Here is a 272,497-nt window from a genome sequence, read left to right as displayed (position 1 = left end):
CTGCCCTTACTGTCTGTGGCTTTCAAATTTTTCTATAATGGACTCAGTAGGGTGTGTGTGTGTGTGTGTGTGTGTGTGTGTGTGTGTGTGTGTGTATGTGTATGTATGTGTGTGTGTGTATGTATGTTTGTGTATGTATGTGTGTGTATGTATGTGTGTGTATGTATGTATGTGTATGTATGTGTGTGTGTGTGTGTGTATGTGTATGTATGTGTGTGTGTGTATGTATGTGTGTGTATGTATGTGTGTGTGTGTATGTATGTGTGTGTATGTATGTGTGTGTGTGTATGTATGTTTGTGTATGTATGTGTGTGTGTGTATGTATGTATGTGTATGTGTGTGTGTGTGTGTGTGTATGTATGTATGTGTGTGTGTGTATGTGTGTGTGTGTGTGTGTGTGTGTGTGTGTAAAGAGAGAGGGAAGGGTGGAGGGAGAGTAGGAGGAGAGAGGAGGAGCAGAAAGGGAGGGGCGAAGGGAGGGGGAGGTAGTTGTGGTAGTGATCACAGGGGGAGTTAAAGTGAGGAAAGGGGAGGGATAGAAATGATGTAAATACAATGTACTCGTCAATGAATTCTCAAAATCATAAAAAATTAAATTACAATGTCTGAAATTTAAATTTTAAAGAATGTTCCCTAGGCAGGAGTTGGTAGTCCAGACGGCTCTCGTTGAACAGCTCAGAACTCCTAATTCCTGATCTGAAGGATCCGATACCCTCTTCTGGCCTCTCCAGGCACCCATGCACACTCACTCACTCACATATGTACAAACAGACACACATGTAAATACATTTCCTTAATATAAATAAATAACTTTTTAAGTTCTCTAGGTGAAGTCCCTACTTTCTACATAATGGACTGCTATGGAGTTGAATAAATACTGGCTAGGGAGCATCTAGCAGGGTGCCAGGCATGTAGTCCACAAACCCTGTTACTTCCTTCGATGAGGACGGAGATCAGGACCACAGAAGAAAGGTTCCTGAGCCTTCTAGGAAGGAAGAGGTCAATAAAGATTCTGAAGAGGAAGCACGGGAGGAGCCCAAGGATTTTACGCTTTTGTCCCTATAACACACCATGTTGGGGTGCTGGTGAAACTCCCCACCAAACTGGCTGTTGCTTATCCCCGAAGAACTCCGTGTTCCTCCAGCAGCACCAGCAATGCAATTAACAAACTGAGCCTGTGGGTGGAACACCGAGTAGGAGTTGAGCAGAGAGGAAGGCAGCACCCTGGGCTCCTGCCCAGATCCTGGGGAACTCGGGAATCAGGAGGTGGGTAAGGATGGCTCCAGGCAGAGACATTTTCAATTCCATTTTAAAGCTCTCTGACATAGGAAAGCCAAACAGAAATCCAAGATATTCCTTCAGATTTCCACACTTGCTCTTTTAATCTAAAGAAGGTGGCCTGTTGAGACCAGCGGGGGAGACAGCAATCCACGGGAACTTTGTGCTGATGGCCTGTCCTTGTAGCTGCTCTAGAACAGTCCCACAAGTAGACAAAAAGCACAGCAAAAGCTCCTCGGTGATCGCTGCCACTTAAGATATCTGCTTGCTTCTTGCTCGCTCTTTCGTTCTACATTCACAGGGAACCCACCATGAGAATGCAAAATTCTAGAAAGGCAGACAGATGTCAGCTTAATTATTCAGGTAGATCTCCATCCCACAGGTTATTTCAGTGGTCAGGTTTGTTTTTAATCGGTCAAATAGAGAAAATCCAGTTTATGGGAAAATACAATGGACATGCTTGACATTACATGCTAAAGAAATGTATACACACAAATGCAACCTTTTTATTAGATCAAATGTTATGCTAGGTGTCTTTGCCCCCTCAGGGTATCTGCCTCCTTTTCCACCCAGTTCTGTACTCTAGAAATGTTCTGTTTGAACTACATCAAGACTCTCTTACTCAACCTCTGATTCTATCTGGTTCATGGGCAGCCTTGACAGACAAGGAGGGAGTGAGAACTGTTTTTATTCATCGAATTCCTTTCCTTATCCCTTGACTCAAAAGTCCCAGCTCTACTGTGCAATTCTACACAGCTTCTCTATCTCTGGAAGAACGGGTGGTTCAGATCCCATTATTACTAACCCCAGAATATTCTACTACTGCAGTTCATTCCCTATACCTTTCCTCAAATTACCCAATTCAAACGTGCCTCTCTCCCCACCCACCTCCCCCCCCACACACAGGATCTCTTGTAGCCATGTATCCCAGGCTGGCCTTGAATTCAATCTGCAGCCAAAAAGGACTTTCAACTCTGATGCTCCTGCCTCTCTACCTCCAGAGTTCTGAATCAAACCGAAGGAGTCTTGAATGCCACAGGAACACTCTCCCAAATGAGCTCTGTCCCCAGCCTGCCATCTGTTTCCTGCTGGACCTAATAAGGCGTAACCACTAGCTTGCTCTATGACCCTGGGGCAGTTTCTTGTTTCCGGGCCTATAGAATGAGTTGGACTACACAGCTTCATGTGCCATAATTCCCTGTCCCTGCTGGGTATTCTGTTCATTTAAGGCCAGGAAAGAAATGTGCACAGAGGCATCAAGTTCACTAATGAAGAGGGTAGGATGGGCAGCTTCCTTCCTTCCCTGCAGTGTGTCTTCCCTTAGCCCCTTCCCAAGGGCTTTCCTCTTCTCAGGCTTTAAGATACCAGATGCCAGCCAGGCAGTGGAGGCCCGCACCTTAATCCCTGCGCTCAGGAGGCAGAGGCAGGCGGATCTCCGTGAGTTCGAGGCCAGCCAGTTCCAGGACAGCCAGGGCTACACAGAGAAAAAGTGTATCCGTTCCTTTCTGACCACAAAGGCCCTGCCCCAGGTTTTAACATAACCAAGGAAGCAAAGTACGGAGTCAGCGTTCTCCACCGAGCTGCACAGAGAAGCTACACTTGTTTCTGTGCTGGGAAATGCTGGGGAAATCTCTGCCTTCTGAATGACCGTAACCTGAACCCTGCTGAAAGATACAAAGGGCTCTGAGTTCGGATCTCTCACGGGACTTGCTCCAAGAAGACTCTAATAATGTTATATTCTGATGGGGAGGTTTACAGAGGGTGCTGGGAGTAGAATCCTGGGCCTCGCGTGTTAATCAAGTGCTCCCTGCCTATTCCAAGGCTTCTTTGTTTCTCTTTTGTTTACCTATTCATTTATTTTGAAACAGGCTCTCTATGTAGTCCGGCTGTCTTGGAATTCACTATGCAGATAGGCTGGCCTCAAACTCAGAGATCTGCCCAATTCTGCCTTCTCTTTCTTTAGTGCTGTGACTAAAATGATTGGCTACCACAGCCAGTGCTGGTTTCTTGAGGAAACTACTACAGGATCTCTTAAGTCCTTTCAGCTCCTAAAATTAGTGATTGGGGTGAAAGAGCACAAATAATTCCATTCCAACCACAACATTAGCCCTGGTAGCCTATGGCTGCCGTTTTCATCAGTATCACCCAGGGTAGCGTCCCCTCACCCTGAAGTGGGGGAAAATCCTGGGACAGCTCCTAAAATCTTCACTTCCTGTTGTACCTGGGGGCTGGCCCTGGAGAAAATATCCTTCTAAAAAACAGCAAGCACAAAACTCTCGGCAAGTACAAGGCCTCTCTGGGTCCTGACGCAGAACTTTCCAGATCCTCTCAGGGCTTCAAAGTCAGTACAGTACAGCAGCCTCAGAAAGGCAGAGACTCAGCAGCACCAGCCTTCAGGACACACACCGTCTCGTCCCCTGGGTGACTCGGCCGGCTCCGGGCTCCTCGGTGTCCCCCTGGAAGGAACAGCCGCGTCCGCCTCTTCCGCCTCACGGGCAGGTCGGTGAGGTGATGGCGTGCAGCTACCTCGCGCCCCACTAGAGCTCGGACACGAGAAAAGGCTCGGGCACGAGGAGCTGAAGGGACCTGGAGTCTCCAAGTCCTCTTCGCCGGGGCACCCGGTCACCGCCCACGCGAGACCCGGCGCAGCTCCTCCAGGAAGCGCCGCTCCGGCTTCCGCGTCCGCGCATGCGCCTGTGCCAGCACAAGAAGCGTCGAGAGAAGGCCGCTAGGGGGCAGGGTGGAGCCCTGCGGTCGTGCGCGTGCGCAGCAAACTCGTGCCTGGCTGCCTGTTTGAGGCCCCCTTGCAGCCCGTGCGGTGGTTTGTGCCTGTAGGCCCCGGGCCGGGCCGAGTGACTGCTGGGTAGGTGGTGACCCCCACCTCAGGAAGACCTGTTTGTGTGGAAGAAGCTAGGGTGAGAGACTGGCCAAGTTCAGTCCGGAGCCCCACTTCCCCGCCTTCAGGACCCTGGTTCAGAACTGGCCTCGCTTTCCTCATAAGATAGGAGCACGCTGGGGAAGAAGGCCAGGGCCAGGTACAGCCAGTGACCCGGCAGTCTTAGGAAGAGGAACCAGATTTGGCCACATCGAGGATTCCAGCTGCATCCCGTGCCTTCCAGAAGTGCATCGTCTCCCTGCCCTGTCCACCCGTGAGATAGGGAGGTGGAGGACCAACAGTAGTCCTGTGTCCTCACAGGGCCGCAGGAGCACCAACACATCATATCCGTGCCTTCGCAAACACTGCCACCTGTTAACTGGCTGCCCGAGATGCAATATCCCAAAATGTCACAAGGAACCGGAAAAGGGACATGGATTGGGTCTCCCTAGTGCCCTGTGGGTCGAGGTCTAATCGGGGCTGCCACACAGGGCCAGGCTGGTGGACAGAGTTTCTCATCCACATCCCCAGCTCTTAGGAGTGGGAAGATAAGAGACCCCCAACATATCCCACCCAGCAGATCCATGGGCTGCCCGCTGGATCTTCCGTTTCTAGGTGCTGTTCTCTGCCCAGCAGCTTGAAGTAGCCTAGACTCCCTGGACTTTCACATGTAAAGCCCAGGTTCCTCGCTTTGATTGATCTGCCCTTTCATTGTCACTGCCACACAAGGATTCACCTTCCTGTGTGTGTGTAAACGCTCCTCTTCCCCAGGATCCCTCTTCCTCCTTGCTGACCTACCAATCCTGTCCAGCCATCTCCCTCCCCAAGCTTGATCACCTTTTCTGGTGTTCTGGCTGGCTCTGAAGAGTCCTGATTTGATGAAAATACTCTTTTCAACAAAGGTAATATACTACCGTTCAAACAAATGTAACAGTTTCAATTCATTGGTTCTTTACAAATGAGAAAAAGGGGAAATATTTGAAGACGGAGGCAGGAAAATCACTTTGATCCAGGCAGCCCAGACCAGCCTGGTAAGATAGCAAGACCTCATCTTGAAACAAACAGGTAAGAAAATCTTGGGTTAGACTTTGTGTCCTGATACTGTGATTTGAAAAATGTCGCCGTATTCCTGGGGACTTCCCTAATCACTGCCTCTCCTGTGCCTTGGGTTTCCCAGTAAGTAGCCACTTCCCCAAGACAGAAATTATACCTTATAAATCTGAAAAACTTCCAAATCTTTTGAAATAATGCTGAGAAAATCACTAGCACTAGAATATATGGAAATATAACAAATATTTTCATACTCTTCACAAAATAATCTTTTGTTTGTTTTTGAGAGTCTCAAACTATGACTTCCTGTGTGCTGGGCATATAGGCACAAGCCACCACATGCAGCACAAAGCCACCTTTATTAGTCATTGAGAAGTATATACTGTATACCATGACTTTAGGCTCCAGGCCAGCACAAACCGGTGTTGATAAGGCTATAATAGAGTTGGACCTGGTGGCACACACCTAGAATCCCACCACTTGGGAAGCTGAGGCAGGAAGACCATGAGTTTGAGGACAGACCAGGATACATAGCAAGTTCAAGGTCAGCCTGAGCCAAATAGTGAGATTCTGTCTCAAAAAGATCTTTCTTTCTCTTTTATTTTTTTATTTGTTTGTTTGTTTGTTTATTTTGTGTGTGTGTGTGTGTGTGTGTTTTGTTTTGTTTTTCGAGACAAGGTTTCTTTTGTGTAACAGCTCTAGCTGTCCTGGCCTTGAATGCACAGTGATCCACCTGCTTCTCTGCCTCCATAGTGCTGGGACTAAAGGCATGCGCCACCACATCCAGCTCTCTTTTCCTAATGTGTGTGTTTCTTGTGATTTTTTTTCTGTTTGTTTGTTTTCTCCTATTCTGGTTTATTTGCTTTTACTTTATCTTATTATTTTTTAGATGCTTGTCTGTTTTCTAATGAGAGAGAGAAAAAAAATGGTATGTATTTGGGTGGGTGGGGAAGATCTGGGAAGAGTTGGAGAGGGGAACTGTAATCAGAATATATTGTATAAAAATCTATTTTCAATAATAATTTTAACAAAGAAGTGAAGACTATAGTAGGGATGCAGGCTGGCTCAGCCAGGGGAGACACTTGTGTGCTGGCCTGATAACCTGAGTTCAGTCCCTGGAGCCCACATGGCTGAGGAAGAGAACAGACTCTCAAAAACTGTCCACGTGCATACATGAGCATGCATACACACGCAGGCATACACACACATGTATACATACATACACACACACACACACACACCAGATAAATAAATAAACAAATTTTAAAATAAAAAGATTCAAAGTAGTGAATGAGCACTCAAAAACTCAACCAAATCTTCTCCAGGTTGTAAAGAAGGCTTAGGGTCAGAAAATCAGTGTTGCCTAATGTGGCCCTGAGCAAATAACCTAGTGTGAGCCATGCAGGGAGCTGGGTGTTGGGCAGCATCCCAGCCCTCCCAGGTACATATGCCTTCATCCTGGCCACTTTGGCTATCAGTCTCATCGGTAAAAAAATGCCTAACAATAGTAGTAATGACTGAAATTTACTAAGTACTATCTGTGAGTTGTGTCCTATGTCAAGTCAAGCACATCGCACGAACCAAGCCATTTACTCCCTACCACATCCCCATAAGGGAGGAACAGTCACTGTCTCCATTTTATGAGTGAGGGAACTGAAACACACTTTAGTCATTTGCCCAAGACCACCTTGTAGCAAGCCCAGGATCAATTCCAGGCAGTGTGACTACAATCTGTGTGCTGAGCTCTGCTAGCCAGCGACCTCCCTGCAGGGTTGTGAGGATTCAATTAAACAGCGCACATAAAGCCGGCATCACACCAGACACAGACAGCATGATTAGCCCATCTTCGTTAGCCATAAGGGTGCTTTGCCTGCAGGGCTGAAGCCCACTTCCTGGCACAAAGGAAATACTCTAGAAACGCCCTTTTCCTAGTGGCCAGTCCCCACTTTGGGTCCTCTACACATTGTAGGTAAACAGCCTACATCCCAGAGTGCAAGCAGGTGTAGGAAAAGTCCCTTTACGCTTCAGAGTTTATCCTTAGGACAAGAGGTGGGCACAGCTTGCTGAACACACCTTTCCTGTGTACAGTTCCAGGTCACTAGGCAGTTTGTTTTTCTGTTGCCTCCTCCTTATTGCCTTTGTGATCTTCTAGAGAACACTTTCTTTGTATTAGAAAAAGCCCAAGCTTTATGTCACCGAGGAGGAATTGGCATTAAATACTGCCAGTATCTGAGGTTTCTAAGGCTGAGACACACCGGCAAAGGCAGGGGTTCCTTGAATGCCTCTTCTTGGGTCTCCATTCTGGGTGGGCCATCCAGAATCTCACACACACACACACACACACACACACACACACACACACACACACAGAGTCACCTTCTCCTCCAGCATCTACTTATTCATTCCAGTAGCATACAAGTGAACGGTTACTGTGTATCTGACACCGTACTAGACACTTAGGCATCTTTGGGCCACAAAAGCACACATCTTCACCTTTCTCCACTCCCTCAGACTTCACTTGAATGTTTTCCCATGTCCCTTATATATGTAACCATATGTAGAGGACACCTACATATGTCCTTACACATATTCTTTGCACTCACATCCCTCACATTTCCTATGTTTTGAGTGGTTCTGCCTTCTCTGTTTTCTGTTTCTTTCCCAATTCCAATAACGGCAGCACTGAGCTGTGGAACAGCATGAATCTGAAGCTTATATTTCTCTTTGAAGAAGACCTTGCTGCTTGCCTTCCCTCTTCCAGGGCAAAGCTCTGTATTTCTGGCCTAGGCCCAGGCTGCAGCAGGCGAGCAGGTCGGGTGCTCAGGCTGCAGCAGGCGAGCAGGTCGGGTGCTCAGACTGCAGCAGGCGAGCAGGTCAGGATGCTCACTTATTCAAAGATTCCCTAGATCAGGTGAGTGTGGGAGAACATGGCCCACTTGTCTGGCCCTAAGCTCAGCCCCTCCTGATCCAGAGAACCCAGAAACATTGGCCTTGGCCACTGACTGGACCCTTCCTGGCATAACTGTATGGGTGTGGCCTACATCTGTGTGTCCTGCTCTCCCTTTTAGGTTCTTTCCAACCTTCCACGTCTTTCCCTTTCAAATTAGCTCTTAAACCATGATAAGAAACCTCTTGGGAGGATTCCAGAGCAGAAAGCTTCCAAATTAAAGGAGCCCTACTCTGATCAGGACACCAAAAACAATGAAATGTGGTGGGATGAGTACTGGCTCAAGGCATTGGGACATGTTCAAAATACATATGTACACACCTGTAGAGGGATGGCCAATTTCTGGATTAGAGAAAGGTGGCCATCTTACCATTCTGGCAGACCCTTCCTCATCACAGCCATGGAGACCATGAGGTAGCTGTAAGGTAGAGGAAATGAGCCTGTGGGTGTCACTGTCTGAGCTGCTCTGTGAAGGACCTGGGAACGGAAACATCAAGTGATCCCTGTTCAAAAGGGACACTGCCCTGGGTGTTGGAAGTAACGAACTAAGGCGCTTCAGAGGAAGAAGCCCTTTGGGTTTCCCGCCATACGCAGTGGGCCTTGGCTTCTTCTCTGCCAGCTGAGGACTGAATTCTCCTCCACACCCAGGAAGCTAGGTGCTAGAAGGAGCTCCCAGAAGGGGCGCCAGCAGACATGTGAAAACAAGGGCGAATGCTTATAAACTTGAACGTGAGTATGCTGTACTAGATAAATGGAAGCCAAGAGACTGACCTGGCTGGAGACAAGAAGGACAAGGTGTTGAAGAGAGATTGGAACTTTATTGAGACGTTCTCCCTGACGAAACCAGAGTGGAAAGAACACTGGAAAGGTTGGCCGCTGTTCAGGCACCTACATGGATTCCACTCAGGAAATCCCTGGATCTCAGGCTTCTCCTGGGATGAAACTCCCTCCTCCTAGAGTCAGAACCCATCTCTGCAGAGCTGGGCAAAGAAGGGGTGCTAAACTCTGTGCTGGCCCATCAGCAGCCCATGGGCAGGAGAGGAAAGTGAATTAGGGGGTGAGAAGGGGAACAGAATGGAGACAAAGGAGAAAAGGATGGAGGAAAATCCAAATGGAAGGAAATGCCGATAAGGTGCCCTCCCCCAAATACAAATATGAATTTGCTTGCCTTATTTCACCTGCTTCCCCAGGCATGCAGGCACTGACAGCTAGGACAGGGTCCGTACGGTCCGCTTTGCTCCCCGACTCTCTGACTGCACTGAGAAAAACCAGATTTGCTACACAAAGCCCTCAGGCATGAGGAGCATGAACGAGAAAGGTGGAAGGACAGTCTCTCCAGAGAGCAAGTGATGGAGGGATGCGGAGTTTGAGGGTTGGGTGTGTATTTTAATGAGAAAAAATCCAAGACAGACTGCAGCTCATCTACCTGAGTAGACGACCCTATGAAAGGAACTCACTCCTTGGAAACAGTGTCTTGGCAGCTTTGGAGCATTTGACTTGTGGGAGGTCCTGGGCCCTACATAGAGCCAAAGCAGCAGCTTCCTTATAGCCGAACAGCTAAGTATCAGAGAGACATGAACTCCTAAACTGAAGTTCCTTATATAGCCCCCACTGATGACCAATCTGCTTATACTCCCTACACGATCCTCAGAAGGAACGACTCGGGCTCAGCCTTCCTTCCTTCCTTCCTTCCTTCCCCACTTTCCTTCCGCTCCAGATGACTCACAGGTACTGGTGGATCCCAACTCATGCCTCACAATCAAGGTCCTCAGGACAGCTTGCTCCCAAAGAAAAGCAGTTGGCTGTGCTCAAAGGGCCCTCAAGACAGCCTGACCTTCACCTTGCCTGCTCTTCATCCTCCCAGGGCTTCTGGCTCCCATGTGCTCCAAGGCGGCAGTGTATGTCTGCCATGCGAGACTGAGGAGTCCTTTCTCTGTGCCCTCAAGTCTGTCATGCCCTAGCTCTCTTGTACAGTGGACACATAAATGCACACTCACTGGTGTGTGAAGGTCCTGGCTGTCCTGACTGCATTCAGTGGATATCTGCAGAAGTTCAGATGGAACCTGAACCTCAGACCTTGTGTGCCACCAATGCCAAGGGGCTGGGGCTGGTTCTGAGTCTAGGGAATTTCTCTCAGATGGAAGTATTGGTGCATCAGGGAATGGAGAAGAAGGAGAAGGAGAAGCCACAGTCCTGAGAACCAAGAGAGACATGTCATCTGTCAAGGGTTCCCACAAAGAAGTTGTAGAAACAGTTTCCCCTGAAACTTGGGAGAAGTGGCTTCCAAAGAAGCCTCCAAGGACCAGGAACAAGGTCCCCATTGTCCTTTCTGAAACCAACACCTTTGTGATCTGAGTTTTCCAAGACATGCAACAGACAAAGACACACTGCAAACCAATTAACCCCTGAGCCCTTCCAGTACTTTCATGTAAGCCATTTTCAGGAGGAAAAGTACTTCTTGAGTACATCACCCACTCACCCTCCTTTTAGGGCCAACTAAGTGTCTGAGCTCTCCAACTGAGACATCAATGAAATGATACTTGGGGTAGCAGATCAGCATCCTAATCAGAAAACTCTTGTTTTAGTGTTCTGGATGCCCTACCGGTTGGGAAGATGGAGAAGATTCCAAGGTTGGGCTCAGAATTCATGAAGATCAGACTCAAGAGACTGTCCACTGCTGAAAGCCAGCCCAAGCGTAGGAGGGAGCCAAAGAGGCAGAGGGAACGGACAGAAGATTTGTGTGAAAGGAGTTGACACTCACTGACCTGAAAACCCTCTAGTACTTGGGAATTCGACTGAGGTTGGCTTATTTGACCCTCATTATCTGAGTAGTCATTAGAAGTTAGCTGCTCTCTGTCCCTCCAAGACGAGACCCAGGAAAAACAAGGGAAGCCTGGCTTGCCCATGTCGGGCCTTCTAACGAAGCAATAAGACAAGCACACTATAATTCACAGTTTCCACTCTCCTCCCTAGAACCCTTGTTCCTTCCCTGATTCACCGGCCTCAATGAACTCCCTAATCTCCAATGCAGACTGATTGTCACCAGTATGGCTCAAAGGGTTAATAAACCAGGACTTCTCAGACAGTTAGGACATAAGCTCATTCGCCAGTGGGGACCCGAAAATGGCTACACACAAACTAGTGCTTCTTGTAGCGATTCTTTGGGGTCTCACCACAGCCTGTTTTGTCACAGTTAGGAGCACCTGGATTCTTCCCAAGCCCAAGGCTCCCCAGAAGACTGGGGAGCTCCTGGGTGATGGCCCGTTCAATCTTCTCCAGGAAGCAACCCCCCATGTAAGAGCACTGTTGAGAGAGGAGTTTGAAATTGGAAATGGGGTTGATGCCAAAGAAGTCCTTGTAGGCCTCACGGTTGGGAAGGTCAAACTTGCTGACATTGGTCTTTGCCAGGATGGTCTTGAAAATGTAGAATTTATCAGGATCTTCCACAATGTCCTTAAAAACCAGTTCCCCATCACTGAAGAAGGTCATTTTATCCTTGTAAGTCTGCAGATAGCGGTCAACTAAGAGAGCGTGGATTCGGACACGGATGGCATGCTGGCGGATAAAAGCGATCTTGTTCTCTAATCTGTTCTCAATCACCTGGTTCAGGTCTTCCAGGAGAGAGATCTCTTCTTTGAGGAACAGTTCCCGGTGGGTGTCAGGCTTATAGTCCTGTGGCCAGAAGGAGCTGACATAAACCCGTGGAGGCTCTGTGACATTGATAAGAGGGGCCAAGCTCCAGAAGAGAGCTCCGTATACCCGCATGAGCATTTGTGTGGCCAGGTTGTCAGCCTTGTTCAGAATGATCCTTATCTGAGACTCCCGTCCCTTCAGCTGGCGGAAGAGTGTCTCCAGCTCCAGCCCCACATCCAACTTGGTGGGATCAAAAACAACAAAGATGAGGTCGGCTCTGTCGATGAACCATTGGCACACGTCGTTGAAGGGGTAGCCTTGGAGAGACAGGAATGAGAAGTCAGGCTGAGTGGGACACACACCTTTGCACCTCCCTCCAGTACCAGACCCTTACGTGGGCGGAACAAAGTCATAGCATTGGCAGTTTCCTGGATTTCTAGAGACCAGTGAGCATTATCTCTTGCTTTTTGTCAACCTTTAATCAAGAACAGCCTGACCCACACTTTAATATACAGTGGCTTCTGAGTCCCTACTGAAGTGAAGTATTGTCCAAAGTGGAGCTTTTTGTGCAGTGTGTGGTAGTGCAATCCTAAAATCCCAGCACTCAGGGAAGCAGAAGCAGGAGGATCTTCAGTTCAAGGCTAGGCTGAGCCACATAATGAAACCCTGTTTCAAAAACAAAAACAGCAACAAAAGAGAAAAAAATCAGGACTAGAGATAAGTCTCATTGGTTAAGATCACTGGCATCCCTTTCAAAGGAGCCAGGTTCTGTCCCCAGCACCCACATGCCACTCACCACTGTCTGTAACTTGAGTCTCAGAGGAGCCAACTCCCTCTTCTGGCCTCCGTGGGCACCAGGCATACATGTGGTGCAGACATACATGCAGGTAAAACAACCATACACATAAAAACAATTATTTTATTTTATTTTTGGTTATGGTTTTTTGAGACAGGGTTTCTCTGTGTACCCTGGCTGTCCTGGAACCCACGCTGTAGACCAGGCTGGCCTTGAACTCCTGCTGCTTCTGCTTCCTGAGTGTTGGGATTAAAGGTATGTGCCACCATTGCCCAGCTAAGAAATAATAAAAATTTTAAAGGGAAAAAGCGAGTGATTTTTCCAAATGTCTAAAAAGACTTAAGACAATGGCAAAGATGTTGAAAGAAGAGTATCAGGGAGTCAGAAGGAAAAGGGATGTATGATTTAAAGAGAAAAATGTGGGTCAAGTGTTGAGTGTCTGTCAAGACCTGGGCTAGCTACAGACCAGCTGGATGGTCACTCATCTTAAATTCTTGCTCATAAGCTATAAAATTATAAAAAGAACAGTAATACCAAAGCTAACTTCAAGATTACTGTGTTAGGCTGGGTGTGGTGGTACACACCTTTGGTCCCAGAACTCAGGAGGCAGAAGCAAGAGAATCTCTGTGAGTTCAAGGCCAGCCTGGTTGTCATAAAAGTTCCAGAACAAGCCGGGCGTTGGTGGCGCACGCCTTTAATCCCAGCACTCGGGAGGCAGAGCCAGGCGGATCTCTGTGAGTTCAAGGCCAGCCTGGTCTCCAAAGCGAGTTCCAGGAAAGGCGCAAAGCTACACAGAGAAACCCTGTCTCGGAAAACCAAAAAAAAAAAAAAAAAAGTTCCAGAACAGCCAGAGCTGTCTCAAAAACAACAAAAATAATAATAATGTTATAAGAGATAGAGAGAGATAGAAAGATCACTGTGTTTCAAACAGGCAAGCACCCGATTAACTCAGCAGCCACACAGGTGCTCATTATATATGAATTCTCACTTGTTCTTTCCTTGGTTTTTCTTATTTACAAAACAAGATGACAAGGATGTGATGGCTCTTCGTGGTTGTCAACTTGACTACATCTGGAATGAACTAAAACCCAAGTGGCTGGGTTCACCTGTGAGGGAATTTTCTTTTTCTTTTTTCTTTTTTCTTTTTTTTTTTCCCGAGACAGGGTTTCTCTGTGTAGTTTTGGTGCCTGTCCTGGATCTTGCTCTGTAGACCAGGCTGGCCTCGAACTCATAGAGATCCACCTGCCTCTGCCTCCTGAGTGCTGGGATTAAAGGCATGCGCCACCATCGCGCCCGGCTGGGAATTTTCTTAATTAAATCATTTGAAGTGGGAAGACTCACTTTTAATCTGATCTTTTGAGGTGGGAAAAGCCACCTTTAATCTGGGCCATACCTTCTGCTAGCAGCCTGTATAAAGGACATGGAAGAAAGAAGCTTGCTCTCTTTGCCTGCTTGCCTCCATCTCACTACCAAGTTCATTCCTTTACTGGCATTAGAGCCTACTTCTTCAGGATTCCAGTGTATACTGAAGCCCAGCTAACACATCCAGCCTTGTGGACTGAACAACTACTGGATTCTTGGACTTTCTGTTAGTAGATAGACAGCAGTTGCTTGTAATCCATTCTAATAAGTCCTCTTTATATCTATCTATAGAAATATAGAGTGATATGATACACATATCATATATACATATATAGAGAGATGATAGATAGACAGACAGACAATAGATAGATGATAGATTCATTCTATAAGTTCTGTTCCTCCAAAGAACCATGACTAATACAAACAGTTTTGAAAACACTGTTTTTTTTATAATGACCAACAAAATAATGTATAAAGCTATCTGATTCATAATAGAGGCATAATAAGATTATCATAACTCTATATTATTACTAATAAATCAGGGTCTAGTTAGGCTGTGGAACAATCTTTGTACACTGTGACTATGTAGTACTCTCATTGGTTAATGGAGAGCTGACTGGCCAATAGCTAGGCAAAAAAAGGTTAGGTAGGACTTGTAGACAAAAAGAGAGCACAGGGGTAGAAGGGAGCGAAGTCACCAGCCAGGCACGAAGAGAAGCAAGATGAAAATGCCATGCTGAAAAAAGATACCACCACATGGTAGAGCACAGATAAGAAATATAGGTTAATTTAAGTTATAAGAGCTAGGTAGTAACAAACCTAAGCTATTGGCTGAGCATTTATAATTAATAATAAGTCTCTGTGCATAATAAATGGGGAGCTGGCAGTCCTGACGAAAAACTCTGCCTACATAGTTATAACCCAAACACAAGTCATAACCATGAACTGAGATTTGCCATTTGATCACCCATTACTATGACTGCCCTGTTTAGTGCAGATAGCCCTGTGCCATGGCAGTATTCAGTGCCCTATTATACAGCCTAATGCTTACAGGCCCAGAATAGCAATGCCCTCCATCTGAGGCAGGCAGGGGCTGGGAAGCCTAATAAAGGTTTATATTAAAGCAGGCCCAACAAAGCAGATCTTGGGAGTAAGAAGAGATGTAGACCAAGTTCAACAGAATAAGCCCATGCCCAAGACCTAGGTTAGCCAGAATTCAAGTATAATGCACCAGGATCCCATTAGTCCAGGCCCTCCCCTATTCAGGATAGACTGAGTACCCAAAGACAGCTAGTCCCCAGCTTGGACATCTCCAAGACCTTACAGAGAAGGCCAGTACTTCTCCTAGGAAAATACTGGCCATCTCCAAACTCAGGCAGCCCTTTAGGAGACAGAGAACACGACACTCCAGACCCCAAGTGGTACCACAGTAGCAGTGAGAAGGAGTGGAGATAAAGAATGCATCTCCTTGGTCTTGAACATTAACCATATTGCTTCCTTGCTGGACTACCATCCTCTGTTGATCACAGTATCCTAAAAACAGAGCTCTTGCTATTCAGAAATGGATTCGTGTGTGTGTTGTATGCATGTAAAGGTGAGTGTACCCATAAGTGTGTATACATTGAGAGAAGGGTGGTAGGGCCTTCCTTTACTACTTTCTGTTTTATTTCTTTAAGACAGGGTCTCTCATTTTGGCTAGGCTGGCTTGGCCACAGAGCTCCAGGATCCAGGGATCCACCTATGCCCACCCTACACACTGGCATTATAGGCACAGATAACCATGCCTCGCTTTTTTGGTTTTTTGAGACAGTGTTTCTCTGTGTAACAGCACTGGCTGTCCTGGAACTCATTCTGTAGACCAGGCTGTCCTGGAACTCACAGAAATCCACCTGCCTCTGCCTTCCAAGTGCTGGGATTAAAGGTGTGTGCCACCGCCGCCAGGCCTCATGCCTGGATTTTGACATGGGTGCTAAGGATTTGAAGTCAGGCCCTCGTGCTTGCAGAACATGTACTCTCACTCTGAGCACATTCCCAGCCCCTGAATCACCTCTTTCCTGTTGTTTGCGGTTCTCAATGATGCCTGGTGTGTCCACAAAAGTGACTCGTTCTAGAAGTTTGTGGGGAACCTCGATGCCAATCAGCTTCTCCAGAAAATTCTGGCCAAACTTTTCCAGTGGTGAGAAGGATCGGGCACTGTCAGCAGCCATGACGATGCCCTCAATGGTTTTCAGCTTGGGCCCATGCATAAGGACAGTGAACTCGGAAGTGGTGGGTTCAGCACCTGCATGCATGGGTGAGAGATGGAAAAAAAACAGCCACTGAGAAAGAGACTTCTGGAGGGGTGGGAACAAGCAAGGCGTCTTAGGAGGGGCTTCCACAAGGACGGGACAGGTGTGCCAGGTTCCTGCCTTCTCACTTTTTAATTGTGTCAAAATACACAGAACATAACATTTACATTTTAATCTTTAAACCTATAGTTCAATAGCACTAATATATTCACATTATCATGCAAACAGTTGGTTATCCTCACTCTCCAGAACTTTATCATCTTCCCACACTGAAACTCTGTTTCCATTAAGTAGTAACTCCCCATCCCCTTCCCTGGCAACCTCTATTCTTTCTCTGCCTCTGAGTTTTTCCTATTGTGGCACCTCATATGAGTGGAATCATACAGTATCTGTGCTTTTGTGCCTGACTTGTTTTACTTAGCACATTTTCAAGGTTTATCCATATTGTGGCAAGGATATATGTGATGTGTTCTGACAGCATGCATGTTTCATTCCCTTCTATCTGTGCTTGTGTGTGTGTGAGTGTCTGTGTGTGTGTTGCACGCACCTGCCATGGCACAGGGGTGGAGGTCAGAAGACAGACAACCATGGGTATCCTCACCTTCTACTTTATCTCTTGTACACTGCTGCATAGGCCAGGTTAGCTGGCCTCCAGGCTCTCAGGGGTTCTCTTATCTCCAATTCCGATCTCCCTATAAAAGTACTGCAATCACAGACACATGTGCTACTCACCTGGCTTTTATGTGGATACTAGGGACCTGGCTTCAAATCGTCAGGCTTGCATAGCAAGCACTTTCCCACTGAGCCATCTCCTCGGTTCTGCAACATTCCTTCCTAAGGCTAACATTCCACTGTATGCACAGGCTACATTTTGATTATTCCTTCGTCCAGTAGTGGACACTTGAGTTGTTTCTATTTTATGAATAATGCTGCTGTGGAGGTGGTTGAGCTGCTGGATCTTGCATGTAATTTTCATTAATATTATTAAGGACATACAAGTGCTTTAATTATTCATCTGCTTTAACAATTTACACCCCCCGTTCTCACCTGTGTAAAGCTGGTAGCGAGTGTCTTCTAGCCCGAGGAGGTAGTTTATCATGGTGGATTTGCCGACGCTCCACGGTCCCAGGAACAGCACCATTGGCTTGGAAGTAATCTCCCCATCTGCAGACAACAGGAATTAGAAAGAGAAGTGCACTAACACCAGTTCTTACTGTAGGAGCAGCACTGCTCTCCAAAGCACTCTGGATTCCCCACATCATCCAACTGCTTGTGGGGTTCCATGTGGATCAAACTGTGCAGCAGTCAGTGGCACTTTTCTTGCTTTACAAGAACATTCACTCAAAAGACAGCAAAAGTCAATGTTTTGACCTTTTCCAGGTCCTTTGCACATCTGGAATTAGTGGATTATTCCATACTGGCTCTGTGCTCACGCTGGGTGCAGTCTCCTGTCTAGAAAGAATGGTTCATAAAAAGGATGGAGCTTCTGCACTGAGAAAGACTGAATTTTGCTACCCAGATCAATAACAAGAGAAGAAAGGACATGGGAGAGGCACAGACAGTGTTGAACCATCTGAACTCACTGGGGCTCCCTAAACCCCATCAAAAGCACAGACTGGTCTCAGATAGTCTGCTCCAAAGTCCATGATAAGTCTTCAGGGTCTGAAACCAAACACTGAAAACTGGGAATCCTTAAATTCTTGGGCCCTGAGGCCAAGGTCCTCCCTGATGCCATGCTGGGTAGCACACCCTACCAAGGCTACCCAGCTAGGGGAAGTAGAATTCTCCAGTGTTTTCGAAAATAGGGATGGGGGCTTAGGAGGGTGCTCAGTGGCAGAGCATTGGCAGAGTATGTGTGATGCCATGGGTCCACTCCCCAGGACTGCAAACACAAAATAAATACGGGCAAAGAAGAGGGTGGACAGAGATAGGGCTTTTCTTCTTGTTGATTTCTCGTCTTCTCGGTTCTTTCCTGAACGATCTCCACAGAGCACCTACATTCTCCAGACTTTTGCCTTCCTGAGCCTGCAGACAGCCCTCCAAAGGTAGACCTCCTTTTTAAACTTTTTTCATTTATTTTCTGTAATTTTGTATAACATCTTGACTCAAAAGTGTGAAGTACAAAAAGACCCACTCTGTCTAGGCCGTAACACCCTCTCTAATAAGTAACTAATTCTAGGGTTTTTTCTATTTTTTTTTAAATTTTGAGACAAGGTTATATTATATTGCCCAGGATGCTCTCAAAGTCCTGGGCTCAAGAATCCAGTGGTTCTCCTGCCTCCAGCCTCCAGAGTATCTGAGACTATATTTGTATGCCACTACACTGGGCAGCATTGCTAATTTCTGGCATTTTCCCAGCTACCTTGATGTGTATAATCAGTGTTGTAGATATCCCAGCTCATCGTTTCTGTACAGCGTACAGTATGATTTCCCTTCTGTACCTGGCTTTTGGATGCCCGGCTTTTGTTTCTCTGGGGTAAATAAAGTCCTAGAAGATGGTGTCTTGTGTGTGGTGAGCACATATTCATGGCCTGGCCCCTTCCCTCCTGCCTGTAAATATACATAAGAGGCCCTCCGGCCTGGGGACAGGACGGATTAGCAAGTCAAGAGGGGTACACCCAGTTACAGAGATTTTACAAAAGGCCAGTCAGTGCTGGTTATGTGAGTTCTGAGACAGGGCTTCTGGGTGCTGCTGTACCAACTCTGCACAGCAGGGGGCATCGTGGGCATACCTGGGAGGCCAGGAATAAGCTTGAAGGGTAGGGGTCATGCAAGAAGCTGGCAAGAAATTAGGACAGAGAAGCCAAGTCCAGAAAGGGAAGCCAGAAAAGAGCCAATTGGCCTTTGCTGAGAACCAACCAATTGGCCACAGAGGCTCTAAGTCTGGAGTTTCCCCAGGAGGGCCATCCCACTCTCAGTGTCAGAGTAGGAAGCGAAGGCAAATACAGAGGACAAAAGAAAGCCATTGGGAGATTCTGTAACCTCATACCGAGTCCTCTAAGAAGCACAAGAGGACAACTGACTCTTAGGCTTGTAAGAATGGTAGGACTAACAGAATGGGGCATTCCCTGGGGACAGAAACAGAATCACCATCCTGATGGCGGCTTCGTGGCCAGGGCAACCAGCACTACCTGGGCATCAGGTTCCTTTCTGTAAAGTAGGAATATATATGCCCTCAGATACCGCAGCTACTCAATAGGCATTAGGATAATATGGAAACTGCCAAGGAACACAGGGAGAGATTTGTGTTATCACTCACAATTAAAGCAAGGGCTGGGTTATAGCTCAGTGGTAGAGCACTTGCCTAGGATGCTCAAGGCCCTGGGTTCCATCCCCAGGAACTGAACTGAAAAGAAGAAAAGTAACAGTTCTGGAAGCTTTCAGAGAGGAGTAAGAGCAGCTGTGGCTATAGGTCAGTGACAGGGCACCTGCTTAGCAGGCCTGAAGTCTGGGGTGTAGCCCAGAACCACAAAATGACAAACTGGGGTAGAAAAAGAATTCTCTGGTATGTTCTTGTACAGATGAGAGTATTTCAAGGTGATTTTACAACAGTGATCAACATAGTTAATTCTAGTGTTCCATATTAATTTTTAAACATTTATTTGTGGGGCTAGAATGTTCCAGAGGATAAACTGTGGGACTTGGTTCTCTCCTTCCAGCATGTAGGTTATCAGGGCTGGCAAGCAGTGCTTTTACTCACTGAGATGTCTTGTCCGCCCCTCTACTGTACCGTTTTAAAAACAAATGAGCAAACAAAACATGTCCTACAAATACCTGTACATAAAACATACAGTGACTATGCCAGTGTTTGGAGTGTTTTAATCTCACTTTTTTCCAGGCCACATCACACTCTGTAGCCCAGGCTGGCCTGAAATTCACTCTGTAGCCCAGGCTGGCTTTAAAGTGACCTCTTGCCTCAGCCTGCCAAGTGCTGAAACTATAGGCCCAGCCACCATGCCCAGTTGTGGAGGGTTAAATTTTTAAATTTATCTTATATGTACATATATGATGTTTGCATGTGTGCGGGTGTACACGGCATGGTGTGTGTATAGAGGTCAGAGGACAACTTGCAGGGGTTGATTCTCTCCTTCTACCATGTGGAGCCCAGGAACTGAACTCAAGCCATCAGGCTTGGAGGTAAGTACCTTTGTCTGTTGAGCTACCTCACTAGCATCATTTTGTGGGGGAGGAGTCTTTTTGAGCTCTGGCTCTCCTGCCTTCACTCTGTAGACCAGGCTGGCCTTGAACTCATGGAGATCCACCTGTCTCTGCCTCCCGAGTGCTGGGATTAAAGGCATGCACCCCCACTCACAGCTACTAGCCCCATTTTATTTAAGGCAGAAATGGAAAGCACCCATTGTCCCTCGGGAATTGGATGCTGGTTGTATAGAGCCTGGTGTGTTCATAGATGACAGGACCAAGAAGCCTCAATAAAGAATAATGGAGAGGTATGCATGCATGCACGTACATGTATATGTATACACACACATATATACACATATGCACAGTTGGCATAATATGATTCCATATATGTAAGAAGAAAAACACAATTCTATGCTCATAGATATAGAGGAATTTCTGGAAGATCCTATTACTTCCTGTAGTTTTGAGCACTATAACAAGAAGCTGTGTGTGTGTGTGTGTGTGTGTGTGTGTGTGTGTGTGTGTGTGTGTGCCCAGAACTCACTGTGTAACCTAATCTGGCCTCAATGTTAAAATTCTCCTCCTGCTTCTGCCTCTTAAAATCTAGGATTATACAGTTACATGCCATCAAGCCTGGCTTTATTTTCCAGTTTATATTATTTTACATTATTTGAATACAATTGAAACAAAGTTGTCTTTTAAAAGAATCTAGGCCCTAATCTGGGGGCAATAGCACATCTGTGTAAAGCCAGCTCTCAGGAAGCTAAGGCAGGAGGTTCTCAAGTTCAAAGCCATCCTGAGCTACATGGTGAGACCTTGTCTCAAAAATCAACAGCAGCAGCCACATATGGTGGCGCACACCTTTAGTCCCAGCACTCAGAGGGCAGAGGCAGGCAGTTCTCTGTGAGTTTGAGGCCAGCCTGCTCTACGGAGAGAGTTCCAGGATAGCCAAGGCTATTATACAGAGAAATCTTGCCTTGAAAAACCACACACAAACACACACAAATCAACATCATCATTATCATCATCCAGGCCCAAAGGAGGCCTTCCAGGAGGAACAGTAAGAAGGCTGGGAGAAAGATAGGTCACATGGAGGCCTATGTGAATAGGGAGCCTGGAGACTCTTGAGCCCAGAGGGATCACACAGGCCTTACTACCCTGGAAATCCAAATGCCTACTACTGAGACAAAATGCTTAGCAATAAAATCTCTGTCACACTCTTACAGTACTGAGCACTCACTCCTCTAGGAAAGGCCACTTCCCAGGCCTGAGCTCCTGTCCTCCACTCCTCAGGAAAGCTCAGCTCCTGGAGTCCTAGCACACATTACACATGGACCTTGTGAGCCTGTGTGGGTACCAGGGAGGTAGCGCAGAGCCCACTTCTGGGTCCCGATGCCATACCTGTAATCTCATGCTGTCGCAGCTCATTGTACTTGTAAGACTGCTCCAGGGGCTTGATGGATGTATGGTAGATCTTCCGCAGCCGCTGCAGTACCGCTGGGAGAGAGGAGCAAGGAGTGAGCATCAGGTAGGGCCAACCCCATGCTGCTTGCTCCTCACTCCAGAGCGATCTCATACCCCAAGAGAGTCTATCTCTGCCTGGTGAGGAGGAAAACCATTGGCAACCCAAGATCGTGACATGACTGTGTTTGGGAAGGAGCTGGTCCACATCCCACCCTCAGAAATCCTCAACCCAAAAGCATTTTCCTACCTAATCTGCAAAGCCTCCTGAGCTATTTAAGAAACAAAACAAAACAAAACAAAGAACTAATTCTTGGCCAGGCACTGTGTCATACACTTTTAATCCTAGCATTCAAGAGGCGGAGTGGCTGGATTTCTGTGATTCCAGGAGCATCCTGGTCAACATAGCAAGTTCCAGGCAGCCAGCTTACACAGTGGGACATTGTCTCAGTAATAGTAATAGACTAACTCTTGGGCGGGGATGTGCCTCAGCTGGTGAAGTGCTCACCTCCCATGCACGAGCACAGAACCCTGGCTTCAGTCCCCAGCACCATAACAACAACAACAAAACAAAAAGCAGGTTTGGCGGCACATGCCTATGATCTCTACTCGGGCGATAGCAGGAAGATCGGGAGTTCAAGGTTCTCCTCTGCCACATAGGGAGTACCAGGCCAACCTGAGCTACATGAGACACTGTCTCAAGAAAAATTAAATTGAAACCCTGATACTCTTTCTTCCTCACCTCGGTGACATAAGAAAAGCTAGGATGCTTTCAGCCTGGCTGAAGGCTCTGTCCGTGGGAGGTGAGAATCTCGTGTCTGTGCCTCTGTTTGTGCTGGCGAGGTCTACAGTGTAAGGAGGTTGGGTGCCCAGCAGGCCCATACACAGTGTCCCCTGGAGGATTCAGACATGCCCATGTTCTGGGGGAGCAGAAACCCAGGGTGCAACTGAGAGCTGTGGGGGGGGGGTGTAGCACAAAAGGACAGTGTGGGAGCAAGAATCAGGCTAGTAAGGCTCTGGTCCTTGCACTGCCATTCTCTGGCTGCATGCCAAGAGCAAATTGCTGTATTAATCTGTGCTTGGCTAGTTATTTAAGAAAGGATAACAAGCCCCCACTGAAATCCTTGGTTCATTATGGGGCAAAATAAAACATGAGAAATTAAAGCTTTGTAAACTAAAAACCAAAGCAGATAAGATGGATTCTTATTAACCATCCTCCCTGCCAAGGATGGTGGTGGGGTGGTGGGACGGTGGGTTGCATCCTACAGGCAATGGCTCTGGAACTCACCTCTGTTCTAACACTGTGCTCTCTGCTTGGTTATCTTCCTCCTCCCCCTGCCTTGGCCTTGTTCACAGAGTTACCTCACATAGCCCCCTTCCCCAGGGTTCCCCTCTGGCCTCAGAACTACAGAGCTCTGGTGCCTGGATCCCAGCCCATCTCCTTCCCCAGTCACCTGTGTAATCATCAGCTGGCTTGTCCTCATTCAGCATCAGGGTTTTGTCAATATGGGAGCGGTCCCTCATGGGAGCCTCTTCACTCACATCCTCAGTCTCTTCTGGGAAGAGAAGCAGACAATGTAGGGTCAGAGCAAATCTAAGCCAGCAGAGCTCTAAGCTTCACAGAGATGGAGCAGGGCTGGGCCTCAAGTAGATGCAGAACCAATGAATTTGAAATGTAAATACAACTTTCAAGGGCTGGAGAGATGGCTCAGTGGTTAAGAGCACTGGCTGTTCTTGCAGAGGTCCTGAGTTCAATTCCCAGCAACCACATGGTGGCTCACAACCATCTGTAATGAGATCTGACACCCTCTTTTGGCATGCACGCAGAACACTGTATACATAATAAATAAATCTTTAAAAAAAACCCATAACTTTCAAGACCCATGATCTATGTGTGTATTCATGTATGTGTAAGTATACAGGAGTGTGCATGAGCACATGTGTGTGGGAATGTGTGGAGGCCAGAGGTCAATCCCTGATGTCATTCTTCCAGATCTATCACCTTGTTTATTTGTTTATCTGTCTTATTTTTCATGAGGTCTGTCATTGGCACCTAGGGCTCCCCAGCTAGGCTTGACTGGCCAGTGAGCCCCAAGGATCTGTGTGTCTCTGGTCACCAGTGTTGGAATTACAAGTGCGCAACACCACACTTGGCTTTTTACATGGGACCTGGAGATCAAACTCAGACCCTCACAGTTGTGCAGTGAGCATTTCACTCTGACGGTTGGTTTTAATGTCAGTTTGCCACACATTAGTGTCACCTGTGTAGGGAGCTTCATTTGAAGAACTGTCCTGATGCCTTAATTGATGTAGGAGAGCCCACCCACTGTAGGTGGCGTCATTCCTAAGCAGGTGGGCCTGGGCTACTTAAGAAAGCTAGCTGAGCAAACCAAAGGGAACAAGTCAGTAAACAGTGTTCCTCCATCGTCTCTGTTTCAGTTCCTGCCTCAGTTTCCCTCAAGTAGATGGACTGTAACCTGTAAGCGAAATAAATTCTTTTCTCCTCCAAGTTGTTTTTGGTCAGTGTTTTATCACAACAGAGAACAAGTAGGATGCTGACGAAGCTACCACTCCACCCCACTTACTGTATTTCTTTTTCTAACTGTGCTGAGCGTAGAATGTGGTGGCACACAGCTATAACCCTAACAGTCCAGAGGCCAAGACAAGTGGCGCTCAAATTTCAGGCCAACCCAGGCTGTATAGCAAGGCCTTGTTTCAAAAAATAAAACAAATGTACTGAATACCTGTCACATGCCAGGTGCCAGATGTCATGCTGGCACCACAGTGACATCTACACAGTGACACAGCTCCCGACCTTAGGAGGTCATCCTGCAGCCTAATGGGGACGAACTGATGAACTGTCTTTAAAACGTGATCATTTGAGCAGCAAGGAGGCTATAGTAGCTTTGAGGGCCTAAGAAGAATGCCTGCAGGTTTTGGGGGGAGTGTGGCAGGGGGTGCAGAGACCCCTTCCCTGACATCTGCTATTGAGCCAGAGTTAGTAAAGAAAAGAAAGTAGTTTTCTGTGACGAGTCACGTAGGTAGCCTGGCAAGGAGTGGCCTAGGTCCTCCAGGAGCTGACTAGACATCCTTAAAGACCATCACAGGGGCTTGCATTTTATCCCAGGGCAAAGAGAGCCACTGAGACACTCTACTTACACTGAATGAACTACCTTCATTCAGTTCTACTCTCCTCAACTGAATGAACATCTTGTCAGCTTAGCACTGATGGGAAGTGAGTGGAAGGAAGCGCTGCAGGTGTGTGAGTGTACCTGTATGTGCTGGCAGTCACAGACAGGTCAGCTGTCCCACTGACCAAGCAAACAAGAGACACCCACACCTGATGAGTCCTGGGAAGGATGTTGTTCATGTTCCCTGGCCTCTAAGGTTACTCATTTCTAGCAAAGATACCTATTCAGGGATCTTAGATTATTAGGAGGGTGTAGCTTAGGCTTGTGAGATAGAGGGAGGCCAGCATCTGCATGTCTTATACAGCATTTCAGGCAGTCCCGGCTCCCAGATCCAGATTAGGAAAGATAGAGAAAGGGGAGGAGCTTACTGCTTGCAGTTCTGCCTCCCTAAAGAAAGCATAAGTACATAAAGAAGAGTATGAACATTAAGTTCTGCAAGAAGCTAGACATGTAGCGCATGCCTATAATCTCACAGCGTTCTAGAGGCTGAGGCAGGAAGATTAGGAGCTCAAGGCCACTTTGACTATTACATAATGAGTTCATGCCTAGCCTGAAATACATAAGCTCCTGTCTCAAAGTGGGAAAATAGCTTTAAGGAAATCTGTAAGGAAGCCATCTGGAAAAGTGACAGTGGGAACACCACCCAGCCTCTGCTCTGAAAGCCACCTTCTGTTCTAGTCACACATATCACACGAGGTCTTCAGGTCTGACCATGTCATCCCTAATGCTTCCCAATAGCTCAGCCCCTCTCCTCCTTCTTCCCTGTCCCTTGAGGGCTGTCCTGCTCTAGAGGGGCATTTAAGAGCAGTCAGCCTCAGCTCTCACACCGTGATCCTGACCCCTCGATTCCTGATGTTCACACTTTATGTGGGAAGTCTTCAAGAGCAGACTCAGTTGGAAAAAGAGTGCCCTGTGGTTCCTAACCTACCCCACCAACTCCCTGCATCTCCTTCCACCAGCCAATCTCAGGACCACAAACCTGCCATCAGTCCCCTTGGCCTTAAGGCTGATGATCCACATCTAGCAGCCCTAAAAAGGAGCCTTCTTGGTCCTAACTCAGAAATGGTCAGGTCCCTCTGAAGCCTCTTGCTAGATCCATCCACACTGAAGTTAAGTGGCTAAGGAACTGCCTAAGTGGACTGTCTGGGTTAATCCAAGGGACAGTGCCCTGCCTAACAAACCCAGAACTAACCAAGGATTATCCCATGCCCCCATATTTGTCCCACAATATACAAGATTTCCATAAAGACTGTATCTGCCCGAGGTTCTGGGATTGCCTTGAGGAATGAAGTCCTACCCTGATGAGCAATTACAGGATTCCCTCTGCCCTGATGTCTCTCTTTGGATGCCTCCGCCTCTGTATCCTGGGTCTTGCCACCCTCGGACCCTGTGTCCAAATCTTCCACATCAAGCTGGGTGCCTTCCACCTCGTGTTCTGTGGTTCCTGCTGCTTTCTGGGCCTCTCCGGCCTCCCCAGGGACGTCCTGCTCTTCTTCTGAGCTAGCTCCATCACCACTGCCTTCTTCAGACTCTTCTGTAGACGGAGCTCCACCTTCTTCACTTCCACCTTCTTCACCACCCTCTTCCTCAGAGGAGGCCTCAGCCGGGCCCTCCTCAGGCATCCCTGACACCTGGCCCTCAGGAGGGTAGTTCTCTGTCTCCCTGGAACTCTGGGTGTCCCCAGACTTCTCATTGGCCTCTTGACTAGGTCTAGGTTCCCCTTGGTCCTCAGCCTTCTCCCCAGCTTCTGTATCCACCTCAGCCTTTGATTCTTCTCCAGCAGATGTGGCATCTGAGGCTGTAACTAGCTCTGTAGGCTGATGACCAGACCCTGGGCTAGCCTCGACTTCTTTTTGAGAGGAATGGACTTGGCTCTGGTCAGCTGCTCGTTCTGCAGTTTCTGCCTCTACTCCAGAAGACATGTTGTCAGAGATTGCATCGAGGTCAGGGGGCTGGGGATCAGGCCCTGAGATGGCTTCATCTTCCGTCTGCAGGGCGTGGCCCTGGGGCTGGTCCTCTGCCCGCTCCCTGGCTTCTGCAGCTGTGTCAGCTTCTGATTCATCTCCAGCAGATGTGGCATCCTGAACTCCATCTGGCTCTGCGGATTGGTGACCAGACCCTTTGTCGCCCTCGCCTTCTGCTCCCTCTGTGCTAGGAGGGACCAGGGTGGCTGCAGACTCTGCTGTCCCTGCTGCTGCTTCTGTCATGGGGCTATCTCCTACACTCCCCTGGAATTCCTCAGGGACCTCACTACTTCCTTCTTGTACTTCTGCCCCCATACTGGCAGCCCCCTCTGTGGGGAGCCCCGGCCCAACCTCCTCCTGTCCTGGTTCCCCTCCAGAACTGAACTCTGGCCTCTCTTCTTCTGGCCCCTCGACCCCTCCTGGAGAAAGGGTGCCTGCTGCTGGGCCCTTCTCTTCCTCCCCAGGCCCTTCAGCATCCCCAGATGGAGCTGACTCTGCAGCTGAGGTATTGGACAGGCTAGCTTCAGATTCGGAGCCCTGGCCGTTGGCAGTGGAAGGGGCCCCTGCTGGGGTCTGCTCCAAGCTCTCAGCCTCCCTGCCGTCTGGGTAGTGAAGGAGCAGGTTCTTGTCTCCAGGGGCCGCATCTGCATAAAGCGCCCTTTCTTTCTCCTCTAGACTTGCATCTCCAGCAGAGAAATGATTCTCCAACAAATTGCCAACATCTTCTGTGCCACCCGAAGCAGAGACTTGCAGTTCTAAATGATTAGAACATGATTGGTCAGTTCACAGGGTCGGCACTTGCCCTGCTTCTCAAGAGTCTATATCAGTCTAGCTCCCACTGCAGAGAGCACCGTATGTGCCTGGTTTCCAACGTTATGCCTCCCAACTTGGGTCCTCTGGACCACCTGCCTCCCTCCGAGCCTGTGGGGGTCTACAGATTAGGGAGTTAAAGAATTGACTTTCTGTCCACTAAGGGAGTTAGCTGCTGTAGTAACTCAAGAGCCCCCAAAGCCTGACCCTGACCTTCAAGTCTTCCCTGGGCCCTGCTGACTATATATGGGTAGAAACTTGGGTGAGCCCTTCCAGTCCCTTCCTCAACCTTGCAACGGGCGTGGCACGTGCCACCGGGCTCCTGAGGAGATATTCCAAGATAGGACAAATGCTAGAGTATTCCAGTCCTTGTCAGTTCCTAGAGTCATTAACCAGCGTGCTTTTTATACTGCTATCAGCAGAGGAGTGAAAACAGGTGTTTGCAGGCCAGATAATCTTAGGTTACAAGGCAAAGTACTTAGGGGATTACTTGTGGCTCTCGGCTTTATTAAGTCACACATCTAACCCTGTCCCCTTAAGGGCAGGCATTTGCTGGCCTCCCTACCTCAGATTAGAGGGAACAGGGCCCTAAGGAGGAGACATCCAAAATGGGCAGGGCCTGGGCTTCCCAATGGCCTCAGCCAACCCCTTCTGAGGGGATCCCCTTCTAAGGTCCTGCAGCTGTACCCACAGAGCAGAGGGCACAGGGAGAAGAGAACAAACATGAGCCCAGTCTGTGCCAGAGACTGCCACCAAGAGTCAAGCTGGGTATTTTGGGAAATGGGGTGGACGCAAAGCTTAGACCTATCCCTCTGACCTTCCCTCCCAAGCTGGGATCTGTTTAAAGAGGAGGCCTGCAGGAAAAACCGCAAGCCCACAGGAAGGGGTGGAAGACAGCCCCTCTTAGGGGAAGCCTGGTGCTCGCCTCCTCCTTCACTGAGGAGAAAAGCCTGTCTGTCTCCAGGTACCCCACCCCTTGCCAGTTCTCAAAAGGCAGGGGCAGCCTCCAGCCACTAGGAATGAGTGTTTTCTCACTCGCTCCCACAGTTAGTCAACTGTGCCAGCTTCTGAAGGATGGGAAACTCTGGGGCACTTATTATAGAGGAGTCCTATATACAAATGTATAAAATTTCACCCCAAGCACAATAGTATGCATGGCTATTTGTAAGCTTGCTCATCCTGCCTGGCAGATTTTAGACCCAAATTAGTGATGGTCTTTGGTTTGCCACAGACACATGGCCACCATGTGACTAAGAGGTGGTAGGGAATACAGAACTGCCAACTCCTGGTCCATGATGCTGTCGGGAGACACAGAAACTTTTGATGGGTCTCACAGTCCCGGACTATAGGCACCCTCTTTCCAGGATCATGTTCCTGGCTCCTGGGTAGCAGGATGGGTCTTAATTGTGTGTTCCCAGCACTCAAGACCCTTGCCTGCCCTGCAGAAAGTTCTAGAAGAAGTCAACATTCACATGAGGGAACCAGTAAGAATTCCTGGTTCTTTGGTCTCAGCAGGATGGGAAGCTAAATATTACTTGCCACAGTTCCTTCCCCTGCATTTCTTTCTCTCTAGTTCCTGAGAAGAATCTGTGGCAGGGATTTGTTTTAACCTACGAAGACTGACAGTCCCCTGAGCAGTAAGATGTATAAATACATGAGATACATTCATATAATTACTTACTATGCCAGGCAACAGAAATTATCTCAATCTCACTCAGTTTATTTAGACTTACTTGCTTCTGGAAAACAAGTATTACTTATCTCTCTGTCTCTCTCTCTGTGTGTCTCTGTCTCTTTCTGTTTTTGTTTTGTTTTGTTTTTCAAGACAGGGCTTCTCAGTAGGCTTGGCTATCCTGGACGCTCTCAGTAGACTAGGGTGGCCTCAAACTTAGAGATCTGTCTGCTTCTCCTTCCTGAGTGCTAGAATTAAAGGTGTGCTCAACCTCAGCCCGGCTATTTATCTCTTTTGCAGGTGAGAAGACTGAAATTCAGGGACCTAACTGTGTCACATGGCTAGTAACAGGCTGAGGACCTGCAAAGGACATTGCCTGACTTCTGAGCAGGATTATTACTACTCAAAGTGTGGCCCAGAGACCAGCTTCTTCCCCAGCGTCACCTCAGAGCTTTCTGGAGACACAGTCTCAGGAGCCAGCCAGAACACATGGATCAGAATCCTTAACAAGATGCCGCCACAGGTGACGAATTTACACATTCCTATGGTTTGAGGGGCACTGGTCTCTACCACTTCCTCTCCTGTGACTTTAACCCATGGAATCACCTTGTTCTTGATTCTTTATTTCCTCCCTTTCCTTAGTGGTTCAGATTTAAATTAGCCAGGATGCAGCCCTAGCAACAACAACAAAAACATATCTTCAGTAATCCCAGCACACAAAATTACAAACCATTGCAACTTCAAAGACAGTTTTGACCCCAAGCTTCTGCTCCTATCCCCTCCACATTGGGAGGATCCCCATTTAACTTCCAACTTGGGTTAGGCCTGCAAACCCTGGCATCGTCTTCAGAACAGCAGTAGTTACCAGCTTTTCCTCTGATACATCTAACCACTTCCACAGGCTGCTGCTACCCTAGGATGACAAAGATGGAGGCGGTGATGGATGTGGTGATGATGATGACTGTGGTGATGAAGGCTGTGGTGATGATACTGAGCTGAACAGATTCTAGGTCTGGCTTCTTGTTATATTTCTGATATTCTCAAAAGAACCTCTGCCAGGCGGTGGTGGCACACGCCTTTAATCCCAGCACTGAGGACGCAGAGGCAGGTGGATCTCTTGAGTTTGAGGCCAGCCAGGTCTACAGAGCAAGTTCTAGAACAGCCAGGGCTACACAGAGAAACCCTGTCTTGAAAAAAGAAAAAACAAAAAAACTCTGACTCCAGTGGGAGTGAAAAGCTGGCATCATCCAAAAGAGCGTGAAGAATTAAATGTTGAGGGGATACCTGACCTTCACACAGCTGTGTTTCCACCTGCAGTTACTAGACCATGTGTGTACATTAGCATCTCCCATCTTTGGTCTTTAGATCTCAAAGCCAAAGTGTCCCTCATTGTCTACTAAGCAGTTTGGCAGGAAAAAGACTGATGTCCCATGGCCCTCCTTCTCAGGCTAAAACTGACTGCTCTGGCAGAAAGTCTTTCCGTGAAACCACCTGTCCCGCTGGGGCTCCCAGAGCTCAACCTCAGGAAGCACTGGACCCATATCTGTTGTGGGAGGCACATCTGATGCTCAGTTCCCTAGATCTAAGGCCAGTGTCCCTCCTTCCCCCCCCCCCCCCCCCCGACTTCTGGCCAAAGCCCTTGTTGGCGCCCAGAGCAGGAGGGAGAGAGAGGACACAGAGGATCCCGGTGGGCTGAGTTCTGGTGAAATGAGTATGGTTCCATATCAGGACATGAAGTATCCTACTGTATGAACTGCTGCCAACACAGTCACCTCAGCGCTGCCAGGCTGGGCACTGACGTCAAGGACATGAATAGCAGGTCCCCAGCTCATCCTCAGAGGCCCCTGACAGGCCGAGTCCCAGCCTCACTCACACTCAGGCACAGCCTGGCACAAGCTAGCACTACCTCCCCGGGCACCCCCCCTACCATCAGCCCCCTTGGGGAATCTAGGCTTTTTGTTGCTCTCCCAACCCCACAGCCCAACAGTGGTTCCACATACTGCTCGGTTCTTCTCTTTTCTCCCCACAGACAAGCACCCTGGCTTTGTTCCTCTACTCCTGCCTTGTCCCACAGCACTCTCTGTGGACTCAGAGACTGGTGAGTTTCCAAGGGCCTATGAGTCCAACTGGAGAGGAGGAAGCTTTGGCCAGGGAGGGGCTTAAAGGCTGGCCAGAGGACAAGGTCAGACTGGGACAGAGCCTGTCTGTGGTCTAGTGTTCTCACTCTACCTCAGTGGTTTACCTGCTTGTGTTCCAGGAAGTTCCTAAGGGGAGAGGGAAGATGAAGTAGGCTAGAGGCAGGGCCTCCTCCATATTCCTTAGCTCCCGGAATCTATCTGCCCACTGTCTAGAGGGGACTGACTCCCTTCCTTTCCGTTCCTGTGTGGCTTTTTTTTTTTTTCTTTCACTTTGCTGATCTACGGGTGCAAAGCTCTGCACTAGACCCCGTCTTGCCCTCAGGGTTCTCAGACACTTTGGAGTTCTTATTCTTTGATCCTCCTCACAGCCCTCTCAGGCAGCAAAGGCAAGGGCTATCAATCTCTCTTGAAATGAGGAAACAGACACAGTAAACATAAGGCGTTTGTCCCACAAGCCATTCCTGCGGAGTTCTGCCTGGGAATGGTGTCATCACACCTACAAAGCTTTTCAAGCACTGAATCCAGGCTCTGGGGTTGGGCCAGTATGTAGCTGTGTTTTATAAGATAATTCTAGATAATACCAAGGCCTAAGACCCTCAGCCCTAAGTCTTCCTCAGTACCAAGTAACAAGGAGCTCCGTCCCAAAGTTGAAAGTGGAGGTCAAAAGAACAGATCTCAAAACACAAGAGATTTTTTCTTTATTTATCTGTTTTGCGCTCACCTCAATGTAAATTCCATTGCAGGTTGTCTCTTTAGGACTTTGGGGGTGGGGGTGGGGACAGGGTCTCACTATGTATCCCTAGTCAACCTGAACTTACTTTGTAAATCAGGCTGACTTTGAACTCAGAGGTTCACCTGCCTCTGCCTCCCAAGTGTTGGGATTAAAGGCGAGTTCTGGCTCCTTAGCAATCTTTAGTAAGGATCGGCTGAAGTTACTCTCCTACATGCTTTCTCATCCATTTGATCTGAAACTGTGACGGTCAAAGTCACTCATACACATTTATGCAAATGAGCCGTCAATAGTAATAAAGATGCCAGTGGACAAGTCTTTCCTGGTTGTACACTTTATGAGGCGTGCACTGGCCTTGAGGTACACAGGAGTTCCAAGTCCCACCAGTTAGTGGCCCTTGACCCACAGGTCAGCTTCTCACGGGCCGCGTCTCCAAAGTGACTGGAGACACATCAGAACCCATGGCGCTGCTGCTGCTGTTCTCACCCTTTCCAAAGAGTGTAGCTCAGATGGCAGAGAGCTGGCCCAGCACGCAAAGCCCTGTCCCATCTCCAGTACTGCATAAACTGCATGTGATGCCACATGCCTATGATCCCAGCACTTGGGAAGAGGAAACCAGAGAACCAAAAGTTCAAGGTCATTGAGTTTAAAGCCAGCCTGGGCTACATGAGACTCTGTCTCAAAATAAAAATGAAAAAAAGAAAAGAAAAAAAGATTAAGTCATGCTGCCTCCAAGTGAACTGATAGAAGGAATGCTCTGTTGAAACTGTTTTTATGGAGATCAGCACAAAAATCCTCACAAGAGTCATTGTGGAGTGATGTCCTCACTCTGGAAGGACTAAGGCCAGGGCAAAGAATGAATGCAGGGTAGAGTCTGAGAGAGACCGAGGCACGTGTCCGGTTCCCCTGTCTCCCCACCTCCCAGCCTGAAGAAACTGAGTCTCCCTGGAATCTGTAGGAAAGGGTGCCGGGAGAAGTGATCGTTTAACTTCTGGGTAGCAGCAAGGAGATAAATACCCAGTGGGAGCAGAAGGAGTGCCGCTCCCTCTAGCTGCCTTGGGTTGGTCACTGGGGCTCGCAGCTGAGGGAGCAGTGAGACCAGAGCCACCTCTTTCCCAGCCAAGGAGGCTGGAGAAGTCTGCTTGATTCTGCACTTGGGAACTGGATCTTCCTAGTCTGGGCCTGAACCAAATCTTTCCCTGGCCACACCTCACAGGCTAAGAAGGCTCCTGACCCTTAAGTCAAAAGAGCAGTCGCCCTGGGTGTACTCGGAAATCCAGAGAGCCAGGCTCTGGTCTTTGCTGTTGCACCATCTGTATGACCTTGGACTATCCCTAATCCTCCTGTAGCAGCCTTGACACGCTCACAAAATGCAGTGCATCGCCGTGTGGTGGAGGTGCATGCCTTTAATCCCAGCACTCAGGAGGCAGAGGCAGTCAGATCTCTGTGAGTTTGAGGCCAGCCTGGTCTACAGAGCGAGTTCCAGGACAGGCTCCAAAGCTACACAGAGAAACCCTGTCTCAAAAAAAAAAAAAAAAAAAATGCAGAGCATCCTGCCGTGCTTTGACCAGCCCCTTGGAGCACTTTAAACATCAAATGATGTTTAAAGCATTCGACAATCTGCTAGAGCACAGGTGGTGGGGGAGGTCCTGTAGACCCAGGGCTACAGGATCCCCATGACACAGGGCAGCAACGGGATGTCCAGGAAGAGTCCTAGTGAGGGACTACCCACTGTTGATAGTGTAGCAGAGACCAGGGGCCTCAAACTAGACCAGGGATTCTTTGCAGTGAACACCTGCATGGATAAAGGGATTTACTTCAAGACTCACTGTGTCACACTGCAGCTTCCATGATGAAATATTACCTTTTTATCCCTTTTTTTATCTTAAATTTTTTTGTTTTATTTTGGGAAGGAGGTTTCAGGGGCAGAGGTCAGATTCTAGGGGATGGGAGATGAGTGGGATCAGAATGCATGATGTGAAAGACACAAAGAATAAATAAAAGAAAAATATTTTTAAAAAGCATCCAACAAATGGTAGGTGTGACACTTACTATTTCCTAGAAGAGCAAAGATCAAGTCCCAAACACTCCAAGTGGCTGCAACAGAGCCAGCTCTGGACACAGGATTGCCCCTCACTCTACTCCTTTGGACCTTCTGGGTCTGGGAGCTCACCCAAGAGGCCAGAGAAGGTCTTTCTACTCAGAGCTTCTCTCCAGCCACAAGAGCTGAGGTGGGATCTATAGGGTTTGTTGTGGGTACTGATAGTCTTTTGAGGGTCCAGCTGGTCCAGGGACATGAGGAACTGGAGGTACCAGCTCTGCAGAGGCCAAGAGTTCATTCTGATGAGCCTAATGGTAATTCCTATGATCACTATTCCATCAGCCTTGACTTACCTAGAAACATCTGAGGCTATACAGAATCCTCCCATACATTTCAGATCTTGAAGTCACTGACGTGAGGTAACCATGCCTGCACTTTACCCCAGTGCAGATCACACAAACACACAGATCCGTCCTAAGAACTATATCTGTCTGAGACTGGATGGAAGGCCCTTCCAAAAGCAAAACAAAACAAACAAACAAACAAAAATGTAAGGGCCCTTCACAATAATAAACCCTTCAAAGGCCGGGCGGTGGTGGCGCACGCCTTTAATCCCAGCACTTGGGAGGCAGAGCCAGGTGGATCTCTGTGAGTTCGAGGCCTGCCTGGGCTACCAAGTGAGTTCCAGGAAAATAAAAAAAATAAAAAAAAAATAAAAAATAAACCCTTCAAAGAATGCTGCAGTCCTGTAGACCATGGTGAGTGAGGCCTTTGCCTCAGAGACAGGGCCAGCACAGTGATAGCTCTTGCTTAATAGGAACTGTGTGGGCTGCTCAAGTGAAATCAGAGCTAATGCTTGCAGGGTTTTGAAGGACCTTATACACCAGCCTGTAGAACCGACCACAGTCAACCTTCCTCATCACCTCCTGAGCTGTGCTCAAACAATTCAGGTGAGAGGAAGGACCATACCTAGAATACCAAGCAAGCAGCACCCAGCAGTACCAACACTGCTGCCCACTCTGCCGGCAGGATAGCCTCCACAGCTCTTACCCCCAATCGCCACGGAAGCTGCCCATTCTGAGGTCTGGTCACAGTGAGTGAAGGAGGAAGGTCAAGGCAAAGACAGAGGTTGGGGTCAGCAATGGACAGGTAGTGTACCCTAGTCTATAGACCCTATGGAAAAACTGCTTCCCACTTTCTCCCCTGAGAATATCCCCAAATCCATGACGGAAGAGTTCCACTTCTGGGCTCTTGCATCCATACCCCCACATGTTGATTTTTAGCCTTATAGTTATTTTTGCTATAGAGACTTCCAGAACTGAAGAAAAATTATAAATTAATTAGTTTAACTCTTATTTCACAAAGGAGAAAAAAAAAGTCCAGGGAAGGAAAAAAGGGGGTGCTAGAAGTCCCCCAGAGAGCAAGTACAAGCCAGGGCTAAGTACAAACTCTTCTAACCTGTCTTCACACACGGTTCCTAACCAAATACAGCCCCCTTTGCTAACCTTTCATGCCCACATTTCATCGTCTTCCTGAGACCCTGCATACCTAGGCTTGCTCACTCACTCCCCTATTTGTCTTCCCAACAAGCCAGAAACATCTAGAGTAGGTTTGAGACACAATTTTGTTTGGAGATTTTAGGAGGGATTCAGTTGCGGGCCTGAGTAAAGCTTCCAACCTTCGCTGGGAAGTCTTTGAAATTCCCAAGATCACAAGAGGTTGTAGAGACGATCTCACTAGTCATCGTCAGAAGAGTCAAAAGGGAACAACCCTAATGTTGATGTTGCGTGGACAGGACAAACTCGGAGCCTCCAGAGCAGTGGCTCCCAACCTTCCTAACGCTGCAACCCTTTTACACAGTTCCTCATGTTGTGTGACCCCAACCATAAAATTATTTTCATTACTACTTCATAACTGTGATTTTGCTACTCTTAGGAATCATAGTCATAATGTAATATCTATTTTCCAATAGTCTTGGGCAACCCCTGTGATAGGGTCATTCAACTCCTCAAAGGAGTTGAGGACCACAGAGACCCATGGGTTAAGAACCTCTGCTCAATGGGCAGTGGGTGGTGGTGCACATCTTTAATCCCAGGACTCAGGAGGCAGAGGCAAGCAAATCTCTGAGTTCAAGGCCAGCCTGGTCTACAAAGTAAGTTCCAGAACAGTCAGGGTTACACAGAGAAACCCAGTCTTGAAAAGGATAAAAAAAAAAAAAAAAAAAAAAAAAAAAAAAAAAACTTTAGAGTAAATCCAACTATTCCCCTGAATTCCCCTTCCTGGGACGTCATCAGAAACATGTCTAACGTACTCAGGCCTCCTAAGGCCGACCACTCCAGGAATCTGAGATTTTCCCCTAGTGGCCTGGACCCAGAGCCTCAGACACTAGGACAGGCCCCTTGGAACATGCCCTCAGGCCCCTTCCCACAAGGCTCCCTCTCTGGACATCTGACCCTTCAGAAGTCATTGCAGGCAGGTCAATCTGAAACCAGCCTCCTTCTCTGGTGACTTTAGGTGTCACTAAGAACCTGAACTCTGTGCACCCCACCTCGCCTATTCAATTACCAGATTAGGCTCTTGCCACTTTTTTTTTTTCTCCTTTGTGAAATAAGAGTTAAACTAATTAATTTATAATTTTTCTTCAGGTCTGGAAGTCTCTATAGCAAAAAGGTGAATCCTTTTTCTTTGGCAGCCTGTGGCCATGCAGAGAGCCACAGCAGGCCATATACTCCTGAGATCCTGTGGGGCTCACCCTAGAGGAGGAAGCTAAAGCAAAGGGCAGAGCTAAAGCAAGTGCACACTGTACACTCCCTGCCCAGGTGGACCCTCCCTGGCCAGTGCTGAGGACTCAAGGGGCTACACAGCAGGTTACAGAGCTTCCTGCTGTTACAGTCCTTCAGTCCACTCTGGACCTGGGCCAGATCCCTGCACCAACCTGAATACAGTCCCGCGTTAGTCCCTAAGGTCAGCAGAGTCCCACAAACTTGGCAGCCTCCAGGGGTAGAAATTCGGGGTGGTGATGTTACTCAGTTGACAGTGTGCTTGCTTAGAATGCATGAAGTTCTGGATTTCATCCACAGCACTCCCTAAAATCGGGAACTGTGGCACATGTCTGTAATCCCAGCACTCAAGGCAGAGGCAGGAGGATCAGAAGTTCAAGATCATCCTCTGCTACATAGTGAGTTCCAGACCAGCAAGGACTACATGAGACACTATCTAAAAAGGGAGGGAGAGAAGAAAAGGGAAGACTCTAGAGATGGCTGTGTGATTCTGAGCACTTGCTGCTGTTCCGAGTTCAGTTCCCAGCACCTACACTGGGCAGCTTACAACTGCCCACAGCTACGGTGCCAGGGGATCGGACAGACACACACACACACACACACACACACACACACACACACACACACACACCTGACAGCCTCTTCTGGTTCATTAGACACATGTACAATACACTCACACACACACACACACACACACACACACACACACATGAGTAAAAAAAAATAAAAGTAAGCTGGGTGATGGTGGTGCACACATTTTATCCCAACACTCAGGAAGCAGAGGCAGATGGATCTCTGTGAGTTCCAGGACAGCCAAGGCTACACAGAGAAACCCTGTCTCAAAAAAAAAAAAAAAAAAAAAAAAAAATTGAAAAATAAAATTGAAAAATAAAAATAAATCTTAAAAAAAAAAAAACAAAGAAAGAAAGAAAAGGAGTAAAAATCCGTTCTCTCACAGTTCCAGAGTCAGAGTCTGAATCAAGGCATCGGCTGGACCCCACTTCCTCTGAGCCCTGCAGGGGAGGGCCTGGCTTACAGCTGCCTCTTTCAGTTTCTGTCTCCATTGTCATGTGACCTTCTCCTCCTCCTCTTCCCAGGGAGCCTACCCTTCTCCTAGGAGCTCAACTACAGCAGCCACAATGGCCCCATTTGCAAATCACAGTTATCTGGCTTAAGGCTTAAACATGTCTTTTAGGGGGTTATGATCCAGCTCATAATTGGTGTCGTGATGGCCTTTATGCCTGTTCCCTTTGCTAGCCATGCTGGTACCACACCCCTTTTGGTTTGTATCACTTAAGGCCAGGTAGCTCTCTGACTCTGGCCTCAATTCACTCAATGTCCAGACTGATCTACACTGAGTAACACGACAAGACACAGACCCTGACCCCTCTGGTGGTGACCCACCTTCCAGAGTGACATCTCCAGGAAAGGGGCCATGCCCAGGACCTCTTTAGATTTATGTCATCCATGCCTGAAGAGCTGTTATTCGAATCACCTTCACTCAGCATGACTTTCTAACTACTCTCCAAAATGCCTGTCTCACTGTCAACCCCTGTCCCAGGTCCAATTCCTGCTCATCCTTCTGAGCTCGACTTTGAGGCTCAACCCCTAGGAATTTCCCCGCCAACCCTCAAAGTTAGGTGTGTCTATTCTGTGTTCCTGAAGTACCTGTCACCTTTTCCCCCAGGGAGATGACAGGTGTTTGGCTGGGACGTAGCAGCTGTCCCTGCACTCTGAGCACCAATGGATGCACTGAGAACATGTGACAGTAAGCCTCCTTTCCCGGTCAGTGTTTCTCAGGGCTATCTGAAAAAGACCACACAGCACCCCTTCCCGTGCCCCTGTGTGTTTCCCAGGCCAGAGGAATGAGTGATGTCCCTCCTCAGTGCACCCCTCCAGTTGTTCTTGTGTCATGCAAAGGAAGAGCCAAAGCTCCACAGTGACCAGAGGCCCACACCCTCTGCCCTGCTTCCCTGTGACCTCATCTCTTCTCCTGTACCACTTGACCACTCTGGCCACACTTGAGAACTCTTGCTCTTCTTGGGCCACCCCAGTGTCCCTCCTGGCTCACTGTGCCTCCTGTCCCCTCTTCTGAGTATGCTCTTCCCAGACAATTCTGTTCTGATGCTGCCAACTCTGTAAGGCTTATTCCAGCTTGCCCACTGCAGATGGTCTCCCACTTAGCCTTGCTGTTTTTCTCTCCCTGGTTTTATTTTTCTTCACTGCAACTACTCTTTTCTCATACACTGCATAACTTACATAGTTTCTCCTTGGTTGGAACTTGTTTCCTTAGCACCTAGAATGGCTATTTGTGTGGATGGATACAAAATGAGTGGATGGAAAACAGATAGTCGGATGGAAAATGGGATAAATGGTGGCAAAATGAAAGACCTTTTTTCAACTTGGTAGCAAAATAGTTCCATAAGACAAGAGAAGTGCCATTGAGCCGTGTCCTGAGGCCAATACTTAAGCTCCACAGACCTAGTTCTCAAGTGATTAAAGGGCCCTAGAAGAGTGACTTTCCTATCTTACCATGTAATAACCAAGTGAACAGAATTGCCGAACGAAATCTCCTCCCCTTAAAGACATTAGGGTCTGATTAGAGGAAGAGATGAGTAGGCAGGAAGCCAGAACTAACCACCCAGCATCAGTCCCCATGCCTGAGAAAGGACTGTGGACAACAGAGGTAGCTGCTGAGTAGTTGCTCGTGAGATCTGAGGTTATTTGGGGTCAGACGCTGCAGGAGACAAGCCAAGTGTGTGAAGGAGCAGTAGTTATGGTTAAGAGGACAGGAGAGAGCTGGACAGAGTAGAGCACACAATGCCAGGCTAACAAGGAGACCAGTGGGTTCCTTGAACTAGGTCACTGATAAACATTTGTTGTTGTTGTTGTTGCTCTTTTTTTAAAAAAAGATTTATTTGTATGTGTTTGTGTGTGATTGTGCTGTGAGTATGTGGGAAGCTGAATAGGCCAGAAAATGGCATCAGATACCCTGAAGCTGGAATTACAGGCAGTTGTAGGCCACCTGATGTGGGTGCTGGGGCCCAAATTCAGATCGTCTAACAGAGCAGCAAGTACTGATAACTACTGAGCCATCTCTCCAGTGCCCACTGGTGCTCATTTCTGAAAAGGTCTGGAGACCTACCCTGAGCAAAGGTTGGAAGTAATCTCCCGACGCTGCTTCCTCCAGAACCAGGATGCGCCACAGTGCCCAGCCTCTAGAACTGCTAGGTGCCCAGACTCAAGCTTGGGCACCCCTGCTACCCACATGAGGAGCCCCAGCTACTCTACTGTCCAGTAGGGAACCTCTGCTGCTGGCAGAAGGTCTGTGAGAATGGGTGCCTCACAGGGTGGTCCTTCGGAAGTTAATTTTGAGCAGCTTCTGTGAAAGAGGCTTCTACATCCCACATACCCCTCCCTGGGCTCCCACAACACCCAGGGGCTGAGATCAAGAAGGGAGATGGATACAGGGTCTCACAAAGAGAGCACAGTGTGCATAGATTTCCAGCTTCTGGGTTCTTGCTCTTTCTATCACTAGCCATCCAGAAAGCAGTTCTCCCCCACTTGGAATCCTCCACCTCTAACTTGTTCCACAGCTGAGGCATACTCAGAAAGTCACCCTCCCCTCCAGCACCCTTACAAGCTGGGCAGCTGCTCCTGGAATTCTCCGCTCCAGCCAGCTGTCCATACATTCATTTCACGTTTCCCTTGGGTGTGTCATCAGAGCTCCAAATTAGCCATCAGGTCATTGTGGGGGCCACAGGAGCAGTAGGGCCAAGACAGCAGGTGCACCTCTGCCCAGCAGAAGACTATTGCCCAAGGGACATAAGAACGAGACATTTGGAGGTAGCAGCTGCCAGAATCCTGAGGTTTACAGCTAAGACTGTAGTGGGTTGAATGGTGTGCTCTCAACATGGGTGTCCACCATGACCTGAGAATGTGACCTTATTTAGAAATATGATTTTTGTAGATGTAATGAGTTAAGATGAGGTCATGTTAGTTAGGGTGAGCCCTAAATCCAATGTCTTTAATAGCTTTATACGATAGGGTTAAAACATAAAAGCCCAGACAGGGAAGGAGGCCATAGGAAGGCAGAAGTGAGATTGGAAAGGTAAAGGTAGAAGCCAGGAACACCAAGGGTTACTAGTAGTTACAAGAAGCTAGAAAAGGCACAAAAGCTTCCTCCACAAGGGCCTTCAGAAGTATAGCCCTACCAATGCCTTGATTTGGATTTCTAGCCTCTAGAACTGAACAAGAATACATTTGTGGGTTTGGTTTGGTTTGGTTTGGTTTGGTTTGAGACAGGATTTCACTGTAGACCAGGCTGGCCTTGAACTCACAGAAATCCACCTGCTTCAATCTCCTAAATGTTGGGATTAAAGATATGCACCCACACCCAGCCATTTCTAATGTTTTAAGCCATCAAATTTGGGGTGACTTGTTATGACAACCACAGAAAAATGAGCAGGACCTAAGCCTGGCCCTCTGAAATCTGCCAAACATCCCCCCACACTAAGCCAGATGTGACTTCACTAGTCCCAGGCCCTAGTCCCTGCCCTACAGTCCTGGCGTCAGCATGCTCAGAAACCTGCTTTGAGCACCCTCCCAGCCACAAAGCCTGCCTGACAAGTGTTCCCCTTCCCTGCTCTCTCTGGCTGCTTATTTTTAGCCCCTGATTCCATCTACCTTATATGGTTCTCTGTTCGTCTCATGAGTATAGACTCCCCCTCTCTTGGTCGGTAAGCTCTTTGAGGACAGAGAATCCCGAAGATATTAACAGCCCGAGCAGGAGTGAAATGCTGATAGAGCCCTTGGTTGTTCTTGTCCCATGATATTTGAGGAAACTGCAGCACATGTCGCTCAGCATGAAGATGATCCGATACTGCCACAGCCCTGTTAACGTTAACATTAAAAAGCATCTAATATCAGGCTGGAGAGATGGCTCAGAGGTTAAGAACACTGGCCGTTCTTCCAGAGGTCCTGAGTTCAATTCCCAGCACCCGTATGGTGGCTCACAACCATCTGTAATGAGATCTGGCTCCCTCTTCTGGCCTGCAGGGATACATGCAAACAGAACACTGTATACTTAATAAGTAAATAAATCTTTAAAAAAAAAAAAAAAGCATCTAATATCAAAGAACATTCTTTGAGACAGTGTCTCACTATACAGCTCTGACTGTCTTGGAACTCACTCTGTAGACCAGGCTGGCCTCGAACTCACAGAGATCCACCTGCCTCTGCCTCTGAGGGATGGGATTAAAGGCATGCACCACCATGCCTGGCTCAAAGAATATTTTTAGCATCTGATAGACTTTATTTATTTATTTATTTTAAGACAGGGTCTGTGTATCCCAGCCTGGCCTCGAACTCACTATATATCCCAGTATACTAAGATGACCTTGAACTCCTGGTCCCCCAGTATCTATCTCCCAAGTGCTAGGATTACAGTCACATACTACCATGACCAGTTTTTGCGGCGCTAGAGATGAAGCCCAGGGCTTTGTACATGTTAGACAAGCACTTTGCCCACTCAGCTGTTTTCCCCCAGTTCCCTTGTTCTTACGTAGCCACATGGTCCCCATGTTGTCAATAGTTCAAGTATTATTATCCCCAATTAGTAGGTAAAGAAATGGGTACGAGATGAGTACGGTGGCACATGTCTATAATCCCAGCATTTAGGAGGTCAAGGAAGGAGGACTATGAGTTCAAGGCCAGCTACATAGAGAGACACGAGAGACACTGTTAACGGAAAGGACAGAAGAGGAAGAGGAGGAGCCAAGGGTTTGGCTTTGTCAGTCAAGCTTTTACCTATTGCCATCTAGGGAAAATTCTACTGGAGACAACTGGGCAACCAGGTCCTAACCAATGGCCACTTGGAAGAGGACCAGGGGCTGCAATTTGGCAGTGGCCTGCTGGAGGAGGGAAGGAAGGAGGGGACTCCCAAGCAAGCTCCGGGGCTCTCCCCTGGCTCAGTTCTGGGCTGAGCTCCCAGCACAACCCACTTCCTGTAAGCACTGAACTCCAGGCCAGGCTTTGCCTGCACCTGTTTGAACTCAAGAGTGCTATCCCTGCTCTAGAAGGATACCAAAATAGCTGAGAGGGAGGAGAAGGGGGTGGGTCTAGTCAGAGGAAGAGCAGGCTAGAGAGACAGCCACTTAGCTTAGCATTCAAGGCCCTTCCCAACTGGCCGCAACCCATCCGTGTGGCCTTGTCTCCCCTGAACATGAGCTTCCCATTCTAGCCAGTGTGGCTCTCATCCTGTTCTTGCCGATGCAAAACTCGGAGCTTCCCCATGCCTGTAGATAGTTCTGCTTACACAAATCATCTGCTCATTCATTAGACATTATTAAATGCCTTCAGTGATCCGAGCTCCATGCTAAGGATTAGTAATGCAGTACAACAGTCCCTCTGGGCTTGCAGGGAGTATGTTCCCAGGCCCCCAGTAGAGGCCTGAAACCACAGAGTACTGAATTCTATATAGGCTCTTTTTTCCTGTACATGCATATCTATAATGAGTGTTAAATTTTATCTATTTATTTGTTGGTGAGGAGGGTGCACACATGCCATGGCACATGTGTAGAGGTCAGAAGGCAATTTTCAGGGGTTAGTTTTCTCCTTCTACCATGTGAGTTCTGGGGATGGAACTCGGGTTGTCAGGCCTGGCAGCAAATGACTTTGCTTGCTGAACCATCTCACTGGCCCCATACAGTTTTAACTTACAAATTAAGTACAGTGATGGCTTGGAGATGCAGGTCACTTGATAAAGTGCTTCCTGGCATGAACAAAAGCCCTGAGTTCCATCCTCGGAATCACATAAAGCCAAGTGTGTTCATGCACACATGTAATCCCAGCGCTTGGGAAGGGGGAGGCAGGACTGTCAGGAGTTCAGGGCCATCCTAGGCTGCATAGTGAATTTGATGCCTGGCTGAACTACCTGAGACCCTGCCTCAAGAGGGGCAAGATGGGATGGCAGCCGGGTGGCTCAGTAGGAAAGGATGTTTGCTGCCAAGCCTGGGTAACCCAAGTTTGAGCCCCAGAAGGACTTAGTCCCTCAAGTTGTCTTCTGACTTCTACACATACACCAAGGCATATATGTACATATGTGCAAACACACAGAGAAATAAATCAGTGTAATAAACTTTTAAATTAAGCACAGTGAGCTGAGGCTCTAGCTCAGTGCCAGAGTGTGTCCCAGCATGCATGAGACCCCAGGTTCAATCTCACAGATGTACTGTGAGAGAGTGGGGTCCCAGTAAAAGAGTAACAAATTAACAGTTAACTAGAACAATTCTAACTATATAACAATATACTATATGGAAATAAATTGAAACAGTGGTCAGCAGAGCAGTGCCATTACTCCTGACTCTTGAAAGACAGAAGCAGGTGGATCTCTGTGAGTTCCAGAGCAGCTAGGCCAAAACTATAGTGAGACTCTGTTAAAAAAAAAAAGTTATTTAAAATTTATGAATTGTATATTTCTAGGATTTTCCTAGAATCTTTTTGAAGCATGATTGGTCATAGTAACTGAAAACAAAGCAATAGATTTTTAAAAACAAACAACAAAGACAAGCAGTGGTGTGGCGGCGCACGCCTTTAATCCCAGCACTCGGGAGGCAGAGGCAGGCGGCTCTCTGAATTTGAGGCCAACCTGGTTTATAGAGCAAGTTCCAGGATGGCCAGAGATACACAGAGAAACCCTGTCTCAACAAACAAACAGACAACAACAAACACTACTTATTTACTATGTAAGAGAAATAATAAAAGTCCGGTCTCTTGCCCTCTGGAAGCTGATGGTCTGATAATTGTCCCTTCCTACAAGCTGACTCCCTCCTCAGAGCTGACCTTCCTAACTATCCTCTGCACTCCAACCAGAGTGTAGGCTGCAGGGGGTGTTAGTTACATTTTTTAACAGTGCAAGTCATCTCTCCAAATAGAAGGTCATCTCTTCAGGGCAGAGACACAGTCCATTCCTGCCTGTATCGTGTGGCTCAGCCAGGACCTTGAAGATCCTGAGAAGGGTCTGGGAGAGCTAGAGACCCCACATCTGCCTCAGCTCTCCCTTCTCAGGGGTAAATACCCCCACTCCTTGTACTCACTCAAGTTCCCAGAGAGTTTGGTCATTTTTGTTTCTTCCTCAGACTTCTGATTACATCCTGACCAGACTCCACCTCAGTCTCCTTAACTAAAGGGTGTTCTCAAAGGAATGTAGTCACCCACATTCTGCAAGTCTCTGATGGACCTTCTACAGCCAAAGATCGGCACATAGCCCACACTCACACAGTAGCTAGCATACTCCAAACTGAGGGAAGAAGCAAGAACTCTCAAGGAGGCTGTGCAAAGAAGACCCTGGAAAAGGAGTGGAAAGACCCTTAGAGAGGGCCAGGAATCCCATCCTTGCTAAGACAGTGTCCCATAGAATACTTCTGGCCTCATTGATGGCCACCCTGCTGTCCTGAACCCCACACAGCACCATCTCAGGAAAGACAGACTTCCAGAATGGCTCCCACTAGCATCAGTGTCTTCTTGTCCTCAGAATCTGGCTGTGGGCATGCTCACCCCAGGGCAAATGAAAGCATCCCTCCCTCCATACTAGCTGAGGAAGAACTGGTAAGCTAGAGTGAGGGACCCGGTCTAAGGCACTGGCCTTGGAGGTGTGAAGGGTTGAGCTCTCAGCCCTTTAATTCTGATTAAATTCTGACCAAATTCTACTTATTAACTATTTATATTCAAGTTATGAATAAAACTAATACAATGTTACTTGTACTTCTGGTTTAATTCTGACACTTGAATTCTGATTCTCCATGAAAGTTTTCTATCTTGCAACTGAGCAGCTCAGGAACGGCTGCTCTGGGAAGGAGGGTGAATACACAGGTTGACAAGTGACAGGCATGTCCCCCGAGGTGGAAGGGACCTGGAACCTTGATTGTAAGTAAAAACCACCTTCAGAAGTGGAAAAGAAAGAGGAAGAAACCAGATGGATTAAGATTCCTTGCCAGGCATGGGGGAGCATGCCTTTAACCCCAGAACTCAGAAGACAGAGGCAGGCAGATCTCTGAGTTCGAGGCCAGCCTGGTCTACAGAGTGAGTTCCAGGACAGCCAGGGCTGCACAGAGAAACCCTGACTGAGGGGTGAGGGAGAGGAAGACTCCTCAATCCTACAGAAACACAACAATCAGGCCAACAGGAGAGAAACCAGTTTCCAAAAACTCAGATGACTCTGACAGTCCTATTTCTTCCCTAAAGTGTGCTTGTCACCTTCCCCTGCTGAGCACACCAGGCTGGGGTGGACCCAGGGGACTGAGACCTCTGGAACACTGAACAAATCCAAAGCCCAGTTACAGTTGAGTTCCCGTGGCTCCAATTCTTCCTCATCACCAGGCAGAAAAAGGCCCACTCTACAGCGCAGCCTGTGTGCTCAGAACCCATGGACTATCCCCTGTACACTCAGAAGTCATGGACATCCCCTGTGTGCTCAGAACTCATGGACATCCCCTGTGCACTCAGAACTCATGGACATGCCCTGTACACTCAGAACTCATGAACATCCCCTGTGCACTCAGAACTCATGGACATCCCCTGTGTGCTCAGAACTCATGGACTATCCCCTGTGTGCTCAGAACTCATGGACTATCCCCTGTGTGCTCAGAACTCATGGACACCCCCTGTACACTCAGAACTCATGGACTATCCCCTGTGCACTCAGAACTCATGGACATCCCCTGTGCACTCAGAACTCATGGATATCCCCTGTGCACTCAGAACTCATGGACATCCCCTGTGCGCTCAGAACTCATGGACATCCCCTGTGTGCTCAGAACTCATGGACATCCCCTGTGTGCTCAGAACTCATGGACATCCCCTGTGTGCTCAGAACTCATGGACATCCCCTGTGTGCTCAGAACTCATGGACTATCCCCTGTACACTCAGAACTCATGGACATCCCCTGTGCACTCAGAACCCATGGACTATCTGTTGACTATATTGTGATTAAGGGGTGCCACAAGCCTTGCTCACCAAAGCAATGGGAAATTCCGCCTGAGAGATGCATTCATTCCTTGAGCTAAAATGTGAACCCTCTAAAACAAAGAGTGATCAGAGAAAATGACAATCCAAACTGCTGAGCCCTGGTCTTCCATGGCCGTGCTTGTAGCTTTTCCTGACTGCACTACATTAGGTAGCGGAAGTGAAGGACAGAACAGGTGCTGGCAGAGAGGCGAGAAGTGAGACACCAAAGAATTACAGGCCCTGCAGGGTGGATGCTTCCTGAAGACAGGCAGCTTCAGCTGCAGTGCCTTTGCGAGAAGCCGGGTAAGGAAAGAGCTGAGGATTCTGAGGAGCCCCGGCTCTCAATGCAGAAATGAAGGACTCAAGCCTTAACATCTAAGGTGCTCTTCTTGTTCATCCCCCCTTGTCCATGAGAAGGATGTAGGCCTCACAGCCAAGGTGAAACCAGTGGGGAGACCTGAGCCTAGGTGCCTGTCTTCATCCCACAAGGAAGAATAACAAGATCACCCTCCAGGTAACTCAGGCCATGTGCCTCCCCTGTCAGCTTCCACTTTAAAAAAACAAACAAAACAAACAAAAAAAAACAACCCACGAATCCAGATGGGACCAGAACGCACAGCTTTACCCACAGTCGATTCAACAGGCATTTGTTAAGTCCATGTCCTGGAGGATGGAGTCTGAGGCAAGTTTGTTTTCTACGAAGCCACTGTGCCTGAAGGTAGCAGGCCCGCCAGCGCTCACTCTGATGAAATGCTGGCTTATGGCTCCCGCTCCAGCCCCCTCTTCCAGGCATCTCACAGTCCTTCCTCAACAGTGGAGACTAGCTTGGCTCAACTCAAACCCAGAGTGGCAAGTCTCCCTAACTATACACAGCTCCTGGAAGATTTGTCTGGCTCTCCATTCCATGGCCTTGCATACCTGCTGGAGCAGTGGTTCTCAGTCTGTGGGTCACGACCCCCTTGGCAAACCTCTATCTCCAAAAATAGTTACATTACAATTCATAACAGTAGCAAAATTACAGTTAGGAAGTAGGGATTAAAATAATTTTATGGTTGGGGGTCACCACAACATGTATTAAAAGGTCGCAGCGTTAGGAAGGTTGAGAACCGCTGTTCTAGAGACATCCCCAGTATAGGCCAGGATCCCACAGGCATACTTCCTAGTTCAGCTCCTTGGATAGCATGGGCCAGTGGGGCTGATTCTAACTCACGATACCTGTCCAAGGCCTCTTCAGTGCTTCTCCTCAGGCCTTTTGTGCCCTGCTTGAGTATTCTTAGACACCCCATTTGCCATCTCCTTCTTGTCCTTTTTTTTTTTTAAGTTGGGTCTCCTGTAGTCCAGGCTGCCTCTGACTCACTCTGTAGCCCAGAGTGACCCTGAACTGCTGATTCTCTTACCTTTACTCCCGAGTGCTGGCAGTACCAGCGTTTGCCACCATCCCAGTGTTGTGTGGAGCGGGAGTTAAACCCAGGCCTTGTGTGTGCTAGGCAATCACTCTCCTAACTGAACCGTAACCCTAGCCCTTCCCTATGCTCTTCAGCCTTTGCCTTTCCTCAGGACCCTTCCCTGTTGGCTCAGAAACATGCTCAGTGTCAAAGTCTCTCTCTGTCTGCAATGCCTTCTGGCCCCGAATTCTGTTACTGGCTTTTATCCCCCCCGACTTAATCTTTAAGTCCCCACATCTAAATATGTTGCCTCTGTGTGATCACTAAATACTCTTAAATCCCTCATAATCTGCCGGTGACCTCTGGGTTGTCAAAATCAACACCTCATCGTTCCCCACGTCTCTGTGACATTTCATCTCCTTGACTGCCCCTTCCTCTAGGAGACATCCTTTCCCTTGGCCACCAGGCCACTCTCTCTCCTTGTATTCCTTACCATCTTTCTGAAATTCATTTATTTATTATCTTCTTCCTCTTCCTAATCTTCAATTCCAGTGTCCTTCCAAGATTAGTCCTTGGTCCTATTTCCTCCCTCTGTAATGGCTCCCTGCTTCCCAGCCTTGAAGGTCTTTGTATAAATGAGTTGTATCTCTACATTTCTAGGCCTAGTTTTCATCTAGTCCTAGCTCCAATCCATCTTTCCTCTGTTTTTGTTTGTTTAATACAGAGGCCCTCTACCAGTCCAGGATGACCTTGAACTCATGATCCTCCTACCTCTGTCTCCCAAGCTGTGTCAATATACTCAATCTAATCTCATCTTTCTGAGCACTTTTAATCCCCATCCAGATGTCCCATGGACTGTGGCACTCAAAATGACCCAAATTGAACTTTGTGTGTATATAACAGGGTCTCACTACTGACTGGCCTGGAACTCACTAGGAGACCAAGCTGGTCTCGAACTCACAGAGACCCACCTGCCACTGTCTCTCCAGTGCTAGAATTAGTCATGTATCACCACACTCAGTCCAAACTGAACATTTAGAATGTGTTCTCTCTTACATAGCAATGTCTTTTTCTGACAGTTCCTCCAGTGACCTAAAGGAAGCCTGTTGGGGCTTCCTGCAGCCTACTCAGGTTGAGAAGTCTGGCTTTGGGGCCCTAACTCTGTCAGGGTTGCCTCTTCGTCCTACTCACAAGTTTGCTGGGGTCTTCATTCTCTGACTTATCCTCCTGACGTGGCTGACTGATCAGTTTCCCCAGCCCTACTTCTCCCAGTCAGCATTACCAGGTACATTTTCTCAGAGTCCTCCATGGTTACCCACTGTCCACAGAATAGTTTCCTCCTCAGCCACCACTCAAGGCCATCCACACTTCACTCCATGAGGTCAGCTCATCCTGTTCCCTTTACATGCATTCCCTTCCTGCTGTCTTCTCATTTCTGAGCCCTGCTTTCCTCAAGGCCTGGCTCCATCTTCCTTCATCTAGAAATACTCCTCAGGGCCAGCAAATGGCTCGGCAGGTAAGGGTGCTTGCTGCCAAGTCTGATGACCTTAATCACATCAGCAAGACTCCCAAAAGTCCTCTGACCTCTACATACATGCTGTGGCACATGTATGCCCCTCCCTAATCACTAAACATAAATATTATTTATTTCATAAAAAGACATTCCTCAATCCACTCAGCTCAATAACCCTCCTTCAGCTTCTCATGCTGTCAAGTCTCCATTATGACAGCATCTTATCAGCCCAGGGATAGCTGTAAAGAGGCAGCTGTCTTTCCTTCCTTCTAGACCCAAAGGCATGCCAAAATGTCTTCTGGATTCCTCCAGTATGGTACTTTAAAAAAACAGCGGGCACGATAAAATACAGGACGACTTTATAAAATGATGAACAAGCAGGCTGTGTGGATGAACGGCTTCAGATACTCCAGCAACATTGCACAATAGGCTCAGACTTGGGTGGAGTAGAGAATGTGCCCACCCCCACAGCAACAGACCCCGTTCTGCACCTCACACTCTCCCAGCTGTGACTTCATTCCAGCCGGGAAGCGCAGCGTCCAGCCCCGCCCCCTCTCGGGCCAAGCCAGCAGCAGAAGCAGCCATCTTGTCCATCTTGTCTCCCTTTGTGTCCACAGGAGCTGGGGCCTTCTCAGTCTATACTCACAAGCAGGCACCAAATGGCCAGCTGGCTGCAACTGGCCTTCTCTTCACCTCCCTCAGGAGATAAGTGGGGAAAGGCACAGAGAAAGAGGGAAGAGACCCGAATCCTGGTTCTGGCCCACCATGAACTGGCCAGCTATCTCATATATGGGACAAAAACAGAATTCCCCAAACTGTGGTTCCCCGTGGCACTAGGAAAAGTGTCCTGTTTCGAAGGGATGAATCCATAAGCATATCCTGGCATAGCACTGCACAGAATTCAGGTGGAAAATGGGAGACAAGATGCACTTGGGCTTGTCCAGCTTTCTCAAGCTAGTAGGGGACATCACTTTGGAAGCCAGAAAGGTCAGCTCCCAAAGGTCAGCTCTGAGGTCAGCCCTCTCCCCAAGAACCCTGAATTCACTCCCCTCAAAGCCTCCCAACAGAAGACAGTAGCAGCTGAACTGCCCTGTGGAAGAGACAGGAAGTTTCCTTCTGAATATACCAGCCTTATAGGAGTGACAGCCTCAAGGAGTGACATGGACACATTGCCCTTGGCCTATAGACAGGAACCCCCAGCATACAGCAACTCCTTACCATTGGGATGGCAGAGGGGGGTCAGAGAAGGATCAAAGATCTGCAAACCAGGGCTGAGATGGGTATGGGGGGATGAATGGACACAAAACCCCTAGATTCCTGATCAAGGAACAGGAAGCGAAAGTGTCATGAATTAGCCTTTAGCGATACACACCAATGGCTTCATCCACAGCAAATGGTTTCTTAGCAGCACCTACTTACCCAACCCTAGGGAGTCAAAGGATCCAAAGCAACATTCTCAGAAACTTCCTGGGTGGCCTCATCCCCGGCCCCTTTTCACATCCACCCACAGGGGCTGTCAGAGGGAGGCAGGCGGGGAGGACACAGTTCCCCAGCAGAGGAGTGCTAGCACACTGAAGCATGTGCCTGTCCCTGACTGGAAAGGTCCCTTCACTTCTCTGGGTTTTCCTCTCCTTCACTGTCCACAGAAAACATTGATGAAGTCATCTCTAGGGTTCTTGATGAGACCCAGCTCCCTGCCGTGCTTAGACCACGGAAAGCACTAAGGTAATTACAAAGGACTCAGGGCAGCAGGACAAGGGTGGAGCCCAGAGGATCTGGTAACAGGAGCCATGGCTGCTCCAAGTCCTGCTGTAGGTCCGTGTGACTAACGGCTAGAGAAACAGGGTCTTCTAATGAGAAGAAGAGGTAACAGAGGCTTCAGAGTCGACCACCCAGTCTCGAGGAAACGTGGGAGCAATGTGGGTAAGATAAAAACAGGTAGAGTTCTGGGGTTCCTAGCCTTGGAACTGGGGTGGGGCTAGAGGAGACATCTGCTCCTTCCAGCCCAGGGCAGAGCAAAGCGGGAGGTGGATGACGGGAGGAAGAGTGGGGAGAAGAGTCCAGGTGCAAAGGCATGACCTTTGACCAGGATGGCAAATTCGGGGAAAATCAGCCACCGGGAAAGATTGCTGTTATAAGGGCATAAGGAAACGGTCTGGTGTCTTATAACTCCCACGAGCCACCTTACCATATCCAATCTACACAGAGCAGTGGGCACTGAGCTGAAGGAGCAGGCAGGGGAAGCTGCACACTAATGGACAAGCGGGAGCAGGCTCACACCGGGTGCAGGAAGGCAACAGCCTGGGGTAACATTCACACAAAGCACATGTCTCTTTCCCCCATAGCAAGAGCTCTGAGCAGAGCTTTTGGAATATTCTGGATATCCACTTTCCTCTATATGAAGAGAGAAAATAAAAGATGCCCCTAAAAGGACAGAAATTCTTGGGACTCTGCTATGTGGAGGCTTCAAGGTGGCAGCCGGGGCTGGACCCAGCAGAGGAGGGGCTGGGAAGGGCGAGGGTGGCAGTGGCTTCAGGCTCAGGATCCAATTACAGGACTGTTTCCATACTTAGCCATCTGACAGCCGCTTGGAATACTCACCACTCCAGCCACCACGGCCCCACAGACCAAATTAACTCAAGGGCAGACAAGGGCAGGGCCCAGCAGCAGGCTCAATGGCCCAGAGGCCCCCAGCCTTATCTCTTGCACCCCCAAAGAGTGGCTTTTGTTTCTCGTAATGCCTGTTCTCTTACTAGAACTGTACCTCTGTAGCTCCATAGTCTCATGAGACAGAACCTTAAAGATCTAAGACCAGACCCACAAACCTCATGATCTCATGTGCAAAGACTAAGTCTAGTACAGGAGACAAACCGGGGTGTCCTAGATCCCTAGGGGGAATCTTAGGGCACCTCCCCCAAAGAATCCCTAAGGGGAAGCCAGCCTTGGGAGTCTCAAGAACAAGAGAGGTGGAAAAATGATCCGGTGTCCCCTCCACAGCCTATAAATAATCCCCATGCTGCAACCCAAGCATGTCACACAAAGTGCTGAGATGTCAAAGGAAAGCCACGACGTGCAGAGCTGAACCCCCTTCTTGACGAAAGACCCTGCCCCTCAGAGAGCTCTCTTCCGTTCCTCTCTGCATCTGTCCAGCTGCTGCAACACAATCGCCAATTCTCAACTTCCTGTTCAATACTACCCTATCCTGACTCCAGTTCTGTCCCACTGTTCATAAAATGATTCCCAGCTTTGCCTACAGTGTCCCACTCTGTCCATGACATACAAACCTAAGTCACTAGCTAGAACAGAGTCCTCTGTCCTATCTCCCACCAAGAGGGTAACTCTGAACCTCCAGTCCGAAGATTGTTATTTTTATCCATCTCACAGATCCCTCTAGGCTTGACTTGGAGGGTCCTCTTTCCAGCATGTTCCAGCCAGACTCCTCTCTCTGAACCTGGCCCAGACCTCAGGACCATCTGCTCTTATCTCTTCTTAGAACCCCTCATGGGCTCCCCAGTTCTCTCTAGCATCTCATCCTGTGTCCCAGGCTCCTGTGAGAAGGGCAGCAATACCAGCATGAAGCAAAGTTCTGCTGTCAGCCTAGCCCCTTACTCCAATAAAAACTTGGGCACATCAGGGGCCCAGCGGGAGCCATTTGTGCAGGGGGCATACCTGCTTGTCCTGAAAGCAGCAGCGGGGCCAGGCAGCAGCAGAGCAGGAGCAGCGCCCTCATGGTGACTGCCAAGAGAGCCCAGCTGCTCCTCGCCTCTATTTATATGGTGGGTGCAGGCGGCCACAGCGGGCAGTGGAGGGCGGGGAGAAGGGTCACACAGTCACTAGGGCAACTGGGCAAACATGATGGGGAAGCCACCCAGACCCCCAGGACTACTGCAGGTGTTGTCCTAGCCTCAAGCACCAGAACCCAGAGCCCGGTACCGGCCTCTCCCCACATGCCCAGGATCATTTGATCCAGGGTAGAGGCTAAGGGGATAAAGTGAGATGGCCCTTGGGCTGAGGTCCAGGAGTTAGGAACTTGAGTCTTCCTAGAATATTTGCTGCCTTAACCTAAAGTCTCAGACAGGTCCAGGACCTGGAAATTCCTCCAAGTGAAGGAATTATCAAACGAATCAAAGCCAATCCTATTTGGTAGTCACTGATCTGCAATCTAGCAAATAGGAAAACCCTCAGCCTCTGACCTTTGAGGTCGATGACTACAAGCTTATCCTTCCAGGGCCTCTGCATAGAGAATGCTGAGCCGAGGGAAAAAGGGGACTTAGAGAAGCGCCTAAGTGATGTGATGTCAGTTGGAGGCAGAGAGACAGATCCATTTCCAGTGGGTGGGGGCTCCAGAATGTTCAGTCACCTCTGCAAAGTGCTATTTGATGCAGTCTTCCTCTGGGCTTGTGGTAGCCCTGGAAGCCAGATGTAGGAAGCTGAAAGACAACAGATGCTGGCTTGTGTGGCTATGGGGACAGTGTCACCAGGAAGGAAGGAGGTAGCAACTGGCCATGGAGTAAATGAGCTAAAAGTAAACTAGGCATCTGTTATGAGTTACATTTCTCAAAGTTTGTTTTTATTGTACTGGAAATTGAACATAGGGCTTAGAGCATGTCAGAACACTCTACCAGAGAACCACATCCCTAGCCTCTGTGCTTTTCATTTTTAATAAGCTCTGTAGACCAGGCTGGCCTCAACTCAAGGATCTGCCTGTCTCTGCCTCCCAAGTGCTGGGATCAAAGGTGTGCACCACCATGCCTAGTATACCACACCTATTTAAAGGGTACAAACTGATACAATTTGACCTACGTCTGCAACATCATATGTGCCAGCACAATTAAGATAATCAACAGATCCCTCTCCTCACACTCTGGCAACCTCTAATCTACTTGCTGTCAATACAGGTTAGTTTGTATCTCATGACTATGGCTGTAAAGGAAATCAATGTTCTTTATCTGTTTCTTACTTAACACAATTTTTTTGTACACATTGTATCAATAGCTCTTTCTTTTTTATCAATGAGTAATCTTCCATTGTATGAACAAACCACAATTGGTCATCTACTCACCTGCTGATAGACATGTGAGTTGTTTCTAAGATTAAACTATTAAAAGTAAATTGTTATGAATATTTGTATGCATACCAGTGTACAGATAGAAGCTTCAATTTCTCTTGGGTAACTGCCTAGGAGTTGTAGCTGGAGTTTTCACCAGTCCTACCTGGCCCACGGTCAGGACAAATCTCTCTCACCCACCAGTCCCGCAGCCTCTTAGACCCAACCAAGTAAACACACAGAGACTTAAATTACTTACAAACTGTATAGCCGTAGCAGGCTTCTTGTTATCTAGTTCTTACATCTTAAATTAACCTGTATCTATTAGTCTATAAGTTGCCACGTGGCCCGTGGCTTACCGGTACCTTACCTTACATCTCGCTTTTCATGGCGGTGGCTGGCAGCATCTCTCTGCCTCAGTCTTCCACTTCCCAGAATTTTCCTCTCTCCTTGTCCCGCCTATACTTCCTGCCTGGCTACTAGCCAATCAGTGTTTTATTTATTAACCAATCAGAGCAACACATTTAACATACAGAACACCCCACAGCAAGGAGTGAAATAGTTGGGTCATATGGTGTCTGCTTAAACTTTTCCCAAGGTAATTTACTATTTATGTTCCCAAAAGTCTACTCTTTTCCCAGCCTAACACTTGATATGGTTGGTATATGTGTTCCTGGGAATGGAACTCAAGGCCTTCCATGTGCTAGCCAAGAACTCCATCACTAAGCCATGCCTTAGTCCCTTACCTTTAGTGATTCGTTAGATGTACAGGTGTAGCTCACTGCAGAGTTTTATTTTTTTTTAAACAGTTATTTTTAGTGTGTGCATGTGTGAGCACTTGAAAGGGTGTGTGTGTGTGTGTGTGTGTGTGTGTGTGTGCACGTGTGCACACATGCCATGGTACACACAAAGCTCAAAAGACAGTTCTTTCTACCATCTGGATCTTGGGAGTTGCACTCAGGTTGGTAGGGTTGGTGGCAAGTGCCTTTACCCACTGGGCCATCTCATCTCATTGCAGATTTAATTTGTATTTCCCTAATAATATTGATGTTTTCACTTATTTACTACCTATTTCTTAGGTATACATTTTGTGAAATGCCTGCTCAAATTTTTTATTCACTTATTATGAGATCTTTTGCTCAGTTTTGGCCCATATATGCTGGATACAAATCCTTTATCAGATAGATATATGTTTATAAATATTCTTCCCTAAACTGTAGCTTGTCATTGCCTTCACTTAAATGCCTTTGAAGGAACAGAAGTTCTTGATTTTTTTTTTTTTTTTTTTTTTTGGTTTTTCAAGACAGGGATTCTCTGTGTAGCTTTGTGCCTTTTCCTGGAACTCACTTGGTAGCCCAGGCTGGCCTCGAACTCACAGAGATCCGCCTGGCTCTGCCTCCCGAGTGCTGGGATTAAAGGCATGCGCCACCACCGCCCGGCAAGTTCTTGATTTTTATCAAGTGCCATTTACCAATTTTTCTTTTATGAATTAAGTTTTTAATCTAAAAAATGCTGTCTTATCTAAAAACTCTGCCTCAAAGTCACAGATTTTCATTGATATTTTCTTTCTTATATGTAGCCCTGTCTGTACTAGAATTCTTTATATAGACCATGCCAGCCTTGAACTCACAGAGATCTACCTGCCTTTGCTTCCCAAGTGCCCAGTGATTTATTTATAGTTTGTGTATGAGTATTTTGCCCACATGCATGTAAGTGTACTGAATGTGTGCAGGGTGCCTACTGAAGCTAGAAGAGGGGATGGTTGTGAACCACTGTGTGTAACAGGTCTTTCTTGGGAGTGTTAGCTCCTGAATATTGACATGGTGACTTTTTATTAATTATGAAAGCTTGTCCTTAACTTAGGCTTGTTCCCAACTAGATCTTAAAACCTAAATTAACTCATTTATATTAATCTATGTTTTGCCACATGGCTCATTATCTCTCCTCAGAACCATACATCTGACTTCCTCTGTATCTGGCAGGCAAATCTCCCTCCTCAGTTTCTTTCCCAGAATTCCTGTCTCTCCCGGAAGTCCTGCCTACCCTCTCTTGCCTAGCTATTGGCTGTTCAGCTCTTTATTAAACCAATCAGAAGGTGCCTTAGGCAGATGAGGTAAAATAGAGACACATCTTCACACAATATACAAAAAGATTTCCTCAACAACCCTGTAGGAGCTAGAAACCAAATTAAGGTCCTCTTCGAAAGCAGCAAGTGTTCTTAACCACTGAGCCATCTTTCCAACTTCCAAAGATTTTAATCTTAATCACTAAGATTATTCACTTTTCAACACATACACAAAAATGAAGAGACCAAGAGTACAATTTAGTTTTTACATATGGATTTTCAGTTGTTCTATTACCATTTACCAAAAAGGCTAGTTTTTAATTGAGATTTTTATTGATTGTATTGAGGATTAATATACAAACATTTCAATGTATACTTAATCTGTAACACATATACTGAAAATGTAAAATGTCATATATTGTATGGGTTTTTTAAAGTTATTCCAGTGGTGTTCCAGTTTTAAGCTTTGAGGTAAATGCTGATAATCTTTACCTGTCACCAATTCAAGGTTTGCTTGTTTTTAGATTCATTTATTTTTATTTTTATGTGTATGGATGTTTTGCCTGCATATATTTTTGTGCACCATGTACATGCCTTGTGCCCACAGAAACTAGAAGAGGGTTTCAGATCCCCTGGAACTAGATGGTTGTGAGCTAATATGTGAATGCTGGGAACTGAACTCAGGTCCTATGGAAGAATAACAAGTAGTCTTAGCCACTGAGCCATCTCTCCAGACCATTTGTTGTTTTTTGAGACAAAGTCTCACTATGTAACCCTGGTTACCCTGGGACTCCCAATGTAGACTAAGCTGCCCTTGAATTTAGACATTCACATGCCTTTAACCCCACCACTGGGAGGCAGAGGCAGGTGGATCTCTGTGAGTTCAAGACCAGCCTAGTCTACAGAGTGAGTTCCAGGGCTCTATGGAAACCCTGTCTTGAAAAGCCAAAAGAAAAAAAATTTTTTTGCTGGGTGGTGGTGGTGCATGCCTGTAATTCCAGCACTTGGGAGGCAGAGGCAGGTGGATCTCTGTGAGTTCAAGGCCAGCCTGGTCTACAGAGTAAGTTCCAAGACAGCCAAGGCTACACACACACACACACACACACACACACACACACACACACACACAACTGTCTCAAAAAAACCCTAAAAATAGTAAAATAAAATAAATTAGACATTGCCTTTGCTTCCCTAGTGCTGGTTTAAGGGAGGGCACCACCACACCCAGTCAATCCAAAGTGTTTTAGCTTGTTTGTTTGTTTTGGTGTATATGTATATGTGTGCTATGGTTTGTGTGGAGGTCAGATGACAATTTATGGGAGGTAGTTCTCGTCATCCATCATGTAGGTCTCAGGGAACAAAATCAAGGTGACATCTCACTGGCTCCCAATTCAAGGTTCTACATAAAATATATAAAATCAAATTTTCAATCTTGCAGAGCACATCAACAAAATTAATAGGGAAACTGGATTCTCATGATTAGAGTTATTACAGAGGGCACATAGTTCTGACAGGACAATAATGAAGAAGTATTTCTTGAAGAAACAGTTCTCAAGCTGGGCACTGGTGCTGTATACCTTTAATCCCAGCATTTGGGAGGCAGAGCTCTCTGAGTTTGAGGCTAGCCTGGTCTACAGAATGAGTTCCAGAACAACCAGGGCTACAAAGAGAAGCCCTTTCTCAAAAAACCAAAAACAAATAAACAAAAGCAATTCTCTTAAAATAACAAGGGACTTGAAATAATTTAATATGTTCAAGATACATGAAATGCACAATTATGACCGACTACAAATTGGCTTTTAGTATGTTTTGTATTATAGGATATGAAACTAGCCCTGGAATGGAATATTAGCTAATACACAGCTGCAAGTGGAACCCACCTTTTAGAGTCAGAGGGCTATGGGAACTTGACCTTCCAACATTGTCAGCAATCCACTGCACAGCTCTAAACCAAACTAGTTCATCTGCATAACTATATTGTGCATTTCAGGTAAATAATTTTTTAAAGTATTCTTGAATTTTAATGGGGATTATAATCAATCTCTAGCTCAACTTGAAGGAAACTAACCAAGTTACTAGCTGTGGAGGTGGATTTTATTTCCACTTGGCTAGACTATGGTACCAGTTGCTTGGACTCACACTAATCTGGATGTTACTAGGAAGGTATTTTTAACATTTGAAGTAAAGATCTTGGGTTGGGAGAGTGGTAAAGTACTGGCTTAGCATGCTGAAAGACCTTGGCTCAATCCCTACCACCAATTTTAAAGAGAGACTGAGATGAAAAGAAATCACCTTCTTTAATGTGAGCATGTCTCGTTCGCGTCAGCCAATAGCCTGAGAAGGAATTACAACTTACAAATGGCTTCAGAGTCAAGACCATGATATCTACTCTTGCCAGAATTTTCATCTGCAAACTGTAGGCTAACACTCTTTGTTTTTTCTTTTAACTTGTGTCTGTGTGCGTGTGCATGTATGTGTATGCTGTATATGCATGTATGCAACATGTGGGTTACCAAGAGATCAGAAGAAGGCATTGGATTCCCAGAGCTGGAGTTACAGGAGGTTGTGAACAAAACCTAAGGGTGGGTGCTTAGCCACCTTAGCCAAACTCAAGGCCTCTAGAAAAGCAGCAAGCATTCCTGATCACTAAGCCATCTCCTCGGTCTCCATACTCCCTTTCTAAACCAAGTCTCACAATCATGCATATAACTGAGGAGTATCACAAGAGAAGAGGGTACAGCTGGTCACACACAAAAAAAATACCTGTCTCGAAAAACCAAAAACAAACAAACAAACAAAAAACAATTCTCTGAAAATAACAATTCTCTTAAAATAGTTCTCTGTGCTAAGTGCCTTGGATGTAGTGTGAAGCAGGCACATTCTTACTGTTAATCCCGAAGATGGAAAGAGAAAGACCACCAACCCAAATCACCATGGCCAAATTAATTAAAGCAAGCTTTTTTATTCATGTACATAGGCTGCCTCCCCCAAAGTCGGGGTTCAAGAAGTCAGTATTGGATGTAAGGAAGACAAGGCTTTTATAGCTCAGGGGTAGGGGGTTTCCAAATGGGGGATTTGGTGAGCAAAATAGGCCATGTTACAGGAGCATGACAAACAAGTTAGTCCTAACGACCTCCTGAAACAAAGACATGGTTGCAGGGTAGGCACAACAAGGTAGTCACGGGTGGTCATATAACCTTTGGAAACAAAGGTAGGGTGCAAGAGGTTATAAACAACTTTTGAAACAAAGACACGATTGCCATTCCTGGAACAGGCAGTACAGAACCATGCAGTTAAGGTCACAAGTGGGCATAGCCCAATCCTTGAGAAACAGATTTAATCATAAATAGTAACTGACCTAGTTTGTCTTTACTATAAGATGGCTTTTAAGCCTACGATGGAGGCAGGCTGGTTCTTCACTTACCATTGTACAAGTTCAAGGTTCAGGGAAGTCAAGCAACTGGTTCAGTAGTATACCTATGACTTCTTTCGTCAATCAAAGTGAACACCATCAGAGAAAAGAAGATTACAACGTCACTGAAGAAGAGTTGAGGGATATGGGGAATACAGCGAAGACACAAGTGTCGACGAAAACCCAAGAGCTGAAACCTAAGCGAGAAGAGCAAGAGAGCAGCTCACCAACTCTTAGACGGAAAGACGGTGTCTGGAGTGTCAAACAGGTAATTGCACACCATGTTCAGAGCAGCACAGTTCACAATGGCCAAAAGCTGGAAGCAATCCAGGCGTCTCTCAGCAAATGAACAGATAAGCAAAATGCAGTCTTTTGGACAATGAAATATTACTTAGGCACACAAAGAAATGAGACTATAACACACGCTTCAACATGTGTCAACCTTTAAGTAAATGTTATACTGAGTAAAATAAGGACAGTCTGTTATTTTGCTATGGTTTCTAGAAAAGAAAATCCTGGCCCACAGAAATGTATCGTCTCATAATTCTGGAGGCTGGCAGGCTTTGACTGAGGTATCAGCAGTAGTGGTTTCTTTGGAGGCTTTTGTCCTTGGCTTTAAACTGCACCTTCTCCCCGTGTCCTCACATGGTCTTCCCTGTGTGTGTGTGAGGATGCCAGTTAGACTGGATTAGGGCCCACTCCAATGACCTCATGTTACCTTCACTACTTCTTTATCAGCCTATCTTCAGATATAATCACATGCTAAGGTGCTAGGGGCTGGGATTCCACAAGTGATATGAGGGTGTGAGACAACAGACAACCCCTAACAGGCATTGAATGATTCCATTTATACAGCCAAGTTTATAGACGAGAATTAAGTAGATGTAGACGAGGGACTGAGAGTGTAGCTCAGTGTTAAGCACTTGTCCAGCATTTGCGAAACCCAGAATCCAACCAATACTGGAAAAAATGCACTCCTATACTTTGAAAACACTGTGAATTGTTAAAAATTATTAAGCCAGATGTGATGACACATACCTGTAATCCTATCACATAGGGGTAGAGGGCAGGGGAGATAAGAGTTCAAGGTCATCCTCCACCACACAGTGAGTTCCAGGCCAGCCTGAGCTCAATGACCCTGTTTCAAAAATCAGGCAAGGCAGACAAGATGGTTCGGTGGGTAGGGGTATTGGAAATGAGTTTGAGTAGGAGAAAACTGACTTCTGGAAGTTGTTCTCTGACTGCCATATGCCACACCCCAACACACAAATAAATTAAAATTTTTGTACAAAATCAAAATCATAAAAAAAATCTTCTAAAAAATTAAAATAATAAACATCTATTATGTATCCTTCCACAATTTTTTAAAGAGGAAAAGGGGTGCCCTGTTTGGAAAACAAGAGACAAACTCAACAGAAAATAAATTCTTAAATCATAAATTTTCAAATAGACCTCATGTGGTCATAAGAAATCTGACTGAGAACATGTCACATCACCCACCACTGCCACCATCTCCAAAGTCAGAACCTCCAGACCCCTGCTCAGCCTTTAAGAATCTTCCATCATGGTAGTTTTAGCCTCATTTTCACAAGCTGCCAATCCCCACAAACACCTGCTTCTGACAGTCTCAGGCTGATGTTCCAGAGATGAGAGTATGCTTAAGAACAAGATGTGTGTGAGCCAGGCGGTGGTGGCGCACACCTTTAATCCCAGCACTTGGGTGGCAGAGGGCGGCTGATTTCTGTGAGTTCAAGGCCAGCCTGGTCTACAGATGGAGTTCCAGGACAGCCAGGGCTACACAGAAAAACTCTGTCCCAAAAAGCCAAAAAAAAGAACGATGTGAAAGCCAGTGAGACGCCACCAAGCCTGACCTGACGACCCTAGAACCCACTTGGTGGAAGGAGAGAGCCAACTCCTGCAAGCTCTCCTCTCACCGTCACCTGAGCTCCATAGCACTGACATGCCCACGCACACATATACACATTAACACAACATACAAATGTAAAGGTCAAGACAAAGAACATGAGGTGAGGGTACCATGTACTGGGGCCACTCAAGTCCTACTTCCAATGCCCTGGAATAGGGATAAGTAGCCTCTCCTGTAAAGGATCAGAGGGCAAAAAGTTTAAGTTTTTCAAAAGCAGCCATAGATAACAAAAACAAATGGATGTGTCCCCAAAAGAATTTACCTGTGAAAACAATCTGTGAACTAGTCTGGGGCTGTGATTGTTAGAAATCACTTGGTAAGTTACTTGACAAAATACCAAGTCTGTATCAGTGGTTACACATCTGGGGCTTCCTGGTTTAGGCTGCCTCACTTTGGGGTTAAGAGTCTAGAAGGGCCCAGCACTCGGGAGGCAGAGCCAGGCGGATCTCTGTGAGTTCGAGGCCAGCCTGGACTACCAAGTGAGTTCCAGGAAAGGCGCAAAGCTACACAGAGAAACCCTGTCTCGAAAAACCCAAAAAAAAAAAAAAAAGAGTCTAGAAGGGGGCCAGTGAGAAGGCTCAGCAGTTAAAGGTACTTGCAAAGAAAACCTGACAACCTGAATTCAATGCCCAGATCCCAAAGTGGAAGGAGGGAACAGATTCCCAGAGTTGTCCTCTGACCTCCACAGGCACATCATGGAACCCATACTGACACATCACACACAGAATAATAACATATAAAATAGAAAGTAAATTTAGGGCTCTATGATTAAGAGCACTTACTAGTCTTGCAGAAGACTTGAATTCAGTTCCCAGCCGCTATATCAAATGACTCACAACTATCTGTAACTCCAGCTCCAGGAGATCCAATGCCTCTGACTTCCTGTGGCACACCCAAACATATGTGAATTCCCACAGAGACATATAATCAAAAATAATAAAAAAGAATGAGCCAGGCATGGTGGCACATGCCTTTAATCCCAGCACTCCGGAGGCAGAGGCAGGCGGATCTCTTGAGTTTGAGGCCAGCCTGGTCTACAGAGTGAGTTCCAAGACAGCCAGGGCTACACAAAGAGACCCTATCTTGTTTGTTTGTTTGTTTGTTTGTTTTTTGAGACAAGGTTTATCTGTAGCTTTGGAGCCTATCTTGGAACTTGCTCTGTAGACCAGGATGACCTCAAACTCACAGAGATCTGCCTGTCTCTGTCTCCCAAGTGCTGGGATTAAAGGCATGTCCCACCAGGCCCAGCTTGAGAAATCCAGTCTTGGAAAAAATAATCATCAACATCATTTTTTAAACTAATCTTTAAAAAAAAGAACCCAGGCACAGTGGCACACTCCTTTAATCCCAGCACTTGGAAGGCAGAGGTAGGTGGGTTTCAGTGAGTTTGAGGCAAGCCTGGTCTGCAGAGTGAGTACTAAGCCAGCCAGAGTTACATGGTGAGATTCTTCTCAAAAAAACAAAACAAGCCAGGCAGTGGTGTCACACTCCTTTAATCCCAGCACTTGAGAGGCAGAGACAGGCAGATCTCTGTGAGTTCGAGGCCAACCTGGTCTACAGAGCCAGATCCAGGACAGGCACCAAAACTATACAGAGAAACCCTGTCTCAAAAAACCAAACCAAACCAAACAAAACAAAAAGAGAGAAAGGTGGGGGGAGAGGGAAGGAAGGAAGGGAGGAAGGAAGGAAGTGCATCTGGAAGGATACAAGGGTCTCAGCAGAAAACACAGATTTGAGGGGCTAATACCACAGATTATGGTCATGGCCACATTTCAAAAGGCCATGAAGGAATTTCTAAAAGTGGAAAGAAGTACATATATCCCTGGGAAAATTTCTCCTGGACTGAAAAGGGGCCCCAACAAATCAAACCCTGGATTTAGGACCTGAGGGTTCATTTCAATTGATAAGGTATTGCCACCAAAGGAAACATCAATTCATTCTGTATGGTTCAAGAGTAGAGCCAGGATTATAGAAGACATTTCACCTCAATGTTTAGGTTTCACATGCCCCAAAGAACACGTTTGCTGCATGTAAGCATTCTATACCTGCATGGATCTGGTCTTGGCAGAGACTGGTGTTTAGGTGTTTAGGCACTACACCTATGACTTCCTTCCCTCCTTTCCTAAGAGTCTGGGTCCAGGAAAGCCTTTGGGCATATGCCTTCTGAAAAACTGCTATGGTCTAAATATAGGCGTCCCCAAAAGTCCCCTGTGTAGAAGGATTCATCCCCAAAGATACCAATAGTGGGAATTCCTGTGGACTTAAGAGGTAGAACCTAGTGGCAGGTCCTTAGATCTCTAGGAGTGTGCTTTTAAAAAAAAAAAAAAATGATGGACCCCAACTGTCCTCTTCTCTACTTCCCTGCTAGAGACATGAACACTCACTCCAATGTGTTCCACCATGACATGCCACCCTCACCAGATACCTAAACCTATGGACCACCACTCTTGAACTTCCAGAACCATGAGTCAACATAAGCCTTTGTTCACTTCTGAAGTAGTTTGCATGAGATATCTCTTTTTTTTTTTTTTTTTTTCGAGACAGGGTTTCTCTGTGTAGCTTTGCGCCTTTCCTGGAACTCGCTTTGGAGACCAGGCTGGCCTCGAACTCACAGAGATCCGCCTGGCTCTGCCTCCCGAGTGCTGGGATTAAAGGCGTGCGCCACCACTGCCCGGCTGAGATATCTCTTATAGTCTCTGGCCTTTGAATACTCGGTCCCCAGTTGGTGGCATTGTTCGAGAAGGCTTAAAAGGTACAGCCTTGATGAAGAATCTGTCAAGCTTGAAGCAACAGGCTTGAAGGTTTAAAAGCCACATGCCAGTCCCAGTTCTCTCTCTTCCTGTGCTCATGGTTCAAGATGTGAGCGCTCAGCTTCTGCTCCAGCCACCAGGTCTGCTGCTTGCTGCCATGCTTTCCACTATGATGAACTCTTATCCCCCTGGAACCCTGAGTGTAATAAACCCTTCCTTCTGTAAGTTGCCTTGGTCATGGAATTTTATCACGCAACAGATGCAATTGTAACTAATACAATTTCCTAAGTAACCTGTGTCAGGTCTTTTGTTATGATTATGGGTAGCTGATGAATACAGAAACCCTAACTCTAACCATCTTCCTGCGCTCAGGCCTAGCTCGTTTACAAAGGAAGCACTTTATGGGCTACCATGTCCAGTATCACCCACATCTTTTTCTCAGGATAATGAGCAGAGTGCAGTGATCCTACATTGGGCTAGTGAGTGACAAGGAATTTATCCAGCAAGCGATGGCCTTGAATAAAGGCTGGTTCTGACAACAGGGTCAAGCCACAGCTTGGGCTTCTGGGAAACTGAGGACTAAGGAAATAAGAACTTTTGCTAACACACTGTCTCAGGTGCTTCAACAAGGATCTCCTTATCCCCCCTCCCCTCCCGTCCCCTCCCGTCCCCTCCCCCACCTTCCCTTCCCTTCCCTTTCATACAGCTGCTCCTCCTAAAGTGGTCCCATCATGGAACTGCCACTTCTCCAGTGGTGAAAACACCTGAAACAGGGATTGGAGATGCACATAAGACAGTCGGGGAGGGTAGGCAGCATCTCAGAGCCTGTCTCCTTGGTTGTTAAATGAGTTAGCAACCTCACAGAATTGCTGTTAGACACTTGAGATCCCACATAGTCCAGGCTGGCCTCAAACTCACTATATAGTTGATGCTAGCCTTGAACTCCTGATTCTGCTGCCTCTGCCTCCTAAGTGCTGGCTTTACAAGCATGTGTCACACCAAGCTTCATTTCATTTATTTGTAACTGAAACAGTCTTGTCATGTTACCTAGGCTGAGCTTTGAACAGAGATCCCCTTGCTTTCCCAAGTGCTGAGATTAGACAAGTAATAAAACCACAGTGGCTCCTTTCCTTAATGCTGGCCCACACTCTCATTAAGAACACAGGTCATCCACAGCCAAACTTTAGGCAGCTCTTGGGAGTCCTGCAGAAGAGGGGGAGGAAGGATTGTAGGAACCAAAGGGGTCAAGGACACCACAAGAGAACCCACAGAATCAACTAACCTGGCCTCATAAAGGCTCACAGAGATTGAAGAGGCAACCAGGGAACCTGCATGGGACTGACCTAGGCACTCCACATATATGTTACAGTGTATAGCTTGATCTTCTTGTGGGATTTTAACAGTGGGAGCAGGGGCTATCTCTGACTCTTTTGCCTGCTTTTAGGACCCATTCCTCACAATGGATTGCTTTGACTACCCTTAATACTAGAGGAAGTTCCTAGTTTTACTGCAAGTTGATATGCCATGTTTAGTTGATATTCATGGGAGGCTTGCCATTTTCTGGAGAGAAACAGAGGAGTGGGTGGGGAGGACAGAGGGAAGGTGGGGGAAGGGACTGGGAAGAGAGAAGGGATAGAAAACAGCATTCAGGTGTAAAAAAAAAATTTTAAAGAAAAAAAAAACACAGGTCATGAATGCAGCACACAGAATTAACACCTAGTATGAAGAACAATGGATGGTAGAAGTAGGGTGTGGGGACAATGTGAAAGGCCACAGGGCCCAACAAGATGTGTGCTAGAATTTTATGGTCCCTGGCACAGTGCCCATAGGTTGATCTATCTTGGGCAGCTGACTTGGTAGATTGTCAGGCTCAAACATTCCTCAAGGATCCAGGAAATTGTCAGACCTTAACTTAGGCAGCATTTGAGTTTGCATCTGTTGCACATTCCGTGGGGAGGAGGGGGACTGGGGTAGAGGGTGGGGGTGAGGCAGGGTCTCAAGCATTCAGGCTAGTTTCAAACTATATTGTCATGAGTGACCTTTAACTCCTAGTCCTCCTGTCTCCAACACCCAAATCCTGAGATTATAAGTGTGAGCCACCATGCCCAGCTTTGGCATCTTTTAGTATTTTATTTATTATTGTGTATATGTATGAGATGCCATGCACAAGTGTGGAGGTCAGTAACAACTTTGGTGAATTAGTTCTTCCCTTTCCCCATGAGCCCTGAGGACTGAATTTAGGTCATCAGGCTTAATGTAACACTTTTACCCACTAAGCTATCTCATCCAAGTTGGTTTTTGTTGTTGTTGTTTTAATGAGTCTTTTGTTGGCTGGGTGTGATGGAACATTCCTATAATCCTGGCACTTGTGAGGCAGAGGCAGGTGGATCTCTATGAGTTCAAGACCAGCCTGGTGTACATAGTGAGCTCCAGAATAGCCAGGAAGACATAGAGACCCTGTCACAAAAGGGTGGTGGGGCATGTCTCATACTGTATCTTAGACCAATCTAAAATTTACTATGTAGTCCAAGTTGCCTCAAACTTCTTGCAATACTCCTACCTCAGTCTCCTGAGTATTGAGATTATAAGTGTGAACCACAACATCTAGCACTTACTAAAAGGACTATCCTATTTTTTTCTTGGTAATTATAGGTTATCAATCTTAGAAGAATTGGAATTCCCACCCAGTATGGGAACTACTTCCATAAAAATTTGACATATTAAAAAATCTGACATATCCATCCAGCCTATTTGAATACCCACTGTGATGAGATGTTTAGTATTACAGAAAAATGGCTCCACTGTTGACTGCTGTGCGGACTTAGAGCCACCCAATGCTGCAGCTCTCCTTCCCAGCTGTCATCTCAGTATCCTACAGGAAAAGCACAGAGCCATTCCCTTGATGGCAAGGAAGCCACCCTACCAGTCCAGCCTCAGTGGCATTTCCTTTTCTTACAAAAATCAGTACATTTTTGTCAGTTCTCTATGCGGCCACAGCTTCAGAGCATTATCTTCAGCATCACAGGCAGATGTTACCAGGAGAAACTCAAGGACAACTCTGTCTTCAAAGAGCACACAATTCCAACCACTTTCATGTTGTCTACTTAATCTTGAGGATGTCCACCCAGATAGGCTGCACCCTGGAGTTATCCTCTATTTGGGGCACCTAATTCAGGAAACGTTGCAGCTGTCAGTCCTGCTTCCTTTTGCAATATCGGGGGTGATGGAAGGAGAGCGGTTTGAGGAGTTCGTTCCTTTGCACAGTTGCCAGATTTAGTGCCAGTTTTGCCTGCAGCCCCCAGTCCCACCCTCTTCTCTCAGTCAGCACATGTTCTTGTCAATCAACAGAAGAAACCTGCAATTCAGCAGGGCAACAAAAGGGATAAGGCAGAAAGGGGTCTGACTCCACCTCCATCCAGGATTAAAGGACAAGACAGGCAAGCAGAACTCCATGTGAAAAAGACAAATGCCACACATTCAACAGCACTGATGAAGGCAGAGAGACATGGGTCGGGGGACAGTAGGATGAGCTTGGGTGGGGACAGGACCAACATCTGAAGCTAAGGCAGCATGGCCAGATGGCTGGCTCCAGGAGGCTGCTTGACGATTTCCATGTACTCTCTGTACTGGTCCAGAGCCAGTTAGTCACTGCTAAAGAGACCAAGGTCATGGGAAGGACCCTGCCTCTACCACTAGATGGCTCTTCAAACGTCTTATGGAGCTGAGGCATTATTCTGTCATTCTGCCCAAACCATGGCACAAGGGGCACCTATTCACTATGTGCCCTACCATACCAGAAAAGCATTAAAATAGTTGGCATTGGGCAGTGGTAGCACACGCCTTTAATCCCAGCACTCAGGAGGCAGAGGCAGGCGGATCTCTGTGAGTTCAAGGCCAGCCTGGTCTACAGAGCGAGTTCCAGGACAGTCAGGGCTACACAGAGACCCCTGTATTGAAAAAAAAAAAAGTTGGCAGTAATTCTTAAAATATAGCAAGAACGCACCAAGCAGCAGAGGAGAAACAGGAAGAAATACAAAATGGAAGGCTAGGAGGGGGGAAAGGCTATATATTAAGTTCTAACATGTGCATAACCTAACCACATGCCCAATTCAGTGTCCATAAATAAGAACAAACCACACACTAGGAAGAAATGAAATTATTCCTGCTACTAAGAGTCGACAAGAATTTTCTTGAGAATCATCATAAAGGCAACAAGGTATAATGTAATGGTCCTTGACAACATTCTTAGAGCAGAAAGAACACATTTCCTAATAGAGACTCAAAATAGGGTCAATGAGGGAACCAGGGACCGAGAATAACCTGCCCTGGTCGCAAAGAAACAGCCACCAAAGAGGTCATCAACCACACGGTTAGGACAAATCTGAATTATCACTTACTTGTGGGTATTTAAGGAGCAGTGTCTATAAAAATGAAGTTTCAGAGCTGAAGAGATGGCTCAGTGGTTAAGAGCACTGGCTGCTCTTCTGGAGGTCCTGAGTTCAATTCCCAGCACCCACATGGTGGCTCATAACCATCTATAATGGGATCTGATGCCCTCTTTTGGCGTGCAGGCATACATGCAGATAGAGCACTCATACAAATCAAATAAATAATGTTTTAAATGAAGTTACAGTAGCTATAAATTAGAAACAATCTAGATGCCCATGTCTAGGTAAATGGATAAATTATGGAATATTCATACAAAGAATTAGTGCTTATCAATAAGTTAATGAACTTGTGCTGGCAGGCAGGTATGGGGCCAGTCCAGCTGCTTGTTCAGTGGGACCTTGGGGGACACAGCTGTCCTTAGCCAGGACAGGCTAAGAGGCAGCAGATGGGCACACAGCCAACCTGCAGTTACAGCTCCATCTGAGTGACCATGCCCACTGTGGAGGTGTTTAAAGGGAAGCCTAGGAGGGTGAAACTGGCGGAGCTATTTAAGGACAAGAAGGGTGTGCTGTTTAGAGCTGCTGGGACATTTACCCTTGAGTGTTCTAAGACCCACTTTCCTGGGTTTGCGGAGTAAGTCTAGGATCTGAAGCCAAGGATATGTAGGTAGTGGCATGTCTGAGTGTTAATTATGCCTTTGTGACCAAGAAGTGTGATCAAACCCACAAAACAGAATGCAAAACCCCTAGCTGCTATCACTGGGACCTTTGGAAAAAAGACAGATTTATGACTAAATGAGTCCTTGGTTTCTCTTTGGGAATTGCAGGCTCAACAGGTTTTCTGTGGTGACAGAGGACAGGAAAGAGCTGGATGACACAGATCTAACCTGCAGTCTGGCCCCCAACATCTTCTTCCAGCCTAGAGGCCATGGTCAGATGAAAGCCCTCTCCCTACCTGTCATCTCCCTGCTCACCCTTGTACCAAGAAACCCAGCACTGCCTCAGCTGGGACCACTTAACTGGAGCCTTGACCATATTTCTGCAACAGTCTGGTTCATGAAAAAGAAATTCAAGTGCTAATACATATGAAGAATGTAATAGAACACACCTGTGATCCCAACACTTCAATGGACACAGGAGGAACAGGAGTTCAAGGTTATCCTCAGTAACACAGCAAGTCCAAGGCCAGCCTGAAATACACGACCCTGTCTCAAAAGAATTAAATAAAACAGGGACTCAAGGAATGGCTCTGCTCTTCCAGAGGACCAGAGTTTGGTTCCCAGACATCATGTGAGGTGCCTCACAACAGCCCGTTACTCCAGCTCATGGGGACCTGGTTCCCTCCTCTGGCCACTCCAGGTACTGCACTTATGTACACACACACACATACACACCATTGGGAATTTTTTAATTAAATAAAATAGGGCTAGCAACACGGCTCAGTGGGTGACCATGCCTGCTGGTAAGCCTGGTGGCCTGAGTTCACTCCCCAGGCCACATCAGAGGAGGACAGAGCTGACTCCAGAAAAGCTGCCCTGACCTGCACAATAAATAGATGTAATTTTTTTATTTAACTAACTGGATTTAATTAAAGTAACATTCACAGGGCAGTGGTGGTGCACACCTTTAATCTCAGCACTTGGTTGGCAGAAGGAAGCAGTCTCTTGAGTTCAAGGCCAGCCTGATCTACAGAGTGAGTTCCAGGATAGCCAGGGCTACACAGAGAAACCCTATTTCAAAAATAGATAGATAGATAGATAGATAGATAGATAGATAGATAGATAGATAGATAGATAATGACGTAGCATTTATCTTATTTCATTCTATTTCTTGGCACAGGGTCTCATGTATTCCATGCTGGCCTGAAACTTACTTTGTGGCTGAGAACTTATTAATTCCTGATCCTCCTGCTTCCACCTAAGTGTTGAGACTCGGTGTGTTCACATGTAACAAACAAACACAAAAAATAAAACAGGAGCTGGAGAGATGGTTCAGCAAGCAGCTAAGAACGGAGGACTAGGGTCCAGTTCTCAGGACCCACAGAAGGCTCCCGGCTGTCTTGAACTTCAGTTCCAAGGGGTCCGATGCCCTCCTCTGGACTGCGGGCACCATGCATGCACGTGGGGCACGCACATACATACTTGGAGGCAAACTCACACATAAAATAAAAGTAAGCAAATATTTAAAATGTAAAGTAAAGGCAGATGATGTTGCTAAACGGCACGGGCAGGGGTATTGCCTAACACCCCAGCGCCCCCCACAAAAAGCACAGATATTAAATGTCGTCACTCCCGCCGCTCCGCTGTCCCTGCACGCCAGAATCCAGTCCAAACCCAGCGGCACCGTCCCTCCGCTCGCTCTGCATCCGGGTCCGCCGCCGCCCCGGCACAGCCTAAGTCCCGGTACCCACCACACCCGAGGTGACCACGTCCCAGACATAATGAAGGGCAGAATGAAAACACGTGTCACCTATTTCTCGGCTGTTTCACGGCAGTCACACGTGAAAAGAAATCCCCGCACCACCCTCTGAGCGACTGAAAGCGGCCACGAACCGCGCGGCGCCGGCTCGACAGGCTCCCCTGCGGGCGGGGCGGGGAGAGCAGCCCGGCGGGAACGCCACAGACACCCGGAGGCGCCAAGGGGTGGGGCGCCAGGGGGCGTGGCTAAACCCGGAAGGGGCAGGAACTCGAACGCGCGAGGCCTTCCACAGCCTCCTGACGAGACCGCCGCCTACCACCGCTGGGCGCCAGCGCGTTTCCAGAGGCGGAAGGTTCTCCTTGGCTCCGCCCCAAGCCCCGCCTCTGGCCTATGGGAATAGAGCAGAGACCGGAAGGAGGCCGAGCCTCGGTCCCGCCAGAAACAGCAGCCTAGGCCCACAGCGCCCTCTATTGATGCCACCAGGAGTTGCATGGAGCTAGTCGGCCGACCACCTCACACCTAAGAGAAAATCGGACAACGCTACTCAAATGGCTACATATTGTGACTCTTTACATAACATTCTGCAAAATGAAAAACTATAACAGAAATATACCAGGAAACAACACAGACTGGGGGAACGCTGAGAAGTACTGACAGGATCCTGGTGGTGTCTAGTCAATAAAACAAAAAAACAAAACTCACAGCCAACGTGTGTGAGCTTCTTTAATACAACTACAGTGGTTTTTGTATGTGTGTTTTGTTTGTGTGTTTTGTTTGTTTTGTTTTTCGAGTCAAGGTTTCTCTGTGCAGCCCTGGCTGTCCTGGAACTCACTCTGTAGACCAGGCTGGCCTCGAACTCAGAGACTCACCTGCCTCTGCCTCCAGAGTGCTGGGATTAAATTTTTTTTTTTTTTTTTGACAGAGTCTCACTGTGTAGCCCTTGAAATCATTACATAGAGACCATGCTGGCCTCTAACTTACCCACCTGCCTCCTGAGCACTGCGGTTTGTTTTCAAGTGTGCCGTGGTACATGTGTGGAAGTCAGAGGACAACTTGTAGGAGTCAATTCTCTTCTTCCATCATGTGAGTCTTGGGATCAAACCCAGGCAGGCTTGCTAGCAGGCACCTTTACCTACTGATCCGTCTCACCAGCATCCACTATTTTGTTTTGAATACTAAAATGAGATTGGTGGGGGATGAGTAATGAAGGGTGATTGCTCTGTGGAAGGGGCTCGTTCGGAAGCTGTGGAGATATCTGGGAATTAGGTAAGTTTATAAACACTGTGAATGGACTAGGTTCCCTTGTAAAATGAGGAATCTTAGGCCTTGTAAATTTCTCAAAGTATTTTTAAATGTTTACATTTTTCCTGCCCTTTTTTTTTAATTGAACAAGCTCATGTCCAGAGGCATGCTGGGGATGGAAATTGGCTTTTCTGCTTTGACCTTCGTCCCATACAGAGTGAGCATGAATGAGAAGTGGGCCATGTTGTATAAAATGATCTCCAGTCGCAAGAAGGTTAAGAAACTTGAAGGACAATCTCCTCCCCAAATGAAATGGAAAGCCCTGAACTACCATCAGTTACAAATTTCCAAAAAGGAAACAGGTTCCGAAGTGACTGTGTGAGGTTGAACTGAGCATTGGCTGGCCACGGCCACTTACACGGCATCATCATGGAGACGTTGCCTTCCCTTGTGCAGATGAACACTGGCCTCAGAGGGTATGAAGCACATCCTCCAAACCCTAGCCTGAGTAAATCCATCTCGCCACCAGCCTCCATGTAGCTTTTCTGTGTGCCAGACCACAGCAAAACAAGGCCATCTTTCTCCTGGCTTTGGTCAGGCAGTGTTGCCTGAGATCAGCATAACCCCGCCCCCCAACCCCCATTAAAAACAAGTAACAAATTTTCCTGGAGTCTGGGTTTTTGGTTTTTAGTTTGTTTGTTTTGTTTTTCAAGGCAGGGTTTTTCTGTGTAGCCCTTACTGTCCTGCAACTCTTTGTAGACCAGGCTGGCCTTGAACTTACAAAAGCCGCCTGCCTCTGCGTCTGAGTGCTGGGATTAAAGGGGTGCACCACCACCTGGAGTCTGGTTCTGTCTGTGCCCATTTATCTGAACTTGTAGTCACTTCTACTGCCTAACCAGCCCAGAACCAAGGCAAGACAGAGGGAACCCCAAACCAAGGCAAGAAGGGACCCACAATCAGGCCAAAAATTAGAAGGCTCTCCTAACCAAGGAAAAAAAGCAGAGGGGGCCCAGAACCAGGGCAAGAAAGGGGAGGGGTCTCCCAACCAGAGCACAAAAGTTGAGGGTATACAAAAGCAGGGCAAAAAAGCAGAAGGAACCCCAAACCAAGGCAAGAAGACTCTAAGCCCAGGTCTAAATTAATTCTGCTGCACATGTGGGCTTAGAGCCATATAAAATAGGCATTTGCATGGGATGAGGAGAAAACTTCAGGAGAACATCGCCATCCTCAATGGTCCACGGCTAAGGAACCCCCAATAAACTCAGTTACTCCAGCACGCTGGACTGGTATGGGTCATTCTTTGGGTCGTTGGTGCCATCCCAGTTTGAAAACAGGTCTTCACTCACAAATCTCTAGGGGGATTTGTAAACCGGGGAGAATACAGACACAGGGTCACACACACTTAGGAAGTGGGAAGGCTCATAAATGTACCAGAGCCTGTGAGCATCTACGTTTCTTCCTCTAGTAGAAAGAACACACAGTTTAATTGTTCCTTCCCTCCCATGGTGGTGGAAACGGAAGTTGGGAGCCATGCCCTCCACCCCCAGCACACATCCCATTGTTGAGGAATATTCCAAGGAAGTCCATGGACTGAGGACCCCAATCTCTTCACTGCAACTTCACACAATTATGTACACACACACACACACACACACACACAGTCCCCTCTGGATTTGGAAGTCCTAAAAATATCCCTTAGTCTAGGCCAAGCAGCCCAGGCCAGGTTCCCAGAACAATAATCCTCAAGAAATACAGAATCTAAAAAACAAAGTACAAATTTTATTTTGTTTCTTTACAAAGGCACAATGGCCTCTTGGTATTTTGTTCCCTACCCCCACTTTCTTAACAAAATATAATAGCTTCTCCTTGGACACAAAGACCTCAAAATTGTAAAAAAAAAAAAAAAAAAAAAAAGAGAGAGAGAAGTTTTTAAAAAATACAGAAACCAAAACCAAAATAAAACCAACAACGAACAAAACAAAAAGAGAGACAAAGACATTTTTGGGGTCAATGATGGGAACCCTGGAGGGAAAGGTGGTAGTGGAGAGTGGCCAATTCGGGTGCTGAGGTGGCGGGGGGAGGGGGCAATGGCAGCAGCAATCCCCAACCGAGAAACAATGTAGACCCCCGGGTCCCCAGAAAGCCCCAACCCAGCCTGACCCCCAACCCATGTAAGTGCTTCAAAGAGAAAAAAGAAAACCAAACAGAGAAGGGAAGGGGGCTGAAGACTGTCAGTCTCGGGCTGGCTCTGGGGAGGGAGGAAATACCTTGGGGTTTTGTTTGATTTTCCCTGTTCTTAAAAACACGTTTAAATGAAAGGAAAACAAACAAACAAACAAAAAAAGCTTTTTGGCGGAGAGAGGCCCGGCACCTCAGTGTCAGCTTCCCCGGCCCCAGGGCCGAGGCCCAGCCCTGGGGTCCCGATGCTCCCACACGTGCTATACCACCCCAGCCCCGGGACCTGGGCTTGGGTGGCTTCGATCAAAGGTCGACTTACAGTATTGAAAAAGAGGTCATAAAAGAGACCCAAATGACATCATAATTTTGTAAAAATTTCTCACTCATTCACCCATGTTTCTCCCTGTTGTTACCCCGGCCCCCTCTAACCCCCAGAAGGGAGAGGAGGGCTGGGGGGTGGTCAGGGAAGCTCCCCGTCCCCCAAAGGCTCCTCCCGGCTCTGGTCCATGGCGTCGCTGTCCGAGGCCTCCGAGTCTGAGGCGGTATCCGAGGTGTGAGCCTCTGGGCAGCTGCGGACAGACTTGACAATAACCGCTCGTCTCTGTTCCTCCTCCAGCTCCTGCTTGTCCTGGGTGCCCTCAATGTGCTGGATTGCCTGGACAGAAAGAAACAGACCATTGAGGAGACTCAGTTGGGGAGATCAGGTCAGCCAGTTAAGAGTGGGGGCCCTCAGCCAGGTGTTATCTGCCCCACATACCCGAGAACTGTTCAGAAATAAACTAAGCAAAGCAGGCACGGGGTTGGGCTAAGAAAGGGAAGACCTTAGCTAAATTGAAGGTCCCGGCCTCCGGAACACCACAGCCCTAGATGTTAGAAACGACAAGCGTGGCTCATGTTTATAATTGTGAAGTCCACTAACCCAGTAAAGGTCTTTGCTATTCACTGTATTACTCAGTTTGCTGGGCATATATGCAATGAAAGTTCTGGAATCTGATAGTCTTTTTTTCTTCTCTTCCTTGTTTCTGTTTATTGGGTTATTTACAATTTACCAACTAAGTGATTCTTGTAAATGTTGCTCACAGCACTGAGAGGGGGCCTTCGTGCTGCCTACCCACAGAAAGGTGAAAGGGGCTGGGGAGATATTCGTCTGCAGAGTGCTTGCCTTTAAGCACGAGGGCTTGGGTCCAGTCCCCAGACCCATTAAAGTCAGGCACAGTGGCATGAACCTGTAATTGGAGGCTGGGGAGGTAGAGTCAGGAAGACCCCTAAGGCTCACTGGCCGGCCAGCCTGTCCTAACTGGTGAGCAACAAGCTCCAGCAAGTTTCCTGCCTCCTGCTTCTTTGGCTCCCCACCCCTACTTTCTTAACACAATGTAGTGGCTTCTCCTTGGACACAAATATCTCAAAATTATAAAATAAATACAGAAACCAAACCCAAAACCAACAACAACAAAAAAAAGAGAGACAAAGACATTTTAGAGGTCAATAATGTAAACCTTCATAATGAGAACATTATGATATATATATATATATAGACAGGTGTTTGCTCAAAAAACATAGTAGTAGACATACACACACACACACACACACACACACAAACGCACACAGATACATACAAATCTTTTCTCAAAAATAAATAAATAAAACAGTGGCCATCTTTCTCCAGCATCTAACCCATTAAGTGTAGTCCTCACTCATCAAGGAAACCTCTCTGCAACAGATAGAGAGTGTTATTTAAAACAAAACAAAACAAAAAAAAAAAACCCTCCCAAACCTGAAGCTCGGGCATCATTGCAAAAGAGGAGACGGAAGGATTGTGAGAGTCAGAGGATCTTGCTGTGAAGTTCACCAACATGTCTGCCTAAACACGTGCTGAACAAAGACAACACCGATAAACATGCCAAAGTGGACAAAGAAGAGCCTATGAGGCCTCACTCCCACAGACAGCCGGGTGGTGGTGGCGCACACCTTTAGTCCCAGCACTCGGGAGGCAGAGGCAGGCGGATCTCTGAGTTCGAGGCCAGCCTGGTCTACAGAGCGAGTTCTAGGACAGCCACGTCTGTTGCAGAGAAGCCTTGTGGGGGAGGGGAAGGGAGTAGAGAGAGGGGGTAGAAGAGGAAGAAGAAGAAAACAACAAAAGAAAACCATGGTGGAGAATTCCTAAGGAGCAATACTTCAAAGCTGACATCTGGCTTCCACCCAAATGTGCACCTATACACACTACCACACCTACACGTATACCACAATATATGCAAAGAAAGAAAGAAAGAAAGAAAAGAAACATAAAGGTAAGAGAAAGTTCTGGACTGGTTCACAAGCTGAATTAAGACTCATTACCAAGAAGCTCTGAGAACAGAAGCCTCTTAGGGCCACCAAGGTAATTCAGTTGGTAAAGGCCCTTGCCACCAAGCCTTAGAAACCTGAGTTTATAAGCCTTCTAACCCGAGTCTGTCATAGTGAAGAGACCCTGTTCCTCCAAGCTGTCTGTCCTCAGATCACCACAGAGGTTCCATGGCACACATACACACATACACACATACATATACACATATACACACAATAAATATATTTTATTTTAATTTAATTTTTAAAAAAGGAGTGTCTCCCCCCAGGCACAGGGAGGGGACCTATCCAGGCCTCCAAATTGTTACTCCTACACAAGCTCCATCTTGCTTCTCTTCCATCTCCTATTCCTTAGTCTCCAGCAAAAAGCCTGTCCCCAAGAGTCAACTCCCACAAGCCACCCTCTCCCTGAGCCCAAATACCTGCACAATGGTGTCCAGATTTTGCCGGGATGTAGAAACAGAATTGATGACTGAGGAGGGACCCATGGTGACAACATTGATGTGGTGTGAAGAAGGTGGAGCTGGTGCAGGCACGATCACTGTGGGGTGGTGGGTCGGGGCTGGAGGAGGCAGAAGCTGCAAGACAGAAGCCCTCAGTCTCTCTCCCACCCACCAACCTTCCTTACTCACAGGGTACCTGCTAGTGCGGATTTTAAATGTCCCCCCAAAGTCCATGCGGCAAAGGCTGGTCTCTGGTGTGGCAGTTAGAAGAGAGAAACCTTAAGAAGTTGAGCCTAAGCTGAGTGTGGTGGTCACATCCGTAATCACAGGAGTCAGGACGCTGAGCAGGATGGTGACAAGTTCAAGTCCATCTGGGATATATAGTGAGTTCCAGGCCCACATGGGATACATAGCAAGGCTTAAGAGAATAAAATAATAATAATGGAGCCTAGTGCCAGGCAGTGGTAGAACATGCCTTTAATCCCAGCATTAGGGAGTCAAGAGACAGGTGGAATTCAAGGCTAGCCTGGTCTACAAAGTGAGTTCCAGGACTGCCAGGGCTGCTACACAGAGAAACCCTGTCTCAGAAAATAATAATAGTAATAATAATAATAACAATAACAGAGCTGAATAGAAGTTCTCTGTGGGCAGGCACATCTTCCAAGGGGACAAGAAGAGCCCTGCTTCTTTCTCCTTTTCTCTTTAGTTTCCTAGCCATGAGGTGAGTGGTTTTGTTCCTGCTGTGATACATCATCTCACCACCAATCTAATCACCCATAATCTGAAGCCTTCAAAACTTAAGGGAAAGCCTTTTCTCTTTATAAACTGATTGTTTCAGGTGCTTGTTACACTAATAGAAAGCTGGCAAGCAGGGTTGGGGATTTAGCTCAGTGGTAGAACGCTTGCCTAGCAAGCACAAGGCCCTGGGTTTGGCCCTCGGCTGGGGGGGGCGGGGAAGAAAGCTGACAAGCAGAGGAGCCAGCCAATTCACAACCCCACCATACCCAACACGGCAGCCTAGGGAGCAGCCTCTGTGCACCCCAGACCCTCATTCATTCTCTGTGACAAGAAGCACTTCGGAATTTAATAAATAATTCTTCAAGGGTTTACACCCTGGCTGGGCATGGTGGCGCAAGCCTTTAATCCCCACCCTTGGGAGGCAGAAGCAGACAGATCTCTGTGAGTTCAAGGGTAGCCTGGTTTACACAGGGAGACCCTGTCTCAAAACAAACAAAAAGAAGTATAGAGTCTGGCGCTCGCTGGGATGTAGTTCAGTGGTAGAATGCTTGCCTGCCTGACATGCACAAGGCCCTGGAGTCAATCAACACCACCACACAAAAAAAAAAGAAAAGAAAAGACAAAGAACATAGTTCCTGGATTAAGACCGAGAGGGTTCAAATTCCTGCTCCTGGGCAGGTTATCTGACCTTTCCCTGCCTCGTTTTCCACAGCAATAAAACACTATAGCAGCTCAAGCTTCAAAGGGCCACCGGGAGGATTCTATGTTCCAATGCTCTCAAGGGACCTAACCCAGCATGCCCGCGTTGTTGTTTGCACCTATCTAGTCTGAGACCTGACTGCGGACCGGAGGCAGCCCAGAGGCAGCCCGCAGGGGCCCCGCCTGGAGTCTCCGGCTCACCTGCGTCCGCAGGTGCTGCTGTTCCCGCTCCAGCTTCTCCTGGTGCAGCAGCCGCACCTGCTCCTGCTGCTGCTGCAGCTGCACCTGCTGTGCAATCACCTTGAGTTTTTCCGGGTACATGTGGGCCTCAAGGGAGCGCACCTGTAAATGAAAGGGCACAGCATTCAGAGGTGCGGCGAGGCCACACCTGCTCTATCACCGCAAAGGCCATGTACTCACTAAAACCTCAATCCTGGGCACAGGGCAATCCTAAACCTAAAACCCTGGCAGAGAGCGCCCCCTTAGGGCAGACCAGAGGCTCGCCCCACTTCACCTCTAAACTTCGGTCTCTACTGCTCCCACCTCCTCCCTTCTCGTCTGACGGCCAGTTTCCTCAGGGAAGCCAAGCAGCACACCCTGAGGAACCAGGTCAAACCCTTCCTGGTGCCACAGCTCCTGCGCAGTCTTCCTCAGCGGCAGTGCATGCTGGGAGCTGAGCCCAGAACTCACATACTAAGCACTCCATAACTGAGCTAAACACCCACCCTCTGTTGCATTTTCACACCTTTAAAAAAGAACCCTTGCTGGGTGGCACACACCTTTAATCCTAGCACTCGGGAGGCAGAGGCAGGCGGATCTCTGTGAGTTCGAGGCCAGCCTGGTCTACAGAGTGAGTTCCAGGGCAGCCAGGGCTACATGAAGAAACCCTGACTTAAAAGGAAAAAAAAAAAGAGGGGGGGGGCTGGAGAAATGCTCAACGATTAAGAACACTGGCTGCTCTTCCAGAGGTCCTGAGTTCAACTCCAGGAACCACAATGGTGTCTCACAACCATCTGTAACAGGATCTGACTCCCTCTTCTGGTGTACATGAAGACAGATCACAGATATACATTAAATAAATACTTGAATGAAAGAAAGAAAGAAAGAAAGAAAGAAAGAAAGAACCGTTGACTAATGCTTTTCACTCCTATGCAAATGGAAACTCTGGAGAGCCTACTCTTAGGCCAGGTACAGAGCAGGCATTCTTGCAAAGAAATACTTGAAGGGAGGAACTGAACAGAAAAGATCAGAATCCATCCTCTATGCCTGGGCATCACACTGGCCAGCAGAGGGCGCTGCCTCACCTGCTCCTCCAGCATCATCCGCACAGAGCGCTCCTTGTCCAGCTGCTGCCGAAGCTCAATCATCTCCCTCCTAAGGTCCTCAGCCTTCTCGTCCTCCCAGATGTCAGGTGAGCCAATGCCCTCATCCTTGTCTTCTGCCCGACGCCGCTTGGGGGATGAGCCACTCAGCTCCTGGGGACCCCAAGAGGTTGGTGAGTGAGCTGACATGCTCAAAACACATCCAGAGGTCCCGGGGGGCTCTATTGCAGGCCCTCCAAAGCTACCCAAGACAGGCTCATACTGGGGAATCCATTCTGCAGATCCACCAAGGAGCCGTATACCAGGAACGGAAGAACGGACTTGCTTTCTAGAACAGTCGCCTGCTTCCTCCAGAGCCTGCTCCACTGTTCTTCACAGATGAAGAAACAGGCCCAGGCAAGAAGTAGGCAGTTTCTGTGGGCAAGATAAGACTGATAGCCACACATGCATCCCAAGCTAACGGCCTGGTTAGGATACGCACACACAGAAGAGGAAGGCGGGGCACTGCTGGGAGGACTGTCCGACCCGTACCTGGATGAAGCGCTTGAGCTGTGTATTCTGCTGCAGGAGTCTAGTCTTCTCCTGCTCGAGAGAGAAGATGTATTCTGCCGTCTGCTGGAGAATGGCTGCCTGAGGGCAGGAGGGACAGAGTCAGACTGATGGTCCTCTCCCCATGAGAGCACCTCCTCCAAGAGGGCTTCCCCGCCATGGCCCACCTTGCTGAGTTTCTCTCCATCTGTGTGGGGAATGAGGGTCTTGAGGGACTGGAAACCAGCGTTGATGCTCTGCATACGCCTACGCTCGTTGCTGTTGGCAATCTCCCGCCGGATCCGCCTCTCCTGGTCCCGTTGGGTCTCGGGGGTCAGTGGAATGTTGGCAAGGCTGCCAGGGAGAACAGGAGTAGATTCAGGCTAGATGTCCTCTGGACTTTATGCCTCTGTCCTCAGAGTTCATCACCAGAAGACCCTGGATACAACCTGCATCACTTCCCTACTACAAACAGTACCTGAGGCACTCTGGCAGATCACCCTGAAGATGACATAGGGCTGTGTGGACCCTGGGATGCCCAGTGGACTGAATCTGCTGCCTGTGAACACGGGTGGTCTACTTAGAACCCACCCCTCCCCTGGCTTCTTCTTCTTTAAAAAAAAAAAAAAAGATTTATTTATTTTATGTGCATTGGTGTTTTTCCTGCATATATGTCTCTGTAAGGGTGTCAGATTCCCTGGAACTGGAGTTACAGACAGTTGTAAGCTCCCATGTGGGTGCTGGGAATTGAACCCGGGTCCTCTGGAAGAGCAGCCAATGCTCTTAACCCCTGAGCCATCTCTCCAGCCCCCAAGCCTTCTTTTCTAGAATTCCCTCCTCTAGAAGAGATTCTTTTTTTTTTTTTTTTTTTTTGGTTTTTCGAGACAGGGTTTCTCTGTGTAGCTTTGCGCCTTTCCTGGAACTCACTTGGTAGCCCAGGCTGGCCTCGAACTCACAGAGATCCGCCGGCCTCTGCCTCCCGAGTGCTGGGATTAAAGGCGTGCGCCACCACCGCCCAGCCATTTTTTTTTTTTTTTAAAGATTTATTTATTATGTATACAATGTTCTGTCTGCACATATCCCTGCAGGCCAGAAGAGGGCACCAGATCTCATTACAGATGGTTGTGAGCCACCATGTGGTTGCTGGGAATTGAACTCAGGACCTTTGGAAGAACAAGCAGTGCTCTTAACCTCTGAGCCATCTCTCCAGCCCCTAGAAGAGATTCTTAGCAGTGCCTGGGTACCAAAATACACAGGCCTTCCCTGCCTGGCTAATCCCCATGATTCTAATGCAAGAGGACCCCAGACAGCAACCAGAGACACCTGCTCTTGCGACACCTCAAAGCTCCTTGCTGTGTATCTGGACCACCTCCTTCAGTAGCTCATACTTTGTCACCACAGTTCTGAGAAGACACTCCACCACCCTGCCCAGTGGCACAGTTGTCTCCAGCCAGAATTAACACCACCCTCCCAGCCACTATGAACTAAGACTGCATAAAGGACAAGACAGGCAGGCAACACTCACTCCGGGTGGGACGCCGGGTCAAGCACCCCTTGGGGCAGTTCTACTTGAATATGACCCACTCCAAGGTGGATTCACTTTGCATTAAAAAAAATGAGGCTCCCAGCATGCTGTGGAGGATGTTACTGCATGCTGCAGAAGTAGCAGCTAGCCAGCAGGGTGAGAAAGAAGGCAGCCAGCAGTGGAGAGCCCAACGCCACTGCTCCCAAGGGGTGGGCCTGTGTGTGGCCTGGAGGAGGTATGCCCCCCCTTCTCAGCCCTCCCCTGAAACTCCCCCTCCCGCCCCTGGCCTGATGGCTTCCAGATGCTCTGCTCTCAGCAGAGGTCTTCAGCCCCACCCAAAGCCACAGCCCTGGCCTCTTCCTGAGGGGGCCCTCCCAGGGTGACCTGTTGCAGGCTAGAGCTAAGGAAGCTCATACCCCTGGGTCTGGGAAGAGAGGCCTCCGACACCTCTCACCTCATTGATGTGGAGTCCCAGGTCAAAGGGGTGCCAGATCTAACTCTCTGGCAGTGAGCTGGCTCCTGCCTCTATCCCCAGAGAAAACCCGCTGCACAGCAGCCCAGGAGGGAAACACATCTGCAGCAGCTGGAAACAGCTGAAGCCTGTCCAGCCCCACCCAGCCTACCCCATCTGTCCTGCCTCAGCTCCCTAAAGGACCCTAGTAGCATCCCTGCCCCTTCCAGGGCCCCAGCTTCCTCTCCCAGCAGAAAGGATGGGCGGCTGGGAATGAGTCCCTGTCGGCCCCTGCACGGGGTCTGGAGGCAGAGCACCCCCTTCCCACCTCATCAAGCCAGGTCTCCTCACTCAGGGCCAAAAGCCCAGGACCCCAGAGCACCCAGAGGACATGACCCCTTCTCCCGGGGTTCATGTCCCCACAGGACCTAAAGGGGCCCAGGTCTCCCACCTGACAGATGAGACCTCCCTACTTAGAGCTTAGGGTGGGGACAGACACAGCTTTAGGGTGGGATGGTTGGAGGTCCAGCCTCCCTGCTTCAGGCCAGGACGCGATGCTTCTCCCAGGCCCAAGAGGGGAGCGACGGGGCATCTGGAAGGTGACAAGGACAAAGCCAGTACTGCTCCTCAGTCCTGAGTCTGGCCCTGAACACACCGACTCTGGAGCCAGTAGGCCTGTGAGAGGAATGCTCTACGGTAAGTAGTTAACACCACAGGTCTCTGGGGGCAGGAACAGAAAGGGTGTGATGGCACACACCTGTAAGTTCAGCACTTGGGAGGTTGATGCTGGACGAGTGGGGGTTTCCAGGCCAGCCTGGGCTACAAAGGAAGACTCCTGTCTCAAAAAAACCAGACAAGACAGGTGAGGCGTTGGGCACGGTGGCAACACGCCAGTAATACCAGCACTTGGGAAGCAAGGGCAGAAAGTTAAGTTCAAGACCATCCTCAACTACACAGCAAGTTCAAAGTCAGCCCGGGCTACATGAGACCCTGTCTCAAAATTAAAAAGTGGGTGGTGGGGGAAGCTGAATAGATAGCTAACTAGCTAAGAGTTCTTACTGCTCTTCTCGAGTGCCTCAGTTCGATTCCCAGAGCCCACATCAGGCGGCTCGAAACTGCAACTCCAGGGGATCGACACCCTCTTCCGGCCTCTGTGGGCACCCCACATACAAGCAATATAAATAATTACATACATACATGAGAGAGGTCACAGAGTGCAAACTACTTGGGGATTATAATCCCCACCCCACCCTAGGATTAATGTGGGAATCTCCCCCACAACTCACCCAGTCTCTGGGCCCATGCTGGTTACACACCAAAGGCTAAAACTGACCTAAGACCAGTCTCAAAACAGCACGTAACCACCCTCAGGATACCCAAAGGGCTAGCCTGTCCTAAGGGCCTCAGAATACAGGAGTGTATTTTTAAAATAAATAAATAAACAGGGTTAAGGCTCTGGTTCAGTTGACAGAGTGATTGCCTGACATGCTCAAAGTCCTAGATTCAAGCCCGAGAACTCCATTTAAAAAATAAAAAAAAAAAAAGGACAGTGTCACACATCTGTAACCCTAGGACTAGGTAGAGGCAGATCCCTGAGTTCAAGGACAATCTGTGCCATATCACAAAACACTGTTGTGTCAAAGAACCAGTAAGTAGGCTAAGGGCACTTGATTCCCAGGTGAAAAGGAGGAAGGGACCAGCCACACAGTAAAAGATGGCATTGGGACCCCAGAGTAGGGCAGAACAGACTCTATACCATCCCATGGACTGACCAGCTTCCCCAGTAAAAGAGGACCAGGCGCCATGACACTTATTTCACTGACTCTTTTTGGTTTTTCTTTTTTTTTCCAAGACAAGGTTTCTCTGCGTAGCTTTGGAGCCTGTCCTGAAACTCACTCTGTAGACCAGGCTGGCCTCGAACTTACAGAGATTCGCCTGGCTTTGCCTCCCGAGTGCTGGGATTAAAGGTGTGTGCCACCACAGCCCAGGTGACTCTTCTTTCTGCTGCTGCTCCTGTTTGCTTGTGACATGGTTTCACTCTTATAGCCCAGACTGGCATCCTTCTGCCTCAGCCTTCAAGTGCTGGGATTAGGTGCCATCACACGCCTAGCTTAGTTGCATATTCAGACTTCTTTCTCCCTGGCCTTCACTGCAGCAGTGAGCCCTAGCCATGGTCCTGGGCTGTGCAGACAGCCAGAGCAGGGCAGAGTTGGCTCCTACATCTGGGTGTGCCCTCTATTAAAGGCTCACACACAACCAGAGGCTGCGCAACTAAGCGTGTGTGACTGACCCACAGGTGCAGAGACTCTAGCTAGTCATACCTGGTGGGCTGGCAGGACAGGGTGCAGCTGCAAGCAGTCCCCTGCAGCTCCCATCAACTCAGCTACCCTTGAAACTGCAGCCCTGAGAGCTAACCTCAGCCTCCCCATCCCCCAGGACACGCACGAACTGGGAAGCCAAAAGGAAACTTCAGAGCCCCACGCTGAAAGAGTCCATCGCAGAACTCCACATGAAGAGGCCTTGGGTACCAGACAGTGAGCAGGTCCCTAGCCAGACTCTTCCAAATGTGTCTGTCACCCAGCCTCCAAGCTAGTTAACATGGTCATCCCTGGACTTAGCTTTGAGGAAAGAAACTGTCCTTGCAAAGCTACAATTCTGCATGGGGATTTGGGATTGCCTCAATGACTTGTCTAAACAGCCCGGAAGCTCCAGCTGATAGTTAACAGGCTGCTACTACTGACCAGTGGTTATAACTGTAAGTAAGCTAGCTAGGTGCTCTAGTGGGTAGAATGTGAGCTGATCCAGAATCACGATGGGTGGAATGCGATCGGCAATCCTCATCACTGACTAACCCAATGGTCACTTCCAGGTGATACTGCACTAGAAAAAGTAGATTCTCTTACATATGCCTGAAAGTTCCCTACAGCTCTTTCTTGGTTTTGCAAAAGCAAGTTCACAGTGAGTAATCATATGGAAAAGTCCCACCCAAAAAAGCCTCCACAGAGTCCCTCAGTAAGCAGTGAAGATTGCTGAGACCACTGGCATGGATGGCACTGGCTTGTGATGGCAGCGAGATTGCTGGGCCTGTGGCCAAGGAACAGAATTTGGCCACCCAGCCTTGAGTTCTAAGAGCAGGGCCACCATCCCTGGTGAAGATTGGCAGCATCGTATCCAGATGCTCCAGAGCAGAAGGCAGGTGGTGGTTCACATCTGGATCCCTGATCCTCCTGCCCAGCCTAAGGCCAGGTATCCCCACCACCCTCTAACTGGCCACCAACAACTTTCTTTTCACATGACCTAAACCCACTTAACATCCCTAAAACATCCACAGTCAAAAGGTGGGAAAGGCCACATGGGATTTCTCCCCATACCCAGGAGGAGGAGAGGGAAAGATGACCCTCCCACCAAGTGTACCCCACACACACATGCTCAGCCTTCTTTTTCCATCACAGGCCCACTGCCTCTACAGCCCTGACCACCCTGACCACCCTGCCACCCTCCCCTTGACCCAGGACATACCAAGCCAAGTGGTTCCTGTCAGAGGCATCTCTTCCTAGCAACTTCAGACTACCACAGAGAAGCTGCACAGGGTGCAAATGCCAACACCAGCCTTGACACTTGCTAACTGTGGAACCCTAGCCACTGAAATCTCCCTGCCTCAGTTTTCCCCACTTTCATAGACTGGCAATACTGCCGTATGCAGGATCGTGGTAAAGTTTAGTCGAAATCAAAGGAAAGATGATGGGCAGTAGAACAAGAAGATGAAAGAATGACCTGTTTCCCTGGAGGTTTTCACTCAGGTACCCAGCATCTCAGGGAACTGACAAAACCCTTCAGCATCCTGAATCAGTGACCGCCATGAACAGGGGCCAGGACTTACTCATTGCTATATCCTTAACCCCAGCATCAAGCTGGTGCTTCATAAATACATGACCAGAGACCAAACAAACATACCAAAGTTCTTTTTGTTGTTGTTGTGTTCTGTTTTGTTTTGTTTTTGTTTGAGACAAGGTTTCTCTGCATAGCCCTAGCTGTCCTGGAATGTGCTCTGTAGATTAGGCTGACGTCGAACTCAGAGATCCACCTGCTTCTTCCTCCCCAGTGCTGGGATTGAAGGTGTGCGCCGCCACCGCCCAGCCATGCCAAATTTCTTTGTTTTAAGTTTTTTCATAATTTTTTTATGTGCATTGGTGGGTTTTTGTTTTTTTTTTTTTGTTTTTTGGGGTTTTTTTTTTGCTTGCATGTATGTCTGCGTGAGGGTGTCAGATCCCATGGAACTGGAGTTACAGACAGTTGTGAGCTGCCATGTAGGAAATGGGAATTGAACCCGGGTCCTTTGGAAAAGCAGTCAGTGCTCTTAACCACTGAGCCAGCTCTCCAGTCCCTGCCAAAGTTCTTAAACTCTCTAACAACACCACTTTTTTTTTTTTTTCTTTTAAGACAGGATCTCTCTATGTAGCCCTGGCTGCCCTGGAACTTGCTATGTAGACCAGGCTGGCTTCAAACCCAGAGATATCTACCTGCAGGACTCAAGGGTTAAACTCAGGTAGTCACTATAGGCTTGTCCACAGGGACCTTTACGAAAAGCCGGCTTGCCAGCCCCTAAAGGAGCTTTAAAGCGTTTATGGTACCCAGGGTGATAGCACATGCGTGAAGCTCCAGCACTTGGTGGATAGAGGCAGGAGGATCAGGAGTTCAAGGTCATCTTAGCCTACAAATCAAGTTGGAGGCCAACTTGAGAACCTATCATGTATTAAAGGGAGTGGAGCGCTAAGGAGATGGCTCAGCGTCCTACGCATGAGGACCTGAATTCTGACCCCTGCATCCACATAAATGCTGGCCACAGTACATCTGCAACCTCAGAGCTGGGGGTGCGGTGGAGACGGGTGGATCCCTGGAGCTCCTTAACAGCCAGCCAGGGGCACCAAATTGGTGAGCTCAAGGTTCGGCTAAAGACCTCTTCTAAAAACCAAGGACAAGATGTTGGCTGTGGTCATTTACATTAGTAGGATATGCTAAAGAGGAGGCAGGAGGATCTCAAGTTTGAGGCCAGCCTGGGATACACATCTGGGCTGGAGAAATGGTTAAGAGCAGCTGAGAGAACCGACTTTATTCCAGATGACCCAGGTTGAATTCCCAGCACCCACACAGCAGCTCCCAACTGTCCGTAACAACAATTCCAGGGATTTGATGCCCTCTTCTGGCCTCAGAGGGCACGGCGCACATGTGGTGCACATATGCATGCAGGCAAAACACGCATACACATTTTTAAAAATTGGAATTTAAAAAATTAAATAAAAAGTATAAATAAACAAATAAGGTAGGGAATAAGGGTAGGTCTCAAACTCAGGGCAAAAGGCTGAGGTGCCTATTTAACATATCAAAGGGGATGTTGGCCACCAGGTTCTCCCAGTATCTCTCAGTACCTATTAGAGTCATCCTGGCTGGTATACCCCGCCCCCAACCCTACACTCTCCAGTTGAGTCCCTAAGCTAGGCTTCCCTTCCCCACCTTCCTATCCCTATATAACTTCAGCCATGTTGGCTACCAGCCTCTTCGCCTCTTGGTCTCTGGGTACCTGGTACTCTCTTTGCTCCCTCCTTGCCTACTCCCCCATCCTCCTTTCTCATGGCCTGGTTCAGTCTGGACCCTTCCAGATGCCTCTGGCTTTCTCCTTCATATCTACAATAAACCTGGGAGCAGGCATGTCCTTATTTTTCTTTTCATCCATCTGGTGTGAACAGGGACAACTGAGGTCACTCAACATTGACCTGTGGCCTCCATATGCACACACACAGTTGCATACTTACACACTTACAAGGACAGAAACCACCTCGCACCTGCTTTTCAGAGTCTGAATATCACCTTCTGGACACTTCCTATATCTAATTCTCACAAAACCATTAGGCAGCAGGTCCAAAACTTCAAGCAAAACTTCAAAGTGTGGCGCTGTGCCCTCTGGCTCCTTCTGGATGACCCAGGAAGCAGAGGAGTCAGAGAGAACCCAGCTAGATGGGAGGGGTGGAGCAAAGTCCAATAACCTGAGACAAGCCAGAGTCAATCCACCTTAAGGTCCTGCCCAACCCACACTCCATCCTGGACAGGCCTCCCAGCTGTGGCTCCAGCTGAAAATGAACACACATAGAGAGAGGCTAGAGCCAACGAACAGCCTGCAACTGCTTCAGCGCAGGACAGGCTGAGAACCGGTGCAGTCAAGTTATGGTACTTCAATCACTAAACCTGACAACGACCAATGCTCCAGGGGGGTCGGGGTCTACTGCCTTCCTCCAACACAGGGCTGGAAAGCAAGCGCCAGCGTGAAACCAGGGGCCCCTAATGCCTCACACCTACGCAGGACCAGAACTAGGATGACCTCTCCGGACAGTCTGGAGTAAATCAAGCCTCGCTCCCCACTACCCAGCCCAGCTCTGAGAAGGCAGCACTACAGCAAAGTCAGGGTTCAAGTCCGGCGGTACCATTCGCTCTAACTGGTCCCTTTCTTAGCTTCTGCGTCCATCTTTACAAAGAAACCAGAAAATATATCAACTCATAGTAAGATTGTGATGATTCGATGAGAAAACCCTAGCAAGTGAGTCCCCAGAATAATTAGAGTCCAAGAGTTTTGTTGCTGCTGCTCTGTACCACTGCTGGGCCCTACAGGTGGGCCTTGTCTTACTGCCAACTGAGGGTGGGGAAGGGGGACCAGAGGGGGGCTGCCAGCTGCTAGATCCACCAACAGGCCATCTATCTTGAAAGTAAAGTGGGATACCTGCCTGGATTTTATACCCATGCAGCCACCTGCCCCACAGGCGTTACTGTCTACCAGCCCGTGCCACTCAGCGGGCTCCTCCTCCTTCAATCCCAGCCCTGCCTGACTGGGGTGTCGGAGCACGTGGCCCCAGCCCTGGGGAGCCATTACGCTCCTAGAGCAGCGCGGCATGCAGGAAAGGGATCGTAGGTTTCAAACTTAAGCGCGCTGCAGAAACCTCTCCTTGCGTGCACCACCATCCCCGCTCCGACCCAGCGGGCTTGTAGGGGTCAATGAACAGATGCCAGGGCCGGCAATGGAAGTTCCAGGCATAAGCATTTAACAAGAGTCCAGGGTGATTTGGCCACTGGTTGGCCGCGATTTGGTAGAGGATGGATCTGGGGCAACCTAAGTAGGGCCAAGCTCACTAAGCGGTTTCTTGGAAGAGCTTGCAGACCTCCGACCACCCACCCGGTCAGGAGACCCAATGCTTTGCGTTTATGATTAGCGAACAGACGTGGGACCGCAAACTTTGCAAGAGAAACCCACATGCAACAGGGAATAGACCTGAACCTAGAAGCAGCCTCAGGTACTCCTTTCCCAAAAAGCCTCCCCACCTGGCCTGCCTAACCCACCCAGTTGGCTACGGCTGAGCTTTGTGCAAGTAAAGCGTGGCCCCGAAGCGCCTACAAGTCCCACAATGCAGCACCGACCCGGCATGGAGAACTACAGCTCCCGCGAGGCCACACGCGCAGAGGTCCGCCTACTCCAAGAGGGCTGCAGAGTCACGTCCAGGCCTCGCTAGTAAACAGCGCCCGGACGCGGGCGGCGGGCAAGCAAGCTAGTGACTGCCAACGTGTGGGGGACCGCGGCTTCCCTGCTGGCAGCGCGGCCACTAAGGGTCCACGTACGGCCCGCAGCCCCAGGCGAGCACACCCCCAACCCTGCTGCAGCCCTGTTCTCTGCAAACGCTCACACCACCCGGCTCCCCGCCCCCCCCCCCCCAGCCTGGAGCCGCGGCATGGCTGCATTGTAGCTGTCCTCAGGCACGCCCCGGACCCCCAGAAAACCTCCTTAGAAGAGGGTTCCCAGAAAGCGCGAGGAAGCAGGGAAAGGAAGGAAGCCAAAGCGGGCGGGGGGGAGGAGGAAGCGCGGGGTGAAAGCCACCAGCAGCAAGCATGGCCGGGACTGCTGCAGCACCACGTGGGTCTGTTTGCAATTTACAAACGTCGCGACTCGCCCGCCTGCAGCGGACAAAAGTGGCCAGGGCCTTTCGGGGTCCCCATGTTCTGAGAGAAAAGAGTCCCCAAGCAGCGCGAGCAGGGAACACGGGACTGCAGCCGACCCAGTGGCTAAGAAAGGCGAGCGAGGTCGGAGGCGCGGGCCATGCGTGCGCACACGCGCACCCGCCCGGGCGGGCTGGCCGGGGGCTGCAATGGGAAGAAGGGGTTGGGGGGGAGGAGCAGTACACACCTACAGAGCCCTCCTATCACTTCTTTCTCTGTTTTCCTGAAATGTTGCAAAGAGGGCACCTTCTGAGTGGGCACCATGAAATACTCCATAGCGATAGGCCCCCCTCCTCTGCACGAGCCAGGTCTCGCGGTCAGCCGGAGAATGCAAGATGGAAATCCGAATCAAAGGGCAGCGCCGGACGGAGGTGCAGAATCGGCCGGTCCCAGATGCTGGCGGCAGCAGCAGCGGCGAGGGGAGGGAGGCGGGCGGGAGGGGCGGGAGGGAGGTCTCTCCAGCCTGCCTCCCCGGGCGTGTGTATGTGTGTGTGTTTGCAGCTGATCAGATGTCTGTTTCAAGGCGGGAAACAGCTGGTGAAAACTCAGCACTCCCCCGGCCTCCTTCCGCGGAGTAAGGAATTGCATGTAAACAAAGGACTATTTGCAGCGCCCCCCCACGGGCGGCTGGATGCCGGGGCGAGAAGGGCGCAGGCTCCTTGCGACCGACTGCAACCTGGGTCTGCAGACCTAACCCAGGGATCAGGGGTTCCCGGTCGCCAGCTGGCTGTGAGGGACACGGTGTGAATGGAGTGAGCAGCGGCCCAGCTACATGCGCCACTATGGGTGATGAGGTCCATCAGCTGACAGGTTGGCAAGCGTAGCTAAAAAGGAAAAAAAAAAAAAAAAAAAAAAAGGCCAGCCACCGCGCGGGATCCCAGACTGTGCAGCCCAGGGTCCAGTGGGGACTGCCCGGCGCAGGGTCTGTGCGCACCGCTGCCCTGGGGGACGCGCGCTGGGCGGGGCTGCAGCGGCAAAGGGAAGCCTCCCTCGGGTGCGTGCTTCGGGCTTTTGCTTTTTCATGATTGCCACTGCACGGAGCGGAGCTGCTCTGGCGCGCTCCCTTTCGAGCCGACCTGGGCCCCCTGGAAACTTGCGTCATAGCCACCGCTTCCCACAAGTAACTTGGGGCTGATTCTGACCACCCGCCAGCCTCCTCCCTTGGTCTCTGCCTAGCTGTCTTCCCGGCCCGGACTCTGGCTGGAGCCTAGGAATTACAGAATGCGAAGGGTACAAATGGCAAAGGCAGGTGTGCAGGGCACCTCGGATGCTGGGGCTGCCCTAGGAAGGAAGACCAAGCGGGAAGGGAGGGAAGGGCGGAGGCAAGCCAAAACAGCAGCGGCCCCTTGGGGGCAGGCTGCCAGCGCGGCCCGAAGATCCATTAGAGGTCTGGTGGTGGCTGCCAGGTCCTGTCCTGGCTCCTTCACTACCTTACTTTCTGGTTTCGCGCGCAGCGGGCTGCAGCTTCTCATTCATGCGGAAGGCGGGGTGGAACTTGCTCCACCGCCAGAGGGCGCGCTCTACTATTGGGGGGCGAGATGGTCTGGGGAGGGGAGGAGGAGACACTTTAGGGGTGAGCTTCCGTCCTCTAACACGCCCCCACCTTCCGGTCCCAGGCCCTCCCCAGGCTCCTGGAGGGCTTGGCCCCAGGCTCAGGAAGCCCACGCCTGCCTTGGAATGTCCTTACTCCTGCTCAGCGCCTTTCCCAGCCCCATCCGCCTTCCAAGGTTCCACCCAAATCGCGCCTCTTAGTTGAAATACTTCTATTAATAACAATTGTTAGTTATTATTAGGAAACACTGTTATTCGATATTGCCAACATCCAGGACATGCCTAGTTAGTTGTGAGTGCGTGTTTGTCAGTCTTCAGATCAACCTATTAAGCAATTTCTCTAAGTTTAGATCTCAGATCAGTTAGCACTTAATTCCCAGGAAGATTTACGATGCAGCACATCCTAGCCGGCTGTGCAGTGCACACCTGTAATCCAGCATTCTAGCACTTAGGGACCAAAGATGGAAGATGTGCATCCAAGGATAGCTGCAGAGATTGTCTCTAAAAGAGACAGAAGAAGGGAAGAAGGGAAGAAAACAGGTAGGTGAAATGGCCCCATAGGCAAAGATGTTTGCTGTCAAGTTTGATGACCTGTGTTCCATTCCCAGAACCCCCATGGTACAAGGAGAGAACCAACTCCCACAAGTTGTCCCATGACCTTGACATGTGTGCCATGTCACAGATGTACATACATAAAAAATTAATTTAAGAAAATTTAAAGGAAGGAAAGAATATGAAAAGGAGGCATCTTTGAATCCTTGGGAAGCTCAATTTTTTTTTTAATGTGTATGAATGTTTCACCTGTCAGTACATCTGTATACCAGGTGTGCACCTGGTGCCCTATGACGCCAGAAGAGGGCATTGGAACCCCTGGAACTGGAGTTGGAGATGGTTGTGAGCACCATATGGGTGCTGGGAATTGAACCCAGATCCTCTGGAAGACCAGCCAGGGCTAACTGCTTAGTCGTCTCTGCAGCCCTTAGGTTTTTTGGGTTTTTTTGTTTGTTTATTTGTTTGTTTGTTTTTGTTTGGGGGGGCAGTTTTTTCCACTTGGAAAATGTTAGCATTTAATTAACCTCCCTGGGTGGCACCTCCAACACCCTTTATCTTCTCTTCAGCTCTTCTGCTGAAACATTTGGCTTTCACGATGACAGGCTGCTTAGGGAGCTGTCCCTTCCCCAGAACTGTGGAGTAGCCCCAGCTCACAGCATCGATGATAGGAGAAGCTCCAGTCTTGTTCTTTGCAGGCTTGACCCGTGTCTGCTCACTGACCAGTGTCCACAGGATATCCAGGTTGACAGTCGGGCAGAAGCTCTGGTTCCTCTTTAAGTGGTAATGCCTCATACCAGCTTTCCCAAAGTAACCTGGATGGTATTTGAGAGGTTGATCCTGTGGTGATGCATGCCTCCAGCATTCCCGAGGTCTCCTGGGTGCTTGCGGTGTTTACCAATGCGGCCATGGATCACATAGCCCCGGAGTTTCCGGGTCTTCCTCGGTCTGGATGGCATGGCAGCAGCAGAAAGGAAAGAACTGTTTTTGTTTTTTGAAACAGGGTCTCCTGTATTCCAGACTGACCACAAACGCCTCCTCCCAAGAGCTGGGATAATAGGTATGCACCACCCAAGACTTTTATATCCTGCCGGGCGGTGGTGGCGCACGCCTTTAATCCCAGCACTCGGGAGGCAGAGCCGGGCGGATCTCTGTGAGTTCGAGGCCAGCCTGGGCTACCAAGTGAGTTCCAGGAGAGGCACAAAGCTACACAGAGAAACCCTGTCTTGAAAAACCAAAAAAAAAAAAAGACTTTTATATCCTACAGCCACCTCCCACCCCTCTATAATCAGGGCCTTAATTAGACTTTCAAGTACTCTTCTGAAAATGCACCCCTCCTGTCACCCTTGATTAGGTGTGACCTTGAGTTGATCCAGGTTTGTCTCCCAGAAAAGAGGGAGTGTACTTTGGCCCCTTCCTTCTAAAAGAGATGACATGATGGAGGGGACCCACAAAGACTCTAATTCTTGGAGTACTTTGAGATGTCAAAATTTAAAGGCTGACATTTGGATGCTGGAGAGATGACTTAGCAGGTAAGAGCATTTGCTGGTGTGCCAGAGGACCAGAGTTCTGTGCTAGCCCCTGTCTCACCTGGCTCACAGCTACCTGTAACTCCATCTGGAGGAAATTTAATGCCCTCTTCTGGCCTCCTCAGGTGCCACACACATGTGCAGATGCACACATACACATAATTAAAAATAAAAATAGTGCCAGGAGTCGTGGTGGCTCACACTTTTAATCCCGGCATTCCAGAAACAGAAGCAGGCTGATCTCTGTGAGTTTGAGGACAGCTTGAGTTATGTAACAAGTTCCAGGCCAGGCAGCCTTACACAGTGAGAATTTGCCTCAAAAAGTGGGGGGTTGGGGGAAAGTGGGTGCTGGAGAAATGGCTCAGTGGTTAAGAGCACTGGCTGCTCCTCCAGAGGACCCAGATTTGATTGAGAGCACGCACATGGTGGCCCACAACCATCTATAACTCCAGTTCCAGGGGACCCAGTGCCCTCTTCTGGCCTCTTTGGGCACCAGGCACGCACCTGGTACACAGACATATATGCAGGCAAAACGCTCATACATTAAAAAAAAACTTGAAAGACTGGCAATATGACTCAGCAGGTAAAAACATTTGCTACATAAACTTCGTCACTTGATTTCAATCCCTGGACCCTATGGGGGATTTCTACACATGCTCACACCATGGTTGGTGTATATGTGTATTCGTTCACACGCACACAAATAATACCAATAATAAGGTTTCTAGGGCATAACAGTGCATGCCTTTAATACCAACACTCTGGAAAGAGAGGCAGGTAGATCTCTGCAAGTTTGAGGCCAGCCTGATCTACATAGTGAGATCCAGGGTAACAAAGTGAGATCCTGTTAAAAAACAAGAACAGGGCTGGAGAGATGGCTCAGAGCACTGGCTGCTCTTTCAGAGGTCCTGAGTTCAATTCCCAGCAACCTCGTGGTGACTCACAACCATCTATAATGAGATCTGGTGCTCTCTCCTGGCATGCAGGCAGAACACTATATACATAATAAAGACATCTTTAAAAAATAAAAATAAAAACTATAGCCACACTTATTGTAATGGCTTAGGCCTGAAATTTGAGCACTTGAGAAGATGAGGCAGAAAGACTGAGTTTGAGGCCAGTCTGTGGTACAGTGGGAAATCCTGTCTGAAAAATAGAATAAACAGCTGGGCAGTGGTGGCTCATGACTTTAATCCCAGCACTCAGGAGGCAGAGGCAGGCAGATCTCTGTGAGTTTGAGGCCAGCCTGTGCTACATATCAAGATCTAGGACAGGCACCAAAACTACACAGAGAAACCCTGTCTCAAAAAGCCAAAAGAAAAGGAAAGAAAAACCAAAAAGAAAAAATAGAACAAACAAAAATCCTATTCCTCACGAAGAGCTTCAGAGCTGCTGCAGTTTTCTTCCCAATCTTTCTTTCTTTTCTCCAACCACCCCCGCTCCCAAGCTAGGGTTTTTCTGTAGCTTTGGCTGTCCTGGAACTCACTTTGTAGACCAGACTGGCCTCAAACTCATAGAGATCTACCTGCCTCTGCCTCCCGAATGCTGGGATTAAAGGTTTGCACCATCACTGCCTGGCTTCCCAACTTTTCTTATTGCTTAAATTATGTCTCTGTGTGTCTTTGAGAGGGGTATGATGTGTACATGTGTTCCGGTGCCAGCAGAGATCAGAGATGTCTTATCTCCTGGAGCTGGAGTTACAGATGGTTGTGACCCAAAAAATGTGGACGCTGGGAACTGAACTTTGTCCTCTCCAAGAGCAGGGCATGCTCTTAACTGCTGAGTCATCTCTCTGGCCCCTGCACTTTTTCTTATTTTTATTTTACAGTGCTGGGACTTTGTACATACTAGGCAAGTACTTTGTTACTGAGTCATGTCCCCCAGCCCTGCTGTATGTTTTAATCCCGGTGGATGAGGGATAGATTTTTCCTGTTTCTAAACTGCTGTCCTACATGTGTCTAGGGTACTGTTCTTTTGAGTTCCTATTGCTACATAACAAATTTCCACAAGGCTAGTGGGTTAAAATTGTATCAGGTCGCGGGGTGGTGGTGGCACACGCCTTTAATCCCAGCACTTGGGAGGCAGAGGCAGGAAGATCTCTGTGAGTTCGAGGCCAGCCTGGTCTACAAAGCGAGTTCCAGGAAAGGCGCAAAGCTACACAGAGAAACCCTGTCTCAAAAAAAAAAAAAAAAAAAAAGTATCAGGTCTTGGGGTGTACCTCAGGACAGTGCTTACCTAGCATGCATGAAGTCCTGGGTTTGATCTCTAGTACCACACAAACCAATGCCTTTTGTGCCAGCACTCCAAAGGTGGAGGCAGGAAAATCAGAAATTCAAGGTCATCCTTTTGCTTCAAGGCCTGTCTTAAAAACAAACAAAACCCTATACCCACATATCAATTATAATAAACGAGTAGCTGTGTGCCAGTGTTCTGTGACAAAACTTTCCTGGGGTAGACACAACACACATCTACTCACCCCAGATAGGGAAGTCCACGACAGACATGGATACCACCGAAGTCCAGTTTGGTGAACCAATGAGTGTTATTGGGCTTACAGGAGCATGGGTGAGGGGTACTTACAGGGGCATGGGCCAGGGGTACTTACAGGGGCATGGGTCAGGGGTACTTACAGGAGCATGGGTCAGGGGTACTTACAGGGGCATGGGTCAGGGGTACTTACAGGGGCATGGGTCAGGGGTACTTACAGGGGCATGGGTCAGGGGTACTTACAGGAACATGGGTGAGGGGTACTTACAGGAGCGTGGGTGAGGGGTACTTACAGGAGTGTTGGTCAAGGTACTTACAGGAGCATGGGTCAGGGGTACTTACAGGAGTGTTGGTCAGGGGTACTTACAGGGGCATGGGTGAGGGGTACTTACAGGAGTGTTGGTCAGGGTACTTACAGGAGCATGGGTCAGGGGTACTTACAGGGGCATGGGTCAGGGGTACTTACAGGGGCATGGGTCAGGGGTACTTACAGGAGCATGGGTCAGGGGTACTTACGGGGCATGGGTCAGGGGTACTTACAGGGGCATGGGTCAGGGGTACTTACAGGAGCATGGGTCAGGGGTACTTACGGGGCATGGGTCAGGGGTACTTACAGGGGCATGGGTCAGGGGTACTTACAGGGGCATGGGTCAGGGGTACTTACAGGAGCATGGGTCAGGGGTACTTATGGGGCATGGGTCAGGGGTACTTACAGGGGCATGGGTCAGGGGTACTTACAGGGGCATGGGTCAGGGGTACTTACAGGAGCAGGGGTCAGGGGTACTTACAGGGGCATGGGTCGGGGTACTTACAGGGGCATGGGTCAGGGGTACTTACAGGGGCATGGGTCAGGGGTACTTACAGGAGCAGAAGTGACTCGAAGACTGACGCATTACCAAGACCCACCCCAGCTCACAACATCCGGGAAACCCAGAGCGCCTGCACCGCCTGCAGCTTGGAGAGTCCTTTCCGAGTGGTTTTGGTCTAAGCCCCTTCCAGGCTGTTAGACTGGTTTCTGCTTCTCCCAGGCAACTGGTCTGGTCTTGAAGGGAGCAGGCAAAAGCACCTTGGCCTAAGTACTGTCATTTTGACTTCAGACTCCATTTTGCCTGTAGGGTGAAGTAAAGTTCAGATTCTCAAGTCCTAGGAGGGCTGAGAACTGACCAACCTCCTCCCTTAACCATAGAAATAGTGGTTAGGCATCTTTAGTTCTTTAGAAACATTGTGGCTGTTCCTCACAACAGAAGAAACAAATGAATCTGATTGGTTGGACTGAAAGGCTTCAGTGGACAATGAAGGAACATTCAAGGAAGCCCCTAATTTCTAAATCCTGAATGACGAAAATTGTAACTGTAACTTGGCAACAAATGTTTGCCAATTTTATGCTTGTAAACTCCACTTCTGCCCCTACTAGGGGCTGTCAGGAGAAACAAGGCTCCCGAGTCCTTGTCTTGCAACCCTGATCCGTGACCCGCTTTGCTTATGTTGTGAACTACTAAAATCTTTGACACCCGTAAGTGTTGTCTCTCTCCTTCCTCGTGGAGCATAACGAGCTAGGTATAACAGTCTCAAGAGTTTTCATTGCAAGTTTTCTGATCTTCAGAAAGGGATTCTCAGTTTTTATTACTCTGGCAGAGCAGATCATAGTGAATCTGATCAGTTTCAGGGACGTCCTGAAGCTGTTTTGAGTTGTTTGTGTTCCTGATTAAGGAGCTTGCCTACAGGGAATGTTTCAATCTAGGATTAAATTATTACACACAATCAGTACCATAACTAGAATTTCATCATTTTCATGTGCCACAAAATATAATTAATTTTTTTTAAATTATGCCACACTTTAGGTCACAAGTCTAGGCCATGTGACTGAGCCAGACTCTGTGTTTGGAGCCTTAGTGGATGAAATCAAGTGTAGGCATCTGAGACTTGGGATGCTCCTCCAAGCCCTCTGTTGTTTGCAGAGTTCTTCCTTTTGGCTGTAGAGCTGAGGTACCCACTGTCTCGATGACTTGTCTAGCGACCACTCCCACCTCTTCAAGTCCTTGTCCCATGGTCCCCTCCATGTGAGCAACATTCCCTCACTGCAACCTCTCTGTCTCTGTGTCTCTGTCTCTGCTCTCTTTAAGGTTGGATATTAAGTTGCCCAGGCATTACTCTTGAACTTCTGGACTCACGTGGTCCTCCTGCCTCTCTCCAAGTCGCTGGGCCTACGGGTACCCACTCCTGTGTCTACTCAAGCCTTCTCTTGCTTGGACTCGATAACGTCCTCGTCTCCAAACAGCTGGAGAAAGCCCTGCTCGTGGAGGGCTTGCATGACTAGACTAGGTCAGGCCCACCAAATGATCTCTCCAAGATCACCAACCACAGGAGTCATAGATTCATAGCTACACCCACATTGGCCCAGGGAATTAAAACAAGATGAGAGGCTAGGCGTGGTAGTATATACCTGGGATACCTGGGAAGCTGAGACAGATGCACCCTGAGTTCTAGGATAACCTGGGCAACATAGGGAGTTTAAGACCAGCCTGTACATACTGAGACCCTGTTTCAGAAAAGAAGAAGAAGAAAAGGAGAAGCAGCCCTGAGGGTCACTGGGTGTCTTAGGGTTTCTATTGCTGTGAAGAGACACCATGACCACGGCAACTCTTACAAAGGAAAACATTTAATTGGGGTAGCTCTCTTACAGTTCAGAAGTTCAGTCCATTATCATCATGGTAGGACATGGTGGTATGCAGGCAGACATGATGCTGGAGAAGTAGCCTAGTGTCCTACATCTTGGCTTGCAGGAAGTGGTCTAAGACACTGGGCAGTATCTTGAGCATATATGAGACCTCAAAGCCCACCTCCACAGTGACACACTTCCTCCAACAAGGCCACACCTACTCCAACAAAGCTACACCTCCTAGTAGTGCCACTCCCTTTGGGGGCCATTTTCTTTCAAACCACCACACTGGGGATCATAGATATTCGGTTACATGTTACACAAAGGGGGACATGAAAAAGAAACAGCAAATTAAGAGACTTTCTAAGGGCATACAGAAAACTGGAGACGGATCTGTAGTGGTTAATTTTAATTGTTAACCTGACACAATCTAGAATTACCTGGGAAGGGAGTCTCAGTGAGAAACTGTCTAGATCAGGTTGGCTGTAGGTATGTCTGGGTGGCATTGTCTTGATTCCACTAATTGATGTGGGAAGATCCAGTACCTAGATAGCGTCACCTGCCAGTTTGTTGCTGCCCAGTTATCTGAGGGAGACTCAGTTGGGGGATTATCTTAATCAGATTGGTCTGTCAGCGTGTTTGTGGGGCATTTTCTCAATTGCTAATCAATGTAGGAGGACCCTCTCCACTGTGGGCAGTATGTCCCTAGGCAGGTGGATCCGGGCTGTATAGAAAAGCTAGCTGAGGATCTTTGTGAGTTTGAGGCCAGCCTGGTCTACAGAACGAGTTCCAGAACAGCCAGAGCTACACAGAGAAACTCTGTCTCAAAAAAGGAAGAAAAAAGAAAAGCTAGCTGAGCATGAAAGAGGGAGCAGGCCTGCCATTAGCCTTCCTGTGTGGTTCCTGCCTCCTGTCTGACTTCCCTCAGTGATGGATTATGACTGGAAGTAGGCACAGAAATTAACCCTTTCTTCCCCAAGCTGATTTTGGTCAGGATGTTTGTTTCAATGACAGCAAACCAGAAAAAAAAAAGTGGGCAGCACTATCCCCTGTGTTTGGGTACTAGATTTTATATACATATGATATAAATATATAATATATATATTATATATAAAAGAGAATGTGAGCTGAATATCGCATGCATGAGTTAACTCGGTTTCTCTCTGCTCTGGACTGGAGATGCAGTGACTAGCACTTCACCTGGAATCCTGACTATAACCTAGAATTGTGATCTGAAATTAACCCTTACTCACCTAACTTGCTTTTTTTTTTTTTTTTTTTTTTTCTTTTTTCTTTTTTGGTTTTTCAAGATGGAGTTTCTCTGTATAACAGCCCAGGCTGTCTTGGAACTCACGCTATAGACCAGGCTGGCCTCGAACTCACAGAGATTCGCCTGCCTCTGCCTCCCGAGTGCTGGGATTAAAGGCATGCGCCACCACCGCCCGGCCACCTGTTTCTTCAAAGCAAGAGGAAATGAAACTAAGACCTCACCAGCAGGATTGTCCCTAGCTTCAATGTGACCACTTTTCTTGTACGTATGTGCATTATATATAGTAGGAACAAGAGTAGGGATGGGCATGGACCAGTTTAACCCTGGTATGCTCTGTGGGAAAACAGAATCTGTTGCGGATAAGGAGTGGCCGCCAGCGGGGCCTGGTGGTGCATGCCTTTAATCCCAGCACTTGGGAGGCAGAGGTAGGTAGATCTCTGTAAGCGCAAGGCCCCCTGGACTGCACAGTTAGTTCCAGGAAAGCCGGGCCTCTGTAGAGAGAGCCCGTCTCAAAAGCATCAAAATAAAATTTAAAAAAGGACACCAATTAATGGAGCAAGGATGAGACTTAAAGAACTAAAACATCAATGTCTGGGAAAGGACCCGACGATCTGAGTGGGACAAGGTTAAATGCCCCTGTTGGGATTAGGAGCAAATCCAGTATCCTCAATACCCAAGTCACCGGGCCCAACAAAGCTGGCACCCCAAACCACTAGAGGGCGCCTGGCACACACGCCGCTTTGTGGACAACAACCCAGGAACTTGTGGGGCTGACCAGAACATTCATACTGGGGTAGCCACTCTGGCATCCCCAAAGCCCTTCAGATCCAGGGAGTACCCAGCTTGACTAAAGGCCTTAAAAGCCCTGAGCTCTGTGTATTCACCTCCATCTAACTTTGGTCATAAATCAGACCTCTACACCAGCCACTCATCTGTCTCGCCCTCTGCCGGGGGTTGACTAATGCCCCTCGTCTTTATCAGCCACACCCTGCCTACTCTTCTTTTGAGCATTTAGCCCCTCCCTTTACACTCGGGTCCCTTAGTGATTTCTCCCCTTGGGACAGTCTCTACTTCTCAATGTACCAACAGGCAATGCAACCAGGTTCTTGGGCTACATCACCTGGGAGCAAGCCCTTTTTAAACATTCGGTTTATAGCTGCATGCTAGACTGTTTCTGATTCAGTCAGAAATGGCTGTAACTGCTTTCTCATTGATTCTCAGGAAGCAGTGGAGCAGTTACAACAGTTAGAATAATTCCACCAGGAGACATTGCATGTAGTGCCACATGCTTGTAAACTCAGCAAATTTGGGAAGCTGAGGCAGAAAGGTCTTGAGTTCAAGGTCAGCCTGAGCTACCTTAAGATCTTGCACCCACCCCCACCCCCCACCCCCCACCCCCCACCCCCCGCACACACACACATATACACACAAAAAAAGGAAAAGAAATGCCAAGAGGTAGACTAGGAACCCAAAGCATGTAAATATCAAAGACTCAAAATCAACATCAGCCGGGCAGTGGTGGCGCACGCCTTTAATCCCAGCACTCGGGAGGCAGAGGCAGGTGGATCTCTGTGAGTTCGAGGCCAGCCTGGGCTACAGAGCTAGTCCAGGACAGACTCCAAAGCTACAGAGAAACCCTGTCTCGAAAAACCACCAAAAAAAAAAAAAAAAAAAAAAATCAACATCAGCAGTGAAGAGAGGTCAGTACTGAGGCACCTGACGCCCAGCTGTGCCCCTCCCACCATGAGTGAAGCAGGAAGGTACCTGAGGTTACTAGTCATGTATAAGGAAGTTAGCCAAGGAGCCAGTGGGGTGTGGCTGGAGAGGGCCAAGGAGCCCACAGGAACCCAGAAGGGCATGTGTTTTGAGTTCAAAAGAAAGGTAGGGAGCTGAGGGGGGCAGGAGAGAAATACTGGGGGTGCGGTTTCCAGGTCCCATAGGCACCTGACTGTCCTCTCATGGAGTGACAAAGGTAGGGGACACAATACTGAGTCCTTTTTCTCTTGTTTTCTTTTTTTCAGTGCTGAGGAGGGAACCCACAGCTTTGCTCATATTAGGCAAGTGGTGACTGGAACAAAAATGACCAAAAACTGGTCAGGCTGGAAAGTGACAGGGGCTGCCGTCATGATGAGCCAGCCCTGGTCTTTAAAGTGGGAGAGAGAGCCAGAGAACCAGGAGGCACTTCCCCTGGGGAGGGACAGGCTCAACACCCCAAGGCATCCTGGGAGGCATATGGGTGTGGAGGCTGCAGCTTCTGAGCAACCACCTGTGAACCCAATACCGCTCTGGCCAGTTTTCAGACTTCACCTTTGAAACACATCCCAAGTCCTATGCCAGATCCAAGCAACTTGCTGTCCGTTGTCACAGCTGGTCAGTGCCAAAGCCAAGGTCCTTTCAGGCCCCTTCAGTGCGCTGTAGGTGCCCTGAAGAACACCTTCCGCATTGACTCCTAAGCTCAAGGGCTCGCCTGGTGCTGGGTCACCAGCCATGGCCAGAGATAGCCAGGTGCCAGAGGAGTGTCCAGCTGGGTGCAGTGAGGAATCTGGAGGGAAAGTCATCACTATGTGTGAAATAAAAGATAAAGTGCAAGGTGACACATAATTTATGTTCTGTAGTCCAAATGTCAAGGTCTTGGAGTTTTGGCCAATGAGGAAGAAGGAGGCAAAATGAACCACTGAGTGGAGAACTGTGCAAAGGCAGAGAGTGGTATTAGCACGGCTTTGTCCTCACTCTAGCCCTCCAGGCTCTGGATGCCTGCTGCTTGTTCCTGGAGGAGCTGCCATTGCCACCAGGACATAAAGAGTTAACATCTGCCTGCTGCAGAGGCCGGGCAGAAGCAACAGCAGCAGTAGCTGTGTGCAGCCAGTAACTCAGGAGCTGAAATGTGAGAAGCTGGACGCCAGGGGCTGGCCTGGGAAAGGCTGAGAGCAGAGCTGGAGGAAGAGGGCTTCCCTGGCAGGAGCCAGAACTGGCTGCTCCAGCCTCTATTCTTTGGCCCAGGCCCTACCACACAGCTGCCCCTCCCGCCTCAAGCTGACTTCTCTAGCACCCACTCAGGGCAGTTCAGAGTCATGGCCAGTATCTAACCCTGTTGACCATGGGGCAACAGTTCTACACTGCAGGTCTGTAACAGAGGCAAAGGACTGTGCTGCCTCCAGGACAGGATACCTCAAAGGTTCTGACCTCAGACCCAGCATTGAGGTCCCTGCATGTGGTGCAGAACTGAGACAAGGCAGATCTCCTGGGCAACCAAACCTCTTGCCCCTCAAGAGAAACTCGAGGATCCCAGGCCTGGGTGCTGCCATACTTTTGCACAAGGACACTGGACATGAAGCAAGAACCAACTAGAAGCCCAAGGTGCTAGGCATAGTTGAGCGTTCGTCCCTATTCTCCCAGCTAATCCTGAAGCCAGTCCATGAACAGAGACTGTTGTTTACAACCCCAGTTTACAAACGGAAAACAGAGGTTCAGAAACTGAACTCCGCAGTCAGACAGACAGCTGGCAAAACTTACTTGAAATTGGCCTTGTTTGACAGGTGAGCTCATATCACAGGGAAGCACAGGTCTTTGTGCTGAATCCAAGAAGGCAAGGAATGGGGGCTGTTGAGATGGCTTAGTGGTTAAGAGCACGACTGCTCTTCCAGAGGTCCTGAGTTCAAATTCCAGCAACTTCATGGTGGCTCACAACCATCAATAATGGGATCTGATGTCCTCTTGTGGTGTGCAGGTGTACATGAAGACAGAGCACTCATATGTTAAAAAGTAATGATAATAAAATTTTTAAAAAAGGCGGCAAGGAATGAAACACAGCAGTTCTGGAAGCCAGAAGTGGTCAGTGACAAACAGAAGAGCCTGATATCTGTCCTTAAGAGCTGGGAACAGGGGCTGGAGAGATGGCTCAGCAGTTAAGAGCACTGGCTGCTCTTCCGGAGGACCTGGGTTCAATTCCCAGTACCCACAGGGCAGCTCACAACTCCAGTTCCAGGGGATCCAATACCCTCACACAGAGTATATGTGGGCAAAACACCACTGCACATTAAATAAATAAATAAATCTTTTATGAAAGTGTGGGGCGTTTACCCACCAACCCCACAGCTCCCCAGAGTTTTCTTGAGTGTGAGCAGCAGGAAATATTAGATAGAAGGATTTATTGCGGAGAATCTTGAAGAGATAAACAGATAGAAAATAAAGGATAGCCTCGAGAGGGCCTGGAACCTATTCCAACGGGCCCCGACTGTCTCTGCCCCAAGGTATTTATAGAGATGCCAAGGGGTGGAGCAAAAGACCTCCTCCCCTAGCACAGCCAAGTGCAGACCATCTCAGACACAAACACCTGCACTCAGGCCCGTGGTCCTAATCATCCTCTATGCAGACATGCTGGGTAAAGCCACGAGGAACCCGAAAATGGGCTCCCACATGAAAGAAAGAAAGAAAGAAAGAAAGAAAGAAAGAAAGAAAGAAAGAAAGAGAGAGAGAAAGAAGCCGGGCGGTGGTGGCGCACACCTTTAATCCCAGCACTCAGGAGGCAGAGCCAGGCGGATCTCTGTGAGTTCGAGGCCAGCCTGGGCCACCAAGTGAGTTCCAGGAAAGGCGCAAAGCTACACAGAGAAACCCTGTCTCGAAAAACCAAAAAAAAAAAAAAAAAAAAGAAAGAAAGAAAGGAAGAAAGAAAGAAAGAAAGAAAGCCTGGGACCAAGATCTAGGGAGATGACGCCACACCAGGAGGGACTTCTCTCCCCGTCACATATCCCCTGGGGCAACACATTCTTTAATTTTTATTCTTTTAGACAGGTTCTCACGGATCCCAGGTTGGCCTGAAACTCATTATGTAGCTGAGAATGACCTTGCATTTCTCATTCTTCTGTCTCCACTTGGGAACGGTTTAGAGGTGTGGGCCCTCACATTCAGTTTGTGTAATGCTGAGGATTGAACCCAAGGTTCCTTGCATGCTAAACCAAAAACTCTACCAGCTGAGCCACATCCCCAGCCCTGCAGATCACTTCTGAGCAGGTGACAAGCATCCATCTATAGAGAGCACAGCTATTTTTGAAGTCTGGGGTTAGCATGATCCTGTTGAAAACTCAAGGACATTTGCTGTGGGGTAGCACTCTGCCAAACAGTGCTGGAAATGACCAGAAATGCCACACTTGCTGTGGGGTAGCACTCTACCAGTGTTGGAAATGACAGGAAATGTCTCCCTAGGCCTCGCGGCCATCGTGAAGCAGACAACCTCAGCTCCAATGCCTGCCTACCTTGCTCTGTTACCTGACTCACTCACAGTAACATCACTTTCTTCCTTGTCTGTAGATAAGAGAGTGCCAGCGGCTGTACTGTAAGGTAGCTGTGAACCTCTGCCTCCAAGGTGCTGGGATCAGAGGCCTGCACCACCACCGCCACCGGGCTGGACAGACGGCTCAGTTAGGAGCACTGGCTGCTCTTTCCGAGGACTTGGGTTCAGTTCCCAGCAAGTGCATGACAGTTCTCTGCCCTCTGTGACTTCAGTCCCAGGGATCCAGTGCCCTCTTCTGGCCTCCTCAGCATTACATGCATGTGGTGCACACACACATCAAACAAAAGTCAATTTAAAAATTACAAAGGAAGATTTTAGGCAGCCAGGCGGTGGTGGTGCACACTTTTAATCACAGCACTCAGGAGGCAGGCAGATCCCTGAGTTCGAGGCCAGCCTGGTCTATTGAGCGAGTCTCAGGATGGCCAGTGCTAACACAGTGCTAAAACCTTATCTTGAAAAACCAAAACCAAAACCAAACCAAGCCAAAAAACTAAGCTGCAGCCAAAACTCTCTCAGTGCCCAACCTTCCTAGTCTGGTGGAGATTACCTGAATCAGGGTCTCCCTAGACAGCCCAGCCTGACCTCAGCTTCCAATGTGGTGTCATCATTCTCCCTCTCCTGGGGACTGAACCTAGGAACTCATGTTTGCTCTCCATTACTCTACCAGTGAGCTATATTCCCAACTCTGACCCCTTTTAAAGTCAGGCTTTTGCTAAGTTCTTCGGGTTGACTTTGAACTCACTGTGGAGCTCAGGAAGCCTTCATCCTGGCTCCTCCTTCCTCAGCTGACAGTGGATTGCAGGCATTCTAAAATCTACTTCTTTTTTTGAATCGTGTGTGTGTGTGTGTGTGTGTGTGTGTGTGTGTGTGTGTGTGTGATATGTGGTATATGCACATGAGTGTGTGGGTGAATGTGCCCATGTGTAGGCCAGAGCAAGATATCAGGTATCTTTTCCTATTAACTTTCACCTCATTGCTTTAAGCCAAGCTTTCTCTTTGAACTTGAAGGAAGCTTGAGGTTTTGCCTAGGTTGGCTGGCCATTGAGTTCTTGGGATCCATCTGTCTCTGCCCCAGAATGCTGAGACACACTCAACTATGCCCAACTCAGGTGCTGGGGATTTGAACTTGGGTCCACATGCACCATATATTAGTCATGTTAGTCACCATATGTTAGAGGAACAGAACCCATAGAATAAATGTTAAAAGGAGATTTATTAGATTGGCAGTTCACAAAGTATAGTCTGGGTAATCCAACAATGGCTGTGTCTATACTGGAAAGGCCGAGAATCCCATCGCTGTTTAATCCATGAGGCTGTTAAAAGCCTGGAGGATTCGCTGGGTGATGGTGGCACAGTCCTTTAATGCCAGCACTCGAGAGGCAGAGCTAGGCAGATCTCTGTGAGTTCGAGGCCAGCCTGGTCTACAGAGTGAGTTCCAGGACAGCCACCAAAACTACACAGAGAAACCCTGTCTCGAAAAACCAAAAAAAAAAAAAAAGCCTGGAGGATTCCTGGAGAGCCACTGGTTTTCAGTCCACAGTGGAAGCCTGAAGAAGCCGAGTTCTTGGTGTCAGTGAAGGAATGTGGTAGCATCGACAATGGAACAGATGGGCCCAGACACAAAGGCAGTGAGGCAGAAAGGAAGCTTTTCCCTTACACACCTTCTTATCTGAACTGCAGCGGAAGACTCCACCCACATTTGGGTTCATCTTCCCAGTCAACCTACCTTATCAAACAGTCTCTCACAAGTGTGCGCATCAGTTATCTCTGAGTCGATTCCGGATCAATTGACCATCGAGATTAACAATTACACAGAGGAAGGGCTCTCATCCACTGAGCCGTCTTCCAAGTTCCCTTTTCTCCTTTTTTGTCGTTCTTTGCTTTTTGCTTTGCTGGGGATGGAACTCAGGGCTAGGCAAGCTAGAAGTCCAGCTTCCAGGTCAGTATTTTAAAGATGTATTTATTTGCCCAGCAGTGGTGGTGCACGCCTTTAATCCCAGCACTCAGGAGACAGGCAGGTGGATCTCTGTGAATTTGAGACCAGCCTTGTCTGCAGAGCGAGATCCAGGACAGGCTCCAAAACTACACAGAAAAACCCTGTCTCGAAAAAAAACAACAACAACAAAAAGATGTGTATGACATTTGCCTGCATGTATGTATGTGCACCATATGCATTCCTGGTGCCCTCAAAGGTCAGAGGGCACTGGGACCCTCTGGAGCTGGAGTCACAAATGGTTGTGAATGCAGGGACTGAACCTGGGTCCTCTGCAGAGCAGCAAATGCTCTTAACCACTGAGCCATCTCTCCAGGCCCCAAGCCAGTATTAAAAAAGCACTTTAAGCCGGGCGGTGGTGGCACACGCCTTTAATCCCAGCACTCGGGAGGCAGAGCCAGGCGGATCTCTGTGAGTTCGAGGCCAGCCTGGACTACCAAGTGAGTCCCAGGAAAGGCACAAAGCTACACAGAGAAACCCTGTCTCGAAAAACCAAAAAAAAAAAAAAAAGGCACTTTAAAAGCTTAGAAAATGTGGCTGTCATAGCAATGTCCTCCAATGCCTAGGCAGTTTAAAGAACAGACCAGCTAAACACACACACACACATACACACACACACACACACACACACACACACACACACACACACACGCACATTTGAGCCAGGTGATTGTGGTACATGCCTTTAATTCCAGCACTGGGAGGCAGAGACAGGCAGAGATCTCTATGAGTTTGAGGCCAGCCTGGTCTACAGAGTGAGTTCCAGCACATCCAGGGCTACACAGAGAAACCCTGTCTCAAAAAAGAAAACAAACAAATACAATTGATACCCCGAAGAGGAATGAACAGGATGGATCTGGCAAGCCCCAAAGAGACTAGTATCTAATGTCCATGCACTGGGGACGTGGCTGAGTGACCAAATGGGTGCTGTGTTGACTGCTCCAGTGTCCCCATTGAGGTCCAAACAGACAAACTGAACGCAGACCCAGCAATGGAGACAATATTAAGCACAAGTGTGAATGGTTATAGAAAGACTTTCCTGAGGAAGGAAGTGAGTACTGGGACTGGGAGGAAGGACTTGGTTGGGATGCTGGGATAGGCTAGCACCCTTGCACCTGAAGCATGTCAGAGATGTGACAAGGACAAGGGCTAGCAATGAAAATCACTGAGGCCAGGGGCTGAGAGTACTATTTGTTTGTTTGTTTGTCTTTTTTGTTTTGTTCTTTGAGACAGGGTTTCTCTTTGTAGCCCTGGCTGTTCTGGAACTCACTCTGTAGACCAGGCTGGCCTCAGACTCACAGAGATTCACCTGCCTCCGTTTCCCAAGTGCTGGGATTAAAGGCGTGTGCTACCACCTACCAGTATGTGTACTGCTCTTACAGAGGACCCATCTCAGATGACCTACAACTGCCTGTAACTTCAGTTCTGGGAGATCCAATGCCTTAGGCTTCTTTGGGCTCCTGCACTCATGTGCACATACATACCCACAGACATACACATAATTTAAAATAAAATAATATTTTTTAAAGATTTATTCATTTTGTTTTTTGTGTATGAGTGTTTTGTCTGCATGTATGTATGTGCACCATGTGTATGCCTGGTACCTTTGGAGGTTAAAAGAGGGTGTCAGAGCCCCTAGAATTGAAGTTATGAGGGTTGTGAGCCATCCTGTGGGTGCTGGGAACTGACAGGGTCTCTTCAAGGGCAGTATGTGCTAAGCCTTAGCCAATGAACCATCTCTCCAGCCCCTCAGGGGAAAAAAGTCATTGAGCTCAGAGACAGCATGCTTCTTCTAACACTCTACCTACCTTCAGCAAATTCTAGGAGGTGCCCTGCTTCAGGATTTCAAAACAGCAAAGCCAGAAAGCCCATTATTTTGTAATTAAAACAGAAATACAAACAAAACAAGACTTACAAGAAGCCTGTCCTTTTTACTCCTTGAAGCTTTAGACCAGTGGTTCTCAACCTGAGTTGTGACCCTAAGGGGTCGCATATCAGGTATTTACATTACGATTCATAACAGTAGCAAAATTACAATTATGAGGTAAGTAGCAACAAACATAATTTCATGGTTGGGGTCATTACAACATGAGGGACTGTATTAAGGAGTCGCAACATTAGGAAGGTTGAGAAACATTGCTTTAGACTCTTTACGGGGCATCCAAGAGGTTCCGCTTGGGCACTGAGTCAGAAGTCCCAGGCCCTGGAGCATCCTCCCCTTTCAGACCTACCACCAGCCTCAGGTGTCCAGGAGGGAAGGCCGAGACGGCCTGAATGCTGACTCAGTGACCACACGTGCATCTGATGTGGAAGGGCTTGAGAGCAGCAGCTCCGAGGACCCCGGGGGGAGCCTGGGGTGCAGAAGGGCCGTCCCAGGGCAGCCCCCAGCCCGCAGGCTCTGCAGCTGAAGTGTACAAGCTGGGACTGACTCTCTTCTCCCACCCATTTCCTGCCCACTGCTTCCATCAGCTGTCCCCTGGGGAGTCGGACGATACAAAACTCGTGGGATATTAAAAAGGACGCTGAGCTGGGCCTGGTGACGCATGCCATGTGCCACCCTAGCTGAAGCATGAGGACCTCAAGTCCAAGCCAGCCTAGGTTACTTATTGAGGCCTTGTGTCAGAATAAAAAGTAAAAAGAGGACTGCGTAGGGTCCGGAGATAGAGCTCGGTTGGTAGAATGCTTACTGTTGGGAGAATTCCCACAGAGCTACACTTGTTTTGATTCTGAGCGTTAGCACTTAGCTTTAATCTGCCTTTTGTGATTGCTACCTTTGGTTTTCCGGTACCTTCTATGTGAATCTTGTCTGAGAGTTTCCTGAAGGTGCAAAGCCTATGCAAATTTGGTTGAGGAAGAGCCTGGAACACTGTAGGCATTCTTTGGCTTAGAATTTGCATTTGGCATTGTCTCTTTGGGGAGGTGCTGGGGTACGAAGATTAACTCGGTAAAAGATGTAAATTGAGAACAAAAGACCCTTGGCTAAGCTCCAGTGGACCAGTCTGTAGAGACGGATCCCCCCTGCAGCTAGGAAAGGCTGAAATCATCCTTGAGGTGCCTCTGTCTCTCGATTCCACGGACCCATGTGAATACTCACACCTGGTATACCACAGCTTGCCTAGCAAGCATGAAGCCCTGGGTCTGATCAGCACACACGTACCATCCCAGACTACCTTGAACACTGATCCTCCTGGCTTCACTTCTCTTGGCTGTACAGTGAATTTGAGGCTAGCCTGGGCTACATAAAACCCTGCCTTAATTTACAAAAGGAGATAGGGCCAGGGGAATCGCTCAGTGGTAGAGTGCCTGCCTGTCTCTAAGACACAAGACCCCGGGTTCAATGCCCAGTATTGAAAAAGAAAAAAAAGAGGTAGAGGCTAGAAAGATGGTTCAGGGCAGTGGTGGCGCACGCCTTTAATCCCAGCACTCGGGAGGCAGAGGCAGGCACAGGCGGATCTCTGTGAGTTCGAGGCCAGCCTGGGCTACAAAGTGAGTTTCAGGAAAGGCGCAAAGCTACACGGAGAAACCCTGTCTTGAAAAACCAAAAAAAAAGAAAAAAGAAAAAAAAAAGGAAAGAAAGATGGTTCTGTGGTTAAGAGAGCTCGCTGCTCTTGCAGAGGAAGCTAGTTTAGTTCCCAGCACCTACGCTGAGCAATTTATAACTGCCTGTAACTCCAGCTCCAGATCTAATGCCCTCCTCTGGCCTCTTTGGACATCTGAACTTATACATATACACCCCCTCCCATATACATAACTAAAAATTAAATAAAATCTTAGAAAAAAAGCATAGGGGCCGGAGAGCTGGCTCTGTAGTTAAGAGCACTGGCTGCTATTGCAGAGGACCCAGGTTCAAGTCTCAGCACTCCCACAGCAGTTTAAAACCATCTGTAACTCCATCTCCAGGGCTCCACCCTGGCTCCCTAGGACAACAAGCACACGTATGATACGACGGCATACATGCAGACAGAACAGCACACACATTAGAAAGGTTAAAAGACAACAGAAAGAGGGCTGCCACTGGTGTGCAAGAACACTCCAGAACAGAAGCACATCCTTGCAGACTGTACACAACCCAGAGGTAAGTCAGGGAGAGAAAGCCGAATATTAGTTTTCACTGTGTCTCCTCTGGGCCAAGCATATGCCAAGAAATCTGGATGCACTGCCTCATTCAATCCTTAAGAGAATCCCAGGAAATATCATGGACGAAGAAAATGAGCTAAGAACTTAAGTCAGGGACTTAGCTGAAGGTATAGCAGCGTGGTAGAAAAACAGCTCACAGTTGGGCACAGTGCTGGGTACAGGCGCCTGTAGCCAGTCCCATGGCAGCAGCTAACAGAGTTGGGTGTCCCTCATGGAGGCCCTACTCCCACTTTCTTGCTGTCATTCTCCAGGTGATGCCAGCTTTTACCCTAGAGTGAGCTTCTGATGCCCACAGCAGTCCAATCGCCTGCTTGGAGAACCTTTCAGGGATGAGTTAGGGGCTGGCTCAAGCGAAGGAGAGGCCAGCCTGGGATCTTGCTGGAAGCCATTGAAATCTGCAGACCTGTGACGTCACGGCCTCCCCTTCGGTAGTGCTGGAATGAGAGCAAAGCAAATGCAGAAACTAGCCTGTCTCAGGCTCTCCTAATCTCTTGTCCCCTCCTGAGGCTGTCCCAGTGGAGACTCTAGTGGTAGCTTTGTGGCTGGGACAAGGTCCCATGCCTGGTGGGGGTCAGCAGCCTCGAATTCCTCTCCTAGAGCAGTTCCAGTGTTCTATTGACCTTCACAGCTCGCAGTGCTTACAGAAATCCTTTCTCCTCCCGGAATTCAGCTTCCAGATGTCAGATCTCAGGCAGTGGACAGCAGCAGAAGCCCACGTTCTCCCCGCAAGAGTCAGTCAGCCACATTCCAGAGGTGCAAAGGCAGAGGATAGGCATGAGGCAGCCTCTTTGGGTTTGCATTCTACTGGCACCGGAGCACACAGAAAACCACTGAGCTGCGAGACTCCTTGATTTACTTGTGACCCACCTCCGACAATGTCAATATACATGAGCTTGAAGATTTTTTTCAACATGTACTAACTGAGCACCTACTATGTGGAGAACAGAATAAATATAAAGTCGTGTGATGCATAAGGTGGGTAGTGGGACCTGAACCTGGGTCCTCTGAAAGGGCAATATGTATTCTGACAGAGTTACTTCACCAGCCAATATGAATTTAATTTTAAGGTTTATTTATGTATTTTATGTAGAGTGCTCTGTCTGCATGTGCACCTGTACACCAAAAGAGGGCATCAGATCCCATTATAGATGGTTGTAAGCCACAGTGCTGAGAATTGAACTCAGGATCTCTGGAAGAGCAGCCAAGGCACTTTTTTTATTTTTGTTTTTGGAGATAGGGTTTCTCTGTGCAGCCCTGGTAGAACTGGAACTCTCTCTGTAGACTAGGCTGGCCTTGAACTCAGATCCACCTGCCTCTGCTGGGATTAAAGATGTTCGCCACATCTGACAGCCATGGCTCTTAACTGCTGAGTCATCCCACCAGCCCCCTGAATCATTTTCTTTGAGTTTCAGTGAGACAATTCCTAAGCCATGGAATGCACACTTTTTTTTCACACTTTGCAATTATAACACTATAGGATTCAGTGGTTTTCCAGCATACTCACAGTATTGTGTCCACAATCTATTTTGGAACATTTTTCATCATCCCCAAGTCTAGACTCCACCTGTAATCCTAGCATTCAAGAGGCAGGGGCAGGATGATTACTTTGAATCTAACTAATTTAACTAGTTACTTTGAGTTTGACTAATATTAACTAACAATAATTGTGTTAGAATACAAATGAAACCAAACTCATATTCTAGGTAGATCTCTAAGTTCAAGGCCAGCCTGGTTTACAGAGTGAGTTCCAGGACACTCAGGGCAACACAGAAACCCTGTCTCAAACAAAACAAAACAAAACAGAAACCACCACAAACAAGAGAATACTGTCTGCTATTCCAGAGGACTTGGGGTTCGATTCCCCGCACCTACATGGCAGCTGACAACTCTCTACAACTCCAGTTCCAGGGAATCCAATGTCTCCTCAGGCACTGCATTCGGGTGGTACACAGGCACACATGGAGCAAAGTTTCCATATACCCAAAACAAACAAAACCAAGCCGGGCATGGTGGCTCACACTTTTAGTCCCAGCACTCGAGAGGCAGAGGCAGGCAGGTCTCTGAGGGTTTGAGGTCAGCTTGGGTTATATGAGAGCCTAGATTTTATATGTGTGTGTTTAGTATTTATTATTTTTACGTGTACGGGTGATTTGCCTGCCTGTGTGTGACTACTTCAGTGTCAGCTCAGACACAATGTGGACAGAGGTGAAGACTCTTGGGGGACACGAGGGATGATGTACCTAGGGACTGTTTCCATAGTTTCTCTGTGTGTTTATTTGTGTAGAGGCCAGAGGTCAGCCTCAGGTGTTCTTCAGGTACCGTCTACATCTACCTCATTTTATTTTATACATGTATTTATCACATATATGGTGTGCATGTGTGCACACTATAGCGCAGGTATAGAGATCGGAGAACTGAGTATGGGACTCAGTTCTCTCCTGCTACCACTTAGGTTCCAGATATTGAACTCAGGCCTTCTGGCTCAGCAGCAAGCACCCTTACCTTACCGCCCTGCTGGCCCCATCTTGTTTTTTTGAGTCTTTGATTGGCTAGCCAGCAAGCCTCTGCTCTGTCTTTATCTCGCCAGTGGATTTTTTTTAAAGATCGTAGTAGTAGGAATGGAGGAGGCAGGGATCCCTTGGTAGCCACTGAGAGGTTCAAGGCTACTATCATTTTTCGGAGTGATCCATCTCACCAACCCTCCCACAGCGTATTCCATTCCACTGTTCTCTCCAAGGAGGCCATGACTCCTCTTTGTAGCCTTGAACCTCTCAGTGGCTACCAAGGGATCCCTGCCTCCTCCATTCCTACTACTACAATCTTTAAAAAAAATTTAAGCCAGGCAGTGGTGGCGCACACCTTTAATCCCAGCACTCAGGAAGCAGAGGCAGGAAGATCTCTGTGAGTTTGAGGCCAGCCTGGTCTACAGAGCGAGTTCCAGGACAACCAGGGCTACACAGAGAAATCCTGTCTTGAAAAAACGACAACAAATTCTTAATTTATTTATTTTTATTTTATTGTATGGGTACTATGCCTGCATGCATGTCTGTGCACCACATGCATGCCTGCCGCACTCAGAGGCTCAAAGGTGTTAGATCCCCTTAAACTGGAACTGCAGACAGCTGTAGCTGCCACATAGGTGCTGGGAATCATCTATGTGGTGAAGTTCCTATAAAGAGTAGCCAATGGGGTTGGGGAGTTAGCTCAGTAGTAGACTGCTTGCCTAGCAAGCGCAAGGCCCTGGGTTCGGTACTCAGCTCCGGAAAAAAAAAAAAAAGAAGACAAAACTCTTATCTACCTAGCCATCCCTCTAGGCCCTAATACCCCATCCCATTCTTTTTTTAGTTGCCCCCCCATATCCCACCCCCGAGGCAGGGTTTCTGTATATAACAGCTCTGGCTGTCCTGGAATATGCTTTGTAAACCAGGTTGGCCTCCAGGTTAGTTGTTTTTTTGAGAAAGGGTGCTTTTTGGTTTTTGTTTGCTTGTTTTTTGTTTTTTGTTTTCCTAAGACAGAGTTTCTCTGTGTAGCTTTGGCCATCCTGGAACTTGATCTGTAGACCAGGCTGGCCTTGAACTCAGAGATCTGCCTGCCTCTGTCCCTCCCACACCCATGCAGGGCTGGGACTAACTAAAGGTGTGTGCCATCACTGCCTAGGGTGCCTAGTATTCCATTGTGTGTGTGTGTGTGTGTGTGTGTGTGTGCAGGTGTGCGCATTGGTGTTTTGCCTGCATGTATGTCTGTGTGAGGGTATTGGATCCTGGAGTTACAGGCAATTGTGAGCTGCCATGTGGGTGCTGGGAACTGAACCCAGGTCCTCTGGAAGAGCAGTCAGTGCTCTTAACCACTGAGCCATCTCTCCAGCCCCAAGTATCCCATTCTTGATGAATGCCTGGTCAGTGACGACCCACACAGTGGCTCCAGTAATTCAAAACCTGGGTAAGAGAAAGTATCCCAAGAGCCCAATGTGCCCAGCTAGGACAGAGCCCCAGACCTAACCTGACTAGATGACACTACCAGCTGCCCTCTAAGGGGTCCCTGACCCCACCTCTATCTGTGCCACCCTAAGAAAGGTTGGCTGACTCATTCAGACACCAAAGCCTGGGGACAAAGAGCAGGAACTGAGAATAGAAAGTGCCTTCCTTCCCCTTGGTCATATGCCTCATCCATCATCTTGGAGAAAGGGTTTTTGTTGTTGTTTTTTGTTTGTTTGATTTTTTTTTTTAAGTAAATATCCTGCTTAGGCTCTAGTGTCAAATTTGGACTTGAATACCATCCCTGTCTCTTTAATAGTTGTGTCTTCTTGGGAGAATCATAAACCATCTCAGTCTCCTTATCAAATGGGCCTGCCTGATAAGGAATTCCATTATGGTCCTTTCCCGCCAGTATCTCAGTTTTCTTAGAGATGCCAAGCAGAGGTGCATGTAGCAAGCCAAACTCTTCTAATGGAGGGCTAGCCTGGGCTCCTAAGTTAGCTACATTTCCCAGGAGCGCCTAAGGGGCCAGGATAGAGCTGCACCAAGCTGAGGAAGGGGTGAGGCAGACAAGGCCCTGGATGGGGCACAGCAGGAAATTGCTTCTGTCCCACTTCCCATTGTAAGGGGCCGGCAGCAACGCAGGCCTTTCCCACCCCCCATGAGCAGCCAGAGTCTTAGGTTTTGTTAGGGGTTTAACCTCTCCAGGCTGTGAGGGATGCCTGGGTGATCCCACCAGTTCCTCAGCTGCTGGTGTAAGACACAGCCTGCCTGCTGACTTTGTCTTTGCTAATGCTTCAAAGCATGCAGCCATACGGCTCTTCCACCTACACCCTCACCACCTCTACCCTTCCCTAGCTCCACCCTGTGACGGACCAGCCAGCCGCCACTTTTATGACTCAGGGTACTCTTGAGTAGGGAGAAGTGAGAAATATTAGCTAGAAGGAGGTACCTAGGGGATGACAGGAAAAACAGAAAACACAGAATAGCCTCAGGAGGGCCTGGGCCTCAACCCACCAGCCCTGAACTTTATTCCAAAGGGCTTTTTATCACAATGCCCAGGGGAGGAGCAAAGACTTCCCCCTTGTGAGATACTGCCAAGCATACACCCTTCCAACACCTGATACTCAGGCCCGTGGTCCAATCATTCTCTTTATGCAGACCTGCTGGGCAAAGGCACCAGGAAACCCAGATGGGCTCCACCACCACCATTCTGCCCTCCCTCTCCAAAGCTACTTGTCACTGACTGCCTAGGCTGGAGAGGTGACACATGCTTTCCAGACAACAAAAGCATCTCTCAGAAGAAGACATCCATGATGGCTTAGCACACCCTTGTTCTATGTACGGTGCTCATTACAGCTGGCTGGTTCATAGAAGCAAAGGCCCTGCCTGCCCATCCTTCACCTCTGGAGGTCAGTCTTGGCCCCCAACCCTAGCAATGAGGGTGGAAAGGGAGGACCAACCCTGAGGATCTCTCTGGTCAAGGTCATCCACAGCTGGTCTTCACAATCGTTTCAGGCCGTGAGACAGCTAGGAGTCTCAGTCCCCAATGCCTATCTGCCAAGCTGGGTGACCTCGACAAAGTATGGTAACCTCCCTGAGCCTGATTTCCTGCAGATAACAGGAGACTACCCACTTGCAGCTGTCCTGATTGAAAAAAAATATATATATATATATATATATATATGTGTGTGTGTGTGTGTGTGTGTGTGTGTGTGTCATGTATATATATATACATACCACCTGCTCAAAACTATGAGCCATTACCATCGTAACTCCATTCTTTTTCTCCACTCCGGCCACACCGGGCAGCATTCAGATGGTCTGTTCCTCTGCTTCCTTCGGGTGTTTGAGACAGGATTTCATGTAGCCCACGTTGCCCTCAAAGTCGCTATGTAGGCTGAGACTGACCTTGAATCTTGATGCTCCTGCCTCCACCTTCTAGAGTGACGGGATTACTGGTATGCACTGCCAAGCCCGGTTTCATGTGGTGCTGGGTACTTGACCACTGAGCTACATCTCTAAGCCCCTTCCTTCAGGTCTTAAGTCATCTTCTCGGCTACTTTCTCCATTTTATGTCTATTCCTTGTACCCATCAGACAGCCTACAGGTTCGACTTTGTTGGGTGTTTCATTGCAACTGGAACTAAAAGCCGCAGGAAGACAGGATGTTCTACTTTTTACGCCGGTAAAGGAATGCCTACGGCCTCTCCTGCAAGCCTGACTCCGGAGACTTGGGGGAACCACGGATAGCGGGACAAAGCTCCGCCACACCTACCGGCGGCCGCGAGCTCCTCCCCGCGCTAGGCAGGGGAGCACACCCGCGAGGTCACCTCTCGGGCGCGCCCGGCCGGAAGGAGGCCCCGCACAGCGGGAGGGGCGGGGCGTCGCAGGCTAGCCACGCCTCCAGCCGCACGGCCCCCGCGGCGTGGGCAGAGCTGGGGTCCGCTCGCACTTCCGCCCCCAGTCGCCTCATTCATAGTCATCATATTCATGAAGTGTGGGGGCGGGGCCCAGCTCACCCGCAGCGCCCCGCCCCCCGGCCTGGGATCCCGCCCCGGCGGAGGCTCAGGCCCCAGTGGGGCGCCCCCGGCTTCCGCTTTGGGGAGGGAGTTTCCACTTGGTCACGACTCAAAAATGTGTCGCGGCCGCTCCTCCCTGCCCCAGGGTGTGTCTGTGGGGTCTCCTCCCTGCGAGGGAAGGAGCAGAGGCCAGGGGAAGGACTGCTCCTCTCCCCTGGGAAAGGTCGGTAGAAATGAGGGGGGACCCGCTGCTAGCTCCCTCTTGGTGCCTGTAAATAGATTTTTTCTTCTTTTCAGGGGATGGGTTGCAAACCCAGTACCTCAAGCATGCTAGGCAAGCATTCTTCAACTGAGCTAGACCTTTGGCCACATGCTTCAAAAGGAGAATATGATAGTTCGGATTTTCTGAGCAGGTGTTTCTTGTCAGGCCCTGGGCCCTCTATATGGACTACCTTTTAAACCTCCCAACAAGGAGTCAAAATTTACATTTAACAACTTCTCCACTATTTCACTGATGTACAGTGTTAGGACACAAACTCAAGAACTGGGATTTGATGGGATGACACGGTGGACCTTCCAGGTGGCTGGTCTTCTGCCGCGCCCTTCAGCAGCTGGGGCTTTCGACGTGTGAGGGAGAAGCTAAGTCCCAGGGAAACCAAAGTTCCAACGCAGGACAGACTTCTTAGGCAAAATAAAATGCAGGCCCTGGGGACAGCCAGACATTCCAACCGCTCTGTCACTTCAGTATGCCAGTTCAGTGTAACTGCCGGGCTGCACGTCTGCGAAGCCAGACTGCCGAAAGAATCCAGGCAGGGACTTTTCTAAGGGTGGAGTTGCCCGTATGGATATCCCCACTTGCAGTGTTATTCTTCCCCCGGAGCATCCAGGGCCTAGTCCCAACTTCTGAAACATGAGCACTTGAGGCTCTGTAGGACGGATCTTCCAGTGTGTCCTCAAACTGCCAGACCTCGCCAGGTTTTAGGAGTGTGTGTCCTGGACATTTTCCCCTTGGCCCTGTAGGCAGGGGCCACTGCACTGTATAGCCAGGCCCAGGGTGGGCCTTAATTCCCACTCTAGGCCTGCTTTTTCTCCTGGAGAAGGGTGTAAGGAACCGCCAGGACCACTTCCAGAATAAACACCCCACCCATAGGCAGCCCCAGCCCTGGAGGCTCAGCAAGGCCAGCGCTACTCAACGGATTGCTGGATTGTTGCTCACCGCTCACAAAGCCCACAGCTCAAGGTTAATAAGTCACCCGGCTCTCATGCCTATCACTCCTTTTACCCAGGCCTTGCTCAACACCCGCTGTAGCTTCAAGAAGAACAATAATGTTACTATTTGTTTCCTGTTCTTTTCCAGCCACACTGGAAGCCTTTTCCATGAGCCTCATGCAGCCCCATAAAGGATCCTGCAGACCGCGGTCTGTCCTACAGGTGAGGAGTGAGGCTTGGAAAGCCTTCTTGGGTACAGGCGGCAGTGGTTTGAGCCCTGTTTACTCACCCTGAGTCCTATGGTCTCTTCAGTTTTTCAGCATAAGGTCTCAAACTTACAGAGATCTACCTGCTGCTGAGTGCTGGTACCACACCTGGCTTTGCACCATAAGCCTAAAGGCTCATTTTATTTTAGTTCATGTTTATTTGTATTTTCCCTGCTTGTATGCATGTGCACCATGTGCATGCATGCTTGGTGCCCCTTGAACTGGAGTTATGGGTGGTTGTGGGAATGGAACCCAGAGCTTCTGCAAGAGCAACAAGTGCTCTTAGCTGCTGTGCGTCTCTTCAGTACCTATTTAATTCTCTGGTTTTGTTTTTTTAATATCCTACCAAAGTTTCCCCTCCCTCCCAGTTCCTCCTCCCATCCCCATTTAATTCTTTTTTAAAGATTTATTTATTCATTACACATAGAGTTCTGCCTGCGTGTATGCCTGCAGGCCAGAAGAGGGCACTAGATCTCATTATAGATGGATGTGAGCCACAACGAGGTTGCTGGGAACTGAACTTAGGACCTCTGGAAAAAACAGCCAGTAACCTTAACCTTTGAGCCATCTCTCCAGCCCACCCACCCCACCCCCACACATTTAATTCTTTTTTGTTTTGTTTTCTTTTTTGAGACAGGGTTTCTCTGTGTAGTTTTGGAGCCTGTCCTGGAACTCACTCTGTACACCAGGCTGGCCTTGAACTCACAGAGATCCACCTGTTTCTGCCTCCCAAGTGCTGGGATTAAAAGCGCGCACCACCGCTGCCCAGCACACATTTAATTCTTAAGGTAAGATTTTATACATACCAGGCGGGCCCAAAATTATTGTGTAGCCGAGGATGACCTTGAACTCTGATCTTCCTGCCTCTATACCAACTTTTCAATTCTTTTTGGTGGTGCTAGGGCTGGAACTGGGCCTTGCCAATGCTAGGGAAATGCATTACCATTGAGCCCCATCCTTAGTTCAAGACTCATTTCTTTATGTTGTTTTGCATCTTTTACACTCTGCCTCAGACTCCAAAAAGACAGAATCTTCCCTATGCCTCTGATTTCTTTATAGACCCAACCCCCTGTGTTAATTGAAGAGCCAGAAACTCCTATATTGTACATGGCACTCATGTACGTGATGAGCATGAGCAGCGATCCTTTGGGGGTATGACAGGTCAGAGGTCCCCCTAGAGTCAGTGATCTCCTTAAAGGCATGGGTGGTGTTGCCTAGCCCAGAACAGACAACCAACCTTCAATAAACAACAAATGGACCCATAAGAGCTTAATGATCAGCTACATATAGTATCACAAGCCTTTGATCTCAGCACTCAGGAGAGGCAGGCAGATCTTTGAGTTTTTCTTTTTTTAAAAGATTTATTTTTTATGTGCATGTGTTTTACCTGCATGTATGTATGTGTACCACATAAGTGTCTGGTGACAGAGGAGGTCAGAAGAGGACATCTGATCCCCCTGCCACTGAAGTTGCAGATGTTTGTGAGCCACGATGTGGGTGCTGGGAACTGAACCTGGGTCCTCCTCGAGAGCAGAGAGTGCTCTTGACTGCTGAGCCATCTCTCCAGACCTCTCCGCGTTCAAGACCAGCCTGGTCTACAAAATGAGTTCAGTTCAGCTAGGGCCACACAGTGAGACCCTGTTTCAAAAAACTAACCAACAAACAAAAAAAGATCTTAGTGAGTATCTATTGAATGGATGTGAACTGAAGACATGTTCAATACATTTTTTTTTTTTTTTTGGCTTTGTTTTGTTTTTGGTCATACTCAAAAGTGTTGCACCACCTCACCATACCCCGGTTCAATACACGTTTACTAGTAAAGGATTAGGACACCAAACTCAAATGTATCAACCAGTCATTCTTAGGGAGCCTTTACTCCCCCGAAAGGGAAAACTCAGAGCAACGTCAGTGAGTCCAGCCTTGGGGGGGGGTACCATCTAGAGGGAAAACTACCCTCCTTTCAGTTCTGGGCACACGAGGAAGAATGCCTGCTCAGAGAGGGGCTGCAAGGGAGCAGAGAACCATCACCAAGAGACTAAGACCAGAGAGGAATGGTCCCCTTTACCCACTGTTTACCATGAAGAATCCCAAGAAAACCATTTGGTCCCCTACCTTTTCAGATATCTGATGTCCTAGAGAGGCAGTGGGTTCAAGTACAGGCTTTGGAATCAAGCCTCAGATCCATTGAGATTGCAACCTGAATTATGCCTCCCACTAGCTTATAAAACTTTGGCTATCACTAGGCGGTGGCGCATGCCTTTAATCCCAGCACTCAGGAGGCAGAGGCAGGCGGATCTGGAGTTCGAGGACAGCCAGGGCTACACAGAGAAACGATGTCTTGAAAAACAAAAACAACAAAAAACTTTGGCTATGTTAATGTCCTTTTGCCTTGGTTTCTACCTCTGTAAAATGAGAATAATGGGGCCCACTCTTGAAGTTGTTGAGAATAAAGTGAAAATGTATAAAGAAAACGGTGCAGAGAAGGAATTGGTCTAGTTGAGGATTGGAGTTTTGAGATAGAATCTTGGCCCCAAAGCCAGCCTTAAAATCCAGGTTCTGATTGTGGACTCGGGCCACTACCACACCTAGTTTAGCAATCTATCTTCACTCTTACTGTTTTATTTTGAGACAGGGTCGTCCTGTGTAGCCCTTTCTGTCCTGGGACCTGCTATATGAACTGGGCTGGCTTCAAACACTTTTATTTTTTAAATGCTGGAGATAGGATTTCATTTTGTAGCCTAGGCTGTCCTGAATTTACTATATAGTTCAGGCTGACCTCCAACTTGTGGTGATCCTCCCGAGTGCTGGATTCCGGGCTGCTTTCTTTAATCTTGTTAGTTTTGTAGGAAACAGACAAATTTTGCTTAGGTTCCCCCTCCCAACCCTCGGTAGTTATGAGGGCACAAGCTAGGTCCTGGAATCGGGCCAGGCTTGCCATTTAATGGTGGTGTTAGTCTATATAATGTAAGTGTACCTCCATGTTCCCAGACACTCGGGATCCTGGGTCTGAGGTCTTCCTGGGAGCAAAACGAAAAAAAAAAAAATAAATTTTGAAGGTGAAGTTTCTTAGGGCCAAGTCTCTCCCAGCTGGGGTTGTTGGCCTTTTGTCCCTACAATTACATAGTGCCTGGTGTCCTACAAGCACTTGATACTTTCTTTTCTGGTATCAGGGATTGAACCTAGGAACATGCGCTGTACTACTGAGCTATACTCCCAGATCCTCAATAAGCATTTTTTTTCCTAAGTTAAGATTTATACTAGCCAGCCAGTTTAGTACTACCGATGCAGGACTGCAGTTGGCTGGGCTGAGATACTGCGCTGGGACTAGGCAAAGAGAACAGTTTGAATCATAGATTCAAGACGCCGGGAGGGGGCGCTTTGCAGCCCTTCGCCTCTGACTCTGTGATGTCCGGCTAGTGGAAGGATCCAGAGAGTCGGCCCTTAACAGCCCCCTCCTGGAAGCTTTAGGTCCCAGAGCTGGCCTTCCCCAAGTCCATCTGCCAGCTAATGTTTAACCGGGCAGCACTGTGACATTATCTACACTTGAGAAATGGGGATGAGGAGAGCAACCTTATCCCTGCCTTACGGCTTTTGCTTCTAGTGAACCGTCCTTCCTAGATCCCTTTCATGTACTGAAAGATCATAAGCACCTAATATGTGTCTTCGTTCCAAATGTAAGGAGCACGCATCATGGCTACATAATCAGTTAAGAGTACTGACAACGTGTGCGTTTGTTCACCACATCAGGAGCACCAATTATGTGCCTACCTGCGCACCAGATCAGGAGCATGTGCCAAGGGCAGTGCCTGGTGATGGGGATGCCCTGTGATCAAGACCCGCATCTTGATGTGGCTCTGGCGCAGACCGCGGGATCAAATGCCGGAATGAAAACAGAATTCCAAACCGTTTCCTGTGCTCAAGTCCAGCTTCGGATCAGGAGGTCTGTCTTTTTGAACCCAAATTTGTCACCAGACAGAAGACAGGTAAGAAGATCCTAGGCGCGGACTCAGGAATCGCCCAAAGAAAACACTAAAGAACGCAAGCCCGAGCTTCCCAGGAAAAGGTGGAAAACAGCTTAGCTGCCGTGTGCAAGCGGCACTCACTTGCATCCACTTCTCAGTGACCAACTCATTGAACTTACTGACCCCAAGTGTGGAGACCCCTGCGGCGCTCGGGCTGGGGGACCCAGGCTGTCTAGGCTGCAGTCACCAATATATCGGAATCCTGGATTTGTTGGGGCCAAGCCTTGTGCTTATTTCACCAGGAGGGGAACTGAGGCTGAAGACAAGGCAGAGCTGGAAGTGCGGAGCGTGGCCTCGAACCTGTCAGAATCAGCAAGGGCCTCTGCCTGAGCATTCCTGGAACTGGGCTGGGCGGAGAAATCAGGGCCTTGTGAGAGGCATTCCTACCGCCTTCCCGGCTGCCCAGGCTGCGGGGGCCCTGGCCAAGGTGACCCCGCAGGAGGAGGCGAGGGTCCCCACCCCTCGGCCGCTGCAGCCTCCTCCATCTTCCCGGTCCTTGGGGCTTTTCCTCCAGGCCGGCGCGCCCGCCCCTCTCCTAGGCTTCCCCAGGGGCGGGATATCTCGTCCTTCCCCCCCACCCCTCCACCCCCGCCTCCCAGGCCACCTCCGGGCCGTGTCCTAGCGCTGCCCTCGGGCCGGGGGCGGGACCGCGGCAGGCGAGGGGGGTGTCGAGGAGAACTCACGCCTCGGCCACGGCGGGGCTCCCTCCCTCCTTCCCGGTGCCCGCTCCCGCTGCTGTCCGCCCTTCCTCCCCTCCCCCGGCCCAGCCGGCCGCCCCCTCCCCCCGACGCGCACGCTCCGCCTGGCAGCTGGCGCCCCGGGCCTGGGGCCGCGGTGGCGAGAGGGGTTTGCAGGGAGGGCGGGAGCGAGTGAGCCGCGAGGGAGGGAGGCCGCCCCCCGCGCCCCTCCTCCTCGCCCTCCTCCACGGCCGACGGTCCCTCCTCCCGCCCCCTCCCTCCTCCTCTCTCCTCCCTCCCTCGCAAAGACATCCCCGCACGGCCCGGCCGCCGCGGCCACCTTCCCTGCCCCGAGCTGCAGATGTGGCGGAGCGGCCGGGCGCCGGGCGGCCGCGCCAGGGGAGCCCGCGCCCCGTGAGCCTAGCGCCCGGGCCCCCGCCCGCCCCGGCCCTCCCCCTCGCCCGCCCCCCGCTGTCCCCCGACCGCCGGAACCCGCAGCCGGAGCCAGTCAGCCCGGCCGCCGAGGTAGGAAGCCCCCCGGGGTCGCGCCGGGAGGACGCGGACCGGGCCGGGGACTTGTCTGCTGTGCGGGGCCGCGGGGCCCGAGGGTCGCCTCCCCCTCCCGCATCCACGCCTCGCCCCGGGCCATTGTGAGCCCTCGCTGAGGCCCCTGCGCTCGCTGGTTTGCGCGCTCCCTCCCTTGCCTGCTCCCTGGCTGGGTCCTTCGATCTCCCAGTCTTTTCTCCTCCCTTCCCTCCTTCTGTCTGGAGGCCGAGCCGAACTGCGGCCGGGCTCGGGGCGGGCGCAAACTTCAGTGGGGAAGTTGGGCGGTCTCGGTGGGGGTGCGCTGCGAGGTGAGAGGGGGGCACCCGGAGCCTGGGCATGAAGTTGTAAGGGGCATCAGGCGGCCCCTTTTGCTCACCGGTGCGCTCAGGTTGCTTGGAAGGTGCCCTCCCTGTCTGGGGAAAGTCTTCTTGCTGCCCTTCGCAAGCCCTGGGAAAGGCAGGGAGTGGGGCGTCCCTTGTTTCAGCACCGGGAGCTGGAGAACTGTCTAGCGTTTGCTCCACTCCTGCGAGGTGGATGGAAGCAGGTGAGGGACCTGGCAGGATGGGGAGGGTGAGTGATTGTATCTCAAGGGTGGGCCTGGAGGAGGGGGCTAGACAGGTGCATCCTCCTCCTACCAGGAAGATTCCTGTGTCTTCCTGCAGGCCCCCTGGGATGGGGCTGGAGTCCAGGCTGGCACCTGGACGCCTTGGCACACTGCCCTGCCCAGTAGGGTACTCAGGCCACAACAGGGCAGCATGCTGCCTGTCTGCCTATCCTGGAGGGCCCGCCCAGCCCAGCCAGAGGGTGGCCGGGAAGCACTGGTTGCAGGGAGTTGCCCAGCCCTGCCCTGGGGCCTGGGAAGCTGGAAGGGATGCTGGGAGGAGCCCTGGGCCCCCAGCCATCACAGCCCAAGATCTTGGCTCTGGAGGGAATGCTTGACACCAAGGGGGCAGCCAGGCCAGCCAATGGCCCTACCAGGGCCTGAGCTCCCATGGGTCTTCGTCTGGGACAGGGTTAGGGCCTGAGTCTTGGTCCTCTGTGGCAGGTACCCTGCACAGCAGCCTCTCAGCTGTCCTGGCACCCGGGAAGGAAGGTGGGGCTGAACCAGTGGCTAGGGAGACAATCGCTATCCTTGCCAGCTTTCCGAAGCCCCTTGGATCAGGGAGTGTAGAGTGACCACTTCAGTGTGCCCACCTCTCCCCAGGCCCCACTCTGGTGGCACAGTACCACAGCTGTCTCATCCCAGCCCACACATCCCTCTCTAGTGACCTCAGAGCCCTCCCTCTGGCCTCCTCTTTTCTTCCCTCTGGGCTCAGGCTGGGCCTCACAGCTGGCCCTGGACTGTACTGGGGGAGGGGCTGCACCTGGGGGGGGTCTCCTAAGACACCCCTTGCTGAGCTGCAGTCTAGCCCATTTCCAGATCATTCTTAGCTCAGTATATCCCTGTGTGCTGCCAAGCAGGAGGCTGTGCCAGCATTGGTTTTGTGGGGTGGGGACCCCTTGGAAGCAGACCTGTTTTTTTAGCCTTTCCCCCTCCCCCCTCTTTCCGGAGCTACCATTAGTGCTGACCCCCTGACCCCCTGTGCCTGCCTGCCCTTCCCTGTCTGTGACCCCTGACCTTTGGTGTTAAATCCCTCCAGCTGGGGCTCTCCGTCCCCAGAGTGACCCTAGCCCTGGCCCCCTGGGGCAACTCTCCCGCTCTTGGCTCTCTATACAGGGACACCTGCCAGCCCTCCCTCATTGATGGGGGGGCTGGGAAGCCAGACAATGAGTCACCCCACTTCCAGGCACTACTGCTTTTGGGGTCAGTGGCTTTTGGGGACTTGCTGGAGCCAGGACACAATCTGTGTAGAGTGAATGGGAAAAAGCTCCTGGCCAAAACACACTTTTTGCGTCTTGGGTTCGAATCTTGGCATAACCACCAGCTTTTGGGTGTTCTTTGGCCTGGCTCTTCCTCTGTCTAGGTCTCAGTTTCCTCATCTGTAAACTCTAGGGTCAGGCAAGGTGAGCTTTCTGAGTCCTAAGACTAGGTTGGCCTGTCAGTGGGGGCAGGGAGAAAGGATACATCCAACAAAAGCCAACTCTCAATTATCCGTGGGTGGAGCCAGTATGAATAACTGGATGCCACAGACATCCCAAAACCTCATTTTAAACAATCGTGTAAACCTCATCCCCACAAAGCTTTTGTTTCTAAAAAGCTCAGCTGCAAAAGGGTGGCCATAGTTTCTTCTCTAGCCCTCTTTCCTCAGTGCGAGTACCAGCGAGGGGGTGGAGGGCAAACTGGACCCCAGGCAGACAAAGGTCTGCCAGGCCTCCTCCTTAGGGCTGGAGGGAAGCTGGACCTCACCTCTGCGTCTCAGGCTCCCCTCCAAGGCTGGCCCAGCCTTGGCCCTGTGCAGTGGGAGGGTCCACTGGCCACCTAAATTGTTCCAGGGTCTGTGCTGGCTCCGGTGTAGAGTGAAGAATGTGTTTTTCCTCGCGACATTTTCCCATGCACATTTCCGACTCCCCAGCTGGATTCTCCTGGAATCTGAATTTCCCACTTATGGGAGAGGGCGGTGCCAGTGCTGGGCAGGGTTTGGGGCAATCCCAGGATGAAGGAGGAGGGTAACAGCTGTGGCTGGGGGACCAGATGTTGAGGCTGGGGCCTGCAGTTCTGCTTTTTGGGAGGCATTTGGGGCTCCTTAGTAGAGAGGAAGGGCTGGGGTGTGCATGTGCTATGCTCCTGGCTTGATTCCCCCAGCTTCATGTGCCTCTCTGCAAGATCCGCTGAGGGTTCCTGCATCCCAGGGGAAAGTGAGGTGGGCTCTTTACCCAAGTGGGAGATTTGGATTTCAAAGGGGCTAAGCCAAGGCTGCCCAAGGCTGTCCCTGAATCCCTTCTCTGTTCACTTACAGCTGTTATTATAAAGTACTGAGTAGGGAGGCCCTTTTCAAGGATGGTTGGGACCCTGTGGCTGACATGGGTGTGTGCTAAGCAATGAGAGACCCTTTCTTAGCTGTTGCAAGGGTCTCTGGGTCTAGCCAGAGCATTGAGGTTCTCCATCCTGCTTAGAAGCCGCCTTCAGGAGTTGTGAATACCCCCATGCTGAGTTAGAAGCCAAGCATGCATATGGAGATTCACCTCTCATAGACACCAGAGCCAGGTGACTGGCCAGTCATCTGTCTCTGTCTCAGTTCTGGGAGGATGGACTGTATAGTCCTAGTGAGGCTTGGGACGCAGTTGCTGACCCAGGGTTTTTCTTAGGTGGCTGACTGGGCCCTACCTTGGTGAATTTTAATACAAGTGTGGCCAGCTTGGGAACTGGGCATTTTTAGCAAGTACCTCTACTGCTGATTGGACAGATTGAACCATTGCTTTGATCTCAGGAACAGGACGGAGCCTGCTGGTGCTAGTGGTGGAGGGGGAGTGTTTGCAGGGCAAAGCCTGAATGTGTGCCCCCACATCTTCCCCCTTAGCAGAGACATCCCTCCTACTCTGGCTAATAAAAAATGGCAGCAGTCCCCAGGTGGGTTGGGTTGGGACAGCAATGGACCGGTAGTGTTGGGGGATGGGGCACTAATCCCTCCTGAGTACCCGTTGGAAAAATCCAGCCAGCATACATGCCTTCCACTTGCCTGGCCAACTTGACAGAGAATGCACCCTCACCTGAAATTGCCAAACCTGTGACAGACCCATTAATCCCAATTTGATAAATGAGGAAATACTGAGGCCCGGGATGGAAGGGGGCCAGTGTGCATCTAGCTCTGCGGGAAGGGGCGTGTCAGCCAGTTTCCTAGTCTGGATATAGCTGGGGCCTTGTCCTTTGCAGCTGGGTGCCCTGAGCCCCTTGCTCGTCTTTCCTTTAGAGCTGCTTCACCCCACCTCTCCATGGGAGAAGTGGGGTGGATGAGTAGTTAGGCCTGGCTCTCTTCCCCATTCCTGCCCTGGAGGGTGTGCTCACAGGTCTTCCTAAGAAGGCCTCTAGAAACCTCCTTTATAGCTGGTTGATCCCCTGGGAGTCCGGAGGTCCAGCCTGGGTGACCCTTCTGGCATTGCAGCTGGGACACCTTCCTCTAGGCATCTACCTCCAGGCTGGGCAGGCACAGTCCTTGACTGTGGCTGTTCATTCCCCATCCCCCAGACGGGAGGGGGAGGCCCTCGTTAGCTGGTGGCTGGGCTGGGAGGGGAGTGAGTCTGCTTTAGGAGCAGGGGCTTCCCATCTGCTCCAGATGCCCTTGGTGGGGGATGGGCAAAGGGGCTGAGAATCTTCCAGTGCCAGGACTGTTGCGGTGAGCAGCAAGGGCTCCTCAAGTCCTTTGTCTTGGATGCCTGAAAGGCCAGGTAGTTCCCACCACAGGGAGGGTCTGGGGCCTTCCAGTTGTGAAATGTGTGTGCCTTAGCAGATGGCTAGGAGAGGGGACCAGGAGTGGGTGGAAACCCAGCAGAGGACCCTGGAGGCTGCTGAGTTCACCTCCTGAGTTAGCCTGGGCTGGGAGCCTGAGAGACAACAGTCCCTCCCACCAGACAGGGTCTCTGTGGTTCACCATGCTCACCAGTCGGCATCTCCTTGAGATCTCAGCAATAAAAAGGGTTTGGGGAGGTTAGTGGGGGAAACTGAGGCTCTGAGAGATTTGGTGACTTGCCCTGTGGTCTCTTGGAGTGAGGGGAGGACAGAAGTCATCCCTTTCTGCCTAGCTCACCCACTCAGCTCCACAAAGCAGATCCAGAAGCCAGGGAAGCCTGCAGGCCCATCTTTACCCTGCCAGACCCAACCTGATCCAGTCTCTGAGGGCCCAGGGTCTGTGGAACCGAGCAGGGTAAGGTATCCTGGCACCTGGAACTGTCTGGGCCATGAAATGCCACTTCAGCCCGGAACCTGCTCAGTTCCAGTCCTGATTCCCAAGTCTACTCCCGTATCCAAGGAAGCCTGTCTTTGCCTCCACTGCCCTCTGCATCCGACTGGCACATTCCAGCCTGCCTGGGCTCGTCCTCCCTTGAGCCACACTGGTCTTCATTCAGAGTCCACACTGCCTTTTACAGGTGCCCTGGCCCCCAACTGTGATGCCCCTCCTCTGAGATGAGAAGGCTGTTGGACCTTTCCTCATCTCTCCCGTTCTGAAGTCCCTCCCTCCTTCCTGTGTGCTGGGGGCCGTGTCACAAGGATACCTTATCCTGCTCTGTTCCACAGACCCTGGATCAGGTTGGGTCTGGCAGGCCCCTTCTGATGGGCATTTCCTTGTGAGTGAGGATGGATCTGAAGGCTTCCTGGCTTCTGGGTTTGCTTTGTGGAGCTGAGTGGGTAAGCTAGGCAGAAAGGGATGACTCTGAGGAAGGGTGAAGGGTAGAGGCCAGCAGCGACTGTATGCAGCTACTGGTATGGACTAGGGTAGGTGGGAGTCCCAGGGATGAAGCTGAGGAGTTGGGTCCTTTTAGTCCTCCCAGCTGGCCAGTAATGGCAATACCATTTCTCCCCTCTCAACCCTTGTTCAAGTCTACCTGGTCCCAGTGTGTGCCTCATACAGGAGGAAAAGACTACTGGGTCCTGGGTCCTGCTTCCAACATTGGCCTTGGAAGACACTTCCATTTGTAGGGCTTAAGGCACCTGTACCTACCACCTCACCTGATAATAGACACGCAACTGAATTCACTTACTTTCCCACTCAACAAACATCCACCCAAGACCACATGTTTGGGAGAAGTGAAGCTTGGGTGCAACAGAACCATGTGAAGAAACCCGTCTGGATGTCCTAGGGTGTCCCAGCTCCCAGGTGTTCAGGCCAGCCCCATTCTTTTACAGTGGGGGAGCTAAGACCCAGGGTCTTGCCTTGTATCATATCAAGGCATAACTGGTTTTCCACCCCATAGCTCAAGGACATCTCCGCTCAGTTCATTATGGGAAGAGGATTGGGCTCTGGGTCAGCAGGAGCAGGGCGAGGGTCTGCTGGATGACCTTCCCTTGGGGGGGGTGTGTGTCTCTTCATGTTTGTGGGTACATGTGTGAGTGTGTGTTGTGTATGTAGAGGCCAGAAGCTGATCTTGGGTGTTATTCCTCAGAAGCTGTCCATCTGTTTTTTTGAGATAGCTCTCTGATAGCCCTGGACTCACCTCAGCTCGGCTGAGTTCCAGGGATCTGCCTGTCTGCTTTCCCAGTATAGGTATTGTAAGTATGGGTCGTTGTGCCTGGCTTTTGTCTCATGGGTTCTGAGGCCTGAACTCGGGTGCTTATGCTTACATGGCAAGATTTTACCAAACTAGCTGTCTTCTCTAGTCCTGGTCATCCCTTTTCTTCCGCAGTGGGCTTGGAGCTGCCCGGGAGCCCTAGTCCCTACCCACTTCAGGCCTTTCTTCTTGGAAGGAGGCTTCTTATGCCTGGAGAATGCCTGAGGCCGAAGGTCAGGTGGCAGTACCCAGGACACTGCAAGGGCCAGGCACACTTGGCACACTTGAGGGTTGGCGACACTGTGGTATTAGTGATGCATTAGCCAGGACTTGGACCCAGGGCTGTTGTGGCAGGACTCGGAGCATTGCTGTTGGGCTTGGTGAATCACCCGGCCTTCAGCAGCAGCAGGGACAAGGTGAGCCAAGAGGCTGAGGCTGGAGAGGGTATGTCACAGAAGACATGCCAGAGGAGGGGTCAGGGAGCTGATAGCTGCAGGGGAGTATGGGTAGCTGTCCACTTGATAAGTAAGCCTCAGGCTTTTAGGGAGGCAAGGATTCTGAGGAGAGGCTAAGGGTAGGAGGCTCTGAGCTGAAGGGGCACAGTTCTCCTCTGAGCAGAACAGGCTATGGCTCCCCAGTGCTCCTCAGCTCCTGGTCCAGTCCCTCTGACAGGCCTCTTGCTCTGCTGCCTTGTCCTCTCCTGAATGACAGTCAGACCTACTGTGGGCTTTGGAGGGGCATTCCTTTGGTGCTTTGGTGCAACCTTGGGCCAGGAAGGCTGCCTTGAATCCCAGCCTCCCCTTTGTTTGCAAGCAGTGACCTTGACAGTTTACTTTAACTTGAAGACGGGCGGGCGAGAATAGCACCTCATTCGCAGGGGTGGCAGGCTAAACCAGGATAGTCCACGGGGAGGCTGTGGCTTGTTGTCCCTGGCCAGGGAGTACTTGGTCCCTTTGTCCCCAGACTTTCTGCTCTTTTTACGGTACTAGCATGAAACCCAGGGTCTCCTGTACACCAGGCAAGCGCTCTCTACCCCTAGCCACTTGTATTTTTTAGAGCAAATGCAGACGTGAGAAGGAACCCCCGAGAGTAGGAGGGACTCCGTGGGAGGGATCTCTCCTCTTTTTACTTTTTGAGACAGGATCTTACTGTGTTGCCCACACTGGCCTTGAACGCACTCTGTAGTCCAGAATCTGTAATCCTCCTGCCTCAGCCTCCCAAGTAGCGGGAAGTACAGGCAGGTGACACCAGCTCTAGCTCCCAGGTTTGTTTGTGTCCTCCCGGCCTTATCAGATCTGCCCCCCCCCCCCCCCCGCAGAGCTGTGTACCCCTGACATTGTTTCACTGCCTCTGTAGCCCAGCGACCTTCAGGTTTTGTTCCATCTGATTTATCCTGGACCCCAGCAGAGAGCCTGGTGTTGGAATGCATAAATGAAGTGGGGAGGGAAGGGCCAAAGTCCAGAGCCCGCCTTCACCCTCCCGCTGTGGAGTTGGCCGGTGTGCTTGTTCACAGGGGCCTGGTGTCTGCCCCAGGGGAGTGGGAGAGTGGGCCTCAGGTATGGACCTCCTGATGTGCTTCTGGGCTTTGCTGGGCTTGCAAGTAGTTTCCTTGCCATTGTGGATTGGTCACCCGTACCTATCTGGTCCCCTAAGCAGTGGCACCTGCCATGGAGAGACACATGCTTGCCCACCTACTGCCCATCTGTGAAATACTGGCGCTACCTGGGCTGGCCTCCGCACTCCAGAGAGTACACATAGGCTACCCCCCCACCCCCCACCTGCTACCCCCCACCCGCACATGACTTCCCCTCCCCGGAACAGCAGTATGGCGGGTTTTGTTTTTTGTTTTGTTGCTCATGCTGACCTGAATGCTGGCATTACAGGCCTTTGCCACCACACCTGGTCTGTGCAGTGCTGGAGACAGAACCCTGCCCCAGGTCTTGTGTATGCTAGGCAAGCACTCTGCCAAAAAAGCTCCATCTCCAGTACCCAAATGGTCGTTCTGCCTGTGCTCGGCCTTGCTGGGTGTGTGCCCCTGTCTGGCTGCCTGCTGCCCACCCCTCCCAGGGATTTTGGTGGCCTTGCCCAGCCCTGTGTCCTTCCCTTCCAGCCTGGCAGGCAGTGTGGGGGCTGCTTGGCTGGCTTGCCTCTGGCTGAGGCCCAGGTGCAGGCTTGCTCATGGCCCCGTACCCCCCCCCCCAAGCTGGGCAGACAGGAAAATACCAGACATAGTTGTGCAAAGGTGGCCGCAGGCGGGCAGGCAGCGGGAGGTGGGGGCCGGAGAAGGGGCCCAGAGCCACCAGAACATTTGGAGGCTTCTTGGCCGGACAGACCTTGCAGCTGGAGGGCCACATGTTTGCATGAGTGTACGTGGATGTTGAGGCTCTCCCGGCCCTTGTCACCGGACAAGGAAGCGCCTCTGGGAGGGCTGATGAGGGGCACACCTGCTGGCTTTTTTATTTCAGCTCTGGGTGACCTTGGGAGACTCACTGTGTGGGTCACCCTCAGCCTGGGGCAGAAATGGGAACCCTTAGGGCTTGTGACTAGCCCCAGTTACCAGCATCTTCCATGGGGCAGGCGCCGGGCCGAGGCTTGTCCTATAGGATGTCCTGGGATCATTACTGTAGTGCTTGAGTTACCACTGAGGAAACTGTCTTATGGAGGCTTGGAGAGTGACAGTGACCTGTGGGAGGCCACACAGCCAGAGGAGGCTCCAGCCAGGTAGTTTGATGCAAGCTTTGCTCTGGGAACTTGCCGCAGCCAAATTCTCTACAAACTGTGCTCGGATGCTGCTCAGCCAGTCCCCAGTGCCCTCTAGTGAGAAGAGTTTTGATCTGGACTGGTTGTCTCGGGACATTGGAGTTTCTACTGAGGTGGTATATGCAGGCTAGGTGCTCCTCTTGGACTGGCATGGGGCTATACCTAATCGTGGGTTTCCAAGGAAGGCAAACCCAAAACCCTTCCAGGAAGTGCCCCGGCCACTGCACCCTCCATCCAGGGCCACTTAGTGCTCAGTCAGGCTCCACAGGGAGGGCTCCCTGCTGGCGGGTGCCCCCCAACTCCGTGGTCACTCCACAGGACAGTAGAGGACCAAGGTTCTTCCAAGGGGTACAGGCCAGCCAAAGTTCTGGTCTGGAATGAGATTTTAATGTTTGTGGGTACACAGGGAGGGCCAGTCCCTCCTCAGGGTTGTCCTTATAGACTAGGGACTTCAGTGGTGACACTTAGAATGAATTTTACTAGGTGCTTACTGTGTGTCTAACTCTGTTCTGTGTGTTGAATATTACATCCCACCTTAGGAAAGAGGCGGGGGGGGGGGGGGTTCAGGGGACATGGCAGGAAGCAGCCGAGCAGACCATGCTGTCTGACCCGTGTTTGGAACCCTGCCTGCTGCCTGGTTGGGAAGGGGGCCCTGAGAGGTCCTGTTCTACCATTGCTTCCAGCCTCCCTCACTGGGCAGCCAAGGCGGGTGGAGCTCTTGGCCAGAGCAGGGAGCACAGCCGGTTCCCAGGAATGTGGGGTTGTGGGCAGTTTGCTTTGGCAGCGTTTCTGCCCCAGCTCTCCCAGGCTTCTGGTGGCCCCCGACCCTGTCACCCCTGCAGTGCCCACCCAGCCTGCCCGCTGCCTTTCCTGGTTCTGCCCCTAGCTCCGTAAGCCCTCGGGATGAGGAGGTGGTGACCAACCTAAGCCGCCCTGTGACCAGGGCAGGCCACCTTCCTGAGCCTCCGTTTCTGCACCTGTAAAGTGGCATGAAGTGTCACCTGCTGTAACTGATGCTGGCATGTTGGCCTGTCAGCCACTGGCTGAGGCAGTCACTGTGATAGGAACCATGGCTTTGGTCTTGGTCTTGCCACCCATGATTGCAACTTGGGGTAGGAACTTCCCCCAGCCTTCAGATTCCCAGTCTGTAAGATGGGTGCTAAAGTGATGGTCCAGGTTACCACATTTGGAGACACTCACACATCAGGGACAACTTGGTTTTAACTTTTGTTCAGTAAGACCGTCACGTGTGTGTGTGTGTGTGTGTGTGTGTGTGTGTGTGTGTGTGTGTCTGTGTGTGAGTCCAGACTGACCTTAGCCTTGAATTACTGATCTAATTGTCTCCATCTCCCAAGTGCTGGTATTATAGGCATGTGCCACCATCACTGACTACATGGAGAGGTGCATCTTGGGCCCTTGTCTGTGAGTTCTAGGCTGGGTTTGCTGTAGCTCACCAAATGGACAGTTTCAAGACTACTCCTGGCGAAATGGGGTGTTCTTCATCACATCAGCTACACTGCTGTGGGGTAGATGGGCAAGGATACAGTCCCCACCTTGCTGAGGTCCTTGTTCTTAAACGTTTGCCAGGGACCAAGGGACTACCTAGCACAGGTAGGCCTCCCTCTAACCCCTCCAGTCTCAAGGCTAACCACATACGCTCCCTCAGGCACGGAAGGAAGGGCGTCATCCTGAGCAGGATCCTGGTCCCCTTCTATTAGCTTGGTGACTTTGAAGCTCGGTTTCCCCAAGAGGGAGAGATGGTGGCAGATAGGTCTATAGAGGGCCGGGTGCCCTGCAGGAGCTGCAGCTGGGGGCTGTCTGCGCAGGGTCTGCAGTGGGCGCACAATGGCAGTCATTGTCTTGGCATGGCTGGCTGGGGGCGGGGGGCGCCCAGCCCACCCTCAGGGTGACCCCCCGCCCCGGGTTGTGGGAGGGCTGTCCCCACTCCTGCCACCCCGGTGGTCCCTGCTCAGCCAGCCCCTCTTGCACTTCCTTACTGCTGCTCCCTCCAGCTCGCTCTGTTCTAATTAGTTCCTTTTGCAGCTGGAGGAGCCTCGTGGGGTCTGGGCCATGCGACCACCTCCATGTGGGCTCCCCGCTCGGGCCCATGCAGTTAGGTGTGTCGCAGGGTGCACCCAGCCTACAGCGAGTGAGCTCTCCCACAGCCAGAACAGGGTATGAGTCACTTGGCCATCCCGACCAGTAGGGAAACTGAGGCCCTGGTGGTTTCCCCAGCAAGGTCGGGATTGTAGCAGGCTGGTGTGTTCCCTGGCCTTAACACTGCATCCGCGAACACCTGACTGGGATAGGTGGGGTCCCTGCCCCTGTGGACTACCAGCTTCTACCTACTGATCTCCAGAACTCTAAGGGCAAGCAGGCAGGTCTTGGCTAGGGAGGCAGCTTCACCTTTTCTGGGTCACAGCCCCCCACTGTCCTCCTTCTAAGCATTTAAGTCTGGCTGGTGCTGACAGGGCCAGCTCTGGGGGGCTGAGCTGCAGAGGCTGTTTAGAAGGGTGGGGGACCTGCCTCTCGCTTACGCTTTTCACCTAGCTCTGTAACGAAGAGCGAAGCTGAGCCCAGGCTGGCTGCTGCTGGCTGGGAATGGGAGAGAGAGGGGTGAGGACTTTGAGGTTGGCCAAGGTCAGAGCATGAGTGGGGTCATAGGCCATCTACTCCCTGGGGGGCTATGGGTAGGAAAACTAGGGAGACTCGTTGGGGCGGTTCCTTCTTCCTTTCCCAGGAGGGGCTGCAGCGCCTGGGCTGAGTTCTGGCTTCCAAAATGAACCCCTACCTCCCAGGGCAGAACCCAGGGACAGGAAGTGAAGGAGTGTCCCTGGAGACTGGGTCCACTGATGGTGGGAGGGCAGTCATTGGAGTCCCCTTTCCTGCTGTGGGTGCTCCACCCAGGGAGATGGGCTCCTGCTGGGGCCTTCTCAGAACCAGGTGACAGACTAGTGGCTCCTCCTAGGCTCCCTCTGGTGGGAGGACCACGTGAGACAGGAGCAGGTGCCAAAGGCTACTGCTCGGTTGGCACTGGGACTGCGAGTCGGCACTTGGTTCTTCTAGCTCAGGCACCTTGCCAGTGGTCTTCTTTTCTCCATGGTGGGTGTTGGGGGCAGGGAGACCTGTGGCCTTGGGCCAGAAGAGGGACTAGGCCACCAGCCCTTCCTGGCTCCTGAATTCTTAATCAGCATAAATATTTACTTCCTTCCTCCCCTTCCAGGCTCCCAGCATAGAGCAGCTTCAGGGAGGTTGAACTAGGCCCATGTCTAAAAATAAACAGGTAGCGAGACAGACAGACAGACATAATGGGCTGCAGGTCAAGCAGAGGGCAGCCTTTGCCTAGGCCACCCATCACTGTCACCTGCCCACCTACCTGGGTTTGGGACTCCTAAGAGGGTCACCGGGGTGTCAATGAGGGCCTCTAGTCCAGGCATGGCCTGAGCCATAACAAGGGCATCCGACAGCTTCAGTGGAGACAAGTTGCAGACCTGAATCTCACAGTGAAGACGGGCTTCCTGTGCTCCAGTGATGCAGACTTGTGTGCCCAGATCCCATGTAGCCACATGTAGTGGGAGCTGGAGATATGTCCTCACTAGCACTGTCGTAGGCCAAGGAAGGGACTATCCTGTGTACCTAGGGAATGCCCTGAAAGCTGGAGCTTGTGGGAGATCAGTAGGAAGCATGTGCGGGCTGGGGTGCAAGCGAGGACCGTGTAGGCGAAGCTGCCCTGGAGGAGAGATGGGCTGGGGTACAGTGCTGTCCCCTCTGGCTTGCTCACCCCTGTAAGGGCACTTGGGCAGCTCTGGTTCAACATGGATCCCACAAGCCCCCAAGGACACAATCATAAACTGCTCCGAGTATTTCCCAGGTCGTGGTTCTTCCTTCCCGCCATGCCCGCTTTTTGTATTAAATACAGTGGTAGAGTCTCATAGTGTGGGTGTCTAGTAAAAAGATTTTGAAGGTGTGACAGTCTGTGTGAACAAAGGCCGAGGAAACAAGTTGGAGGTTTCTCATGGGTGGAGAGTCTGCTGCTTCTGGAAAAATGAAGTTTGTGGGGGAAGAGCTGGCCTTGTTCTTAGGTCAGGGGAGCTTGTGAGTCCATTTACATATGTGGAGATTATACCAGTGAGAAATTGTGCAAACAGGAGCAATATCACAGGATGAAATGATAAGAATATTACTACCAGCTTTTGCTTTTTAAATACTATCTGCTGTCCTTTGCTGGTCCAACAGACCCTGCAGAGCTGGCCTGACCACAGTCCCCAGCTGCCCCCTGGTGGCTTGTGAAGACCTACCTTCTGCCTTACTCCATCGCCAAGCTTTGCACAGGCTGCCTGGGACAGGCCCTCAGCCTGCTTCCCTTGGAGGTGACGTAGTTCCCTGCCCTGAACAGGCACTTCTGGCACCTGGGTGCTTAATTGGCCACTGAGGAATGCTACCTACAGCTTGGAGGATGCTTGTTGCTCCCTAGCCTGCTTTTAGGTCTCTGAATTCAGACTGGCAGGCTTCCCAAGCATAGCTTCCTATTCTATCAGAAGTGACAGTTGGGACTTAGCCAGCTAGTTCCTGGGAGATGTAGCTTCAAGTCTGGCTGTTCTGCCAGATTGTGAGTACCGTCACTGGAGTCAGTTTCTAACATTTATTCTCACCATTAAATGGAGATCATAAACTTGGCCTATCCCAGAAGGCTTATGGGGAGTGGCAGTGGAATCTTGCATTGGGTAGATGGTGACCCTCTGTGATATCTGTGAGCCAGGCTATTCAGGGTGTTGTCTCTGCTTCCCTGCTTCTTCAGGTTTTAGTGGGAATAGCGGAAGGAGAAACCTACGGTTACAATGTCACTATACAGCCTGTGTCCTTCCCCAGGTTCCTGCCTGAAGACCAGCTGGGTACGCTCTTTGGCCCTCCCCATCACCATGCACTCCTTGGACGAGCCGCTTGACCTAAAGCTGAGCATCACCAAGCTCCGGGCGGCGAGAGAGAAGCGGGAAAGGACACTGGGTGTGGTCCGACATCACCCTTTGCATAGGGAGTTGGGTCTGGTGGATGATAGCCCCACACCTGGTTCCCCAGGCTCCCCCCCACCAGGTACTGTCCTTGAAAGTACTCCCTCCATGCTTGTCCATTCATTCTGTGAGACCTACCCAGTGTACTCAGTGGGCATATAAAACTAGCTCCTAGCCGGGCAGTGGTGGCGCATGCCTTTAATCCCAGCACTCGGGAGGCAGAGGCAGGCGGATCTCTGTGAGTTCAAGGCCAGCCTGGGCTACAGAGTGAGTTCCAGGAAAGGCACAAAGCTACACAGAGAAACCTTGTCTCGAAAAACCAAAAAAAAAAAAAAACCAACCAAACAAAAAAAAGTAGCTCCAACCAGGGCCTGTGGAAGGTTCTGGAAAGAGGTAGAGGAGGGCAAAGCAGCAGCAAAAGGCCCAGGATTGCCTCTGGATTCTGAGATTGTATGGCTGGTTAAACTGGGTGGTGACTGGGGACAGAGCCAGGCAGATTTGTCTTCAAGATGCTTTATGCTCCCCGTGGTGTGGTGGTGCTCACCTCATGTGCTGTGCCTTCAGCTGGATTTGAGAACCAGCTTTACCACATGCTTGAGATAAAAGAGTCAGCCCATCCCAATTTTCCCCTTTTACAGAAAGGAACACTAAGGTAGAACATGACAGGGAGTGGGGGTAGTCTTGTGTTCCAGTTCCATGTATCAGATAAGTCTCATCTGTAAGATGGGTACTTACAATTTTGTTTTTTTGTTGTTGAGATGGTCTGGTGTAGTCCAGGCTGGCATTGAACTCACTATGTAGTCCAGGATGGCCTTGAATTCTTTTTTTTTTTTTTTTTGGTTTTTTTTCGAGACAGGGTTTCTCTGTGTAGCTTTGCGCCTTTCCTGGAACTCACTTTGTAGCCCAGGCTGGCCTCGAACTCACAGAGATCCGCCTGGCTCTGCCTCCCGAGTGCTGGGATTAAAGGCGTGCGCCACCACCGCCCGGCGGCCTTGAATTCTTGATCCTTCTGCCTCAGCCTTCTGAGTGTTGTGATTACAGGTATGAACCGCCATGCCAGCCCCATTTCCTGTTTCTGGCAGCCAGCTCTCCTGGCGAAGGTCAGACAAAATGATGATGTCATGACTATAACTGTCCTGACTGCTCTTTGGATATCTGGGGTCCCAGAATGGTCGAAAATGGAGGCAGGGATCCCGAAGTGGTGGGACTTGGTCCAACAGGCCTCTAGCTTGCTTCCTGAAACAGGATCTTCTTCAGGTTTCCTGCTGAACCCCAAGTTCCCTGAGAAGGTGGATGGACGCTTTTCCACAGCTCCCCTGGGGGACCTCAGCTTGTCACCACCATCTGGACTGGACTCCCCAAATGGCAGCAGCTCCCTGTCCCCTGAGCGCCAGGGCAATGGGGACCTGCCTCCACTGCCTACTGCTGTGGTAAGGAGGGGGAAGGTTCTGGAGAGACAGAGGGTATGTTGGCTTCCTAGGGCTCCTAGGCAGGTGCCACCAAATTGGGTGGTAAGGGATTCTCATTCCTAAGCTGTTAACTACATCTGTCACCTCTAGGTGACATCTTCATCAGCTGGCCCTTTCCCTGGATGTGTGTGTGTCTGTGTCTAGGCCTTCCTCTGTCATAAAGACATAAGATACTGGATTTACGGTCACCATACTGCAGTAGGACCTCACCTTAACTAACTACTCTTGAAAAGACTATTTCCAAACAAGGTCATATACATAGGTGGATATGATTAGTACTCAGGGTGTCTTTTGGATTGATATCTTTTTTTTTTTTTTTTTTTTTTTTTTTTGAGACAGGGTCTCTACATAGCCCTGGCTGTCCTGGAGCTCCTTATGTAGACCAGACTGTCCTTAAACTTACAGTTCTGGGATGAAAGGCGTGTTATACCTGGCTGTATTGATATAATTTAACACTGTCCACACGAGGGTAAAAGTGAGAGGTCTGGCCTGGCAGTGGTGGCACACATTTTTCTTTTAATCCCAGCACTTGGGAAGCAGAGGCAGGTGGATCTCTGGGCGACAACCAGGGCTACACAGAGAAAGTCTGTGTGGAAAAACAAGACAAAGTGGCAGTGGGGTTTGTGTGTGTGTGTGTGTGTGTGTGTGTGTGTGTGTGTGTGTGTGTGTGTACCTGCCAGTGGGGTACACTAACCTCTTACTCTTTAGGATTTCCAGACACTTCGCTATTTGGATGGTGTCCCCAGCTCCTTCCAGTTCTTCTTGCCCCTGGGCTCTGGGGGAGCTCTGCACCTACCTGCTTCCTCCTTCCTCACACCCCCCAAGGACAAGTGCCTGTCACCGGAGCTGCCCCTCGCCAAGCAGCTGGTGTGTCGATGGGCCAAGGTGAGTTGGGAGCTGGGAAGAGTGGTGAGGGCTGGGCCAGCACCCTACTTGGGATCAGAACCCTGCCTGCCTGGCCTTACAGTGTAACCAGCTCTTTGAGCTCCTCCAAGACCTAGTTGACCATGTCAATGACCATCATGTCAAGCCGGAACAGGATGCTCGGTACTGCTGCCATTGGGAGGGCTGTGCCCGCCACGGCCGTGGCTTCAATGCCAGGTGAGGGAGCAGGGTGAGGGCAGGAAGGGAGGGGCTGGGTGCCCATTGAGCTGAGTGTGCCCCCGGGCCCTCCCTGGAGCAGGTACAAGATGCTCATTCACATCCGGACTCACACCAATGAGAAGCCACACCGATGCCCCACCTGCAACAAGAGCTTCTCCCGCCTGGAGAACCTGAAGATCCACAACCGCTCCCACACAGGTAGGTTTCTCATGGAGGTGGGGGGCTCCAGGAAAAGGCTGGAAAGAGGGACAAATCTCATTGTTCATACCCTGCTCCCCTTGTTTGAGACAGGGTCTCATGTAACCCGGGCTGGTTTCTAACTGTGTAGGCAAGGAAGACCATGGGCTCCTCATCTTCCTGCCTTCATCTTCCAAGTGTTGGGACATTAGCTAGGGGTATGATCATCTAGGTCTGCCTCTCCTCATTGGGCCCCAAGCCCCACAGAACCACACACTTCATTTTAAGTTACTCCATTACTACATTAAAGAGAGCAAGCTGGGCATGGTAGCTCACACCTTTAATCTCAGTACTTGGGAGGCAAGAGGCAAGAGGATCTCTGTGAGTTCAAGGACTTCCTGGTCTACAGAGCAAGTTCCAGGCCAGCCAGAATTATATAATGAGACCATGTCTCAAAAAAACCCAAAACAAAATTAAAAAAAAAAAAAAAAGAAAAGAAAAAGGAAATAGGTGAAATTAATTGTAATTATGTGTCCTATGAAACCCAATATATAAAAAAACATGTCAGCAAACCTGGGTATGGTAATGAATGTCTGTATTCCCCAATAATTAGCTTAAAGTTGTTGGTTTTTTTGTTGTGTTTTTTGAGACAAGTTCTCTGTGTAGCCTTGGCTGTCCTGGAACTCACTCTATAGACCAGGCTGGCCTTGAACGCAGAGATGCTCCTGCCTCTGCCTCCCAAATGCTGGGATCAAAGGCATGCGCCACAATCGTCCTGCAAACTTAGAAGGTCAAGGCTATCTTGATCAACACACAGTGAGATCCCATTTCAAAAAAGAAACAATGGGGCTGGAGAGATGGCTCAGCAGTTAAGAGCACTGGCTGTTATTACAGAGGTCCTGAGTTCAATTCCCAGCAACCACATGGTAGCTCACAACCATCTGTAATGAGATCTGCTGCCCTCTTCTGGCCTGCATGCATACATGCAGACAGAACACTGTATACATAATAAATAAATGTTAAAAAAAAAAAAAAGAAACAATGACCAAAACAAAACAGCTGAACATTAAACTCCCTCCTTTCACACAAAGCCTTTGAGATCTAGTCTGTCTTAGCCTCACAGCACACCTCCTTGTGGACCCAGCTTCATTTCCAAGGCTGAGTGGCTACAGGTGGCTCCTGTCCTGGTCAGCATAGTGACTTTGTGATTCAAGCCAGGTAAGGTGGTGCACACCTGTAATCCCAGCACTCAGGAGGCAGGCAGATCTCTGAGTTCAGCCTGGTCTACAGAGCTAGTTCTAGAACAGCCAGGGCTACACAGAGAAACCCTGTCTCCAAAAACAAAAACGAAGAAGACTGTGAGCCATTCTGAGCAAGGCCACATGGAAGACTAAGGCAGCACTGTTAGTGCTTACCAGGGTCCAGGTCTGCATGGGCGTACACGCCAAGGTTGACTTCTGCCCTAGCAAAGGAATCTGGTGGGTGCACAGCAGTTCCGCCTGCAAGCTTAGCTGGGTCAGCCTCATCCGGGTACAGGGATGGTCTCCCAAATCAGAGTCAGAATGCTTCAGGAGCTCTGGGCCTGGGAGAGGCAAGGGGATAGGTGGAAAGATCTGGCAGAATTGAGACCCCTCAATGCAGCCCACCCCTACAGGTGAGAAGCCCTACGTCTGCCCCTATGAGGGCTGCAACAAGCGTTACTCCAACTCGAGTGACCGATTCAAGCACACCCGTACCCACTACGTAGACAAGCCCTACTACTGCAAGATGCCTGGCTGCCACAAGCGCTACACCGACCCCAGCTCACTGCGCAAGCACATCAAAGCCCACGGTCACTTTGTGTCTCATGAACAGCAGGAGCTCCTGCAGCTACGCCCACCCCCGAAACCACCATTGCCCACTCCCGACAGTGGCTCCTATGTCAGTGGGGCTCAGATCATCATCCCAAACCCTGCTGCCCTTTTTGGAGGCCCCAGTCTGCCAGGCCTGCCCTTACCCCTGGCTCCTGGCCCCCTTGACCTCAGTGCTCTGGCCTGTGGCGGTGGTGGAAGTGGAGGTGGGGGCATGGGCCCTGGGCTGCCAGGCTCTGTTCTACCCCTCAATCTGGCCAAGAACCCACTGTTGCCCTCACCCTTTGGGGCTAGTGGACTAGGCCTGCCTGTGGTCTCTCTCCTGGGTGGTTCTGCTGGTAGCAAGGCTGAGGGGGAGAAAGGTCGTGGGTCAGTGCCTGCCAGGGTCCTGGGCCTGGAGGACCACAAGACTCCCCTGGAAAGGACGGAGCGCAGCCGCTCCCGGCCAAGCCCTGATGGACTCCCCTTGTTACCGGGCACTGTACTGGACCTGTCCACGGGCAACTCGGCAGCCAGCAGTCCAGAGGCGCTAACTCCTGGCTGGGTGGTCATCCCGCCAGGGTCTGTGCTGCTCAAACCAGCTGTGGTAAACTGAACCTGGGCTACCCACCTACCAGCTGTGACAGGCCAGCTACCTACTGTGGGCTCATCCCCTGACGAACAGAAACTCTTCTGCGAAATAGCAATAATATCCAACTGCTCCAGGGGCCCAAGTGTCTGCTTCCTGGGAGGCTGCAGCCCCAGACAAGCTGGGTAGCAAGGGTGGTGCTAGGTCTTTGGTGGCTTCCTGGCTCCAGAGTGGACTTGGCTTGGACCTGCTGTCCAAGGAGGCCATGCTCTTGGGTGCTAAGGCCTCACCCACCTCCACTTCCCCAGCCCGTAGTTTGGGTGAGGCCTTCCTCTGCCCGTCCTCCAAGGACTCAGTTCTGCCTCCTGCTCTGGTGCATTCCTCTCCACGAGCAGTCTGGGCGGGTTACCACTCCTTCCTGCCTTACCTACTTGTCAGCTGGGGAGCCCCCGTGATCATAAGCCCATGCCTGGGAACTCCTTAGACCCCTTTCCCTCTGGCCCGCCCCTGGAGGGAGAGCAAGACAGACAGGCCCTGGCCAAGGCGCAGGAGAAAGCTGCCTTTTCCTGCCTACTGCTACGACAAGGTGCTTCCCTGCTTGCTTAGCAGAGAAGCCTGCTGTCAGTGCCCCTCTGCCCGAGTCAGCACTGCCGGAGGGTGGCAACACTTTCTAAAGAGGAGAGGTGGCTGAGCACTCCTTTCCCTTGGGAGTGTGCAAGCAGGTTCAAAGATCATTGTACTGGTCCGGTCCGGCTTGGCTTGGCCTGGCACTGTTACCCTGCAGAAGTCTGCAAAGCGTCAGTCTATACCAGGTGGGCTCCAGGTTTGGGGGTTACGAAGTCACGGAATGCAGGGAAGGACTGACTCATCAGAAAGGAGTTTTCTAGAAACCACGAACTGAAGCCCCTGGGTGTGAGGGAGGCTAGGCAGCCAAGCACAGCATTTGGAGGACCAACCGTCTGCTTGGGAAAAGCTGGCTAGAGAGTGGACTGGACACGTGACAAGGTTGTTTCCTCTGACTTTCCAGTTGAGCCCTTTTCTTGGTGGTGCCTCTCTTTGGCCCGCAGGCTCTCCCCAAGCCAGCTCCCCCAGGGCCTGTACTACTCAGAATAAGGTCAGCACTTATGTAGGGCTAGACTAAGCCAAGGACATTGGAGGACTGTGCTCCACAGCTCCAAAAGGCTAGGTGTGCCAGCTCCGGCCTCTTGCTGTCCTCTGTCCTCTGCTGCAGAGCGGCTAAGCCCCTCACCTCCCTATCCTTAGAACAAAAGCTGCTGGGATGGTAGGGGTCCTTAGTAGCTCTGCTTCTTCTGAGCAGCTCTGCCTACTCTCCTTTTTCCCAGACTGCCCTTCTGTTTCAGAAGGGTCACCCTGACCTGACCTGCCCAACTGCTGGGCTTAGGACCCCAGCCCTGATAGGGCTCGGCTGTGCTGGCTCTACCCCTTGAAGGGGCTGTGAGCAAGCTAAGGAGCTGGTCTCCTGTCTTCGGGTCTACCCATGATCCAAGTAACCTCCTGGCTCGTTAGGGCCCTAGGCCTTAAGTCCCTGGCTGGGGGATTGGGTTTCAGACTCAAGCCCAAGAGCAGAGCACGGGCACTGGAAGGCGACATTAGCTCAGCATGTGATTCCGTGATAGACCAGGCTTGGAAGGGCCGGTGTACTTGTCAGTCCGTCGTCGCACATCCCAGACATCAGTATTTTAACAGGTTCTAAGTGCCTTTCTATTGTAGCTTGTGTTTTTCCTCCTTTTGGCTCCATTGCTGTTAGCATAGAGTTAAAACAAAACAAAAAGATAAGCTAATGACTATAACAATATATTCCTCCATGTGAGAGGAAGTTTATAAAGAAACAATAAAAGTGAGTTGCAAAGATGGTTTCTGCATAGTAGATGTGCCAGGAACTGGGTCACTTGCTCTATCTTGGTTGTGGGCGTTCCAACTAGACACCTAAAGGCCTGGCCTGGACCTTTCCCCTCGACCTGCCACGGGCTGCCTTCACTCTGAGATCAGAAGGCCCACCCACCTGGGACTAGAAGAGGTAGGCAGTAAGGGACAAGAGGGTACAAATTACTCTCAACTACAAGGTTCAGGCCTTGATCTGCACTGCCTGCTGAGAATGGCTGACACCTGGTCAAAGCTCCTTCCCAGCTACACATGAGCTTTCTGCCCAAGTCACTGAGAGCCTCTGCAACCCCAGCAGGGAGTTCTGGGGCCAGGGGTCCTTTATCTTGAGGGAAGGCACGGGCAGACTCTTTGGTTTCCTCAGGACTGTGTGGTAGGACACAGGAGGAACAGAGCCTCTGTGACAGGTCCTGGCCAGGCTTACTGAAGTGGGTGTGTAGCTGTTCACCAACATCCCGTCCACCACGCTGTCAAGGACTGCTGCCTCCTGACTCTTTCACAACCCCAAATAGGCAGGAAGTGAGCAAACCTTCTCCAACAGGAATAGATGCACTGGAGAAACATGGAAAAGACATTTATTACCAAGCTATAAATTATGAGGCAATGGGTGGGGTGGGAGTGGCCAGCAGTCACGTTTTGGGCATCTGCCCTTTCTCTCTCTCTTCCTGGGCTTGTATTCGGAGTTCCTCATCTAGACGTTCCTTCGCACGGACAACCTAGGAGGAGGAGGAGGAAGGTCAGGCTCTGACAGTCTCTGTCCCAGGCCCTAACAACCTCCCTAGAGGACAGCAGACAAGCCAAGATTCAAACAACTTAGGGGCACTCCAGGGTACAAGGGGAAGGAAGCCCTGGCTTCCTTTCCTCATAGAGTTAAAGAGCACTCACCTTTGACTGCAAGTAGAAAGAGCCTCCCACGGACTTATCGTTCACCTTAAACAGGTGTTCATAATTCTGCAGAGATGAGAAGTGAACATTAGTCTCTGGGTGACATCAGGGAAGGCTGATGACAAGAGATGTTAAAGGGCCTGACCTCTGTCGTGCAGGAAGCTCTGTGACCAAAAGGAGAAGAGAAAGCCAAGCAGCCATGTGGGGATGGTTCAGCTGCTACAGCAGCTGCCATGTCCTCTGTATTTGTGCTGCCTGGGGCTCTTCAAGCTCCCACTGGCTGGGGTCAGGGCTTCTACACCCACCCTCTTCTGCACAACACCACCCCATGACAGATCAGGGGCCTCACCTTCTGGACCTGCTCAGGATTCAGCTTGGAGATGTTGAGAATCTGCTGGGCCTCTTGAAGGCTGAGGCCAGAGAGGTTAGATGCAGCTGCAGACTGGTGCCCAGCACGACCCCGAGCATCAGCGGCTGCCTGGCTTGCTGTGGGCACATTGGTGACTGCTTAGTCCCCTTGGTGGCCCAGAGCTTCCCCTAGGCCTTCTAAGTGACACAAAAGAAACAATTTGCCCAGGAGTAGCTTTTCTTTAGTATGGCGTCTTTTTGGAGGGAGGGGCAAACAGTCCACACTGAAGGATGGAACAGGGTCAAACTAGGGCTCTTGGTCCACCAGTCTAGACCACAAGATGACTTTGACCCTCTTCCTCCCCTCGTTCCTAGGTCCCAGAGGCCTAGCAAATTGGGAGCTTTAAGCTACTTTGGGGACTAGGGTAAAGCTACAGGCAGGGGAGGAGCAGTAGTCAGAGCCTCCATAACTGGCCTAGCCAGTGCCCAGACTGTCACAGCAGACCACCCCGGGACTGCTATCCTTTGGTGACGTTACAATCAAAAGCCAGCAAACTTTCTCTTAAAGTGCCAGATAATAAACATTTTAACTTCACAGTTAATTAGTCTGTGTTGGAATTACTCAGCTCTCCTTCAAACCAGCCAGAAGATGCGACTCTCTTACTTTATTTACCAAAATGGACTGTCACAGGGACCCGTTTGCCCTGGACACTCGTGCTAACCAGGCCTAACTGAAAACAAACCTTTCCTGTATGTACGAATGTCTCAAAGTCTGGCACTGCCTCCTACCATAGCAAAGTATTCCAGGCCATCTAAGCCACAGAGTTCTGCCCAAAAGAGATCCCTTCATCCACAACTGACACAACCCACAGGAAAATCTAAACTGGGCAGGGCTCCCAGCATGCAAAGAGATAGAGGCTTACCTGCGAACTCCTGCCTCAGGGCCCGGGCAAAGGCTCTGCCCACCACCTGCACACCCATCACGATGATCTGGGCCAGGTACTTGGCCTGTGGGCAAAACGGACACCTCAGAGCTGTGGAGTGATCTAAGGGCTAACTCCTCTAAACTTCCTTTGGTAGTTCTAGATATGTTGGAGTTCCCAGATGAAGATTGGAAAGGCTGTAGGGGGATAAAATTGACACTGACTTGTGGGAAGGAACTGGCTTGAGAGCCAGTACATAATACAGTCCCAGACTGCCACCAGTTTAATACACTCTAAGGTCACTGATGGCTCCTCTGTGCTTTTGAGACCATCTGGCCCAGCCTTCACATTACCAGGGAAAACAGATCCATCCGAACTCTCCCAAGACTTCAAGTCCAATGACTTGGAATCTGTCCATGAATACAACAATATCACTAAAAGTCTGGGTGTGGTGGTGCATGGCTATAATCCTAGTACTGCAGAGGCCGAGGAAGGGTGATCATGAGCCTGGATCTCATAGTAAACCCTTGTCTCAAAACAAACAAACAAATGGGAGCCAAGAAGATGGTTCAGCAGGTAAGAGTGCTTGCTCTTGTAACTACAAGGACCCAAGCTCAGATCCCACTATCCATGAAGTAAGCCAGGCATGGTCCTGTCCTGTGTATACCGGTTATCCAAACATTGAGTGGGGTGGAGAAAAATCCACTAGGGCTTTCTGGCTACCACTTAGCCAGAAAAAGTGTTTCATGTTCAGAGAGAGACCCTGCCTCAAAGGAATAAGGTGGCGAGTGATAGAAAAGGAAACCTAAAATCCTCTTACCATGTGTGAGTAACATTATACACACTAAGCAAAGGAACAAAAGGGGGTGGGCTAAGGGTCTACTTAGAACATAGTACTCAGGAGTCTACAAAGGGAATTCAGACAACACCCTAAGGTTTGAACCCAGCAACTGAAGAGTACAGTCATCTGTAAACTCCTGGGTTCACACATCCATTCAGTCAATTCAGTTTTGGACAAGGACACTCAGGACTCAATCCCTGCTCTCAGAGCAGGCTGCACAGCCACTGTTCAAGCAGGGAAATCATCTCCAGCAGCGCAAGGCTACCCAGATCCCACCACTAATAAATAGGGGAGCCTCACTACGAATAATAAGGAACAGGAGAGAGGTTCTGGGGGAAGACAGTATTTCTCCTAGGCTGGGTCCTAAGGTGCAGGTGGAGCCATGAGAATGAGCCACAAGTGAAGGAGGTAAGTCTAAGATCAGACACCCTGGGAGCAGCCTCGACTGGAAAAAGACCAGAGGTTGGATTAATGGAGAAACATTAAGATTTCATTGTGGCCGGGCGGTGGTGGTGCATGCCTTTAATCCCAGCACTCGGGAGGCAGAGCCAGGCGGATCTCTGTGAGTTCGAGGCCAGCCTGGGCTACAGAGTGAGTTCCAGGAAAAGGCGCAAAGCTACACAGAGAAACCCTGTCTCGAAAAACCAAAAAAAAAAAAAAAAAAAAAAAAGATTTCATTGTGAAACAGAAATGATGTATAGAGAGCATGTATAAAACTGGACCCCATGTCTGTGAAATGAATAAAGAAGCATGCAGAGCACTCCTGGTGATTGCTCACTGCAAGCTTATAGCACTCACATGCTTTGGACCTTTCTCCCTGTACTTTCCTGTGGCTAATCTCCATCAACAAGTACTGACTAAGTCTGTGTACCAGGCACTATGTCAGACACATTCTAGTGTTTGTGCCATTTCATCCCAAGAACTCAAGGTTTAGTGACTCACTGGTGCTCGGGAGAAAGGGTGGGGAAGCTGGAGTCCTCTTTCCCATAGGACCCTACTCCGAAGGGAAGATGACGACAAGATGACCAGCGTCAGAACTGGCCTTTCTGGCTTCAAGGCCCTGCCCTTCCCTAACAAGCAGATCTGATTATGGGCCATTAGGGAAGTGAAGAGGGCTCACAGCAGGCTGGAATTTCCTAAGCCCTAGCTTTTATACCAGAAAGCATGGCCCAGGAAAGCCCCTCATGGCCCAGGGAAGCCCCTCCTGTGAAGATCAATGCCAGCTGTGTGGTAGTAAAGGAGTGACAGGGTGCTCACTGACTGGTGATCTCACCCGATTTTGCCTTGCTTACCTAGAGCCATTGTCATGTAAGTAAGGCAGGAAGCTCTGAGATGGAATTTAGCTTCTGTATGACTGGTTCTAGAGGTTCCCTTGGCCTAGAACACCCCTTAGGAGATTTCACCACACAGTCTGCCTCTCTAGCCACACACCCATTACATGGCCTTGGAGGCAATGATGTACTTTTCTGATAAGGTCCATAGTTATTGCTAAATAATGGATGTTAAAAAAACTGAGGCTTTAATCCCAGCACTCGGGAAGCAGAGACAGGCTGATCTCTGTGAGTTCAAGGCCAGCCTGGTCTACATGGAGGGTACCAGGACAGCCAAGACTACAAAGGGAAACCCTGTCTTGAAAAAACAAAACTGAGGCTGGCCAGTGTGATACGCCTTTAATCCTATCACTTTAGAGGCAGAGGCAGGTGGATCTCTGAGTTCATGGACAGCCCCTGGTCTACATAGTAAGTTCCAGAATGGCCAGAACTATATAAAGACCCTTTCTCAAAAGACAAAACAAAATAGAAGCTCTAACTGGAGACTTTCCCCCTGTACACTTCAAGCCAAGGTGACAGGTAGCCTGTTGTTCTGCTATCTGGAGTACAGTGGCTGAGGGGAAGGGAGAATTGCACTAGGTCTTAGCCACAAGGCCTAGAAGCTACTAGGAAGGCAAGGCTGGCCTGCAAAGTTCCACCTGGGATTTGCAGACAGAACCACTCATGTTTCTGCAGAGGTGTTCCCAGGAAGAGGCTGAAACAGCATTTATGCAGGCCAGCTTTGGGATTACCTCCTATACCCATCCCAGCCTGTGTGACCCTGGTCAAAGTCTCAACCCATATGTGCCTCAATTTCCTGACACCACAACTGTGGACACCATGGCTGTCGGAGAGTGAGATGATGCCTGGCATGGAGCCTAAATGACCCAGCAGGTGATGAGCAAGTATTGGTTTCCATGTATTACTTACTACTCTGCTTTTATAAAAACTTGGCAATGGCCAGGCAGTGCAGGCCTGGTAGTTCATGCCTCAATTCCAGTACTCAGGAGGTAGAGGCAGGAAGACAGCCACAAGTTCAAAGTCACCCTGGTCTACATGGTGAATTCCAGGCTAGCTAGGGTTATATAGGAAGACCTTGTTTTTTTAAAACAAACAACAGTTTTTTCCAGTTAGGCCCTTTGGTGCCTCAGAGGTAAAAGTATACAAACCACAGTCTTCTCCTAGGAGCTAGGAAGCAAGCAGCAGGGGGAAGGAAGCAAGAAGGAGCCTGACCTACACCCGAATTCTACCTCTGCTTCTCACCAGCTGTGTAGCCTTTGACAAATTAACTTTTCTCAACCACCGCTTTTTAAACTGCAAAATGAAGACAATGATATATTTCCTTACAGGAGGGATGTGAGGCCCGGGGAGGCAATACACACAAAACTGAGTGGAGAGACCGGAGGGTCCTGGAAACAGAGTTCAGCTGCTGGCTTTGCTCCCAGACCAGACCCTGCTTGGTGTTAATGATCTGGCAATCAGGCGATGCTCACAGCTGAACATTTCTGGGGTGCAAAGCTCTGCCAGCTACAGTCTGCTTCAAGAGTATTCAAACAACCACCACTAAGGCCCCAATAAGAAAGCACCCAAACAACTCTAACTCACTGACAGGCCTCAAGATCCCAGGCCAAGAACAGCCAGTTCACAGCTCACTTCAAGCAAAGCAGTAGCTGAGGGCAGGAGTCATAACCACAGGACTACAACCCTGAAATCTGCCATTAGCAACACACTTCCTTTCCCAACTGAGAAGCAATATGGCACAAGAGGACCTCAGACAAGGTTGGTGGGGAGGGGTCCCAAAACGAGGCGTAAGTCATGGAGGCGCATCAGGAAGGGCCCAACTTTCAGGCCTGTGTACAACATTCCTCCAACACAGAGTAGCGGGCCCTGGGAGTGGGTCGGACTGACACGGCAGGAGGGACTTGGGCTGTCACTGGTGTCACAGCTAGATAGGAGCAAGGCCAGGACTACTACACGGTGCCATTTGTGACAGCTCCTGGGTCCCCAGCGGCCTGCACAGCAGGTGCCCAATACATATTTGAAAGAGATGACTGTCCATGAACGAGCACTTCAATCAAGCCAGTTTCCTACGCCCATTCCCCAGGCAGGCTTCCACTGGTATCTCCCACCTCTGATCTCAACTTGGTCCTCTGGATCTTCTCCCCCTTACCTTTCCTCTCGTTGCGGCTGCACCCTTACTTCTGGTAAGCTCTCATGCTTCTTTATGCTTAATATCTCCACTGCTCCGAGTTCCTGCACTATAAATACCCTCCTTCCTATCCAGATACGGTCAAGACTCAACGTTGCCAAGGCATGGTGGTGGCGCATGCCTGTAATTCCAGCACTTGGGAAGCTGGGGCAGGAGGATCCCTAGAGTTTGAGGCTAGCCTGAGTTACAAAGCAAGACAATGCCCCAAACCAAAAACCTTTGCACCCTTCAGGGTTTGGCAAAATATGCGATAATCCGACTCCTAGGTGAAAATTTCCTAGGCTCCTCCCACTTATACCTTCCCATAGTACTTTTCTTTTCCTCTTTTGGAGGTGTACTGGGGATTGAATCCAAGGCCTCTCCTGTGGTGGGCAAGCAATATAACACTGAGCTATCCTCTTTACTAAAGTGCGCAGGCTGCCCTCGAACTCATGAAGTCCACACTAGTTCCGACTCCTGATCTTCCTGCCTCAGCCTCCCAAGTGCTGGGTCTGCAAGTGTAAGCCACCGTGACTGCGTTCAAAGTTGAACGTGGAGAATGCATGGTAAAGGTCCAATCCCACAAGGAATCAACACAGGTCCTCATTAGATGTTGGTGATCCAGTTACAAGGCAGGAATAATGTGGTGACATGTGTAGTCTCAGAATATGAACAAAACTGAGCCAAAACCAGCCTCTGGCTCTTGTGTGGAAGAAGAGCCTGGCAAAGTCAAATTCTCACAGCGTCAGGTCCCTTACGTGTAAAATGGGGACGACTGAGGCCGACTGAATGACAGTCTACATGAAGCCTCAGCTCCAGGCACGACATCTGTAAACAGTTAACTGCCCACCTTCCGATTACTAAAGCACAGGCTCCCCAGCCGGGTGTGGTGGCGCACACCTTTAATGCCAGCACTGGAGACAGAGGCAAGTGGATCTCAATGAGTTTTAGGCCAGCCTGGTCTACTACTTACGACGTTAGAGGGCGGCCAGGGCTACATACATAGTGATACCCTGTCTCAGATAAGTAAATAAATAGGCTCCCCCAACCAGCCGCCTTCCAGTCACTCAGGGGCAAACCTCAAGAACCTGCCCTTTAAAGGTTGCACAGGCGACCTGCACGGTTTCCTGCAAACGCTCAGCCTCCACGTCTCACTCCAGCTCGGGTCCCGGGTCTACCAATTCCTTGCACGAGCCAACTGTCAAACGCGGTCAAAAACCGAGCAACATCGCCGAGTCCGCCACTCAGGAGCCGGCCCACCCAACAACCGCCTCTCCCACCGCCCGTAACGGCTCGCTCACGCCGAGGCAGGGCACGGCCGGGGGCTTCCTGCCGGTCGAGCCTCAGTTCCCAGGCCCGCGGTCCTCCCCGCCCGGCGTCAACGACCTGCGAGCCGGCGACACGCCACAGAGCCCGCTTCCTGTGGGGTACGCGGGCGGATCTCGGCAGCAGGGCTGGAGCCGGCCGCCCGCCCGCCCGCCCGCCTCCGGCTCGCCCTCCCTCCCCGAGCCTCACCATGGCGGCCGCTGCGCCTCAGGGGCACGGGCGCCGCGTCCCGACCCGGGGGCACCAGCTCACCGGCTGCCGCTGGGTCAGAGGTCAGGGGAGACCGCAGAGCGCGTGCGCGGCGACGCGGCGACGCACTTCCAGGGGCGTGACTCTTGCGGCGCCGTGAACGTAGGCGGAGCCTGCTTCGGGACAGGAGGACGACTGGGCGAGCGATGGGCGGCCGCAGACGTTCCGGTGGCCTTGGGACTGGTGCATCATTTTACCGGAATATTTAGGAAGAAGCCGTCATATGAAACAAGCCAAAGTAATGCAGGGATGGATGTCAAATTTTCTGGAATACTTAAGAAAACTAGGTACTTCAAAAATAGGTTTAATTCCAGAGTCCTCCTGCTTGTGCAACTCTTTCCTAGGTACCCGACGGGCTCCGTTTCCACCCACCTCAAGGTCAAATCTGTAATCTAAAGCCATCTTCTCAGTGAGGCCCATCAGGTTCCCCTGCTACACTGATATGCCCACCACGCTGTTCTGCTTTGGAGGGGCTGAGGTGTGCTTTAAACACAATGTTTTATTTTCTGATGGTTCTGGAATCCTTTGGGGGGGGGGGGCGGGAGAGCGTGATCCGAGATAGGGTTGCTCTGTGTAGCCCTGACTGTCCTGGAACTCTAGACTAGGCCTCCGCTGAACTCAGAGATCAGTCTGCCTCTGCCTCCTTGAGTGCTGGGATTAAAGGCGTGCGCCACCACCGCCCATCTGGAATCCTTACATCAAAGATGATCGTGTTGCCAGGTTTGTTTTTTATTTAAGCTTCTCTGATTGGCCTGCAGAGGGTTCTCTCTTCCCTCCAAGTCCTCACAAGCTCTTCTGTGGTTTGTGTGTGTGTGCGCGTTTGTGACCGTTCTGTCAAGACACCCATAATTCACACACCAAACAGTTCCACCATCACCACCATAGTGGAGAGCATTTCCACCCAGAAGTTACTTCCCTACTCTGGAAACTACTCATTTGCATTGTGTCTGTGGTTTGCTCTGGACATCCTATAGATTCAGAATCAGAACTACATGTGGTCTTTTGTGACTAGTTTATCCCTTCACGCTCCATTTGTTCTATTTTTAATAATAATTCCTTTATTTTTACTTTTATTATTTATTGCTATGCCTTCCCACTAGAGTATGAACTCTCAGTGGGCAGAACATTTATGTCTTTACTCTTAGCTGTCAAGCACCTGGAAGGCTGTCTGACATGCAATGGACACTCCTAGTTATTTGGTGGATGGATTTAAGTCAGTTTCCTCCAGAGCAGTGTTCTCAACCTTCCTAATGCTTCGACTCTTTAATACAGTTCCTCATGTTGTGGTGATCCCCAACTATAAAATTATTTTTTTTTCTTTCTTTTTTTTAAAGATTTATTTATTTATTATGTGTACAGCATGTATGACTGCAGGTTAGAAGAGGGCACCAGATCTCATTACAGATGGTTGTGAGCCACCATGTGGTTGCTGGGAATTGAACTCAGGACCTCTGGAAGAGCAGTCAGTGCTCTTAACCTCTGAGCCATCTCTCCAGTCCCCTATAAAATTATTTTGTCTCTACTTCGTAACTGTAATCTTGCTACTGTGTGAACCGTAATGTAAACATCTGTGTCTTCCGGTGGTCTTAAGTGACCTGTGAAAGGGTCGTTCGACCCCCCCAGATTGAAAACGTCTGCTCTAGACCTCTGCCCATCCTCCCTTCCTCTGGCTGTCCGAATTCTCTCACCCTGGTTCACTGCTGAACTTGCTCTCACCGGCTCTCGGCTCCTCCGGGTCTTAGTCTCCAGTTTCAAAGAACACAAGCATCTCCTGCGCAGCCCTTAACACCCTGCATGCCCTCCCCCAAGTCAGTTCTCAGTTTCCCCCTTCTGCTTTCCTGTGCATGGTCTGGGTCCCTAGGACAAAGCTATAATCAGCTGAAGCTCCATCTTCCCTGTTCACTACAAAGTAAATGTGGCAAAGTAAAACCAGCATGAAGGAGCCCAGAACCAAAGTTCTCTCACCCATATTCTGTTCCCTTCTTTCTAGACTCCCAGAGACCAGAGCAGCACAAGAGGCAGCCAGCTTAGAAAAGTTTAATTGCTGAAAACATCCAAAGCATGTATAGGCTGGTTGTTGTGGGGTTCACACCACTGTAATGAGGCTGTTAGCTCCATGAGACCCTTCCTCCTGGCCTCAAGCCAAGGGAAGCAGGGCAAATGGTCCTAGGCCCCTGAGGATAAAGCTGCCCCCAACACCCTGGTGGGGGACCAGCCCCCAGTGTCCTTGACTGGCGCTGGGGCAGTAGGCAAGAGAAGTTGGCATGTAGTAACTGAAGATGTTAGGTGAAGCCAGCAGAAGACTAGGAGACAAGGCATCCAGGGTTGGCCCGGAGACATGCTTCTGACATCTACTGCCCACCCGTTGGTGGCACATGCTAACAGGCAGCTGAAGACACACAGCTGGCCCCGAGGGGAGAGGCGCAGACAGTCCCTGGAGTTGCAGTGGGCCAGCAGCAGCGGAGAGCCTGAGGCCTGCAGCAAACCCAGGGCTCCCGGGCTGGATGTGCCTGCCGGGGCCCGAGCAGCACTGTCCAGTTTGCAGAGATGTAAGGTGGGGAAGGGCAGCAGCAGGTGGTTCTAGGAGGTGGCGGTGACAGCTGAGGCTGGGGGTGCCTGGGGTGCAGGCTAGTCCTGGGGTGAGAGACCAGGAGGCAGGCGTTAAGAGGGCCTAGGATGGGAACTGTGCACAGTGTTAGAGGAGGAACAACGCTGTGGGCTAAGGAGCCGGCTCTAACTGTCACTCACCCACTCGTCTTCATCCACCCCTTCAAAGGAGTCCTGGGGCAGTGGGTCTTCTCGGTTCCCCAGCTTTGCCACCATGGCATTAAGCAGCTGTGAAGGGAGATGGGGGAGGCACTGAAAAAACGACTCTCTGACCTCAGTAACTTAAAACCCCAGTGTTAACACCAATAATGCTGAAAGAGCCAATTCAGTCGGAACCCTGGCGAGGTTGATGGGTTTTCATTGTAAACGAGGCAAAGATACTAAGAAGGTGTCAGAGACAGGAGACTGCCGTGTGGGACCGGACGCAGGAGCTGCCATCTCGGTGCACTGCCTCCAAGGCTCAAATGCACACCAGGTTCACCATGGGCTCATGTCTCCAATCTTTAACTTTGGCTGGGTCAGGCCTGGCTACAATGTGTGTGTCCCCTCCCTGGCTTCCTATGCCCTGAGGGCAGCAGCAGGTCCCTGGGTGTGGCCCCTCCCCAAAGTCTGGTGTGGAGACAAGTGTGACACATGGTTCATCCTGCCATCTGGTGGGGCTGGTGACCTGGCAGATAACCAAGCACATGGAGGATGCTGTTTGCACAGCACAGCCAACCCTCTCCCACGCCCACCTCTTCCTTTTTTTGTTGGTCCGACTTCTCCTCCAAGTACTGTGCTGAGGATGGGGCTCTTCGGGCAGGGGCCTCCCGAGGGGCTTGGCTCACTAGGGTGGAGCAAGGATAAGCATCAAAGAAGGCCCTGTTTAGAATCAACCCCCAGGAGATTCTCTGGCATTAACAAGTACCGAAGACCCGTTCACCAGGCCTGCCCAAAGCACCAGGGTATATATTTGTAAGAGTATGCATGTGAGCTGTGCAGTGGTGGCACATTCCTTTAATCCCAGCACTAAGGAGGCAGAGGCAGGAGGATCTCTGTGAGTTTGAGGCCAGCCTGGTCTACAAAGCAAGTTCCAGAACAGCTAGAGTTGTCACACAGAGAAACCCTGTCTCAAAAAACAAACAAAGAATACACATGTTGAGTATGCAACACATGCATGCATGTGGTGTGTGTGTGTGTCTGTGTGTGCGCGCGTGCGCATGCACGCACATATGCATGTGTGCTAGGATAAAACACAGGCCACAGAACTTGCCCTCCAGGGGTTCACAGACTGGGTCTGGAGACATGTCCAGCCATCCTTAGATGAGCCAGAGGTGTCTCTATGTGGCAACAGAAATGGAGAACTGTACTTGGACCTCCGGCTCCTTCCTCCCACTCCTGTCCAGGTTCCCCCTCCCCTGCTATCTCCCCATTTTCCCTTACTCAACCTGGGGTCATGCCAGGGGGCTGCAAACTGAGGAGCCGGGGCTGTCCATTGGCACCCCCCAGCCAGGCTTTGGCATTGAGTACTGGCTCCCAGCTCACAGCTGTGTCTGGGAACACATCATCCTGGAAGAACTCTTTCTGTAGAGGAGAAAGGGGCTATCATGAGACACTGACCAGGGGCCCAGGACACATAAGCCCTGAGACCTGGCCCCACCCACACCAGCAATCACATGCTTTGCTGAATTTCAGTAGAATATAGAGGTAGATGTTTCCAAAAAGTAGACAGCGGGGAGGTTTGGATGCAAGAACAGATAAGAACCTAAGTTCCTGGGTCCCTGGCCAGCCAAAAAAGGAAGAGATTGAGTCCTTGACCCAAACTTACCCTGACTCGGGGCAGCCGGAAAGCAATAGGCTCCAGGGAGGTCTGGCGTAGCCGAAGGCATCGGGCAAACTCCACTTCCCGAATGTCACACTCAGTCTTGGGCAGAAGGACAAAGCCCTAGGAGGAATGAGGAAGTAGAAGGTAGAGCCAAGAGCTCCTGGTTGGACACAGGACATCCTAGGGTAGCAGAATTTCTCACTTAGGCCAGGACCACGGCCTGTCCTTTGGTAGCGGTGGTAGTTTGAATGAGAATGGTCCCCATAGGCTCATATGAATGCTTGGTCCTTAGATGGTGGAACTGTTTGGGAAGGATTAGGGGGTGTGTCACTAGAGATGGGCTTTAAGGTTTCAAAAACCCGAGCCAGTCCAGTTAGCTCTCCCTGTCTCTGCCTGCTGCCACTCTCCCTGCCATGGTCATGGACTCACTCTCTGACATTATAAGCAAGCTCCCAATTAAATGCTTTCTTTTACAAGTTGCCTTGGTCATGGTGTCTCTTCACAGCAAGAGAATAGAAACCAAGACAGTAGTGGTGTGCTGTCGGTGGGAACAACTAGCTTTTAAGGGGAGAAGACCAGGCATGTAGCACTGGCCTATTTCCACAGAACAGAGTCCCACCATGTCCCACTCTAAGAAGTTGAAAAGAGATGAAGAACAGCATGCCACATGCCATTGTGGGACAGGTCCCCGCAGGAGTTTAGTTCATGTGCATACCACATTAAGGTAAGCAAGGAACTAAACAGGATTTGTTTCCTTGGATTTCTTTGTTTGACTGAGGCCAAACAAAGTATAGTACCCAGGTTGGTCTCAACTCATGATCCTCCTACCTTAGCCTCCAGAGTGCTGGGATGACAGGTATGTGCCACCATGCCTGGTTCATATAACAACCTTATATAGTTTAATTTTTAGTAATGGCTGAATATAAGTCAGCTCTCGAAATTCCTAGATTATTCCAGTCAGCTATACCTGCTACTGGGCACAGCTCTAGACAGGACCTTGACTCCCTTGACACCCCACCCCCACTGGCTCCTGCACTTCCTCACATGGCCACGAGGGGGCATGGGAACCTTGCAGTCCAACTTGGGGACAGGAAGTTCAGTGGTGAAAGTGACATCACCTTGTGAGGGTCAGATGATGTGAAGCTGTTGCACTCCAAGAAGAAAGGGGCCTCCGGGAGCACCTCATACAAGAACACACGGGTATCACCCTGGGGGACAAAGGTGGGGTATGAAAGTGAAGCAGCCAGCTACACCAGACCCTGCCCCACACCCAGGCTGTCCATTCCAGCCAACCTTGCCAGTGAGAAGCACCAGGCCGGTATCAGGGTCATAGCTTGGAAGCAGGGTGGAGGGAGCCACATCGAGGCCCAACACTGCGGAGGGGCCGTCTGCCAGGGCATCAGCCATGTATAACTGCAGCTGGCGTTCACTTCGGCTGTTATAGAGTCAGGGGTAGGGCAGATCCTTAGGGCTGAAGAGGCCTGGGGTAGGCAAAGATTCCCACAGGGACCCTGCTCCTTTCTGGGCTGGGAAGCCAGGGGGCCAGCAGTCCAAGGAGATGAGTCCAGGCCTTGCAAGCTGCCTGGCTGGTGAAACCCTGTCCATCCCACTGCTTGGCCTCCACTCGCCTCCCAGTTTGTCCTCTCTCCAAGCCTGACCTCAGTGCCTATCCTGGCCTATGACAGCCTCCTGTCTGCCCTTCTCCCTCACATTATGCTTCGCACCCTCAGCTCCAGCAGTCCGGCCTTCCTTCTCATGCTTGAATGACGACTCAGTTCACGTGATACCTCTCTTTGGAGGCCCTCCCCAGTCCATCATCTGAAGTGCCTGACCCCCCACCCCCACCCCCCGCCTCTCAGGCAGGCTTGGCTCTGTTCCCTCCCTGTGCTTTACCTAGTCTTCATCAGGCACGGGTTCCTGGGCCTGGCCTCACCCTGTGAATCCCATTAATACAAATTCCCTCCCCAACACTTTCTCCCAACCAGCTGCTGACCTGCTTGTCTGTCTGTCTGTCTAATCACTCACCAAGTCATCTGTTTACCCATCATTCCATACATCTACTGATCCATTGACCTCTACCTCTACCAACCCTTATTCTTCCACTCTTCATTTAACCACTCATCATCCAGGAACTGAGGGGTGGGAACAGTTTTTGTTGTTTCATTTTGAGACAGGGTTTCTGTTATGTAGTCCTGGTTGTCCTTGAACTCCTTATGTAGTCCTCAAACTCACAGAGATCCACCTATGCTGAGATTTAAAGCATGCTCCATCATGCCTGGTTGTGGGAACAGCTTTGGCAAGCCTGACAGATGTGACCTTGGAGAAAGGGAAATCAGGTAGCTGACAGAGCCTGGGGATGGTGGTCCCTAAGTCCTCACCTGTCAAAGCCAGACACCAGCAGACAACGACCACCACACACCCAAACAATGCGGGCCCCTCGGCCGCCTTCAGGTCCTGGACCTTTCTGTAGAGATACAGCACAGGAAACTCAGTCAAAAACCCCTCCAAATGGATAAAAGGGACACTTTCAGCCCAAAGGTGCTCACCTATAGGGATGCAGAGCAGCTCCAGGGCTCATAGACCCCGAGCCTTTCCCCCAGCCCCTACATGCTTACTTGCAGGGGTATAGGGCTGCTCATGGGCATGTAGACCTTGAGATTCCCCCGACCCCCAGACCATGCATGTGCACCTGCAGGGTTGTTCAAAGGCTTATAAACTTTGAGTTTGTCCCTGTCCCAGCCCATGCACGCTCACCTGTAGGGGTACAGGGCTGCTCCGAGGTTCATAGACCCGTACATGCCCATCCTTGCATACGGTGGCCAGCTGCTGTCCATCTGGACTCCAGGCCAAGCTAAAGATCTGAGGACAGACAAGGGCATAAGAGGCGGCCTCACCTTTCATGGCTGGGCCTCTGCCTCTGCAGCTACCCTACCTGGTCCTGATGGCCCTGCAGCCTCAGCTGCTCAGCTCCAGCCTGAAGGTCCCAGATGCGAATGGTTAGGTCATAGGAAGTGGAAGCCAGTATGTCAGCAGCCAGGGGATGGAAGCGCAGAGAGTAGATCTTTTCCGTGTGGCCTGGAGAGAACCAGAAGGTGAAGGCTGAGTCAGTGCCTAGGAAGCCATTGCCCCACCTGGCTTTATCAGGGCCCTCTAACCTGTGAGCACAGTCTCAGGTGTGGTGAGAACATTCTTGAGGCCTCCAGGGGGCACCCGCCATAGTCGGATCCGGGCGTCCTCTCCAGCTGTGGAAAGAGGAGTGTATCTTCACTGCAGGGCTGCAGATACCTGGCTTCCCTGCCCACTCAGGGCTTGGAACCTTCTCTCAACCCTGGGCACCCAGACTCCTTACCCACAGCAAGACGATGTGGGTCAAAGGGGTCCCAGGCCAGATCCATTACAGCCGTCCCATTCTGCAGTGTGGGCAATGCTGTGTCAGGTAGGCGGCCTGGCTTCTGCAGCTGTGGGAGGAACCCCACCCCAAGGCACATCAGGACCAGGAAAGGGAGCCAGTTCCAGGAAAACAGGTGCCTGGGCCCCACCTTCTACAACAGAACCCCAGATACCCCCAGTGCTGGATGGCCCAAGCTCTCTGCCTTAGACAACTTGTGCTGAGCCCCAAGTGCCCACTGTGAGGCCCCAGAAAGTGAGGGAGGGCATAGCAGCGTGGAAGGTGGACGGAGCTCAGGCTTGTGGCTCAGGTGGCTTGGGTTTGAGTCCTGCTCCACTTACGAAGCTGTGTGACTAGGTCAGGTCACTACACCTCTCTAAACTTCTTCACTCCTCTGAAAAATGGGGATAGAACGGCACTTACCACACGAGACAGCTGGGCTGGTTAGAGGGTATGTGGGCGGGTGCCTGACACATGGTCTGTGCTCAGTGAGTCGGGGTAGACTCTTAGTGTCCTGTTCTTGCCCACTGCAGGGACCTGAAGGGTAACCCTGGTGGGGCAGGGCTCTTACCTCAAGCACAGCTACCTGGCCGCCACTGCTGAGCAGGGGCACAGCCACACGCAGCCGGTTCGCACAGACGCCATCACTTTCACCAGGTGTTGTGAGGTTGAGTCCCTTAAGGTTGGTGATATGGCTGTCTCGGTGGAGGACGGTGCCCTGAGCATGGCGGAATTTAGAACTGGGGCCTGGTGGGGGGTGGGGATACAATCACATGTGAGGACGCTGCACCTGTGCATCCTGTACCTCGTCTTGGCCACCTGCTGCCCTCATCACTGGAAGGAGCCTGATGTGGGCCCAGGTAGGCCTCTGTGGGCTTGGCATACACAACTTGTCCAATAAAGCTTGCCCACATTCCTCTACAGCCCGAAAAGCAGTGTCCTTGCAGCAGGAGCCTGGGTTAGTCTACGTAAGGTCTTTCCCCAGGGTTGGCAGACAGAGGATCAGGGCTAGGAGGGAGGGCAGACAGGGTTCTGCCCTGAGCAGCTTACCCAGCAGACTCTGAAGTGACCGCTGACTGGGGCTGGTACCAATGCCACTGGTGCTGGAGAGTGAAGGCCCCAGACTGGATGGTGTGGAGGGTGAGATCAGTGAGCTGGGAGGGGAAGAGAAGCCCTCCTGGAGAGAAGGACCTGGTCAGCCAACAGTCCCTGGGCGTACTAACCAAGTAGAAAGGGGACAGCTGGCCAATTCTTGGGCCATTGCTCCAGGCTCCTCTGGGCTTCGGGACAATGGGCTGAGCCTGAGCCTGCTGAAGCATGAGTCAGGTGACAATCGAAAGAAGAGTGAGCCTTAGTTAGGCCAAGGGGACAGAGGTGGCTACTCTTGCCTCCCAGTTTGTGGGGGACTGTGTCAGGAGTTACAGCTGCCAGCAGTTCAAGAACAACCCTGCTGCTTTTCTGTTTGTTTGCTTGTTTGTTTTTCCAAGACAGGCTTTCTCTGTGTAGTCCTGGCTGTCCTAGAACTCACTCTGTAGTAGAGGCTGGCCTCGAACCCTGAGATCCACCTGCCTCTGCTTCCCCATTGCTTGGATTAAAGGTGTGCGCCACCACTGCCCAGCCAGCCCTGTTTCTTTAACACCTGCTCTGCTTAGAATACAATGCCAAATTCTTTACTGTGCTGCAACATTCCTCCATCTGTTATGTCTGACAGCTAAAGATCAGAAAGCCTATGTGGCAGGTGAACAGAACCACTTCCCTACTCTACTGTGGTGTCTTATTAGCTGTAGGGGAGGTGACTTGGTACTTACACTTGGGTCTGTGTCAGCTCTGGGCATCTCTTCAGGCTGGGCCATGTCTGGGGGTGGTTCCATAGTGGGCACCAGGGAAGAAATAAAGCTGGGGTGTGGCCGGTAGGCTGGGTTGAGGCTGACCTTCTGTACCTGTGGGTAGGCAGGCCACTGAGGGAGGCACATGCTGCCAGGTGTGAAGGAGATCCTTGGAGGGGTGGACATGAGGTTGAGAACCAAATGTGAGCTCCAGGGACTGCTGGGACCAGGGCATAAGAGGAAGAATATGAGCCAGGCTTGGCCCTACCTGCTGGTTGTCCCCAGCCCACCAGGCGTGGGCATCAGAAGCAGGCACAGACCCGGCTGTGTCAGGAAACAGGTCCTCATGGAACTCCACAGCCTAGTGAGGGACAGGTAGTCAGTTAGTGAGGCCCAAATCTCTAGGTCCCCAATCCCTTGACCAGGTCCCTCTCACTTTTCGGGGCACGTGGTGGCTGATGGGTATGATGGCTGTGTCACTCAGCTGCAGGACCTGGAGCACCTCACAACTCATGACAGCCAGTGCTCGCCGGGGGACAAGGGCTGCCCCTCGCAGTACACTCTCCAGAATGCACTGGGTCACTGCCAAGGACACCAAAGGGGACAGTCAGCGAGGGAAGGAAACCAGCGGGGGGTGGGGGACGACGGGGACTCACCTGGACTCAGCGCAGGCTGCTGCAGGGTCACCTCGTAGCAGTACAGCTGATTCTCACCCTGAAACACACCCACAGCCTGAGTTCCATCTGACACAGGCTGTAGACCTGCAGTGACCACCTAAAGCCTGGATGGTGCCGAGCTGCACCTTCAACGGCTTTTCCTCACTTGCTCATTACATTGTGGGGTGAGCGCCAAGGATATACACCAGCATTTATGGCATGCCAACACTGTGCTCTTGTCCTCCTGAGGACCATCTAGAGGTCATATCACCTTGGCTGCCTAGGTGAGGCTGGCACAGGACTGGCCACACTGTTTTCCATTGCTCTTTCAGGAGGCAGAAGGAAGAAACCAGCACAGAGCCGAGGACAGTGGGTGGGGCGATCCAGCTTTCAGCTCACCTTTCCTGCCAGGACCAATAGCCCGGAGTCTGGATCCAGCAGGGGTATCAGAGACCTGGGGAGAGAGGGCCAATGGCCAGTAAGTGATGGCAGGAAGGCTGCAAACCTGTGACATCAGGTCAGGGACCTAGAAGGTACCAGTAACTTGGTCCTTTTGGCTACATCTGGCTGCCCCCAGACTCCTCAGCCTCTTCTCCTGGTACTACCCATGTGCTAAGAGCTCTCACCCACACATCCAGCTGTTTTGCTTCCCTGCAGTGCTTACACTGGCCCTGGGCATTGAGAACTCAGGCCTGACCTCTACCCCAGGCACTCAGGAGAAACTAATTCGTATATAATGTCTTGTAATGCTTCAGCCAGCCTATGAGACCAGCACAGTCAAGGATATTAAGAGGGTAGATGCTCCAACCAGGGACGTTCCAACCTCCAGTGCAACCTAGGCAGTGGGGGGCCCTCTCTAACCACTCCAGGGATAGGGTGGTACCATCTACCCCATCACCCTACATCTTAGAGGCTCAGATGGCCCTCCATGCAGACTCCAACTCCCTGTGCCCAGCTGAGCCAGGCAATGGGGAGAAGGGCCCCTGAAGCTGCTGGGCTTCCCTGGAATCCCCGAAGCTACAGCCCAGGCCAGTAGGAAGGACATTTCTGGGGTGAGGTCATGGTGGGAAGGAGTGGTATCTGGAAATACAGAGGGTTGGAGTAGGCTGGGAGCCCCGGACACTATGATGGCCTCAGCCCAGGGCCAACTTTTTCACTGGCCAAGAACTCCTGCCTCCCTCTCTGGGCCCTGGAGGTCCTTCACATGAAGGTCCCAGGCCCAAGAGCACCACCTTGCAGTGGCCTCGTATTAGGGGAGAAGCATCCAGGAGAAGAGGAAAACTTGGAGACTTCTTTTTGGTTTGTTTGCTTTTTTAAAAAAAAATTCTTGAGACAGGGTTTCTCTGTGTAGCAGCCCTGGCTGTCCTGGAACTCACTCTGTAGACCAGGCTGGCCTCAAACTCAGAGATGCTCCTGCCTCTGCTTCCCAAGTGCTGGGATTAAAGGCGTGCGCCACCACCGCCTGACTGTGAGAGTCTACCACTTGGTCTTGTCTCTGACACACTCCCAAGCCGAGTCCCATCCCTGCTGTGGTCCCCCTGTGTCAGCTGTCCAGTCCCCTCCTCCCTGCCTACTAGTGTTCTTCCAGGAGCCACAGAGTGGGTGAGAGCTGGGTGGGGCCCCCGAGTGTCTCCACACTTTCTTGGAGGGCCCTGAGTTGGTAACCTGTGAGTAACACAGGCTCTAATTACCTCAGGATGGCAGGGTGAGCTGGCCTCACTGATGCCCTTCTCCACTCAGCCTGACCCGTCTACCACAGCGGAAGGCAAGTAAGGGATGCGGTGGTATGTAGCTTAGGGTCACCCTTCAAGACTGGGGTTGACATTAGAGCCCTTGCACCTTCCATGTGGCTTTACCCATTCATTTATTTATAATCATTTTTTCATTCCCTTGATGAACCAATCCATGCTTGGCCTGCTGGTAGGAATTAAGGAGGGTGCTACGGGCCCCATACTAATCCTCAAGTCACATAGCTACCTGGTGCACAAGGCAGATACAGTCTCATAATCTAACACATGAAAGAAGGGTTCTCTGAGGTTGTGTAGTAGTAGACAGGAAGGACTAGTTGGTCTTGGCTGGGCCACTGGGGAGGGGGTGTTTCTTCAATTCCAGTGTCGGGGAGAAGTCAAACATCACAGGGGATAGGGTTCCAGACAAGGAGAACGTTATGTGCAAAGGGCTGGTAGCAGGTATTGGATTAAGGCCTTTGGAGGGATAGCCAAGGCTGTATGTGGTGTCCTGGGCAGTGCGGGGGGGGGGGGGGGGGGGGGGGGGGATGGCTGAGACTCAAGTAGGCAGAGCCAGATGAAACAGGGCTTGGTGAATCAGATCTCTAGTAGGTGCCAAACAATTAGAAGATGGTGATTACTTTCTGTTTGTTTTGTGAAACTGGGGACAGAACTCAGGGCCTTATACATGCTAGGCACATTGTTCTACCATGCCCAGCAGTGTGGTGTGCTTCAGACAGAGTAGGGTGGGAGCGGGCTGGTACCGAGATGGCTCACACAGACTACTAAGAAAGGAAAGGTTGCTGGGCGGTGGTGGTGCACGCCTTTAATCCCAGCACTCGGGAGGCAGAGCCAGGCGGATCTCTGTGAGTTCGAGGCCAGCCTGGTCTTCAAAGCGAGTTCCAGGAAAGGCGCAAAGCTACACAGAGAAACCCTGTCTCGAAAAATCAAAAAAAAAAAAAAAAAAAAGAAAGGAAAGGTTGGGAAAATTGGGAACCAAAGGAACATAGGACTGGAGCAGAGTGGGGAGCAATGACCTGGGGGTGGGGGGAGGGTCTCTATGACCTCTGCTGTACTGCACAGGAAAGAACAGAAGAAGAACCCTGTGAATCCCGCTGGGGCACTGATACTTTACCAGCTCTCCAAAACTACTTCCTGAAGAAGGCTGGCTGGGCCTCCCCTCATCCTGCCCCTTCAGCTCCTGCCCACTGACTCAGGTGTTGGGTGGCAGGAGCAGGAAGTCACAGAGGGCAGGGCTGGCTCCTCTGACAGGTCAGGCCAGTCAGTCCTCCTTGCCTCAGGCACAGCCATCTGGGCATCTCTGCTTGCTAGGCAGGAGCATCCTGCTGCCCACTGCTCAGGATGGGCAGGGAAATGGGGTCAGAGCACCCAGAACTAACAGCCAACAGCTGGCACAGGCCTGACTCCAGGCCTTGTGAAGAAAGCCAAGTTGTATCTGGGTCTGGAATGCAGAAGGCATACCTTGACTTGACAGAAGGCCAAATGGGGAGGGGAAGATCGCCAGTACCTTCCCTGCTGCTGTGGGCTCTAGGCTTACCACCTTGAAGGGCTCTCACCCTGACATCAGTCCAGAGTGTACCCCAAATCTAAAGTCAGAGAGGGTCCAAGGCCTGGACTATCCCTAACCAGAAGACAGGAAAATGGAGTTACTCACTGGATGGTGAGAGGTGGCTTTGGTCTGATAAAGCCCTAAGCTCTGCCAAGTGCCCTCTGAAAGGACAGGGCTGGGCTTGCTGCAGAAAAGCAGCTCTGAACTCCTCTGGTATGCCCTCCATCCATGACCCCAGACAGCGTGGCAATGCCCCTTATCAAAAGCAGTCCAGGTCCCATGGATCTGTCACTGCCACCCAGGCTGGGTCAAAAGTATCCCACACTGTCTTCCTTTGTCGGGGGCTCTGAGGGGTGGGATCCGGGAGCAACAATGACAGGTTATACAAGTTGGGGTACACTGGAGGGTGCCTGAGTTCCGGGAGGATGGGGCCTCAAGAGGGTCGTCCATGGTTCATGGGGAGAGGCTTGGGGACAGTTTGACTAGAAGTTACATAGCACTTTTGTGTTCCTGCTGGTATTGAATCTAGGGCCTTATTTATCCTAAGTGCTTTACTACTGAGATATACCCCCAGACTTCTATTTTGAGAAAGGTCTTGTAGAGTTATTCAGGCTGGCCTTGAATTTGTGATCCTCCTACCTCAGTCTTCAGAGAGCTGAATGACAGAACTGACTCCAAACACTCGGTGATCAAGCAGCCTGTGTACAGAGCATTTGGGCCTAGGGTAATTGGTGAACCCAAGCCCTGGCCAGAGGGGACAGTGTCACTCAGCCTCAGAAGACTTCTTGTTCAAGACAGGCTAGGACACCCCATCCTAATGTGAAACCACCTGATTTTTCAATTCTGGCAATGGTTTCAAAGTTTCAAACCTGCCACAGACGAAATCAAACAGCTGGAGTCAGTTCTGTACAAGAGTGGGGTGTGTGTGTGTGTGTGTGTGTGTGTGTGTGTGTGTGTGCTGATGCTCTGCACTTACAGTACAAGCACCCTGCTTAGCTCCTGATAACTAGACCCAGACCACCTTCATTTCTGGTGATGAGTCCTACAGAGGCCAGACAAGTCTCCAGCTAGTGTGACTCAGCCAAAGGCCTTGGCTACAGGCCAGGCACAAAGGGGGTACAGCGGTGAAATCTGGGAGCTGAGCTGGGTCCCCAAAGGCTCCGAGGCATGATTTTAACCACAAACCATGGCGGGGGAAGGGAGGGGAATGTTCATTTTCCTGGAATCCTACAAGGCAGGGGATTTTTCTGAACTAGCCCCTGGCACCGCCCCTCCCACCCAATCAAGGGCCACTGTCAACAAACACTTAGGTCCCTCCTACCGTTGATGAAGTCCCCAACCCCACCTCCTATCCCAAACATGTTGTGGTCTTGAAGCTTAGCTTCCAGTAACTGGAGGGGTTTGAGCAGACGTCTGTTTCTAGGTCTCAGTCTTTCATTTAAAACCTGGAAGGTGATCAGGGATGCTGTCATGAACACAAGGACCCCAAATCCAGCATAAGAGATTTTATGTAAGAGGCTCTTGGAAACACTTCGTGTGGCCTTTCTAGCTTTTGAAATTGGGATTAGCTACCAACAATAGTACATTGAGAGATTATACCTAAAAATCCAGATTTGTATGAAAAATCCTACGCTTTGGCAGACTGGGCTGGTCATGGGGACTAAGCCCTCACCCCAGCTGCCCTTACTATCCTAGCCTCTGCTTCTCCAGATCTTCCTTGACCCAAATGGTCACCCTTTGAAAATTTATGTCGCTATTTGTTTTTCAATTGAAATGCAGGAATCTGTCTAATGTCACACAGCAAACTAAGGATTGACTTAAACCAGCCTAATAAAAATCTCTCCTCGCTGGGGTTCAGAGGTGTCTAGGTACAGACTAGGCCTGCTCAGAGCAATGACCCGCTCAACGGAGGTGTGTGTGTGTGTGTGTATGTGTGTGTGTGTGTGTGTGTGTGTGTGTGTGTGTGTGTGTGTGTGTGTGTGTGGTGTGTGTAGGCTCGGCCAAACCCCGCCTCGGCCAATGGGGAGGAGCCCCGCCCTCAGCAGAGATGGTCCCACCCCCCACATCTTAAGGAAAGATCAGCCTCCTACGAGCCAACTTCGGAGCCGGAGCCCGGGCTGGGAGACGCGGACGCCGCAGCCTCCGGACCCCGGACCCCTCGGGACCGGCCGGAGGCGAAGGACCGAGGCCCCACTGAGGCGGTGGGCCGCACCGCCCGGCTCCCTCGGCCGCCGCCTCCCGGTGAGTGTCTAGGGACGAGGGCGGGGGCGCCAGGCAGGGCTGATCACACTCGCCCTGCACACCAGCACACGCATTCTCCAGTGGGACTGCGACTGGGGGAGCGAAGGGCGATTACCTGGGCAGGCACGGCCGGTTGGTTGTCCCCCGCCCTCCGAGTGGGCCCGGGGGCCTCCCCTGACCCCCGGGAGAGCCAGGGTATGCAGGGTGTGCATTTGTACATAGCTCACCTACCCGTGAGGCTCTGAGTAGACAAAATAAACACCCCCCTCCCTTGCTTCCTCCTCCCACGGCTGGGCCCTCTGGCGTGACCAGTTTTATGAATCAAACCTCTTTTAGGGGATGGCCTGGCCGTAGTCTGGTTACTTTTCCCTCATGAGGTCAGACAGACTGGTGCCCTTGTGCAGACTGGTCCCCTGGGGTCCTCTAGGCCTTGTCACACATGGGGCCCACAAATATTCTGGCAGCCCTAGAGAGGGATGGGGGTGGGAGACTGAGAGGTGTGCCCCCAGGTGAGGGATGGACTTTGACCAGAACCTTTAGTGCTGCCCTATCAGTATCTCATCTCCCCCAGTGAAGGGGCCTGGCTTGGGCTGCAATGGCCTATAGCCAGTCTAGTTCTTTGTGTCCCTAGGCTCGAAGCTCTGGGGCCAGAAGACTGCTGAGGTTCCCTGTGGCCACTGGCAGGCCAGCTGATTGGTGCCAACCACACTACCTCACCCCCAATTAGTTAACGATTACCACACTAGGGTTGCTGACCGCTTCCATTGGATCCCAGGAGTGGAGCCTGCAGGGTAGAAGAAACCTAAGGGTCTAGAAATCCCCTTGCTTGCTTTATGAATTAATGGTAGGTGAGAGGAAGAGGCACCAAGAGAGCCTTCTTCCCTGTCTGGGCCGAGAGCCCTTAGGGAAGAGGACTGGCCAAAATGTAAAAGGTCCCTTCCCCTAGGCTGGATTTGGGGTGCTAGGAAGGCAGAAATGTGGGTGGGCTGGAGCCTTGTCAGGGGCTCCATTGGTATGGGCAGTGAAGGCCAGTATGGACCCAGCTGTTCGCATAGCTAGCCCCTTAGAGCTGGGGCAGGCAGGTGGGGGATGGGAGGACAGTCTCTAGAGTTTACTGTCCTCTCCCAGGGGAATCAGCCCCTGAGGAACTTCTGTAAACAGTGTGTCAGAAGCAGGAAGAGGGCTCTGGTAATGAGCAGCCCAGCTGGACTCCCTCCAGACCATTATCTAGCATCTCCCATCCAGAGAGGAAAGGACCTAGGAGTACACGCGCCAGCCCGGGGAGGGGGCGAGCACTGGATGTCCTCACCTCCCCAAGCTTTGGAGTTGCACATCGGAACAGCCACCTGAGATCTGTGGGTGCAGAGTCAGAGGGTATGGGGTGGAGGGCTGGTGTCCCAGGCGTTTGGATGCCACCCTCCGGAAGTGGCAGAAGAGAAGGTGAGCACAGGAGCCCCCCAAGACACGGCCAAGACTTATGCTTTCCTGGGCCAGTCCCCTCTGGCAGATACCCCCGTTCTCACTTCCATCCTAGATATCCCCAGCCCTGGGTTAGGTAGTCCTAGAGAAGAGCCAGGGTTTTTGTGGCTCCTGAGTGAGCCCTCATGGTGCTACCCAGCTTCTAAGAACAGGACAGTGGGGCTCCAGCTGGCACCAGGAAGCAGTTCCCCCTCACCACCCCAGGCAGATCAGTTCTCTTGGGTAAGTGCCTAAAGTCATTCTTGACCATTGGCAGGTCCTAATCTTGTGTGAAGGGGATCAGCCATCCCTCTCAGAGCTCCCCTTCAGCACCCCTCAGAGTCCCTCCCAGAGCTGTGGAGCCCAAGGCCCTTGCGTTGCCAAGAAAACCAGCTCCCCTCACTGCTGTGGAATTTCTGTGTGTTCTTGGAGAAGGAGGGAGAGGTGTGTGTGAACACACGCACTCCGGCACACAGGAGTGTGGCCCAGAGGGTGTGTGTCTGTGCACGTGACTGCAGCAGGGCCTGTAGGGGTGCTTTGGTGTCTGGCGTTTGCTGGAGAGGACTGGACCTCCTTCCTTTTATCAGTTTCCACATTCCAGAGTCAGCCGGGGCTGCTTTCCCCAAGCCCTCAGCCTGCTGTCGGCCACAGGCCTCCCCCGCTTTTCCTCATTCCAGTCTCCCTGGGTGTGAGGAGTCTCCAGGCCACCTCGGTTTAGGGGGATGGGGGAGGCAAGAGGCCAGTTCTTCTTCAAGGTTGGGGACAATCCCCCCCCCCCCCCCCACACACACACGCGCCAACTCCTCCTGGGGAATGAAATAAGGCTCTGGCATTCCTGGAGGCTGCCTGAGAGATTTCATTAAGGAGGGAGCTGGCTTGCACTGAGCGAGCTGGGGTAGGTTGGGAACCTTGTTGGCCCTCAGCCACAGCCACTGGTCACTAGTGACAACAACTGCGGGGGTAGAACTGTGGTTCAGTGACCAGTTCGTAGACCCCAGAAGAGGCCTCTTGTACCGTACAATGGCTGAAGGGTTCAGCTAAGATTGCTGAGTGACTTGTAGAACAATGGGCATGGTGAACTTGAGTAGGAGAAGACCCCTTCTGAGGTCACTCCCTTCCCATCTCCCCGAGACTCCTGTGCTTCGGAGGCTTGGGGTGGATGGCCTTCTGCAGTGACTAAGGTGTTTTGGTAGGTTCGGGGTTAATTGCAGGGTTACAGGGTTACAGCTTATTCAGTGGTGCCAAGCCCTGGGCAGGGACAGGGCAGTAGGAGGCTGAGCCTCAGTGGCATCACACCTGCCGCGTGCTGACAGTGGCATCCTACTAGCCCACTTCTGGTTGGGCCACAGCCACCACACAGCTCCTGGGGCCACAGGTGTTCTTGCTCTACAGGTGGCCCGGCTCCGAAGACGGCACACCTGCCACCCAAGGGTTCACTCGAGCCAGAGACTGATCTGAGTCACTGATTTATCTGCCCTGGCTGACAGGTCTGGCAGCAGCCAGGTCACCCACAGGGCCACTTAAGACATCCACCTTAAGACACCTGGGTGGGTGGGGACAGGCCACCCTGGCCACAAATATTCCAAGGCCCAGAATCCTTTCCTGGACAGACACAGCAGTTAAGCTGATGTCCTCACTGTCCTGTTTACAGTTTCTCTAGCTGTGCAGACGACCCACCAGAGGACTTTCCTCGGAATAGAGCTGCTTGGCTCTCCCGAACAGGAACACTCATTTAACTGACTTTTTAAAAGGATGAACACAGCCCAGAGAGTTGAGGTCTTAAGGGAGCTTCCTAGGTAATCCTAACCTGTGGCTCAAATGCAAAAGCCCTTTGAGTTATAAGCAGAGATGGAAGCCAACAGAGAGCAGGGAGTCGGGGTGAGGTCACAAAGCAGACTGAACAGAACTGGCTTGGGATCCCCTGACTTAATCGCCAGCCTGGGCTATGCCCCTCACCCCCGACGCCCCGCTTTCTGTGCAAGAACTTATGATAGAGACCCTTGACCCATCTTCTCTGTTACGCTAGGACTGCTGTGTTCTAGAGACAGGGAGACAGGATGGACCCAACCAGGGCCTAGAACTGCCTCGGACACGTCAGCGAAACTGGAGCCAGCCATTCTGGCCGCCGGCACAGTCCCGCCTGCGGGAGGAGGTTGGGGGGTGTTGGCAGCCTCCTGGGGCTGGGCTGCTGCCAGGCCTGGCGAGCAGAGTAGAGCCCATTCAGGCCAGCACCAGGAGGCAGAGGCTGGAGCCCAGAGCCGAGAGTCAGACCTGCAGAGCTTATCTGTGCCCACCCTGAAGAAGTGTGCAAAGAGGGGGAATCTGTCTGAATTGTCTCCACCCCGCTGGGCACATGGCCTGCCTTAGCCTCAGGGAGATGCACCAGCTCCAGGGCTGATGTGCTCACCAAATGCCTGGGTTCCACCCCACCCACTCTCCCGTCCCTGCCTGACCTCAGGCATGTGTATGGGTGGGTGCCTACAGTGTGTCACACACTTGGGTGTGGAGGGCATTCTGGGCCCTTGAGAGCTAGATGACCAATGCCCTTAGTTGTCCTTACTCACAGAGCCCCTCCTGGAGGTCACATGCTTCAGGAGGTTAGGCCAGAGGACAGCTTACCCCTACATTCCTTTACAGAACGAAAGACCCCCACCCCCACTTTCCTATTGCTTTGAGAGTGGAGGGATACCTGGTCATGTGGCCCTGACCTGGGCCCAGGGGTCTCTAATTAGCATGAAGGTGATACAGTGGGTCCTGCTAATGAGGAAACAGGACTCCTGGAGTACAGGTAGCTACCCTTAGTGGCTAATAATGTTTACTGGCCATTTGGCAAGTGCTTTGGGAAGCAGGTGCTGTGAGCAGCTCCAGTGGATGCTAAGGTGGGATTTGTGGTCTGGCTCCTAAACACTTCATCCTGGCTCCTAGAGGCTTGAGAACCAGGCCTTCCTGCCTCTGTCTACCAGGCTATGGTAGAATCAGGCCAATGTAGGTGAGGAATCCAGGAGGAGGAGGAGGAGGAGGAGGCGGCCGCCTGACCCTTCATCACTGTTGCCCTTCTGACCCCGGGGCTGCTCTAGAATTCTTCCCGTAACTTTTAGCTCCACAAGGATCAGATATCAAACAAAGGCAGTGTCCTGTCAGAGCCACCATAATCAGCTGAAAACACAGGGCAGTAGCAACTCTAGTAAGCCACCCATCCCCACATGTACATACACCAGGCGCTAGGACCCAGATCCAGACCAGCTGAATGTCTTCAGAACTTATTAAAAGAACTCTCTGTTGAGGCTGGAGAGATGGCTTAGTAGTAGAGAGCACAGGCTCCTCTTCCAGGGGGCCCTGATTTGATTCCCAGCACCCACAAGGGGACTCCCAACCACCTGTAACTCCAGCCTCTTCTGGCCTCCTTAGGTACCGCACATACATACATCCAGGCAAAACAACCTTACACACTAAAAAAAGAAAAGAACTCCCTGTTTAACATCAAGAGCCAGGCGTGGTGGCGCATGCCTTTATAATCCCAGGACTCAGGAGGCAGAGGCAGGAGATTCTCTATGAGTTTGAGGACTGCCTGGTCTACAGAGTTCCAGGACAGCCAGGGCTGTTACACAAAGAAACCCTGTCTCAAAAAGCCAAAAAAAAAAAAAAAAAAAAAAAAAAAAAAAATCAACATCCAAAAAAGGAAGCCCACAGGGCTGCCTGTAACAGCTCTGTAGGTGAAAGATGGAACTCAATCAGGAAGGGACTCAGGCTGGGTGTGGTAGCGCACATCTTTACTCCCAGTAGGTGGAAGGTAGAGGCAGGAGGATCTCTGTGAGTTCAAGGCCAGCCTGGTCTACATAGTGAGTTCTAGGACAGCCAGGGCTACATAGTAAGTTGCCTTGAAAAACCAACCAACTAACCAACCAACCAAACAATAAATAAGTAAGAAAAGGACTCAGGAATGTTTGCAGCAGAATTGGGCCTGAAGTCAGGCCTGTCTCCTGCCTCTCTAAACTGTTTCACCCTTTTCCCAGCATGCTCAGCTTTTGCCCTATCCAGATTCCCTTCAAGGACTGCCCACACTGTTCTCTCCAGCCAACAGACTGTAGCTTGCAAACTGGAAATTTCCAAAGCTCTAGCACCATCTTCTGCCTCAGTCTCCCCTTGCTGGGAGGGGTGGAGTCAGGGGTCAGACAAAGAAACTTAGCATGATTCTTGGAGGAATGGGAATTGGATTACCTGTATAGTCTTCTTGGCACAGGACCTGGTCCCTCCTGATTTAACTCCGTTCCCTCGCCTACCAACTTGTATGGGCATTGCCCAGCTTACACCCTGCTGGCCAAGTGGCCATCCTATGATCAGAACTCATGCATACCCTCTACCCTTCTTCCCCTTCAGCTGCTGCTAGTGCGGAGTAAGGGCATCTCCCTCACACGCATTCAGCCCACCCCAGCACCGCAGCCAGGATAGACGGAAGAAAGTAAGGTGCTAAGTAGCCAGCTGCCAACCGAGGCCTCACAGCTGGACAACTGAACATAGGACCGCCTGTCTGGACCCAAAGGGAGACGAAGCAACAGAGTGGCCAGGCTAGCCATGTGTAGGGTCTCTTCCTGCCTGATCTTGGCCTGGCCCCACTGAGAAGGGTGATTGAGGAGAAGGCCCCTCGCACCCTACATGGATGCAAGGTGTGGATGGAGGTCATATGAAGTCCATATCTGGAAGCCGGGCCAAACCAGCCATCCTCCAAGTTGAGGGTGGAACAGATCCTGTGGGGTAAGGGGGCTAGGGGTGCAGCTGACAGCATTTTAGGTCATTAAATGCAGAGCCCCATGGTGCTGGTAGGATCCTGAGGCCCTTATGGTTGTGGTACTTGTCTCAGTTAATTCTCAGTGTGAGCCCTACCTAAATGCTCCCAACATTGACGGCAGACAGGGGCCTGTGGGCCTAACCAGGGCAGCAAGGCTCTTTCTTTCACTTAGAGCTAGCACAAAGCCCCGGGCATCTAACTCCCCTGCCCTGGGACCCAGTCTGTCTTCTTCCCTTTCACATACAAGGGGCCCTTGTGCTTTGGAAAAGGGGAACCCACAGATGGGGTAGTGGTGAAGGCAGGCAGGCTGGGTGGGGGTCCTGTTACCTGCTGTGGCCACACGTGGGGAAAGGGAGGCCCCAGCTGTAGCACAAAAGGCCGTTGTGTGAGCAGCAGGTGCCTGGAATGGAAGGGGTTGTCAGCCATTAAGCAGGACTGCCTGCCTGGGGACATCCTGGCATCTCTTGCAAGGTTCAGGGCTCTGGGACACCCAGGGTGGGGACTGCCTGGGTGTGGCCCTCAGGCTCTCCTAGGAGCCTGAGTGAAATGAGCAAGCTGTTGACCTCTCTCATCCCAGGATAAGAGTAGAAGCCCCACCTTTGATGGGCTAAGACACGGAGCTCTGGAGGGAATGGACCCTGCCCCAGGGGCAGACACTGTCACACTAGCTATATTCAAGCCCTGGGCTCCAGCTCAGACTCACTGGTACCTCCAAGAGCCCCTTCCCCTCTGTGACTCTGGGGTGACAAAAGAAGCTTCCATCTAAATTGGCCACTGAGGGGACCGAGGCAGCAGTGTGCTGAGCAAGTACTGGCATGTGGGAAGGATGGGCCACTGTCACTTCTGGGGGGACAGTGCTGTTCTTCATTCTAAGGGTCTGGCCCAGAGCAGAGTCCCCAAGAACTATCTGAAGAGTTAGCCTGATGTACTTGTCTAGCCTGGCATTGTCATGGGTCACGATGTCACACCGTCCCTCACCTGGACCACGGGTTCCTCATCTCCAGTCCATGCTTTGATGACAGGGGCTGAAAAGGAGTTTCAATTCATCTAGCCACCCCTCTCCCCTAGACAAGGACACCTGCCAAGCAAGGGCTGCCAGCCAGCCTCTACCCCTCCTCTAGGAACCTCATCACTGGCCACATCCTGGCGGCCCACAGCCCCCATCCTGGGCAGGTCTGACAGCACAAGTGGAAAAACACGGATCCCATAGTTTCCATGTGAAGTTTTCCTGCTGCGGTCTCTCCTCACTCGGAGAAGGGAGGGACACAAGAGTGTTTTGCAGCGGCCAGCGGCCCCAACAGCCAGCTTCTCTGCTTACGCGCCCGGGCTGACTGCCATCCTGTCTCTCCAGCCTCTACAGGGCGGGGCTTCAGGACCCACAATTCTCCTCCTTCCCTGTCCATGCAGCCAGCTAGAGGGACTGGTCTCAGCTGGGGCAAGAAGGCCTGGGTTCAGAAAGCCGTTGGTTCTAGTACTAGCTAGCCAGCCTCTCCATGTATCAGCTTTTTGGATGCTCATTCATGACAACCAACACCATAATGATAGGATCACATAGAGAAGGATGACAGAGATGGGCCAGAAACTGGCCAGGGGCACTGGGGACCTGACTCACAAGTTCTGGGATCTGCTGCATCTGAGGGTGGGGAGTGGAGAATTCCCCTCTGGCTTTCCTCATGTAGCGGCCCTTGGCCCTGACTCATAAATGCTTTGCTCTTAGGAACGGAAGATGCACTCCAGGAGCTGTCTGCCATCGCTCCTGCTGTTGTCCCTGCTGCTCCTGGAGTCTGGAGTCCAGGGCTGCCCGCCAGGCTGTCAGTGCAACCAGCCACAGACAGTGTTCTGTACGGCCCGCCAGGGAACCACGGTGCCCCGAGACGTACCCCCTGACACAGTGGGCCTGTACATCTTTGAGAACGGCATCACCACGCTTGATGTGGGCAGTTTTGCTGGCCTGCCAGGCCTGCAGCTCCTGGATTTGTCTCAGAACCAGATCACTAGCCTGCCTGGTGGCATCTTCCAGCCACTTGTTAACCTCAGTAACCTGGACCTGACTGCCAACAAACTGCAGGAGATCTCCAATGAGACCTTCCGAGGCCTGCGACGCCTCGAGCGCCTCTACCTGGGCAAGAACCGCATTCGCCACATCCAGCCTGGTGCCTTTGACGCCCTTGACCACCTCCTGGAGCTCAAGTTGCAGGACAATGAGCTCCGGGTGCTGCCTCCATTGCACCTGCCCCGTCTACTGCTGCTTGACCTCAGTTACAACAACATCCCAGCCCTGGAATCCGGGGTGCTGGATACCGCCAACGTGGAGGCGTTGAGGTTGGCTGGCCTGGGGCTGCGGCAGCTGGATGAGGGGCTTTTCGGCCGCCTGCGCAACCTCCATGACCTGGATGTTTCTGACAACCAGTTGGAGCACATGCCGTCTGTGATCCAAGGCCTGCGTGGCCTGACTCGCCTTCGACTGGCTGGCAATACCCGCATTGCCCACTTACGGCCCGAGGACCTGGCTGGCCTGACCGCCCTGCAGGAGTTGGATGTGAGCAACCTGAGCCTACAGGTCCTGCCCAGTGACCTCTCAAATCTCTTTCCCCGCCTGCGCCTCCTAGCAGCTGCCCGAAACCCCTTCAACTGCTTGTGCCCCTTGAGCTGGTTTGGGCCTTGGGTGCGTGAGAGCCATGTTGTGCTGGCCAGCCCTGAGGAGACACGCTGTCACTTCCCACCCAAGAATGCTGGCCGACTGCTCCTGGATCTGGATTATGCTGATTTTGGCTGCCCAGTCACCACTACCACAGCCACAGCCCCCACTGTAAGGCCTACTATCAGGGAGTCCACACCCTCACCTTCTAGCCGAGTTCCCACATGGCCCAGCCTCACAGAACCAACTACCCAGGCCTCCATCTCACCATCCACTGCCCCACCAACCATGAGGCCTGCTCCTCAGCCCCAGGACTGCCCAGCATCCACCTGCCTGAATGGTGGTACGTGCCGCGTGGGGGCGAGACACCACCGGGAGTGCCTGTGCCCCGAGGGCTTCATTGGTCTGTACTGTGAGAGTCCAGTGGGGCAAGGGATGAAGCCCAGCTCCACACCAGACACTCCAGGGCCCCCGAGGCCCCTGCCTCTCAGCATTGAGCCCGTGAGCCCCACCTCCGTGCGAGTGGGGCTGCAGCGCTACCTGCAGGGCGACACCGTACAGCTCCGGAGCCTCCGCCTCACCTACCGGAACCTGTCTGGCCCCGACAAGCGGCTGGTGACCTTACGGCTGCCTGCTTCACTTGCAGAGTACACAGTCACTCAGCTGCGGCCCAATGCCACCTATGCCATCTGTGTCACACCCTTGGGAGCCGGGCGGACACCTGAAGGGGAGGAGGCCTGTGGGGAGGCCAGCACGCCCCAGGCTGTCCGCTCCAATCATGCCCCAGTTACCCAGGCCCGCGAGGGCAATCTGCCACTCCTCATCGCACCTGCCCTGGCCGCTGTGCTTCTGGCTGTGCTGGCTGCTGCAGGGGCAGCCTACTGTGTGCGGCGGGGGAGGGCAACAGCTTCGGCCGAGGACAAAGGGCAGGTGGGACCAGGGACTGGGCCCCTGGAACTAGATGGGGTGAAAGCCCCCTTGGAGCCAAGCTCTAAGGCAACAGAGGGAGCTGGAGAGGTCCTGTCAGGTGGTCCTGAATGTGAGGTGCCCCTTATGGGCTACCCAGGGCCCAGCCTTCAGGGGGCCCTCCCTGCTAAGCACTACATCTAAGCCAGGAGAGAGAGCAGCCAGGAGGCCAGGCTTTCAGTCACCAGCCTCCTGCTGCCACACAGGCAAGTTCTCAATGCGCACCACAGGGCATCTGCATGATGGCGCTGTGGGACAGCAGCCAGTCCCTGACCCCTCTGGATCTCATTTGTGAGCTGCTGCAGCCCAGATGAAGTGTCATAGCCATCAGTGTGTCCAATACAGGCACCCATTGTCTTCTGCAGTGTGCGATCCTGGGGTGTGAGCCCTGCTGTGTGCTGGTAACATGGCTAGGCGTGCTGGGCTCCCCAAGCCATGCAGTCTGATGACCGGTGAAGGAAGCCCCCAGAAGTAGTGGGTGGGGAAGGCACTATGGCTGTGGCCTTGGCCCCAAAAGTGCAGGAACACTTGAAACTGGAAAGGAAGGTGCTCTGGGCACACATGGATTTGTTTTGTTCTTTTTTTTTTAAATGTATTTATAAAAGATCTTTTCCCGTTTATGCTGGGAAAGTGTTTTTCAAACTCAGTGACAAGGACTTTGGTTTTTGTAAGACTATTGATGATATGAAGGCCTTTTGTAAGAAAATAAAAAATAAAATGAATTGACTGTCTCTCTGGTTGGGTTTGGGGTACATGAGCTTTGTGTTCTGTGGACACCCATGGTCACTGGCCACAGGTCAGGCATGGGCTGAGAGCTTTCTCCATTAGAAAGCTCCAACCATGGGTCCTGACCCATTGGTAAGTACCTTCACCTGGGTGGGGCAGAAAATGGACTGGTTAGGGCAACTTACCCCAGCTAGTCCCAGTCCTGTGCCAGCAGGAGCCACAGTGCCTGTGTAGAAGGTTGGAAGGGGCTCATAGTAAACACTGGATACAGAGGGACTCCAAGGAAGGTCACATCCTCCTTGCGTGTTCTGAAGGGCAGTCTATCCCTGCCTTCAATAGAGAAGACAGCCTGGAGCTTCCTCATTCTAGGGCCTAATAATGGCTGATCCTAGGACAGGTGTGGCTTCCAGACCTTACCGTAGAATCCTAAGCAGGCCAAGCATGTATGGCCCTGGTCCTTCCTGCTGTCTACACTGCCTGGGACAAGCCCCGCTGTAGAGAAGGTGGGGGAAACATGGATCACCAAGGCAAGAAGTTTGATGGACAGAGGGGAGGCCAGAACAGAACATCAGCAGCAAGGACAGGGCCAAAAGACTCTCTGGCTTGCAGATGGTGCCAAATTTGGTGGCCCGGGGATGTGCCCAGCAATTCGGGAACCCCAAGGAAGAAATGTTTTCTAGGAAGACTACAGGCTGTGGGGGCAGCAGGACTACATTCAAGGACAGCTGGAGCCTGGACTGGGTGTGAGCAGCTCTAAAAACTGATGGCCACACGTCATATTTACCTTTACCCTTAGGACTGAGAGAGGAGCTGGGCCCCGGGGGAGCGGAAGGGCTCAGCAAAGGCAGAAGCAAGTCATTCACAGGTCTCAGTGCCAATCAATGTCTTCCTGTGGGTCATGGCCCCAGTACCAAGACTCACCCCTGGAGGGAAGGAGGAGGCCCAGCGAGGCCGGGGAGCAGGCCCTGTGGTTTGGGGTGTCGGTGCCAGCATCGAGTCAGCCTCAGCCACAAGAGGCTCTGGATTCAATTAGTGGCTGCTGAGGGCTCTGGCAGAGGGAGGAGGTGGACGGTGGGTCATGTGGGGCGGTAGGTGGGAGCAGTGGCCCTGGGTGGGGCCCCTTTCTACGGAGGCTGCGGCGGTGGCGGCCGCGGCGGCAGCCCAGGTGGATTTCCTGTAGGCCTGGGTTCTATTAGGACAGCAGGTGTGGCGAGGCCTGCCCCTCTCGGCAGCCCCATCAAAGGGGCCTTTGTGGGCCTGTGGGCCTGTGGGCCACTGCTGGAGAGCGGCGACTGCTGAGTCAATGTTTTTGCTGCAAAGCAAACTTGGTCTAGAGGGATGGCAGGGTAGGGTGGGGAGGCCTAGAGAAAGGAAAGAGCCCTCAGGAAAGGTCTCCAGATCATCCCATCCTTGGTGGGGACCAGGCCAAGATGCAGCCTCCATGGAAGATAATTCTACCAAAGTCAGGCTGGATGGGTGTGAAGTGTGGCCCCTTCTCATCAGAAGTACTGTTAGAGCTTCGTAAACTCACATTCCAAGACTAACAACCTCAGCCGGGCAGTGGTGGCGCACACCTTTAATCCCAACACCCAGGAGGCAGGGCCAGGCAGATCTCTGTGAGTTCCAGGTCAGCCTGGTCTACAGAGCGAGTTCCAGGACAGGCACTAAAATTACACAGAGAAACCTGGTCTCGAAAAAACAAGAACAAAAAAAGACTAACAACCTCCTTTAGAGGAAAGGCACCCCATGTGAAATAGCAGTAATAGCTCACAGCGGCAGGATGGATGGGATCCCAACACCTGCTTCCTGGTCTAGAGAGGTGACAAGCCACAGGGAAGGGCTTTCACCCCGTTGCTACCAAGGGTAGGGCTGCAGTTTCCCCCCTTGTGCCATCTTCACACTCACAGCCCCCCAGTACCCCAGGAGAAGGACCGGCTTGGCTGTGCAGAATCTCCTGTGAACCTGCACCTCCTCCCTGTGTTGGACCTGGGATCTGGCACACAGGACGTGCTGGAAAACCCTCTGGGTGGCAGCCTGAGCATGCCACATGGCCTGAGGGCGACTGGCAACATTCTGCCACTCTGCACTATGGTAAGCATCCTTACAGACACTCCCAAACGGCAAGGGGAGGACGGAGATGGGAACCGTGACAAAGGTCCCTGGGAGAGGAGGGAGGGAAGGGCACGTGCCTGACCCTTGGGCCCTGTAGCTCTTGTGAGCACACACTGTCCTGCCTAAACCAAGATGGAAAATCTGTAGCAGAGGGATCAAGGGTGGCGGGTAGACACAGATGCCAACCTCCCCCACGGCTGTGCCCAGAGTTGGCATTCTGTACACTTTCCATCTTCAACTGTGGGGGGAGGGGGAGGTCTGCTTTCCAGTATGCCTGCGAGGCCATGGGGACCTGCCACCTCTCTGAACAGCCTAGTTACTGGCATGCATCAATGTCCACCAGCTTTGTGGAGGCTGGAGAGTCCTAGGTCCCCTGCCAAGGGTGTCAGCTTGCCAGGGCATAGGCCAGGGCTGGGGGACTGAGAGGGGGAATGCGGGGCTGGCCGCCCATCTGGGAGTGATTTGACAAATTCCAGTCCTCCTTGGTCCTTCGAGGCTATTCTTAACTGCTGTAATTACAGGGTCAGCCCTGGCCAGTGGCACCATGGGGTCTGGGCATGGTTAACTCTTCCAGGGGCCATCCTAACGCAAGGCAGGAGATGCCCAGCAGGGGAGAGGGGATACTTAACATCACTACACTACCATTGAGAGTGGAGTCTGGTTGGCTGGAAGTGCTAGGTGAAAAGTACCTGACTGATGGTGCCAAGTGCCCTTCACACCCACAGCACCTCTGCTGGAGGCCTGCAGGGACAGGTCATATGGCTTGAGTAGGTCTGGAGATAAGGTGCTAAGACAGTGCCAGGCCTCGGGACACAAGATAAATGCTAGCTGTGTAGTTCCAAGGCCCAGCACCTCTGTCTCCTCCAGGGCAGTGCCACCCACTCTTGAGACCCAGCCCCTGACCCTGAATATGCCTCAGCTTTGCCTGTCTCATGTAGAAAATAGATATTGCCCAGTTGGGCACGGTGGTGCACGCCTTTAATCCCAGTACTTGGAAGGCAGAGGCAGGCAGATCTTTGAGTTCAAGGACAGCCAGGGGTACAAAGAGAGTTCCAGGGCAGCCAGGGCTACACAGAGAATCCCTCTCTCGAAAAAACAAACCAACAAAACAGCATCTCACTCTTTCCCTGTACATTAAAGGGTGGGATATAGGTCTATCTCCCTGACCACACCTCACCCTCTGAGGGCCTAAAGAATACAATTCCCCCAGCATTCCCTGACCGCGGACATGATGCTCTTGTTTCAGGACCTTTGATAAGCCTTTGTCCCTCTGTGATTCAGATTCTTCAGTTCTGATATATTCTAGAAAGGATAGGCTGGATGATAGTCAAGGGCCTTTCCTGTCTCTAGCTTTCCCCAGACAACCTACCCAGAGGGTTCCCAATCAGCCCTTCCACCAGCCATAGCTAAAGGTGCAGAGCAGGGACTGAGTCCCTCCCTCCTTCCCCACAGCCATGCCTGGCAAAGTCTCTGATCCTCCTGGAGCCACCATTGTCTCAGCTATTCATGATGGCTGTGCAGATTCAATAGCCTGCTCATCCTAAGTGCCAGCTTGCTAGTGACTGGTTTATATGCCATTACAGACCAAGGCCATCTCTACACAGAGCTGCTTGGCCTGGCCAGGGATCCCACCAGGCATAGCCATAAACTTTCTTCCACATACTCCTGTGCTATCTAAGAACATATGTGAGGCAAGTCCCAAGCAAACTTCTTACATAAACCTCAGTGGACTCCAAGCCCACCTGTACCTGCCAACGCACACCTCCGAACATAGCCATCTGCCCCATGACCTCACATCACCAGTGTCTACCTTTCTACCACAACCTCAAGTGTCCTTGGGTCCTCAGCTCCATGAAAATATCCACAGCAAAAGCGAGCCCATTCCTGTCACCTGTACCCCAATGACACATTTTCAAGGTCACAGCCCCTACCCTAAATTCAAAAACACACTTGAATGGACCTTTAAGCAGTGAAGGGTGCCCCATAACCAGGGGCCTACTTTTCTGACAGGGCCCCAAGAGGACAGGACAAGTTCATTCACTGGCCCATTTAAGACTGCCTCAGCGTCCCCTGCTGGTAAAGCTGGGGATCCTGGAGTGCTGGGCCCAGGTGCAGCCCAGACTCAGCATCTGGCACACTCTAGTCATCAGCCAGGGACCGTCACCAATGGCCAGTCGGGACACCTTCTGTCTAGACTCTTGGCTCCCAGCTCCCAGTATATCAAAGGTCCTACCCAGGTGAGGTGTCCAGGGTGACGGAGGCCAGGGCGCTGCTGAAGAGGCGGGTGTCCCAGAGCTTCACTTCTCTTTCCCGAATCTGTGAGGAAGCCAGAGAAAGGCTCAGAGGAGTCTACCTGCTCCTGGAACCCAGTGCTTGAGGGTGCAGCCTGGCATGGTCACCTGCCTCAGAGCAGCAGGGCATCGTGACAGGAGGGAGAGCGTGAGTTTTCGTGTCATGCCCTGCCCCTTTAAGAGCCTTTGGGTGACAAGGGAGAAGGGCGTTTCTCTCCATGGACTCTGGTCCCTCTGGGGCCACCATGGCTCCTGGGGTCAAGCTGAGCTACTGCAAATGGAATCTGCCAGTTTTCTAACGTCGTCCTCAATTCCCTGGGGCCCCGAGACCCAGCTGCACGGCCCGTATATGGACAGGCCTAGAACTGGCTGTCTGCACCCCACCTCCCAATGGCCTCACCCAACCTTCTTGAAGCAGGCTCCTAAAGGACTAGACAAGTCCCTGGCTGGCACTGCTGTGAATGCTGGAGGAAACACACCTGGTTGAATCCTGTGGACACAAGATGCTCCGGAGTGCCTGTCCACGCCAGCCGCGTGTCTCTGTTGTTCTCATGGGCCTGTGTGCTCTGCAGGAGACAAGAGGCAGAGCTGAGCCATTAGGGCCCCCTGCTGGGGATAAGGACCTCCTGAGTGGCTGGAGTACCCACAGAGAACAGGAGAGGTCCTGAAGGCCACATGTGCCATAGGAAGAGCCCTGCCTCCACCTTTGAAGGCATCTCTGTACCCAGAGGCCACCAGACTCAGGTTCATCCTCCTCCTCCTCAGAGTGCTGGGGTTCCAGGGCCAAAGGCAGCAACACTTTGTCATCTGTAGGTGCCCTGAGAAGGCTGACAGCTGAGGGGCCTTCCTCAAGAGCTGTATGAACTTGGGGAATGCACACCCTCTGCACAGCTCATTCGTCTCACTCATAAATGAGGCTTACAGTGCCCATGCCACCCACTCCTCGGAGCTGCCTAGAGGATCAACCGTGAGTGCACATGGAAGGACCGGGCCTTGAGGAAAGCCCCGTGCAAATCACAGGATTAGAGGGATTACTGCTGCCTCCTGTCACTGCCGGCAGGCCAGAAGGAGGGCCTGGGGCCAAGCTCTGGGTAACGTCCTGGAGAGAGTAAAGCAGTGCCCCTACTGGCCCTTCGGGGCGTTGGAGCATCTGACAGACAGGAAGGCTGGAGGCCCCCCACCCCAAAGGAAAAAGAAGTTCACACAGCAGGCGGAGCAAATGGCCCTGTCCCCCTTGGGCCCTGGCAGGAGGGAGTCCAGGGGTCAGAGGAAATGCAAACAGCTCTCTCCCAGTCACCCTGGCCCCTGGAGCCTGAGACAAGGACCCTGTTACCAAAAATAGCTCACCCCAAATGTGGCCAGCCTCCTCCAAACTTCCCACGATCTCCTCCTTGGGAATGAATGAGGCAGGGAAGCAGCTTGGAGAAGCTGGCCCAGGGCCCCCTCCCCAGCACACAGAGGCTGACCCCAGCGTGGGAGACCACTGGAAATGCTCCGCCTGTCCTTCAAGAGGCTTTTCTCACTGTTCCTTTCCCACCCAGCCACAGTGGCACAGGAAGTTGGAGTTGAAGCCTGAGAACCAGGGCCCCATACTTCTCTCTCCACGTAAAAGGGGCTGTGGGGTCGGGACAAGGGTCAAGCCACTGGCTAGCCTTTGACACACTACTATGGCTCCGCAGTGTCAGTGTCCCTCCTGAAGGCAGAAGACTAGATGGCTCATAACCGGTCTACACGTCACTCACTCATTCATATTCAACAAACACGTGAGGCTTCCCATGGGCCAAGAACTGTGCTAGGAGCCAACAGTGGAGCAGGCCGGGTTTCAAAGAGCAGGAATGGGGGGAAGCCGAGCATTCTTCCTTGCCCAATGTGAATATGCTGTGCTAGGAGAACAGAGCAGACCAGGCTCCCGGGCCCTGGGACAGCCCCACATCAGGAGGCCGGCCGGCCGGCCGGACAGAACAGAGTAACTCCACTGCAGTCACTACCAAGTGCCACAGAGGAGCAAACCGAGGTTCGGAGAGGAGCCCTGAACTGGACCCACCCTTGCCCCACTGCCCCGCCCTGGATGAGTTCTGTGCCTCAGCCTCTTCATCTCTGAAAAGCACAGTGACATCTTCCCCTGGACAGCTACTCTAAGAACTAGGTGTTAAAATCTGCTAAATGTTCAGCACTGTGCCTGTGTTTTCCTGTTTAATTTTTTTTTGGAGGGAAGGGGGCATGGTTTTCTGAGACAGGGTCATGCCATATAGTCCAGGTTAGTCTTGAACACTTGCTTTTCTGCCTCAGCCTCCCAAGTGCTGGGTTTATGTGTTTACAGATGTGCACCATCACATCCAGCTGCAAATGTGTATTTTCACAAGGTAACAAGGCACAGAATGTAACTGAAGTAACTTTTTGTTTGAGCTAGAATGGAATAATCCATACAGAGCTAGCTCTGCATAGAGACTGAGCCCAAGAAGCCGCAGGTAGGGAGAAGGAGGCAGCTAATCTGGACAGGAGTCTCTGCAACTACCATGGCCACTAGAGCAATGAGCCACGGGAGCCAAGAAGGTGATTTGGTGCAACACAATCAGTAGTTGGTGTTGGTTCAAACTTTGGGAATCTGACCCCAAGTAGTTTATTTTAGACATATCTAAGAACAGCATAATTTGGTGAAAACTTTCCTGGTAATAATCAAATCAATATTGTGTACATAATAAAGTTTAAGACATGACTACATCATAAAGATGGGTTCTAGAGATTGACAAGCTCATGATAAGGGTCTTATCCACACAGATAGCTCAAAGGTCATCAGGCTATTAACCACATCCGCTCCCAGACTTCTGGTTGGATAAACAGGTCATGTATCCCTCCCTTTGATGGGACAACTCTGTGTGTTTAACACTCCTGGTTCCCTTAGTGCTTATTTGTGAGCACAAGAACCTCTATAGCTTCCATAGGCTTGGGGCGGCTGCCACTGGCAGCTCTCCATGCGGAGATACAGACTAGAGTAGAATGCACCTTGGTCCACATCATCTATCTTCCCATTCACACATGGAGAAACCAGGGGCCTAGACACAGGAGGTGACCTGCCTTGATTACCTATAATGCAGCTGTGGGATCCTTAAGTCCCTAAGCCTTGTGAGCCAGGACCTGTTATCACGAGGAGGTCCTGGGATTCATAGGTGGCAGAGGTGGGAGCACCACCAGTCCAGATGCCTCTGGTTTCCAGCAAACCTCCAAGGCTGGCCTAAACTGTAGGGTCACTAAGCATATTGATGCTCATGGAGCATCAATCCTGCCACTCAGTCCTCTCACAATCCTCCCCATCTCTGGTCTGGAGAAAAGAACAGGAATGGCGGTAGTCCAGCCGCCCCAGCCAAACACAACCAGGGGACAGTGGCATGTTCACATTCCAACTGAGGAGCAGTCACATCCCCTCTCCAATGCCATGGCAGCACTCCCAGTGTAGGAGAGGGAACTCTAAACTCTTTTCTAAGGGAAAAGGAACTTCTCCAGGAGGTGTGCAATCTCCTAGGCAACTACAACTACCAGCAGATACCTACAAAGTAAGGGTATAAAATACAGTAGGGAGCCACCCAAGGGTCGCTTGCTCCAAGATCAAGTGCCTAGAGACACAGGCCAAAGTGGACAGTGGAAAGAGGACAACTTTGGAGGCATGTGCAGCCTCTGGTCTCTGAGAACCATGGGGCCCAGATGAGGAGAGGCCCAGAACAGGCAAAGGTAGGATCCGGGTGGTACATTCCACCCCACCCCCACTTTGACTCCTGTTAGACAGGAAGGGGGAACTCAGAGAAAGCACTTTCAGAAGGAGTCTCTCCGAGCTGGCCCCTCAGTTCACACCACCCTGGCCGTCAGCAGTGGTTTTCCTAATAGAAGCCAGGTGTGGGCCAGATGCCCTGGGCGGAAGTTGGGGGGAGCAGGGCCGGTTGGAGGGCAGCATTCCAGGCCTGCGGCTGCCCCCGCACTATATATCGCTTCAGAGCCAAACACAGGCACCATCCCAGCGGCCAGGGGAGCTGCCCACGCTCTTCCCAGATCTCCTGGTTAAAGCCCTCCAGCCAGAGCCTCAACGCCTGCTTGTGCTCTTCAACAACTTGGAGCCCCTTGGCTAGCGGCCACCCCGGCTCCACCTCAGCCTCACTCACAGACCACCTCTGTGGGGTGTTAGGCAGGCGTAGGAGGGGAGGAAAAGGGGGTGGGGAACGGGGGAGAAGGCAAGCTGGAAAGAGGCCACTGCAAAGGGTTGGAGAAAGAAAACACTCACGGAGCTGGCGCAGTGTGACGCCTGATGGGCATGAGGGCAGGTACTTTGTGTACCCCAGAACCCTGGGCAAGGCACCCTGAGAAGGGGCTTCTACCTCACCCTAAAACAGACCTGGGTACCTCTTTCTAGGCAGAGGCTTGGGGGTCAGAGAAAGCCTATCAGGCAAGGCCTACTGTTCACACCTCATTGACCTGAGATCCAAATGACCCAGTGGGATGAGATCAGCAGCCTTTTCGGGATACAAGGCCAGAGTGTGGCAAACTCTGCTCTCGTTCACCCATCTGATGGGGCCTCTTTTCAGTCCTCAGCAAGACAGAGTAGAACTAACTATTCAGGCCCAAGAGGAATAATGTACCAAGTGAACAGATTTTGGAGGATGAAGGTACAAGAGCCCAAGCCATCTTTAACTCCCTGTGGGGAACCAGTCCTCAAAACAGAGGACTTCTCTGCATGGGCCTAGGTCTTTACTAGGAAACAAGACTTTGTACCACACCCCCCTAGGGAAAAAGCCTCATCAGCTTCTAGTTCTATTGAGAACTACAAATTCCTGGGGCTGAAGCGATGGCTTAGCTGTTAAGAGCACTGGCTACTTGTCCAGAGGACCCCACAGGGGTCTGATTCCCAGCATCTACATGGTGGCTTACAACTCTACGTAATTCAAATTCCAGAGGATCTGACATCCTTTTTTGGTCTATAAGGGCAGCAGGCATGCACGTGGTGCCTCAGACATACATGCAAAATGCTCATGCCCATAAAATAAAGTGTTGTTTCTTAATTCTTTTTTTCCCAAAAAAAAAAAAAAAAAAAAAAGAAAAGAAAAAGAAAAAGAAAAAGAAAAAGAAAAGAAAAGAAAGAATAGAAATCCTGGGGCTAGGGAGATAGTTCAGGGGTTAAATGTGCATAATGCAGTCCCAGCACTCTGGAGGCAGAGGCAGGCAGATCTCTGAGTTCAAGGCCAGCCTGATCTACAGAACAAGTTCCAGGACAGCCAGGGCTACACAGAGAAACGCTGTCTCAAAAAATTAAACAAAATCCAAACAAAACAAAACAAAAATTTGTATGATGCTCTTGTAGAGGACCAGGGTTTTCACCCACGTGGCAGGTCACAACCATTTGTAACCTCCGTTCCAAGGGAACACAATGCCCTCTTCTGGCTTCTATGGGCACTGCATGCATGAGGGGTACACAAACATGCAAGTAAAATAACTGTACATGTAAAATAAATATTTTTAAAAGAATAATAAAAATGAATCTTTTTAAAAAATAAAAGAAATATAAAAATGTCAAGTATGGTAGTGCACACTTTTAATCTCAGCACTGGAGAGGCAGAAGCAGGTAAATCTCTGTAAGACTAGCCTGGTCTACATAGAGTGTCAGTCAGGGCAACACAGTGAGACTCTGTCTCAAGACAGAAAGAGAGAGTGGGAGACAGAGAAGGAAGGAGGATGTTAGGAGAGATGCTTAGCAGTGAAGAGGGCTTACTGCTCTTCCAGAGGACCTGAGTTGAGTTCCAGCTCCCACATCAGGTAACTCACAACTACCTGCAACTCCAGCTCCAGGGAACCAATCTCCTATTCTGTCTTAGGTGGGCACCCATGTAAATATGTGTGCTCCTAGGCTCTCTCTCTCTCTCTCTCTCTCTCTCTCTCACACACACACACACACACACACACACACACACACACACACAAATATTAAATAAATCTTGAAGGGGGGAATAGAAATTCACTGATCTCACTTCCTGCTTAAAACGCTCTAGTGGTTTCCCACAGCCCAGGGGACAGACCCTTTGTAGCCTGCCTCCCCTCTGGACCTTTCAGATGATTTCTAGAGCAAGCTATTATCTCCCCTTCATATCCTCTCTGATGACTTCTAGAACAAACTCTCCCCACCTCTGGCCATCTGCTTATGGTCAACTCTAAAACTGAGTCCTCATCTGTAAGCCAGTTTCTCAGGACAGACACTAAGCCCTCCAGGAAAGAGAAGCCCTTAGCAATCACTGAGGACAGAGCCATATGCATGGCTAGCTGACTGCTGCCTACAGGGTCTCTGTTAGCGAAATGAATGAATGACTGTTCAGAGGCCCTGTGCCTGCCGCCTCATTTGGAAGTCAGGACTACATAGACTCCAGGTACCTAGTACACAGGTAATAACAAAACACCTACAGTCCCAGGTCTTGCAGGAATGGGAAGTCAGTCCATCCCATGGCCCATTAAAAGATCTGGATATTGGACTGAGGATTCTTTCTGAGTCCTCAGTAGCTGGTCGCTGCTGACCATGCCAGGAAAACACAGCAGGGTTCAAAGGAGGGGAGAAAGCTGAAATCTCAAATTACATTGCTGAAGTCAGGGAATGCCTCCACTGACAGCCTGTGGGCAGCCTGGCTGCGTCCCACCCTGTGATCAAAGCTAGGTGCCTCCCAGGACTCAGAGATCAGGTCTCAGAAAGAGCTCCCAGCATCAGCAGCTGCGCTCACCACCAGATCCCTCAAAATGCTGAACTGTGCAGTCCTTGTCCTAGACAGGGTTGTTTTCTTTTTTTTTAACTACCCACCAGCGCTGGACACATAACTCACCTGAGAGGCCTTGGTTCTTGCTCTGGGGTCAAAGATCCGTAGCTGCTTGTCCTGAAAAAGAAGGGAGAAAGAACCAATGGATACAATTAAAACCTGAGGGTTTCTGGAGGTTTCTCACACTACAGGCTCTCATCAGTTGGTACCATATTATACAGACTGGCATCACAGACCAGATGTTACTTCCCTAGTTGGGGTCTTCCTTCTTACCAGGAGGGCAGGCCCTTCCTGCCCAGACTTCCAGAGGATTAGACTCAAGGACACCCTGTTACCTGCCAGGATGTCACATGCACACCCTCTCCACATCTTTTTTTTCCTCTGAGGCAGGGCTTACGTGATGATGATACTTCTGCATTTAAAAACTTCACACTGAGGTTGGAGAGATGATTTAGTTGATAAAGTGTCTTCCATGCAAGCATGAGGGTGTGAGTTTAGACCCCAGCACTCACATAAACACTAGGTGTGCACCTGTAGCCCTATCTCTGGGGGTATGGAGATGAAACAGGAGGATCCTCAAATCTCACTGCCAGCCAGCCTAGCCAAATCAACGAGACCCAGGTTCCATCAGAGACACTGTCTCAAAAAATACAGTGGGGAAGGGCTGGAGAGATGGCTCGGTGGTTAAAAAGCACTTGCTGCTGTACTAGACGACCTGGGTTCATTTTCCAGCACCCACACGGTGGCTCACAACCATTTATAACTCTAGTCTGTCCAACTAGCCTCCGAGGGCACTATACTAGTATGGTGCAGATATATGCAGGTAGAACACGCATATACATAAAAATTTCAAAAAGTAAAAACACATACTGTGGGATCAAGTAAGGTGGCTCAGCAGGTAACGGTGTTTGCCACCAAGCCTGACAACCTGGGTTTGATCCCTGAAACCCACATGGTGCAAAGAGACAATGGACTCCTACAGGTTGTCTTCTGAGCTCCACACGTGGCACATGTTCCCCCACCCAAATAAATAAATAGGGACCAAGGAGGACACATCAACCGTTGGCTTCCACACACCCACACGAACACGCTAACACACGCAAACACACAGTAAGGTGGAGAGTGATGGAGGAAGACACCAGCGTCAACCTCTGGCCTCCATATGCACACACCCATGCACACACACACACATACAGACACACACACATACAGACACACACACAGAACAGACACACACCCATACAGACACACACCCATACAGACACACACACAGAACCTTCTGTTTAGTTTCAGTAATCCCGACCTCAGTCTACTGAGTGTTTATCATTGCTGCTGAGACTAGGTCTTGGTGTGTACATATCCCACGCAGGCCTTGAATCTGCAGCAGCCCCACTGCTGCCTCAGCACTGGGACTACAGATGTGCACCACCAAGCCCAGATTAAAGAACTGATAAAGAGAAACTACCTTTCCTAACCATCTTTTCAATGCACTAGCTGATCAAGATTACATGAGGGCCAGGATGGAAAAAGACAAAAATCTATACCTGGAATAAAATGCTCATGCCCTATACATCGGTCCTCATTTCTGCAAGATCACCAGTGAGTGTGCATGTGTGTTGTCTCTGTGCACAAGAACAGTGCATGGAAAGCTGGATACACGCCTAGCGGTGTAGCCCAGGTCTAGCATGCGAGTACACACAAAGCCCTGGGTTCAGTTACTAAAAGAAAAAGCAATTCTGTAGAGTTTGTATCCACTATTTATAGGTTTGGCCATAATAAATTAGGTGAAAGAGGGAGTTGAGGACAACATGGCCTGGTGTGAGTCTACAATTGTCAAAATAAAACAGATCTCCATTTGAGTGACCGTGTTCTTGTACACTTTGGGAGTTTGCTAAGCAAAGAGAAGGACCGAGCTTCAACCGGTGAATCAATGCTGGGTATGAAGGGTGAGGAAGGGGGGGGCTGGCCAACATTCCCATTTTATATTTTAGCAAAGCTCAACTTTGCTTCCATGAGTACAGACACCAATTTTCATATTTTGAAAAATGATACTTAAACTTACAAACCAAGAACATTACCATTTGCATCAGCACCAAAGAACAGAAATGCTTAGTAACAAATCTTACAAAGTATGTATCAACAAAACATGAGGCAAATTAAAACACCCTGATGAAGAAAAAACACAGATACAAACAAATGGATGGATATTCCATTTTATAGATATGAAGACTTCTTATTGTCGAAATGTCAGTTTGGGGTTGAGGAGATGGCTCAGTGAGTTATTACCGTAATCAGTATCTCTAGTGCCCTGGGAGAAAACAGGCACAGCAGTGCACATCTGGAATCCAAGCACCAGAAGGTGGAGGCAGAAAGACCTGGGGGCTTCACTGGTGAACAGTTTAGCCAACTGGGGAGTTTCAGGTTCACTGAGAGAGACAGTCTCAAACAGTGAGGCGGAAAGGCTGGGCATGGCAGCACACACCTTTAATTCCAGCACTCAGGCAGGTGGATCTCCATAAAGGCGAGGCTGGCCTGATCTACACAGTGAGCTCTAGGCCAGCCAAGGCTACATAGTGAGACCCTGTCTAAATAAATACAATACGGAAGAGGTGGTAATGAGACGCCTCAGCAGATAAAGGCATTTGCCATGTATCCCGATTGGCTGTTTTGTTTTGTTTTGGTTTGGTTTTTTTGTCAGCTTAACACAAGCAGGAGTTATATGGTAAGAGGAACCTCATTTGAGAAAACTCCCTCATCAGATTTCCTGTAGGTAATTATATAGGGCATTTTTCTTGATTAATGTGGAAGAGCCCAGTTCACTAGGGGTGGTGTCACCTCTGGGTAGGTGGTCCTGGATGGTACAATAAAGCAGTCAAAGGGCTGGAGAGATGGCTCAGAGGTTAAGAGCACTGGCTGTTCTTCCAGAAGACTCAGGTTCAATTCCTAGCAACTACATGGCAGCTCATAGCTGCCTGTATCTCCAGTTCCAGAGGATCTGACACCCTCACACCAATGCACATAAAATAAAGTTAAATAAATAAACACATAAAGAAAAGAAAGAAAGCAGCTACACAAGCTATGGAGAGCAAGCCAGTATACAAGCAACTAAGCAGCAGTCCTCTGTGGCTTCTGCTTCAGTTCCTGCCTTGAGTTCCTGCTCTTGACTTCCCTCAGTAATGGCCGTGACCTAGAAGTACAAGATGAAATAAACCCTCTTCTCCCCAGGCTGCTTTTGTTTGTCAGTGGTGGCGTATCACAATAGCAGCCCTAACTAAGATACCATGGAAGCCTGAAGATCTGAGTTTGAATCTTGGAACCTATGTAAAGATAGGAGAAAACCAAATCCATAAAGTTGTCCTCTGACCTCCCCAACTTGTATACCATAGCACAAGCACAAAGTAAGTTTTTTTTTTTCTTGAAACAGAGTCTCTCTACATTAGACCTGGCCGTTCTGGAACTCACTCTGTAGGACTAGGCTGGCCTTGAATTCACAGAGATTTCCCTGCCTCTGCCCCCCAGCTGCTGTAATTAAAGATATGCACTACCATGCCTGGTCTTTTTTTAAGTTAAAAAAAAAAAAAAAAAAAAAAAAACAGGGCTAGGGCTGAAGGGATGGCTCAGTGGTTAAGGACACTGATTGCTGTGGAAGAGGGACAGGCTCAATTTTCAACACCTGTAGCTGGATTTTTCTTTGGGCCTCCAGCTCACAAATAACAACATGGAGATTCCTTATTAACTATAAAAGCTCGGCCTATAGCTTAGGCTTGTTCCTAACTAGCTCTTATAATTTAAATTAACCCATTTATATTCTATGTTCCATCACGTAGCGTTACTTCTCTTCCACCTTGTACCTCGTGTTTCCTCTGTGTTTCCTGGTGTCTCCTGAGTGCCTTGATTTCTTTTCCTCTTCCCTTCTCTCCCTGGAAATCTCACCTATACCTCCTGCCTACCTATTGGCTGTTCAGCTTTTTATTACACCAGTCACAGCAATACATCATCATATAGTCATCATCATATAGTGAACAAATATCCCACAACATTCACCCACATGGTGGTTCACAGCCATCCTTGACTCCAGTTGCAGGGGATCCATTGCTCTTGTCTGACCTCCATGAGCACCAAGCATGCACTGGTACATACAAATACGCAGACAAACACTAGTGGAAGCCCATGAACTGTGGACTGGTGGCTGTGGAGCCCCCATGGGACTGGACTAGGCCCTCTGGATACAGAAGACGGTTGTTTGGCTCAAACTGTGTGGGGGGCACCCAGACAGGGGGATCGGGATCCGTCCCTGGTGCATGGGCAGGCTTCTGGGAGCCTAGTACCTGTGGTGTAACGCCTTGCGCAGCCTTGGTGCAGTGGGGAGGGGCTTGGACCTGCCTAGGCTCAGTGTGCCAGGCTCTGCTGACTCCCCATAGGAGACCTTGATTTGGGGGATATGGGGATGTGGGGTGGCTTGGGAGGGAGGGCTACGAGGTGGGAGGAGGGAGGAGATAGGATCTGTGGGTGATATGTAGAGTGAGTAGAAAATTTCTTAATAAAGAAAAAATGAAAATAAAGAAAATAAATAAAAAAATTAAACAAATAAAAATAAATTGACAGTAAAAAAATAAGTAAAAACAAATCATTTTAAAAGAAAAAAAAAACAAATATGCAGGCAAAACACTCATACATAAAAGAAAATGAATATATATTGGAAAATAAATGTAGAAAGTAACAGAGAAAGATACCCAACATTTGGTCTGCATAGACACACATATCCCTCTCTGACATGTATGCATACTGGCAAACAAGCTAATGGAAATTAGACTTGAGTTTCTAATAATTTGTCAACAGCTGTATAATTGCCACAATGTATCCCACCAGTGCAAGAGACAGTGAGGAGAAGCAGGTGTGGGATGTGCTGGTAATCCCAGTACCTGGGAGGCTGAGGCAGCAGAAGGTTTCCAAATTCAGGGTCAGCCTGGGTTATACAGACTGTCTGGAAAATATAATAACAGGTCTGAGCCTGGTGGCATTTGTCTTTAATCCCAGCACTAAGGAGGCAGAGGCAGGCAAATCCATGATGTCAACCTAGTCTGTATAGTCAGTTCTTGGCTAGTCAGGGCTGCATAGTAAGACCCCCCCCCACCTCAAAACAACAAAATAATAAAGGAAATGGATTTGGAGAGAGGGGAAATATGGGAAATTTCTGTATTATCTGCTATATTTTTCCTATAAAACAGTTCTAAAATAGTCTGTTAAATAAAAATAAAACTGTGCCAAGAAGGGTGACTCATGCCTATAATCCCAGCATTCAGAAGTGAAGGCAGAGGGGCACCCTGAATTTGATGCCAGCTTAGATTACATAGTGAAGGTACAGGTTAGCTTAAGCCATAGACTGAGATCCTATCTCAAAATATATTTTGAGAGGGCTGGAGAGATGGCTCAGCAGTTAAGAGCACTGGATGCTCTTTCAGAGGACCCAAGTTCAATTCCCAGCACCCACAAGGCAGTTTACAACCATCTGTAACTCCAGTTCCAAGGATCCAAGGGCACCAGGCACCTATGTGATACACAGATATACATACAGACAAAACACTAGCACCCACAAGGCAGTTTACAACCATCTGTAACTCCAGTTCCAAGGATCCAAGGGCACCAGGCACCTATGTGATACACAGATATACATACAGACAAAACACTCACATACAAACAAACAAACAAACAAAAAATTTAAAATAAATCAGTCAGAAAATTAGACCACACATAAGGGAAGCCAAATTAATGCCTGCTCTGTGCATAGCCTGAGTCTGGGTGCTTCGGATGGAACAGTGAACAGCCAGCCCCAGTGAGGACAAAGTTCACAGCTAAGGGCTGCACTCTCTAGCCAGAGGTGTCACAGGAAGACCTGGAAGAAGCCTGAGTTGAACCGCAAAAGACAAGCACAAGACAAGGTGGAAAAGCACAAGCAGGATGCCAAGATAGGAGCCTGCTGGTGCATGCTGAGAAGGGGAAAGTCATATAACGGAGCGGACAGAGGGAGTGGAGAGGCCATGGGCAACAACAGCTGCAGGAGGCGGAGTGGCTGGAGAGGCCTGGGAAGCGAGGCCCGCCTAGCACAGCCAGGGAGGCCCAGGTTCTTCTGGAAAAGCTAGCCCAAGTGCACCTTACTTTGTTCAGGCACAGTCCAGGGCTCCGGCCTGGAGCAGCACTGCACCACAGTCAGGACCCCTGGGGCCACGTGACATGAGATCAGACACGGGGGTGGGGGGGGCAGAGTAAGAGTAAAGCTAGACACAGGACAGACAGAACAATGACAACAAAGGACAGAGGACAACTTGAGATTAAGGACAGGGGAAAACAGAAGCAAGAGACGTACGGGACAGAAGAGATGGAAAGTTCCCAAGATGAAGGGCTAGAGAAATCACTTCTCACTCTGCAGGGTGGGAGCTGCTGAGGAAAGCTGGAGGCCTACATTCAAATGCTAACCCCACCACTGACCAGCTCTGTGACCTGAGCAAGACTGAACCCAATGACAAGGAGGTAGCAGCAGCATCTCTCACAGGGAGGGCACTGGAGTTGGGAGTGCAGCATTGTTCTCGGCATGCAACAAGCTTCACAGAGAAGGCTGGGCCACTAAGTGCAGCAGTTTAAGGCTGGACGTAAATCAGGTTCAGAGTAGGCTAGGCCTGAGGCTGTTCTAGGCCAGGCTTGGGGCCTAAGTAGGCTGCCAGGAGCTCATAGCAGGCCAAGCACACCATCTGTGGTGCCCGTTCGCCCTCTAGTGGCCTCTGGTTTCTTTTCTCAGTCGTTAGAGGTTAGGGTTAGCTTGGGTGCTCTGAGAGGCAGAACTGCCCTTCACCAGCAGCAGCAAGACAGAACTAAGAACCAGGTCCCTCTAATGGGAAGCGGCATGCCACATTGGCCCAATCAGGACAGAACTGAGAACCAGGTCCCTCTGATGGGAAGCGGCATGCCACATTGGCCCAATCAGGACAGAACTGAGAACCAGGTCCCTCTGATGGGAGCGGCATGCCACATTGGCCCAATCAGGACAGAACTGAGAACCAGGTCCCTCTGATGGGAGCGGCATGCCACATTGGCCCAATCAGGACAGAACTGAGAACCAGGTCCCTCTGATGGGAAGCGGCATGCCACATTGGCCCAATCCACAAGCAGCAACTGCACAAAGCCAGAGCCTGGTCCACAACCTCTGGCAAAGAGCGGTGCTGACTCTCTCTTATGGAGTGAGCTCACTTACCGCTCCAACAGCACTCTGGGCATCCTATGCAAACCCATGGGCATCTCCACCTAGCCTGTGGTCCTAGGGGGTAGCCTTTTGCTCCCAGGACTGTATTAGTAGGGCCAGTAGTACCACCCAGGATCTCAAGACACCTTTCCAGCAAAGGCAGGCAGAAGTGGGCACATAATCAAGGTACCCACTCGTGCTAGCATGTGCCAACAGGTGCCAGCCTGGAAGAGATGGTGTGTCCCCACAGGTGGCACACCTAGGTCTGGAAAGGAGAGGGAGGAGCAGGGATCACTTTACAAGTTCATAACTTTATTGTGCCACCTGCTTGGGAAACATGTACTTCCTGTCCTGGCACTTCGGCCTCTGGGTCTAGAGGGGAAATGTCTCCCTGTGGGGAACCAGCATGAATCCCCTGGGCTTGGCTTTCTCCTTCTAACTGCCTTGCAAGATGGCAGCAGGTAGGCTGGAGAGATGGCTCAGGGGTTAAGAGCACTGGCTGCTCTTCCAGAGGTCCTGAGTTCAATTCCCAGCAACCACATGGTGGCTCACAACCACCTGTAATGAGATCTGTGTCCTCTTCTGGCCTGCAGGGATATGTGCAGGCAGAACACTGTATACATAAATAAATAAATCTTAAAAAAAAAAAAAAAAGATAGCAGCAGGCCAGGCAGTGCCCATACTTACTGGGCTATTATTCTTTGCCTTTCCTACCCAATTCTGGTGGCAAATGGGGCTCAGAGCAGAGAAAAAGAAGGGCTGGACCATCCCATCAGTGAGGTAGGGGCATAGAGGTTTCTCAAAGGAAGGAGCGGCTGGTCTTGACTCAGGTGATATGCCATCAGGGCTGGTTCCCTGACTGGGTTACCCATTTTGTCTGTAGCCAGGCCTCATTTTCTAGAATGAAGGCCAAGCCTCCATTCTGGGAAGTATTTCCCATCCTCTAGTGCTAAACCCGAATAAACTAACCAAAGTGTGTCTTGGGGTCATATGACTTTTCAATCTCCAGAGCTCAAGCCAGCATCTGGAACTCACTGAATAATGAACAATACCAGAAAGAAAACTTGATAAACACTGACAATGTGCCTAACAAAAAATGGCAGATTGAAGATGAGAACACAGGAAGTGAGGACCCTTCAAGTGTATAGCCCACGGGCCTGGAAGGACTCAGGGCCTGAAGCCTTCATTGGTCCCCATCCCTGCATTCCCGACTCCCCATTCCTTTTGTTATTTTCTAGGATAGAATTTTATATAGTCCAGATTGGCCTCAAACTCATAACATGGTCCAGGCTAGCCTTTAACTCCTGATCTCTTGGCCTCTACCGCCTTATGTTAGGACTACAGGCATGCACTATCATTCTTGGTTGCCATTTTTCATTAGTCTCTTCAGGCCCTGATACTATCAAAAATGTCCCAACTCCAGGTTTCCTCTAGCCTGGTGCACAGCTACTTTGGTGACCCCTCCAGCCTGGATCCCAGGCCCCACTCCTCTTAGCTTCTTCCCTTCTGAGAATATCCCCGATTCTGGCACAACCCGCACTTCCCTTTCCATCCTTTGCTCAACTCTGCTCAGGATTCCATCAGGTCCAGACAAGCTGGGAGGTCTCCAAGTAACCAGCTCAATACACCTCCAACCACCATGGTAGCGGTACTGTCTAGATCATTCATTCACACAAGGCACTCTCCAACTCTCAAGACCTGCTTGCATGTCTGTCTCAGTGTGGGGCTCCTCTCTTGGTACCCAAGATCCAAACTCACAATCCCCACTCTTCATATCCAATCTGCCACCAAAAGCTCTATGGCCTCCCTCTCTACCAGCCCAGAACAAGTACAGTCCTCTTACTCATTCCCTGATGGCAGTCCCAAACGAAGTACGGACAATGCCCACCTCAGCCATGTTCTGTCCACACAGAGGCTACAGTAGTGTGTCAAATGGAAACTCTGCTCATACACAGGTCACCACCCACCCTTCTGGCTTTACCTTTCCTGCCTGCCGACTGCCACTGGAACAACACCAGCACTTACTCCTGAAGGCTTGGCACTGTCTCCAGATGTCCCACAGACACATGCTCACTCTGCCATTCCTGCCCGTGGAAGGAACTCTTCTCAGGGTTTTTGTCCTCAGCCTCTGGCCGAGGTCAAATTCCTATTACCAATCTGATCAGTTCAAAGCACCATGTCCCTTTCAGAGGTGAGTTGCAGGCCTCAACTGCCCACTTATCTGTACTGTCCTTGAAGCAAGTTGGAAGTTACAGGAGCTGTTTGGAGAAACTATCCAGACAGCTGGGACAGCTTTACTGATACACCAAAGTCCAACCAAACAGCACAGACCAGCAGGCGGCAACATGGAACTTTCCTCAAGTCTCTTTTAAAGGGCTTCAGGTGCGGCAGGGAGCTCAAAAACACCCATCCAGCTGGGCGGTGGTGGCGCACACCTTTAATCCCAGCACTCGGGAGGCAGAGCCAGGCGGATCTCTGTGAGTTCAAGGCCAGCCGGGTCTACAGAGTGAGTTCCAGGACAGGCACCAAAACTACACAGAGAAACCTGTCTCGAAAAACCAAAACAAACAAACCCCCCCACTCCCCCCCCACCAAAAAAACCACACACACACACAAAAAAAAAAAAACCCACTCATCCTGACTCAGGGCTCTTCAGCTCATACTGTAGAGCACATGAGGTGTGAAGCCTTCCTGACCATACTAGCCCCACGCTGAGTTTTAAGGCTGCTTGCTGCCTGCTTACCTTGCACGCCGTGCCCAAAAGGGCTCCATCCCGGCTCCAAACAGCACTCTGCACCAGGTCCTTGTGGGCCTCCAGCTCTGTAGGGAGACAGCCAAGGTCAGGTACCAGGTGATGAGGGCACCAGGGATGTAGAGAAGGGTAGGCCTGCCTTGGGGTCACTCAGGAGCCAAGTCAGCAGCAGTGATGGTCTTTCAGCCTGGAGGGGCAGGGACAGCAGCTCCATCCACACATGCTACAGATGCATGTAGAGGCTTCCTTCTTTAAGCCTGCCCTCATCAGGACATGCCTCCATTTAATAATCTTCTGAGATCCCCTGCTTCTCAGCCTGGCTCTCATTCTCCGTGCTTACTTCTGCTCACTCTAACACATACCCCACTACATTACCCTCACCTTTGCTCGTCCATATCCCTCCTTTTTCTGCAGTTTGGGGGTTTGGAGCACAATAGATGCCTACCAGAAATGAAGAGTGATATACTATTTATTACAAAGCTTTAGAATGTATATTGTATGCCTGTCATACTTTGGTACTTTTTCCTTCTTCCTTTCTTTTTTTAGGTTTCTGGTTATGGAACCAAAGGCCTTAGAAATGCGAGGCAAGCACTCACCACAGAGTTGTACCCCATCCTTGACACCCCCCCCCCACTACTAAAAACAACAGAGAAGGGAAGGGTTGTCCAGATGGGGGCTGCCAGAGGAGGGCAGCCACTCCAGAGTGGCCGTACCTGTCAGGGACTGCTGCTTGGCTACATCCCAGACTTTCACGGCCCCGCCAGCAGTGCTCACCAGAACACCGTCTGAAGTGGGGTGGAACTGCAGCACTTCCACTGACAGCTCCTCAGGACCCAGCACCACGCCAGGCACAGAGGGAAGGGTGTCTCCGGCGCCTGGCAGCCGCCACAGCTTTATCTGAAAGAAAGACCAAGTTTGTGGTCCAGGTGCTAGGAGCCTCACTGCTCCAGTCAGGCTTGCCCAGAGCTATCCTGGCCCTAGCAAGCAAGGTCCCATGCTGAAACAAGGCCAATACAATACAAGTCAAGGCATCTTACCTGTTAGGGTTTGGGAGCCACATATCCCATCATGGACAGGAGGGAGGGAGCCCAACCAGGGAGAGGAGGTGTGATCAGAGACCAGCAGGGATGGCCTGAATCTGGGCATGGCTCTGCAATCCTCTCCAGACTCACACACCACCCCAGCCTGCTTCCCCTGGGCAGTCATGCATTCTAAGGGCAGATCACAAAAGCAGCCCTGAACAGGCACTCGGGGCCGGCAAGGGCATGAACAGAGGCCAGGGCTCATAAGCAGCTCCTCCAACCAGCCCCACTCACCATCCTGTCAGCTGAACCTGAGGCCAGAAGGAAGTCATCAAATGGAGAGAAGTCCAGGTCAGTGACCAGATCTGTACGGAGGAGCAATCGGATCTGTTGAATGTCCCTTTCAGACCCAGTGAGATCCTTCCAGAGTTTCAGCAGTGACACCTTTGCCCACATTAAGAAGCCACATTTCCTCTGGACACTAGACACATGTAGGTCTCTTCCTACAACACATATCTTGGTGAGTCCTTGGGCTGCTGTTTCTGTGTTTTATTGGAGCACAGCTCTGCCATGCATTGGCATGTGTTGTGTGGTCTGTGTTGCTTCCAGCAACAACTGCAGAGTTAAGTAACTTTATTAGGTCTGGTCAGTTGGGGTTTTGTTCTTTTTTTTCTTTTTTAGTGCTGAGGATCAAACCCAGGGCTTCATGTATACTAAACACACACTCTACTACTGTGAAGCACCTGCTACCCAGAGTTGAGGAGTTGGGACAGAAACTGTATAGTCTCTGCATCCTGAAACATACACTGCCAGGCTGGAGAATTGGCTCAGAGGTTAAGAGTTCAATATCCAGCAACTACATGGTGGCTCACAACCACCTATAATGAGATCTGATTCCCTCTTCTGGGTTGTAGGAATATATGCAGACAGAACATTGTATACATAATAAATAAATCTTTTATATCTAGATATAGATATAGATATATACTGCCTTAAACTTTACAGAAAATGTCTGATGGCCCTTACTTTGCACATTAACGCAGAATCACACAGTGCAGTATGGAGTTATTCAGACCAGTGTCTGTTTTTTTAATGTTTAATTTTTATTTTTATAGGGTATATGGATGCTTTGCCAATGGATGTATGTCTGTACACCACTTACATGCCTGATGCCCACAGGGGCCAAAAGATGTCAGGTCCCCTGGAACTGGAATTACAGATGTTTGTGAACCACCACATAGGTGACAGAAATTGAGCCCCAGTTCTCTGGAAGAGCCACAAGTGCCCTTAAGTGCTAAGCTACCTCTCCGATCCCCCCTCTCTGCTTTTTAAAAAATTTGATTATCATTGAATGTGCATGAATGTTTTGCCTACAGTGTATATGTATGTACACCGCACGCATACAGCACCCAGAGTCCAGAAGGGCATCAGGTTCCCCTGGAATGGAGTTCCAGACAGTTGTGGCTGCCTGTGGGTGCTGGGAACTGAACCCGGATCCTCTGCGAGAGCAGCCAGTGCTCTTAGCTGCTGAATCATCTCTCCAGCCTCTCTTTCTTGTGGTTTTTGAGATCGATTTTTGTTGTAACATATAAGAAATCTGTTTTCTAATCTTTCTTTCTTTTTTCAAGGTAGTCTTATGTAGCCCAGGCTCACCTCAGACTTGATATATTGTATATATTGTAGGGAATGACCTCAAACTCCTGATTTCCTGTCTCTTTTTCTCAAATGCTGGGATTAAAAGTATATGCCATTGCTGGGTGGTGGTGGCACAGGCCTTTAATCTCAGCACTCAGGAGGCAGAGGCAGGTGGATCTCTGAGTTCAAGGCCAGCCTGGGCTACAGAGTGAGTTCCAGGACAGCCAGGGCTAACCAGAAAAACCCTGTCTTGGGGGAAAAAAACAAAAAGACAAAAACCAAGTGCCTCTACCTGCTCAACCATCTCCCTAGATCAGTAGTAATTTTAAATACCCCACACTGGGCCTGTGAGATGCCTTTGCAGATAAAAGCACTTGCCATGTGGGCCTGGTGACCTGAGTCTGAGCCCCAGAACCCACCCACAGTGAAGAAGAAACAGCTTCTAAAGGTTGTCTTCTGTTCTGACCTCCATACATGCCATGACACATGTGCACCTCAACACTGCCTCTTGCCTCTCTCCTTCACACACACACACACACACACACACACACACACACACACACACACACACTTATATAAAGGTTAAGGAGGTACAGGGAAAAAAGTCTGCTCTAGAGATACTAAGTGCTATTCTGGCCCACATAAGTGCCGATGATGGAAGACCCTGGGTACATTAGACCCTGGCTACTGCCCTGCCTTTGGAGGCTGCCTGCCTGGGCCACCTAGCAGCCAGGGGAGCAGAGCAATGGCGGCTCCTGAACAGCCTGAGATGTAGGTAGTAAGGCTGGCCACGGGACCTGCTGCTGTTCCAACTGAGGGAAGGCAGGCACACGATGCCACACTGACAGGCACAGTTCTGAAGCACAGCTGCAGGAACTAACCTCAGCCCACTCCTTTTAGCTGTGTGCTTCCGAGCATGCTTCTTGCCCTTTGCGTTTTGGAGTCCTCATTTTTCTAGTTGAGAAGGTACTGCAGAACTAACTGCTGGGTTGTCGTGAGAACATGTCAGGGAGGTCTATGTGTGCAAGGACTCATCCTGTGACTCGATTTTAGTACCATATTTCATTCCTTTGTTAGATGCCAGCTGCCTGCTCCTGCCTGATCCTGCTGGCTAGAAATCCAGACCAAAGTCACTGTAAGGGCTGCCTGTCCATGTCCACCCCACTCTCCTTGTCTCACCCACCTCAAGGCAAGCAGTAGGGACAGCAGTGGTGCCTCTTGCATTGGTGATGCTGGCTTGTTGTCCCATCCGCAGCCCCATCCTTACCCGCTACCCTCCATATTTCCTCTCTATCCCAGACCACCAGCCATGTTTTCCCTTTTGGCTCTGGTTCATCCTGTACCACCATATTCCCCTTCCCCGGGAAAAAATTGAGATCAACTCCAGCTGCTTAAGCCAAAAAGAAACTTGTGGGGTGAATCCTGGGAGCCTCCCACAACTGGAGGTGCAGCCAGATGTGCTACCTTAGGAGAAGCTGGGCTGGGTGGCTATGGTCCAAGGGTTTCCTGCCTGCTTTCCTGTCAACCTCGAATGGCTTTGGCCATGAGAATAAAGTGCAGACCCTTGCTTTAGAACTGGAGTAAAATGAGAATAAAATGCAGACCCTTGCTTTAAACTGGAGTAACATGAGAATAAAGTCAGACCCTTGCTTTAGAACTGGAGTAAAATAATGGATGCCTGGGACTGCTGTGCCAAGGTTTCTACTAACCATAAGAGGATCTAGATAGCCGGGCGGTGGTGGCGCACGCCTTTAATCCCAGCACTCGGGAGGCAGAGCCAGGCGGATCTCTGTGAGTTCGAGGCCAGCCTGGGCTACCAAGTGAGTTCCAGGAGAGGCACAAAGCTACACAGAGAAACCCTGTCTCGAAAAACAAAAAAAAAAAACAAAAAAAAAAAAAAAAAGAGGATCTAGATAAACAGAAATGCTCGGAAACAGGATGCTGGTACCTATAACTATCTAAAAAACTCGCAGCTAACAACCATCTTTACATCCGATTCCAGAAAATCCAACATCATTTTCTGGCCTCTAAGGGCACTACAATAATGTGGTACAAATGTTCAGGCAAAACAACCATATACATTAAAACAAAAACAAAACAAAACAAAACCTAACCAAAAACCAACTCTTCACTTAAAACAAGCACTACATATCCAAAGGACACCTCAAAACCTTTTCAAAGTTTGGATTAATGGGCTGGAGAGATGGCTCAGCACTTAAGAGCACTGGCTGTTCTTTCAGAGGACCCAGGTTCAATTCCCAGCACCCACATGGTGCTCACAGCCACCTGTAATTTCAACTTCAAAGAATCTGACAACTTCTTCTGGCCTTCTCAGGCACCAGACATGCATGTGGTGCGCATATATGCAGGCAAAACACCCATACACATAAAAAATTTGTACAACATTTACATTTGCTGGGCGGTGGTAGTGCACACCTTTAATCCCAGCACTCAGGAGGCAGAGCCAGGAGGATCTCTGTGAGTTCGAGGCCAGCCTGGTCTACAGAGTGAGATCCAGGACAGACTCCAAAACTACACAGAGAAACCCTGTCTCGAAAAACCAAACAACAACAACAAAAATTTACATTAGGCTAGATGTGGTGGCACACACTTTTAACTCGGGCATTCAGAAGGCATAGGCAGGGAGATTTCTGAGTTCAAGGCCAGCCTGGTCTACAAAATGAGTTCCAGGACAGCCAGAGGTACACAGAGAAACACTATCTCAAAAAAAAAAAAAAAAAAGAAACAAATTTAGATTGGAAAACACCCAGAGGACTCTACATAAATATTGGCTTTTTTTTTTTTTTTTTTTTTTGGTTTTTGAGACAGAGTTTCTCTGTGTAGCTTTGTGCCTTTCCTGGATCTCGCTCTGTAGTCCAGGCTGGCCTCGAACTCACAAAGATCCACCTGCCTCTGCCTCCCGAGTGCTGGGATAAAAGGAAATATTGGCTTTTATTATTAATAACCTTAATCATCACCATCATAACTCTGACATTGAGTAGTACCCCTCCTTTCAATTCTCCCTTTCCTTATCCTGCCTGAGTACTAAGAATTTATCATCTTCCTTCACCCCAGGTCTTCAACAAGAGAGATCTAGACCATAGGGTTACAGCTATGGAGACAAAGCCAGCTAGGCCAATGCCTAGAGGATAGCAAACTTTCCCCAAAGTGGGCAGGCTGCTAGAGACCCCAGAAGCAGCTGCAGCAGGCAAAAGCCCTTTGTAATGGCCCATCTCCACCCTGCAGCCCAGCACAGCCACTTCCTTGCATGGCTTTTAGCAGCCTAGCTGGGAAGGGGCCTTGGAAATGAGAGGCGTCCTGCTGGACTCCAGAGAACATAGGGCTAGGAGCCATAAAGTTGTTTGTCTGTGTCTATCTGTGTGTGTGTGTGTGTGTGTGTGTGTGTGTGTGTGTGTGTGTGCCCGTGTTCTCAGGTAAGATATCTGGAGCCCAGGACTGATACCTCCTCCTCCTGCTGTGAGCTGCTGGCCCCAAGCTTCCCTGATCAAGCACCACTTACCTGAATGGCAGCCAAGGTAGGCCACGTGCCTCTTGTTCTCTCCATGGCTTTCCTGAGATACGATGCCCAATACACCTATTAAACAAACACAGCGGTTCTGAGCTCAACTAGTGCCACTTACCTCCCTTCAAAGGACTTCAAGAGGAGCCCAGACTGAAAACCATGTGAAAGCCTCTACCAGCTGTCACTTTTCTTCCTGACATTGAAGGGACCTCAGTTCTTCCCCAACCTAACTATCTGCACTGGGTACAGAACACTGGACAACGAGGTTTTCTTTTTCACGCTGCAGATCACATGAGGTCAGCTTTCGGCTGTCGGCTGCTACCCCTTCCATCTTCACCAGACAAGGAAGCCAGCACCCCAAGCCAGGTGGGGGGACCAAGAGAAAAACTGGAGACCAAGTGAGATGGCTCACACCTATAATCCCAGCACCTGGGAGACCGAGGCAGGAGGAATCCTGCAAGTCAGAAGCCAGTTTGGGCTACAATGTGAGCCACTCTGAAAAAACTAAAGAGATGGGAGTGGGTGGGGGTAGAAAGTGGGCGTGGAGAGCACTTAGGAACCTTTGGATCCAGCTCTGCTTGAAGTCCTGAGTCAGCCAAAAAGGTATTTATCCTGTGCTTAAATTGGTTTGTCTGTGTTGTCACAGCCAAGGAAGTCCCAACTAACACAGGGTTTTATCTTTTTTCTGTTTTTTAAAGATTTTTTTTTCTTTTGTTTTTTTCTTTGAGACGGGGACTAGGTAGCTCAGGCTAGCTTGCATCTCACAATCTTCCAGACTTGGCCTCCTGGAGCAGAGATTATAGATGTGCCGCACCACACCTGGCACAGGACTTTTCAGATCTTCATTATGATCAATCCCAGCCACCTAAGGCCCAAATATAAGGAGGAGAATTGTCTGTGCAGACGGCTGAAAACAGGAGCACTGGTTTCTTTCCTGCCTGGCTAGAACAACCGTCATGATTTATGTACAAGCACTCGCTACGCAAAATCTATCTGACTGCTCTGTGTTGACCAGTGCATAGGGGTCTAAGGCCTGCCCCTCCCTCCAGCCCAGGCAGTTCCAGCTCTCCAGTGTGGATGGAGCTTGCCCTTCTTCCTCACCTGTCTATGGTGACAATGTTTGAATCTTTCTCCCATGCTTACTTCCTTACCTGGGCGGTCAGAGTTGAAGGCAATCAAGTGGCAGCTTGATTTGATGTGGTTCCCGCATGTGGGAGTCGTTCCTGCACGAATGTCACTGATCCAGGCCTGCAAATGAACAATAAGAAACACGGTGAGTGTCAGGTCTCTGCTCATGCCAAGAGAGGGCCATAATACAGGAAACTCCATCTTCTCTGTAGGGGTGTGTGTGTGTGTGTGTGTGTGTGTGTGTGTGTGTGTGAGAGAGAGAGAGAGAGAGAGAGAGACAGAGAGAGAGAGAGAGAGAATGTGGAGGCCAGAGGACAATCTGTGGTGTAATTCCACAGGAGCCAACGCACTTTGTTTTGTTTAGAGATAGGGTTTCTCTCTGTAGCCCTGGCCATCCTGAAACTCGCTCTGTAGACCAGACTGGCCTCGAACCCAGAGATCCACCTGCCTCCACCTCCCAAGTGCTGGGATTAAAGGCGTACGCCACCACTGTCCGGTCCCACTTTGTTTTTTTTTTTTTTTTTTTTTTTTTTTAAAGATTTATTTATTTACTATTTACTATGTATACAGCATGTATGACTGCAGGCCAGAAGAGGGTACCAGATCTCATTACAGATGGTTGTGAGCCACCATGTGGTTGCTGGGAATTGAACTCAGGACCTCTGGAAGAGCAGTCAGTGCTCTTAACCTCTGAGCCATCTCTCCAGCCCCCCACTTTGGTTTTTGAGACAGCGTCTTACCCAGAATATAGAACTCACAAATTCAGGGAGGCTGGTTGACTAGTGAGCTCCAGATGTCCACCTGTCTGTGCAGGTGTGTGGTGACTATAAGCACACATCATCACCTAGGTTCTAGACATCAAACTCATGCCTTCATGGATACACAGCAAGCAGATTCCTCAGCCCTAGGGGACTCCACCTTAAAGCTGCACCATCAGAGAAGTATTTCTTTGGATATGGAATTGGATTTTTTTGGGTCTGTCCCACTTAGTCCCTTAAAAAAATACCAAATGTTCTTGGAATAACCTAAGTAGCTAAGAGGGTGACTTTATTTAGCAAATCAGTTCCCTAATAAGGAGGAGGAAGCTGTCAGGAGGAAGTGCATGTGTCTGTGGGGGGAACATTTCAGTTCAGAGATGGAGAAGGTAACAAAGAAGAGACAATCTAACAGAAGATGGGCTTGGCTTCTGCAGATCCGCTGCTGAGGGCTCCCCCAGGGACCCCTGGGAACACTAACGCTCAGCAGGGAGAGGGTAAAGACCTGCTTCCTCAGAACATGCTCTTCCTTTAGACAAGTGAAAAGGCAATGATGTGAACACCCCCACATGTGGGGGAGAGGAAGAGCACTTGTCCTGCAATTGAGATCAGCAAGGTCCCCATTTCCTCTGTTGATATCAAAGCACTGTTCTGAGATGTACCTTGCCTCAGTGACAAAGCGCCCGCATTCACTTGCGCACGTCACCACCTAAATTTCTATTTTATCGTCCATTTTCCACCCAGTAGAACATCGGCACTACACATCACTTTGCCCTCCCGATTCATGTTTCCTGTACAGTGGCAGACAACAGCTTTGCAATGGAGGACAGATAGTCTGCTCTCCCACCTCCAATCACGTAAACTGTTTTAAGCTCTCCCTGAGGCCCCTAGTTCCATGGGCCTGTTTAAGTTGTTGGATGAAGGTCCACACTGGAAGAAGCCCCTGAAGGTCTCCCCAGACCCCTCAGTAGTAATTACTGCACTCGTAGTAATGGCCTTAATTCAAATAGAAATACTAAACACTTCCTCTCAAGCTTTCAATGGCTCCACACTGTACTCATAACAAAACCCAACTTCTTCCTCTGCAGGACTGCCCTGTACTCGTCCGTCCCCATACTTTGCCTGACTAATGCCCTCTGTCCACCCTGGGTCCACTTTCCATTCCCCCCCTGAGGTTTTCGATTACTTCTTACCCTTCTGGCCTCAGTTGAAATCCACCTCCCAGGCAGTGTTCTCCACTGAAGTAGGGTTAACCCCGACTTCACCACTAAACATCATAGCCCACCCACACACCCCTGTGTGTTCTTCAATGCACTTATATTGTGCTTGCTGGCCATCTTCCTCCTAAGGCTGTTAAGTGCCACAGGGGAGGAGAAATGCCATAATGTTCACTCCAGCTTTAGCTGGAGAAGCTGGGCAGCACACAGTAAGTCCAGAGAGGATACTGTCCAGAAAATGAAAATGGACCATGGCTGTCATAATTCACTTTGGGCTACTGACAGGTCACTAGAGGTCAATTCCCAAGCTCAATTATCCGAAGACATTCCAGGCTTTCCAAATAACAGAGGAGACAGGCTGGGGCTGGCCTGGTCTCTGAAGCATACTCATCAAACATGCTGTCCTTCTCGACACTTCCTATGGGATCCACCTGCTCTAGCTTCTCCAGGCCCCAACTGCCACTAGCAGCATCACCCTAGTAAGGGAAGAGCTTGCGCCAGCAGAGAAGGAAGAGCCGGCGGAAACCCAAGGGAGGAAGCGTGCCTGGCCAAGGGGCTCCCTCCCCCAGATGACACCCTCACTCTCGCTGAGACAAGAAAGGGGTGCATCTCTACACAGCCTGGCCCCAGGCAGAGGCGATCCTAGGCAGCAGGAAGGAGAAGCCCCACTTCTGCAGTTTCCCAGCCTGGCTCCCAGCAAGGCCGACCGGAAGCAGAGGCCTGGAGGTGGCTGGGAGGGCTGCGAGGCCTCCTGGGGGTCCCGGGGCAAGGCAAACCGGCCAGGCCTACCGGGATCACCCAACGGCCAGGGCGCGTCACTAGATCTCCGGACTCTGTCCTCTAGGCAGTGAAGGGGCGGCCTGGACTCTGGGGCTCAGCTGAAGGGAGCGGTTCCGGGTGGAAAGCTCGGGGCGGGGCGGATAGAGGGTCTTTGCAGCCCAGGGTGTGCAGTGCGCCGGCTCGCACAAGAGGATGGCAGTCATCTGGGACCAGGAGCGAGGGAGCGGGGTCCGCGGGCCAGGCTCACCTCTCGGCGGGACGGCCGGGCCTCCATGTGCCGAAACTTGGACACCTTGAAACGGTTCATGGCGGCTGGGACAGAGTGAGCGCAGCCTCGACGACTAGGGGCGTCAGCTCTCAGGTGCACGATAGGAAGCTACCCTGGGCTCCCGCAGCCTGCAGCCCCACCCGCCCGCAGTTTGTGGAGGACACGCCCCGACATGCTGCCAGCCAATAGGAAGCGCCTGCGGCCCATCTGGGCACGCCCCTGAATCGCCCTTCTTCCGTGCGACTGCCGCCAGCTTCACCTCTCAGCCAATAGCTGCCAGGCCGCCCTGAGAAATCACGCCCTGATGCCTGAGGGACCACAGCACCAGTAGGAGGTCATGTGAGCTGCCCCTGTCCTCGTACTTAAGAGACCACACTTCAGATTGCCCTGGGGTTAGATTTGCAGTGGGATTGAGGCTTTTCAATGACTTGTGTGCAATCTGTCCCACTGTCTACTTCCCCAAGTAGCAGGACAGACAGAATTAACTAGACTAGAAACTGAGGATAAGCAGCTGACCCCATAAGCGTGTTAATGGTGGAGCAGAATCAAGAAGGCAGATTTTGTCACACTAGGCCTTGCACGTGTTGGAACAAGAGCTTGCAGCAAATCACTATTTGGAAAGGGCAGGCTGAGGGGATAAGGACTACTAAGCATCCTTTACTGTGAGAATCTCTCTCTCGCTCGTTGTTGTTGTTGTTGTTGTTGTTTTTCTAGTTGAGGGTCTCTCTGTGTAGCCCTCACTGGCTGTCCTAGAACTATCTCTATAGACCAGGCTGGCCTCCAACTCAGAGATCTGACTGCTTCTGACTCCTGAGGGCTGGGGTCATAGGTGTGTGCCACCATCGCTAGGTTTGAGGCCAGCTTGGGCTACATAGTGAGTTTGCAAGACAGCCTATGCTGCTAAGTGAGCCCATATTAAAAAAAAAAAAAAAAAAAAAAAAAAAGCCAATTTAAAAAAGAAAAAGGGTTGGGGGAGCAGGGCCAGGAAGACGGCTCAGTGGGTAGTTGTGCTTGCTCTGCAAACATGAGAATCTGAGTTAGAATTGTTGGATCCTCCGGAACTGGAGTTATGGACAGTGGTGAGCTGTTGTGTGGGTGCTGAGAGTCACCCCCGGGTCTTCTGCAAGAACAAGTGCTCTTAACTCTTGAACCTTTACTTTTGTTTATGTGTGTATTCCTGCCCACTCATCTATATGTGCACTACGTGGGTGAGGATGCCTGTAGAGGTCAGAAGAGGGCATTGCAACCTTTGGAACAAGGTTACAGGTTGTCAGGAGCTGCCTGATACAAGAATCAAACTCCAAATCCTCTGGAAGAACAGCAAGAGCTCGTGTCTGCTGATCCATCTCTCTAGCTTGAATACAAGTAATTCTTGCTGGACTCAGTAGTATACATCTGTAGTCTCAGTAATTTTCAAGGGTGGGTGGCAGGATTGCTTGATCCCACAAGTTTGAAATTAGCCTGGGCAATATAAGGATAGATGAAGTTGCCATAGGACATACAGCTCAACTGAGATTTGAGTAGGCTGACTCCTCTTCATAGCCCTGGCTGTCCTGGAACTCACTCTGTAGACCAAGCTGGCCTCGAACTCAGAGATCCGCCTGCCTCTGCCTCCCAAGTGCTGAGATTAAAGGCGTACACCACCACTGTCCAGGCAAGCTCATACTCTTAATCACTGTGCTGGAGATATTGAAATACATTTGCTGCTGAATGCACTATACTAACTCTCTCCCCCACCTCTCACTCACTGCACCTTTTTCCTTATTTCACTAAAATGTTCTTTGTTCACATAACTGATTTCCACTCTCTAGCAAAACTCTCCAGCTGTCCTTCATTTTACAATAGCTTGGTGACTAGTCTTTGCTTGATTGGTGGTTTTTTAACCTTTGAGTCTCAGAATCCATTGAGAATTTGGCTGGTGAAGGCTATGGTTATCTACCCAGGGTAACATACACACAAATTTTGTTAATAATACTGGGAGTAAAAAGTGGCAGTGTGTGTGTGTGTGTGTGTGTGTGTGTGTGTGTGTGTGTCCGTGTCCATTGATCATCATAACCTTCCTCTGATTTGGGAGGGTGGTGAAAATTTAACTTTCACAACTAACCAGGCCCAGTCTAGCTTTCTAGCTTTCTCTTCAATTATATACTCTAAAATTTTAAGGCTTAAGCATATACTTCTACATCTTCAGATACAAGCTTTTACAGTTGTTTTTGTATAAACTGATAACATGACTGCTCCATAGTATACTGGACTTGGTCATGAGAGGAGCAGGAGTGAGGGGTGAGAACGACACAGAGAAACAGAGAGAAACATTGAAAATAGCTGGGTTATAAAGAGAATGAGTAACTGGGGGAAGGAAAGTCCATGAGATGGGGGAGTTTAGGGTAGTGGAGGAGGTGAGAAGGGTTAGGATGCTAGCCTGGACTCTGAAATGTGTAACAGGGTCTTTGTGATACAGAGGAAGCCTGGAGGCCAGATGTGCTTTAGTATGATAATAGGTACCAAGGGTAGCCATTGGTCCCTTCTGCCAGTCATAAGAAAAACGACTCCTTTTGGTAGAGAACTGGCTTCACAAGTTCCCGAGGAATACTGGCTTTATATCTATTCTTATTTTATTATTATTTATTTTGTTTTTGCTTTTGCTTTTTTGAGGGAGGGTTTCGATGTGTAGTTCTGGAACTTGCTCTGAAGACCAGGCTGGCATTGAACCCAGAGATCTGCCTGCCTTTGCCTCCCAGGCACTGGGATTATAGGTGTGCAGCACCACCACCACCAGGCTTGCTGGCTTTTATCTAACCACCAGAAATCCTCCTATGGTCCAGGTTGAGCCCATTTTTGGATATTTGCACTACCTTTTGGAGTTTGGGGAAATGGAGTCTCCTTTGGACCCAGCAATTTTCTCCTTTGTGTTCTGAGATAAGATGTCCTGTAGCCCAGATTGTATCAAATTTGCTGTATAGCTGAAAATGATCCTCCTACCTCCATCTCCCAAGTGATGGTGTTACAGGTGTGTGCTACCATGTAGCATGAATCTTAAAAGTTCTTATTAATAAAATCAAACCCGAGGCCAGTTATTGAGGTCAAATGCTGGATGGTCAGAGAGACAGCACAAGCCACAGCTACCTCACCTGGCCAACTTCTCGGCTGGTCTTGTTTCCTCAGACTGGATGCTTCTGTGTCCTCATCCCAATGGCTCTCAGCTGAACTGCTGCTGCTAGAAGCCTGAAAGCTTAACCAGCCAAATGCTTAACCAGGCAAATGCTTCTAGTTTCTGGTCCTCACACCTTATAAACCTTTCTGCTTTCTACCACCACTCTCCGGGATTAAAGGCTTGCTTTCTGGGATTAAAGGCGTGATGAGTCACCATGCTTGGCTGTATCCTTGAACACATGGATTTCTGCCTCTGGAATGCTAGGATTAAAGGAGTGTGCTACCACTGCCTATCCTTTATGTTTAATATTGTGGCTGCTCTGTCTCTGACCCCAGATAAGTTTATTAGCATGCACAATATTTGGGGGAATACAATACCACACTACCATGTCTGGCAGCTTTTGATGTTCGTGCCACTTGGGATACTCCATCTGTACTCAATGCACTTTTCATCAAAGTCCAGCTCTGGACATTATGGCTCAGAAAGTTTAACAGTCCAATCCTCCCCTTTCCCCTGCCCTACATGTTTGAGAAACATATCTAGGACACTGGTATGCTTTATAACTGTGCTCCTTTGGTAGCACTTATCAGTGTTACTTCACAAGAAGTCTGTCCCTGTTAAGTCAGTTTGCTCCTCTATAGCGGGTCTGCTCTAACATTATATTCTAGAACATGGATAACAAACAGTAACTGCGTGATACATAACGCGGGAATTTACAATACTCAAATTCTTGCTACAGGTTTGGAGAAAGCTAACGTACTTAAGATGGAGATGAATGCTTCAAGTTCTGCTGCGAGGGAATCAGACACAGGAAAAACTGCAACTGACACCGCGTGTAGAGGCTTTCTGAGAGAACACGCAATAAGATGTAATTTTCAGGGTCAAGGGAAGGCAGCCACAAGGTGCATGCCGGAATCTGCGAAACTGACGCCGTGTGGTCTGCTGGGATTTGTAGTTCTTCCCAGCGCCGGACTCGCAGGAAGATTACTATTGCTACACATTATTCACAACTAAAATGCAGCATTCAATCGTACATCACAGAAATTCCAATACAGGGAAGACATACACGATGACATCTTTATAGCCGAGGACAACTTTTCCGAGCCGGCGGCGCGTACGCAGTGCTCGCGCCCTGCGTGCTGCGGATGCCTCGCCTCCGGAAGAGGCGACCGGCTAAGCGGTCTAGGGACGGTCTGCGCAGGCGCAGTGTCCCCGGGCCAAGATGGCTGCGCGGTGTTCCCCACGCTGGTTGCTAGTGGCGGTGGGGACCCCCCGCCTGCCGGCCGCAGCGGGGAGAGGGGCCCAGCAGCCCCAGGGGGGCGTAGTGACAACATTGACAACATCGGTGGGTCGCAAGCTGAGCGTCTCTGCCTTCGGGCTTTCCGTGGGCGCTCACGGCCCCCGGGCGCTGCTGACATTGAGACCGGGTGTCCGCCTCACAGGTGAGGGAGGCTTCCAGATCTCGAGTAGCGGCTCCTGGGACTAGAAAGGGCGACTCGCCTCACTCTGAAGACCAGGGTAGCGGGATGGAGGTGTCTTCCCGATCGAGAGGAATTGCTGGGGACACAGGCATGCAGGAGGCAGAGAGGCCAAGGTGCTGGCTACCCAGAAGCCGTCGAGGGGAAAGAGCTGCGTGGAGCCGGAGGTGGTGAACCGCTCCGAAGGCCGTGAACCTTCACCTCTGTCAACAGTTCACCTCTCTGTCTAGGCCGCTGCCCCCTTGCCCTATCCCTTCTCTTTTCCTTCACTTTCTAGCTTGTAATGGAAGAAACAACGGCCATTCAGTGAGTGCTAGGCACCCAGAGATCTGGGGAGATGCAAGGGCTTGCCCTCTTTGGAGGTCAGAAAGTGTGATGAATTGTCATTTCACAGCTTGCATCCCTAACATCACGTGTGTAAATGGAGGACATAATCAGCCTTTTTAAAAATCCTTAAGTCGGTGAATGTAATAATGCAGTCTTAACATTTATTGAACACTTACTGTGTATGAAGTATGGTTTCTCAGAGAATATTTCATGTGATATTTCAGAGGCATTGTTACCTTTCCATTCTATGGAGAAACAGGTTTAGATGTTAAAGAACTTGAAAACAATTACAAAGTGGAAAGGTGGTAGTCTTGGCATGGCACTTACCTTCCTTATTGCTGGAGGTAATACCAAATCAGTGTGCATTAAGCCTTGACATGCTTTAGCTGTGATCAACTGTCTTCCTCTGTAAAAAACATTTTTAAAGTTATGTATATGTGTGTCTGTGTGTGGCTATGCGCTCTTGAGTACAGGTGTCCAAAGAGGCCAGAGGCATCTGACCCCTGGAGTTACAGGAAGTTATGAGCTGCTGTTCTTAGGGGCTAGGAACTGAACTTGTGTCCTCTACAAGAGCAATATGTGCTCTTAACTGTTGAGCCATCTATCCAACCCTGGTGATACTTTCTTATACCGGTGTTGTACCACTGCAGTGAGAATGAAGGAAGCAAGCACTGAACTTTATTCTATTTTGGGTAGTTCCAGGGATCAAGCATAAGGCCTCATGCTTGCCTTGAAATAAAAATCTCCCAAGCAGAAAGAAAGCAGTAACTACACTGGGCATTCTTAAAACAATGTGGAGAAAAATGCTAGGTTTATAACAATCAAAACTAGCATTTACTGTACATATCTTGGATAAAGCAACAAGGATAAAAACCAAAGAGTTAAACAAATTCTTCCTAATATTGTTAATCATTGATTAGGATAGAAAAGACATCCACCTTGTAATAGTTACCTGTAGTTAATCTGCACAGCTTCATGTAAGTTCTCTGCTGATGGTGTTGAAGCTGCTACAATTGCCAAACTTTTGCCACTTAACAGGCTTATCCTCTGGACAGTGGAAGGAGTGGGGTTAACCAGCCCGGCAGATATCAAATAAAGAGGAGGTTGAATATAGAATCATTAAGAATCCAGTTTTAATGTCTTCTCCAGTCTGAATGAAGAAACAATAATAATAATCTCATAACTCCTTTTTATTTTATTCTGATCATTCCTGCTCATTCTCTCCTTTTATTCCTTAACTTCTTTCTGCATGTGTTCTACTTCTCTGGCTGTTTTTATGTTATTTGTTTGTTTTTTTGTTTTGTGGGTTTTTTTTGTTGTTGTTTTTTTCAAAACAGGGTTTCTCTGTGTATCCTTGGCTGTCCTGGAACTCACTCCGTAGACCGGGCTGGCCTCAAACTCAGAGATCCGCCTGCCTCGGCCTCCCGAGTGCTGGGATTAAAGGCGTGCGCCACGGCTCCTCGTCGTCGTCGTTTTTAAACATGTATTCCAGTCCGGCCTAAAACTTTATATGTAGCTGTGAATTGAACTGATCATCTGTTTCCTTTTCCCTAATGCTAGGATTATGAGCATGTGCTGATCATGAACCAATATGCTGGGTTTATTCAGTGCTGTGACTCAAACTCAGGGCCCTGTGCGTGCCTGGAAAGCAGTGTACCTACTGAACTATATCCCCAAGCTTTGCCCTCATTTGATGTTCATTGAGTTTGGCTTCTAGTGTGATCAGAAAGGAACAGACTCTATATCTGAGGCTTGTTTGTTCTTTCATAGGTATTTCGTAGCTGCTCATTTATAATTTCCTCTTGTTGGACAAATCCCTAGACTAACTTACTTTCTTGTTTCATTTACAGGAACAAAAAGTCTCCCTTTTGCTTGTACTGCCTCCTTCCACACAAGTGCTTCCTTAGCCAAAGATGATTATTATCAGATATTAGGAGTGCCCCGAAATGCCAGCCAGAAAGATATCAAGAAAGCCTATTATCAGGTCTGTATTGGTCTTAGATTTACTGACCAGCCTATAGAAAGATTGCTGGTGATCTTTATATATGTGTGTGTCTATTTTATTTTAATTTTTAAAATTGTGTGTATGTGTCTGTGTATAGACATGTACACAAAAATGCATATGTTCACAGAGGGCAAAGGGTGTCAGGTGGTGGAGTTGCACACCTTTAATCCCAGCACTCAGAAGGCAGATCTCTTGAGTTTGAGGCCAGCCTGGTCTACAGAGTGAATTTCAGGACAGCCAGGGATACAGAGAGAAACCCTGTCTCGGAAAAACAAAAACAAAACAGAGGTATTAGATTTCCTTGGGACTATAGTTATAGGCAGCTATGAACCATCAGACATATCTGGGAATTAAATTCAGATTTTCTAGAATAGCAATATGTGCTCTTAGCCACTGAGCCGTCTCTTCAGCCCAGATTGCTATTGATCTTGTCTGGTCCGTATTGACTTGGTATATAGCCCACTCGAACAGCTCACAAGCAGCTGATCCTGCTTGTGGAGTTATCTGAGAAAGATGCATTTGGTGTACAATGAATGTGGTATTAGTTAATGCTGTTTTGTTTGTTTGTTTAAGATTTATTTACCATATATACAGTGTTCTGTCTGCATGTATGCCTGCATGCCAGGAGAGAACACCAGATCTCATTACAGATGGTTGTGAGCCATCATGTGGTTGCTGGATATTGAACTTAAGACCTTGGAAGAACAGCCAGTGTACTTAAGTGCTGAGCCATCTCTCCAGCCCAGGTGGTTTTTTGTTTGTTTTTGTTTCTTTGAGATAGGGTTTCCCTGTATAGCCCTGGCTGTCCTGGAACTAGCTCTGTAGAGTAGGCTGGGCTCAAAATCATACAGATCCATCTGCCTCTGCCTCCCAAGTGCTGAGATTAAAGGTGTACACTGTCACTGCTTGACTAGTCAACTATTTTTTAACATTTATTTATTTTTAATTTGTGTGCATGTATATTTACCTCATGTGTGTATGTCTACTGCATGCATGCTTGGTGCCTTCTGAGGTCAAAAGAGGCATCAAATCTCTTGAAAGTGGAGTTTCAGACTGTTGTGAGATGCTACATGGGTGATGCTACATGGGTGCTGGAAACCAAATCCAGTCTTTTGCAAGAGTATTAAATGCTTTTAACCACCGAGCCATCTCTCCAGCTCCTTGTTAACTATTTTTGGAAGAGATTTCTGATAGATGAGGAATATGTAGATCTGTGAATTATTTTCAAATTTTAAATCTTGTTTTAAGAATTTGTTGTGGGGCTGGAGAGATGGCTCAGAGGTTAAGAGCAGTGGCTGCTCTTCCAGAGGTCCTGAGTTCAATTCCCAGCAACCACATGGTGGCTCACAACCATCTGTAATGAAATCTGGTGTGAAGGTACACATGCAGGCAGAACACTGTATACATAATAAATAAATAAATCTTAAAAAAAAAAAAAAAAGCGTTAAAAAAAAAAAAAAAAAAAAAAAAAAAGAATTTGTTGTGGGGCTAGAGAGATGGCTAAGAGGTTAAGAGCACTCACTGGCTGCTCTTCCAGGGGTCCTAAGTTCAAACCCAGTAACCACATGGTGGCTCACAACCATCTACAATGGGATCTGGTGTCCTCTTCTGGCCTGCAGGCGTATATGCAGGCAGAACACTGTATACATAATAAATAAATAAATCTTTTAAAAAAAATGAATTTGTTGCAGCTGGGCAGTGGTGGTGCACGCCTTTAATCCCAGCACTCAGGAGACAGAGGCAGGTGGATCTCTGTGAGTTTGAGGCCAGCCCTGTCTACAGAGTGAGTTCCAGGACAGCCAGGGATACACAGAGAAACCCTCCCTGTCTTGAGAAAACAACAAAAGAAAAAAATTTTTTTGCTGTTTTATGAGAGACAGATTCCATAAAGAGGCATAATTACAGCAAATTTGTTGTTCTGCTTCATATCTATAGTAATTTACTTTCTTCTTCCTTAGCTTGCCAAGAAATACCACCCGGACACAAATAAGGATGATCCCAAAGCCAAGGAGAAGTTTTCCCAACTGGCAGAAGCATACGAGGTAACAGCCTACTGTGGCACCTGGTCCAGTGTGGTGTACTGTCCCTGCTGAGGTCTTATGCTAGTTCTGCCTACTCAGAATCTCAATGAAGAAACAAGGCTGGTGAGACCAGTGGGTCTATGTATCTGCTGCCAACTCTGATGACCTGAGTTCAATCCCCAGGACCCACATGGTGGACAGAGGGAAGCAACTTGCACAGATTGTCCTCTGACCTCCACCTGAGTGCCATGACAAACACCCACACATGTACACAAAATAAATAGATGTAATTTTTAAAAAAGAAGAGAGACCAGGAGTGGTGATATAGCTGTAATTCTAGCACTGAGCTCCAATGTGATTTTTGTTTTTTGTTGAAACAGGGTGTCACTGTGCAGCCCAAACTGTCTTTAAACTCATCTCCCTGCTTTAGCCTTGTGATTGGTGGGATTACAGGCATTCTCTGCCCACCATGCCTGGCTTTTGTAGAATGTTTGCACATAAGACCACTTAGTAAATATGACAGACTTACTTGGCATGAGCTGTTGTCTGTGCTCCTGAGCCTAGAAAACCCAGAAATGCCTGATTGCTGTGTCATGTTCCATCATAGGTGTTGAGTGATGAAGTGAAGAGGAAGCAGTATGATGCTTACGGCTCTGCTGGCTTTGATCCTGGAGCCAGCAGCTCTGGGCAGAGCTACTGGAGAGGAGGTCCCTCTGTTGACCCTGAGGAGCTGTTCAGGAAGATCTTTGGGGAGTTCTCATCATCGCCTTTTGGAGATTTCCAGACTGTGTTTGATCAGCCTCAGGAAGTATGTGTCCATTTCTTTTTTTAAATTAATTTTTGTATTTTTTAGAAAAGGTCTCACATTGTAGCCCTGGCTATCCTGGAACTCACTGACCTGGTTGACTTTGAACTCACAGAAATCTACCTGCCTAAGTGCTGGCATTAAAGACATGTGCCATCACGCACAGCGTTCCTTATTTTAAGTGACCAATTTTTTTTTTTTTTTTTTGAGACAAGGTTTCTCTGTGTAGCTTTGGAGCCTTTCCTGGAACTCACTCTGTAGCCCAGGCTGCCCTTGAACTCACAGAGATCTGCCTGGCTCTGACAACGCCTGACTAAATGATCAATTTTTAAGCTAAAGTGAGACGCAGACTTTTAGTTTCTGTTCCTCAGAAAGGCAATAGAATGATTCAGAGGCAGCCATTTGGCAGAAAGTTAGGACTATTTGGCCAGGCGGTGGTGGCGCACACCTTTAATCGCAGCACTTGGGAGGCAGAGCCAGGCGGATCTCTGTGAGTTCAAGGCCAGCCTGGACTACCAAGTGAGTTCCAGGAAAGGCACAAAGCTACACAGAGAAACCCTGTCTCGAAAAACAAAAACAAAAAAAAAGGCTATTTGAGAAATCCTTTAGGTAGTAAAGGATGTATGTGTTGTAACATTACTAGCAGCTGTTTAATCAGGCAGCGGTGAAGGCCCTCAGAAACCATAGTAAAGTGATTTATCTAAAGCAACAGTTCTCAACCTGTAGTTCACGACCCCTTTGGAGTTGCATATCAGATATTTACATTATGATTCATAACAACAGCAAAATTACAATTATGAAGTGGCAAAGAAATAATTTTATGGTTGGGGGTCAGCACATCATGAGGAACTGTATTAAAGGGTCATAGCGTTAGGAAGGCTGAGAACCTGTTACTCTAGGAAAGCTCAGTCCAGCAGGAAGATATTGCTGACTCTTCCAGAGCTTTGTCCTAATGAGACATTGTCAGAGTTGAGGAAAGAAGAGAAGTGTTTCATGATTTAAGTTACAATTATGGATCATTCAAGCTTTTTGTAAGTATTGTTCTAGTTTTTATTCTGTTATTGTAAGAAAATACCTGAGACAACTCAAAAGTGGAAAGTGAGGCTGAAGAGTTGGCTCAGCAGTTAAGAGCACATGCTGCTCTTGCAGAGGACCTAAGTTCAGTTCCTAGCACCCTCATGGTGGTGAAAAACTGTGTGTAACTCCAGTTCCAGGGGATCTCACTTCCTCCTCTTCTCCTTGGGCACTAGGCACATGTGGTGCATACATGTAGGAAGACAAAAGAATAAAGTGGAAAGGCTTCTTTTGGCTTATGATTTGAATGAATGGTCTGTTGGACCCACTGTTTCAGGGCCTGTGGTAAGGCAGTGTGTAACGTGGAGAGTGAGGTAAAGCTGCTTATCTGATCCTGATTGTGAAGGGAAGGAGGGCAGGCTGGCAGCCCCAAATCCTCTTTGAGGACACATTCCCAGTGACATAAAATCTCCGGCCAGACTCTACCTCTTCAAGGTCCCACTACCTCCCCCGTACACTAAGATGGAAACGAAGCCTTGGGCCTTTGGGAGATATTCTAGATTTAGGCCAAAGCAAATGCTACATGCAGGTATTATTCCCAACTTCAGCTGATGAGTAAATTTTCACTTAATACGTGTTAAAATCTGTATATGTAAAGCTAGATCAGCTAAGTGAATGGCACCCATTCTTACCCGGCAGAGCCTACATTACATATGTTTGGTAGTTAGAGAGTAACTGCAGGCCAGTGCCCTCCTGTCCTGAAGCAGCATCACTGCAGTCATTGTAAAGCCGTGACAGGCCATGCCTCACTCTTTCAGTACATCATGGAGTTGACATTCAATCAAGCCGCCAAGGGTGTCAACAAGGAGTTCACCGTGAACCTCATGGACACCTGTGAGCGTTGTGACGGCAAGGGGAACGAGCCCGGAACCAAAGTGCAGCATTGCCACTACTGCAGTGGCTCCGGCATGGTAAGGCTGCTTTGGGCCCTCCCACTCCTCTGGGTAGTAGTCCGTTACCCACCGACCTGTGCTGCCCCAACCGTTCTCTCCTCTGTTCCAGAGATCCTTTAGATGTTCCTGGGGCTTAGGCTGGGCGCTGTAGCACTGCACTGCTGCCTCAACCTCACTGTGTAACTGAGGATGACTTGGAATTTGTAATCCTCCTTAGCGTCCAAGTGCTAGGATTCCACCCTGGTTTTTTGTTGCTAGAGTTTTCCTGCCTGGCCCATGGTCAGGACAAATCTCTCTCACCTGCCAGTCCCACAGCCGCTCAAACCCGACCAAGTAAACACAGAGACTTATATTGGTTACAAACTGTATGGCCGTGGCAGGCTTCTTGCTAACTGTTCTTTTTTTTTTTTTTTTTTTTTTTTTTGGTTTTTCGAGACAGGGTTTCTCTGTGTAGCTTTGCGCCTACTCACTTGGTAGCCCAGGCTGGCCTCGAACTCACAGAGATCCGCCTGGCTCTGCCTCCCGAGTGCTGGGATTAAAGGCGTGCGCCACCACCGCCCGGCTTTGCTAACTGTTCTTACAGCTTAAATTAATCCATTTCCATTAATCTATACCTTGCCACGTGGCTCGTGGCTTACCGGCATCTTCACATGCTGTTTGTCATCGTGGCGGCTGGCAGTGTCTCTCTGACTCAGCCTTCCACTTCCCAGCTTTATTCTCCTCCTTGTCCCGCCTACACTTCCTGCCTAGCCAATGGCCAATCAGTGTTTTATTTATTGACTAATTAGCAACACATTTGCCATACAGAACATCCCACAGCAGTTTTTGGTTTGTTTGTTTGTTTGTTTGTTTTTAAGATTTATTTATTTAGTATACAATGTTCTGCCTGCATGTAGGTCTGTCTGCAGGCCAGAAGAGGGCACCAGATCTCATTACAGATGGTTGTGAGCCACCATGTGGTTGCTGGGAATTGAACTCAGGACCTCTGGAAGAGCAGTCACTCACTGCTCTTAACCTCCGAGCCATCTCTCCAGCCCCTGTTTGTTTGTTTTTTGTTCTTTTCTTAGGGAGTGGAGATTAGAGGAAGGACAGGGTCTTAATCTTTAACCCAGGCATACTGCTAGCATTAGACTCTTGAGTACTGGGATTATGAGAATGTGTCATCATGTCTGGTTATAATCCCACCCTATCCCCCATGCACATCCCCACCCCCACCCCAGACAGGGTTTCTCTGTGTAGCCCGGGTTGTCCTGGAACTCGATTTGTAGACCAGGCTGGCCTTGAACTCACAGAGATCCGCCTGCCTCTGCCTCCTGAGTGCTGGGATTAAAGGTGTGCGCTACCACCGCCTGGCTTGCCTGGTTATAATTTTTTTTTTTTTTTTTTTTTTTAAAGATTTATTTATTATATATACAGTGTTCTGCTTGCATGTATGCCTGCATGCCAGAAGAGGGCACCAGATCTCATTATAGATGGTTGTGAGCCATCATGTGGTTGCTGGGAATTGAACTCTGGACCTCTGGAAGAGCAGCCTGTGCTCTTAACTTCTGAGCCATCTCTCCAGCCCGCCTGGTTATAATTTTTAAAAGTAGGGCTGGAGAGATGGCTCAGAGGTTAAGAGCACTGACTGCTCTTCCAGAGGTCCTGAGTTCAATTCCCAGCAACCACATGGTGGCTCACAACCACATGTAATGAGATCTGGTGCCCTCTTCTGGCCTGCAGGGACATATGCAGGCAGAACACTATATGTAATAAATAAATCTATAAAAAAAAAAAAAAGTGAAAACAAAAATATTTAATTTTAGGGCTGGAGAGATGGCTCAGAGGTTAAGAGCACAGGCTGCTCTTCCAGAGGTCCTGAGTTCAATTCCCAACACCCACATGGTGGCTCACAACCATCTGTAATGAGATCTGGTGTCCTCTTCTATGTACATAATAAATAAATCTTTAAAAAAAAATTTTTTAAAGTATTTTTTTATTATTACATTTATTTATTCATTGTATGTACATGTGTGCCATGCCCATATGTACCATTCAAAGAGCAACTTGTGGGATTCTGTTTTCTTCCATCATGTGGGACCCAGTGTTTGAACTCAAGTCATTAGCCTTGGTGGCAAGTGCCTTTACCTGCTGAGCCATCTCCCCAGTCCATTTTATATATGTGGGGGTTTTTGGTTTTGTTTCTTTTTCTTTTTTTTTTTTTTTTTTTTTTTTTTTTTTTTGGTTTTTCGAGACAGGGTTTCTCTGTGTAGCTTTGCGCCTTTTCTGGGACTCACTTGGTAGTCCAGGCTGGCCTCGAACTCACAGAGATCCGCCTGGCTCTGCCTCCCGAGTGCTGGGATTAAAGGCGTGCGCCACCACCGCCCGGCTTGTTTCTTTTTCTTTCTTTCTTTTTTTTTTTTTTTTTTTTTTTTTTTTGAGATAGGGTTTCTTTGTGTATGCTTGACTGGCTGGTCTCAAAATCACAGAGATCTGCCTGTCTCCACCTCCAAGTACTGAAATTGAAGGTGTGGGCCACCACTGCCTGACTATTTTTTTATTTTATTTAGTGAGACAGGGTCTGGATGTGTACTTCTGGCTGGTCAGAAACTTGCTGTATAGACTATACTAGCTTCAATTTCAGAATTTTTTTTCTGTACCATGTACAGGCATTTAGAGTTCTTGGGGCTGTTTCTAATTGATGAGCATGTTCTTAGCATGCTCAAAGCCCTGAATTCATACTTTGTTCTATTTGAGATAGGGTTTAACTCTAATCTAGGCTGGCTTGGAACTCAATATAGACCCCAGGCTAACTTTGGACATGAGACAATCTTTATTTGTCAGCCTCATTGGTGCTGTGAAAGCAAATGTGAGCCATCACGCCCAGCTGCAGCCTTGATTCAATCCCAGCACACACATATACACACATGTACATGGGGGATGGCGCAGAGAAAGCCAACCACAATGATGTAAGTTCATTGAAAATTTTTGACTTCAGAGCTGGGTGTGGTAGTGTATACCTATACTCCCAGCACTTGGTAGGTGGATTCGGAAACATCAGAAGTTCAAGTTTATCCTCTAGTACATAGCAAGTTTGAGTCCAGCCTGGGCCACAGGAGATATCATCCCTCTTCCTTCACCAAAAAAAGAAGTTCAAATTAGCAGTGTGAGCGCCTATGCCTGTTTTCTTTCTTTTTTTCTTTATTATGTACACAGTGTTCTGCCTGCATGTATCCCTGCATGCTAGAAGAGGGCACCAGATCTCATTATAGGTGGTTGTGAGCCATCATGTGGGTGCTGGGAACTGAACTCAGGACCTCTGGAAGAGCAGCCAGTGCTCTTTACCTTGAGCCATCTCTCCAGCCCTATACCTGTTTTCTTAGGCAGTGTGTTTTGGAGCAGCATATGCACACAAGAAGTCCATTGTTGCCCCTGCTTCCCTTCACTCCCTTTTCTCTTTCACTTAAAATTGAAGATTATTGCTGGGCAGTAGTGGTGCCCACCTTTAATCCCATTGCTCAGGAGGCAGGTGGATGTCTGAGTTCCAGGCCAGCCTGGTCTACAAAGCAAATTCCAGGATAGCCAGAGCTACACACAGAGAAACACTGTCTCAAAAAACAAAAACAAACAAAGATGATTATTCTTTGAAAGTTTCAGACATGTATATAATGTATTTTATTCTCATCCACCCTCCTCATTGGGGGTGGGGAGTGAGCAGCGTCTCATGTAACCCTAGCCTCAAACTTACTATGCAGCTAAGGCTGACCTTGAACTCCTGATCTCCTGCCTCTACCCTCCACATGTTGGGATCGTAGACCTGTGCCACTTAACCTGGATGTCAACCCTTATTAAAACATTTTTAGATAAAACAGTGTACCTGCATATTCAGCATTTTCCTTCTGTTCCTCAGGAAACTGTCAATACAGGTCCTTTTGTGATGCGGTCCACATGTCGGAGATGTGGTGGCCGGGGCTCCATCGTCACAACTCCTTGTGTGGTCTGCAGAGGAGCAGGACAAGCCAAGCAGAAGAAGCGAGTGACAATCCCTGTGCCTGCAGGTGGGCTGCTGCCCAGGAGATGGGCCAGCTTTGTGGTGTCCTGTGTCTGCATGATTGCAGAGCTAGACGTAAGGCCCTTGGTCCCCAGGTCTGAGGAGGAACTAGAATCTGTTGCAGTCTTCCTTTACACCAGTCATTCTTACAGTGTACCCATTCTGCTCCCAGATGGGATGCTACAGCTTCCTGTCCTCTGTCTCTTCTGTTCTCATGCAGTGAGGACTGGCCTTAACAGGAGACAAGCTAGTTATATGAGACAAGCTAGTTATATGTGACACCTGTTGATAAGTCTGAGGTCAGCCTGAGATACATGGTGAGACCCCATCTCCAAAATAAGACAAGAAACCTGGTCAACTGGGTTTCCTGGATAGAGGTGGGAGACCCCTACCATAACTGCTGTTTGGAACTTTTATTCTTCTAGGAGTTGAAGATGGTCAGACTGTAAGGATGCCTGTGGGAAAACGAGAAATTTTTGTCACATTCAGGGTAGGTGCTTGCCTGTCAGCTTCTGTTGGGTCCTTGTTCTCTTGGAGTGGGTGCAGCTGAGATTGCTCCTTGTCGTGAGGTTCATGGCCACAGTTGTTATTGTTCCAAGTTCAAGGCTGCTCAGGCATGGTTATTAATTGTTTTCGTGTCTGGATGCAGAGAATAAAGCTTCCTCACAACACTGACAAGTTAGAAACAGAGCCAAGTGTGGTGGTGGTGGTGGTGGTGGTGGTGGTGGTGGTGGTGGTGGTGGTGGTGGTGCACACCTTTAATCCCAGCACTGGGAGGAGAGGCAGGCAGATCTCTGAGTTCGAGGACAGCCTGTCTACAGATTGAGTTCCAGGACAACCAGGGCAACACAGGGGAATCCTATCTTGAAAAAAAGGAAAAAAGAAAGAAACATAGAAAACAAACCCCAGAACATCTGTGTGGGTGTGTGTTTTCAATTTTGGTTGTTTTTGTTTTTTGAGACAAGGTTTCTCTGTGTAGCCTTGGCTGTCCTAGAACTCTGTAGACCAGGCTGGCCCTGAACTCACAGAGGTCTGCCTACCTCTGCCTCCCGAGTGCTGGAATTCAAGGTGTGGGCCACCACCACCTGGATGTGTGTGTTGTTATTCCTATATAAATTGTTGATCAGAAAGCAAACCCTTTTTAAAAATGTTCTAATTCTTTGGTTTTTTTGAGACAGGGTTTCTCTGTATAGTCCTGACTGTCCTGGAACTTGTTCTGCAGACCAGGCTGGCCTTGAATTCAGAGATCTGCCTGCCTCTGCTTCCCAAGTGCTGGGGTTAAAGGCGTGCGCCACCATGCCCAGCCAGAGAGAGCAAGTTATGATACTATAGTTTTATTTGTTTATTTAGCAATGCTAGAAATTAAACACACAGCTTTCTGCGTGCTAGCAAAGTACTCACACCGTTAACCCCAAAATAGTTTTCTCTGGTAACAGAAAGACTTAAGACTAGATATGTATCTGAGAAAAACCCATGTAAATGTAGCATGTGTTGGGTCAAGGGGTGTATATGACAGCCCTGTTTATAACAGCAAGACACTGGTGACAAACCTGGTGTTTGTCAAGAAGAGTAGTCATCAAACTGCTGTGTAGCAGAACACTGTCTATCAGTCTGTCAGAAGGCAGGAAGCACAGGTGAGCGTGAGGTACTTCGTCCCCGACCATAGGGGAAGGAGAACAGATTGTTACAGGCTGGAAAGTACAGGAGACTGATGGATTGTGTGGTGTTTGGGAATGTAGAAAGGCACAGTAAAAGTAAAGGCATGCTTGTAAGGTTGATAAATGCCAGATTCAGGGTAGTGATTAACTAAGAACCATAAAGAAAGTTACATTTGTAATTTTTCTTTCCCCATTTTTGAGCCAGGATCTCCCTGTGTTGTTCAGGTTGGCCTGGAATGCATGAGTGCTCTGTCTTAGCCTCTAGAGTGTTGGTATTATAGGTGTGGACCACCTTGTAATGTTTTAATTCTGTGAGCATGATTGTAGGTGTACTGTTTGCTATTTTCTTTCTGTCTTCCTTTCTTTCTGTCTGTCTGTCTGTCTTTCTCAACCCCCCCCCCTCTTTCTTTCTTTCTTTCTGTTTGTTTTTTTTTTTTTTTTTTTCCGAGACCGGGTTTCTCTGTGTAGACCTGGCTGTCCTGGAACTTGTTCTACAGGCCAGGCTGGTCTCGAATTCAGAGATCTGTCTGCCTCTGCTTCCTGAGTGCTGAGATTAAAAGGGTGCACCACTACTGCCCGGCTACTTTGCCTTTTTCTATATGTGAGATATTTCATTATTTGACTCAAGTACTAAGTATAGTGGCACATGCCTGTAGTCTTAGCACTTGGGATATGGAGGTAGGAGGATTCAAGACCAGCCTAGTCTATATAACAAAACTATATCTTTTTTTGTTTTTTGTTTTTTTGTTTTTCAAGACAGGGTTTCTCTGTGTAGCTTTGCGCCTTTCCTGGAACTCACTTGGTAGCCCAGGCTGGCCTGGAACTCACAGAGATCCGCCTGCCTCTGCCTCCCGAGTGCTGGGATTAAAGGCGTGCGCCACTACCACCCGGGAAAACCATATCTTTTTTTTTTAAATTTTTTTTTAAAGATCTGTTTATTTATTTTATGTGTATGAGTGCTTTATCTGCATGTACACCTTTATGCTAGAAGAGGGCACTAGATCTCACTGTAGGTGGTTGTGAGCCACCATGTGGTTGCTGGGAATTGAACTCAGGACCTCTGGAAGAGCAGCCAGTGCTCTTAACTGCTGAGCCATCTCTCCAGCCCACCATATCTTTTTTGTTGTTGTTTTTTAATGCTTACTTTTTTTTTTTTTTTTTTCCCAGAGCTGAGGATGGAACCCAGGGCCTTGTGCTTGCTAGGCAAGCGCTCTACCACTGAGCTTTTAAATATGTGCATGTATATGTGTGTCAGGGGATATGTACCTGGGTGCAGGTGTTTAAGGAGGCCTGATTCATCAGATTCCCTGAAGCCGGAGTTTATAGGTGGTTATGAGCCACCTGACATGGGTACTGGGAATGGAACTCAGGTCCTCTGGAAGAGCAGTACATACTTTTAACCACTGAGCTGTCTCTCTACCCCCCTCCCCCAAATGCTGTCTTTAAAAACAAGACTAAAAAAGAAAACTAGAAATAAGACTCAGGATGTAGGTAAAGTGCCTTGTGCACACAAAAGCCCAGGGTTCAGTCATCAACACTGTATAAAACTGGCCATGGTAGTGCACACCTGTAATCCCAGCACTTGGAAGGTAGAGGCTGGAGGATCAGAAGTTCAAAGTCATCCTCAGCCTCACAGAGAATTTGAAGCCAGCCTGACTTGATGATCCCCTATCTCAAAAAAATATCCCCCTCCTCCAAATACTACAAACAAATCCAGTGGCAAAGCTGGTATAGTGACACTGACCTGGAGTCCCACTCCAGCAAGGCTGAGGCATTGGTTTACAGAAGTCCATGAATGTGGAGCCTACCTACAGTGAGATCTTCTCTCAAACCAAAGTTAGCGCAGTACATAAAAATAGCGTGAAGACTGAATCCTCCAGACAGAAATCAAAGGTGGTGCTGGGCTATAGTTTAGTGCAAGGCCCTGTGTTCTAGCCCCATCTGAAAGATTGCATGTTTGAATACATGTGTGTGTATGCATGTAGAGGACAGAGGTTGATGTCTGGTGCCTTTTTTGATTCCTCTCCCCCTTATTTTTTGAGACAGTTTCTTGCGGAAGCTGGAGCCCATTGATTCATCTAGGCCTTCTGGCTAGTGAGCTCAAGAGATCCACCTGTGTACACACACACACACACACACACACACACACACACACACACACACAAGCAAGCAGTGGCTAGGATCACAAATGTGTACTACCATGCCCAGCTTTTACATTGTGGATCCTCCTACTTGTGTGGCAGGTACTTCCCTAGCCCCTGTAAATCTTTTTATTATATTATTATTATTATTTTATTTTATTTTTTTTTTTTTTTTGTTTTTCGAGACAGGGTTTCTCTGTGTAGCTTTGCGCCTTTCCTGGAACTCACTTGGTAGCCCAGGCTGGCCTCGAACTCACAGAGATCCTCCTGGCTCTGCCTCCCGAGTGCTGGGATTGAAGGCGTGTGCCACCACCGCCCGGCTATTATATTATTATTATTATTATTATTATTATTATTATTATTATTATTATTATTGGTTTTTCGAGACAGGGTTTTTCTATGTAGTTTTGGAGCCTGTCCTGGAACTTGCTCTGTAGACCAGGCTAGCCTCGAACTCACAGAGATCCACTTGCCTCTGCCTCCCAAGTGCTGAGATTAAAGGTGTGTGCCACCACACCTGGCCCTGTAAATCAATTTTATCTTTGTAGAAGTTTTGGTCTTTGTTTAACAATCTTTCTAATTAGATAAGATTCAGGGAAAAATTAGAACACCAAATTGCATTCTTATTTTCTTTCTTTCTTTTTTTTTTGTTTTGTTTTTGTTTTTGTTTTTTGAGACAGGGTTTCTCTGTGTAGTTTTGGTGTCTGTCCTGGATCTCGCTCTGTAGATCAGGCTGGCCTCGAACTCACAGACATCCGCCTGGCTCTGCCTCCTGAGTGCTGGGATTAAAGGTGTGTGACGCCACCGCCTGGCCCTTATTTCTTTTGTAACGTTTTAATAGAGACTGAGGAAGTCTAGATAGTGCTCTGCTGTGCAGTGTGCATGGAGGATGTGTCCCTTCAGAGCCTTGGGGTACTCTGAGGTACAGGTCTTCCTGTGCTATCTATTTAAGTGAAAAGGGGTTAAAGTGTGTGAGACCCCAAGCTCAGGTCTGGGAAGACACAGGGCTGATGTCCAGCCTCAGGCAACACTTCCACAGTGGTCACACTTGTCTTCTCTTTGGCATTAGGTACAGAAAAGCCCTGTGTTCCGGAGGGACGGCGCAGACATCCACTCCGACCTCTTTATTTCAATAGCTCAAGCTATTCTTGGGGGTACAGCCAAAGCCCAGGGCTTATATGAGACAATCAATGTGACGGTAAGAGGTCATGAGGACAGCTGTCTTTGCACCCTGGCACCTTGTCGATCTTTTTCCTTTTCTTTTTCTGTCTCTCTTCCTTCCTTCCTCCCTCCCTCCCTTCTTTTCTTTTTTGAGACTGATGCTTTTTATGTACCTTCAGCTGACCTTGAACTTGTAATCCAGTTGCCTCAGCCTTCCATGTGCTATGATTACATGCATGTGCCACCATGCCCAGTTAATTTTTTCTAAAATGGGAAATACCTGAGGTGGTCCTAAACCTGAGTGTCCAGCCTGTCAGGGATTCTGGGAGTAGAAGAGACATTGGAGCCTGTGACACTAAGAGCTTCAGACTATTCCTTGAGTAGTCATCCCAACTCCGGCCTTTCTCTTTACTGTTGGCAATGGTTCTTGGTCCGTGTCTCCTCTTCCACTGGTCAGGGTCCCAGGAATTGAGGGCATGAGTTACACCCTGCGGTAGGTGCTCTTTGTTCATGGTCCTACCCGTGGTCTGTCTTGGGGAGCAGGTGTCTTAGGGACTGTGTCTTAATCTGTTGAGCACCTCTAGTTTTTTTGTTTTGTTTTGAAGATTTGCTTGTTTTTCATGGGCACTGGTGTTTTGCCTGCATGTATGTATGTGTGAGGGTGTCAGATCCCCTGGAACTGGAGTTAGACAGTTGTGAGCTGCCATCTGGGTGCTGGGAATTGAACTTGGGTCTTCTGGAAAAGCAGCCAGTGCTCTTAACCACTGAGCCATCTCTCCAGTTCCCAGACCATTTCTAGTTTTAATTGTAGCTGTAGTGGACAGCTTCCTGTACCCACCCTTATATTTGCCTCAGGGCCTTCTCCAGCCTCTGGGTTTGGAGACTTTGAGCCTGCCTTAGGCCTTGGCAGTGGTCACTGTGGGCAGATACTCCCACCTCACCTGGAGACGGTCTGCTTCTCCAGGGTCCTTGCTGTCCAGCCCCTGAGAATAATGGAGCAAGCTTAGTCTCACACCTGCTTTCACCTTTGTGCTCCTAAGTCTTTGCTTCTCTCCTCACATCTGTTTCATGGATTCAGCTGTCTCACAACTGTGTGGCAAGCTGGTTCTGCACACTAGTGCAAGTTCTTTTTTGAAGACGGCTTTCTCTGTGTAGTTTTATTTTTGGACAGTGGGAACCAGGGAACATCAGCGCATTCCTTTCTCACTAGATCCCTTCTGGGATTCAGACAGACCAGAGGATTCGCTTGTCTGGAAAAGGCATCCCCCGGATTAATAGCTATGGCTATGGCGACCACTACATTCATATCAAGATCAGAGTTCCAAAGTAAGTGTTCACGGAGACTATGGCCAAGACTGCCAGACCCCATACACACAGATGCAGCGAACAGGTACCCTTCGAGCCTTTTACCTATCAGGCCCAGCACGTAGCAGTTCAGCTGCCCTTTGAGCTCTTGGCTTGGGCAGGTTCTTTTCTTCCTTGAAGTCAGTTTTGTCCAGCCTGTGTTTCCCGTCTGAGCAGTGGATATAGCAGGCCGGCTTCATTGAGTTGTGGAAGTATAAAAAGAATGACACATAGATGCTAACTAAACTCCTGATGTGTTCTGGGCATAATGCTTTGGCACCCAGCATGGGGTATGCCCTGCTCCTCCGCCTGGCGGGCCAGTTCCAGTTCTTATGCCCGTTGTAAGATTACTTTTTTACCTGCTGCTCACAGGCACACATAGAGCATGGACACCCCATCCCCACCCTTGTAAGTATCTAGCATAACAGTAATGACAATTGAAACTACTCAGAGTCTTAGAGAGAAGCTCTGACCTATGACCCTCAGTCCCTCATCACTAGCTTGGTATGTACCCTGCCTGGGTCAGAAACTTAGCTGCATCGTGTCCTTTCAAGAGCTGCTTGTAGGGAGTGCTTGGCCACTAACTGTTCTTGGTCCACAGGAGGCTAACCAGTAGGCAGCAGAACCTGATCCTGAGCTATGCCGAGGATGAGACTGATGTGGAGGGGACGGTGAATGGTGTCACCCACACAAGCACTGGTAAGGGGCCTGGGAGTAATGTGGTGACATAAGGGACCTCTGAGTCTCTGAAGGGTTGACAGACAATTCAAACCATGTTTGATTTCTGCTTGAGTTTTCATAGGTCCCCAAAAGGGTCATGGGAAGAGGTGTCCTGTGGGAGTGTAACCATATCCCATTGAAGTGCCCTCTTTCACGGCATGCATGTGCTTAGACAGCACAGGACCGCCCCCTGCCCAGCAGCTCTGTCTCAGAGCTGCTGTTCTGAGTTCTAGCCTTGGTTCTGCCATTTGCCTTGTGACTTTGGGCACTTCCCTCCAAGAGTTCTTTGTAACCGCTTAAGAAGGAGATCAATTGGACAGATCTGTGCCTTCCTGACCTCGAACATTTTACCAGGATTCCAAAGTAAACAGTGGTAACAACAATGTAAAAATCCTATCAGGACAAAGGATAGCTTTGATCTCTTGATTGAATGAACAAATTTGTTACCCAAACGTATCAAATGTTATGCTCTGTGAACACAAGTGGTGTGATGTCTGGACTGGAACTTTGCTGTGGCCCCATTAGCTGTATTTCAGGTGAGGCCTCTGTTGACTGGGGCAGGTCAGAACGTGCTGTGCCCAGGCTGCACTTGTTTCTACCTCATTGCATCATTTTGTTTTTCTGGGAACCTGGATGGAGTTCTCTGATCTGGAATGGCCTTAGATTGGTGTATGGTAATTTACAGTGGGTTTGCAGAGCTGGGTCAGCTTTTCCAGCAGAGTATAGGGAGGATGAGTTCTCTGAAAGTAGATATAAATAGAAATGGAACTTCCAGCAGCCTTCCTGTTTATAGCTGGACCAAACACCAAATGGCATTTATTTTAATGGTTGGATACATAACACACATACTTTGCCAGGCGGTGGTGGCGCACGCCTTTAATCCTAGCACTCTGGAGGCAGAGCCAGACAGATCTCTGTGAGTTTGAGGCCAGCCTGGTCTACAGAGGACAGACACCAAAACTACACAGAGAAACCCTGTCTTGAAAAACAAACAAAACAAATATATATCTGTATTACTCTTTGTTCTTATTCATGTTTATTTGTTTGAGATGGTCTTGGCCCTTAACTTGAGATCCTAGTACTTAGCCTTCTGAGAGCTGGGATTAAGGCTTGTGCCACCATACCAGCTCATTTGTTTTATCTTTAAACTAAATAGAAAGTGGGACTGTTCTTCCATAGAATTCTCATTGTGTACCTGTAACTTCTTCCTCACATACCCCCAAGATCTCATAATATGTGAGATTTGTTCTGCACACAACTGTTTTCTTCTTCTGCCCACCAGGGAGCTAATGTTCTACAGGACTGGGCTCAGGTTGGGGCATTGGCATTTCCCCATGGTCAAGTATCGATACTATTTTTCTTCTATTAATCTGTTGTCATTTTTTTCAAAATTGTATCCCACTGGGAATTTGACTCCCAGATATGACTTTGTAGGCCTCCGTGGGTTTGATCTTCAGTATCACATGAACAAGGTGTGGTGGCCTGTAACCCTAGCATTTGGGAGGTGCAAGCAGGAGGACCAAAGTTTATGAGTATCCTTGGCTACATCGAGAGTTAAAGACTAGCTTGAGACAGATGAAACTACCCCTACACTAACAAAACAATAAGAAGAGGCCCCAAGTTGGTGCAGTGGGTAAACGTCCTCGCCTCCAAGCCTGGTGACCTGAGCTTAACCCTGGAATCCACTTAGTGGAAGGAGAAAACCAATCCCACCACGTTGTCCTGACCGCCACATGCACACTGGGCATTGTTCCACACACCTGCAATCCCTACACTCAGGAGGCAGAGGCCAGAGAATCACCATAAATGTAATGCCAGCCTGGTTTATATAGTGAGTTCCAGACAATGCCGGGTTACATAGTGAGACTGTGGCTCAACACCCCACACCAGAACAGAGGAACACAACTACTCAGTATAGGCTTTGAGTGCTGTCACCTGGGTTTGAATAAGCTGCTCCTGAGGCTATCAAGAAAGTCACTCTTAGAATCCACTTGGAGAAGTACTGCAGTGCAGATAATCCAGTAGTCAACTTTTTCTAGACCTAAAATCTTTCTTATTTCTGACATTTAGCAAAATTGTAGGGTTTGTTTGTTGTTTGCTTTTGATTTGGGCTTTTATTTGGCTGGTTGTTTTAGTTTGGTTTTGTCGATAAGACAGCCTTGCTATGTTGCCGAGACTGGTGTGGAATTGAAGGCCCTCTGCCTGAGGCTCGTGCGTGGTGGGAACTAGAGTTTTACTAGAGTGGTTTGCATCCCCAGCTTCCCCCCTGCTGTACTGCCAGCTGGTGGCATGATGGAGCACTGAGGGCTGGTACTCTTTAACCTGGAACAGACTGCCCTGGGGCAGTGACCTTCCTGCTTAGTCTAAAGCATAGGGGTCTGTCCCAGGCTTATGGAAAGCACGTTTAGAGCCAGATGTGTGACACAAACCTATAATCTCAGCTCTCAGGAGGGAGGCTAAGGCAGGAGAATTGGGAGTTCAAGGACACCCTGCCTTGAGGTAGCAACAGCAGCCTTGGAAGCCAAGGGCTCAAGTTTGTGTCCTGGTACCTAGGACACATCCTGCCTCCTCCACCCCAGCTAGTCCTCAGAAAGCAGGCTCTGAGAGAAAATGCTGTATTTATGCAGCACTCAGAACTGGTCACAAACATGTGATGCAGAATTTCAAAGTCTTTGTGCTGGGAGTTCCTGGGGAGAGTATGGGTAAATATGATCAAGATATATTATTTTCATGAATGAAATAGTAAATTAAGCCTGGCAGTAGTGGTGCCCACCTTTAAGCCCAGTACTTGGGAGACAGAGGTAGGAGAATCTTTGAGACCAGGCTTGTCTACAGAGCCAAGGCTACACAATAAACCCTGTCTCAAAAAAACAAAAGAAGAGGAGCAGAATTGGGGGAGACATGACCTCCATATAATCACACTGCAGAAAAGTCCTCCACATGGATGACGACATAATGGCAGCTGCACCCTGGAGTTCCCCTTTCAGTTCCCCTTCCAGAGAACACATACTGTGGGGTGGAATTACATACGGCTAGCAGGAGGTGCAGGAGGGAGGGGAGGAGGGTCTCATGACCCTCTCCCCAAGCTAGCCTTCAAGATTATCAGAAGGGTATTACCAATTTTGAGAGTACCTTGCAGGGAGTCCTGGCTGCTAGGACAGTGGTGGTTATGTTAGAGGGCAGTGTTCCATGAAACTGCAGACCCCACCCTACCCTTGTTCCCAGATCTGTGCCTCTGAGCTTTGGATACCTCCCTCTGAAGAGCCTCCACTGACTCAGACCTGATAGCTGTTGGAAGCTGGGACTATTTATTTTATTTTTATTTTCTTGAAATAAGGCTTTACTATGTAGCCTTGGATAGCCTGGAACTCGCTGTATCAACCAGGCTAGCCTCAAACCCAAAGAGATCTGGCTGTCTGCCTCTCAGATGCAGGGATTAAAAGTTATACCACCACACCAGGCTCTTTTAATTAGTTGTATGCCGTATAAGGGATGTGTGTCAGCAACATTTAAAAACATGCTCTGTAAGCCTGTTAAGATGGCTCAGCAGGTAAGCCTGCTTGCCTCCAACCCTGACAAGCAGAGTTTGTTTCCTGGAGCCCACTTGGTGGAAGGACAGAACTGACCCTCACAAGCTGTCCTCTGACCTCCACATGTACTGGTCCATGCACCTGAATATGCACTTCCACACACATGCCTACACACACAAAGTAAATAAATGCAAAAGTTACCAGGCATGGTGGCTTATACCTATAGTATAGAGTAGTGGAACAGAAGGACCAATAGCTGAAAGCCAGTCTGGGCTACAGAGTGAGTCCAAGGTCAGCTTGGGCTATGAGACCTTGTCACAAATAAAGAAAAGCCAAAACAAACAAAATGGTGTTATAGGTGTATAGTTTAACTCACAGCAAAGGTTTGCCTCCATCTTTCAAGGTTGGCAAGTTTCTTGTGACGAGGTAGGTAACCTCAGTCTTTGGCTCTAAAAACCATCCATGCAGCTGTGCCTTATCTGCAGCAGTCAGGGTTAGATGCCAGAGTAATATACACCTCACTGGCATTGTGAGAGACAAGTCGAAGTGTACAGCAGAGGATCTGGTGTAAGAGTGGCTCCCTCATTGGTTATCTTGGGCATGTTAATGTGTACACTAGGCAGCAGAAATATGCAGTGGGTTCAGAAATTGAATATTTTCTTGAGGTTTATTGATTATCTTGTAGCCAGTAGTTTAGTGGTTAAGAGCCTGGACTGGGTTTGAGCTTAGTTCCACTTCCTGCTGCCTGGCTTTGGGATTCTAGGTGGACCTGACAACATTGCTTCTGTGTACATGTAGCTGTGATATGTACACATTAAATATGCTAAGATGATGAACTACTGTGTATAAGCTGTGTGGCTTAGCCTCAAGACCTCTGGCATTTAGCGTTGCCTTTCTTGTTAGTGTTCAGATTACAGACAGTCTCTCTCCCTCTCTTTTTTCGAGTTTCCCTTCTATGGGTCTCGACTCCAAGGAGAGTTGTGATGTCCTAAGGCTCTGAGTGTCCCATTTGCTTTACTCTAACACTTGAGAGTGTTCCTGTGTTCCTGAAGTGGCCCTTGGCTGCCCTTTGAGTGCCAGCCCCTGGGCAGCTAGGCATGGGTAGGTGGGGATGGTGCTTGCTACATGGAGGTGTGTGATCTTGACCTTGGTTCTTTCTGCTGTTTGTGCCCAGGTGGCAGAACCATGGATAGCTGCGCAGGAAGCAAGGATAGGCGAGAGGCTGGGGAGGACAATGAGGGATTCCTTTCCAAACTTAAGAAAATGTTTACTTCCTGATACCCCTGCTGAGGTAGGAAAACCTGTGAGCTTTCTTCCCTGTTTCCCTCAGTGAACTAATCTCTTCTGGTCACTTTAACCAACATTGGACCCCACCCTACCCTACCCCAGAAGTCGGGAGAGGTGCCAATCAAAGGTGTAGTGGTACTTAGCCTTTTCATTCGAATTCGATTTAAATTCCTTCCTAGATGGGTTGAATTTGGGGCTAACTTAGAGCCCACCTTATGTCATTTTCCAGGGGCTCTGTCCCTCAGTGGTGGGACCTGCTTGCCCACAGTCCAGAAGGCAGATTGTGGCGGAGCCAAGCCTAGAACTCAGATCTCCTCCACCTCCCACCTGCTTTTCCCACCCTGTTGTACCTAGGCAGCATGGTGCTGTGTAGGTCTGGGGCTGCTGAGGAACAGTGATTGTTTTCTGTGCCTAGAGACACACTGTTGTGTATGTTCACCCCAGGTCCTGGGGCTCTTGACCTTCGAAGCACAGCCGTTCTCCTGGGGTTAACTGAGCCTCTCCCACAGGGATGTGTTCTTCTGAGATGTGGAGTCTAACTGTTTGTCTCCTTGGCTCAGGAAAACGATCAGCTGGAAACTAGATGAGGAGCAGCAGCCCCTCTCCATGGCCAGGGCATCTGACACAGGAGGACCCCAAAATAGCAGCATGGAGCCCTGTCTACACAGCCCTCTGAACCACTCAGCAACAGCAAAACTATGTGAGGACACCTCTCTACGTAGAAGGTCATGGTGACAGCCCCTAGGCAGTGATGTGTGGCCTTCGGGCTGGTGAGATAGCCTGTCCACTGGTAGGTGACATGCTTCTGGTTTAGGCAGGGTACAATACTTGGACTCTTCTTGCAGCACTAAAAATAATCTGGAATCGCATGTAATAGAGAGCTTAAAAAAATTAAAGGCCGTGCTTACAGCTTAAAATGAAGCCTTAAGCTGCACAGCATTGTGAAGTGATTAATTCCCTCTCAACAAACCTCGTGGAGGTTCTGAAATATGTCCTTCCTAACAGGTAGTCTTCTTAGGCCCCAGGGGCGGCACACCCCACCAGTGCCGTCCTCCCTGACAGGCTCTGCTGAGGGCCTGTCACACCCCTTAGAGTTGGTTTGCTTTTGTTTTATTGAAGGTACCAAGCAGCTGGAGAGTGGGTACTAGGGCCCTAGGAGGCAGAGTTGTGCAACAGTCCCTCTATCCACTTCACCTCAGATGGCAGCTTGCCTGACGCTGATTAGATTGTTCTAGATTAATGTGGGGGGGTGTTTCCTGCCCTGTCGGACCAAAGTTACCATGGTCATGTGGGACAGCCTTGAGCCTCTGGAGACCCCGACCTTTGCCAGCCAGGGCTTGGTTCTCCCCTCTTCCACTGCTGACATTTGATTTCCACGGTGTATTTAAATTACTCAATGGTAAGAATCATTGTCTTTTCCTGTGTAAATGTTGAGGGGAAGCACACTGTGCAGAGCAGCCTCACTTCCAGCCTCTGCTGGTAGCATGTTGCAGTTTCCGTGTGTTCCAAGGTCTTGGAGCTAGTGTAAGACAGGCTAATAAAGAACACTTTCTCTGTAGTTTCTTTCTTTTCCTTTATAATTTACAAAAGTAAAGCATTTCTTAGTGTCTGATTTAAGAATGTAAAGTGATTCTGTATCAATGTAAATAAGATGATCTACTACAAAAGATATTTAAAACCAAAACTGTGGTCATTTCTTCTTTGAGAGTTCAAACTAGCTTCTACAGGTGGCCCAGCAGAGCCAGCAGCAGGAGAAGTCAGCTAGCAGCGTCTGCTAGTTCAGATTCCTCTTGATGCCAGCAAGGTGGACCTAGTGCCCTGACAGTAGATCCCCTACCCCCATTTCCAGAACAGGCCCTTGCCAGGAGACAATGTTCCTCTGTGTGTAAACTCTTGAACCTAGTAGATTAGAGAGCCCAGCTGAGAAATGTGCATGTGCTCACTGTGTCCTTCGATGATTTTTCTATTTTTCAGTCTTTGTTTTGCTATGTAGTCCAAGCTAGAACTCCTTTTTTTTAAACCTGGTGTTGAACCCAGGACCTCAGGCATGCTAGGCAAGTGTTCCACTGAGCTATTCCCTTAGCTGCATTTTCCTATATTACATTTAAAAACAAAAACCAAAAAACCTGCATATGGGAGTTTTGTCCACACACATCTATGCACCACTTGTGTGCAGTGCCCAGAGACCAGAAGAGGGTGTTGTGTCTTCTGGAACTGAAATAACAAGGAATTGGTTGTTAGCTACTATGTGGGCACTAGGAACCAAACTCAGGTCCTCTACAAGAGCAGCAAATGCTCCTAACTGATGAGCCATCTCACCAATCCCCCATATTAAACTTTCTGAACCTGGCAGGATGACTGGGTAAAAGTGCTTGCCAACAAGCCTGATGAACTGAATTCAGTCCCTGGGACCCATATGTGGAAGGAGAGACCCAATTCCCGCAGGTTGGTTTTTGCTTATTGCTGTCTGAGTATTGGGGCACATGCCTTTAATCCCAGAACTTAGAGGCAGAGGCAAGCAGATCTGTGAATTTGAGGCTAGCCAGGTCTACTTAGCAAATTCCAGACCAGCTAGGGTTACACACCAAAACTCTGTCTTTAAAAAAAAAAACAAAGCATATATATATAGTTTTGCTTAGTGTACTTTCACTAGTCCGGGCTTCCAGCAGAGCCTTAATGGCTTTTGAGATAAGCAGAGAGAGGTATGGAAGGATTCACTGGGCTTGGCTGAGCAGGAAAGAGATGGTAGGGAAGAGATGGGTGGGAAAAGCTGATGGGTAAAAAAGATTCAAGAGTAACGTTCTGTTAACTTGAATACCTGCCAATATTTTTTGCAGTAAAATGTTTATTTTGTGATATACCTGCTGTGAGTATGCAGTGTGGGCCAGGTACCACACTAAACACTGGGACGCAACAGTAGTGGGGCTAGACAATGTTCTCAGGAAGGTTTCTTTCTGAAGAAGTCAGCCAGGTCTCAGAGGCTAGGAAGAGACTTGGAAGAGGTAGGTGGGTCTTTTGGCTAGGGCATCATTATTGACTTGTTGAGGACTCTTAGGTGGATAAAAGATGCCTAGGCAGCATCTACAGAATGAAGTCTCATCTCCAGGCCTAGGTGGGCTTATTTCTACACATAACTCCTGAGTCATTTGTTTTTAGACTTTGTAGCCTCTGAGCGGGAACTAGGGTATAAGATAGTCTACTTGAAAATGCTAGAGCATCATATGGGAGATGGAGGCAGAAATTCAAGGCCAGTCTTAGCAACATAGTGAATTTAAGGCCACAGGTTACATGAGACCTGGAGGACTGATTGTCCCCTCTGTTTGGGTCCTCAGCACCTTGCCTCCTGGGATTACAGGAGGTTTCCTGTGCTGTTTGTGGCCAAACATAATACTGTCCAAGGTCTGCAGTTGTATGTAGAGGAAGAGTCTGTGCCTCGAGACATTTAGCTATGGCAGGAGATGGGAAAATGAAGAGGTGGGCATGACTGTCTCATTTTGGTAAAATGGTTTGTAATACAGGGAAAATTGGGAACTTGGGATGCTCCCACTGTGCTCTGCAGTGGAGGCTACCATTCAGAGGAACACAAACCAAGCTGAAGGGCACGTGGAGGTTAGCAGGGCTCTGCCTTGGTGTGGCAGACGAAACACAGGGCACTTGAAGTGCTAGGCACTATTTTGTACAAGTGGGTTGGCCGTGTCTTCACAACAGCCCAGGAGGTAGAACCAGATAAGTAAACACCTGGGGTGGGCAGCGTATGGCCCTGATCCTGCCACTCTCTAGTGAGGAGCTGGCTGGTACTCCGTGTCCACTCTGGACATTGATTCTGGCAGGCTTTCCCAGGCTTAGGTGGAGCATCATAGAGCAGCATGTAGAGATAACCTGTGGGTCTCTCTCTCTCTCTCTCTCTCTCTCTCTCTCTCTCTCTCTCTCTCTCTCTCTCTCTCTCTCTCTCTCTGTCTCCCTCTGTCTCCCTCTCCCTCTCTCCCTCTCCCTCCCGCCCTCCCGCCCCCTCTCTCTCTCTCTCTCTCTCTCTCTCTCTCTCTCTCTCTCTCTCTCTCTCTCTCTCTCTGTCTTTGTCAGGATAGTGGTGGCGCACGCACACCTTTAGTCCCAACACTGGGAGGCAGAGGCAGGTGGATCTCTCAGCTTAAGGCCAGCCTGGGCTACAGAGCAAGTTCCAGGATAGCCAGGGCTACACAGAGAAACCATCTCAAAAAGTTGCCTCAAGGCAGACAGTATAACTTGTCTGTTTACCCCATATTTTAAGGTGTGGCAGTTAGTTGTCAAGGACATGCCTCAGTCAAGAGTCTCTGGTAGAATGCATGGTGGGATCGCTGCTCCTTTTCCTGCTCGGAGTCTGATGTCAGCGAAGGACAGTAAAAAGACAGTGTGTCAGTGGTTAGACAAACCCATACAATGGTGGAAATTCACAGACTTGCCATGAAATCTCAGCTGGTGTTTGGGCTTTCTGGGCCTTTGTTGCTCCCTGTGAAGGGCTTAGAGGTAAGCTGACCCATAATGTTGGTCTTAGACACAGGCAACATCACCTCATCTCCAGTGGTCCACAGCTCTGCCACGTTTCATTTGTTCTTTCTGTATGGATGTGTTGTATGCATGTGTACATGTCACACAGGTACAGGTGAACGTGCCTGGGTAAGCATGAAGACCAGAAACTGATGTTAGATGCTCTCCTTTCGTCACTCCCCACCTCATTTTGTGAGGCAGGCCTGGCACTCACTGGTTCGAGTTAAGACTAGTGGGCTAGTGAGCTGCAGAGACCTTCCTGTGATTATAGGTCCCCACCTGCCTGTTTGTGTAAGTGGGTGCCAGGAATCCGAACTCGGGACCTCAGGCTTGCACAGCCAGCACTTCACTGAGCCCTCTCCCTAGCCCCATTGCTTTTCCCTGCCCCCTGTATTTCCAGCTTGGCTACACCTGACCAGAGTTCTGGTGAAGAGAGGAAAAACACAAGGGTCCAGGACTTCTACATCAGTCTTCTGTCCTCATTCAGAACGAATGCATGGGTGGCCTCAGTGCCTCTGGCCCTGCCTGCCGGGTGTCAAAGGCTGCTGGTGGCTGGCTGAGACTCTGCTTTACCTGATCCCCTGTGGATTGTGTGTGCACACTGCTCAGAGCTCTTCTCGGGGCTGAGGTGATAGCAAATGAGCCCTTGTGCCTACTTGGTGCCGCCTATCAGCACTTCCATGCTATCAAGGCCCATTTTCATGCATCTGCCGCTCCAACTCACTTCCCACAAACAAGAGGCCTTTTCTTTTGGGAAACTATCTGTGAGAACAATGGTTTTATTTGGGAAAAAACAAAAACCCCACAAAACTGTACACAAGAAAGGATGGCTGTACCTCTTCGTCCCCAGCTGAGGGCTTCAGGATCACAGCTGTGCAAAGTCCCCTCTGTGCTGTGCTAACCACTGGTCCAGCGTTTGGGCCTTGGGGTTGAGTTGCAGGGTTAGATCAATGTTGCGGTCAGGTTTCAGGGCATAGAAACGGAACATGTTGGCCAAGTCTCGGGCCCCTGGGAAGCCAAGCTTCTCATATTCCTCAGGAGTTGTCTGGAAACAGAAAGCCCACATGCCTATTTCCTCCACAGCCCTGGTGATGGCAGGTAGGCTTGGCTTCCTGCCTAGTCCTGGGAAGCCAGGGTATAGCTGTGTTGGTCCTGCAGTCACTAACTCAGGTCCTCACTATGAGGCCACGCGAACACTACCAACTAGAAAGCCAGAAGTATGGAAACCGTGGCTCCTCACAGGCTACCTGACACCGATCAGTTTAAAGGCTGTTCTTTCAAAGTCATGAGATGAAACCCATCAGTGCCTCTCAGAGCTGAAATCAGCTACATCACTTCTTTGTTCAAAAGCCAAAACTATTCCTTTTTCTTTCAAACCAATCTGAACTCTTGAGCTCCTTAGGTCCTCCACAACCCTGGCTTAGTCCCACCTCTTTTTAAAGCAACATGGCCACTTAGTGCCCTTTCTATTACTTATCCACCCCACCTCACCACCCCAGGTGGGTTTCTCTGTGTAGCCCTGGCTGTCCTGGAACTCAGTCTGTAGACCAGGCTGGCCTCGAACTCACAGAGATCCACCTGCCTGTCTCAAAACAAACAAAACAATAATAATAACCCTTTGGGAGTTAGGTACATTTTGCAAGATCTGGGGCTTCACAGCTCTGGGGAGGGAGGAACCCACCTTTGCATGGTGTACAGTCTTGCCAGTGTGTCTGGTCAGCAGGGCAGCATACTCCTCTGCAGTGTGCCTGCAGGTGCTGAGTCCAATGTTCTGGCCTACATACTCTTCTGGCTTCTTCAGCAAGCTGAGCACCACGGGGCCCAGGTCACTCACCGCCATTCCATCCATGGGGACATCACCCATGGGCAACTCTGTGAGGACAGATACGTGTGCTAGCAGGGACAGAGTTCCTCGGGGAGAGATTGGCAGCTGGTTTCCCAGCAGCCAGTCCTCTGGGCATCCACACATACCAGTGTTGGTCTGTCTTCGTGTAGCAGTCCTCAAGTTCTACAAACTCTAAGTCTGTACCAGTGGTCTGTCGTTCACTGGGCGGATCGGACTCCTAAACTCTGTGCCAACACCTGTATCCTCACATGAAGATGAGTGACAGTCACAGGGCAGAGAATGGCCAGCAGGCAGCAGCCCCTCCAGCTTTGGCCTCTAGTACCTCCTGCTCTAATCCACTGACCGACTGGAAGGACACAAGTTGGCTGAGGTTCCTTCCAAGCTGAGTCAGGCATCCAGTTTGTTTACAGACTGGATGGCAGACACTATCTACATCTTCCACTTCCCGTTCTGAGAGCAGTAATAACCTTGGTTGGTTTTCTCATTACTCCAAGGGACCATTGTGTTAAACCCATTTCACAGAATTTAAGTCGAGGCCTACCTAAGTTAGATGACTCTCCCAGTCTCAAGCCTAATGTCAGGGAGCCTGGGCTTAGACACAAAGTGATCTGGTGATAGCCCCACATTTGGCCAAACCTGTTACTTCATATGCTGCAAACTGTATTTCACTGTGTAAGGTGGGGCACACTCACCCAGCAAGTAACTCTCTCCATCTGCAGCTTTCTGGGGCAGGAAATAGGAAAGAAGGTTCTCAAAATAGCAAGGCAGCCGCACACTGGTCATGGGAACACCAATGTCTCGGAAATACTCCTCCACCTCCCCTTTGCCATCAAAGTGGCCTGCTGCCAACCTTCCCGCCGTCAGCTTGCTGATGTTCTCCAGGCCACTGTAGACGACATAATGGAGGCCCAGGCGTTTGGCTAGATCTGCTAGAAGCTTGCCCTGGGAAGCAGGAAGGAGAGACCACAAGGGTAAGAGAAAGGCTGTGTGTCCCTGACCTTCCTCCCCTACACGTGGATTAACTCCATGACTCCCCTACCTGTGATGCTAAAAGCCAGACCACCTACCAAGTCCTCTGCTCTGGAATAATGCTCACATACAGCACTACACTAAGCTTTCAAACTCCAGGGTCACCTTTAAAATCATGGGTTTTCTTAACTATACCTCATGGTGCACACTAGGGGAAAGTGAGGTCAGAGGTGAAGTCAGGAAAATCAGGAGTTCAAGGCCAACTTCAGCTACAAAGACCCTATCTTAAAAAGAAAAGAAAAAAAGAAAAAGGAGCAAGCCTGCCTTGAGAAGGGGTGCTAGAAACCTTTTGATGTGCATACCCCATCTTTGCTGACTGCAGAACTTAGCTGACTTGATTGGTGAGCTCAGAGTCATCTTTGTTTTTTTTTTTTTTGGTTTTTCAAGACAGGGTTTCTCTGTGTAGCTTTGCTCCTTTCCTGGAACTCACTTGGTAGCCCAGGCTGGCCTCGAACTCACAGAGATCCGCCTGGCTCTGCCTCCCGAGTGCTGGGATTAAAGACGTGCGCCACCACCGCCCGGCCAGAGTCATCTTTGGAGATGCTACAGCTTGATGGCTAAGCACAAAGGCCACTCAGGTTCATCTGGGCTGTGTGACCCAGGACAAGTGGTCCAACCGTTGTGACCCCACTGGTTAATAAACAATGATCCATGCCATTAAAGTTGGGGATATGTAATCGCAGCCCCCTAAAAGATCTGCTCATACCTTACCCCTGCAAGCTTTTAAATATGACTTGATTTGGGGACAGGGTCTTTTAGATAATAGCATTAACAGTCTTGAGATTTGATTATCTTAGATTAATCACATGAATCCTAAAATCCAAAATAAATATCCTCCTAAGAGAAGAGAGCTATGGGGCTGGAGAGATGGCTCATTGGTTAAAAGCACTGGCTGTTCTTACAGAGAACCCAGGTTCATTTCCCAGCACCCACATGGCAGCTCACAATGTCTGTAACTCCAGCTCCAGGGGAATCTGATGCCCTCTTCTGGTCTCTGTGGACACTGCATGCAAGAGGTGCACGGACAGACATGCGGACAAGACACCTGTGGTGGTTTGAATGGGAACAGCCCCCCGAGGCTTGAATACTTGGTCCCACTGGTGGGACTGTTTGGGAAGAATTAGGAGGTATGACTTGGTTGGAGAAAGTGTGTCACTGGGGATGGGATTTGAGGTTTCAAAAGCCTATACCATTCCCAGGTGGCTCTCTTTGAACCTCACACCCATGGATCAGGATACTCCTCCACTGCCATGCTTCCTGCCATGATGATCATGGACTCAAATCCTCTGGAACCATTAGCCCTAATAAATATAAGTTACCTTGGTCATGGTGTCCCTTCACAGCAACAGAAAAGTAACAGACAATGCCATAAACATAATTTTTAAAAATTAAATAATAATAATAAGCCAAGCATGGTGGCATATGCCTATAATGCTAGCATTCAAGATTACAAGTTGCAGGCCCACTTGGGTTATATAGAAGACCTTGTTTTATCCTTCCCTGCCAAAATAAAACCCACAAGAACCCAGGAGAATATAGAGGCATGTACTGGTGTGATACATAAGCTTAGATACATCTAGAGCCACAGAAGCTGGAAGAGCCGAGGAAGCACTCTTCCTGGAGTGCCAGAAGGGACTGTGACCTTGCTGGCAACTGTTGGGGAAGATTATCTAAGGGGTGTTACTGTTGTTTATGTTGCATTTGTTTAACTCCGTGGACCTGTGTTACTCTGCCTGTCTAATAAAGAGCTGAATGGCCAATAGTGAGGCAGGAGAGAGATAGGTGGGGCTGGCAGGCAGGGAGAATATGTAGGAGGAGAAATCTGGGAGGAGGAAGAAAAGAGATGGAGGAGTGAAGAGAAGAGTGAAGAGAAGAGTGAAAGAAGTAGCCGGAGGAGGAGGACTCCAGGGACCAGCCACCCAGCTACACAGCAAGCCACAGAGTAAGAGTAAGATTTACAGAAGTAAGAGAACGGGAAAAGCCCAGAAGCAAAAGGTAGATGGGATAAGTTAAGAAAAGCTGGCAAGACAAAGCCAAGCTAAGGCTGGACAGTCATAATTAAGAATAAGCCTCAGCCGGGCGGTGGTGGCGCACGCCTTTAATCCCAGCACTCGGGAGGCAGAGCCAGGCGGATCTCTGTGAGTTCGAGGCCAGCCTGGTCTCCAAAGCGAGTTCCAGGAAAGGCACAAAGCTACACAGAGAAACCCTGTCTCGAAAAAACCAAAAAAACCAAAAAAAAAAAAAAAAAAAAAAAAAAAAAAGAATAAGCCTCCATGTGTGATTTATTTGGAGCTGGGTGGGGCAGGTCCCCAAAAAAGACCAAAGATCAAGCAATAACAGGCAACTTAATCTGGATGTCCAACTTTTAGAACTGTGAGCTACTTTCTGTAGCTTTAGACTAGAGTATGGTTACTGTAGTCCCAGGGGGCTCACAAGGGTTTCCCAGGACTAAGGAGACAAACTGTTCCAACCAGACCTTTGTCCCATGTGATGTAGGGTGTAGTGGTTTACCATGCAAGGGTTCAAGAGCTAGGCAAGGGTGTCCTTCATCTGTATTTGAAGAGCAACAAGAAAAGAGCAAGGCCTGAAGTGCTTAGCCCTCCCTGGCAAGTCCAAGCTGCCTTCTGGATCAGCTGGGGTCCCCAGGCCTTGTCCGAGACACACTGAACCAAGCCCCCGTCTCCTCAACCCTCACCTGCTTGACTTCTCGGTCCCGGCTGCACTTTTCCCAGTAGTTGGTCACAATGAAGGCGGCGTGAGCTCCCGTCAGTGCCAGCTCCATGCTAGCCTCGTCGTCCTGATCTCCTCGCACAACTTCAGCGCCCCGCAGCTTCAGTTCTTTGGCTGCTCTCTGCTCAGGATTCCTTGTTACCACTCGAACCCTGAATGTCCCATCTTCCAGCACTGTGCGTGCCACTGAGCCACCTTGGGCCCCTGTGAAGAGTCAAAAAGATCTCTGGAGTCACAACTGCCAGAGTCAGAGAGAGTAGAGCCCAGAAGGGATTGCTCCACCAGGGCAAAAATGTCCAGAAACACATCAGTGTTCTTAAACTACTTTTAGGTTTTCTAGATTTGGGGGGAGGTTGCTACACAGAATCTCACTGTGTAGTCCAGGCTGACCTCAAATAAAGATGTAGACCAGGCTAGCCCTGAACTCACAGAGATCCCCCTGCCTCTGCCTCCCAAGTGCTAGGATTAAAGAAATACACTACCACATTCAGCTTCCTTACTAGGTTTTTTTATTTAGAGACTTTGAATGTTTTTTCTTCTGACCTCATTCTCCAGAACGTTGGGAATACAGGATGAGCCACCACAGCATGCTGTTTGCTTTTATTTTTAAGATGTATTTTATGTGTATGAGTGTTTGCATGTATGCATGTGTAGCACATACGTGTCTGGTGTCCATGGAAGCCAGAAAGGGACATTAGATCCCCTAAAACCAGAGTTACAGACAGTTGTGAGCGGCCCAACCTGAGTGCTGGGAATTGAAGTTAGGTCTTCTGTAAGCAGCTCTTTGCCTTTTTAAAATGTTTGTTTATTATGTATACAATGTTCTGCCTGCATATTTGCCTGTAGGTCAGAAGAGGGCGCCAGATCTCATTACAGATGGTTGTGAGCCATCATGTGGTTGCTGGGAATTGAACTCAGGACCTCTGGAAGAACAGCCAGTGCTCTTAACCACCGAGCCATCTCTCCAGCCCTCGCCTTTTTAAAATGTATAAATCAAGGGCTAATGGTGTAATTCAGTGGTAGTATGTTTTCCTAGAATGCATGAGACCCTAGACTCAAGCCCGAGCACCATACATATGCATACAAAATAACAAAGGGATAAAATGTATAATAAAATGCTTTTTAATATAATCACTGAATTGTGTAACCATTTTTTGTTGTTGGTTTTTTGTTTGTTTTTTTGAGACAGGGTTTCTCTGTGTAGCTTTGCTCCTTTCCTGGAACTCACTTTGTAGACCAGGCTGGTCTCAAACTCATAGAGATCCACCTGCCTCTGCCTCCTGAGTGCTGGGATTAAAGGCATGCGCCACCACCGCCTGGCTTGTGTAACCATTTTTATCCACTTCTACCATCCTGTGTCCTCACCCCCAAAAGAGCCTCATCTCCATTTCCCGTCCACTAACTTGTCAACCGTTAATTTACTTGGGATTTGCCCTTTGTTGACTTTCATGCAAATGGAATCACATTTGTGGCCTTTGGTGACTGACTTCTGTCAGTTCAAGATTAATCTACATTTTTGTTTTTCCACATATTTATACTGTGTGTGTGTGTGTGTTTGCACATGCATAAGTGAAGGTCCAAGTGGTCAGTTTTGGTGGCAAGCACTTCCTCTTGCTGAGCCATCTCATTGGCCTACATCTACATTTCTAACTAGCAGCACATGTGTGTCCTTTTTAATTTTTTAAAAAGTTTTATTTATCTTTATTATGTGTATCAGTATTTTGCTTGCATGTATGTATGTATGTGTACTGTGTGTGCAGTACCTGAGGAGGCCAGAAGATGTTCTCAGATGCCCTGGAACTGGAATTATAGATAGTTATGAGCAGTCCGGTGGGGTTGCTAGGAACCCAACCAAGAGCAAGTGCTCTAACCCTGAGCCACCTCTCCAGCTTCTAGTTATTTATTTATTTATTTATTTACTTACTTACTTACTTACTTATTTATTTATTTTTCTTTCCCAAAACAGGGTTTCTCTGTGTAAGAGCCTTGGCTGTGCTAGAATGTGCTCTGTAGACCAGGCTGGCTTTGAACTCAGAGATCCGCCTGCCTCTGCCTCCTGAGTGCTGGGATTAAAGGCGTGCGCCACCGCCGCCCGGCATCCCAGCCTCCTTTTATAACATTTTCTAACCAGGCAGTGGCCAGTCTACCTGTTGTCTCAGCTACTCCAGGAGCTGACGAGGGAGGGCACCTTGGATGACACCATCCACCTTAAAAAAGGGAAATTGGGCCAGGTGTGGTGGCACAAGCCTTTAATCCCAGCACTCAGAAAGCAGGAGTAGATGGATCTCTGAGTTCAAAGCCGGTTTGGTATACATACATAGTGAGTTCCTGGCCAGCCAGACCTACAAAGTGAGACTGTGCCTCAAGACACCAAAACCAAAATCAAAACTTTTTTTAACTATAACATGGGGGTGGGGGTGGGGCACAAGTCAGGGGTAGAGTGTCTGACTGGTGTGAAGCCTTGGCTTCCATCTCCTGCACCACAAACATAGTGGACCACAGGCCATCACTGAGGAGGCTGAGGAAGCAGGACCAGAAGTTCCAGGCCTTGAACCATTGAGTGGCTTGGTGGGTAAAGGGGCTTGAGGCCAAGCCTAACACCTGAGCTCCATCTCTGGGACCCAAATGGTGGAAAGAGAGAACCAATTTTTCTGAAAGTTGTATTTTCAACCTCCAAATGTGCCCAGTGGCAATGTGTACAACCACAACATAAAATTTAATAAGTGTTTTAACAAATTCAAGGCCACCTGGGCTACATAGTGAGACTTCTCTTGAATAAAGATATAACCAGGCAGTGGTAGCACACACCTTTAATCCCAGCACTCAGGAGGCAGAGGCAGGTGGATCTCTGTCAGTTTGAGGCCAACCTGGTCTACAGAGCGAGTTCCAGGACAGCCGGGTGTGTGTGTGTGTGTGTGTGTGTGTGTGTGTGTGTGTGTGTGGCATCTTTCCAATCTTTCCAGTACCATTATTTATTTTGAGAAGGGTCTTGCTATGTAACCCTGGCTGGCCTAGAAGTCAGAGTTCCACCTGCTTCTGCTCCCAAATGATGAGATTAGCCTTAAATCTTTACATGTTTACATAGTAAGAACCTTCTCAAAATAAAATAAATAATGGGGCTGGAAAGGCGGCTTTGCAGTTAAGGCTGCTCATACAGAGGGCCAAGGCATGATTCCCAGCACTCACATGTTGGCTGACAATCATAACTGTAAATCCAGGGGATCCAGTATCCATGTCTAGCCTCGTCAAGCATCGCACACGCAGTGCACAGACACACATGCTTGAAAAACACCACAACATAAAATAAATAGATGAAGAACCTCACGACCACCACACACGATTCAGCAGTTCAGCATATAATTCAGAGGTATTGCCCTTGCCCAGGATTTGGGAAGTCCTAGGAATCATTAGCCCTGGAAGTTTTTTGTTTTTTTGTTTTTAAGAATTAATATATCTGAAAGGAAAACAGGTAGAGAGGGCGGGTAAGTGTATGGAAGCAAAGTAACAAGCTGCTGTTTGAAAATGTGACCAATATTTACATATACTCTGGTACAATACCAAGAAAATTTGTTAATTGGGGAGGTGGAGGGAGAAAATTTAATTTTGGTATTCTGTGCAAATACACGTGCCAGCGCACATGCATGCACACACACATATAGAAGTTGCTCTGTAGACCATCTGTCCTTGAACTCTCAGAAAGCCACCTGCCTCTGCCTTAGGCCTCGGATTAAAGGTGTGTGAGCCACCACGCCCGCATATATATATATATATACTCAAGACCAATCTGCACTCAGGTTTTGCCGCCCCTGCCCACCCCTATGTGTGGGAACCACAGCCACTCTTCCTGCAAATGATGGGCGGAAGGCCCTGGCTCGGCCGCCCTTACCAGGCCTGACTCACTGACCTGTGGCTCCAAAAACCACCACCAGTTTCTTATCGGCCATGGGGCCCAGGGCCCGAGGAGCGCGATCCCAAGAGTCCGGAGTAGCAGAGTTGGCGAAGGGCAGGATCTCTGCCCGGAGCCGTCTGGTTCCTGAATGCGTTCTGAGATCCGGTCTGGCAATACCCAGTGCCCTGGATCTCCTCTTGCAGGCCCCAGATCACAAAGGCTGGGAAGGGGAGTTGGGGAAGAGTGGGGTTTGGCGGGATCCGCCGGCCTGCCGCAGAGTCCACTGAAAGGGGGGGGTCGCTCCTGTGCAAGCCGCCAGCCCCCACTGCAGCCTCCAGGCTACCCTTCAGAGCCCCTCCCGGTCGCGCCGTGCTTGTGGTCAGCCGGTTGCCAGGCTTCCGAACCCCTGCGGTCCTGGTCCTGACCCTGCTTCTTCTGCTCACTCAATCTGCCCTCCCCTCCCCGCCCCGCTCCCGGATGGTTCCTCCCTTCACGCTGCAGCTGCTACGGCTTTAAGCGTTTGGGTGAGCACAAGGCCCTAAGTGTGCAGGTCCGTTTTGTCCCGAGCACACTTGGCATGTGACTGGGGTGGGGGCTGGGGTGGGAGATGGAGTCTCTGCTGCACGGAATACCTGTCTCAGCCTCCAGAGTGCTGGAATTAGAGGTATGGATTACCGTGCTTGGTTAGTTATATACACACACGTTATGTGAAACATTGATCTAAACTCATAAAATGTTCTTATCATCACCACCATCACTACCATCATCATCATCATCATCATCATCATTGATGAGGTCCCACCTGGAACTCGATATGTAGACCAGGCTCTGCTTCATCTGTCCTGATGCCACACCTGGCTTGATTACTATTTTAATAAATACATGAACATCTATCTGCACATATCGGCCGTCATCTAGTGATTAAGTGTCCGTGTCTCTTAACCTCCTTTTGTTTTTTTGTTTTTTTTTTTTTTTGGTTTTTCGAGACAGGGTTTCTCTGTGTAGCTTTGCGCCTTTTCCTGGAATTCACTTGATAACCCAGGCTGGCCTCGAACTCACAGAGATCCGCCTGGCTCTGCCTCCCGAGTGCTGGGATTAAAGGCGTGCGCCACCACCGCCCAGCTTTAACCTCCTTTTGTATGCCTGACTCACTCTGGCGGGAACTACAATTTTTCTACTTATTTATTTATTCATTCATTCATGGGTTTTTTTTTGAGACAGGGTTTCTCTATGTAGCCCTGGCTGACCTGGAACTCGCTCTGTAGTCCAGGCTGGCCTCGAACTCACAGAGCTCACATTCACCGTCCCCCCCCCCCCCCCCCCCCCGCCCCACTTACTTTTTTGTTGTTCTCTTCCTATTCCTGTTGATGACCTTCCTTTCCGGCCAGTCTTTCTGCTGTTTTCATATTTGGAGTTTTCTTCTTTTATTCCATTTTAAACATTTTAAAAATTCTTTAAATTTTATTAAAATTATTCGATTTTAAACATTTAAAAATCTTTAAAGTATTTTATTCTATTTTACACTTTGTGTATATGTGTTTGTGCATGTGCATGCAAGTATCTGTGAAGAACAGAAGAGGGCGTTTGGTCCCCTGGAACTGGAGTTGCATGTGGTTGTGAGATGCCCGATGTGGGTGCTGGAGACTGAACTGGGATCCTCTGGAAGAGCAACAAGTACTCTTAACTACTGAAACATCTCTCTAGCGTTTTCTTTTTCTTTTCTTTTCTTTCTTTTTTTTTTTTTTCCTTTTCTTTTTCAAGGCAGGGTTTCTCCACATAACAGTTCTGGCTGTCCTGGAACTCACTCTGTAGACCATGCTGGTCTCGAACTCACAGAGATCCACTTGCCTCTGCCTCCTGGGTTCTGGGATTAAAGGCATGCACCAGCACTGCAGCTTCTTAATGATTTTTTAAGAAAATAATTTTTTTTCTTAATGGTTTCATTAGGGTTGCTTACAGGAGGCGCATGAGTGAAACGGTATGTATAGGAGCATGGGCATCCATTCATGAATTTATTTTATATTGCCATCTCTGCCATCCTATTATACTTCTATGCCAATGAGACAGACAAAGGGAGTCCATGTCTTTCTCAGGTACTGAGCAGGTGTCAGACATTTGTAGAGCATTGTAAATATCTGTTAAAATCTCTATTAAATGTTAATGATAGTTTCTTGAGGTTCATATTGTAAGCATGCCTTCTGGTTCATTTTCCATCGGATAAGCAGAGCCTTCGGGGAATGGGACAATCAATTCCCTCATTAGCAGCTGTAGGACTTTCTTCCGCTGCCTTATGTAAAAGAAGTGTTGGTCACACAGCCAGCTGGACTGGATTATGCCAGCACCAGCCAGCTGGAACACCCCACAGACACCTGGAGAAAACTGACAATTGGAACTATTGCTTTAGCTCCTGAAGGCACAGCTTTGATAAGTAAGGGCTGTTGCAAAATCTGTTTATACCAACGTGTTGCTTATCAAGAAGCCTCAGTGAACTCTAAATGTTGCAACTATTTCCATCTAGGTAAGAGAGGGAACACGTCTCCTGTGACCTAACAAACAGATGACCATGACTGATGCTAAGAGACAAGGCTGTGATTGGTCCAAAACAAATAGCTGAAGTTTGTCCAAAGCAAATGGCTATGACTGGTCATTGGTCCAAACACCCTTCTCAGGGCTCACCTAGTGGGCTGGCCATGGGTGCTGTAGGTCCACCCAGTAGCTTCTCAACTGGAGGGGTTTGGTTTGGTGTTGTTTTTGTTCTTTTCTCTTTTCAGTAGAGTTGGCAGACTCAAGACGTATCGGGGACTATGGGGGTCCAGCCCCTCGATGGTCCCCTCCCAGGGTCCGGGAAGAATCTACAACCAGCTGATAATTAATCTTTGATAAAAAGAAATGAATCTATGTACACGAGACTCCTTAGTTCATACACTTTATTATTCTGTGATAGTTCTCTCTCCACACAGCTTCTATTCTGCTCTCATGTCTAGCTCCTTTCTTGCCTGATTTCTCTATATTTATCTACTGTCCTCCCTAGGTTCTATCTTAATTCCTTCATCTAGTTCTGTCCCTTCTAGGTTCTCATCTATCTAGTTCTTTCCCCTATCAGCTCCTCTCCCATCTCCTTCTCTCTCATCTGGCTCTTCCTCATCTTCCATCTCGTTCCTCTAGTCCTCTCTTCTAGCCCTTCAATCTAGTTCTTCCCCATCTCAGTTTGTTCCTCTCAAGTTCTTACCCATCTAGTTCTTCCTTTCTCTTTTATCTTCTCTGTCTCTCTGTGCCCTGGAAGTACTGGTATATATACACTTACGAGCAGTATTCCCTTAGCAGTGCAAAGCCAGGCTTCCAGGGTCAAACAGAGGGGTGATAAGAATCACATTGAGAGGCAATAACAGTTAACTATCATTTGCAACCCCAAAGGGAAGTGACCAAGAGGGAAATGAATTAACTAAAGGCTAAATTCAGGTAATATCTAAGAAGAGGGCTCTTATGTGCCCAACTATAATCTTAAACGTGATTGGTAGAAAATGTTAAGAATCTATAAGTTGCTAGGTCAATGGGAGAAAATAAAACTGTCTTCTTTTTTCCTGTGATTCATATCTGTCCAAGCTATCTGCCATTTTTCTGCAGGGTGAGGGAAAGTGTGCTCGGTCGCTAGGCAACCTGTACAGCTAGATGCCTCTGGTGTTAGTTAAAGGGAGATCTGGAACTAGAGGTAAGGTTTGGGAAAGGAGGAAGTAAAGCTTAATTGGCACATCTGCCAGGCCTTCTCAAACAGGTAGCCTGGATGCTTAAGTCTGTTCTTAGAGAGTACAGAGGTATCTCTGATAAAGTACTTTCCTGCATCTGGGGATGGACCTGGCTGGATGCTGCCAATGATGATAATTACAGGGAGGCTTGAACTGGGGTTCTGGCTGATCATAGCTGTCAGTGCAGAAGGTTATCCAAATATTTCTAGAAGTGGTTAGATAAGGAGTTAGAGGTCTATAAAGTTAATAAAGGCTGTAAGAAAGGAGGGTCCGAGCTAAATTGTATAAAGCTATCACTGAACATCCACCTGACCTAGGTGGTGTCTCCTTGTGAAATTTGAGTCAAGAGACTTGCAGGTGGGCTGTTATCATTGTTATCCTCGGAAGTTGGGTACCCACCTGGGTGGTGTTTCCTGTAGTCCTTGAAAATGGCTAAGGGAGATAATCTGATTCCAGAGAAAGCCTTTCCTGAAGCTGTTCTCCAAATACTTGGAATGTGTATGTCCAGAGTGATCAGTCTACACTGTTAGCCCTTTTTAGGGGAAAGTCAATTGGGAAAACTATGAAGGCACACATGATTTTCATAACAGAATACAGCTGATATATAACAAGTCAAGTAACACCAAAAACTCCTTGGGATTTGGCTTCCTCTGGAGGAATTCCCTGATTCCTCCAGGTAGTGACTTTGCCATAACCAGCTGAGTTCTTATGATATATTCCTGCGGCCTGCAGCAAGACGGAGGAAGCAACACCAGGCAGTGGTGGTGCACACCTTTAATCCCAGCACTCAGGAGGCTGTCACGTGTTCTGTGTGGTGTGGGTTGGCCAAAGAGAGAGGTCTTTCTACAATGAATTTTTTAGGCCTGTGTGGCAGCAGGGAGGTCCAGCCTCTGACGGACTGAACCTTGAACAGCTGTACAAAGGCATATTTATTGATTGTCACACAAAGTTGTCTTTTGGGTAAACAAGTTCCTCATACCAAAGTCCCTGATCTAATCTATATGTTTTTCTGAAGGAAAGGCATCACTCCCTGCTACTTTAGTTCTTATTGTGTTTGCAGTACCCAATAATCCAAGAGCTTCAGGTGGGCTGGCAGTGTCTGGTGACCAAAGTCATGCAAAGGCTGGAGAGCTGCTTCAGAAAAACAACTCTATCAATCACAGAAAACAATCACTGATTTCCACCGAGATTTATTTAAGGTACTTACAGAAATCAACTGTTCTAATGATTACCCTGTATACAGCGACTCTGTTAGATTCCTACAAGAGGAGGCAGAGACAAGCAGATCTCTGTGAATTCAAGGCCAGCCCAGTCTACAAAGAGAGCTCCAGAACAACCAGGACTACACAGAGAAACCTGTCTTGAAAAACAAAAAACCAACGAAAGGTGGAGGAAGCAGCAGAGACATCGGTGAAGATGGTGGGTGACTCAGGAGACATCTGAGTGGTCGGCAGGAGCACCAGTGAATGGGTCCAGACAGCCAACGATTTGACAACCAACAGCTGGAGAGCAGCCAGCACAGGAAGAAGGGCAGTGCGTGTCGAGAGACAGCAAGAAAGAGCAAAGAGCTGAGACTGCAGGAACCGGAGAAGAGAGACTGCAGGCCCTGGTCACAGGGATGTCAAGTCTTCAGGGTCTTAGGGTCTGTAATCAGCCTTGCCTCTTAGCTCCAGTCACTGCCATCTTTCTGCCAGGCCACAAGAAAAAGTGTCCCTCCTCTGGCCAAGGTGGACATAGTTGTAGGGTCACCTCAAGTTCACTGAGATTTCTGAAAACAAAAACTCCAATGTGTTGAAACAGCCTTGGATGATGCTGTGCCTTCCAGAGCCCGGGCGATCATCTGTGGTCATCAGTTAGCTTTCTTGGGGTGTCTGTAGTGTGTTCCAGATGACTGACACTGGCATAAGGACAGCCATTTGATTGACAGCCCTTTTCTTCAAAGTAGCTAGGCAGTAAGAAAGAGTCTAAGGCAGCTGGAAGTTGGGGAGTCATGTTGGACCACCCTGAACATCTTTTCTTACTTTCAGAAACACAAATATCAGGAATGCTTTCTGTTATCAAGGACTGGGGCTCAAGGGTTAAGAGCACTGGTTGCTCTTCCAGAAGTCCTGAGTTCAATTCCCAGCAATTACATGGTGGCGCACAGCCATCTATAATAGGATCTGATGCTCTCTTTTGGCATGCAGGTGTACATGCAGAGCACTCATGCATAAAATATAAATAAATATGATTAAAAAAAACACCAAAAAACCTAAAGGACTTACTAACAGCAACAGTGATTTTAACAGATGTTGACTTGCTTCCCCAGAGCCCAACACCTGCCTAATGCCCCAAGAAGAGATGGGTTTCTCTCATTTGTCTGCTTCCAACTGGTACCCATTAAGTGTCCTAATGATCACCCCCACTCCCCAGCAGAACACCAGGCTGGCTCTACCTTGTTCAAAAGCCATACTGAAACTCCAAGGACCTTAAACTCATTATGATAATAGGACACCCATTAGTGCCAGGACAGATCCAGGAATGAATAAATTAGGGGTAAAAAGAAGTGGTACCCTGATTCTTGGAAACTTTCTCCATGAAAAGCTCTGATAATGTAGCACAGTGGTAGAGTTTTTGTCTAGTGTGCTGGAGGTCCTGAATTCAGTCCCTAGTAGTGCATCCTCTCCCCATAATAACATTACAGAAAAGAAAGCTCTGAGGAGTGCTTGTATACATCACCCCTTGTAACTCAGTCCTAATAAAATATAACACCCTAGTCTTGCTCAGGGAGAAGTTGTCACCATACTCTCTCTGGTCATCAAATAAACTGGCTGCTCCAGAATTGCTTGGTTATTTGTGAATGGTATTGAGTAGAAAAAGATCCTGCAAAACTGGTTAACAATTCTAGTGTTGGGGCTGGAGAGATGGCTCAGCGGTTAAGTGCACTGCCTGCTCTTCCAAAGGTCCTGAGTTCAATTCCCAGCAACCACATGGTGACTCACAACCATCTGTAATGAGATCTGGTGCTCTCTTTTGGCCTGCAAGCATACATACAGGCAGAACAATGTTAGTGTGGAAATCTTCCTAGCCTGTGGGTGCACTGTACACCTGAACATGGAGAGGTAGAAAGAGAACATTAGGGGGTTGGGTCAACATAACTCAGTGAGAGAGCTTGTTCAAAACCTGGAATTCTATCTCTAGTACAAAAACAAACCAAAACTGTAATAGTTAAAAAAGTAGCTGGGCAGTGGTGGCACATGCCTTTAGTCCCAACACTCGGGAGGCAGAGGCAGGTGAATCTGTCTAAGTTCGAAGCCAGCCTGGTCTACAGAGTAAGTTCCAGGACAGCCAGAGCTACACAGATAAACCCTGTCTTTAAAGAAAAAAAAAAGAAAAAGAAAGAAAGAAAGAAAGAAAGAAAGAAAGAAAGAAAGAAAGAAAAAGAAAAAGAAAAGAAAACAATTTTCTCTAAAGTTTATTATAGTTGGCAAGCACTGTATCATTGAGCTACACCTCATCCAAATCTTTACTATGAAAATCTGTAATCATACAGAAAAGCCTAAGGAACTGTATAGCAAGCAGCCATATATGTGCTACCTGCATTCTGCAATCCTCAACATTTACATTCTATTTATTGGAACAATTGCCTTTCTATCCATTCTACCTAGCTACCTTTTTTTATAAGATTTATTTTTATTATTTTTAATTATGTATATGTATGTAGGTATGTTTACATGAGTGCAGGTGCCCTCAAAGAACAGAGGAGGAATTAAATCCCCCAAGAACTAGAGTTACAGGTAGTTGTGAACTTTGTGAGGTAGGAGTTGGAATCAATTCCAGTTCTCTACAAGAGGAATACAAGCTCTCAATAGCTAAGCCATCTCTTAGCCCCCATCTTACTTTAAAAAAAAATGATGTATATGGGTTTTTTTGTGTGTGTGTTATTATTGTATACAGTTTTACTATGTTAGAGTTAAAACCTTTCCTTTTTCATTAGACAAAAAGCGGGAAATGTTGTGGAATATTTGTTTACACTGTAAAGATGTATCTCTGCCTAAGGAGCCTTCTGATTAGTTTAATAGAGAGCTAAATGGCCAATAACTAGGCAGGAGAGGTAACCCGGGACTTCCGGAGAAAGAGAGGAATGGAAGAGGAGGAATCTAGGTGCACAGATTTTCATCTTGCACCAACTGGGAGCAAGTTGGATGTGCCATACTAAGAGGAAAGGTAATTGAGCCACGTGATAGAATGTAGATTAATATAAATGTGACAATTTAAGTTATAAGAGCTAGTTGGGAACAATCCTAAGCTAAGACTGAGCTTTCATAATTAAAAATAAGTCCCTGCATTGTGAGTTGGCAACCCGAAGAAAAATCCCTCTATATATGGTGCCCAACATGGGGCATGTACATTCAAATGGGGCCTAAGAAAGCTAAAAAAAAAAAAAAAAGTTCCAAGCACTTGAATGGGGTTTATAAGCAGTTGGCAGCATGCTACTCAGTGGTGGGAAATGAGACTAGGCTGGCCTTGAACTCACAGACATCCGCCTGTCTTTGCCTCCTGAGTGCTGGGATTAAAGGTGTTCACCATTACTGCCCAACTGTCAATCATTTTGATTTTTAGCCTGATCTGGTGAGACCTAGTAAAGGAACTCATTCCAACACGACACTCTTCTTTAATTTTGATTTAACAGGAGTATCTTTTAATGTCATGCAGTGAGCTTTCTATTTATGCCTCTTTTGGGTCTTGAAAGTATATAAAATATACAGATATATAGGAATAGCTACCCAGAAATGGAATTGTTAGTTAGGCTTGATGACACAAGCATATGGACCTAATTCAGAGTATTGTGAGGTAGGAGGATCTTGAGCTCCTAGGCTGTATAAGGAAGATCTTTAAGAGAATTTTTTCATATTTATTTATTTATTTATTTATTTATTTATTTATTTATTTATTTTTCTATTATCAGCTTGATACAGTACAAATTCTTATCCTAATAGTGAAATGTTTCACTGAGGCTTGCCCAGTGATTGAGTAAAACCAAAATTTATTAAAGGCAAAGTCTTCCTAGGGTCCCCCCTGCTATATAGCCTCCCTGGTTCTGTGGGTTGCAGTCTGATTGTTCTTTGCTTTATATCTAGTATCCACTTATGAGTGAGTACATACCATGTTTGTCCTTCTGGGTTTGGGTTACCTCACTCAGGATGATATTTTCTAGTTCCACCCATTTGCCTGCAAATTTCATGCTGTCATTGTTTTTCTCTGCTGTGTACACATTTGCTTAATCCATTCCTTAGTTGACGGGCATCTAGGTTGTTTACAGGTTCTGGCTATTACGAATAGTGCTGCTATGAACATAGTTGAGCATGTATCTTTGTGGTATGATTGAGCATTCCTTGGGTATATGCCCAAGAGTGGTATGGCTGGATCTTGAGGTAGATCGATTCCCAGTTTTCTGAGAAACTACCATACTGATTTCCACAGTGGCTGTATAAGTTTGCACTCCCACCAACAGTGGAGGAGTGTTCCCTTTGCTCCATATCCTCTCCAACATTGACTGTCATTAGTGTTTTTGATCTTAGCCATTCTGACAGGTGTAAGGTGGTATCTCAGAGTCGTTTTGATTTGCATTTCTCTGATGACTAAGGATGTTGAGCATTTCTTTAAATGTCTTTCAGCCATTTGAGATTCTTCATTTGAGAATTCTCTGTTTAGCTCTTTAGCTCATTTTTAAAATTGGATTGTTCAGTATTTTGATGTCTAGTTTCTTGAGTTCTTTACATACTTGGGAGCTCAGTCCTCTGCCAGATGTGGGGTTGGTGAAGGTCTTTTCCCATTCTGTAGGTTGTCTTTTTGTCTTATTGCCCTACAAAACCTTCTCAGTTTCAAGAGGTCCCATTTATTAATTGTTGTGCTCAGTGTCTGTGCTACTGGTGTTATATTTAGGAAGTGATCTCTTGTGCCAATGCATTCAAGAGTACTTCCTACTTTCTCTTCTATCAAGTTCAGTGTAACTGGATTTATGTTGAGGTCTTTGATCCACTTGGACTTGAGTTTTGTGCATGGTGACAGATATGGATCTATTTGTAATCTTTTACATATTGACATCCAGTTATGCCAGCACCATTTGTTGAAGATACTTTCTTTTTTCCATTGTATAGTTTTGGCTTCTTTGTCAAAAATCAGGTGTTCATATATGTGTGGATTAATATCAGGGTCTTCAATTCAATTCCATTGGTCCGTATGTCGGTTTTTATACCAGTACCAAGCTGTTTTTATTACTATAGCTCTATAGTAGAGCTTGAGGTCAGGGATGGTGATGCCTCCAGAGGTTGCTTTATTATACAGGATTCTTTTAGCTATCCTGGGTCTTTTGTTTTTCCATATGAAGTTGAGTATTGTTCTTTCCAAGTCGTGAAGAATTGTGTTGGGATTTTGATGAGGATTGCATTGAATCTATAGATTGCTTTTGGTAAGATTGCCATTTTTACTATGTTAATCCTACCTATCCATGAGCATGGGAGATCCTAACATTTTCTGATATCTTCTTCAATTCCTTTCTTTAGAGATTTAAAGTTCTTATCAAACAGGTCCTTCACTTGTTTAGTTAGTGTTATCCCAAGGTATTTTATATTATTTGTGGCTATTGTAAAGGGTGATGTTTCTCTGATTTCTTTCTCATCCCTTTTATCATTTGTGTATAGGAGGGCTACTGATTTTTTTTGAGTTGATCTTGGATCCTGCCACTTTAATGAAGGAGTTTATCAGTTGTAGGAGTTCCCTGGTAGAATTTTTGGGGTCACTTATGTATAATATCATATCATCTGCAAATAGTGAAAGTTTAACTTCTTCCTTTCCAATTTGTATCCTCTTGATCTCCTTTTGTTGTCTTATTGCTCTAGCTAGGACTTCAAGTACTATATTGAATAAATATGGAGAGAGTGGACAGCCTCTCCTTTAATTTTGATTTAACAGGAGTATCTTTTAATGTCATGCAGTGAGCTTTCTATTTATGCCTCTTTTGGGTCTTGAAAGTATATAAAATATACAAATATATAGGAATAGCTACCCAGAAATGGAATTGTTAGTTAGGCTTGATGACACAAACATGTGGACCTAATTCAGGGTAGTGTGAGGTAGGAGGATCTTGAGCTCCTAGGCTGCATAAGTAAGATCTTTAAAATAATTTTTAAAAAATATTACGTGCATTTGTGTGTGGGTATGTGCATGTGCTGGTGGAGGCCAGAAGAGGGCGTCAGATCCCCTGGGTTTGGCGTTAACAGGCAGTTGCTAGACGGCCTAAGTGGGTGCTGGGAATAGAATTGGCTCCTCAGCAAGAGCTTTATTTGCTTTGATCCATCTCTCTAGTCTCCACAAACAAGGTCTACAAAGGAGACAGATACAGGACGGTTAGTAGAGGTGAACAAAGACCGAGAGTCAAGATTAACGTTTGCAATGGAACTGCCCAGAGCTGGCGTGTTAAGTGCCAAGTTGTCAAGGGGTACATGTCCAGATCACAGCTTGGCTCCAACATCCCTGAGCAGATAGAAGAGGTTTAAGCAAGAAAACTACGCCACTGTAAAACGTTCTTTCTTCCTCTCTGTTTTTTGGGGGTTCTGTTTGGTTGTTTTTTGTTTGTTTGTTTGTTTTGCGGTGTTAGAATCCAATAATCCTTTCCCAAGAAGTTACATCCCCAATCTGTGTGTCTGTGTGTGTGTGTGTGTGTGTGTGTGTGTGTGTGTTTTACAAACTCTCACACTGTATCTCAGATTACCCTTAAACTCAGGGCAATCCTCCTGCCTGAGAACCCCCTCCCCCACGCCGAGTGCTGGGCTTCCAGGCTGGAGCCACCATTCTCAACCAACAAACAGTTGGCTTTTGTTGACACACTTCCTCTCCTGAACACTACCATCGCCGAACCGGCGTGGAAGGCAGTATCAGCGCAGCCACGCGCCCCCTCGCAAGCCACTGACCGCTTGGGGGCGTGGCCTGCCAGTCCCCGCCCCTCGCTGCGTGCGCACGTCGCGTCGTCCTCGCGCTGGCCCGCTCAGCTACCGCGGCGCAGAGGGAATCACTGACGCGGCGCCTGACGGACCTGCGGTGCGGCTGAGGGTGAGTGGCCCGCGCCGGTCCCGGGGAACCGGCCTTCCCCGCCCGGGTCCTCGCTCGGCGGAAGCCCTCCTCCAGAGCTCTGCTCGGCTGGCCCGCCGCCGCGACTCGGCCGCCAGGCTGAGGGGACATCCGGCCGGAGGGCGGCCGGAAGCGGGCTGAGGCCGGGGAGCGGGGGACCGGGGAGACCGGGGGTCGCGGAGCGGGCACCGAGCGGGCCTCGAGCGTCCGCTGAGCCCGAAACCGCAGACGCCGCGCTCTGGACGACCTTTGAACTCCAGACCCAAGCGTCCCCCGGTGTCCCTGTGTGGCACAGCCCCTCCCTGCGTCCCCATTGCTCTTGACGAGGTGACTCCGGGGTCGAAGTTGGTGCAGCTCAGCTCTGGAGCCCACCTGAGGTCCGGAGGAGTCCCGGGCGTCATGACGGCCTTCCTGGTCCGCCCTCCAGTGACTCCCCTCGGTGGGAAGTCACCTTAGACTCACTGTGGGGACTTCATGAGTGACCTCTGGTGCAGAGTGCGAGACTGGGAGGACTCAGCCTAGATGCAGCCAGTTGGTCTGGACCGCGAGGTCACCTGTCACCTCCAGAGCACAGGGCTCTAGGTGACTTAATTACCCTGTAAACCGCCAGGACCGCCTTACACAGTGTTTGCACAAGGGCTGTCTGTGTCATGCCGTTTAAATTGGTTCTGAAGGACCGGTTGTTGTGGCCTGTGGCTCTTCATCCTTTGCTGTGTTCTCTTGCTTGGCGCCACAAACTCGGCAGAGGGAGTGTGACCGAGAGACTGCTTGCTCTGGAACCCTTTCTCAACCCTTCTGTTTTCCCACCTTTAAAATGAGATCATTTGGGGACTCGGGAGGTAAATCGATTAGCATCCCACAGGCAAGGTGATGATCTTAAATCTACTGGCCTGCCTGGACGTCCTGCGCTCTTTCAGAAATGGATTGGAGATTAGAAACAGTGATGTTGTTCAAGTGGTCAAACTGGCCTCAAGCAGTCCCATCATGTAGAAGGAAATAACCCTGTTACTGGTTTTGTGCTTTTCTATTTTTGGTGTGGTGCTGTTTATAATAATTATTATAAACGTTATCATATAAGGTATAATAATTATTATTAATAAAAATATTTATGAGCACATATTTTACCACTGAACCCTCAGCCCTAGCCAGTGTTTTGTATTTTGAGAAATGGCTTCTTGCTATGTCTGTGCTGGCTGATCTGAGATCCTTCTGCCTCTGTCTCCTAAGTGCCCTGGCCTAAACCATCTTTTTTTTCCCTTTGTGACAGGGTCTCTCAAAATTATTTCGCCCTGACTGTCCTCGAACTGGTTGTGTAGACAGGCTTCAGCTCAGAGATCCTACTGCCTCTGACTCCCCAATGCTGTGATTAAAGGCGTGTACCATCATGCCAGAGCTAACTGTGTGTTTTGATTACAGCATTTGTTAATGCTTTTAATTTCTTATAGGAGTGAAAAGTGTTTATTCAGAACATTTTCCAGAAACATTACAAGACGTAATCTTTGTTTGCTAGGAGTTCCCAGTTGAGCAGGACATTTATCAGTTCACTTGATACAATTGGTAAACACTGTCTAATACAATGCCTCAGCCAGAACACTGATTAGGGTCTAAGAATCTGTGAGCCTGGAAAGTTGCATGCATGCTCATTGGATGACCTGATACTGCTGGGGACATGTAGAGGAAGTCCTGTGATTCCTCCGTAGTCAGACTTGAGTTCCTTTTTTCCTTTGCTCAGGGAGGCCAGTTGAGATGCTGTTGAGTGACCAGAGTCAGGAAGATGAGTACTCTAGAAATGACAAGGCCATCGAGCTACAGAAGGTCAAACGTTAACTTCCTTTAACTTATACAAATCTGTTGAAACTTGCAGACTCAGATAGTTGGGCCTACCTTGATTTGTAAAAATTTGCTTTAACAGCTGACTCTTTCTCTACAGGACAGCTGAGCTTTGCATCAGGATTGCACCAAAAACTGGAATATCACCCTTCCAGAAGGCAGGTCTTTTAGAAACTGGAATTGTATAATTCAGAGTAAAATTTGTAATTCAGCTTGTCACTTATTAGGAAAATAATATAAAACCCCCAAATGTTTGTCTTTATATCTTACTGTCCATAGTTAAGTAAAAAGTTACTTAAGCTGGGCGGTGGTGGCGCATGCCTTTAATCCTAGCACTCGGGAGGCAGAGCCAGGCAGATCAAGGCCAGCCTGGTCTACAAAGTGAGTTCCAGGACAGGCTCCAAAGTTACACAGAGAAACCCTATCTTGAAAAAGAAAAAAAAAAAAAAATTACTTAAATGTGTTCCTTTTGGGGGGAATTGGGGAGCAACCAGTGGGAATTTTGAGGCTGGTACAAGATATGCTGCTGTAATCCCAGCATTTGGAAGAGTTCAAGGTCATCATTGGCTACCTAGTGGGTTTGAGACTAGCCTGAGCTACTACTTCAGGGCTTATCTAAAAGGAAATAGAAAAACATGGCAAAATAGGATAAAGGTTTTAAAGTTTTTGTTATAATCTGAATAATTTCTCATTTTTATAGGTGGAGATCATGTTATCAGTTCTTATTTTTAAATTATTTTTTATTTTATGTGCGTTGATGTTTTGCCTGCATGTATGTCTGGGTGAGGGTTTCAATCCCCTGGAACTGGAGTTACAGATAGATGTGAGCTGCCATGTGGGTTCTGGGAATTGAGCCCATGTCCTCTGGAAGAGCAGTCAGTGCCTCTCTCTGAGCCTCTCTCCAGCCCCCTTATTATCAATTCTTGAAAATAGAGATTTTCTTACTTGTTAAAAAACTACACATGTGCATGAGGGTTTATGTGCTTTTTGGCTTGTGGGAGTTGATTCTCCTCCTGTGAGTTCTAGCAGTCAAGCTTAGGTGGTTAAGCTTGCACTTTTACCAGATGAGCCATCTTGCTACCTGAGAAAGAGGTGGTATTTTTTGTTTTTGTTTTTTGTTTTGTTTTTAAAGATTTATCTATTTATTTTATGTATATGAGTGGTCTATCTACATGTATGCATTTATGCCAGAAGAGGGCATCAGATCCCACTATAGATGGTTGTGAGCCACCATGTAGGTGCTGGGAATTGAACTCAAGACCTCTGGAAGAGCAGCCAGTGCTCTTAACTGCTGAGCCATCTCTCCAGCCCCTGAAAGAGATTTTTTTAATTGGTTGTTTTGTTTGTTTAAGTTTTAAAAATTGAGAGGAAGGAGGGAGGAGAAGGAGAGTTGTGGAGGTCAGAGGACACCATGTGGGAATTGGTTCTCTCTTTACACCATGGTGGGTCCCAGGGATCAAACTGAGATTGTCAGACTTGGTGGCACATACCTTTACCCACTGCACTCTCACTGGCCCTGTTTTGCTTTCTTTTGAGACAAGGGTCTCTGTAGCCCAGGCTGGACTTGAGCTGGAGATCCTCCTGCTTCAGCCCTTGGAGTGCTGGGATTCCAGGTGTTTGCCATAATACCCAGTTAAATCATGTACTACCTTTTTACTCTTAAAAAAAAGTTAGATTATTTTTACTTTATAAATATTTTGCTTGAATGCAAGTATGTGCACCACATATGTGCCTAGCATTTTCAAGTCCCTTGGATCTAGAATTATGGATGGCTGTAAGCCACCGTGTGGATGTTGGGAACTAAACCTGGGTCGTCTTCAAGAGCAGCACGTGCTTTTAACCACTGAGCCATCTCTCCAGTTCCTATTCTTTTATTTACTTTTTATTTTTTAAGATGGTCTCACGTGGCTAGCCTGGAACTCCGTATAGTAGTGCCTCAAATTTGTAGGGATCTTCTTTCCTTTGCCTCCTAAGTATTGGGATAAATGTTTTCTTTCTTTTTTGAGACAGGGTCTCCCTCACTATGTATGCATTCCTGATTAGCCTGAACTCACAGAGATCTATCCCTTCTGCCTCTCCAGTGCTTGGTTAATGTGTGTACTACCACACCTAGCCTAAGCTTTAATTTTTATTAAAAAAAAAAAGGAGGCTTTAATACTTGATGAGTCTTTTTTTTTTCCTTTTAAAGATTTACTTACGTATTATGTACACAGTGTTCTGTCTGCATGCCAGAAGAGGGCACCGTATCTCATTACAGATGGTTGAGAGCCACCATGTGGTTGCTGGGAATTGAACTCAGGACCTCTGGAAGAGCAGCCATTGCTCTCAACCTCTGAGCCATCTCCCCAGTCCTACTTGATGAGTCTTACAGTCTGTGGAGCTTTAAATGCTGTGATTGATCTAAGATGGTAGTTACTAAAATCATCTGTTTTGGTAAATCTGAGATTGGGACTGGGAATTAGTGGTTTTTAGAATGTGATTCTTTTTTTTTTTTTTTTTTTTTTAATTTTTAACCACCCCCCCCACCCCACCCCCACCCCGCCCCGCAGCTGAGGATCCAACCCAGGGCAAGTGCTCTACCACTGAGCTAAATCCCCAACCCTTAGAATGTAATTCTTGATTAGTCCTCTGGAATAAACCACAGGCTGAGTAGAGAAGGGAATGAACTGGAAGATTTATAGAGGTAAGTTAATGGGCTACATGAGCAAAGTAACAGCAGAAGAGGAACAAAAGGATGGTTGTTGGGTATTAATTGTTGTCAGTTTGTGTGCAAGAAGCCAACCAAGCAGATGTTACCTTCTTTCTGCCTAGGGGGAAAATTAATTTTTTGTCACATGAATGGATTTGTTTCCCTCCCAAGAGTATCATAAGCCTAATTATTGACATAGTTCTTAGTAACTTGAAAAGGGCATTAGGGAAGAACAGCACAACGAGGCTGCTGCCTTGCCCCTAGCTTGTCTGAATACTCTCAGCTTCTGCTTTTCTTCTTGAGATTTATTTAGTTTAGGACACTGGTTGTACCGTAGTTCATATTCACTCCCACATTTACCTGAGATCGCAAAGTACTTTTTTCTATTTTTGTTTTTTAAGACAGATAGGTACTATGTAGGTTCAGACTCACTTTGAATTCATGTTGACACTCTTTCTGAGCATTTTGCACGTGGGGGTTACAGGCATGTGTCCAATGCTTGACTTTTTTTTTTTTTCCTGGAACTCACTTGGTAGCCCAGGCTGGCCTTGAACTCACAGAGATCCGCCTGGCTCTGCCTCCCGAGTGCTGGGATTAAAGGTGTGCGCCACCACTGCCCGTTGACTTATTAATACTTTTTATCTACCATATGATTTTAGTTAATTTAGTTGACTGGCTTGTCTCTTAAGTAGCTATTATGATCATATATATATATTTTTTTTGCTAGTCATGGAGATCCATAAATCTAAACATACAGATGAACTGAAGGAATGGTGGGCAGTATACTTGAAATCGGAACTGTTCTGGCAAATCTAGAATTTGGTTTTGATACTGTTGTCTGTGGTTGCTAGCATGTGTAGAGTGTTACACCCTGTTGTGTTATCTTTTTACTTTTCCTGTCACCCTGATTTGAAAGCTATTTGAAATCCAGAACAAGATCTTAGTCCTCTTTTCTAGTTACAGAGCCCAGAGCATGATATTTGTTGACAGTATATAATGTCGTCACTTGCCCAAATAGCATGATTCCCTTTATAAATCCTTCATCTGCTGGTTTCTCTAGCAAAACTGCTGTGTCCTGCTGAGCCATTGCTATAGCCCCTCTTAATTTTTTTTTTAAAATTTTTAAAATTAATTTTTTTATGTAGAATCTTGTTGTAGCTCTGGCTGGTATTGTATATAGTCCAGGGTGGTCTCAAACTTGCAGCGGTCCTACTTTAGCCTTTCAAATGCTGGCATCACAGGTGTGTTCCCTTCCCCATTCGCACCTTATTATCATTATTTTATTTTGACA

At 49.3% G+C, this 272,497-nt stretch overlaps 9 protein-coding genes and 1 pseudogene across 13 annotated transcripts in view; 4 read left to right on the top strand and 6 right to left on the bottom strand.

The window, feature by feature from the left end:
* Positions 1–11,004: 11,004 nt before the first annotated feature.
* Srl (sarcalumenin) lies at positions 11,005–53,793 on the bottom strand. The gene is made up of 8 exons (XM_059269618.1): positions 53,733–53,793; positions 26,893–27,743; positions 26,322–26,787; positions 23,288–23,389; positions 21,774–21,869; positions 17,277–17,393; positions 15,989–16,222; positions 11,005–12,100 (listed from the first exon to the last, which is right to left on the bottom strand). Exons 1-8 carry the CDS (start codon positions 53,791–53,793, stop codon positions 11,289–11,291), a joined length of 2,739 nt encoding a protein of 912 aa, XP_059125601.1. The 3' UTR covers positions 11,005–11,288.
* Positions 53,794–75,231: 21,438 nt separating this feature from the next.
* Tfap4 (transcription factor AP-4) lies at positions 75,232–91,987 on the bottom strand. The gene is made up of 7 exons (XM_059269155.1): positions 91,761–91,987; positions 81,752–81,917; positions 81,567–81,665; positions 81,018–81,188; positions 79,915–80,055; positions 78,256–78,411; positions 75,232–76,145 (listed from the first exon to the last, which is right to left on the bottom strand). Exons 1-7 carry the CDS (start codon positions 91,847–91,849, stop codon positions 75,951–75,953), a joined length of 1,017 nt encoding a protein of 338 aa, XP_059125138.1. The 5' UTR covers positions 91,850–91,987; the 3' UTR covers positions 75,232–75,950.
* A 288-nt stretch (positions 91,988–92,275) lies between these two features.
* On the bottom strand, positions 92,276–94,632 carry LOC131916309 (large ribosomal subunit protein uL15-like; annotated as a pseudogene).
* Positions 94,633–126,168: 31,536 nt separating this feature from the next.
* Positions 126,169–147,944, top strand: Glis2 (GLIS family zinc finger 2). Of its 2 annotated transcripts, none has more exons than XM_059270094.1 (7): positions 126,169–126,232; positions 140,024–140,245; positions 141,421–141,593; positions 142,341–142,517; positions 142,600–142,733; positions 142,816–142,934; positions 144,568–147,944. In XM_059270094.1, the coding sequence occupies exons 2-7, from the start codon at positions 140,074–140,076 to the stop codon at positions 145,356–145,358; spliced, it is 1,566 nt and encodes a 521-aa protein (XP_059126077.1). In that variant the 5' UTR covers positions 126,169–126,232; positions 140,024–140,073; the 3' UTR covers positions 145,359–147,944. The 2 variants fall into 2 exon arrangements, with proteins under 2 accessions (XP_059126077.1, XP_059126076.1); XM_059270093.1 differs by having other exon boundaries at positions 142,813–142,934.
* Pam16 (presequence translocase associated motor 16) lies at positions 147,792–155,358 on the bottom strand. 3 transcript variants are annotated; one of them, XM_059270095.1, is made up of 5 exons: positions 155,244–155,358; positions 149,390–149,474; positions 148,468–148,604; positions 148,119–148,184; positions 147,792–147,949 (listed from the first exon to the last, which is right to left on the bottom strand). In XM_059270095.1, the coding sequence occupies exons 1-5, from the start codon at positions 155,244–155,246 to the stop codon at positions 147,863–147,865; spliced, it is 378 nt and encodes a 125-aa protein (XP_059126078.1). In that variant the 5' UTR covers positions 155,247–155,358; the 3' UTR covers positions 147,792–147,862. The 3 variants fall into 3 exon arrangements, with proteins under 3 accessions (XP_059126078.1, XP_059126079.1, XP_059126080.1); XM_059270096.1 differs by lacking the exon at positions 155,244–155,358 and adding an exon at positions 154,808–155,010; XM_059270097.1 differs by lacking the exon at positions 155,244–155,358 and adding an exon at positions 154,844–155,010.
* A 1,968-nt stretch (positions 155,359–157,326) lies between these two features.
* Positions 157,327–213,358, bottom strand: Coro7 (coronin 7). Its single transcript, XM_059270098.1, has 28 exons — positions 213,172–213,358; positions 210,196–210,292; positions 209,042–209,116; positions 204,181–204,251; positions 203,578–203,761; positions 202,856–202,932; positions 192,945–192,995; positions 186,579–186,665; positions 186,042–186,124; positions 165,984–166,038; positions 165,585–165,642; positions 165,365–165,510; positions 165,197–165,289; positions 164,911–165,042; positions 164,153–164,279; positions 163,674–163,849; positions 163,064–163,172; positions 162,870–162,956; positions 162,647–162,789; positions 162,469–162,573; positions 162,093–162,178; positions 161,008–161,149; positions 160,833–160,922; positions 159,718–159,834; positions 159,338–159,473; positions 158,645–158,736; positions 158,052–158,138; positions 157,327–157,937 (listed from the first exon to the last, which is right to left on the bottom strand). The coding sequence occupies exons 1-28, from the start codon at positions 213,229–213,231 to the stop codon at positions 157,932–157,934; spliced, it is 2,772 nt and encodes a 923-aa protein (XP_059126081.1). The 5' UTR covers positions 213,232–213,358; the 3' UTR covers positions 157,327–157,931.
* On the top strand, positions 170,980–181,691 carry Vasn (vasorin). The gene is made up of 2 exons (XM_059270092.1): positions 170,980–171,122; positions 179,084–181,691. The coding sequence occupies exon 2, from the start codon at positions 179,093–179,095 to the stop codon at positions 181,112–181,114; it is 2,022 nt and encodes a 673-aa protein (XP_059126075.1). The 5' UTR covers positions 170,980–171,122; positions 179,084–179,092; the 3' UTR covers positions 181,115–181,691.
* A 4,177-nt stretch (positions 213,359–217,535) lies between the features above and the next one.
* On the top strand, positions 217,536–242,375 carry Dnaja3 (DnaJ heat shock protein family (Hsp40) member A3). Its single transcript, XM_059270090.1, has 11 exons — positions 217,536–217,785; positions 219,999–220,132; positions 222,112–222,195; positions 222,782–222,982; positions 224,812–224,964; positions 228,836–228,983; positions 229,402–229,466; positions 233,845–233,973; positions 235,147–235,262; positions 235,882–235,979; positions 241,378–242,375. Exons 1-11 carry the CDS (start codon positions 217,566–217,568, stop codon positions 241,398–241,400), a joined length of 1,371 nt encoding a protein of 456 aa, XP_059126073.1. The 5' UTR covers positions 217,536–217,565; the 3' UTR covers positions 241,401–242,375.
* A 3,729-nt stretch (positions 242,376–246,104) lies between these two features.
* Positions 246,105–255,046, bottom strand: Nmral1 (NmrA like redox sensor 1). The gene is made up of 5 exons (XM_059269154.1): positions 254,851–255,046; positions 250,912–251,150; positions 247,880–248,129; positions 247,023–247,213; positions 246,105–246,386 (listed from the first exon to the last, which is right to left on the bottom strand). The coding sequence occupies exons 1-5, from the start codon at positions 254,888–254,890 to the stop codon at positions 246,207–246,209; spliced, it is 900 nt and encodes a 299-aa protein (XP_059125137.1). The 5' UTR covers positions 254,891–255,046; the 3' UTR covers positions 246,105–246,206.
* An 11,496-nt stretch (positions 255,047–266,542) lies between these two features.
* Hmox2 (heme oxygenase 2) overlaps positions 266,543–272,497 on the top strand; it is a 29,193-nt gene continuing 23,238 nt past the window's right edge. The window contains exon 1 of one of the 2 annotated variants that reach the window (XM_059270085.1): positions 266,543–266,669. The gene's annotated coding sequence lies outside the window, so the exon portion shown is untranslated. Of the gene's footprint in view, positions 266,670–268,617; positions 268,676–272,497 lie in introns of those variants that run through there. The other variant, XM_059270086.1, reaches the window with a different exon arrangement.

The sequence above is a fragment of the Peromyscus eremicus genome, chromosome 8a (assembly GCF_949786415.1).
Source record: "Peromyscus eremicus chromosome 8a, PerEre_H2_v1, whole genome shotgun sequence".
Classification (NCBI taxonomy): Eukaryota; Metazoa; Chordata; class Mammalia; order Rodentia; family Cricetidae; genus Peromyscus; species Peromyscus eremicus.
Note: the sequence above shows the minus strand (reverse complement) of the source record. Positions and strands in the feature narration are given on the sequence as shown.

What these genes read in the sequence shown, in the direction of transcription:
- Srl (XM_059269618.1), bottom strand. Translation starts at nt 53,793, where the DNA reads ATGAGGGCGCTGCTCCTGCTCTGCTGCTGCCTGGCCCCGCTGCTGCTT. An exon ending in TCCTGTAATTGCTCATCAGG is followed by an intron (nt 23,390 to 26,321) that starts GTAGGACTTCAT and finishes TTCTCTTCCCAG; the next exon opens with AAGAGACTGAGGATGTGAGT. An exon ending in TCGCTACCAGCTTTACACAG is followed by an intron (nt 16,223 to 17,276) that starts GTGAGAACGGGG and finishes CCATGCATGCAG; the next exon opens with GTGCTGAACCCACCACTTCC.
- Tfap4 (XM_059269155.1), bottom strand. Translation starts at nt 91,849, where the DNA reads ATGGAGTATTTCATGGTGCCCACTCAGAAGGTGCCCTCTTTGCAACAT. An exon ending in ATGGAGAGAAACTCAGCAAG is followed by an intron (nt 81,666 to 81,751) that starts GTGGGCCATGGC and finishes TCCTGCCCTCAG; the next exon opens with GCAGCCATTCTCCAGCAGAC. An exon ending in AGCAGCACCTGCGGACGCAG is followed by an intron (nt 78,412 to 79,914) that starts GTGAGCCGGAGA and finishes TCTGTCTTGCAG; the next exon opens with CTTCTGCCTCCTCCAGCCCC.
- Glis2 (XM_059270093.1), top strand. Translation starts at nt 140,074, where the DNA reads ATGCACTCCTTGGACGAGCCGCTTGACCTAAAGCTGAGCATCACCAAG. An exon ending in CTCCACTGCCTACTGCTGTG is followed by an intron (nt 141,594 to 142,340) that starts GTAAGGAGGGGG and finishes CTTACTCTTTAG; the next exon opens with GATTTCCAGACACTTCGCTA. An exon ending in TGGTGTGTCGATGGGCCAAG is followed by an intron (nt 142,518 to 142,599) that starts GTGAGTTGGGAG and finishes CTGGCCTTACAG; the next exon opens with TGTAACCAGCTCTTTGAGCT.
- Pam16 (XM_059270095.1), bottom strand. An exon ending in CCTGAGGCAGGAGTTCGCAG is followed by an intron (nt 148,605 to 149,389) that starts GTAAGCCTCTAT and finishes ATGTGCCCACAG; the next exon opens with CAAGCCAGGCAGCCGCTGAT. An exon ending in CTTTCTACTTGCAGTCAAAG is followed by an intron (nt 147,950 to 148,118) that starts GTGAGTGCTCTT and finishes TCCTCCTCCTAG; the next exon opens with GTTGTCCGTGCGAAGGAACG.
- Vasn (XM_059270092.1), top strand. Translation starts at nt 179,093, where the DNA reads ATGCACTCCAGGAGCTGTCTGCCATCGCTCCTGCTGTTGTCCCTGCTG.
- Coro7 (XM_059270098.1), bottom strand. Translation starts at nt 213,231, where the DNA reads ATGAACCGTTTCAAGGTGTCCAAGTTTCGGCACATGGAGGCCCGGCCG. An exon ending in CAGGTTCAGCTGACAGGATG is followed by an intron (nt 203,762 to 204,180) that starts GTGAGTGGGGCT and finishes TCTTTCTTTCAG; the next exon opens with ATAAAGCTGTGGCGGCTGCC. An exon ending in GTCACTTCAGAGTCTGCTGG is followed by an intron (nt 163,850 to 164,152) that starts GTAAGCTGCTCA and finishes ACCCCCCACCAG; the next exon opens with GCCCCAGTTCTAAATTCCGC.
- Dnaja3 (XM_059270090.1), top strand. Translation starts at nt 217,566, where the DNA reads ATGGCTGCGCGGTGTTCCCCACGCTGGTTGCTAGTGGCGGTGGGGACC. An exon ending in TCAAGAAAGCCTATTATCAG is followed by an intron (nt 220,133 to 222,111) that starts GTCTGTATTGGT and finishes CTTCTTCCTTAG; the next exon opens with CTTGCCAAGAAATACCACCC. An exon ending in ACTGCAGTGGCTCCGGCATG is followed by an intron (nt 224,965 to 228,835) that starts GTAAGGCTGCTT and finishes TCTGTTCCTCAG; the next exon opens with GAAACTGTCAATACAGGTCC.
- Nmral1 (XM_059269154.1), bottom strand. Translation starts at nt 254,890, where the DNA reads ATGGCCGATAAGAAACTGGTGGTGGTTTTTGGAGCCACAG. An exon ending in TGGAGAGAGTTACTTGCTGG is followed by an intron (nt 247,214 to 247,879) that starts GTGAGTGTGCCC and finishes CTGTCCTCACAG; the next exon opens with AGTTGCCCATGGGTGATGTC. An exon ending in AGACTGTACACCATGCAAAG is followed by an intron (nt 246,387 to 247,022) that starts GTGGGTTCCTCC and finishes TTCTGTTTCCAG; the next exon opens with ACAACTCCTGAGGAATATGA.